A 288,358-nucleotide genomic window follows, 5' to 3' on the forward strand; every position below is an offset into this window, starting at 1 on the left:
CAACCAAGTAGATGAAAAGTTGATTACATATGTTAAAGTAGAAAATACAGGATGTTTAAATATAAGTTCTTGCAGAAAGAATATGTTGGGTGAAAGGTACATAACTTGACCCCAGCGCATCTGGGATTTGGGTGAATGAGTTTGGGCCAAAGTATTGTGAAGTCATGGAGTATTTACCTCAAATCCATTTATTGGGTTTGCGCTGGATAACTCCATCAACAGAAACTTCAGAGGACGTGACGAGTGCCAAGCCTCTTGACCTTGAAGGCCTTGGCGCAACTGCAGGGCACACGCCGTGGCTGCTTATGTGCTCGGTAAAATCGTAATATTTTCTTGGGAGAGTTGTGATTTTCAACTTCCTCCATTCCAATACAAATTTAACAGGCATGGTGGACTATAGGGGGCTCCAGCTGCAACAGTTAATATTGAGTCAAGTCGGAGGGAAGGGCTGCAGCTAATCTTATTTTATCCTCAACCTTACTGTCAGGGATGGGCAGCGTGAAAACATGGAGGCTCGTGCTGCGAGGCCCGCAGGGGGTGATGCACAACTTTACAACAGGAGCAATCAGCATCTCACTGACAAGGCAGGGAGAAATTGCATGCCTAAGGCTCACTTTGAGGATCCAGCACCTTGATTGAAAACAGACAGCCGCCCATCAGCGCAAAAGCATAGCCAGGCAGCACAGGCCACCATCTCACTGCTAAAAGGAAGGAGAAAATGTAGATCAGCTGTGTCTTTCCACTACTGAAAAACCCAGCATAAAAGACAAAAAAAGTTCACTTCAGTTTAGCAACAAATCAGTCAATACATTTTAAACAATGCACACCTGTCCAATTACAATTTGCGTGCGTCATGCGAGATTACGTTTAAACACCAGCAAAATATGAATCTCACCTGCAGATGCACTATCGGGAACTGCCTGTCAGTGTCATGTGATAAGTAGCACTTCTCTTGTGGCTGCGAGAGAAGAATTCTTACTTGCACAGCACTATGAGTTAACGAAAGTGAACTGTCACTCATGGTCTTTTTATTTGTAGCAGCACCACTAACTACCAAGTGACAGGCTGAAACAGTGCCCATGTCACAGGGCCAAAGTACAATGAGTAGGTCTGTGTAGCAGTGCTGCACTTGCGAGCTTCAGTATAAGGTCTGATACATAGCTCAGTTGGCTCACTTCAGGGTACTACATGCTGCTTTGAGGACCATAGTTTCAAACTGTGGTTGACATACTAGTGTTTTTGCCTAGGTAAAGTATTCAAGGTGTAAAACATGTTTTCAGGCGCACCAAAGACACTGTAGTTCTGCATAAATATTGTGCAAATGTGGCATGACTTTCAACACATTCCACGCAAGAGCATTGCCTAATTTGAAGTATACAAATGTTTCCCCTAAAGTATACTGCTAACCCTTACATATCTGACATTTTCTGGTATTTTTTTACGTTTTCGTTGTAAAACCCAAGAGTAGCATCAGTTGTTGCCTTTTAAGCCCGGCAGACACTTTCCTTTTCCAATGGCTATGTGTTCTTGTTTAACGAAGTATATATTTTCTGTTCAATCCTACATTTAAGTAGTTCCTACACGGTGTCGAGAAGTTTATGCTGCCATGGAGACCGGCAGCTGGGCTACAAAGTGTGACAGGGCCTGCCTGTTGCCGCAGCTCTAGCTGGCCAGACTCACAAAAACAGTAATTGCCTGAGTGACGGTATAATCTCCTAGTTGCACTTGCTATGCTATTAATTTTGCTTATTTAGGCTAGCACAGGTCATAAATGATCAGATCACTGGTTTGTCTTCTGAGCAGCTGCAGTGCCTGACTACCCTACTGTTACAGAGAACTGCAGGTATGCAGTCTGTTTCCGGTGAGTGCCCTTCCATTTCTGGTTCTCACAGTTTCAAGATCTTCTTAGAGTTTCTCGTTGCTCAAATGGGTGTACATTTCTGATATTTATATTGTTTTCCTCGTCATCATTACTTGATTTTGCTCACGAGAAAGTGTCACTCATAGTCATTTAAATGTCACTCATAATTACACTGAAATTATAGCAATCTGAAATCTTAGAAGCTATACTTTGTGAATCACATCCTGATCATCTGCTTCTTAAAACCCCTGAAATTCATCAATTGCAAACTCACAAAGAGGTAAAACTACTTTGTTGGTTTCTCTCAGTACAAGGCATTTTCAATGTAACTTTTCAGTCTATCGTTGCTATGCTTCACACCACGAAATGTAAATTGTATTCGATATGAAAATATGCTTTACAATAATTCGCTGTTAGATTTGCGTCGTAGAACAGTTGCTTTTTAATTCGGAAAGCACGTGTTTTTCTTTACCTTTCTTTACTGACAGCAACAACACAAAGCACAAAACAGCAAGGAATATACTGTGTTTACATTTAAACGCGATATTGGAATAATCTGAAAATACGCTCAATACTTCTCAAAACATGGCATGTTTAAGCAGTCCGTCGATCAAACTGAAAAACTCCAGGGACTGTTAGAGGCAGAGCGTGGCTCTTTAAGGGGCGGGGTAAGAAGCAACTGTAACTTCAGCTCCAGGCGAGTAGCGGGAATTTGAGTCTGGCGCCCTGCATGGTTTCCCGGGAGGCTAAAAAATAAACCGGGCCTTTGAAGGAAGGCCGATGCGCTCGGGACCGGAACCTTCAGGTCTTCCTGAAAAGAAAAGGAGCGAGGATCCGCTGTGTCCCCGGGAGGATGCGGGGGGTGTTCGCGGCGCTTTCCATCTTGGTCCTACTGGCTGAAAAAGGCGCGCGTAAGTTTGTTATGAGTTTGCACGCGCTAGTTAAATAATCATGCACGCGCACAAAGGGCGGCTATATTGCTTGCTAGAAATTGCTGTTGGCCGCGTGAGGCGCTCGTTCCAACGTCATAAGTAAGCTACCGGCACCAACACTTAGGCAACGCCACTTTATTGTTCAGGTTCGGATGCGGCGAAGATGCACTGTGTGTCGTAAATTAAACAGACTCTTAAACGCGTCATAGCGTATTAGATTGAAGCAGCGTAGAACATGCACAAATGCGTCTCTACGACACGGCGTACTCACTGCGTGTTGCCGCAATTTAAATACGTATGTGACGTGACCCATCAAAGTATTTTTAAATTGTTTTTTCTGTTTCTTAAAATGAAAGCAGTAACCATGACCCGTTTTTGGCAAAACCTGGACGCGATACACGCCCCTTGTTTGTCTAGGCTAGGGGTTGGGTGGGTGTGTTTTGCCGCACTTGAGGCTTGGGCGCGGTTTTCCAGGGGCCCGGGAAGGGTCTGCACTCTGCAGAACACTAGCTCTTTGTTTGCAGGTTGCCGCCTCCTCGGTCCAACTTTCTCCTACGATGAGCGAGCCTTCTGTCCCACCGTTCGTGGCAGATTTGATCTGCCGAGCTGTTAAACTGACGCGGAAAGGCTCAGAGATACTATTACTCCTACTGTGGTACATTTAGTCAAAATGCCGCTGGACTGGGTTTAGAATTGTAAATTAGCTTTCGCAACGTCAGCTGTACAGATGGTGGCAATTAAGTCAAGTACGTGGGAAGTCTGCGAGTCGGTTTTTGAGTGTTCAGAAAATTGGCGCTCAACTTGTTACGGTAGGATAGTGGTTAATGGATTCTTGAAAGGATATTGTGGTAGGTGCTTCTTGGCCAGAGGAAAAACCTTAACCTCTGTAAAGAAAGAAGGACAGAAACCTCCTTTTCTGTGAATTTAGGCAAAAGGTCCAGAGCACACAATATGTATCTATAGACTGGTTTGTCTTAGAGTTGTGATAGTAGGGATAGACCGGACAAAGCGTATAGTTTTAAAAGGTTTTATTCACCAACAGTGTTCACCACCTGGGAATCACTGCAAATATGCAGAACTGTAGGTAGAGAGAGAATTTGTTAAATCTACAAATTCCGGGGAGCTGAGGCCGCACTCGGAAACGGATTGACGTCGACTCCACTACTCAGGCTAAACACGGCCTCAGCTCCCCAGAATTTGTAGATTTAACAAATTCTCTACCTACAGTTCGGCATCGGCAACCCGACTGGTGCCGCCCGTTCTAAAGTTTAAAAACCACCCGATTAGGACCGGGTTGGAATTATCACCGGTTCACGGACCCCGCCCTTTGATTATTTATATCAGCCCTGAAGAGTCACAGCCATATGTTGTGACGAAACACGTGTCGGCTTGGCTTGATTGATATTTGCAGTGATTCCCAGGTGGTGAACACTGTTGGGGAATAAAACCTTTTAAAACTATACGCTTTGTCCTGTCTATCCCTACTATCACTACTCTAAGACAAACCAGTCTATAGATACATATTGTGTGCTCTGGACCTTTTGCCTAAATTAAGTCAAGTACGCTCTGGCAAGATCACTGGTAGCCAAACTGACTGCCGCCCCCCCTCTTCCATTCACTGTTGTCCCGCTCTAACCAGCCCTACACAGGGCTTTAAGGGGGTGGGGGGGCCTGAACCCACCAGTTTTTTGTGGGAGGGCCTTGAAAGGGGACTCTATTTTCGGGCCTCAAAGGTAGGGTGAGCAGACGTCCCGGTTTTTGTTTGGTGTTACTGGTGTTGGTAACATGTCTTGATAGTGAAATATTGCCATTTCGTTTTTCACTATTGAAAGGTTATCTTGCCTATAGTTTATGAAGTTTTTTATTTTGCATAGTTAATAAAAACCATTGCAATTCGTCCATTAAAAATATGACATGTATGTACTGTGCATTTTCACCATATCAATAACGTAAAAACAATTTGCAATTTTTTAAATCATGGAGATTAAATACAATTTAATTGATATCATTAGTCAACACTTTAATAATAGTTCAGCTTAATTAAGTAACTACGAGCTTAGTAGAAGGTTAAAATCCTGCATCTTTTTCTCCACCACCTTCATAAACTTTACCAGGCTGCAGTTCAGCTGCGGATCATCTGGTGTGAAACAGGCATGAACTGCATGTCTGCGAGTACGTATTCCTCGTCGGTTGAACTGGAATTTCAGCAGACGTTTTCTTTCCTCCAGCAGTTTGTCGCTGGAACAAAACAGATGTGTCATGTCCTCGAATACCTTGCCACATAAACGACAGAGGGAGCCCCCTTTATCCCTCAGCCAGTGTGGGAGATGGCATATACAGGGTAACAGGCCCAATCTGAGCTTTAGAAATTTCAATTTTGTAATTCTTGAATACCCCTGGTCGAGGTAGCTCTGTTGGCCTTGATTAGAATAAGAGTTTAGGATAATCCATCCGTGTGACCTCTTGGCAACAGTCGCCTTGTCCTCTATCCACGAAAGACATGTTGTTTTCTTTACTAATCTTTTGACCGTGGTGTGATGAGTAGGGGTATTCCACAGCTCCTGTATACCTAGGGTCACCAAGCTTTTTTCCAGGTATTTAGCAGCTGGCGAGGCCGGATTTCTCTGTATTTCTGCCCATAAAGCTGTTTAAAGTTCCCTTTTGGGCTTTCCTGATTTTGTCCCACGTAGTTATGTAGGCCCCTTGTCTAGCCAGAGACTGTTTTTGGCCACCAAACTCTAACCTAAGTTGTGCCAGGGATATATTTTGGCAGACCGAAAATAATCCTATATGCTGCTATTACAGTTTTGTCCAGAGTCACTGCGTCTCTTCCTCTTTGTGCTTCGCTGCCATAGGTAATTGTGGGCAAGAGTTTGGCCCGTATAACTTGCGTCAGGGGAAGGAGAGATGGACCAGTGAGTCTTCATTTAGTTTTTTTAAGGTGATTGCTATCGTAATACCTTTTCCTCTGATGCTTTCTTTTTGGATGATGAATTGTCCGCTGCTGTCAATTTTGACCCCTAGGTACTTGTATACTGACGTGTCTTGTATGCGGGTGTTGTTCCAAAACCAGCTATGGGGGGTTTTTCCTTTCTTGTTTATTGACATTGTTTTGGACTTCTCCAAGTTTATCGTCAGTTGATTCTCATCAGAGTACCTTTTTGTTGCATCCACAAGATTTTGCATCCCTATTTTAGTATGGCTAATTAGGATCAGGTCATCTGCGTATAGTAGTGTTGGAAGTATTGAACCTCCTAATTTAGGTGCATGAGAATTGCAGTTGTTAAGAACCGGGATGAGATCTCCTAAAAATAGGTTGAAGAGAGTTGGGGCAAAGACGCATCCTTGTTTGAGACCTTTATTTGTTGGGATGCGTCTTGATAAATGGGAACCATCACCCAACTGACCAAGTGACCTCTGTCCCTCTTGGCCGGTCACCCCCATGTACCGCGCACACTCCTCGTGAGTGAGCCCAGGCTGCCCCTCGTTCCCGCCAAGTGCCGCCGCTGCCCGCAGCTGTGATCCTGTAACACCGCTGTGGCTGCTCTTGCCCCGCCTGCGCCGCGTTTGTATTTGCGATTCCGATTGTTTTTTCCCCCGGTGTGTTCTCTGCTCCTAGTTTAATTTCTGTTCCCCGTGCTGTTTATTCTTGTACCTCTGTGATTCCGATTGTTTTTTCCCCCGGTGTGTTCTCTGCTCCTTGTTTATTTCCTGCTCCCCGTGTTGTTTAAATTTTGTACCCCTGTGATTTTGTCCCCCTCTTGTCGCCCCCGGCCCCTGCCACGCTTCCCGCCACCTCCCCGCTCCCCGCCGCTGCCCCCTGCGGCCCAGCCCCTTCCCTCTGCAGCCCTTCCCATTCGCCGCCCCGCCTCCCAGCTGCTCCTCCCTCGCTCCGCCCCCCCCCCGCTCTCCACATATGGCAGAGTGGCAAACGCGCAGCGTGCGCGCCGATTGTGCGCCAAAGGCACACCAAAGGTAAGCCCGTCTACGCCCGGACCGCGCCCAGGGCCAGGACCCCTGACTCCCGCAGACACCAGCCCACCCGCCGGACCTACGACGCCACCGAACTCTACGCACTCAACGCCGGTCGAATCCCGGGCTGCTATCAAGCCACCCCGAGACGCACCCAAGGACCCTTCTGCTGCCACTCCTGCAAGTTCGCCTGCATCCGGACCTGCACTACACCAGCACCGACCAAGCCGAACACCAGCAGCAACCACCTCAAGTGCATCCTGCTCAACACCCGCTCCATCCACAGACACGCCGTCGAGCTCTGGAACCTGCTCGACACCACAACCCCAGACGTCGCCTTTCTCACGGAAACCTGGATGAACGCCTCCTCATCGCCTGCCATCGCCATCCCGGACGGCTACAAGATCATCCGGAGGGACCGCGCCAACCAGACCGGAGGAGGCATCGCCATCATCCACAGGAACACCATCCGCATCACGACCAACACCGACGACACCCTCGCACCCGCCGAACACCTGCACTTCCAGATCCACGTCAACCCCAAGACCACCCTCAGAGGCACCCTCATCTACAGACCCCCGGGACCACGCACACAATTCAGCGAAGACATCGCTGACGTCATCAGCCCGCACGCCCTCCTCTCCGCTGACTACATCCTCCTCGGGGACCTCAACTTCCACCTGGAGAACAACAACGACCGCAACACCACCACCCTGCTGGACAACCTCGCCAACCTCGGTCTCTAGCAGCTGGTGACCACACCCACCCACCTCGCCGGACACACACTCGACCCCGTGTTCTCATCCAGCAAGGACATCACCTTCTGCCACGCCACCGGACTCCACTGGACGGACCACAGCTGCGTCCACTCAGCTTCAGAAGGACCACGACCCACCACCACCAGCAATGGGTTGCACGCAGAAACTGGAACAAGATTACAGCCGACCAGCTCGCGACTTCCCTGAGCATGAACCCTCCCACCAGCGCAACAAACCCAAGCCAGGCGGCCACCAACCTCGCAAAATGGATCAGCAATTGCGCAGACGACCTCGCCCCTCTGAAGACCCCGCCTAGCAGACCCACCAGCAAGAAAGCCCTATGGTTCACCGACGAACTCAAGAGCTCCAAGAAGAACTGCCGAGCACTCGAGAAAGCCTGGCGCACAGTCCCAACACCATACAACATGACTGCCCTCAAGCTCGCCACCCGAAAACACCACCAACTGATCCACGCCACCAAGAAAACTGCATTCAAGGAACGACTGGACAACAACGCACACAACAGCAAGGAACTTTTCAACATCGTCAAAGAGCTCTCCAACCCAAACGCCGGAAACAACGACATCACCCCTTCGCAAGACCTCTGCAACTCCCTCGCCTCCTACTTCCACAACAAGATCGCGGACATACACAACAGCTTCAGCACTCAACCGACGCACGCCACGACTGAACCACCACCGCCCCCCACCACCACCCTCCGCACTTGGACCCCGATCAGCATCGAAGACACCATCCGCACGATGAACTCCATCCGGATCTCCGACCGACCCCTGCCCTCACCACGTCTTCAACAAGGCCGACGCTGTCATCGCGCCCCACCTGCGGGTCATCATCAACACCTCCTTCAACACCGCTACCTTCCCGGAGAGCTGGAAGCACGCCGAACTCAGCGCTCTACTTAAGAAGCCATCAGCCGACCTCAAGAACTACCGCCCCATCTCGCTGCTCCCGTTCCCTGCAAAAGTCATTGAGAAGACCGTCAACAAGCAGCTGGCCGCCTTCCTCGAGACCAACGGATCCCTCGACCTCTCGCAGTCCGACTTCCGGGCCAACCACAGCACCGAGACCGCCCTGATCGCAGCCACCGACGACATCCGAGCCCTACTCGACAACGGAGAAACAGCGGCCCTCATCCTCCTAGACCTCTCCGCGGCCTTCGACACTGTCTGCCACCGTACCCTAGTGCAGCGCCTCAGCAACGTCGGAATCCAGGAGAAGGCACTGGAATGGATCGTCTCATTCCTCGCCGGAAGGACACAGAGAGTCCGCCTCCCCCCGTTCAGATCAGAAGCCACCGAAGTCATCTGCGGCGTTCCTCAAGGCTCCTCGCTCAGCCCAACCCTCTTCAACGTCTACATGAGCCCCCTCGCAGCCATCGCACGCCAACACAACCTCAACATCATCTCCTACGCCGACGACACCCAGCTGATCCTCTCCCTCACCAACGACCCCGCCACCGCCAGAGCCAACCTACACGAAGGAATGACAGACGTAGCCAAGTGGATGATGAACAGCCGCCTGAAACTGAACTCGGACAAGACGGAAGTCCTCATCCTGGGGTCTTCACCCTCCGCCTGGGACGACTCCTGGTGGCCCCCCGCCCTGGGCAGCGCACCCATACCACCAGACCACGCACGCAACCTGGGCTTCATCCTGGACTCCTCCCTCTCCATGACCAGACAAGCCAACGCCGTCTCCTCGTCATGCTTCAACATCTTGCGCATGCTACGTAAGATCTTCCGGTGGATCCCCACCGAGACCAGGAAGACGGTCACCCAGGCCCTCGTCACCAGCCGACTGGACTACGGCAACTCGCTCTACGCCGGAACCACCGCCAAACTCCAGAAGAGACTCCAGCGGATTCAGAACGCCTCAGCACGACTCATCCTGGACATCCCCCGTCGCAACCACATCTCCGGACACCTGAGAGATCTGCACTGGCTCCCGGTCAACAAGAGAATCACCTTCCGTCTCCTCACCCACGCACACAAAGCCCTACACAACCAAGGCCCAGGATACCTCAACAGCCGCCTCAACTTCTACGCTCCCACACGCCAGCTTCGATCGACCGGCCACGCCCTCACCGCCGTCCCCCGCATCCGAAGAGCCACCACAGGAGGAAGGTCCTTCTCCTACCTGGCCGCCAAGACTTGGAACTCCCTCCCGACCCACCTCCGCCTGACCCAGGACCACCTTGCCTTCAGGAAGCAGCTCAAGACCTGGCTGTTCGAGCACTAGCGGACCCCCCCTCCCCTAGCGCCTTGAGACCCCCCCGGGTGAGTAGTGCGCTTTATAAATGCTTTGATTGATTGATTGATTGAACTTCACCTGTACCCATGTTGAGCTGTGCAAGTTGATCAGCAGGTCTAATAACGGCTTTGGTATTCCCCACCTTTCCAATTTTGACCATAGAAGGTTCCGATTGACATGATCGAAAGCCGCCTTGAAATCTATGAAGCACAAGTGGATTGGCATTTTAGTCCTTTTTGCCTTATCGATTAGCAGGCTCATAGTCAAGATGTTCGTTGTGGTCCCTACCGATTTAGAAAAAACGGTCTGATTTGCAGGGATTAGAGAATTTTCTGAAGCCCAGGCCTGTAGTTCCTCCAAAAGAATCCCAGCAAAATACTTTGCCTCATTGTCCATAAGGGCAATCAATCTGTAATTGCAGGCAAGAGATTTATCCCCCGACTTGAAAATTGGGGAGATAATTGAGCCCTTCCAGGAGACAGGTAGTATGTTGAAGTGTATAATTTCTAAAAACAGTGGCTCAAGAGCTTCGGCCCATTCCTTTTCCTTCAGTTTATAAAGGATGGGAGGACTTCCATTCGGACCTGGAGCCCCCTCTCTTCTACCTTTTTTGATGTAACGTCTCATGGTCTTCTGTAGATTTGTCACTCCTGTAGTTGTAAATCGGGCTACTTGTTTGTTTAGAGTGACGCCGAGTGGTTTTAAATTCTTTTCATCATTTTCCGTTGTTGAACCATAGGTTGTATGTTGTGTGAAATGATCTTTAAGATGGTTTACCCATGTTTCTTCGGAGATGTGAGAGGAGACTCCGTCGTGCCTAGGATTTAAAAATGAGGTGATGGTTTTCCAGAATTTCGCCCCATCGTTCTGCTTGGTGTCTGCATGTAATTTGGCCCACAAACTGTCCTCCATTGCCCTGTTTGCTTCCCATTTTGTTTTTTTTAAGGATGCCTTTAGTTCTCGCAGCTGGTTGTGCTTCGCCGTTTCTTTTGGGGAGTTCCTGAGTTGGCACATTGTTTGAAAGATACATTTTTTTATGCATTTTATCTTTTCTTTGTGACTTTTTGAACAAGCATTTACAATGCAACGGTCTCGCCTTTGAAAAAGTTAGAGCTATTGGAATTGTAAAATGACAACATTTTTATTTATGTGTTGGTTTTGAAAACAGATAAATAAATGGCACTGTCATTTACAATGCTAATAGCTTAATCTCTCGCAAATGCCACACACAAACACACAGAGTCCCACACACATACACACTGAGCCACACACACACACACACACACAGAGCCACATACACAGACACACACACAGCCTCCCCCCGTCGGGACGCACCCTCCAGGGCCAGCATGGACGGGAAGTCCTTGCAGTCTGAGATGACCAAGGAGCTGTAAAAACACCAACATCTGTTATTACGGACGTTTATAAAATTACAAGGTTGAGAAACCCCCATGCTGTTATGCCAACTCTTGCCACCGCCGAAGATGCAGGTGCGGCCCCCGATCACAAGATGGCAGCAAGTGCAGCAAAGCATCAATGTATGGCTTCACATTAGGCAAACACGTACATGAGAAGGCAAACCCCTTAAAATAGTCTTCGCAGCATGACACCTTTTGGTGCACTGGACAGGGCATTTCAAACGGACCCGAGGGACCGCAGCAGAGACAGGGCCTTGAACCCTGCTAGTGGTTTTTAGCCAAAACAACGAGGAGCATATCAGAGCAGGCTCCATCATGTGGCCCGCAGAAAGGCTAGGCTGTGTCCAGCACCCATATTGCCCATGCATTAAAACATTTGAGACCTTGGGGGACAAGTGAAGGTTATTATTGTTTTATTTATTTATTTTGTCTGGGCTGGACTGCTGCTTTCATCCTGACCCCAAGTGTTTTAGAGCGGTGCCAGGAGAATGAACAAACAACCAACGGGGCCCGAACTCCACATGAGTAAAACTCAGATGCTGCCTGTAGGCACCAGAGTGCAACGCAGCATGGAGCCACATGCTCGAACCTGTGCTCACCCCCAGCCCTTGGCTGACAACCATCCAGCAAACTCCTCACCCACTGCAGAAAGAGGGCCCTGTTTCAGAACCCCTGCCGGCCCCCATGCGCCCGCACCCACAATAACAGTGCTTGTAGGGGGCAAGCACATCGTGATTGCATACCCCTCATACTTGTGCCGGACTATGCATGCTGTGTAAATGCTTACGGGCGATGGACGAACTGGGAGATTTCAAGTCAGGCTTACTTCAATCCTACGAGGCCAGACCCAACCCACAGCTGTGCCTAATTAACAACCACCCGCATCAAACAGACACGACGGAAAGACAGCAGGAACCTCGCACCCCCGGCCTACGCCCACAGTTTATCACAAGCAGAGAACCAATGGCCTGAGCGGGGGCCTAGAGATACTTATTTTGACAGCCTTTTGCGTTTTATACAGTGCTTTACATGACCGCCTGTTGCATTACAGGAGGAAACAAATTGTTGTAGGTAGGGGGAGATTCCGAGACGTCCAAGCCAGCCTTGAACATGGTTCTGCAGCTCCCCAACATTAAAGTCTACTGCCCTAGCCATTAGGCCAAACAAACGAGCAGCAGCAGAGCAGCTGTTTACATTCCACAAATCAGCTGTATGTATATATATATGTATCCCAGGCCATGTAATCCCAACGTACAAAGCCCTGGGTGAAATTCACACTCCACTGACCCTGCTTGCAACCACCCAACTCAATCTCACAGAAGTGAGCCCTGGGTGACCTGCACGCGCTACGCATGCAGAAGACCAGAACACCCTCTGCCCTAAATAACAAGAAACATGAAGGTTTTTGGTGATTTGCGTAGATTTAACGAAAAACGGTATCTCCCAAAAGCAAAGTAACGAAAGGCATATTCACAGTAACACAAACTATACCACTTTGCTACTTATGAAGGAAACATGCTCTATAATACATTTCTTCAGGGATGTCAGTTACACTTAGCTGCTCTGCTTTACTGCATGCTGGTCGAGAGATGCGCACACTCCTTCCTCTGTTCAGCACGCTCGGTCATCTCTCCGTTCTACTGACTCAGTCCTCAAGGCTTTAATTGCGTGGCAGACTCCCCGAGGAACCTGACACCTGAAGACATGAACGAAGGACTAAAACGGCATGAAACGATAGTGTATCAATCTAAAACATGCAATAGGCTACACAGAACCGTGTCGACAATATATGTTACGCCATCTAAAACTGAACAAAAATGAACGTGCGTGAAAGAATGACTAAAAAGTCAGCTGATGACGTACATTCAAGATAGGAATCTAAAGCATGCAACAGGTCAAACACAAAAGCTGTGCAAAAGTGGAGGGCCATAGCGGCCATCTTAGAATGGAAATATTTTAATGCTATTAAACAGAGGTATTAATGATTTAATTTAGGATCACCAAAATCTAATGCATTCCATGAACATTTTAGACTTGAATCAAATTATCGGGAAAATACAAAAGTCTACCTAAGCACTATTATTACCAATCTAAATTTCTTCAGAGCACGATAAATTGTATTACTGATTACTGAGTAATGCAATACATTTTGTTGGTAATGTAATTACCACTGGCTCCCCGGTAACATATGATGCACGCATGGTGGCAGGGTGAGTGTTATACACAGACTGTCGACTGAAAGCACAGCACGCCCTGTAGGAATTCAGGGGCGTGTTTTTCGTGCTCTCCCCTTCCCATTGGCTGGAAGGTAAAATTCCAGCCAATGGGAAGAGAAGAGGGCGGGACTTAAAAAAACACACGGAAACGCCCCCGAATCGCGTTTTCATGGGGAAAGCGTGATTGACAGCCAATCTCTTCCAATGGCTAGCCTCCATTTATGGAGCTAGCCAATGGAAGACAGAGGCGGGACCAAAGTCCCATATGTAGGACATAAGATTTCGCCCTGGGCGGAGCACTGCTTACGCAGTGCTACGGCCAGGGCGAAACCTAAAAAGAAGTCATGTTACTGGCCTTCTGTGCATATTGGAGCTTTGGAGTTGCAGTGTAATTTGCCATGGTTGTTGTGAAGTTCTCCCATTGATCAACCTCGCTCTCTCCAATTCTCCCTTCAAAATGTAGCTTTGCCATTTTTTGGAGGTCTCCATCTTTTACTACAGAATACTTAATCCTTTTGTAGTTAATGGTGTAAATTAGATCTTTCGATAACAGCGATTGCTCAAATTTGGGTTTACTGATGTTAAGTATAATTTCCTGAGGACAATGATCGCTGTCAACTTTTTCCCCTATGTGAAATGAGACAATGTGGGGGAATAAGGATAGTGACATGAAAGTGTAGTCCAATATTTTACTGAGTCTCGTTGTGTAAAATGTACATGCTGGTGGGGTGTCTTCAGTAAATCTCCCATTTAATGCTCTCGTGTTATAGCACTCAAGATTCTCTAGCACCTTCTCTCCTAATTTGGAGTGTTTGGATGACGGTGGAGGCTCTTGTTGTGGTATTTTCCAGGCTGTATTTTGATGGTGATTCTCATCAATTGTCGTGTTTCCCATCAAATTGAGATTGAAATCCCCGGTAATCATAAGGTCCGTTGTCGGTGTATCATTGGTGATTTCCTCCAGGCATTAAAAAGTTCCTTAACTATCTTTCCTTTCCTTTTTGGGTGTATGTAAACATTGATCAATATAAGATTTATGCCCTTCTTGCTTGGTTTCAAGGTGGATACATTTATTATCTTTAAATCGGGCGTGGTTGGTCCTAATTCCCTGATCTCATAGGCACTTGCAGCTGAAACATATGTTACTAAGCCCCCTTGGAGATGGCCATATTTTGCTGTTCTTACCGCACTAGTGTAGAAACGTAAAAATCCATGCAGATGGGGGGGTTCTAGTTGCCATGTTTCTTGCAGGGACACAATATCAAAGGATCTTAGATAATTGACAAATTCAACATCAGATATTTTGGATGCGAAACCGTTGATGTTCCATGAACATATTCTAAAGTGGTTTTGCCTACTTATGTTAGGGAGGTTTTGTGTTGGTCAATTTGACTGATTATTAATTGTTCTCGCAATCCATCTTAAATCTTGTGTTTCGTAATCTGAGGTGCGACCCCTAACGTTTGGCTCTTCCATGCTACTTGCCCCATCTGCCCCTATTGCCCCTCTAAATACTGTTGAACCAAACCTATTGAAGGAGTTTTGTCTTCCATCTGTTGCTGCTGGAATCAGTAAATCAGGATATTTTGGTTTTAGATAGGGTGCAATTGTTATTCCCCAATTTTTAAAGGTAGTAGTTTCTGCCAGTATGTTTTGTGCAGCTAAAGATGTTGTCCATGTTGCTTTTGTTTTTTCCACCTTCATTCCATCTTCTGATATAAATTCAATGGAAGCCAGGTCCTGGGTTGTCACGCCCGCCAGCGAAGGGATGTGAGCTAATAGTCTTAAGATGTTGCCTCTATTCAAAACATCGTACTTTCCTTATGAGGTGTACTCCGGTTTAAACCATACAATATTTGTTGCACTTTTTATGTTTTCCAGACTGCAGTAGTTTTTTGTTATCTTTATTACGTCTTTGTAATGATTCATGTCCTTGTGGCAATCTCAATGGAACATGATGTGAAGACGGTGTAGCTTCTTTGCTCCCATCCAGATTGAAGGTTTGTTGCTCTCCTATAATTGACTTTGGGTTTACAATACCCTGTTCAAGGACCGCAGTTCCATTTCCTAGACCCATTACCTGTATTGTGGTATCAACTCTCTGATTGGCTCTTGGATCAGCAGATTTAGATGGTTGTCGGCTAGATACCGGTCCTTTGTCGTCTGGTGCCTTTGATTCCTCCTTTATTGTTTTTGGTTGTATGTGCTGGATGCTTTCACTCCTATGCTTTATTGCATTTGTTTCAGGTGTTTCCATTGTAGTGACATTGTTCAGACCATTGATATTACTCTGTTTTACTAGCTGGTTTTGCGTTAAATCTTTGATGTTTTTTTCTTTAGTTGTTTGCTGAGATGATCTATTTGTTACTCTTTGATGCAGGACATCTGCTATATCGGTAATATTTGTTTCCTTTTTGGGCTCTCCATCTTCTTTTGTATTAGTGTTGTCCAGGGTTTCGGGTTCACATCCGACCAATTGTGACGTGGCCCCGAAGAGGCGAACAAAACCTTCTTGAGCAAGGTTTATTTTTTGATTCTGCCCTTGCGTTTTTTAGCACGCCTTTATTTTGCATTCAATTGTTTCAATTGTTTGTCAGCCTTGTCTTCCGTTAAAGCTGCAAGCAATTGATCGTCTGCTGTTGTAATATCCTTGGCTTCTGGTTTTCGGTTCTTGAGGGTCTGTATCCCATTAGCCCCCGGGCCTTTTTTCCCCCCAATAGTTAACGTTCCTGTGCTCCTTGTTTTGTCAGTTGGATTCACATTACAGCTATCAGAGGATTGCTTGTCCACATCCGTGTGTATATGATCGTTACTCGGGTAGCTGTCATTTCGTCCCAGGGGCTTTTTTATTTGTGTACATAGGTCACTCAGTGTTAGACTTGTCTGGCTTTTTGCGTAGTCCCTCCAATTTATCATTTATTTTGTCCCCTTTTTGCCCCTCAAGCCTTTATTAATTTTTGTGTCCACTAGCTTTTTCAAGGTGTTGGTCAATGGGATAGGTGTTCTTCCCCCTCTCATAGTTTTTCACCTCAGGCCTAGAGGCCTTTTCTGACAGGCAAATAGTTGGAGTCACAAAATGGTGGCTACCAACTGTCCTAACTGCCAAACCTAGAACCTGTCCCATAGAGTAGAATAGGGCGTTCCAGAACTTTCTGGTCCCTTCTGGACCTCTGAGGGTCAGCCTATAAAAGGCGGAATGCTGGACAGCCATTTTGTCTGTCAGTGAGGAGCAGCTAGAGTGAAGGCTGAGGACTGGTAGGGGTAGGATCCTGAAGGGTGGATTGCTCTACAAGGGTAGCCCTCTGTCAAGGCTTTTCTACCTCCCATTCCTGTTGTCCTAGCCAAGTTAGTTCATCCTGCTGATCCTGGACAGTTAGGTGAGGGGGTTAATTCCAGTAGTCTGTGGAGCTGAGAAGGACCCTGCACTGGGAACTGAACTAAGAGATCCCTTGTGCCCCTAAGTCTGTCCAGTAAGGAGGGTTAGAGGATTAGTGCTATAGAAGAGCTCTGTGGCTCTATCCTGGAGGAGCCCCCCTTTTACCCCCCTCCTCTCTCTAGTGTGAGAAGGAAGCACCTCCTCTAAATGACATTGAGGTTTCCTTACTAGTGACTGGTCCTGTGGTGTGTGGCAAGCCTCTCATCCTATGAGGTAGAAGAGTGAGGAGTTAGGATCTAGTTCTCTTTGTTTAAACTGAGAGCGGGACCCCTGGGGCATCGATCGCGCTCCGTGTCAGCGCCTCCAAAGGAGAGAGAAAAGCTAGCAAGCTGACCAACTCTCTCTAGCGCTACTGCGCATGATTTCAGCTGAGCCAGTGGTTAGCACAGGAGGGGCCTAGGGTCGAGCAGGCCCGCGGTGAAGACGCTACTTGATGGCATGACGCCGGAGCAGTCTCTGAGGCCGAGACGCCTCTCTTCCGCGCATGCGCGATTGCGCCCTGGTGGGAGAACCGTCGGCAGGCCCTGCGAGAGAGCGCCAAGGAAGGAACGGCTCCGCCGAGCGGCTGGTGTTTGACGAAGTGCCTCAAGTTTCCCTGACAAGGGCCTCCGCTCCTCCGTGAGGGAGCGAAGAGGCCCGATTTCTGCCCAGAAATAACCCTACCTCGAGGGGGTGTTACCGTGGAACGCACCTTCCGGCCCACTGACAAGTAAGCGGGGAAGCCCAAGGGGGTGGCATAGGAGAGCTGACTGTGCCCTGGGTCGTTCAACTCCCTACTAACTAAGGTGGTGCAGCGCTAACTGATTCCTGCGCTTGGAAAGGGGTAGAGGAACTGGTATAACCGCACATCTGCCAAGACTACAGTCTCAGGAAACTTAAGATATTCATGAGGGGCAGAAGGAGACTGAGGCTTATTTAGTCTTCTGTGACATTCTCTTCTAGCCTCTGGTGCTTGACAATTTGTGGCAGCTTGTCCTCAGAAGGAGTGGAGTTGGTGGGAAGTGTAATTCTGCATCTGAAAATGGAGCAGTAAGGGGATTGTGCTGTGAACTTGAGAAAGTCTTTTAATATTCTTGACTAAATGAAACGTACTGTTGATGCTGATTAATTAGATAAGTTGATACTTCTGAAAGTGCTATCACTAAATTTCATGACAACTGTATGTGCTGAGTTGTAATTTCCAAAGGTATAAAGCAGAGTATATTATTTTTATAAACAAGCACGTATTTTTCCAACAATGGTGTTGTGTCATTTTTAGGTGTTATTGCGTTGATTTACTGCTGGGTGGTTTGCAACCTTCGCACATGTGCCTCTAGTATTTGTGTCTTACCATAGGCCAGGCTACCCTAGGTGACCTGACATCCCAGGTTCCAACAAGTTGGTGTGCAGTGGTGGGATCCTGACTGTGGTTGCAACTACTCAGTAGTAATTGAGCGTAATTCACTAGACTACACCAGGAGTTTTCTCCTAGCGGCCCTCCTAATTTGTGCTTTTGTTTTTCCAAATTTGTTCCTGGTGGTGGGATGGAGGTAGCTTCAGGTTGCCCTTGCAACTCAAATTTCCTTGTGTGTATAACTTGGTATTGTCTATTGTAAAATGGAGTTTGCACTAGAAAACCTAGACACCTATTCTGTGGCTCAGCTGAAAGATTTTTGCCAGAAAATGGGGGTATTTTTTAAGCATGGTGCCAAGAAGGGGGAACTCCAGACCAGTCTAAGGGCTTGGGTGGAGGCACACAAAGAAGGGAAGGAGGAGGATGAAGGGACAGACCGGGACACGGTTGTGGAGATAGAAGGATTATTCCACTCTGAGGGGGAAAACCTAATCCCAGGACCAGTGTCCTACTCCAGGAAGGGCAGTAGTTCCTCTGGGGGAAGCTTAACTGAAGCAGAGCTCGCTGACAGGAGGGAAAAGAGGCAATTAAAATGGGAGTTGGCTAAGCTGGAGCAGGAGAAGGAAGAGAGGAGGATGGCTCATGAGTTCAGGTTGAAAGAGTTGGAACTCCAGGCCCTACAACGGGGGCCCTCTCCTGTAATGAATGGTGGCAGCGAATCCAAAGAAACAGCCAGGGAGTCCAGACCCTATTTGCCAAAAGACCTTATTGCTAGCTTCAGTCAGGGAGAAGACATAGCCAACTGGTTGGCTGCCTATGAGGTCTCCTTAAGAGCCCATGGGGTGCAGGAGAAGCACTGGGGGGGGTGGTTTGTATAAGTACATGCCTCCTACTGGTCGGGACACCTTGCTGGCCCTGGAACCAGGGGAGCAAACCAACTACCCCACCATGAAGCTAGCATTAGTAAGGAAGTTTGGGCTTACCCCAGAAAGGTATCGCCAGAAGTTCAGGGGGAGCCACAAGTTAAGCACCCAGAACTGGGTGGACTTCCTTGATTACGCACGTAAGGCATTGGAGGGCTGGGTCAAGGGCAGTGAGGTGAAGGATTATGAGGGGTTGTATGATCTATTTTTGAAAGAGCACCTCCTCGAGAAATGTTTTCCCGAGCTGCGCCAACACCTGGTGGACAGCAAGCTGACCAATCCCCGGAAGCTTGCAGAGGAGGCGGACATCTGGGCAAGTACCCGGGTGTCCTCAAAGGGGACTGGAGGGGATTCCCAAAAGGCCGGACAGGGCGCCCCCCAGAAGAAGGAAGGGGGAGATAAAAAGAGGGAGTTCTCTAAAGGTCCCGAAAACAATTTCCAAGGAAAGGGAACAGGTTTCACCCCTAAGGTAAACCCGCCCAGAAACCCTAATCCTGGCCAAAGCCAGCAGCCAAGGGTTCTCCACTGTTTTGAGTGTGGTGGTGTTGGACATTATAAGGGAGATGTCAGATGCCCAAAGAGACCACCCCCTCCCACCGGAGGAAAACCACCGGGAGTAGCTAGTGTAGCGCTCGGGGAGGAGTTGCCCTTAGATAAGGGGGGTGAGTGGGCGGGTGTCACCTTAGTGTCCCTGGGAGAACGGGAGATGGTTCCTAAGATCCAGGTGCCCCCAAATACTGCAAAGTATGGGCAATGGGTCACCATCAATGGCCAGAGAGGGGAGGCTCTGAGAGATACAGGAGCCAGTATGACTATGGTGAGAAGTCAACTGGTATCTCCAGAGCAGGTGGTTCCCTATGTACTCCACCCCGCCGCGATGGCTGACGGCAGAATGGGCCACTATCCAGTGGCTGAGGTTCCCTTTGAGTGGGAAGGGGTTGCAGGTTCACTTCGAGTTGCCGTAAGCCCTGCCGTGCCAGTTGATTGTCTGCTGGGGAATGACATGGAGCACAACACTTGGAGAGAGGTGGAATACCGGACGCACTCTGCGATGCTGGGTACACCTGACTGGGCCTGTGTGAGCACAAGGTCTGCGACTGCCCGGAGAGGGAGTTCGCCTGGGTTGGAGCCTGGAACAATGGCCCAACCCGCTGCCAAAAAGGGACAGATCCGAAGACAGGAAGAGCCTGCTTCGGCTTCCGCACCCCATGTGACGGATCGGCCACCTGCAGTGGTGGACCAGGAGTCTGTGGAGGGGGAAGTAGACTCTCTGGAGGATTTACCCATCCCTGCTGAGTGGCATGTGGAGGGAGGACCTACCAGAGAGGAATTCTGTAAGGGGCAGAGGGAGTGCCCTACCCTTGAGTGACTGAGGCGTCAGGCTGAAGCCCAGGCAGCAGGTGATGTTACGGGATACTACCATATTTACTGGGAGGATAGACTCCTCTACAGTGAACCCAAGGTACCCTTACCTGGCTCATCAAGGGCCTTGGTAGTCCCGCAACAATACCGAGCCTTTCTGCTGGAATTGGCTCATGCTATACCCTTGGCAGGACACTTAGGTCAGGACAAGACCTTTGCTAGGCTTGTCCTCCACTTTTATTGGCCTCAAATGAAAGTGGCGTCCAACACTTACTGTCGGACATGTGTATCCTGCCAGGCCAGTGGGAAAACAGGGGTGAAGCTGAAAGCTCCCCTGGAACCACTTCCAGTCGTTAGCACCCCCTTTGAAAGGGTGGGCATCGACATTGTAGGGCCATTGGATCCACTAACAACAGCTGGTCACAGGTTTATCCTGGTTCTGGTGGATCATGCCACACGGTATCCAGAGGCCATTCCTCTGAGGACTGTCACTGCACCTGTGGTGGCTAGGGCCCTGATGGGGATCTTTACCCGAGTGGGATTCCCCAAGGAAGTTGTGTCCGACAGGGGGACCAACTTTATGTCAGCTTACATGCGGGCGATGTGGAAGGAGTGTGGAGTGACTTACCGGTTCACCACTCCTTATCACCCCCAGTCCAATGGACTGGTAGAGAGGTTCAATAAGACCCTGAAGGGCATGATAAGAAGTCTGCCTGAGAGCCTACGGAGGAAATGGGACGTCCTCCTGCCCTGTTTGCTGTTCTCCTACCGAGAAGTGCCGCAGAAGGGAGTGGGCTTCAGCCCTTTTGAACTGTTGTACGGGCACCCTGTGCGTGGACCTCTTAGCCTGGTGAAGGATGGATGGGAAAAGTCTCCCAGAAAGCCTCCTCAGGATGTGGTGAGCTACATGCTGGCCTTCCGGAGCCAAATGGCAAAGTTTTGGAAGCAAGCTTCTGACAACTTGGAGGCCAGCCAGGCAGTAATGAAGGAATGGTACGACCACAATGCTCACCCGGTGGAGTTGGAGCCTGGCCAGAAAGTGTGGGTGATGGAACCTGGAGAGCTAAGTGCCCTTCAAGATCGTTGGACAGGCCCATTTGAGGTGTTGGAAAAGAAGGGTAAGGCCACTTACTTGGTGGATCTTAAGACCCCTCGACAGCCCCTACGGGTGCTGCATGCCAATCGCCTCAAACCCCACCATGAGAGGCCAGAGGTCATCCTGATGATGGTGACTGATGGGGAAGAGGAAGCGGAAAGCGAACCTCTCCCAGACTTGTTCTCGTCTCAAGAGAAGGATGGGTCAGTGGAGGGAGTAATTCTCTCTCCCACTCTAACTCCTGAGCAGCGGGAGGACTGCCACCAGATACTGGAGCAGTACTCTACGTTGTTCTCCCTTGTCCCGGGAAGGACTCACCTGTGTACCCATGATGTGGACACAGGGGACAGCCCACCAGTGAAGTCGAAGACCTACCGGCTGTCCTACAAGGTGAAGGCTAGCATCCATGGAGAGGTTGCCAAGATGCTAGAGCTGGGAGTCATAGAACCTTCCAACAGCCCTTGGTCTAGTCCGGTGGTGCTAGTGCCAAAAGCCGCTCCACCAGGCACCACACCAGAACTGAGGTTCTGTGTGGATTACCGGGGACTGAACTCAGTTACAAAGACTGATGCTCATCCGATCCCTAGGGCGGGTGAATTAATTGACCGGCTAGGAGCTGCCCAATATCTAAGTACCTTTGACCTCACTTCAGGGTACTGGCAGATCTCCTTGACAGATGGAGCAAAGGAAAGGTCAGCCTTCTCCACGCCTGAGGGACACTTCCAATTTTGCGTGATGCCCTTTGGGCTCAAAAATGCCCCTGCCACATTTCAGCGGCTGGTGAACCAGGTCCTCTCTGGAATGGAGAGTTTCTCTGCTGCTTACCTGGATGACATTGCTGTCTTCAGTAGCAGTTGGGAGGACCATTTGCAACATTTGCAAGCAGTTCTCCAGGCCCTGAAACAAGCTGGATTGACCATCAAAGCCAGCAAATGCCAGATTGGGCAGGGGTCGGTTGTGTACCTTGGACACTTGGTGGGTAGGGGGTCAGTGCAGCCCCTGCAGGCAAAGATTGAGGCAATCATGGCCTGGGAACCCCCCAAGACACAGACTGAGGTCCGAGCTTTCCTGGGCCTCACAGGCTACTACCGTCGCTTTGTGAAGGGATATGGCACTATTGTAGCGCCCCTCACAGAGCTCACCTCAAAGAAACAACCTCGACGGGTAGTTTGGACGAAAGCTTGTCAGCAAGCTTTTGAGAAACTGAAGCAGGCAATGTGTGCAGCACCGGTCCTGAGGGCCCCAGACTTCTCCAAGGAGTTCATTGTCCAGACAGATGCATCAGAACATGGCATTGGGGCAGTGTTATCGCAACTAAATGAAGAGGGCCTGGATCAGCCTGTGGTCTTCTTATCCAGGAGACTGCTTCCCCGGGAACAGAAGTGGAGTGCAATTGAGAGGGAAGCTTTTGCGGTGGTGTGGGCTCTGAAGAAGCTGCGGCCATACCTGTTTGGCTCGCACTTCCTGGTTCAGACTGACCATCGCCCCCTTCGTTGGCTAATGCAGATGAAGGGGGAGAATCCCAAGCTGTTGAGGTGGTCCATCTCCCTACAGGGAATGGACTTCCGGGTGGAAAATCGGCCTGGAGTGGACCACGCCAACGCAGACGGTCTCTCCAGGTATTTCCGCCTTAGTGATGAGGACTCCCAAGGGGTTGGGTAGCTCTCCCCATTTTCAGCTGGGGGGACGCGTGTTAGACTTGTCTGGCTTTTTGCGTAGTCCCTCCAATTTATTATTTATTTTGTCCCCTTTTTGCCCCTCAAGCCTTTATTAATTTTTGTGTCCACTAGCTTTTTCAAGGTGTTGGTCAAGGGGATAGGTGTTCTTCCCCCTCTCATAGTTTTTCACCTCAGGCCTAGAGGCCTTTTCTGACAGGCAAATAGTTGGAGTCACAAAATGGTGGCTACCAACTGTCCTAACTGCCAAACCTAGAACCTGTCCCATAGAGTAGAATAGGGCGTTCCAGAACCTTCTGGTCCCTTCTGGACCTCTGAGGGTCAGCCTATAAAAGGCGGAATGCTGGACAGCCATTTTGTCTGTCAGTAAGGAGCAGCTAGAGTGAAGGCTGAGGACTGGTAGGGGTAGGATCCTGAAGGGTGGATTGCTCTACAAGGGTAGCCCTCTGTCAAGGCTTTTCTACCTCCCATTCCTGTTGTCCTAGCCAAGTTAGTTCATCCTGCTGATCCTGGACAGTTAGGTGAGGGGGTTAATTCCAGTAGTCTGTGGAGCTGAGAAGGACCCTGCACTGGGAACTGAACTAAGAGATCCCTTGTGCCCCTAAGTCTGTCCAGTAAGGAGGGTTAGAGGATTAGTGCTATAGAAGAGCTCTGTGGCTCTATCCTGGAGGAGCCCCCCTTTTACCCCCCTCCTCTCTCTAGTGTGAGAAGGAAGCACCTCCTCTAAATGACATTGAGGTTTTCTTACTAGTGACTGGTCCTGTGGTGTGTGGCAAGCCTCTCATCCTATGAGGTAGAAGAGTGAGGAGTTAGGATCTAGTTCTCTTTGTTTAAACTGAGAGCGGGACCCCTGGGGCATCGATCGCGCTCCGTGTCAGCGCCTCCAAAGGAGAGAGAAAAGCTAGCAAGCTGACCAACTCTCTCTAGCGCTACTGCGCATGATTTCAGCTGAGCCAGTGGTTAGCACAGGAGGGGCCTAGGGTCGAGCAGGCCCGCGGTGAAGACGCTACTTGGTGGCAGGATGCCGGAGCAGTCTCTGAGGCCGAGACGCCTCTCTTCCGCGCATGCGCGATTGCGCCCTGGTGGGAGAACCGTCGGCAGGCCCTGCGAGAGAGCGCCAAGGAAGGAGCGGCTCCGCCGAGCGGCTGGTGTTTGACGAAGTGCCTCAAGTTTCCCTGACAAGGGCCTCCGCTCCTCCGTGAGGGAGCGAAGAGGCCCGATTTCTGCCCAGAAATAACCCTTCCTCGAGGGGGTGTTACCGTGGAACGCACCTTCTGGCCCACTGACAAGTAAGCGGGGAAGCCCAAGGGGGTGGCATAGGAGAGCTGACTGTCCCCTGGGTCGTTCAACTCCCTACTAACTAAGGTGGTGCAGCACTAACTGATTCCTGCGCTTGGAAAGGGGTAGAGGAACTGGTATAACCGCACATCTGCCAAGACTACAGTCTCAGGAAACTTAAGATATTCATGAGGGGCAGAAGGAGACTGAGGCTTATTTAGTCTTCTGTGACATTCTCTTCTAGCCTCTGGTGCTTGACAATTTGTGGCAGCTTGTCCTCAGAAGGAGTGGAGTTGGTGGGAAGTGTAATTCTGCATCTGAAAATGGAGCAGTAAGGGGATTGTGCTGTGAACTTGAGAAAGTCTTTTAATATTCTTGACTAAATGAAACGTACTGTTGATGCTGATTAATGAGATAAGTTGATACTTCTGAAAGTGCTATCACTAAATTTCATGACAACTGTATGTGCTGAGTTGTAATTTCCAAAGGTATAAAGCAGAGTATATTATTTTTATAAAAAAGCACGTATTTTTCCAACAATGGTGTTGTGTCATTTTTAGGTGTTATTGCGTTGATTTACTGCTGGGTGGTTTGCAACCTTCGCACATGTGCCTCTAGTATTTGTGTCTTACCCTAGGCCAGGCTACCCTGGGTGACCTGACATCCCAGGTTCCAACACTCAGCATTAGCGGTAGTGTAGCCAGTTTATCAACAATAGGGCCGCATCCACATCCTGTGCTCTTATTGAGAGCTTGATCCTGCCTATTTTGTAGAAAGGTATTTAAGGTGCCCAGCTTCCCATCAATAGCGACCACAAAGACAGCCAGGGTGTCTAAAAGGCTCAGCTGAACATCCATTTTATCTGACTGGTAGTGGAGAGCATCTACCAGTAATTGCATTGTTTTTAACAAGCTGGGCCATGCTGTTTCCTGGCTAGCGTTTTTTGGTGTGTCCTCCACCCCAGCTGAAGTTATTTTCTCTTTTCGATCTTCGTTTATGCTACCTTCCACCGGAAAATCCTGTGTCTCTTCAGTTATGTTTCTTTGGGTTTTGATATTAGGCCCACTCCTGCTTGTTTCATGCTTATAGGCGGCCATTAGGCCTTTCCATTCTTCTGTTCCCAGGAATGAGGAGATCTCTATGTCATCCATATCTTCGACTGAGTTTTTGCTCCGATCAACTCTTTGATTTCCTCTCTCCCCCTATTTAGCTCTGGTTGATAATTTGATGTTTCTTTGTTTGACGTTGGGATCAGCAGTACCAATTTTGAGTCCACGTCTACCTGCACCTCACCCTTCGTTTTTTGACTGTGGTCAGAGCTCATGAGCAATGGTTTTTCCTCCGGGCTTGATTGGCTATTGGTCGTTGGTGTATTGACTATGGTACAGTTGGTAGATAGGTTTTTGCTGTATTTTGGTCCACTGACACCAATCAGGTCGTAGCTGATTTCTTGTTTATCTTGTTTATTTTGTTTATTCCCTTGGGCATCAATATGCCACTTGTTTTCCCCATTTTGCCTGTGGATTTGGACTTTGACTGTCTCTGCGTTACCAACTTGTTTTCCACCTATAGATTCACCGCTTATCCGCATATTGCTATGTTGAGGAGTTGATGTTATTTGCAGAGGGCTTGTAGCTGCTATGTTTGTAGATTTTTTGCTGTCAAGGCATTTTTCGATAGTTGATTTTGAGTCGTCAGTAGTTTGTGAAGGTTGATTAAGTTGAAAGGGCTGGAGGGGTGATTGAAGGCCTGACACCTCTCTTGTGTTCGAAAGTAAAGTGTCCCCCGGATTTTAAAAAAAATAAAATTTTGTAAAGATTTTTGGCTGGTAGGAAGTTTGTGTTTTTATTAATTTCTTGCTAGTTTCCAGATTTAGCCCAGAAGGATTTCCATCTATGGGTATTTCTATGAGGGAGTCATTTTTCTTGGTTGCCAGACTGGTTTCTGGTGGTGTTGTGGCCCTCCCATCCATTCCATCCTCCAGCATCTTAGATGTTCTTTTTCGTTTCTTTGTTTCTTTTTTAAGAGTTGTAATGCCCCGGACACGGCCTGACCTCATGCCATCCTCAACGCTACTTGCTCCGACTATGTTGTCTTAAGTTTTGAATCTTAGGTCTTAGGGCTAGGATCTTCTGCGAAGCTTGGTGTAATAAGGTGTCTTTGTACTGCTCTGGGTGTTATAGGCCGGATTATGCCGGCTTCAGGCGCACCGGTCTGGTCCGGTTGATTCCTGAGCCCACTTGGGCCGTGATCGTATAGTTTATTTATTTATTTATTTTGAAAGTTTTATATAGCGCGAACAAGATCTTTGCAGATATCAGAGCGCTTTCCAGAGTTGGTTGAGTTTATTATTAAGCGAGTTTATTCTTCACTGAACGTTCTCGGGCCGTTCATTAGCTGTTTCCCCACAGCCAGTAGCCACGGGGGGAAAGAGTAACGGGAGATTTTTTCTGTGACTGGCCCCAACACGACAGCCTGAATGGCAGTGGCAGTGGCAGTAGACCGGTGTCTCCTTACTGCCGCACTCCCAGTGTCGGCGTAAAGGCTTAGGAGTACCAGGGTCTACACCCTGCCTCAGTTCCGTGAACCGCGCTCTCTTTCTTTTCCGCGTTCCGAGAACACAGTGAGGACACAGTGATAGTGATGGTGATGCGGTGTCTTTCAGCTCGTCTTGTCAGCGTCCCTTTCAATGAGAGGGTTACAATTGCGCTTCTTATGGGGGATTATTGTTTGTTAATTGATTAATTAATTATTTAAAGATGATTTGAATTGTTTTTAAGATTTTTCATTATTTTTAAACATTTGTGGTCGAGAGTTCAGGAGAGCCTCATGGCTCTCATACAGGAATATGGCTAACTTAGACTCAAACTCCTGCAGCACTAGACTGTGACACTTGACAAACGAGACTCCCACTCTCGCAGCCCTCGCTTCCCTGCTCCCCCGCAGCACTCGCGGTTCTTTTTGCAGGGTCTCGCGGCAGTCCTACACAGCCTGTGTCGAAGTGTCCAGGCCCCTCAGGATGAACGCTCTCCTCCCGCGGCACTCAGAGCTCGACGTGGTGCACGAAGCTGCTCAGAGCCACTGCAAGGCTCCGTCTCCGTCTCCAAGGCTTCCCCCGCGGCGGTCAAAGTCAAAGCCGTGCAGGTCGCGCAGAGCTGTTCTCTCGTTCAAGAGTCCGGCTCCAGCTCTGGGGCTCTGGGGGGGCCCAGACCGCCCAAGCACTCCACAGGCCGCCGGGGTCTTCTTCGCCTCACTGCAGTGGCTCTACGGCTCCCGTCTGCCGTCCACAGACCGCTCCTTTTCCACCTCGCTATCGGCTCGCTGCTGCTGACTCACTGGCTCTTGGTAGCTGCTGCTCTCGCCCATAGGATAACATGGGGAATGCTGTGTGACATGTTTACCTGCATATCTTCCCTTAACGGCAATATGGACATATGGAATCTGGTATCCCTGAACTCAGGCGCGCAACACCCATTGCACTCATAGGGCTTCAGCCCCCTCCCACACCGTGTTCTGCGTGGCGGCCCGGGATGAGACGCTTCCCGGGCACACACACAGCCGCACCCGAGCACTTCACAGGTCTTTAAAAGACCATTTGCATATTAATGAAGAATTGTTGTGGTCTCACCCCTTCTAAGAGCCCCTGCAGCTCCACTCTGACTATTGCTTAAAGATTCAGTCCACCATGAATTCTTTTTTTAGCCTCCCTTCTCCCAAATTTGGCCCTAGTTGCGTCTCTGCCTGAACTCAGAATTTAATAACACATCCTTTAGTGAAGATGGTTTTTAAATTCTAAGTTTGGAAATAGCAAATGTTTTTTTAACGTGTTTGGTATTTTATGGCTTATCCTTAATAAATATACTTTTTTGCCTATTTTATTATCCTTTGCTGGATGCGACTTCATGATTTTCTTAAGCACACAATGCTAGTTATCTTAATTTAGAGCACGCCCCTACTCGGATAGGCCACACCCCTTTAAGAAATTTGCCACACCTCTTTTAGAGCACCACCAGTTTTTGTTTCCCACTTAAAGCCCAGGCCCTACATTTAATCATTAAACCCGCCAATAACGTTTATTTTGCTAAAAATACATTTAGTGCCGCGGTCCGTGAACATGCTTTCGTTTGGATTCATCCTCCAAAGTGTGACTAAACCAGAGCGTTTCGAATCAGGCCTGCCAATAAAAGGGTAATAAAATTAATTTGCTTAGAAGTGCAAATAAATTGGTTTATGAATCACAGCCTGCCTTTCTTTCGACACTTAAACACCGAGCCCAAAAAGTAATAATTAACTGCCATTTTCGGTGGAAAAACCATAATTTAGTTTGCTTCTGAAGTCAGCAACATTAGTTTTCGGACAACCCCCAGCAGTTTTTCAAGAAAACATGCATGATATAATCAAAAAGCACAGTATCAATCAATCATTTGTAAAGCGCACTGGTTACCCGTGAGGGTCCCAAGGCGCTAAAGGGTGGGGGAGATGCTGCTACTGTTCGAAGATCGAACCAGGTCTCGGGGAGTCTTCTGAAGGTCAGTAGGTCTTGGGTCTGCCGTAGGTGGATGGGGAGGGTGTTCCATGTCTTGGTGGTGAGGTGAGAGAATGATCTGCCGCCGGCGGTCACTCTTTGGATGCGGGGGACAGCGACGAGGGCGTGGTCGGCAGAATGCAACTGGCGGGCGGGGGTGTAGAAGATGAGTCAGCTGTTGGGGTATGCTGGTCCGGTGTTGTGGAGTGCCTTGTGTGCGTGGGTGAGGAGCTTGAAGTTTATCCTTTTGTTGACTGGGAGCCAGTGCAAGTCTCTCAGATGGGGTGTGATGTGGCTGCGGTGAGGAATGTCGAGGATCAGGTGTGTGGAGGCGTTCTGGATGCGTTGGAGCCTTTTCAGGAGTTTGGACGAGGCTCCTGCGTAGAGGGTGTTTCCATAGTCCAGTCTGCTGCTGACGTGGGCCTGGGTGACTGTCCTTCTTGTTTCGGTGGGGATCCACTTGTAGATCCTGCTGAGCATGCGGAGGGTGTGGAAGCAGGAGGAAGAGACGTGTTAACCTGCTTTGTCATGGAGAGGGTGGAGTCGAGGATTACCCCTAGATTGCGTGCATGGTCGGTGGGCGTTGAAGCCGTTCCTGTTATGTATGTTATGTTGCTCTCGTGCCTTGTCTTGCTCTTTCCCTCGCTCCAAGCTTGCTTCCACTGTCTGGGTGTTCTAGACTGCAGGACAGTTGGAGAGCTGAGGGAAGAGAGTAGAGGTGTTTCTCTGCTGCGCGATCTACCCTGCAATAAATCATCTTTATATCATCATTCCTGCGTGCTTCCATCTTTAAAAACTCACGCTCATCGGATTTCCTCTAGACATTAATTACTGGAGTTGGATTTCGTCTTGATTGATGTGGATTGTTTTCTTAAGCGTCCTGCATCGGTTGGGTGTCACCTGTTGCTACTTCGCCCACGTTGGTGTGTGGATCGTGTACAGGTCTTATATACCTGTTAACTTTAACTTATTTACGGATGATTCTCTTCCCGTATTGCTATTGTTTATTTTTGTTCAAAGCAAACTGTCACTCTTGAGCGCGAGCGCCTTACCTCGGCTCCAGGAGTTCTATACCAGCCCAGCAGAGTTCGCCTCGAAGATTCTGCATTCCTTATTGCTGAAGGACTGACGTACTGCGCATTACGTTCGGGTCACGTAAATTGACCTCTATGTGCTGCCATCTTGAGTGGGAACATTGTTTCTGCTTCGGTGACGCGCACACCTGCGCATTATTAAACCTTCATTTCTGCGCGTTAAAACAGTTATCGTTCTGCTTCGGTGACGCGCACACCTGCGCATTATTAAACCTTCATTTCTGCTCCAGCGACGTGCATATCTGCTATTTCTGTTGAATTTCCGGAAGGTGTTATTTTGAAATTGTAAGAATGACTTTGAGGTGCAGATGCTAATTAGGGATTTGCATGCAGATTACTCTCCATACAGTTCACGGTGATGTGCACACCCTTATTTTAATGCATTATACATGGTTATGTGAAAACAATGTTATTATGAAATAATTTCGTTTCTCTAATGCATATTTTTGATTATATGTTATAACGTGTGAGGTGCATAAACTACATTATTATTATAGCATCAGTGATGTGCACACTTAGAGAAGCACATCATTACTTGCACACCTGATTCTAGTATGAACTTAATATTTGCACTAGTTGTATATTATGTTTTTTTTTCCTTTTCTTTTCAACATGACGAGTCAAAATTATTCTATTCAATCTCCTCATGCGTTTTAGCCGGCAGGATCTGAACCATGCATGAAATGGTCAGAATGGAAGGCTTACTTCCTTAACATTATTGATACTATTGATGAGGAAGGAAAAATGTCACCTGATAGGAAAAAGAAACTTTTACTACATTCCTTGGGTCCTAGTGGACTTAAAGCTTATGAGGGAATGACAAAAGCGATGGGTGGTAGTGATGTAAATGTTTTTGATGCTTTTGTGAATGATTTTGATACTTATTTTGCAACAAAAGTATGCATTGGTATTATAAGATTACGTTTTTTCCAGCGTAAACAAGAAAGTAGTGAAACTGTTGATCAATATGTATCAGTGCTGAGGAAGCTTGCAGAAGATTGTAAGTTTGATCACCTGGTAGATCAGTTTATTCGAGATCAGGTTGTTATGCACAATAAGGATCCGGCTGTTCAAGACAGATTGTGGATAAACGTTGATGCTGAACTTAAAGATGTTCTTAGTATTGTCAGGAAAGCGGAAATGTCGAGCCGTAGTGCAAAGTTACTTAAACAAGATGCTGCTATTGCTGAATCTTCTGCTGAAATTGTTAATAAGATTAAAGCAAAGGCATCTAATTCTAAACCTTCAATTCCTATTAAACATAAAGTTGAGTCATATAAGAAGAAAGAGTATAGCCGCAATCCTAGTTTTAGATGTTTCAGATGTGATAGTCCTTCACATTTAGCTTCAAGCAAATTGTGCCCTGCTTTGAAGCAACGTTGCTCTAATTGCGGCATTGTTGGTCATTTTAACAAGGCCTGTAAAAGAAAAGGGGGTGGTAAAGTTAAGTGTTTAGATGAACCGGATTACGAATCCAGTGATGGTGATAAGGGCATCAAGAAAATTACTATTAAAGATTCTTGTGATGAGTCTATTGACCATTTTATTTGGAACATAAATGATTTCAACAGTAAGTTGTGTAAAAAACCCTTATGTTCCATGATCATAGGTGGAATTACTGTACAAATGTATGCGGACTCTGGTTCCCCTTATACGATTATTGATGAGGCTACTTGGAACTCCTTTTTCGCTTCTAGATTAGGGAACAAACTTTTGGTTTCAGATATTCAACCTGAAGGGTATTCCGGAGAAAAAATCGATATGGTTGGATTCAGGCCCTTAGTTTTTAAATTTAAGATCAGGGAGACCTCTAGCAAGCTTGCCAAGAAGCGGCCAGCTGTCTTAGGTTGGAAGGATCAGGGTAAGTTGAATATAATTTTTAATCCTAATAGTTCCGAACCTGTCATGGTTCTTAATGAAAATGATTTAATTTGTGAGGAGATGTTCAAGAAATTTCCGAAGGTTTTTAATGGAAACATTGGTAATCGCAATGATTTTGAACACAAAATTGTTTTAAAGTCCAATGCCTGTCCTAAAGTGCACAAAGACAGACACATTCCTATCCTTCTTAGGGTTGATGTGGAGAAATTATTGGATAAATGTGTTAAAGCCAACATAATAGAGCCTATAGAGTCTGCTGAGTGGATTTCTCCAATTGTAGTTGCCAGACGCAGTAATGGCAAATTGAGATTATGCATTGATCTTAGGCATTTAAACAATAATATTGTCGTAGACAAATTTCCCCTCCCCAAAATTTCTGAAATGTTGTCACTTGTGAAAGATGCAGAATGGTTTTCATCTATTGATTTATCTGCTGCCTACCACCAGATATCATTAACCGAAGAAAGCAAACAGTTGACAGCCTTCATCACACCTTTTGGTTGTTTTCAATATAAAAGGCCTCCCTTTGGTTTGGCTTCTGCAGCTGCTATCTTTCTAAGGTTGATGTACCATCTGTTTTGTAAGATGAAAAATGTAAGATGTTTTCAGGACGACATCCTTGTCTTTGGTGTCGATAGGAATGAGCATGACAGGATTCTTAATGAGGTACTTTCTATTCTCGAGTCCAAGGGTCTAACCGTTGAACATTCAAAATGCAAATTTGCTGTGAAATCCATCACGTATTTAGGTCATACTCTTTGCAAAGAGGGTACCTCGCCTAAGCTTTCTTTGATAGAGGCCATTTGTGATGCACCAAATTCGAAGAACAAAGAAGTTCGTTTTTTTTAGGACTTGCGGAGTTCTACTCTAGATTTGTTGTAAATTATTCTTCAAAAATGTACATCAGACACCTTCTTAAAAATAGAGTTACGTCTTTTTGGAGTTCGGAATGCCAGGCTGAGTTTAGTTCTATCAAATCTGCTATTGTTGAAGCACCTGCCCTTAAAGGGTTTGTTCCTGATTTAGAGAATGTCATCACTGTTGACGCGAGCACTAAGGGTTTGGGTGGTGTATTATTCCAAATAAGATCTGATGGTAAGGAGAATATTGTGGGTTATGCCTCACGTACCTTGTCTCCTTCGGAGGAGAAATTCTCCGTCATTGAAAAAGAAACCCTTGCTTGTGCCTGGGCTATGGATTATTTTAGATCCTTTGTATGGGGTAGATTTTGCTTATTACGAACTGATCATAAACCTCTTGTTAAATTGTTAACAACGTAGGGTATTCTTAACGCTTCTGCTAGAATTGCGAGATTATCCCTAGGGTTACAAGATTATGATTACCAGGTTGTTTACGTACCCGGCAAAAAGAATGTTATTGCAGACTTTTTGTCGAGGTTACCGATAGATATCCCTGAATGTGCTTCCTCTGATTTGGATGTGGAGCAGGTTGCTTTGGTGCTCAATGAAGGGTTATCCAATTTTACTGAAGATGAATGGTTAACAAGTTACAATATGGATTTATCTTTGCAACATTTGTTGGGTTTCATAAACAAAGGCTGGCCTTGTAAGAATAAAGTTCCAGTATCGCTTAAAGCTTTCTGGGAAGTTAGACAAGAACTTTGTCACTAATAATTTTATTTTTCAGAGGTGATAAAGTGGTACCTCCTAGCTCCTTAAGATTGAAGATTGTTAACTTATGCCATGAGGAACATTGTGGTATTATTAAAACTAAACAAAGAGTTAAGCAATGGTTTTGGTGGCTGGGCATTGATGTTTTAATTGAGAGGGTTGTTTGGGATTGTTTGGCTTGCTGCAATTCTGATAAATCTTTGGTTACCTTGAGACCTATGTTGGGAGAGTCCTTTATTCCGAGTAAAGCCTGGCATACTGTTGCCATAGATATTATGGGTCCCATTGGTCCTGAGAAGAAGTATGTAATTGCACTGATTGATGTTTTTTCGAGATGGCCTGTTATTAAGGTTGTTGACAAATTGCTACCCTTTTCAAATTCCAAACTTTACCATCTGACATTTTTACGGCATTTTTAAGAACTTTAGTAACCTTTAAAGGTTTAAAGAGCTGACTTTCACCTTTACAAACCTTCCAATGAAGTATTGAGATTTCTTGATAGAACGTTTATTGAAGAAGGGTTTCCTGCTCAGGTTATTTCTGATAATGGTGTTCAGTTTTTGTCCAACTTAATTCAGCAGTATTTTAAAAGAGTTGGTATCAAGCATAGGACCACCTCTCTCTATAATCCTTCTGGTAATGGTATGATCGAAAGATTTAATAGAGTGTTAATAAACTCCATTCAAATGGCTTTTCAGAATCAAAGTGATTGGGAGGTGGACATCTTTAAAACCATGTGGACGTATAGAACCACTCCTCATGACTCTTTAGGAGTTTCTCCTTTTGATGTAATGAGGGGTCGGGTGCAAAAACTAAATGCAATCCTGAGTGGCTTTTAGAAGCTACTTCTAGTACTGTTCCTACTGAAGTTGTCAGATCAAGAATGGTAGACAAGTGCAACAAATACCATGATAAGTATAACTTGAAACATAACACCAAAACTGTTTCTGTCAAAGTTGGTTCATGGGTCAGAGTTAAGAAACCCTGGAAGGTTTGTAAAGGTGAAAGTCAGTTCTTTAAACCTTTAAAGGTTACTAAAGTTCTTAAAAATGCCGTAAAACTGTCAGATGGTAAAGTTTGGAATTTGAAAAGGGTAGCAATTTTTCATCCCTCTTCATAGTGGTCTGAGAATTCAGTACCTTTGGGGGCAACTGGTCCTTTCGATCCTCATTCTAAGTGGCATATTTCTACAGATGCACCTTTTGGTTCTCCTAATGTCAATATTGATGCTGTTGTTAGAAATAATGATGGTGTTTTACCTCCTGAAGACACTGCTGATGCCATTTTACCTTCTGATAACACTCAAGATTTGCCAATTTGTTTAGAGCATAGCAATGTCAATGTAAATCATAAACGTTTTGATAAGCGCATTTGTCATAAACCAAAACGGATGTCAGATTATATTTGTTAGATTTTTTTTTTTTTTTGTTCATCAGGAAGGAGATGTGCTATGTTTATTTTTGGTCTGTATCTTTATCGTTTTCTTTGCGTTTTATAAGGAGGAAGATGTGTTATGTATGTTATGTTGCTCTCGTGCCTTGTCTCGCTCTTTCCCTCGCTCCAAGCTTGCTTCCACTGTCTGGGTGTTCTAGACTGTGGGACAGTTGGAGAGCTGAGGGAAGAGAGTAGAGGTGTTTCTCTGCTACGCGATCTACCCTGCAATAAATCATCTTTATATCATCATTCCTGCGTGCTTCCATCTTTACAACGTTCCTAGTGCGGTTGGCCACCAGGAGTCATCCCAGGCCAAGGGGGTGGATCTGAGGATGAGGACCTCCGTCTTGTCCGAGTTCAGCTTCAGCCGGCTGGTTCTCATACAGTCGGCGATGGCCCTCATGGAGGTTGGTTTTGGCGGTGTAGGGGTCTTTGGTGAGGGAGAGGATCAGCTGGGTGTCATCGGCGTAAGAGATGATATTGAGGTCGTGCAGTCGGGTGATGTGGGCGAGCGGTGCCATGTAGTTGTTGTACATCGCTGGGCTGAGGGATGAGCCCTGGGGTATGCCGCAGATGATCTCGGTGACTTCGGAGCGGAAGAGGGGGAGGCGGACGCTCTGTGTTTTGGCTGAGAGGAAGGAGGTGGTCCAGTCCAGGGCCTTCTCTTGGATCCCGGCGTCGTGGAGGCGTGTTCGTAGTGTGCTGTGGCAGACCATGTCTAAGGCGGCTGATAGGTCCAGGAGGATGAGGGCCGCGGTTTCTCTGTCTGGCAGCGTCCTGATGTCGGTGGCGGCGATGAGGGCAGTTTCGGTGCTGTGGTTGCTGCGCAACCCGGACTGGGACGGGTCCAGGATGCAGTTCTCCTTGAGGAATCTGGTCAGTAGTTTGTTTGAAGGCCTTCTCGATGACCTTCGCCGGGAACGGGAGCAGGGAGATAAGTCAGAAGTTCTTGAGGTCCGCCTTGGGTTTCTTCAGCTCTCCGGAAGGTGGCTGTCTCGAAGGAGATGTTGATGGCTTTCCGGAGATGGGGTGCAATGGTTGTGCTGGCTTTGTTGAAAATGTGGTGTGGGCATGGGTCTGACAGGAATCCGGAATGGATGGAGTTCATGATCTTGATGGTGTCCTCGTCGTTGATGTGGGTCCAGGGGATCAGGCGTTTGGTGCGGGTGTTGGTCGTTGGGGTGGAGGTCTTGGTGGTTGCCGGGGCGGTCGTGGTGTTGAAGCTGTTGTGGATGTCAGCGATCATGGGGTGGAAGAAAGTGGCCAGCGAGTCACACAGGTCTTGTGAGGATGGGATGTCATTGGTGTTTGAGCTGGGTTTGGAGAGTTCCTTCACGATGTTGAAGAGCTCTTTGCTGTTGTCTGCGTTGTTGTCTAGGTGGTCTTTGAAGGAGCCCTTTTGGCGTATCTGATGAGGTGGTGGTGTTTGCGGGTGGTGTTCTTGTGGGCTGCGTAGTTTTCTGGTGTTCGTTCACGAATCCAGTTCTTCTCAAGCTTTCGGCAGGTTTGCTTGGAGGCCTGGAGGTCTTCGGAGAACCAGCTGGCTTTCTTTCTGTTGTGGCTGTTGTGGGGCTTCTTGAGAGGTGCAAGGGTGTTAGCGCAGTTGTCAATCCACTGTCTGAGGTTGTGGGCTGCGGCGTCTGGGTCGATCGGGTCTGCGGGAGGGATTCGGGCAAGGGTGGTGATTAGCTGTTCTTCAGTGACTTTGCTCCAGCAGCGGCGCGGCATCTGCTGGGTGCAGTGGTGCATGGTGGGTTTTCCGGAAGGTGAAGTGGATGGAACGGTGGTCGGTCATGTGGAGTTCGGTGGTGTGGTTGAAGAAGACGTGGGAGCTTGCTGAGAAGATGGGGTCCAGCGTATGGCTGGCGGAGTGGGTGGATGTTGTGAAGAGTCGTCTGAGTCCGAGGTGGTCGATCAGGGCGGAAGAGTTGGAGTCGTTGTTGTTCTCAAGGTATAATCGGTTGGACTCCTGATAACTTGCTTCCTTATTCCCAGCTGAAATCAGAACCTCCACTGAGTGGCTTATAAATCTAGATCTTAGAAAGGCGGCTAGAGAGTTCTCAGATGCTGGCTGTGATAGTTGGGTGCTCCTTAAGAAGCTTTTGCCATTGTCATAGTCAGTTACATGAAGAAAACCATCAATTATTATCCCCATTTCAGTGGTCAGACTATGAGATTTAACAGAGTTGCTGGAGAGTCCATTCATTTGGCCTGTTAGGGTGGTTTCCCTTGGAGGAAATCTTTGCAGGTCACATTATAGTCCTATTGTGCAATGTTGAATTCTGTTACAGGTTGCTCACTTTTTGAATTAATTTGTGGCAGGAAACCAGGAACCAAGTTAGCTCCATGGTGGTTGAAAGATTGTAGTGGAGAATCAGATGTGTGTATTATTAAAAAAAACTTGGAGCTTGTGGAAGCTTATGAAGAAAACAAGGAAAGCTCTGAATAATGTTAACATTTGTCCTGGTGACTTTGTGTCAGAAAGCCAATAGTAATGGGAAAAGAGTTACCCAAATGGTAAGATGCCATCAAGATTCTGGAGGTTTATAGAGCTGTGACGGTCCAAGGATGGAAAATTTGGAATATGAGCTGGGTTTCTATTGTAGGAGTTCCTTGCATGCGTTTGAGTGATATTGAGCGGCTTCCTATGAAAGAGGATGAAAGTAATATCTTCACGGATGTGCCACTGTGTGATAATGGTGTGATGTTGAATTAATCTGAACATACTTAAAAAATGGAATGCATTGAAAGGCAGTTGAAGAAGTATTAAGAAGTTGTTCAAGAATCAAACATTCACTTGCCAAATCTTCTGAGTATGTTAAATATGAACTTTGTTGCGTGCTCTGTACCGATGATAGGCTGTATTATTTATGCACGGTCTTACAAAATAAAAATAAATAAATAAAAAACCTTTTATATTTTCTGTTAATGTTACTTATGTCAATGTATTATTTGAAGGCTAGGGTTTTTAGTGAAGTCAGGAAGAATGGCGCCTAGACTAATGCGTCTGGTATTTTCAATGGACCAGAGTAGGTACGGTGCTGCCAGGTCCGGGGAATTACCCAATAACCCCCGGGAGTTGTGTGAACCAAAAGATCAACACTGGAAACTAAGCACAGTCCCGGGCACCGTTCGTGGGGATATCACAATGTTATTGAAGTCTCGTTAGAGTTACAATTGCTGTGGTCGACACCAGTTTAAAGTTGAAAAGTTATTTAATGACGCAACGACTGAATTGAAAACAAACAGCCAGCCTGGGCTCAGAACCACCGCCAAATGTTGGTCCGTAGAACGAAGGTCCAACGAAGTTGGCTGGAGGGAATGTAGGATGGGAGCAAGGTGGCCAAAATGCCAGGTGAAGATGAATTCAAGATTTTAAAAGCTAAGTACAGGGATTTGAACTCCACACGTCTGGCCACAGGTAACCAATGTAGTTGGCGGATGGCAGCAGAGGTGGGGCAGGTTCTCGGGAGGCAAAGTAGAGTTCTGGCTGCCACATTCTGAATCCTCTGTAATCTCATGTAATCTCATGATCTCTGACTTGTTGGTCCCCAAGTTAAGAGAGCTGGCATAGTCCAATCTCGACAAAATAGCAGTCTGAATGATAATCTGCCAAGGGGACGGGTCAAAGTATCCTAACAATGGTTTAAGCGCCCGCAAAACGCCGATACAGGCCCCTGCCACTTTCTTGGTTTGGGCCTGAAAGCTGAGAGCCAAATCCACCCAGATTCTCTAACAACTGCTTGGGGGTGGGGGGCAACACCCAGGGTTGTGGGCCACCAGTGCTCACTCCACAGTTTTTCATCCCGCCCGACCAACAGAACTTCAGTCTTGCTTGCGTTAAGCTGCAGACAGTTGGTGGACATCCACTCTGCAATAGCCGAGAGATCGCTCCGAAACGTGGACGCCTCCTGTGCTGAGTTACCCGAGAGTGCCACCACCACCTGTGTATTGTCGACATACAATACTATTGTCAGGCCTCTGCTTCTATCCACCGCTGCAAGAGGTTGAACGTACAGGTTGAACAGCGTAGGGCTCCGTGCTGAGCTCTGTGGCAACCCTTGATGAATAGTATGAGTCCAAGAGCAGAAAGGGGGAGCCGTCACCTATAAGGACTTCCCAGAAAGGAAGGAGGCGAGCCAGTGATGGAGCGAGATAGAAAACAAAATTTTGTTTAAACTCGTGAAGTCACATTTCCATAACATGAATAATAATATTAATGATTTGTGATATGTCGTGCTAATACAACTTAGATTAAACTTTACACATGGGGGGACTAACATGTGTGCTCATAAACGTGCATAATTGTTGCATCTTTTTGTTCGTGCAAAATAATAAAATAATTTATTGTTTTCGTTTTTGTCACTACTAACTGCTGCAAACTTAAAAGAAGCATGTGCTTGTTTTGCTTTTCCTTGTCTGTGTGATGTCATTTCTACTATTCTAGGTGCACATAAGTCTCATGGATTAATGAAGACTGGTAGATATAAACGCTGCTTTATTTGTTTGCATTTGCTAGGTAACATTTGATTAATCGGGTGGGTTAATTAATTAGTAAATCCTGGGGTGTATACAGAATCTACATTATTTCTTACATTAATACTTTTCTTGTGTTTGTTTTATACTAGAAAGCATAAGTTGCCTGCTTTTGGGCCTAGTTTGCTCGAGTTACAAAAAGCTGAATTTTACTTCTGCAAAAGTCACGAGACGCCCATTCTGAAATAAAGTGTTCGTCAAAAGCTGCATTCACAAAGCAAAAACTGATGTGCTATCATCATTCTGTCGGACGTGGCCAAGGTCGAAAAAGAACATTTTGTCAGCCCTTAACTTGGCATCCGCGGAAGTCAATTGGAAGCAGTGAGAACATTATTGTACATTTGTTGCAAACCTAGGAAGCTCCTGGTTGCATTTGGAAAGGACAATGGTCCTTAAGAAAAGTGACCTAATGGAAGATTTGAAATGTGGGTGACATGTCACTTGTCACTCTCAGCCAATGGGACGTCGAAGATTTCTGAAAACTTTCCTTTGCGTAGTTTAGTTAGTGTAGAAAGGTATAAAAAGTCATGCCCCTAGGGATGGACTGGCTGCTGCTTTCTGACTTTCCGATGAGGGTGAAGTGCTGTCGGACATTGCGTGGAGCACGTAAGAATCCTCAAAGAACTTTACTTTAATTTCTATCTATTTAGCTCAGTTAGGGACTTAGGTTTTAGAAATGCTAAACTTTAAATACTTACTTTAACTTCGATTCAATTGCTTAAATTGTATTTTTCAAGTTTCTTTACAATCATGTTTGCTTCAATGCTAATAAATTACTTATATAAAACTATCAATTGAAATACCATAATTTAGTAAATAAAATCTTACTTTTGACAAACAAGCTGGTCTTGATTATTCAGAAGTGTAGGTTACTATTAGCTAGATCACGTCGCCAATGGTGGTCGTTTAAATAATTAGGATTTGTTATAATGACAATATTCTTTCCGCTAATGTATAATATTGTATATAGTTTGTAAATTAGGTGTATATAGATTTAATCCGACCACCTGATTCAGTAGGCCCAAAAATATGTCAGGTTCATAAATGGGTCCATAATTTAGTATAGAATTTTGTTTTTAGGTTATGAAGTTGGGTAGCGTTGTTTATGATATATTTTCTATAGGCCGCTGGATCAATTCTCTGGTAGCAGAAATTGATGGTTGCTAAGGGTAACCAAGGTAATATGTTGGTTGCTAAGGGTTACTAAAGTGTTATGGTATGGAAATAGGATCGACGTTTTAACACATGTTGAGTTCGTTTTTCGTGCTATCTGTAAGCTATACCGGTATAGATTGTGTGGCGAGAAATTAGTCACGCAAGCCATCTGTTCTGTTTGTAGTGATATCGCCGAGTATCACAAGAGGTATCGCCGTGTACCATAGTGTTGTCGCCGAGCAGCACAGTTTTAGGGCTAGGTGTGAATCTTGTATAGTGAGGGTTTTCTAAGAAATTAGAGCAGCATGAGAATAGGGACAAAGCGCCTTCCATAAAACTCACTGTGATAAGAGTATTAGTTATATCCGAGCTTGAATGAAGGGTAAAGTAGCGTCGGTGCATGATTATCTATAAACAGGTTAGAGTCCTGTACGGGTACATGTTTCATATCTATAAACAGGTGAGAGCCCTGTACGGATAACGTCGTTATTTTGCTAACGGTGCATGATCTCTATAAACAGGTGAGAGTCCTGTACGGATTTCATGTGTGTTCGAAATTAGGGAATTTTCAGTGTGAAAGTGCGAGTTTGATTTGTATTTTATGTTCAAGTGGAACTCTTAGAACTGTCACTTCGCGGTGCGTTCAGAGGAAAGCGAGTTCATAATTATACGTGTTAGAAGGGTGGGGTAAGGGTTACTCTACTGACAATTGAATATTATCCTTAGTGTGAATAGCGCCGTCTATTCCGAAGTGTGGATACTTGAATGTATGTAAACTATCCTAAATAGTGAAACGAACAGATGATGTCCTTATAGTCATTGTTAAGAATTAATTTACACTGAAAAGTGTTCTTAAAATGGCGCTGTGAAAAGATTTTGTGAAGGAGGGGTAAGCGCCAGGAGTGAGAAACGAGAAACCGCAGCTGCTGTGTACGTCACAGAGCCGCGCTGGGATTGGGTGACCTACGTCACAAACTATACTCTGATTGGCTCTTGAGTCTCTGACGATCTGTAAGCTAATTGGTTCTTTAGGAAAACTCCAATTTTATTTGTTGAGCAGAAACGTGACGTAGCTCAACTGTCATTGGCTTGTCGGTGTGTTTCGCGCACGGATTGGTTGTTTTGCGGAACATCCCGGAAATATTTTACGAACGATTTTGTGAATTAGAATTAACTCTTAAAAATGAGTTATCATTTTAAACATGTTGAGAAAAAGCCAACATTATTTCAGAAATGTAAAAATTTATTTTCACCTGATAAGAAAATTGAAACGCGAGGTGGTAAACTACTTCATAAGTATAAAACACCTGCAGCGTACATGGAAGGTGAATATGGATATCATACCGTCTTATGGTTTGATAGCTGGAAACGCTATACTAAGAACGATGGTGTTTTAACTTGGCCTGATGATGGTTCATTTAACGTAAAAGTTTTGAGAAATTTACGAGAGAAAATGAATGCTCTTATTCCAAAACCGAGACCAACTCAATTTGAAGCTTTAGTTGAGTGGGAAGATGAGATGTATCAGTTACAAAGAGAAGCTAGTGGAATTAAAAGACCTTCTAAAAATCCACCTTGGAGAAGAGAAACTCATGAAGATAGATTGCGAATGTGGAGACAGGGAAACATGAGTGAAGGATTGTATTTAATACAAGAAATGGTAATGGGTACTCCTACAGGGAAATCTATGGAAAGTGAATCTGAGGATGCAGTTATGGAAGAAATATATACTACAGCTAGAAAGAATCAACCTTTGAGACCTCCTAGATCATGGTCTACTCCGGTGGTTTCTACTGAAACTTCACCGAGTGCACCTCCAATTAATGAAGCTCCTAAACTTTATCCAAATAATTGTGAAATCATTGAAACTCCTAGAAGACCGGAATTTGATAATGCTCGAAATGAAGGTAGACATTTTACAATGGCTCCAAGGGCAAGAGAAGCTCCAAAAGATTATACAAGAGAGGCAAGAAATGTTGAAGATGTCGATTATAATGAATATTTAAGATCTAAAGAAGAATTAATAAAAAGAATGACAAAAGGCATGGAAGCTGTGACAGTTCCAGTAACGATTGGTCCTGTTCAGCCTGTATTTGACCAAAAAGAAACAAACAAGACAGGATTAACTATTCCTTTAAATGCAGAAATTCAAAAGGTTGCTGAAAAATTTTATTCAGACTTATCTGAAATAAACTCTTCTAAATCAAGAATGCCTGATTTAACCTTTAATGAGGATTTATCTCCGAAAACACCAATGGGTGCTATATCAGATATAGGGAGTCCTGAAGTCAGGGTAACCACACCAAAACTTGATGTGGCCAAATTAAAAGCGAATATCGAAGAATTAATAATCGGAACAATCGGTCCAGATAGTTTAAATTACTATCGAGATGATGAACTACTGTTCATTTGCAAAAGCATTCAGTGGAAAACAAAAAATAAATATGATCAACTAGAGGATCTAGCAGCGGAACTTGAAATCGATGTGAGCAAACAAAAGAATTTTGCGAAACATTACAGATTAGACTTTTCAGAAAGTGACATTGAGAGTTTGAACTCAATGGGAAGAATAGTACATATAAAAGATTTGATTGTTTATATCAAAAAGCTAGGAGAACTGAATAAGTGGAGAGTAAAATGGACGAAAAAGAAGGAAGATGAAAGATTGGAAAAATTGTCAAAACAATTTCCAATGAGAGAAATTGCAGGTGGAGGATATGTTCATGTCCCTTGGTCGAGACAGGACATTCTGTTGTTTACGAATGACTTTCCAAAATTGAGGGAAAAACCAGTGGAGTGGTACAGACAAGTAGATAGATTTATCAAAGTGTCAAAAGTTCTGTGGATTGATTTAGATGGATTTTTTGACATTGTCGTTCCATCAGATCTTTGGACAGAATGTAAAATATCGATTAGTTGGCCAAAAACAGAACCTGAGCGAATCAAAGAAACAGGTGCTCCTAATCCTCTTGTAATGGATTTTTATGAAAAAGTGATTGTTTGGATGAAAAACAAAATTCCACCCAAAGAAGTCGATTGGGTTAAAATAGAAAGGACAGAACAGGAAACAAAAGAATCAGTTCATTCTTTTTATGAAAGACTACTGTTAATCTTTAAACAATACAGTGGTTATGAAAAACTAGATGAAAAGGATATGAGCCATTTTGTCTATAGATTTGTTTATGGATTAAAACCCGAAATCGGAGAAATGATCAGAAATAGCATTGTAGGATGGCAATCACTTTCTGTAGATGATATTCTAAGAAAGGCTAAGTATTGCAGTGATGAATTAGAAGTGAGACAGAAGAAGCTCAAGGAGAAAGCCATGTGGGCTCAGGTAAAAGTGGCTGAGCAACAAATTGCCAGCATGGGTAATAAAAACACTAATTTTGTTCAAACTGGAAATACAAACCAGATACAAGGAAAGTTTAAAAGTAATAATTTCCCAAAGAAATTTAGCCCAAAGATTGAGGAGTTGAAACAAAGATTACCTTGTTTTAATTGTGGCGAAATTGGACATTGGAGAGACGAGTGTCCTCATCCTCCTAAAAACTTAAAGAATCCCTTATTAAATCCACAGATGCAGAATGATGTTGACCTGCAGCGACAGCTACAGACACAACAGGGGTTAAACGAATTAAACATTCAGCGACAATTGCAGCAACAACAACAACAACAGGTGAATAATCGTCAGGATCAATTGCCACAACCACCTTTTCCGAATTGTGGGGGAGTCCAAAAATATAATCCAAACGTGGGATTTCAGGGAAGTGAACAGGTAATAAAACCGCAAAAACAGCAAAAGCAGCAAAGAGTACAAATGCAAAATGCTTCACAACAGTTTTTATTAGCAGAAAGTCAAGACAGCGATTCTGATGATTATTGCTGACGGTGCCCGAGAGAGGAGGAAGAGTGTGTTGTTGGAGCCACTCTTGAGGTTGACCAGTCTGGTCCTTTTGTAAACGGGAAAGTTAATGATGTAGACATCACTTTTCTAGTGGACACTGGTGCTACCCGTTCTACTGTTAGATCAGTGGAAATTGAAAACCTACCTCTCTCTGGGGATACCATCCAAGTTGTCGGAGTAAGTAATCAGCAAATTAAAACTGACTTAACTGATCCAGTTCCAGTTGAAATTGGAAATTACAGAGACAAACACAGATTTGTGGTTTGTAATAGTAGTCCAGTGAATCTATTGGGCAGAGACATCCTATGTAAAATGAATTGCAGAATATATTGTTCTCCTGATGGAGTTGAGTTACAAACAATGGAGGAAGATGGTTTATACAGAATGACAATGATGATGATGGAAGCAGAAGAAACAAAATTGTTTCCTGCATTTGAAGAAAAGGATTTACCTGAAGAACTCAAGGAAACAGTGAAATCTGAAATATGGGATTTTACTGGGAACGAGATGGGTCTAATGAAAAATGTAGATCCAGTAAAAATTACATTGAAACAGGGAATAGAATTTCCTAACATTCCACAGTATAAAATGAAAACAGAAACAATTGAAGGTATTACACCTATAATTGAAAAATTAATCAAACAAGGCGTATTAAAAGAAATGGAGAGTAGTCCTTGTAATTCACCAATTATGGGAGTTAAAAAGTCTAATGGAACATTTAGAATCGTACAAGATTTGAGAAAGGTTAATCAAATTGTCGTTCCATGTTGTCCTGTGGTTCCAAATCCAGCAGTAATTCTATATCAGATTCCACATGATGCTGAATGGTATACAGTCATTGATCTTTGCAATGCATTTTTTACTGTTCCCTTACACCCAGACAGTTATGAAATCTTTGCTTTCAGATTCCAAGGTAAGACCCTCGGATGGTCAAGGATCCCACAGGGCTATACAGAAAGTCCTTCAATCTTTAATGAACTGTTAAAGAGATCATTAGAAGACCTAGACTTACCTGGTAGGTCAACGTTAGTGCAGTATATTGATGATCTATTAATAGCTGCAAAGACAAGAGAAAATTGTGTGACAGACACAATAATTCTGTTAAATCGCCTTGCAGAAGAAGGACATAAAGTGTCCCCAGCAAAACTACAGTTTTGCAAACAAGAGATAAAATATCTTGGTCACAGAATTGCAAAGGGAAAAAGACAAGTAACAATAGAGAGAATAAAAATGATTCAAGCAATGTTACCACCAAGAACACAAAGACAGGTCAGAATGTTCTTGGGAATGGTTGGTTACTGTCGTCAATGGATAAGTGGATTTTCAGTAATTGCAAAACCACTACAAAGACTGACAAAGTCAGATGTAAAAGATCCAATTATTCTCAATGATGCTGAGATGGATTCTTTTGAAAACCTGAAAAAGAGCTTATGTCAAGCTCCTGCTTTAGGTATGCCAAATTATGAGAAAGATTTTGAACTGTATTGCAGTGAGAGAGAAGGATGTGCATTATCTGTGTTGATTCAGAGACACGGAAATCTAAAGAAACCTATTGCATACTTCTCTGCAGTTCTTGATCCAATTGCAAAGGCATTACCAGGTTGCTTAAAAGCAGTTGCAGCTACAAGTATTAGTCTCGAACAAAGTGAGGGGATCATTATGGGATTTCCTGTGAAAGTTTTTGTACCTCATTCAGTAGAAATATTACTGACAAGAGTTAAGACTCAGCACTTAACAAGTAGCAGATTGACAAAGTATGAGAAAATCATACTAGGAGCAGATAATGTTTCAATTTCAAGATGTTTGAATCTGAATCCTTCTACATTACTGCCTGATTCTGAAATTGTTGATGACATTGAAACAGAACATGAATGTTTAGATGTCATGGAATTCTGCACTAAACCAAGAAAAGACATCAAAGACAGACCTTTGTCTGAATCGGATTTTGTCTACTTTGTAGATGGCTCATGCTTAAGATCCGAAGGAGGTGTCTTAAAAGCTTCATATTCAGTTTGTACAGTCAAAGATGTCGAAGAAGCATCATGTCTTGAAGGAGTTCGTTCAGCACAAGTGGCTGAATTAATTGCTTTGATTCGTGCATGTGAAATATCAAAAGATATAAGAGTTACCATCATTACTGATAGTCAGTATGGGTATGGAGTTGTGCATGATTATGGACAACTCTGGTCACAGAGAGGATACATGACATCAGCAGGATCACCAATTAAAAATGCAGTTTTCATTAGGAGATTAATTGAAGCAATACAATTGCCGAAAGAAATCGCCATTGTTAAGTGTGCAGCGCACACTAGAGGAATTGATTATATTTCCAAGGGCAATGCCTTCGCAGATGAAACAGCTAAATACTGCGCAAGAAAAAATTATGCATACAATCGGGAAAGGAGTAAAGAAACTGATTCAAATTCATTAATGCTAACAACAGTTGTAGAAACATGGCATGAGATTAGAGATTTACAAAATGAAGCAGAAGATGAAGAAAAAGACTTGTGGTTAAGATCAGATTGTAGACCACGTGAAGAAGATGGAGTGTGGGTTTACAAAGATGGCAGAGTAGTCTTACCAAATTGCTTGATTGCTGACATGGCCAGATTATATCATGGTCCAGCACATCTAGGAAGAGATTCTATGGTTAGACTTTTCAGAGAAACATGGTTCAATACTAAGTTCAGAACTATTGCAGAATCTTTTTGTCAAAGGTGTTTGTCATGCCAACAAATGAATCCAAACAGAAAATCAGTGGTGGGGACAGGAATAATTGGTCGAGAGGGTGGTCCCTTTACCAGGTTACAAATGGATTTCATCGAAATGCCCTTACACAATTGTTTGAAATATGTGCTTGTAATTGTTTGCTTATTTTCAAGATGGGTAGAGGCTTTCCCTACACGACATTGTGATTCAATTACAGTAGCAAAACTAATGCTCAGAGAAATCATCCCAAGGTACGGTTTTCCAGTCACTATTGAGAGTGATGGAGGAAGCCATTTTGATAACAAACTGATGAAGTTAATTTGCGAAGCTTTGAGCATTGAGCAGAAAATACACTGTGCATACAGACCAGAGGCATCAGGGGTGGTTGAACAAATTAATGGAACAATTAAAAACAGAATTGGAAAAATGTGTCTTGAAACAGGTGTAAAGTGGACTGATGCTCTTCCACTTGTTTTGATGTCATTAAGAAGTACACCAGATAAAAAGACAGGTTTGAGTCCTCATGAAATTTTAATGGGAAGAGTTATGAGGCAAGCTTTTGTACCTATAGGTAAACTGTTGAGCATAAATGACAGTGCTATTTTGGATTACTGTAAAAGGTTATCTGATATGGTAACTTCTGTGTCTAATCAGGTGGGAACTGAAGCACAAAAATGAAAAGGTTTTGACACATGATCTGAGACCTGGCGATTGGGTCAGAACGAAAGTACATCGGAGAAGGAATTGTCTAGCTCCTAGATGGCAGAAGCCTAGGCAGATAATTTTGATCACTACTAATGCTGTAAAGTGCAGAGGATTGAAACGTTGGATTCATCCTAGTCATACAATTCCAGTAACAATCCCTGAGAGTTCTGATGTTGAAAGTGATACCACAGATGATTCTGATTCTGAAGCAGAAGGCGAAACAGAAGGTGAAATAAATCCAGATTCTGAAGATCGACAAGAAAGTCGACATCTGGAAACTGTGCCAGTGAATGGAAATTTGACAAGAAAAGACTTGGAAATCATTGAAATAGATTCTGAAGGTGAAGAGAATCTGTTAAAGGGAAAGATAACTGAGGATTCGGTTGTCTCTATTGAAGACAAAGAAGCAGAACAAAAAGAAGTTTCAGACCAGGAGAGTATCGAAAGGCAGAGAACAAGCTCTGGAGTAAGGAATAGAAATCCGAAATCTGGGAAGTTGGGGGTAATTGAAGAAGAGGAGGAAGACGAATTACCGAGTACCAGTAATGGAAAACAAAGTGAAGTTCCTGAAGGAGTGAAATTGCCGAATAGAGAAGTTCCTGAGTCAATTGAAATTTCAGACTACGAAACTGAAGAAAGTGACGTGGATGGTGAAAGTGAAAACAGAAAGAAAAGGACTTGGAAGTCAGAATCAAATAATTCTGAACCAAAGAAGAAGTACGTGAGAAAAGCAGACTACTGGCCTGGTGGAAGATTGAGAGTCAGATTGATCAAGAAACCAAAAGAACAAGTTGAAGAAATCAGTAGTCAAAAGAGTCCTGGAAAAGAAGTTGGAGTTGGAAGGAAGATTGAAGTGGTGTCGAGAAAAGGAAAAAGAATAGTAAGACCAAACCAAAAATACAAGTCTCCTGAGTGGACTTATTTAGTAATTCCACCTGTTATTGACATATATGGTAGTAGTGAAGAAGAAGACGAAGTCCAAGAAATTAGTGACAATGATTGAAGTACAAAAATATTAAATTAGCAAAAGGCTGAAGAAAATTTGTTAGTTGACACAAGGTCGAAGAAAAACTGTTTAGTTGAAGAAAACTTATGTATGACATAAGGTCGAAGAAATCTTGTTTAGGGTTTAAAAAAAAAAAAAATATATATATATTTTAAAAGGGGGGTGTAAATATAAATTTTGAATTTTCAAATTTTGTTTTATTTTGTTTTATTTTGAGGCTAAACTAACCAAAAATGCCTTATGTTAAGGAGAGCACTTCAAAGTGTTCTGTTTTTAAGAGATGCTGTAAGATGACTCTGGTGTGTCTGCTCATTTTAATTCTGCTCTGGTTGGTTTTAGCTGTGATTATCCCTTTGGAGATGAATAGAGAATTACACAAAGTTAACATAACAAGCAAAGCTCTGGTTAGCCAAACTAAACATAGTGCGTCTGCAAAAGTTATTGATCATCAGCCTAACATTCATCAAGATAAATCAATTAGTGATTTTTCAAGTAATACATTCACAAAGCTATTGAGTGAATATGTTAAGGTAATGGATGCAAAAGACTGCTACGTCTGCGTTAAGTTACCTGCTTCTGTTTCTGAGGGAGTAACATATAATATGCTTCCTCTCACTTATGGTGTAACATGTAGTGTGTTAACTAGCTTATTTTATCAAACTGGACGTTTAGAATATTACTATTCAAATTATGACGAAATTTTTGCAAATATTAAGATTGAAAATGCTTTAAATAAGCATAAGAAAGCAAAGCAAATGAGAGAATTTTTCCTTGTTACTAACAAACTTAAAATAATCTAACTTGCAAATTAAGTGCTGAAGGAAAGAAATTTTTGAATATGGTTGAGGAGAGAAGAGCAATTTATAAGAGGAATGAATTAGTCAAGCAGACTAAGTCTAATTTCTGGCAGAAAGAGGATGAGAAGTTAAATGGCAAAATGCTTGAAAATATTGCAATTCACATAGACAAACCAGTTAGTGGAAAGCTTTGCATTAGGAGAGATAACACACTTTTTGATAATTACTTTGTAGGTGCAAGTAACTGTGAAGATACTTATCAGATTTTGGGAGGTTGGGGATTCAAAGGTGGAAAGGATCCAATCTTTCCTGGGATTTATTTTGTTTGTGGTGACAAAGCCTACTACAACCTTCCAGACCACTGGTATGGAACTTGTTATGTGGGAATTGTTTTTCCTAAAGTGTTTCATGTTGACAGAGATTCAGAAGGATTGTTTAAAATTCATAATTATGTAAATAGAGTTAAAAGAGAAACTTTTACTGAAGTTCTGGGAGATATTTTTCAAGCAGTAATACCTTTTGTTGGTATAACCTTAAATGCAGGGAGAATCAGAAAATTGTCCACTATAGTTGATAGATTATCAACTGACACAGCTGATGGGTTTCAATTAGTGAATGTTGAAGTTATTGCAATTAGATCCATGGTAATTCAAGATCGCCTTGCTTTAGACATACTCCTAGCAAAAGAGGGAGGAGTCTGTGGCATTTTACATGTACAACATTGTTGCACATATATACCTGACGAAAGTAAGAATATTGAAATGTACATCAAGAATATTACACAAATGCATTCAGAGATAATTCCTTTAGAAGAAGATGATTTTACAGGGAAACTTTCAAAAAGGTTCCAAGCAATTAAAAACTGGTTTCACGATATTGGAAGTTCAATTCTTGGCAAGATTTTGGCACCTTTGATTATAATAGTATTCATTTTTATTTTGACCAAAATAGGTTGTTTGTTACATAAAAGAAAGAAGCAGTTGAAAGAAAAGAAAAGAATCTATAAACTTAGAAAAGAAGAAGAAAGGGAGATCGAATTACAGGAGTTACATAGAGAGCGTTATGCTAATTCCAAAGATTATGCAGAAACAGACTTTTAGGATTACTGATACAAATGAATTTGAATCGATTTCTCGGAAGTTTAAATTACCAAAATTTTGGGTGCTGGTGTGGTGATTTGTTAATCACCAGATGAGGGAGTTGATGGAGCGAGATAGAAAACAAAATTTTGTTTAAACTCGTGAAGTCACATTTCCATAACATGAATAATAATATTAATGATTTGTGATATGTCGTGCTAATACAACTTAGATTAAACTTTACACATGGGGGGACTAACATGTGTGCTCATAAACGTGCATATTTGTTGCATCTTTTTGTTCGTGCAAAATAATAAAATAATTTATTGTTTTCGTTTTTGTCACTACTAACTGCTGCAAACTTAAAAGAAGCATGTGCTTGTTTTGCTTTTCCTTGTCTGTGTGATGTCATTTCTACTATTCTAGGTGCACATAAGTCTCATGGATTAATGAAGACTGGTATATATAAACGCTGCTTTATTTGTTTGCATTTGCTAGGTAACATTTGATTAATCGGGTGGGTTAATTAATTAGTAAATCCTGGGGTGTATACAGAATCTACATTAATACTTTTCTTGTGTTTGTTTTATACTAGAAAGCATAAGTTGCCTGCTTTTGGGCCTAGTTTGCTCGAGTTACAAAAAGCTGAATTTTACTTCTGCAAAAGTCACGAGACGCCCATTCTGAAATAAAGTGTTCGTCAAAAGCTGCATTCACAAAGCAAAAACTGACGTGCTATCATCATTCTGTCGGACGTGGCCAAGGTCGAAAAAGAACATTTTGTCAGCCCTTAACTTGGCATCCGCGGAAGTCAATTGGAAGCAGTGAGAACATTATTGTACATTTGTTGCAAACCTAGGAAGCTCCTGGTTGCATTTGGAAAGGACAATGGTCCTTAAGAAAAGTGACCTAATGGAAGATTTGAAATGTGGGTGACATGTCACTTGTCACTCTCAGCCAATGGGACGTCGAAGATTTCTGAAAACTTTCCTTTGCGTAGTTTAGTTAGTGTAGAAAGGTATAAAAAGTCATGCCCCTAGGGATGGGCTGGCTGCTGCTTTCTGACTTTCCGATGAGGGTGAAGTGCTGTCGGACATTGCGTGGAGCACGTAAGAATCCTCAAAGAACTTTACTTTAATTTCTATCTATTTAGCTCAGTTAGGGACTTAGGTTTTAGAAATGCTAAACTTTAAATACTTACTTTAACTTCGATTCAATTGCTTAAATTGTATTTTTCAAGTTTCTTTACAATCATGTTTGCTTCAATGCTAATAAATTACTTATATAAAACTATCAATTGAAATACCATAATTTAGTAAATAAAATCTTACTTTTGACAAACAAGCTGGTCTTGATTATTCAGAAGTGTAGGTTACTATTAGCTAGATCACGTCGCCAATGGTGGTCGTTTAAATAATTAGGATTTGTTATAATGACAATATTCTTTCCGCTAATGTATAATATTGTATATAGTTTGTAAATTAGGTGTATATAGATTTAATCCGACCACCTGATTCAGTAGGCCCAAAAATATGTCAGGTTCATAAATGGGTCCATAATTTAGTATAGAATTTTGTTTTTAGGTTATGAAGTTGGGTAGCGTTGTTTATGATATATTTTCTATAGGCCGCTGGATCACCAGTCAAGGGCAGAGCCCACAACCCCCACTTCATCGAGCCGTTGCAACAGAATCTGGTGGGAGACCGTATCAAACATGGCACTGAGGTCTAATAAAATCAATGCCGACGTTCATCCCTCATTGAGTGCGGCCCTCAGATGTTTGCCCACTGCTAGGAGGGCGAACTCGGTGCTGTGGCCAGGACAGAAGCCATTCTGAGAGTGGTCTAAGATGTTATTATCTTCCAGAAAGCCTGTCAGAATGGAATTGACATGGGTCTCAGCAATCTTTGATACCCAAGGCAAGAGAGATATGGGACGCAAATTCTCCAGTTTGGCTTCATCCAAGGACGGCATTTTTTAACAACGGGATCACCCTTGCTTGCTGCCATGTCCTAGGGACAACTGCCTTGGATAGGGCCATATTAATCACCTGGCCCAATGGAGACAGAAGCACGGGTAACAAGTTCATAAATAGCTCCGGTTTAAGGGGTTCAGCAGGAGAGCCTGACTTCACCTTGCTGCACAGCACACAAAGCTCTTCCTGGGATATTAATGGAAATGGAAGAGTGTGGGTGGTGCAGGAACTAGGGACTGGGCCCAGGGACTGAGAAGCTAGAGGGAAGGAGTTATAGATGTTCTCCACCTTTTCCACAAGGTAGGTGGCAAGAGCCTCACATTGTTCATCTGATGTCATGCAGGGCGTAGGAGGTAACCCCGCCCGTTTAAGTTATTTCAGTATGCTAAAAACATTTAGCGGGGTTCTTACTGCCCCTGATCTCAGCTGCATAGGAGGCTGCCCGCTCTGACTTGATAGCCCTGTGGTAATCCTTAATAGCTGCTTGATAGCGTCCCTTAGAGATCAGATCATAATCGCGCCTCCACACTCTTTCCAACCTTTTACAAGCTTTACGCCTATTGGCGGGCTTATCACTGTACCACGGACTAGACTTAGTATTGCAGCACTTGGACCACCTGGGCGGGTAAGTATGTCAAGTGGCCGCAAGATCCAGTCCGACAGTGCTTTGTCGGCAGCATCAGGGTCATCCGGTAAGTTAAGGGTGCTAGTAGACAGGAGGGTATAAAACTGCTCAGTATTTAATTCATGCCACGGACGCCTGCAGGAGGAGTGCTGGGCCGCCCTCTTGAGTGGGCTCTACCCCCATAAGAGTCATAGGAATTAGATAATGGTCTGACCAGCACAGCAGAACCAGAGGGGTCAACTGTGAGGGAGCAAAGATTCGAGAAAGCTGGGTCCAACAAATGGCCGGCACATTGAGTGGGGCCTTGGACCAGTTGAATCACCTGACATGCCTCGAAGTCAGCCAGGAAGCTACCTATTTCTGGGTCCGAAGGACTGTCCAAATGCAAGTTCAAGTCCCCTATGATGGTAAAATTGGCAGCTCTCATAACCAATGAGCTAGCTATCTCTGCGAGTGCTGTCCTGAACTCTTTAGAGGGGCCTGGGGACTGGTAGATCAGAAGTTCAGACAGAGTAAAGCCAGCATTGAAGGACATCCCAAAGTGTGCACACTCAAAGCCAGCCAGAGCCATTTTGGCAAAGGTACAGGTATAACAGGTTTTAAAAACAATTGAAATACCGCCTCCCCTAGAGTCTCTGTTAAGGGTCATGATATTAAAGCCTTGTGGAAGTGCCAAACCGGGCTCAGCTACAGTGTCCGCAGACAGCCAAGTTTCTGTTAAGAAAACAACGTCTGGTGATTCGTCTTGCAGCATCTTGTGAACATCAAGATAATGCTTCACTAGAGAGCGACAATTGAGACTGAGAATCTTAATATTATGTCCAGCAAAAGAGGGCTTCATAGAGGGAAAGTGGGTAGCTCAAGAGTTAAAGCCACAGGGTATGCAGCATAAAGGGCTCTAAGGCACCGTACCCTGGGGAAGCTCACTGTTTCCCTAATAGCCATCAATTCGCCGCCTGAGTATGTATTCATGTCTCTAACCAAACCGCCAGCATGTCTGGCAGCGGCAGGCGGGCTTGCCTTAGGCGGACCCACCATGCTAAAATAGGCAAACGCTGGTGGTCAGTAACGCCCCCTGCCACCCGGAAATGCGTCACCCCAGGGGAGTCCCTAGAAACAAGTCGCCGCCCTCCATTCAAACGGCAGCCTGCCGCGGTGGAATGGGCAGAGTGAAAGACAGTAAAAGGGTGAGATAAGAGCTTTAATGCACAGCCCGAAGAGATAGCACGCCCCACGCAGTGCATCTCACAGCGTTTAAAAGCAAGTATCAAAACAGCAGCGTTAAAACAACAAAGTCAAAACCGTGTTTAAAACCAACATAAAATCAGCAAGAATAAGAGAAACGCCGTTGGCCTCACCATAGACCGAGCTGCAAGCCTAAGCGACGATCTTGGTTGGCAGCTTGGCCACGCCCCCTCAAGGAGTAACTTCACCAAAATGAGACTTGATTCACTATCAAAATTTTGTCCAAATCTATCATAATTCTTACTCAACACTTCTTTAGATACCTTACCATTTGTCTCATAATCTTAGTAAAACACCACGGTGTGAATAAAAGGCAAAACGTCAGACTCTGGAATTATTAAAACAGTATATCTGGATTGCCAAAATGCTTGACTGTCCATGTCTGAGGTCTGTGAAATATGCATCCTTGAAGTCTAATGTCCACATCCAGACTCTTTGTGTAACTAATCTTTCAGTAGATTCATGTCCTCCATTTTGAAATGCCTGTAAGCAAAGAAAACATTGAGTTGCCTTAAATTTATTACATGCACCTCTTAGTAAGTTTAAATCAATACCCGCGCCCTAAATATAGGCCTCCTCCACCAAATCAAAAATTCAGGCAAGTGGTCCCAGTAAGTTTAATAACTTGTCCATGCATTGTTTGAGGGACCGTCCCAAACCTTTTTTTGGGTCCCTGCCATGTTTGATTCATACAAAATTAACTCTGGGTTCAAATTAGGTGTCTTCGACTCTTTAATTGATAACAGGTTATGAACATATTGCACTCACCACACCTCTTTCTTCTCTTCCCCAGGCTCTCCTAATGCAAAAACCTATGTATTCTGTCACATTTTCCCATTGCCACCAATCTAAAGTATGGGGATGTCTTATATCTCTTGGGTCAAACAGTTTATGACCCAAAGGGTCTTTTGCTGTTCTAGATGCTTGTGATTTTAAGTCATCACATTTGACACATTAATTTGCTGAAACTCTTGTGTATTCGAGCCCCATATATATGCAACTATATTGCTATTCAGGTCATCTTTCATCAAAGTCCATTGAGGTGCCCCATCCTGTGCATAGATATGCTGCCCTCTTTGCGTGTTGATTAGGACAACCATTCCATGTGAGCTGTTTAGCATCCCACACTCTCAAACCTGAAACTTCTGGCACATTCACATGTTTTTAAATTAATTGTAATTGAAAATCCTCTATAAGGTTACAATTGGGTTTTAAGTTAACATTTTGAAAATACCACTTTTAGAAAGTTGGCATTTTCCTGAGTCACGTGGCTGTGAATGGCTCAGCTGGTGTGGGTTGTGTATTGCTTCCAAACAGCGAGACAAAGGAAGCCTAGGTGTGAGGCGAGAAGTTCTTCCTGACCTGATGGCTGGGGTGGAGCAGTGCCCTACCCGTATACACTTCAAGGGGCCTTGCCTGCAGTATACAAAAAGGAACCTGACACCAGGCCAGCCCTTGCAGGGCTCAAAAAATCCGCCTGCATTTTCGTGCAATATTTATTCAGGAGGAGCTATTTTTAGGGACTACTCACCCTATCTGGGGAGTTGAAAATCCTCTAACTTCAGGGAAGACAAACTGCCTTTTGACCTCTGTCTCTGAAAGTGGAGCAAATGTGACAAGATTTAAAGGCATCTTTATTGCTCACAAAGTGGAAGAGCAATAAAAAATGCCTTTAAATCTTGGTAACTTGTCACATTTACTGGCTTTCGGAAACAGAGGTCAAAAGTCAGCTAATCTTATAAAAAAATAATTCTTGCTGTTACTTAAGTTAGAGGATTTTGTAAAGTGGACTGTGTGACAATCCAACTGTGCAAAGCATGGTTAATGAAAGGTTGAAATATGTCAGGCTTTTTTTCTAACACACCACTGAAATAGCTAAGTGATCTAACTGTTCAGCCATTTTAAATATATTTCACTAGTTAAGTAAGTAAAATTTCTTTATTCGGCATTATACAAAACACCATAAAAGTACAGTAAAAAAATACTACTAATACACATATACTTATTGTCTATACAAAAGGAAAGGGTACAGGAGTGTTCATTACAATTCATTAATCCCCCGTCTAACCCCCTCTCTAGTTTAAATGCTAACCTTAAAAAGCTTGTGATAGAAAATACACCCTTGTCGCACACCACTAGTGCAGGTAAAGGACTCAGTGCATCCGCCCTCTAGATTATACCTTACGTTGGCCGTGGTATTCCAATGTAGGGCTTTTAAGAGCTTAATAAGGTCCTGATATGCCCCTAAATTACTCAATAGGTCCCTCAGCTTCTCCCTATTAACACAGTCAAATGCTGCGGTAAGATCCATAAAGGCTAAATAAACCGCTTCAGTGCTGGCGATGGTATATTTAGCCACCAGTAGATATAAGTTTAAGCATTGATCTGTGGTTGATCTTTTGGCCCTAAATTCATACTGGACGTCAGTAATAATGTGTTGATCCTCAGCCCAGTTCATCAGGCGGTTTAAGACAACATGTCCCAGGACTTTGGCCGTAACATCTATGAGGGAGATTGGGCGGTAACACTGGGGATTATCTCTGTTCCCCTTTTTGAAAATAGGCACTATTGTGGCAGATGACCAGGAGCGGGGAAGTCCCGTGGCTATAGCAGCGTTTTAAATTCTTGTTAAGATTGGAGCCCACAAATCCACCTTACTTAGGTAGAGGTCCTGCGGGATCCCATCTGATCCCGGTGCCTTATTTTTAGTGAGGCCCAGGATACCTGCAGTAATCTCCTCTAGGAAGAATTCAAATGTTACATTCCACCTCCCCGTCCCCTCACCATTGTCCAGTGGCTCCCTAATCCTCAGATTATAAAGCCCTCTAAAGTGCTCCACCCACTGTTCTGGGAGAACATTAGACCCTATCTGTGGACTATTTACATCTTGGAAAAGGGATTATTAATTATCTTCCAAAAGGTGGTTATATCATTCCTTTCAGCAGGTCCTCCCAAGTTTGATTTTGGAGGGCCCTCTTCCGTCGATTTAATTCCTGCTTATAGTTTAGCCTGCATTGCATCACCCTTTGTTTGTCCCTTGGGTTAAGTCTTAATGCGGCTCTCAACTTTCTCTGTGCAAGAGAACATGCTTTGTCAAACCACCTAGGATCCTTTTTAGGCTTAACCTGTCCAGTTGTTTTTAAGAGGCCGTCTATTAGGCGACTCATTTCTTCAAATAGATCCACTAGACATGACCCTTCCACTGATAAGTCTAAACATTTCTCTAAAAGCAGTCCGCCCTCTGTTACTAGGGATCTATAGAAGTTTTCCCCATTAATTCCCACCCATTTCAAGCGCCTGCCCTGATCAGTAATCTTTTCTAAGTTCGGCCCCACCCCTCTCTTAGTGATCCTACTTACATTTGGCGCTAATAGAGACAGTGCTAGGGGAGTGTGGTCACTAAAGCCACTCAATTCTATTGAAAAACCCCGTACCCTTTTCTTTAGATGAGACACTAAGATGAAATCAATGAAGGGGCTACAACCCCTTCCTTTAAAAGTAGGGATGACCCGCTTATTAGGGTCAACAACCAGTAAGTCCATTGTGTGTTCAAGCATGTGGTTACTCATCAGCCTACTCAATTCCTTTCCCTCCAGTGTGTGCTCAAAGCGCGGTCCCTCCTCTGAGTTGCAGGAGGTCCAGTCTTCTTTAATGGGTAGCAGATTTGGGCACAAGTGGCAATTAAAGTCCCCCACGACTAAAAGCATGGGTACCATTGTACCCTGCTTCTGCTCCTTCAGGCGGCTTAATCTATCACCAAGCTCTCTCGCTCTGGAGCCTCCTGAATTATAAAAATTTACCAGATTTATATTGAGACCCCTGTTTTTAAACCCGAGGCCTATCAAATCTTTTGAGTTCCATTTTAAATCAACCCAGCTCCCTCCCAGACACACGTAAATGTAAATGTACCGGTATTTATAGAGCGCACAGCTACTTCCCTGAGGTAGTGTCCCGGCGCTGTCCGTATACCGCTTAGGAACCCTTCCTGGTTTTCCCTGTGAGTGTCCACTCCTTGGCACCCCCAGGGTGAAAGCAGGCATCCCAGCGCTTTTGGGGCCGTTGTGGAGATTAAGCAAGCTATTGCCCAGAGTCACAGAGTGGGACCCATGATTAGAATAGGCACCGAGCGAGAATTATCAGGTCCAAGGAAATTGAGCCCAAGACCCGCCAAGGCGGGTATTGAACCCTGGTCCCGGGCCAGACCTCTGCATCAGGGTCTGCCGCTCTAACAATTTGAGCCACACTTCTCCACACGTCTACAAATATTAGGAGACCTCCCCTCGCTCTTCCGGCCATGGACTTGCTTGCCGGTATCCCAAACGATTTGTACCCTACTAAGTGAAAATTAGTATGGTCTGCCTCCCAGGTTTCCTGGAAACATATTATTTTGAACCTGCTAATATATTCCAGCCACTCCTGATTCTGCAATTTAGATGATATGGCTGCAACATTCCAGGATACTAATTCAATAGTGCTCCCTAATGTATCTACATCGGGGCCAAGGCCTGTAATAAATTTATCGGAACGTTGGGGTGCCTCGATTCTGGGAGTCCTCATTTTTTAATGGACTAGCTGATGTATATTCAATGTGGCTTTTCTTGCCTGCTCCTCCAATCCGGACGTTATCTTGTCCTGATTTTACTCCATGTAGTCAGTCCACTTCACTGAGGTGTCTGCCCCATTGGAGTGGTGCATATCTATTCTGCAAAGGGAGTGCTGGCCCAACCCCCTCCCCTCATTATCGCTATCTGCTGGTCGTATGTGTTTCCCCCACCTGATACTCCAGCCCAGGGCTCATTCCTCGCCCCTACAGCCCCCCCCTCTTAACCTACTTGGCTTGCCAAAACTGGCCCTATGCCAACTAAAATACTCGAAATTGGGTGTATAGTCTGATGGGATATAAAAATATCTTAAATTCCGGGCCTGGACAGAAGATCGTAAATATGTCCAAGAGCCCCTGCAAACATGGTCCACCACCCTAGGGTCATAAAAATTAATGACGACACTGTCTCCTGCTATATTTTTTGTCCTGCCTCCTACCGAACTAACTCTCCTTACTGAGAGAATATTACACCTTGCATCTTGGGGCAGTGGTCTATTTAAATTTAGCCAGTGTGTTGTCTTGTTTTTTAGTTGGTTATAAGATTCGGTTTTACCATCTTCCAATTCTGGAACACCTGTCAAGACAACAACGTAAGGTGTACAATCAAGGGGTAGGTCTAAGTGGGGGCGCTGATTCATTACCTCGTTCTTGTCCCTATCCCTGTCATTACTATGGGTTGTTCCCTGTGCATTTAAGGGGGCTGCAATTCCTCCACTCGCTGATCCTCCCCTTGAATTATCTGAGCCTGTGGGGTGGGTGGCCGGGCCCATAGTTGATGCTACTATAAGACTGGGACAGGCAGCAGAGTCCCTTCCCCCCTCCCCCACTGGGTAATTTACACAGCCACAATTTACTACTTTCTTCTCAATGCCTCCCAAAGTGGACATTATCAGTCGGTCCATTTTCTTAAGTCTATTTCAGTTAATGAGAGTCTATCCATTAGTGGCTCCAAGGACGATGAAATGAGGACGCCTATTTCCTGCCAGTGCACTTCTTCCGGCTCCACTAAGTCAATTACATTATCGTCCGTGCTGGTGGCTCTTACAACGGACACAATTTCATGTGGGACTTCGATAGTTGGTGTGTCCTTGTGTGACAGCACACTCTGTTTGCTTAGCTTAGAGGTCTTGGGTTTCTTTCCCTTTTGCTGTGTGCCTCCTCGTGTGCCTTCTCTTTTTCTCTTGCGCCCCCGCCCCCCGTGTGGAGTCCATAGATTGGGAAAACTCTTTATGGACTTCTGATCAAGGGTTCCTGCCACATGCCCGATTCCCACACCTTTCCTCCCTCTTCCCTCACGTGCTGTCATATTGAGTCAATTCAATTACTGTTATTGGGGAAAGAGGTTGTTCCAGTCGGCTCAAATGATAATCTTAGGGGCCACTTACTGCAAGGGTGCGTCTATCGTTGGTATCCAGGGGGGGGGGGGGGGGCAGCCTCTCCCTGACTCGAACGGGCTCAAACGGGCCCGCCCTTGTCTCGGGCTTCGCCCGGCGCGCACCTGCACGTGTCCCGCGGAGCGGGGGCCGCGAGCCCTTTTTCTAGCCCAGGCACAAGTCGACACAGGTGGGCTGATTCCCAAGGCTGGCGGTCCTCGTAGTCTCCATACGGAAATGAATGCAAAGTCCCCGGCTGCGAGCGGCTCCCGGGGAGGGGGGGCCGCGAGCCGTTTTCTAGCCCAGGCACAAGTGGACACAGGTGGGCTGATTCCCAAGGCTGCTGGTCTTCGAAGTCTCCATGCGGTAATGAATGCAAAGTCCCCTTCACTAGTTATGAAGACCCATTTTTGTAATTGTATGGTGAAAAATAAATTTTCATAGGATCGAAACAAATTAGAACACTTTACTTGGTGATGCACACATTTTTAATATTTCTGCTGAAACACAATTTCCAAAAATTCTTTATGCAGTATTATTATTAGTAAAACTACGTTAGTGGAAACGTTTTGTGGCCCTTTCAATAGAAAATAAGCTATCGGTAAATGACAATGCAGTACCACATCATGCTTTGGTAATATATTCATATAAAGTGAGTTTTTAAACATAAACTGGGAATTATTACTGCTCCTGCCCAGATGACAATGCTATTAGTGATCTAAGAGGCAAGCCAGGCATCATGTGTACCCTGTATATGACTCGATTCTTGTTGTACATGGAGCAAACATTTAGTCTAGTAAATAAAGAGTTTTTTTGTACAGCAGAAATAGTAAACTTGCATATTTGAAGGTGCTCTCTCTTGTGATAATAAAGAAAAAGGCGTCTCCAGAAGACAAAATATTTGCCTAAGCTCACAAAAGTTGAGACCAGTTCACAGGTTAAGTACATTACAGTTTGGTCAAGTAGATTATTAAAGTTACTAGACCTGCAGGTCTAGTAACGTTTTTATGATTTTTCGAGCCCTGCCTTGCCCTTGTCACCCTAGACAGTTTGGAGCCAGGACCATGGAAAGAGGAAGAACTGACCAGAACCAGTATTGAGAATAGGCCAGGGAATTTCTCCACACAAAGACTGGCACCAATTATAAAAGTGGAACCTTCAGAACCCCTCACTTCTGACAAAGCAAGATTGAACCTGTTGGCCAGCTCCAGTGGGACCTGCGCTTCAAGCCAACAGCGACCGTCTGCGACAACCAATGCGAAGCTCCAGTGACGACTGACTCTTCGCGCTACACCTACGACTGTCCACCACATCAGACCTGCTCCTGTCACCAAAAGCTTCCTTCTTGTTGCCCCCATCAACGCAAATGGCACCCTTCGCCCTGGACTTCAATACCTCCGCGAAACTAACCTTGTACCTGTATCTGACTCGCACTCCATAAAGGCCGGGGTGAACTTGCGACTTTTCCTTAGTCTATTGCGATCAGATAACCAGGAGTGGTGCTTTTTGTATCTTGGCAATATTTACACCCAAAACTTTTTAAATTGAAATCTCTATTTCTACGGATTGGATTTTTATTGTTTTTGAGATAATGTATTTATGAAAATGTACTCTATTTTTTTCTAAACTGATTTGGGATGTTTCTTGTGTTGTATTATCACTTTATTATTATTTATCTGCTCCATAAATTGTATACATTGCCTCTATGTTAAGTGTGACTGCTTTTGGGCTAAGCACAGGTTAATTTAGTGAGTTTTGTGGTTCATCCTGAGAAGGATTGTTTTTATTATTTGAGTGGGACTTCTAGCCCTCTCCACCAGTAACCCAGTGTCTCATAACATCCTAACACTTGTATCACCAATAATTAGATTAAATCAAACTTGCTTACATTAGTTAACTGGAAATCCTTAAATTGGGAAATGTAACGAAAACAAAGGACTCAACACAATAAATATATTCCACGAAAAACAGCATTCGAATAGTGTCGCAATTATCTTTTCAGAGCAGCAAACAAAAGAGAAAGGTCATGGAGTGCAGAGGGTTTTATCTGGGACTGAAGATTTCTATTTTGTTTGTGTTCATTCAAGGTTCTTAATGATATTGTTGTTTTTTTTTAAAGTGCTGCTCAGAATGGTAAATAAAAGGGCTAATGCATAATGCTAGTTTGCTGTCTTGCCATAAACGTATAGTGTTTCAGCTACTTAAAAAAATAAATATTCTCCGGCTACTGAAATTCTGTTAAACCTATTAGTTACAACTTCGAAATTGACCCAAGTCTCTCATTAGGCTTCTGGAATATGGTGCATTCGTTAGCTGTTTACTCGATAAGATGATTGCATCATTCATCATTTCATCACTCCAAATAGTTTTTCTTGGAGACCATGCTGTGTGGGCTAGGAACCACCAGGCAACCTGAGTAGTATATGTTCCAGTCAATCTCACCAATTCTGGGATTTCTCAGTTTGTTTCAGGGATGACTCATAATAGAGGCCGTACATTAAATGTATTTATTTTGCGTCACTTTACATGATATCATTGGCCATATTTCTAACTGACCTGGTCAAACAATGCAGCTTACTGTTTTGAGATTTACTTTCTTGATCTAGGTTACACAATGAAAGTGACAACGTCAGTAGAAACTAGTGACAGAGCAAGACCAACTTATCCCAGTATTTCACACATGAAACTATGGGTACATTTATATTGCTTAATGATCCCATTGATCCCACCATTCCTTTTCGTAACTTTACAGCTCCATTGTCAATATTTTGGGCCTAGTAGCTCTGGTTACTACAGAGAGAAAATCAATATGAAAAAAACCTTTGTACTGCTTTAGTTTACAACAGGCCCTAATTTAGGGAATGATTACGATGGCGGACGGATTTGAGTCCGTCCTCCATCGTCACAGGAATCGGTACTGACCGGCCATATGGCAGCAGTCCCGTATATGCAATTATAATGCGACCGCCACTGTGGTGGTCGTATTGTGCATGTTACCATTGAGGCGGGTGCTGCTGGCTGCAGCAGCCGCCGCAATGCCAAAAATGCATGATGTGCATGTCCCTGCACTACGTGGCAGGCACCACATGGTCCCTGCCACCAGGTGTAGGGGGCTCCATAGGTGCCCCCCAAGTGCACAATTGCATTACCCCTGCACAACTGGGCAGGGGCAAAGTTAATCTCCGCCAACCTTTGAATGACGGACGAACAGCCTTTTAAAGGCTGGCGTAATCCAGCATCCTAATGTGGCGAAAGGTGCCCGTTAGGCACCGGCACCATTCTAGGTATGCTGGCAGGGTCTGACAGTCAATCGTAATGATTGCCTGTGTGGGAACTGTGGCTGGTGGGCTTTCAGTCCACCAGCACTCCGCCCCGCCATCCTTATCTGGCTGGCAGAGAATGCCAACCCGGTGGACCCACCACCATAATCAGACCCCAAGTCTCTAATGTTAAGTTATCTGTTATTTGTAGAGGGCACTTTTGCTCCAATGCAATTGCCTTCCCTATCCAGTCCCCACTAGAGTCCAGGCCCATTCCTCAGCAGGCCTTCCCATCCATATTCTGACATTTTACTTCCTAGAACTGGCAAGCGTATGTTCTTTTTCTGAAAGGTGAGGTGGTCCTTCATGTTTATGTACACATTTTTCTACAGCGCTACACCACCAACATATATTAGTGTTCTCAATGCAGAGAGAATACAATTAGAATTAATTTGGTGACATTAGATAGGGGATCTGCATTCAAACACGTTCTAGGAGGCTTGCATAATGACAGTCTTTAGCATTAGCTTTTTTGTGAGCACTTATATAGCATATATTAATGAAACATTGCTGTCACTCTCTCAGTGAATGCTAATCTAATGTTTGTATTTTTTTCTTTTTTTTTATAGAGGTCAGCACAGTGATTCATTATTTACAGACCAACCAACATCTGTGGGCCTGGTGGACTGTTGCTTTTCTGCTGCCTGCATGTTTGATTCAGTTCCTGAGTTTTAAATGGTTCTGGATAGATGGGCATAAACAATGCTGCTCCCTCGTCGTCATCCATGTCCTGCAGTTGGGGATAATGAAGAGGTCAGAAAAGCTAGTATGCTTTTCAGTTACACAACCTTTGCTGTTTTATATTCCTATGTCCTTTGGCAGCTCTCTTTCTTGTTTTTGAGTTGTTACTACTTTTGATCCTTTCCTGTTGGTTTATGAGTCGAATTCACATCTCTAAATTTAGATAGAAGCCATTATTCTAGGAGGATGTATGATCTCAATTTGATTTGAATTTAAAACTTGTACATAAATACCACACTTTTTCCCTGCAAAAATGTCACCATGTAAAATATTTCTCAGACATTGGGTAACCCAATCTACCTTTGAGGGCTTGGGTAATACTTAATGTCAGGTGCAGGTGCCCACAAGGGATTTTTTTTACACACATTTATTTGATAACTTTATTTCGGTCAAAGACCATAAAAGTGCAAATAAAATACATACAAGCACATTATATTAAGACAATAAATACTGAGCAAATCGTTATTTTAAAAGAGAATTAAACTAGTAGGTTATCAAAAACAGCGGTATAAAATATCATGATTGTTACAAATGGGTTATAAAACTTTGTCTTCTACGCCACATGCTAAATAAATATCGAGATACGGCAAACACTATCGGGGGATGGGTGTCCTATGTCAGAATCCGACAAGACTGAACAAAATGTCGAAGCTTGAGATTCCTGCAAATCGGGATCAACCAACAGTTCCTAATTGTTGAATATTCAGGGCAAAGAAACATTACATGAGCTACATTTTCAGTTTTATAGTCGCATGCTGGACAAGCTTCTTTGTTTAACTTTGACCATTTGCATGTGAGCGACCTAATTGGTAGGGTGCCATGCCTTAACTGGAGATATAGCTTTTTCGCAAGTGGAAGTTGTATTACATCCATGAATTCCTCAAATTTAGATTCCACTTTTACTAGGAGGAACTCTGCCGACAGCCTACCTATAGTTGCAGACCTCAGTAATGCAAAAAAGTTCTGCCTTCGAATCTGAGTTTGCAGTTCCTTTTTCGTTATCCCAGGACAGTGCGTATCCGGTATTTTCCAGAATTGCGGTAGGCCTATCCGGGTACTAACAGCCCTAATATGTTGCAGCCAAGGGATGTTTTTGCTTTTAAGGGAGGTCCAAACCTCAGAGAACTCCGCTCTATAAGGGGCCAGTTCTGGGACTGACCACAGCCTCTTCCAATATATAATAGGTCTTGCAGTTGTGATCTCCTCTATTGGCTCCAACCCAAGATCTAGTCTAAGAGGGATCAGTGGTGTGCTTAATGGCAGTCCGACTAGATTCCTCATAAAGCTTTGTTCCACCCTTCTGAGGTTGGGTATCTGTTTGTGCCCCCAAAGTTCAGCACCATATATTGCAGCCGTTCTAGCCTGAAGACAATATATTTCCAAGGCCGGAGATGCCGGTTTAAAGGCTGACCCCTTGAAAACTTTACTAATGCCTCCCGCTACCTGGGATAATTTAAGCGCCGACTTGGCTGTTTGGGTATTCCAATCAAAGCTCTCCGTCAGGGTAATACCCAAATATACAAAGGTCTTAACCCTCTCTAAGCGGCTACCATTTAAGATCTTGGTTTGGGCGTGTCTTCTTCAAGGGGTTGAAAATCATGAACTTGGTTTTTTCCAAGTTTATTTCCAATCCCCGCAAAGCACAGAATGCTGCAAATCCATTAAGAGTTCTTTGAATGCCCGATGATGTTTTCGACAGCAGCAGAGTGTCGTCTGCAAATATCAGAGCTGGCACTCTCCCAGTCACCAATTTTGGGGCATCATTGTCCACCACACCATTCAAATGGTCTACAAGACCATTGATATAGAGACTGAATAGTGTAGGGGCCAAGACGCACCCTTGGCGCACTCCTTTCAGGACAGGAAAGCGTTCCGTGAGGTCAGCATGCCTCCCGCACCTAACCTGTGCGTAATTGCCCGTGTGGAGTCTGGATAGTATAGCCAGTAGGTAGGGCGGGAGACCCAAATCTGACCGCACCTTCCACAACTTTTCCCGAGGGACCAAATCAAATGCAGCCCGCAGGTCCACAAAAACAAGGTAGAGGCTGCCACCCTCCACACTTGCTATTTTCCAGAATGGGACCTGCAAGCGGAATATTTCGTCTAGGGTGGAGATGCCTGCCCTAAAACCGGCCTGGAATGTGGTCAGTATTTCGTTTTCTTCTAACCACCCCAGGATCCTATCAAGAATGATCCTCCCCATTAGCTTTTGTGATGTATCTATAAGACTAATGGGTCTGTAGTTTGATGGGGTAAGCGGGCAACCTTTTTTAAAAATAGGCACGATCTCAGCTCCCAACCAAGTAGCTGGCAATTCTGCTCCCAACAAAATCTCGTTAAATAAGACAACCAAATAGGGTGCCCAAATTTTGGGCTGGGTACGAAACAAATCACCAGGTAGTTTATCCAGACCGGGGGCCTTATTGGGAAGTAGTTTTCCTATTGCTACCTCAACCTCCCTCAGCGTGATAATTTCACACCGAGGGAGATGGGGCTCACTCCCCGCTACCAGTTGATCCCACCGTAAAGTGTCACCCGGGGCCCCCACCAGTCGATGCTCATGATGGGGGCCTGGAGGGACACTAATTCCCCCTGTTCACAATCTACACCCCCTGTGGCTCCTCGGTCTTGCGGGGGTTCAACGGTTTCGCAGATTAAAGTATCGGGCTCAATAACACCATAGAGTGCACCAAAGTGCATTTCCCACATTGCAGGTGCGATATTCGGGACGGGCGCAGGGGCAAGCCCATTCAGGCCTGTAGCAACAATAGACCAAAATGATTTGGAATCCCTACACTTCAATGCAGTTCCGAGCTCCTCCCACATCTTCACCTCCCATTCCTTCCTACCCTCATTGATTACCTTTTTGTAGAGTGAGCGTTTATCCCTAATAGCTCCTGTGTCTTTAGTTTTTATTGCAAGCAACAGGTCTTTTTTTGCCTTTCGACAGGAGGCGTTATACCACGGATGTATCTTAATCCGTGGGAGGTTTGCCCTTCCCGCAGGGCAAAAAACATCCCCTAGCTTAGCAGCCAGCTGCTTATGAATGTCGGGAGCCCTTCCCCTGGAACCAGGTCCCCCCATATCAGAAATGAATGGGATAGCAATCCTATATATTTCAGCGAGTTTTGTTGGGGAGTCCTGAAAGTATGGCCATTTTACCCTTCGCCTATTATTAGCTATTATTAAGGGTTGGAAAACACTTGTTTGGGCGGGGGATGGGTTTGTCAACCCGAAGCTCCCAGGTTTAAGTGATAGGACAAGAGCATTGTGGTCGCTATCATGCCTTGTATGAACCCTAAATTCAAGCAACCTATCCCAATAACTAGCTTCAATCAATATATAGTTAATGACCGAAGTTTGATCTGATCTATTGAACGTATGTGTCCCAGGTCTATCGGGCTCCACCCTCCCATTACATGCTCTCAGGGATGTCATCAGCGTGAGTGATTGTATTTGTAAAACAAGAGGGTCCATGCCTTGACCTGGGAGATCTGCGGATCGGGAATGTGCCAGAGCTGATCTACTTCATCCTGTTCACCCAGTTCTGGGCTCACAAGGGGCTCAAACTGGCAGTTGAAGTCTCCGCCCAAAACTAAAATGGTGGAAGAATCGACCAACTGAATGAAGTTTTTTAGTGTGTCAATTGCCTCAGACTCAAGTCCCCGCTTAACTGGTCTTGAGTATACATTTATTATAGCTACCTGTGGCCTATTTTGCGGGGAAAGTAATACACACTGGACATCGGGCGAGTTGGTTGGGATTTGTACAGCCCGAATGCCCAGGTGAGTACCCACCCAGATTGACAGTCCACCCGATGGCCTTCCTCTACCCCCCGTTGTCGCCAGGATATCAAAGGTAGCAAAGCCCGGCATTGTACTCTCTTCTAGTGCCCAGGTTTCCTGCATCATACAAATATCATGTAATGCCATAAAGGCACCCCATTCAGGAATGGGCAGTTTATTTTTTAATCCCGCCACATTCCAAGAAAAGATCTTTATTTGCGTATCGGCTACCCCTGACTTGGTTGGTGCATCTTCCAAAAGGCCAATGAGGCCGGAACTAGAATTTAGTTTTCTGGTCTCATGCGCCCTTTCCCCTATCTCACCGCTTAGTATTTCTCTGGTTTAAATAGTATTCCCAGATATGATCCCATCTATTGCTATCAATTGCTGTCCTGCTTTTACATTTTCAATGGCAGTTATAAGAACATTGCCCTCCGCTATGTTTGTGGTCCTACCAGTATTGCTACCCTGTCCTAGCGGGGGGCTCAGCACCACAGGGCGTCAATCCACCATTTCCAATGGGCTAAACCGGTTTCTTTGGGGAAATAACGTGAGTAGGGGAGTGTGCGGGTAAAACCCTTCCCAAGCTGGGGTCTCCAATTTATTTTTAGGCCTACAGTACTGGAGTCTTCCACTCTGACAAGTTCTATTTTGGGTTGTAGGGTAAAAATATGATAGGTCTAAAGGGAGAATTTGGGTGTTCGACCAAATAGGCGACCCATTACAAATGTGCCTTACCACACGGGGTTGCCTAAAATTAATGACCACACAATCACCCGCCAAGCTTTTAGGGCCAGAACCAATCCAGTCCACTCTTCTGACGCACATGATTTCACCTGAGGCGCTGGGAGGGGAGGGCCTATGGGAGTTAAGCCATTGAATGCATTTGTTCTTAAGATCGCTTTGGGTCTCAATTTTTCCCTGTGCTAAAGGAGGAACACCAGCGAGGACCACTACATATGGCAGAGATTCTGGGGGCAAATCAATAGAGGGCAGCTTCTTCGGTTGGTCACTGCTTAAGCTTTTTTTAGTGACAGGACGCAGTTGATCCAGAACACTTGTCCCCCCCCCCCAACGCCCTCCCCAATCACTGCACTATTCCTACCAACAGCCTTTTTCCCACCAATGTGCAGGGGTGCAGCCATACATATGTTTAAGGCCACTGCTGGTTGTAGGATTTCTGTGAGGCTGTTGTTGCTAACTTGCCTATCCCTAGTCTGCACTAATACATTTTCGTTATCGGGAGCTTGCCTGATGGCAGGGTTTCCACCAGCCCCATTTGCTTGCTGTGCGATTTCAGGGCAGGGTGCACTCTCAGGGTCACTAGGGCCTGCTCTGTTATCACTTTTTCCCGGTGAAGGCACAGGTCTAACCTTCCCTAGTTATTTAGCGTGGAGACTAATCTATCCAACTTGGATGCAATTGGTCTGATGTGTATACCAATGATCGGTTCGATTTGTGCCTGAAAGTCGAGTAATAAGTGTGTAACCAGAACAGGAGTTCCTGCGGGGGAGGGCAGGGAGCTAGTAGGAACTGGTGCCGCATCAAGCGCCCTTATACTCTTTATAGCTGATTAGGTCTCGCCTGTCGATGCGCATGCGCATCGAGCAAGCGAGACTATAGGGGCTCATCGACTCTTTATCTAACTTGCAAGGAATCGTGGCGATTCCTTGCAGTGCCCGTGACTTTTAAGCTCAATGCGCATGCGCATTGAGCTTAAAAGCGCGTGCACAGCCGCCCGCATTCCTCCGACACCTTTGAAGTGAAGCTTAGCTTCACTTCAAAGGCCCGGCTTCCACGGCCGCCAGGCCACATCAAAGGCTTCCCCAGCACTGCCCCGCCCATCAATCACCCTCCCACTGCCACCCCCCTCCCTCTCCATATGGTGCGCTCTGCCTCAGGCCTCTGAGCCGTCCCTACGCTCCCCGCCCACCCCCATCCTTCACACCCTTTGTCATTACTTCGGCCCCGAGCCACCCCTACGCTCCCCGCCCACCCCCATCCTTCACACCCTTCGGCACCACTTTTACATGAGAGCTAGTTGCATAGTACAAGAACACATTGCCTTCTTAAAGCCGCAGGAACATTAACTAATTCTCCCACAGTCACAGTATAGTGAGCTGACATTCTAACTTGTACCTGGCTTTCTAGCTTTTCGCTTGCAGCTCTGGGCATTACGCCACATTCTTGTTCTCTCATTCATCCTCCCTGGCTGACCCACATGCATGGCGCTCCTCCTCTCTTTAGATGCCGTCATCCTCCTCGCACTTCAGTCTCCCGCCACTCAGCTCGCGCCCCCTCTATGAACGAAGATGTTTACGGGCGTCGGTCTGAAACAGGCAATTGTCTTCCAGCTCCCGTGTTCTTAAACCCGGACATAGCGCAGAGCTGTAAATAACAGAACTCAACTTTTCAGAGAATATTTTGATCAATAATGTTCGTGTTTGTCTTCAGGCCCTATTACTTGAGTCAGAATGTGGCATAACGGCAAAAGCTGCCGACTTTGGAACTGGGAAACAGGGTTCGAGTCTAGGCGTCGGCTCAACATCCTGTTGTGATTCTGGGCAAATCACTTAATCTCCGTTGCTAACAAAAATGTGTTCTTGTGTAATGCAACTTGTGCTCGTGTAAAAAGCGCTCCTATACCATCGCGTCGAGTTCATGCTATATAAAACTGCAAAAACACATGAACACTCGGAGACGCAGAGCTGTGCCAGGGCACTGACTCAACTTTTCCTATTTTTTATTTTTATTTACTTTTGCCCCTTGCCTCCATCGGATTGCTTCCACGAGCCTTCTTCCGCCAGTAGTTTGAGACTTTGTTAATCACGTCTTAGCTCGGCCTCATTATTTATCTCTCGCCTATCGCCTAATGATATTTAGTGGTAGCCCTCCGCTCCTACCTTACAATTAAACTTCAGCTACAGCCCCGTTTGTCCGCTCCTGCGGACTCCCTGCTGTGTGCCTCACTTGAAAGCGCTACTGCTGTATGTGTTAGCACATAAAAACAAGACCTGTTCTCTTTACCAGTGCTTCTTTTAATAGCCTCGTATTCTTCATTTTCCAGGGTCTGTTTGCCTTAAATTACTATAGTGTTAGAGTGGTCTAACAACCCCATCTCATGAGCCGAAATGGATAGAGCCACATGGCGGCAGGGCTTGAGAACCCTGCGCTCTGGCAACTTGACGAGCGAGGAACTGGTCAGTATTACAGAGAAATAACATTAGAAAGGCCAGAATGCTTCTGTGGGCAGGTGTGTGGAGAAATGCCAGGGCCGGGTCATGTGCCGCTCAAACCCCACAGCATTTTATTTTTAGCTCATTCATCCTCCCTCGCCGACCCACATGGCGCTCCTCCTCTCTTTAGATGCCGTCATCGTCCTCGCACTTTAGTCTCCCGCCACTCAGCTCGCGACCCCTCCATGAACGAAGATGCTTACGGGCGTCGGTCTGAAACAGGCAATTGTCTTCCAGCTCCCGTGTTCTTAAACCCGGACATAGCGCAGAGCTGTAAATAACAGAACTCAACTTTTCAGAGAATATTTTGATCAATAATGTTCGTGTTTGTGTTCAGGCCCTATTACTTGAGTCAGAATGTGGCATAACGGCAAAAGCTGCCGACTTTGGAACTGGGAAACCGGTTCAAGTCTAGGCGTCGGCTCCCTCCTCTTTTGGACACTCGCATTCAGGGGTAGATTCAGCCGAATTTTTTCTCTCCCATTTTATTTTCATTCTTCCCCTTTTCTCTTCCTCCCATCTGCCCCCTTAACCAATTTAGCTCCCTCCTGATTTCTTTACATGCACCTGTCTTTTGTTATCTCTGTTTCTTTGCTCCTCTCACTTTTTTTCTCTCCTCAGTTTTTACCATTCCTCCCCTTTCAATAATGTTTCCATTGTCTCTTAACTCACTCCTCCCGACCACTTACCGTCCCCACTTCCTTCATCTCCCGTTGGACCTTCCCCTCTCACTCCTCCACATTTTGTAACATTCCCTCCTCAATTTTTGCCTTTATTTGCGTCTATCCTTGGGTCCCCCCTCACCCACACTCGTTTACCTCCTCACTCAGCTCTTTTCTATATCTCTGTACCCTCCTCTATACCTCGCTCTCTTCTTTAGCTCTCTGTGGCTCTCCCTCCACCACCCATTCTGTTACCACCTCCTCTGTGTTTATCCCAATTTTTTTTTTCTTGATATGCCTTGTATATTGAGTTTGATTATGTAAACATACAGTAGGTTGATCCTTCTAAATGAATAGGTGATAACTGTCATGTTAAAACCAGTTGTTTATTTATATCTATTGCGTAAAATATATGCACTCTCTTTTTTAAAGTTACAGTTTCCCATATATGTATAAATTAACGAATGTATTGCTTATGACTTCACTGCAATATTCATTGGGAAGAGAATTACATCGCTATGGATACTGTTTTGGGGGGACCACATAATTACACTCCACATAATTACACTGCGCACAATGCAACATACACTCCAAATACCACTCAGTGCCACATAATTACACCCCACATAATTACACAGCACTCAATGCAGCATACACTCCAAATCCCACTCAGTGCCACATAATTACAATCCACATAATTACACTGCACTCAATGCAACATACACTCCAAATACCACTTAGTGCCACATAATTGCACGCCACATAATTACACTGCACTCAATGCAACATACACTCCAAATCCCACTCAGTGCCACATAATTACACGCCACATAATTACACTGCACTCAATGCAACATACACTCCAAATACCACTCAGTGCCACATAATTACACGCCACATAATTACACTACGCTCAATGCAACATACACTACAAATACCACTCAGTGCCTTAGAATTACACACCACATAATTACACTGCGCTCAATGCAACATACACTTCAAATGCCACTCAGTGCCACATAATTACACACCACATAATTACACTAAACTCAATGCAACATACTCCAAATCCCACTCAGTGCCACATAATTACACACCACATAATTACACTAAACTCAATGCAACATACTCCAAATCCCACTCAGTGCCACATAATTACACGCCACATAATTACACAGCACTCAATGCAACATACACTTCAAATCCCACTCAGTACCACATAATTACATGCCACATAATTACACTACGCTCAATGCAACATACACTCCAAATACCACTCAGTGCTACAACACATATTGTGTTACAAATGTTATAGGTGTCACATTTGCGAAAGATAAAACTATTGGCATTGTAAATGATAAAGCTATTAATTTCGCTATTTTCAAAACAAGCACATAAATAAAAAATGTGTCATTTACAATACCAATAGCTCAAACTTTCCTAATGCGAGACCTATTGCATTGCAAATGCTTGTTTTTTTTTGGTATTTGCTTCTTCTCCTTCTGGGGCATTGGATCGAATTTTTTCCCATCATATTTTGCGCAGGACTTGTGGGAGCTACTGGGCTAGTATCATCATTAGCGGCCACCTAGGCACATGGTAACTCCGCAAAGGATGATGTCAAAAAGAAGCTAGAGTCGGGGGGGTTGACAGTAACAATGGAAAACTCCCCTGTCTGTTGCTGCAGAGGAACAGCTGGGGTGATTGACAACCGCCTCTCCGTGTTCTCTATTGCTGTAGCAACAACCCCGATAGTTTTTTGAAGCATCTTGTCGATGGCTCTTAAGCTAGGGAGGGGTTGTGCTGTAGCCGTCTGATGCCTTGTCATCGTACGGGACACACAAGGTTGTTTTTTGTTTCCGTTTTCAGGCATTATAATAGAATTGACCTAATCTCGCTGTACCCAAAAGGATAGGAATCAACAACATAGAAGGAAACGGGAGATATAGCAAAGTGTGAAAAGGGCCCCTTGTCCCCAGTACCTTATATGTCATTCAATGTTCAAAGTCCAATGTCAAATGGATGAATGTTAGGGGATTGGCCCATCCCGTCCTCCTCCGTCCACTGACGGCCACAGATGGCCCGCCCTTTGCCCGGGCTTCGCCCGGCACGTCCCGTGCACGTCCCGCGCGGCGGTGGTAGAGGCGGCGCTTTATGCGTAGAGCTGACCCAGTGCCTCCCCCTCGTTAGCAGGACCGGAAACAGGTGTGGAGAACCACGTTGCACCCTGGGCTTTGTAGTCCTTAGGGTGATGATGCCACAGCTAGCAGCAAGGAAGAGTCTCCAAGGTGAGCGTTCGGCTGGTCCAGAGCCCGCAAAAGTATCAGCGTGACCTTTTTCCCAGTGAAAAACAGCAAATCAGCAATTACAGGGACCCACGCTGCGGGGGTAGAGGCGGCGCTTTATGCGCAGAGCTGACCCAGTGCCTCCCCCTCGTTAGCAGGACCCGGAACAGGTGTGGAGAACCACGTTGCACCCTGGGCTTTGTAGTCCTTAGGGTGATGATGCCACAGCTAGCAGCAAGGAAGAGTCTCCAAGGTGAGCGTTCGGCCGGTCCAGAGCCCGCAAAAGTATCAGCGTGACCTTTTTCCCAGTGAAAAACAGCAAATCAGCAATTACAGGGACATTTTACATGCAACTTTGTTTAATTTCTAACAAAATAGTTCAGAGAAAACAAACCAGTGGCCTCAATCAAATAAATTGTTAAACTGAATTCTAATAAATGTTAAAAGACAAAATCAAAACAATGATTGACTAACTCATTAAAGTAAAAGAAAACAAAATGGGAAAAAAGGGTGTATGTTTTTCTAAACAAATAATATAAATAAATACCTTGAGGGTACAAAATTAAATTCAGATATACAAAAATGAGTGAGAAAATTAGTCTTTACAATAATCTAATTTCATTGTAATTTTTGTAACAACCCATTTCATACATTTGAAGAAATGGTCATTGAACATATGATGATCAACTCCTATATAACAATGATAGAGAAAGTGGGCTATAGTTGTCGACGTTTCGGTCTTATCTTGTAACAATCAGGAAGACCATCTTCAGGAACAAAAATACACGTGTAAACTGAAGACCCTTAGAGTATGAATAATTATGGGCTCCTACATATTTGGCTCAAATTGACGAACTCAGTTTGGACTGGATAAGGTGATTTATCCTCCAGTCTTGTTTTTTACAAAGCATATTTATCTGTATCGATAAGTCTTATTTGTGACAATGCTCGATTTTTAACATTCCGTATGGCCGTCATCAATCGGCTTTCTGAATAAAGCTGAATATGTTCCATGACAATCTCTTCTGGGTTGTTAGGAAAATGACTATCAGAGGAAATTATTGTAAAGACTAATTTTCTCATTCATTTTTGTATATGTGAATTGTCTCTTGTACCCTCACGTTATTTATATAAATTTGTTTAGAAAAAGAATACACCCTTTTGTACTATTTTGTTTTCTTTTACTTTAATGTGTTACTCACTCTTTGTTTTGATTTTGTCTTTTAGAATTGTTTTGAATTAAGTTTAACAATTCATTTTATTGAGGGCATTGGTTTGAGTTCTCAGAACTATTTTGTTAGAAATCAAACAAAGTTGCATGAAAAAAAATCCCTTTTCGGCAGCTGTACCTGACACCATGTAAAATATAGCAGAATTGGTACATGGGAAACAGCAGTCTGAATTTTGCAGGGGAAAATATGCAATGTGACAGTGCTACCTCTCATTCCAAGGTGCGGAACGTGGATTGAGGAGTTAGTACCACCCTCTGTGTATTCCACACCCAGTTGTATTAGTATTTACAGAGTGCAATAATGTCTCAAAATAACAGGTAATGCTGGAAATGGTTTTGTTATACTTCCCCTAAAATTATGCAGTCTATTTAATTTGCCCAAAAAAATTGTTGTAGAATTACCTCTTCTAGTTTCTCTCTATACCCTTTGTCTTCCATCTTTTAATATATTTCAGCCCTGAAGACTTTCTTTTCCTGATAAAGAGGTGTTTATATGGGATCTCCTTTAGTGCCACAGAGCACACAAGCCTCCTTAATATTCTCAGTGCGCCTTGTTAGAAATGGGGGTCTCTAGTTGGCAAGGGTTTGCACCTTTGCCCAAGTAGGGACCCCTCCTTTCTAGTCAGGATAAGGGAGTTACACTCCTAAATAACCCCTGCTCATCCCCTTGGTAGCTTGGCATGAGCAGTCAGGCTTATCTTAGAGGCAGTGTGTAAAGCTCTGTCTGGGGCTATCACGACGTCATGAACAACCAATCCAAACAGTTCTGGCTGACCGCGGCGTAGTGGGCCTGCTACGGTGTCTGGAAGACCCACAAAACAGTACCTTTAGAAACACAGGGCTTCGGTAACCTCTTGTTAAGCTCCGAAAGCACAGCGTCAGCAGTCGTTGGTTCCGGAGGTCGGTGCAGGAGTCGTTGGGCCCTTTAAGTCACACACGTTGCAGATCGAACTCCTCGCGGTTGAAGTGAGGAGCGCAGGTGTCGGATGCTGCGGTGCAAAGTGCAGCAGTGCAGTGTGCGGTGCCCTCAGGTTGTGGTGCAGGCAGCATCTCGGCGACGGTCGTCTAGCGGCATCGGTAAGACCAGGGATGCGGTGCGAAGTGATGCAGTGCTCGTTGCGGTGCTGGCAGGTCACGATGCAAGCAGCGTCGTCGCTGAAGCGCTGTTGTCGGCTGACAAACTGGAATCGATGGCGTCGGTAGGCCAAGGCGGTGCAGCGGGATGAGGGCAGTGCGTCGTGTAACTTAGGAGCGGTGCCCTTGAACCACGGTGCAAGCCGCGGCGTCTATGTCAGCGTGGAGCGGGGTCATCGGGGACTCCAGGGCGACGGCGTGAAGCGAGGCGGTACGGAGTGCAGTGCCCACAGGTCACGGTGCAAGCAACGGCTCAGTGGCGGTGTCAGTGAGACCAGAGTTTCAGTGGCCTCTGCGGTGCCTTCAGGACACGGAGTCTTAGACGGCCTTGAGTTGCTTTTCTTCTGTTGCAGCACAAAAACACACAGTCCCCAGTGCGGATGGTAGAAGAGCTTGAAGTCTTTGCTGTACCTGAGACTTCTTGAACATGGGCAAGCTCCACCTCAAGCCCTTCCAGAAACTCAGTAAAGAAGTTGTAGAACGTTCAAGTCCGGTCCTTTCACTGCCCAAGACAGAAGCAGCCACTGCAGGCCAACACAGCAAAGCACTCAGAAAAGTGGTAGTTCCTCCTTACAGCTTCTCTAGCTTTTCTTCTTGGCAGTCTTCTTGGACCAAAAGAGTTCTAAAGTTCTGGGGTCTGGGCCCCAATATTTATACCACAAAATCCTTTGTTCTCTGGAAGCAGAGAGTGTCTCTGCAGAGCCAGAACCAGAACCAGTTCTGTCCTCTCTGGTGCAGCTTCTCAGCAGGAGGCGGAGACAGCATTGTCCAAGGCAGACAGGGTCTATTCAGGTGCAAGGGAAATCTCCTCCCACCACTTCAAATTCAGACCGGGCCTATTCAGGTGCTGGTGACAACTCCTCCCACTACTCCAAATGCAGTCCAGGTCTATTAAGCCCAGCCCTGAATCATCCAGACTCTTTGGAGCCACTGCACATCCCGAGTCCCTGTCACTCCATAGCCAGACAGTCAATACACATCCTAGCAGAGGCACACTGGATGGCTAAGCAAGAAAACACCTACTTTCTAAAAGTGGTATTTTCAAACAAAGAATGTAAAAATCACCCTCACTAAAAGATGCTTTTAACATTCTGAGTTCAGGCATACTAAACTTTATTTTCCTATCTGGTCCCAACGGGAAGTTATAATTATAAGATGTTATAAATTAACTCCCATGCTTTCCTATGGGTGAGATAGCCTTTCTATAGTGAAAAACGAAATGCACTGTAATTCACTACCAGGACATGTCACGCACATCAGTGCATATCCTACCTTTCACATACACTGCACCCTGCCCACAGGGGTACTTTGGGCCTACCTTAGGGATAGCTCACATGTAAGAAAAGCGAAGGTTAGGCCCTGGCAAGTGGGTGCCCTTGCCAAGTCGACATGGCATTTACAAACTGCGCGCAGACTCTGCAGTGGCAGGTCTGAGTTACTTTTTCACGGCTATTCATGTGGGTGGCTCAATCAGTGCTGCAGGCCCACTAGTAGTATTTGATTTACAGGCCCTAGCACACTCAGTGCACTTTACTAGGGACTGACAAGTAAATCAAATATGCCAATCATGGAAACACCAATCCATAACACAATTTACCCAGGGAGGATATGCACGTTAGCACTGATCAACAGTGATAAAACGCCCAGAGTCCTAAAGCCACTAGGATGTTTAAGAATAAGTTTCACTTGGTCAAGTGGCTTGGTCAAGCAAGCCTCTTAGCTACGCTATGAACCCTAGACATAAGAAATAATTTTAAATTAGTAGCAGACTATGATGCAAATATCTCTCTGCATTCTGCTGCTGTGTTCATGGGTGTATGGACATAAAGGTGATTTTAGACATAGCTGGATGTCAAAGCCAGCTGTGGAATCTAATGCTTAAAACCTTGTTCTTCATTGTTTGAATATGTCTGTTTTTTTATACCATATGAATGCGCCCTGTGACTTAAACTGTATGTGCAATTGTATTGCTCAAACCTAGCTATATTTAATGCACTGGAGCACTATAAAGGATAGGCGAGAGACTATATTAGAGAGCAACTATATTGTACTTCCGGAAGGAAAATCTCTCTATCGTGCAGTAGATCAGTTTATTTATGGATGTGATATTCCTTAAAATATTTCTTAATGGAAGTGAAGGATGATAGAGCTTGTAAAATATATGTTGGAATGCAGTATCAGATCTTAGTTGGGCCAAAGGAAAATGCTTGTTGGAGATGTCTTCTTGCCCTTTTTGTCATTGACCCATGTAATGTCGCACCTGAGGATCAGGGGCATTAGAGACCTTGAGCTTGCTTGTGAGGTACAGTGGCATGGCAAACCCATGTATTCAGAGCAATATAGAAATTATGTTGCAAGTGAATGCAAAATAGCATTTGAGCACTATTATTCACATGGGTCCAACTATAATTAAACAAAAGTACGATCCCACCGCAGCACTCTGTGAGACTGTTTACATTTTTCAATGTTTTTTGTTTCGTAAATGAATTCTAACAGCTTGATAATTGATATATGTAAATTTCGATTTGGTTTTATTGTAAGTGGCCCAACTCCAACGGTGACATCAGCTGTCTTAAAGTTTCCCATGAGTGGTTTGCACAGCAGAACCTTTAATAAAGTATACCAATCTTCTCACACATCTTACATGAAGGTGGCAGGATGTTTATTTAAGTTTATTTGTGTTTCTGCTTGTACGTTTTTATGTAAAATAGGTATGTGGATCCCTTCCTAAAATTATATTTGATATTAGAGGATGTTTGAGACACATTGTTGTGCAAATAAATGAATTCCCCTTGGGAGAGAAGCTATGTTGTGGATATTCGTCCCAGTAATAGAATCTGGACGTTTTCACTTTTACATTTTAAATCATTTTCTTTAAGTTTCTACATTAAATATGGATAAAAAAATGAATACACTGATCCTTTCATAGTTCCAGCCAGCTAGAAGCATATTCCAATGCACATGATCAGTTAATAGGTAGTCTGCTATGCTTTCTTGATATGTATGCGAGAGGAGCAACGCTGGGGAAAAGATCAGATTGTGACAATGCTAGATAAAATACTACCCCGATCTAATTGACCTTTGGGCGCAAATGCAAATAAAATCTCTTGTGAATCAAGGTACAATCGGAGAAAATCACAACAGAATCGGAAAAAGAAAAGAAATGGTGGACTGTGTCGCTACTGCCAAGTGATTGAAAATGAGCAAGAAGACCTTGCTACTAATTGAGTCAGATTAAAAAGTGATGTCACAAGACGTAGTTGGCAATATTGGCAGTATTCTAGTTGGGATAATATCAGGAATCTTCTCAGGCTATATTCCGTGTTGAGTTTGCAGCATGATCGGGAGGTTTGTGCTTTGTGCACCAGCAGCGATCCCTTTAAAACCATGATGGGTCTGAATAGAACTAAACTAAATTCTTTGTGTTGTCGTTGGGAAGCCTGATTGACCCTAGTTCAGATAGCCATTCAAGGGAAGCGGTAGCTGTTTGAGCTGTTACCGCTCAGTATAATTTAAGTTTTGGACACATGGAGTCACAGAAAACTCTATTGAATCAAAAAGAAAATATTTCCTGAGATATTCAGGGGTTTTGTTCCAATGATTTAGGTTGATATCCAGCTTGAAAACACCAATTCCGGCCAGCACTTCTGTAGCTGGGGCTTCTTCCTAATAACCTGCAGTATCCCTCATTTTTATCACTGCTGCTATTTGATATCCATCTAGACATCTTGTTGGAAAAAACAGGTTATAGAAGGAGAGGAAAGTGCCACTGTCTCTTGCTAGCTGTAAACACCCAGGTGCTGCACATGATATTTCCAGGCACGCCACGTGACCCCTTTGATTCACTGCCTGATCTGTTTATTTTAAATTATAATTGTACATGAAGTTTGTGTGATATTCTATTGCTTGTAGCACTGATTTCTCGTTCAAAGGGTTGAGCTACTAGATAGACTTAAGAAAAATGATTCCCCTATCCCTGCTGCTATCCTACGTGGGCAATGATGATCCAGTGTTAGTAAAAGCAGCACTGGCCCTATTTTATACATATTCTATAGAAACTGGACTATTTTTGTATTTCACGTTTCCGAAGTGCGTATCTGAAAACTGTTTTGTAAGATGCTGGTATTGAAACATAAGAAGTGCTAAGATTGTCCTTTGTCCTTCAGATTGAAGCATGCAGAATAAAAACATGTAGAAACTCCACTGATCATTCCGTTTTAGGCATGTCATTGTCAATATCATGTGAGTGATGTATGTAACAAGTGTAGATGATGTAGCCAAATAGTATACAGAGATAGAATGTTAGCCAATTCTCTCCTTATATGATCCTGCACCAAACACAAAAAAACAGTAGCCTTCATTGCAGTGGCCATAGTACAACTGACCCTGGCACAAAAGTGTTTTTGCAGTCGAATCAGGATTCCTAGTGGTGTGCATGAGTCGGCATGTTTCCCTCGGGAAATACTGGCAGGTAAATACTGCTTGCTGGAAAAAAATATAATGTATGGTGTAAAGCCTGGCCAAGTAAGCCCAAATGAAGAACACAAGAATATCTGTTTTGCAGCCTCATGCCGGGAGTGTGTAGTTTGCATTGTCCCACATTGCACCCTGCAGATCGTGGAATGGAAATTTAATACAGCACTGGGCTATAAAATAGGTATTGTTATTTCCCCCGGGCAGTATTTCCTCTGAGACTGCAGCTGCCACTGTTATACAGGATTCCTGCGTCTGATGCATCTGTCCTTGAACTATAGAGAAGGCATCTTTCCAGAAATCCAAGATTGCCTTCTGTTCCATCCTTGATTTCACCCCCTTCTCCCCCATGGCAATCACTGTGCCATCTAGTTGGATTTAGTTTCATACCTCTGGACAAGAGGCTCATAGCAAGTTGCATATCTGAGGTCAACATTTTAAGTTTGAAAATCCCAATACGAGGTATAGTTTCTTACCCGAAAAACACAGGCAATCTACTCCTGCCAAGGGCCTTCTTAAGCGCCTCTCCATGGTGGGAACGAGGAGGGAACATCACCTAAACCAGTGGCTATCAATAGTGCTGCAGGTGCAGTGGCACTTGGGCTCGGTGCTGTCAAGGGTCCATTCCACCACAGTTAGTGGTTAGTTTTTACTACCAATTTTCTTGCATACATTACTGCCCATGGCACCATTGCTACACCAGTTACATCCCATATTCCCTGGAGATGTAGGGGGAAGTAATTTTAACCCCAGGAAGAAATTTAAAAAAAAGAAGAAAACTACATGTTAGTGCATGTTTTTTTGTTCAATAAGGATTCCGAATTGTACGCCTGGTTACATTTCCATATGCAGAAATGTCACATGTGCGAATACTGAAGGGAATCTATGACTTGTCCTGGAATTGTTTTGGGGGACGGGGAGATGTCAGACATATGCCCTGTGTTCCTATAGGAGAAATTCGCAGCCATTTCTCACTGGATTTTATTAGTCAGGACTTGTATGATATACCTGATCTGCATGCTGATCTCTTATGACGTGTATGCTATTTAATTTTATCTGTATAAGGTAAAGATCACTGTGAACATACATACATTCTTAAATTTAATCAAGATAATTTAATATAAAATAATAGCCCACCATGCAGGGTTTGGCTTAGTGATGTCTCTTTCTTGCGATGTAAAGGGCTAACTGCTGTGAAAAAGAGGCTACTTTTCAGTGTTCTTATCCTAAAATGGCGAAGTTCCACCATATAACCGCCATTTAGAAAGCTGTCATTGTGAGTTATACATGCTCAATGAGTTAGTTTTCCAAATCTAAAGCATTAAACGGTCGAGTACCAATCCTTTTTTTCTCGGTGTAGCCTAAGTATTTGCATCTGGAGTTTCTGAGCTAAAAGCAGATCTCTGCCTAAATATTTTTTTTTCAATATATGATTCATAGTTCTTGGTCTAGGTTTTATAGTTAGCATGTTCATAATGCATCTGACAAATGTGTGCCATGCATTGTAATTACAGAATATAGTTAGGCTCACAGCAGTGATGCCACGTAGCCTTGTAGGGAAATTAGCTTTGCACCCTATGAAGGTGAAGTATTTATAGAGCATTATTGTTATCCCTCTTTGTTGAACCCATTATTAGGCTAGTATGATAGAGTAAATTCTAAACTGTGGCTATGAGGCTAAAAGTAGATCACTGCAGTGCAACCAGATGTCCACTGCTCCCTCACACCTCGTTTCAACTTCCACCTGGACTCTTTTAATGTGGTTGGAGCCTATGACTGAAGGGTCAACCATAGATATCTACAGTACCTGCACTAATTCACTAAGGATCACACCCAGTGTCCACCTTGGAATACCACCCTGTTGTAATGCACTTAAACCACCCTTTACCTTGCTACCTTTTTTTTTTTTTTTTTTTGGGATCAAAAACTTTTATTGCATTTTACAAATACACTGCAGACTGCCTACAACCCGTTGGGCCGGCCGCTAACATCCAGTCAAAGTAGTAGAGTCATGTTATACATTGTTACAGAGAAACAGCCAACAAAATCAGTATCGTGACAGCCGTTACATTCACAGGTCTTGGCATTCCTAGCAGTAAATCAGAAAGTGATGGGCGTTGATTTCCCAGTTTTATAAATCAAACAAACAAACAAACAAACTAACCTGTAGGAACAAGAGCGTGGTCAGGTTTAGTACAATATTGAGCATGTGGAAGTATCTCCCTGTGGTTTCCCATTACAGATTCCTCTAAGGTATCAATCTATCCTGCAGTAGGTAAGCCTTCTGCCTATCCTGCGGGCCAGCAATGCAGAAGTCCATGTCCTCCTGGCCTTAGTTCTCTGTGGGGTGTTAGTGCAGCTGTCTCCCCATCAAATCCGTGCCTCTCAATCTCACATACCGCTTAGCTACCTAACCCTCCTCCCCCTCCTCATCCGAGTCTTCAGGGTCATCCTCTGGCAAAGGGTCACAGATCTCCCCCTATATGTATTCCACCTGGACCAGATTTTATTCCATTTCCCCGGGCATGCGCGGCTAGAGTAGACTGCCCTTTCTATCACCATTGTCTTGTCCATGTTCAGACACCATTGTGACTTGGACGGAGGTTCTGGGACCCCCCAGCGTTGCGCGACATCCCTCTTCGCCACCGCCAATCCCACCGTGACCCAGAGTCGACTGTGTTGTGTGAGGTCTGTAGGTTCCCATATATTGAGGAGGCACCTCCTCGGGTCGGGCAGTAGTGTCAAGTCTAATGTTTGCGAGATTGTCCGTAGTATCTGTCTCCAATATTCTTGAATTCGAGGGCAATCCCATATGGTGTGGAAGAATGAGCCCTCCTCCCCGCACCCACGAAGGCAGAAAGGGTGGTCTGTCCTGTGAATATGATGTAGCATTGTTCTAGTGTAGTACACCCTATGTATTATCTTCAATTGTACCAGTCGTAATCTCGATGAGATTCCGACCTCCTTAGGCGATGCCAGTGCCTCATTCCATTCATGCTCGTCCATCTCACCAATGTCACCCTCCCACTTTGCCTTCAATTTTAGTGTCGGGTCTGGTGAATTATTAAGGAGTTTGCGGTAGACAAGGGACGTCGCACGCTCTACCATGAATTCTGTAAGGAGACGGTCCTCCAGTGGGGTGGATTCCGGCAGGACGGTGTCAGTAGGCAGTACTGCCAGTAGCGCGTGTCTAATCTGGATGTATCTGTAAAGCTCCCTCTCACTGAGGTCATACAATTCCCTCAGTCTACTGAAGGCAGCACCCCGCCCGTCTCCCAAAGATCTCCCACCGCGGAAATCCCTATCGTGTCCCAATGTGAAAAACCCTTACTTTTTCTCAAGTGACCGAGGACTCGGGAGTCCCACAGCGGGGTTAGCTTGGTGATCACCCCCTTCCATCCTAGCGCAGCTGTCGCTGCGTGCCAAACTGCAACCGTTAATTTAGTGGGACCCACTAAGGAGCGGAGTTTGCAGTGGTCGTATAACGGAGCCAGTATGCTATCCAAGCCCAGTTTTCCCCTGTCTGTCCGGAACGCCGGCTCTCCTTGCGCAGCATGCAGCCAGTGGTTGATGGGTTTAAGGTGCGCCGCCCAATAGTATAATTTTAAGTTGGGTAGGGCGATACCTCCATCAAACCAGCCTCTGTGTAGTTTGGATTGGGCGATACGGGCAGGGTGGGTCCCCCACAGGAGGTTGGAAACCAGTGCCGCCACCGTCTGGAAGAATTTGGGGGCTATCGGGTAAGGTGTGTTCTCGAGGACATATAAAAACCTGGGCAGAGCCATCATTTTGTAAAGTGCGGCCCGCCCCAAGAGTGTCAGTGGAAGATCCGACCAGAACTTAACGTCTCGTCTGAGTCTATCCACGTCGGGTTTCAAATTTTTTTCCACAAATTCTGTAGGGTCCTTGGTGACATGGATGCCTAGGTATTTGAACGATGTACCTGTCACCCGTAGAGGGCAGCTCGGGTCAAGGACCTTGCTACCTTTTTTTGCTTGAGAAAAATCTGGTACAGTAGAATTAGCTAATGACTGTATTTATATTTTAACTGAGGTGGATATGATTGATAAAGTGGCAGGAGCTGGAAAAGAAAAGGTGCATGATTTCACAAAGTTGAGTGTGTGTCAAATAGTGTGGTACGGTTAGAATTCCTGCATTTGTACGGAGGAGTAAGAAAGATGAAGGCGGAACGCATCCCATGAAAGAAATATGGCGGGCTTCAGGGTAACAGCAGAAAACATTTGGGATTAAATTGGCCCTATTAGGCCAGTATTGGTGTTTGTGCTGTAGGGAGAAGTAGGGCTAGCCCGTCTGGGCCTGACTGGCGCCAGGGGCAAGATGACTGCCCAGATTCCTTTTTGAAATAGCCTTACCACACTGGAGATCGGAGCTTCCTTAGGGCTGTGTCACCCTACCCACTACATGTGATGCACCTATTGAATACGAGCTCAAGGTTGGTTACATAAACTCACATTATGCAGCTATGCAGTTCTGTCTTAGATGAGCAATTGTGTATCTTGATGGCATTGGAGACCTGTCTCTCTGTGACCGAAGTTGCAGAAGTGGTTCCAGTTTTTTTCAAGTTGACTGGCCTGCTGATACTAAGGGTTGCAGTGCCACTGCCATAGTTAGATCTTCTTTTGCCTCTTCCAATAAATCTCATCCTGCTATCCCTGAGGTTGATACACTGCTGATTCAAATCTCTCCACATCCAATCTTTATCTGTATTGTCCTTTTTCTTTTTCAGATTTTTACTCTGCTTTTGCCCTTCTTGGGCACTTCTGCTACTTTAATTTATTGTGTGTGGCAATTTATCTTGCATCTTTTTATGCCACCATTCTATACTCGCATTGCCTCTGAATGATTGAATACTTTCTGCAGGACAGACCAGGGACATTTATTTTTGCACAACAAAATGATCATAGCAATGATGGGATTTATTTTAAATAACAATTTAATGTAAAATATTTCTGACAGAAAAACAGAATTCCCATGGGTTCCTGTGTAGCCCCTAGTTTTGCAAACGTTATGAGGATTTTTGGCAGCAGAATGTTACTAAGATCATGATCTAGAAAAATGGCAAGAGTACAATGTTTTGTGGTTAAGATGAATTATTATCCTCCTTCTCATATGTGAAGGAAGGATCAAGGAATTAAGAGAGTATATGAATATTCTCAATAACAATTCTTTATTTGTGTTTTATTTTATAACAGCACAGGCAATATCAACAATACAGGACAATGTAATAAGTCCTATATTTTCACAAATGGATACAATTTGGCAGCACATAATCTTGTACAGGTGTGGAGCAATGAAAATGTGTTGACGTTTGTGCATGATATATCAATACATTTAAAGGGTAGCATGGGGGGGGGAGTACAGAACTTACCATCTGATAAAATTAAATGTTGATTTATGTATCCTTCCCTGCGAGATATGGCCTTCAGGGTGAACAGATGTTCTTTGGCCTGGATCTCACCCATTTTAGTGAACCACATAGGTCTGAATCTACAGAACATGTTGTGAGATCAAACAGCACGCGGCTAGACTTCAATGCAGACCATCCCCTCCAATACGAAGTGATCCCACGTTTCCCCAGTCATAATGGGAAATAACTTTACATAATTCAGGAGGGCCATAAGGGGGATTATGTCTAGCTCCAGTGATCTTCTGCAGCACACCAGAGAGTTGTAGCCAGTACGAACTAGAGGACAGGACCAGGACATATGAAGGAAGCCGCTTCTGCATCTGAGCTCTTCTAGCAATTTGCATCTTCAGCCATCTCATAATGCAGCATGGGGACAGGTGTGTAGTAGGCACTGTGAATATATTTTAACTGACTAAGCCTAAATCCACAATTGGGAGAGATGGACTGAGACGTTTCCTTGATTTACGAAATCAATGAATACGGAGCATTATTGCCCAATCATATGAATGCATTTATTCACTTTCCAGGCCCAGCAGATTAATCCTGACTGGACCCTTCCTCTTTACTCATTCCAAATCAGTACCTTCTGAAGTTTTTCGCTCGCTCACACCAACTTGGAGCCTACACACCCTGTTTCTCCTCAGGCCCATCGTTTGGGCTACTGATGGTAAATCGCCCCCTTCCCCCCTCTCTACACTCCTGTCCTGAGGAAGACCCCAACGTGAGGGATATACTCACCTACTACTCTCCAGGGGTCAAAACGTCGACATCTACCACACTAGCCAGTTTGATCAACAGTGATTCATCACTGTCTCTTTGTCTACAACTATGGCTACCTAAAATGTCTGGATCTAATATGTTTGAACTGGCTCATGTATGAGACCTTCCTTTAGGAATAATTGATTTTGTGAATCGTACCTTGTTCCACTCACTTCCTGATCTTAACTTTATTCACTACACCCTCACCCTTCCCTCCTGGGGCACAGTTTTAAAAAATGTTGTTAAAAAGACGTTATAACCATACAGGCTGTTCAGTGTGAATAAACAACACTGTTCATTAAGAATACTACGATTTTGTGTCTAACTGTATATAATATATTGGTTCTTTGATGCACACTAATTTGTATACTGGGACCATCCTTCGTATGTACTGCTCTCTATTTTGACAGCAGCAATATAGCCTATAGGCTTTGGTAATGTCGAAACCCACAGCTTGCGCCCACTTTTTAGCATCACTTTGTTTGCTGACTGTGATGTATAATTGCACATACATGTAATAAACTCGTGGGGGATGGGGCTAAGGAGTATTATGGATAATAGCTCCCAGACTAGGGGCTCCTTCGGAAAGGAGAGGTACCGTGCTTTCAGCGAGATACAAAGTTGTTAATATGTGATTATATGCATTAGGGTGATGAGTACATCTTTGAAATATTCTGTGATGGGAAAGAAAAGGCGATTGAGAAAGAGGTGGCCTATGTGCAGGAGGTCTCTTGGCTGTAATTGTGTAATCACTCCTGCCTCTTCTTCAGTGCCAGTTGCGGATACCACTTATGTGTGAGATGAGGCGCATAGAGTTCTTCCACAGCTGTAAGGGTCTCCAATGTTGCTGAAGCCCATTGTGTGCCCTTAACTATATTAATTTCAGTAGTAGGCCGAGATGTTTTAAGGAGGATAGCTCCTAGAAAATGGATGGGCCAGGCAGCCCAACTTCCAAGCTACAACGTGGTGCTTTCTTGTAGAGTATATCGGTTTGCCAATTGGGCCTGTGCTCAGGATAAAACGGTTCAAAGTTAGGTACCGCAAACCGCTCAGGTCCTATTGTAATTATCATTTTCACCACACATTTCTGGGTTGTTTTCCCACCCAAACATATTGAAACATTAACACATTTAGCGGACTAAATATGCTTTAGTCGGCAAGATGGGAATGTTTTGGAACAAATATAGCAGTTTGAGCAATAATACCATTTTCATAATGGCTATTTTTCCTGCCATTCATTGAGGCAGCATACTCCACCGCCTCACTTGTTTCTTTACATCATCCATACTTTTGACATTCTTTTCTATGGCAACCTCCATATTGTACTGGTAGAGGATGCCCAAGTAACATATCGGGTCTATTTGCATCTGTGATGGGTGTGGGAGAGCAAATGTTTTTGGTCACAGGCATGATTACTGACTTTTTTTGGACCATTTGATCTTTAGGCCAGATTGTATACCAAATTCTTTAATTACGCAGAGAAGAGGGTTTGAATTTACTGCTGGTTTCTTGACTACAAGAAGGATATAATTTTCATACACAGAGAGAATTACTCTGGGTCTGCCAAATTGTACACCGTGTTGGTGATGAAAGTTCTTGTAGGATACTAACACATAGCTCAAACGCCAACGCAAGCATGATGGATGAAAGGGGGTAGTCCTGCCTAGTATCTCGGTTAATGTGTAGAAGGGGTAGTAATGAGAACCTACTAGTCACATTGATTTTGGCCATAGGCTTTTCATACAACATAGTGATTTTTTCAAATAGTGATTTACCACGCCCAACCTTTCAATAAATGACAGTAGGAAGGGCAATTCTGTTGAGTCAAATTATTTCCCTGCATCCAAAAATACAGCTGCCTCTTCATATGCTGGGTCTGTATGGTACATGAGTGTGAATAATGTGCGAAGATTAGCTGCTGTGTAATGTATAAATCTAGCTTGATCCAACCAAATTAAGCCAGGGACAAGAGTGAGTAGTTTATTTGCTATGATCCTGGCTAATATTTTATTTTCAAGAATGATCAGTAATACAGGTGAGGTGGCTTCCCTGGTTTTAATAAGGTAATCACAACTGCTTCTTTTAAAGTGGGTGGCAGGTCACCCCACTCAAACGCTTCATTGTATACCTCTAGCAAAAATGGGACAAATTTGTTGGCTTTCTCCTTTATTACATTCTACTGGGAAGCCATCTCTCTCAGGTGCTGTGCCATTCTTCATGTATTTAATCACTCCTTTTATTGTTTGCATAGTCATTGGTGCGCACAGAGGCTCACACTAATGAGCCTACCAAGGATGATCTATTCAGATAGGCTACAATCACATACAGAGGCACAGGATGGGAATAGGAGAGAACAAAGAATAGCGATATGAGCCCCATCTCCTAGCAAAGCTACTAGCACCTATCGGTGCAGTATCGGTTTCTTGGATTCGTACAATGTCAGTGTCAATACCATGTCTGGTTAGCTATGGCATATGGCAGCAGGAGTCTTGCTTTACAGTAATCATTTACACCTCTACCGTTCCACGTGATTAACGTGATCCTACATGTCCCTGCTATCCCATGCTGATACAGCGGGTGATTCAGCGTGTTCCCATCGATTTATAATCAGTCATAGCCTATCATGTCAGTGTATCATGTAGTTGCTGTGCATTGTGTCCCTGCCAAATTTTCTTGCATAACATCCCTTTCCACCCATCTCCTCCCACATCAGACCCCAAAATCTCGAAGATTAGTCCCTTAAATTTCCTATAGAGAAGATTTTCATAAGCGTGGTATCAAAACAAAAATACCATGAAAACAGCAACAACCATGATCGTCCATGTTGGAGGGGGGCAAGAGGGACAATGTTCAAAAAGTTTGGTCCGAACATCTTGCAAATGTGCAGTAGTGCAATGTAATATGCATTTCGCTGCCCATAGCATGGGTCAGTGTACAGCACAGTGGTCTCATCGACAGCAGTGAATATGTAGCCCCCTGTATTATCCAATAGTATTGATAAAACATACAGAGAACAACAGCGGGTAGCAATTACCATTAAAGGGGATATACGAAAATAGGAATGATGCTTTAGTATTTCAACTCTGACATTGAGGGAGATCTTCACTCCGCTTCATCGAATTGATTGTCTGGAGACGCTGCTGGGCTTATGCATGCCTTTCATAGTGTTTTTTAGGAACAGTTGGCTTCATCTGGAGACAAAATCAGGCCTTGCCTGTGTCTAGGTCTCAATCTGGCAGGGTATAACATAGCATATTGCTTCCTCATATCTTGTAGGGATGGATTTTCTGCATGCGTTCAGTAATGCCCAAGTAAAATCAGAAAAGTAGATGGTTGAACTCTCATAGGTGATGTTTCCTTTGTTTCTCGCCAAACGAAGAATTGTGTCTCTGTCCCTATAGTTAAACTACTTTACAATAACAGTACTCAGCGGCAGATGGGGAGCAATCTAGGTGCCAGTAAGTCATGTGCCTTTTCACAAACACAGCTGAGAGTTTTTTGTACCTGAAAATATGAAACTGCATGTTTTCCATGAAATCCTCAACTGTTAGTAGATCGAGAATTCCTACAACGCACAAATTGCTTCAGCGAGAGCGGAATTACAAATTTTCATTTTTAGATTTTATTTTCCATAGATCTGCTAGCAGACCCTTTTGAATATAATTCTCCATGACCGCACCATCTTCAGTGTCAACAATATGACGGTAGCCATATCTAGCCTGACGTGTTTCATATCTAGGCAAAAGTTAGTTCTCCTGCTTGCCATCAAGTATCTCCATTTTACGGAGTGACTGGACAAACATTACTTTAGTCTTGATAAGGCAAAAAGCGTAGACTTATGAGTTTTGCTCCAAGAAGCTCAGCGTCAGCAATCGGGTGGTACAACCCCGCCGCTTGGCAATACAGTGGGTTTATGGAGTGGAGCACCACAAAGAGTAATGTCTCGACACACCAAGCACAGTTCCCGCATGCACACGAGACATGCTGCCTAGCAAGACCAATCTTAGTTAGTTGTGGTCATGCCAGTCGCACAGTCATGCGGCTATCAGGATTTTGCAGCTGCTAGTTACCGTGCTGCCCAGTCAGTGTGCGCTGACAGTTGGGGGCAGCTACATCAGTCACGCTGCCCTTAGGCCTGACGGCAATTTGCATCTGTTTGCTTCCTCCGATGTAGACCCTATCAGTAGTCCAAAATGCAGTGTATAGGATTTTTTTTATATGTATGCCATGTTCACCATCAGTGTGTAGAGCACCAGCGCTTCTACACCATGTCTTGTCTCTGGTCATTTTCAGTGGCTGTCTCTACTCGCCATCACCAGTCAGGTACTGCCTCTCAAATGGCCATCAGGCAATATGTAAAAGAACCAGGCCATTTGGGGTAAAAGGTCACTTTATTGGACAGGTATGCAGTTTCAGATTTTACAACAATATAAACAAGGCCTAACTAATACAAAGTCAATATCCTAACACCCCGCCCCGCACTTAAGCGATTCCCCACAAAGAAACTTCAGAAACATTGTTCTACCCAACCTCCCCAACCCCTTTCTTTCATCCCCTGCCTTCCTCCTGCCTCACTCCTTGCTCCCCTGTTTCCCTCAGTCCAAAGCTACTCTGAATGCCCCCCAACCATTCCTGCCTGTCTTGATCTCCTCAAATTCTGCCACCAGGAAAAAATCCTGCACAGGCGTTTTTTCTGCCCCCTGCCCTCCCCTCTGCACCCCCACCCTCCAATTTTCTTATTTTGATAAACTATTTACACATTCTTGTATAGCATGCTGTTTTTTGGCCCCATCGACTTACTAAAACAAACTACATTTTTTAACTAAATCTTATAAAAAAGCATGCCACCAAAACAGCTGACCAACAATTTATCAAATTTATGAGTCAAGGAATAAAAAAGGAGCTGTTGCCTAAACAGCCCGCCTGTCAACACCCCATGTCTTTAACTCTAGTGAAACTGTTAACTTCTCTTTTATATTCAATACATGTAGCTCGTTGCCTATGAAGGAGAGGTGAACCCTTCCTGGTGAAAAATGTAAAATCTTCTTTGGTTATGTCTTTATGCACCAACCAGCTTATCCCATTGATGCTGCAATAACGATGCAACTCTCTACTAACCATTCTCCTAGCCCCTTCAACCGCTGTGAACTGCTCTGCTCCCCTCCAAACCCTTCTAGGCACAAGTGCTGTTGAAATTAATTTTGTTTTGGCCCAAGATCTAATGATCAAATTTAAATCAGATTTCATTTCTATTAATAAATCTAAATCTGACAACTGAACTACGTAGTTTTTGCCTAAATGAATGAGCAAAACATCAGGACATCTCCTTACTGATATTAATTCACTTAAATATGGCATTAACTGTCCCCATTTCATGCCCCCTCTGCCCCACCAAGCAATTTTTATTTCCTCAGAATGGAAACCTAGATTCTTCCCAAAATGTCTTTTTTCAGCTTGTTTCGCCGCCCACTTTACTAAAGAGTGTCCGATTATCCAAATGGTCACGAAAGCCACCGGAGGACCTGAAATATGACCTAAAAAGAAACATAATGTTCAAGTTTTTATACTGAGATTTATAAAACTTCTAACTTGCTAATATATCTCAAACAGCACTCAGAAGACCACCAACCTAAATTCTTAACCTCCTTCATGGAGAAACCCAACCTGGGTGTTTTGGAGGCGATGCCTTTCCTGAAAGAGTGTGTACCAAAAGGGTAAGGATTCTCTCCCAAACTGCACAAGGCTTTTCTCATTATTGCCAACACCCGAGACTCTTTAATACAAGACTCATCATGATGCCTGAAAACGAACTTGGACAAAGCGCCACCTGCAGCCTTAAATTCCAGCCAAGCTTTTATCGGGCAGAATGGACCATCATTTCTTTGGATGGTAACTTTAGCTCCTTTACCCACCTGGTCTGTCCTGGACTTTTCAAGGAAAATTCCTATTGTTAATTTGGAACTGATCACATTTCTAACTCTAAGATCATCGTTATACAGTTCTGAAATTCGAAAGGCCCGAAAAACTAGCCAAAACATGCATAGCTTAAGGAATAAGAACTCAAATTGAGAGAAACAAATAACGGGTAACATTTTTATCATGTTATATAACATCTTCAGGGAAATGGGCTCACGGACGCATTGACCTCTCTTCTTTTCTTTCGCCCAACCTTGCGGAAACCTCCTTCCCATCTCACCTGCTGACGGCTCATAGCCCCAAAAGCATTTCCCATAAAAATTGAGGCCTGCCAGTTTACAAGCTATTGTGGTAGCTGAAATGTTTCTTTCTATGTTAGCCATGATGAAATGAAGTACATCCTCCCTACTTTTCTATAGGCCTTCAGCACTGTAAGATCTATAACCAGCACCTGTTTCCTGAAATTATGACCATGCTCTTATGTAAGCTTGCTTGGTACTGTCTGCGAGCGATTTTTCAACTAGCTGCTGCATTTTTACTCTGCTAATTTCCATACCTCTTGAGGAACCTGAGTTTTCCGCAGTTCTGTTCTGGGTGCCAAACCACAGAATCTCTGCCACTGGGAACAAGCTAATGCATCTGCTATAATATTATCTGCTCCTGGTACATGCGTAGCTTTAAAAATTATGTTATGCATCAGACAACCTAGCATAAATCTTTGCAGCAGTTTCAGCAGATGTCTTTCTTTAGCTTTCTGGCCATTGATCAAATCCACCACGGTTCTGTTGTCAACATAAAAGATAACTTTATTGTTTGCTAGTTTAGTACCCCATAATCGGGTTGGCTTAACCTTGTGTTGATTCTTTGTACTTTATGACGTTACATATGCACTTTGTATATTACCTGTAAAAGGTCGTGACACAATGAGTACATAGGCATCTTGTATGTTTATATCTATGCAGCCTTGAGGAAGTCGTGGGACCACGCCCCTTAAAGCGACGAAACACGTGTTGGCTGTGGCTGTTGACAACTGATATACAAGATCACGAGAATAAAACTCGAAAAAAGAACCAGACTGATTCATTTACAATTTATGTTGTGTGATGTTATAATAATAGCTTGTTCTCAATTACAATAGGGAAACCAGTTTGGAATTTGACGTGTGCTGGGGAGTGAAGTATATTGTGTACAAAGTTTAGGCTCGGATTTGTGGAGTTTAGTGGTTCACCACACCCTACAGCACCGTTTTTACAAATGTTTTGAACTCTAATTAATTTGTGTGATTCTACCAAGAGGCTCCGTAATCCTATACATAATACCACGTGTAGGAGCATTTACCCCATACTGCTAAGGCTACCAACAAGGAAAAAGAATTAAAAAATGCTATGCTTCTTCTTTCGGCAATCCATCTCTCTGGCCATTTCTCGGCACACCATCTGGCGTCACAGAAGATTCCCAATCCATTAGCGCCTAATGTGGAATTTTAGTTCGTGAACTGAACATCATCTGCGCCATCTTGCCCATTCCCCAGACTCATGTATGAACATACACGACAGCCATTTTAGGTACCATGGTCTCCCTGTACACGATCAATCATCAGCGCACTTCCCTGACCCTGCAAGCATCCCCCATGCACCCTGGCTGCCCCCGCGCTCACATGCACAAGTCATGAACCCTCCTCTTCCGCATGACTCTGCCTCTGGGAATCACACCCTGCGCCTGACCAACACCTCCTTTCCTTCCATGAATACCCCTCCTTTGATGACCCCTTCCTCTGAGCCCGATTGTCTGCACGGACCGCTGGTCATCCCTTGGCCTGAGGATACAGTTTATTGCCCACTACTGTATGCACTCGCCCCTCTCCAAAGGAGCTACTATTGATCATGACCTCCCCACCCCCTGAGACCCGATCAGGCGCACACATTCCAAAGGAAGCGCTGGAACACTCAGCTGCGTGATAGCCCCCTCCTATTGTATGGGGGGTGAGGACCTCTACTGTAGCCACGTGTTGGAATGAGCCGGAACTGGGGGGATACCGGGGATGTCATTTTTCATTACTTCACAATGTCTTTATTGTAATAAAGAATGGTCACATGTCGTAAACCAGTGTATAAAAGGCCAGGCCTCAGAGAGGCTAGAGAGAGCACCTTGAGACGATACCTTGTTGTCCGATCTGATGTGTTCTGCTCCGTCGGAATAAAACTTGTTTCCTGTCTCCAGCGCCTGCCTCTTTATTGATAATCTTCGTAAGGTATTAGAGGAGTTTAACGCCGGGCAAAATTACTTAAGAAACATCGACTAAATCGCCTGACCATTTTCCTGACTTTCCTCAATTGGCGTCCCAAGTGTGGGGCCCATCAGTGACACGTGGATCCAGTGGGAGAGGTCCCGACGACAGAGTGAACGACTGCAACGATCGGGAGAGCTCCTGTCCGATAGACCCTCGTCTGACAGCCGATCATCCGAACTTCACTGGTTCCAAGCAGACCTCTCCCGAGTGATCTACGGTCCTGACTGGGAACCATCAGGAGTGCCACGGTAGCAGCAGAGAGTAGAGGACGATCGGGCGCTGGAAGCGGAAGACGAGAAACTGTCCATACGGTCCGGGTAAGGTCGTGACACACGACAAATTACGAATTGATTGATTGTTTGATTGATTGAAATACTAGTATTTGCATTGTCGCTCTTTGAGATATTCGCTGCCTGCAAACGGGGAGGAATAGGAATATTCTACCCCCCTTTGCGGATAGTGAAGGGTAGGTAACGCGAACTTTTGTCCCCCATTGTAATCTGTCGTACCTATTTTTCTCCCCATTGATTGATTGTCCGAACATAGATTGTTTGGAGTATAGTTCTTTTGAGGTTCTCTGCTTGCAAATAACGTAGAATAGCCATATTCTGTCTAGTCTTTGCAAACAGAGAGAGATAGGTAGTGCGGACCTTTGTCCCCCGTTGTAATCTGTCATGCCTGTCTTCTCCCCACTGATTGGTAGTTGGAACAACCCGGACCGCTTATTAGAGATGAACCATCCAGCTCCATTGGAAGGCACCCCTAATAAGGACATGTTCATTAAACAAGGACTAGTCGCTATAGCTTATAGTAAGTTATGGCATAAATATACAAAAAAGGACCTCGAAAGTCAGTGGCCACTGATAGGTTCCTTTGATGAACATAAAATAAAAGCACTAGAAGCAGCTGTTAGAATAAATAAGGCAACACCCACCATGCTCGATAGTATCGGCATGTGGCGCAAAGAAGCAGAACAACGAAGGAAAAGAGAAGAAGCAAGAATAGGGAAAGAGTTACGAAAGGCAGCCCACCTGGCAGCGAAGGAACTGGATGAAGAAATAAGGAGAGAGGAAGTTAGACAAATGCAAGAATCAGGGTCGACAGGCCAATGCCCTGTTAGGACCCCCTCTACGCTCTACCCAGAGATGCCCTCCAAACAACGGGCAAACGACGAGTTACTGCTAGGTCCTCCGATTATCTACATGCCCCCTCCTTATGCCCCCTGCCAGCCACTGGCACAGCACCTACCAGTTCTGAGTGCGGGCGAGGGTGACTCTAGCGCTAGTGCCCCGGCTCTTACGGCCTTCGCACCAGCCACATTGGTAACAGCATCAGATGAACTCGAGACTAGCAAGCAGCTAACGGCCAGACCAAATAGGTTGAGCAAAGATGAGCGGGATGGGATTGACAAGATAGCAAAGACATTGGTAGAACGGAAAGAGAGCGAAGAATATGCGATGGATGTGCACAATTCACATGCCGGTAGCCATAGACGGCATTTAATTTTACGGTTCAGCTTCCACACCCTGAACGCATATGAGGATAGGTATCAAACTAAGGGTCCTGCTAAGCTGACGGCTCTATATAGAAAGATCGATGTTGGAGATGGGACTGAGCGTGATGTGACGGACCTCTTCACGCAAACGCTTGAGGTTTTCCGCCACCTCACGGAACAGAAACCGGAGGTTAAGATCACAGTCCCTGAAACGGCTGAGTCCCCATTAGAAGTAGCCAACACTATGATGCCTATCAGAGAAGCCGCCCCCTACTGGGTTCCCCCAAGAGGTCAGGGAACAAACGACGATATCAACCACGCAGATGCAAAAGGAAGGGTTGTGTACAATTGGGTTTACCAACCATGGGATCGACAAGATATTTTAACCTTTAGACAAACCTTGCCTGATTTAAGGAAGAACCCGACAGCATTTTACACCGAATTAGGCACAGCCTTGGGCTCGACGATAATGACTCTAGCAGATATTGATTTGTTTTTCGGGTTATGTCTGCCAGCTGACGTGTGGAAGCAAATCCGGAAAGCCGAACACACAGATCTGTTCGGACATACCTGGAATCAACTCAGTGAGCTAGATAGAAGACGAGAGCCCGGAAGGAAACCGATAAGACATACTGTAACTTCCGGACAAAATAGTTCAAAAGCTAAAAACCTTGATCCCAGAGAAAAAGGTAGATTGGTCAATAGTCACGGCTTGCCGTCAGAAACCCCAGGAAGACGTATCAGAATACTTCTCCCGATTTGAAACGGTGTTCTCCGACTACAGTGGCCAAGACATGACCACCGCAACCGGACAACACCTATTTGTGCAAAACTACGTAAAGGGTCTGTCACGAGAGGTTTCCGAAAAGTTACAAACGAGCGAGAGTAGTTGGGGGGCCTCCAAACCCGCCGCTATCCTCCAAATGGCTCAGTACTACGAACACCAAAAGAATGAGAATGATAGGGCAACCGAGAGAAAGAAGAAAGATTTGAAAGAAAGGGTGATGATAGCTCAGATACAAGGGGTGACAGTCGGGAAAGAACTACACAGGGGGAGCTATCAATCAATCGCCCCTAGAAATCCACCCCCAAAGGACCGCACACCCACTCCCTACTCTGGACGTAGGGATATAGAAGATAATCAGTGTGCATTTTGCAGAGGATTCGGGCATTGGAAGTCTCAATGTCCGGCTCTTCTGGAACTAATTAAAATTAAAGAAACGAGGGACATGATGAATGGTCCCAGGACTAGAGGACAGGGACGGGGATACACAAACGACCCCAACAGCGACAGACCAGGAAGATCGAACACATTTGACCGTCCCCGACAGAACCAGTACCAACTATCCGACAGTGAGAACACCCCCGACTTCGCATAGGACTGCCAGGGGCAAGGGAGGGATCCAGTCGAGCTCTGTGTTGACCAGCAAGGTCCTTACGTCACCGCTAAGGTCCTGGGTACAAAGTCTCCATTCTTGGTAGACACTGGAGCGACACGTAGTGTATTATCAAAGCGACTGATTCCAAGGGCACCCTTGTCTGGCTCACACATTACATCGATAGGTTTCGATGGAACGCCCTCCACTAATCCCCTGTCTGTACCTATCTCCTTTGACCTAGGAAACAACCCCACTGACACAACATTTCTGCTCTCCTCCAACTCCCCTGACGCCATTATGGGTATTGATTTACTAAAACATTTCCGAGCTACTATTAGGTGTTCCCCAGATGGAGTCCGAGTCATCCTGTACGACACCCGAGCATGTCCAGATCCCGCCCCGCACGACATATGTACTCTATAACTGATGCTGACCTATCCTTGCTCGACACCCTACCCCCGTACCTATGGGCCAGAAACGACTCGGATGTAGGACGAATGATGATCGACCCTGTGCACATAACTGTTCGAGCAGACGCAATACTCCCGAAACTCCCACAGTATCGGATATCGCCCGAAGGCGAGAAGGCATTGGTAGCGATTATTCAGTCCCTGGTAGATGCAGGAGTGGTAGAGGAAGTGGTTAGTAATGTCTGCAACAGCCCTATCCTACCCATTGTTAAGAAGCAAGGTGAGGGAGATGAGAAAGCATACCGCTTCGTCATCGACCTGCGAGAGGTCAACAAAGTGGTAGTGCCACAGTACCCCGTAGTCTCAGACATCACCACCATTCTGACCCTCATCCCGTCCACTGCCACCACCTTCACCGTTATTGATCTCAAAAATGCATTTTTCTCTATCCCCATCCATCCAGACAGCCGTTATCTCTTCGGCTTCACCTTAAAAAACCGTTCGTACCGATTTTGTAGAGCTCCCCAGGCCTACACTGAAAGTCCCAGCATCTACAGCCAGGCCCTCAAAAGACAGCTGGACGCCGTCCAGCTACCAGATGGAGTGGTGTTGATCCAATATGTCGATGATATCCTTTTAGCGGCCGACACCACTCCACTTGCAATCACGGCCACTATCCAACTCTTGCACTTTCTTGCGGAGAATGGCCACAAAGTCTCCAAAAAGAAACTGCAATTCTGCCAACCTCAAGTGACATACCTAGGCCATCTCCTGTCCAAAGAAGGGAGGAAACTTACACCCGACCAAATCCAGACCATCCTAGACACCCCCATCCCAAAAACACAGAAGGAAGTCCGTTCATTGGTGGGCCTTACCTCTTTTTGCCGACAATGGTTACCAAATTTCAGTCTCATTATAAAGCCCCTACTTTCCCTGTTGGCCAAAGATGTTCCCTTCCCACTCCCTTGGACCCCCGAATGCCAAGCGTCCTTTAAGGAGTTGCGGGATGCTCTTTGCTCGGCACCCGTCCTAGGAACACCAGATTACTCCAAACCCTTCTCTCTCTTCACTCACGAAAGGGAGGGATGCGCATTGTCTGTTCTAACTCAGCCCATCGGCTCCAAACAACGCCCTTGTGCCTACTTCTCTGCCACTCTTGACCCAGTCGCCAGAGCTTTACCTGCCTGCCTTCGAGCAGTAGCCGCCGCTGCTGTCTCTATCCGTCAGAGTGAGGGAATTGTACTTTCAAACTCTCTCACGGTGTTGGTACCCCACGCAGTTGACACCCTCTTGAACCAGACCAAGACCCAACACCTGACTAGTGCACGACTGACAGGGTACGAATTGACTCTACTTGCACCCCACATCACTCTGAAGAGATGCACAACTTTGAATCCTGCTACACTGTTGCCCTTGCCTGAAAATGACCCCGATGTCCCCCCTATACACGACTGTGTGACCCTCACAGACGAACAGACCAGGAGTAGAATTGACCTCCGAGACATTGCTTTTACAGACTCTGATGGAGAGCTATGGGTAGACGGCTCTTGTATCAAACTCCCAGACGGCACCACTTCAGCTGCCTATGCGGTGACGACAGCCCTAACAGTAGTTGAAACAGCCCGCATCACACAACGATCCGCACAGGCGGCGGAGCTAATTGCCCTCACACGAGCATGTATCATAGCAGCAGGAACCACGACAAACATTTACACGGACAGCCAGTATGCCTTCGGGGTGGTTCATCATTTTGGGCTCTTGTGGAGGGAAAGGGGATTCCTGATGTCCCACGGCACACCCATCCTTCACGGAGATCTAGTCTCCGCCCTGATTGAGGCAGTTCTCCTCCCCAAACGATTAGCAGTGATCAAATGCCAGGCACACAAGAAGGTGACGGACTTAGTTGGACAGGGAAACGCACTGGCCGACATCACTGCCCGAACCACAGCTGAGAATAGGACGACGACACGCATATATGTGACCAGGTCACAAGCAGAGAAATGGACTGATGCTAGGGAAACGATTAGGGACATCCAGTCGGCCAGCACACCTCACGAACTGGCTGAATGGGCACGGGTGGGTCTGAAGGACGATGAAGGCTGCTGGCGGACAAAAGACACTAACAAATGGTTGCTGCCTGACTCATACTTGATTCCCATACTGACTATGGCACACTCCCCTGCACACATAGGTTCTGCCCCCATGATTGAACTCATTTCCAAAGTCTGGCACAACAACAAAATCCCCGACTCAGCCAAACGCCTGGTCCAGCAGTGCCTTATCTGCCTACAACACAACCCCGGGAAAGGAACTGTAGTACCCCGGGGAGGGTTTGGGATCCCCGACCACCCCTTTGAGGTCCTCCAGATGGATTACATCCAGTTGGAGAGATGCCAAGGCTTGAAGTACGTATTAGTCATTGTATGCGCCTTCAGCAAATGGGTGGAAGCCTATCCAACCCGTGATAACACTGCCATGACTACTGCCAAAGTACTACTAAAAGAGTTTTGGCCTTTGTCGAATTTTATGGAGCGACAATGGCCCCCACTTCATAGCTGAAGTTATCCAACTAATCTTGAAGGGGCTGGGAGTAAAACATAGGTTCCATGCGGTCTTCCACCCCCAATCCGCTGGCCTAGTTGAGCGACACAATGCTACACTGAAACTGAAACTGTCAAAAATAGTGGCCACCACAGGGCTTAAGTGGCCAGATGCCCTCCCACTGGCATTGCTATCGATGCGCTCCACTCCCACTAAGCACCACTTGACCCCCTACGAGGTTGTGTTTGGGCGACCAATGAACCTCTGGACTGCCCCCAAACCGACCTCCATTCACGACGTCCCCGACGTCCTGCTGTCAGATTATTTGTGCAAATTAACTAAAACGTTGTCTGTCATTCATCAACAGGTGCAGCAGGCCATCCCCGATGCTTCCAGGGGTCCCGGTCACGATATCCAACCGGGAGATTATGTTTTAGTCCGGAACTTTCAACGGGCAAAGAGTCTGGAACCCCGGTGGACGGGCCCCTGGCAAGTACTGATCACCACTCGGGCGGCTCTTCGAGTGGAGGGAAAAAGGCACTGGCTGCACGCCCACCACTGCAAGAAAGTCTCCTCGACCCTGGCCACGACAGAAAAAGTCGACACCCAAGAAGAGCTCCTGAACAAAGACCGACCATCGTTGAACTGCTATCCTGATACCGAGGCACTTGAACTTGCAAAATTCTCTGATCCCACTGTGCCATCCCGGGAAGGGTATTTCCTGCGTCGAAAGGAGGGAGCTTCGGCTAAGTAGACCACGGACTAAGTTAAAATCTCAGAACGGTGGCCTAAAACAACCAAGGGTTGCCCGGAGAGAAGCTAAACAAAGTCTGTGGTTCTGCCCACTACCGAGCACCTTGAAGATGATGGAAGCGCCAGATAAGAAGATGATGGAAGCGCCAGATAAGAAGATGATGAAAGCAACAGGAAATACCCACTACAGGAACCCAAAGACTGACAATTTGCACGAATCAAAGACTATCGCCTTCTTCATTCTCTTCCTCCTTTGCCTCCTCCTCATGACTTCCTTCTGGATCTTGGAGGACAGCACGCCCGCTCATCAGATATTGCTGACCACTGCACAGCCAACCACCATGAAAGAGCATCACCTGATCTCCCTTTCGCCTCAGCTCCGAGAAAGGCGTAAGGAGTTCTGGAACAATTCCTTCGTGCAACTATTGCACCAGCACAACCTTGCTGCAAATGCCACAAACTGCTGGATCTGCGGGTTGCTCCCGCATGCCACTGGACCCTCCATCCCCTTCATCCCTTCTCCTTTCTCAGTTCATGGCTCCTGCCTCGCCTGGTTGATCCTCTTGCAGGAAAGCCACAAGGTCAACGCCGCCTCTGGTCAAACAGTGTCACACTTCTACTATGGGTTCTGGCTGAACAAAACAGGAAGGACATCTGCCCCCTTTTGTCCTGTGACCTCAGGTTCCGCCTTCCATATGAACATCCCTGCAAAGGAATGAGTCGAAATGCAAGTGCTCCACAATCCAGCTAGACCCACCTTCTCCCACCTGCGGAAGCGAACGGCTGCCACTCTGACTGTGGCCCTGTCTGTCATCAATGTCACAGGTCTCGTGTGCCTCGAAGGCCAGGGAACACAGCTGATGGGTCACAGTTCCTGCCGAATCACCAGAACATTGGTCTCAGTTGATCACCCCTCCTTCGTTGCTTCTCCGAATATGTACTTTGTTTGTGGCATCAAAGCTTACACTTGGCTCCCGAAAGGTTGGAGGGGTACGTGCTACATCGCCTTCATTCTTCCCCCCACGTATGTGGCCCCAGCCTACCATCACCGGCAAAAGCGTGCCGGAGACATTGGACAAGCCGACTCCACCGGAGCACAGTTCCTGGATGCGGTGAAGGGACTTGTTCCTCTGTGGGGCCCAATGGCCAATAGCCGCGCTATCCGACACCTGACACAGGCAGTGGAAACAACCATTAACATCACGGCTGGCATCCTCGCTAACAACACGGCTGAGCTTCAGGCAGTCCGCCTAGTGGCTCTTCAGAACCGCCTTGTCCTAGATGTGGTTCTGGCCGACCGTGGAGGAGCATGCCGCATCATCGGCTCAAGCTGTTGCACCTACGTGCCAGATAACTCGCCTTCGGTCTACAAAGCAATCGAACACCTCCACAGACTATCCTCAGAGGTTCACCAGGAGCAAGAAGGATGGTCGCTTGGAAGTTGGTTTTGGGACACTTTGAAGGACTGGGGATGGAGGTTGTTTACATTTATACTGATACCAGTCATGATACTGTGTGGGTGTTGCTTAGGTATTCAATGTTTGCCACCTTTGTGTTCACTCATTTCTAACTGTATGTGCCCTAAGACTTTGGACTTTAGAACTGAGCACATGAGTCCCCTCTATGAGATCGAAATACGTGGTCTTATGGGGATAGATCCGAATTGACAAGCTGGCGAGACATGTTAAAAGGGAGGACTGTGGAATTTTAGTTCGTGAACTGAACATCATCTGCGCCATCTTGCCCATTCCCCAGACTCATGTATGAACATACACGACAGCCATTTTAGGTACCATGGTCTCCCTGTTCACGATCAATCATCAGCGCACTTCCCTGACCCTGCAAGCATCCCCCATGCACCCTGGCTGCCCCCGCGCTCACATGCACAAGTCATGAACCCTCCTCTTCCGCATGACTCTGCCTCTGGGAATCACACCCCGCGCCTGACCAACACCTCCTTTCCTTCCATGAATACCCCTCCTTTGATGACCCCTTCCTCTGAGCCCGATTGTCTGCACGGACCGCTGGTCATCCCTTGGCCTGAGGATACAGTTTATTGCCCACTACTGTATGCACTCGCCCCTCTCCAAAGGAGCTACTATTGATCATTACCTCCCCACCCCCTGAGACCCGATCAGGCGCACACATTCCAAAGGAAGCGGCGGAACACTCAGCTGCGTGATAGCCCCCTCCTATTGTATGGGGGTGAGGACCTCTACTGTAGCCACGTGTTGGAATGAGCCGGAACTGGGGGGATACCGGGGATGTCATTTTTCATTACTTCACAATGTCTTTATTGTAATAAAGAATGGTCACATGTCGTAAACCAGTGTATAAAAGGCCAGGCCTCAGAGAGGCTAGAGAGAGCACCTCGAGACGATACCTTGTTGTCCGATCTGATGTGTTCTGCTCCGTCGGAATAAAACTTGTTTCCTGTCTTCCTGTCTCCAGCGCCTGCCTCTTTATTGATAATCTTCGTAAGGTATTAGAGGCGTTTAACGCCGGGCAAAATTACTTAAGAAACATCGACTAAATCGCCTGACCATTTTCCTGACTTTCCTCACTAAGGCGTCTGAGAAAATTTGTATCAGCCAAACAAAATCCTCGTCCAGAGGCCATATAGTGACACCGTTGAAAGCTCTCAAGAACATCAACCATACGTCAAAATCAGCCCTCATTGCTGCTGAAATTCTGATTCTGTGATGTGGTAACTTGGCCCCAGACATAGTGAAGCCTAATCTTCTACAAAATGTTTTTCCTGCTTTTACCACACGGCAAGCAAAATTCAAATGCCCCAACAGACATTGAATTTAATTCAAGGTTAATTTCGGGGACAATTTGGCGTGTTCCAGCAAAACTATTATTTCTTTTACTTTTTTGTCTGGTAATCTTGCTTCCATTTTACCAGTATCTAGTTCAGTGCCTAGAAACACTAAACAATTTACAGGACCTTCCGTCTTCTCAGCTGCCAACGGTACCACTAGATTCTTAGCCAACAACTCAAAACTCCTTAAAGCTCTATCGCACTCTTGAGTACCCACTACACCAATGAATAAAAAATAATCGAAGTAATGAGTGACATTAACACGTCCTGTCTTGAATGAAAGCACCACTGAATGAATGTACTGAATGCGTCGAAAAGTTGGCAGGAAATGGCACAACCCATGGGCAATACCTTGTCCACAAAAAACTGATCATCAAAATGAATGCCAAGCAATTCAAAATCTAAAGGATGAAATGGTGAGAGCCTAAACGCTGATTTAATATCGCATTTAGCCAATTCTGCATTACTGCCCACTTTTCGTATCAGTCCCAAGGTTATGTCTATTGATGCAAATTGTACCGTGGTATCATCCTTTGCTATGAAATCATTAACAGAGCAACCTTGCGGCCAAGAAAGGTGTTGGATCATCCTAAATTCACCTGTTGCTTTCTTAGGTATTACCCCCAACGGGGATACAATGAGATCAGGTAACAGCCATGACAAAAGGGGCTAGCCTTTCTCCCTTCTGCAACTTCTGTCAATAGTTTTTGTCTTGCTACTTGTGGATACTCATTTGCTGACTTCAGATTCTTAGCGAATATACGACACCTAGGCCCCTGATAGCCCAATCTGAAACCCTCTTTAAACCACCATTCCAGTCTAGCTGCTTCTTCTCTGTAGGAGTATAATTTTAGCCAAAAGCTTAGCTTTTCCAAGTCAATTGGCATAGAAGTCGTTGTAACTAGGTTGAAATGTGTTGCCTCTGCCTTGAATGTTTGTTTGATCCCCAAAGCATTGTAAAATGGAATGCTTACCCCCACATTTTGAGCACTCGTGTTTGTACCGGCAAGGGCGCTTTTGGCAGTAACCTCTATTGAAATACCAGCAGGCACCTGAATTAGATGTTTGCGGTCTATTCCAAAATCCCCCTTTCCCCCCGAGGCGGGGTTAGCAAGGAAAGGCCAAGGCGAAACTGCCAAGCCGCAAGCAGTGTGCATCGTAGGAGGAGGTCTTTGGGGGTACATCAACTGCACCCATAACACCTTATCGACTTCGCCCCATGGTTTATCAGGGAAAAGGACCAACCTGGCTCGGAATTCCTCATCATAATGAAGCCAAGCAAAACCCCAATATTCCATATGAGCTTTCCCAATGGTGTCCATATATTTAAATATTGCTACTGCTCTTTCAGGGAATTTTTTTGCAATAGACACTTGCGAATAATAAAAATGCCGATGTCCACGTATCAATATTTGTAGGTACCCTGTGCCTTTTCGCTAACTTTCATGCCTACTCCCTAGACTCCTCCTTCGATTGAATCTCTGTGAAGTAGCTCAAACACATCCACAAACCATCCCTTCCTTATTTTATCCTTGGTCCCCTTGTTCAAATGTGCTCCTAACAGCATAGAAAGCCTCATGTACGGCTGACGTTTTAAACCTTCAGTTTTGGACTTCTCTTCCTTTTCTTTATCGCTTTTTTTCTGAGCCCTCAGACTTGGATAGATCAGCACAATCCTCATTTGCTTTGTGATCTTGCTTTGATTTATCTTTATTAATTTGTTTACTTAGCCCAGCATCATTTATCAAACAATCAGTCCCCACATTCTTATGCCCCACGTTAAATTCTGATGGCTTCGCTTTCTTCAGACATAATCTTTTACTTAACTCCCTTCCTTGGGTCTCACCTGTTCCTAATGTGTTGCCCATTTCTATCGCTGATCTTTTCGTTTTCTCCCAGTCTTGGCATCTTTTTCCCCTGCTGCGTCCAAACCAAGAATCCCCATTCTCTTTTTTCCTTTAACATACAATCTTTGGACACATTTTTAAACCCCCGCTTTCCCCCCACACACACACCGTCCTGTTACCATCCAGGGAAAATCGTGCTTTATTGTCATCGCAAATTTCCCCCTCTTCCAAATCTTCAATGTCCTTATCACACTCTACCACCCCTTCTTGTTGTAACTTCTTATTAAACGTGTTCCCATCCGGGCATTCGCCATCCCTCACCCCACCATCAAATACCTTCCAATCAATTTTACTTTCAAACTGTGATGAACGTCCAATGATGTAGGGAAGATTGCATCAAAATCTTCCCTCTCTTCAGCCTGGGCACCGCAGACCGTTTTTGACCTGCTCATTAAATTCTTGCTGCCCTTTGTATCTTTCTGCAGCGTTTTCCCAGCGTGGGTCAGCAATCCACTGAAACTTACTGACTCTGGAACCTCTTTTTCTTTTATATTTGCTATTCTTGGCTCTCTGTCTATTTCGCTAGGTACCCAAATCCATTTCCCCGAAAAGTCTGGTGCGTTAATATCTTTGCTAAGTGCTGCATATCATTTTTTTACCTCACCTTTGGCTTGAACAGTTTCTTTCTCTTGTCCTTCTGACTTCTTTTGTTTATTTATTTTGCTTCTATTATCTGAAAAATTCTATTCGCCTCAACCTTTGTCAAAACAGCCTGAGAATAGCTTGGCTGCAATATTTTGTCACCTGCTACACTGCATACCATAGGGGATAGAAGCCTTTCCACTGGTTTCATCAAATTCTCACTTTCTTTAACTTTAGACATTTCCCAAAGATAGGGATGATTTCTTTCTTAGTCAAATTCCTATCCGATTCATTAAAATTATCAAAAAGGCTATAATTCGATAAAAGCTCACCAGGGGGCAACGCTGAGCTTACTGGCGTTGTTTTACACTCCCCTTTAAATCTTCTGGCTCCTTTAAGGAGCTTGCCACTCCTTGAATTATAGGCTTGCCCCTCCCTCGCCTCACAATTGCAGAGGCACTGAGCAATGAGGAGGTAAGAGGAGACTTTCCCATTCTAATCTCGCCTGCATCCTTGCGCTTGAAGCTGACTGACCTGGGGGAGGCATCGGTAGACGAATATGCCAGAACTGCGATGGATACGCTGTCGGCCGCAATGCGCTTTGTATGTTCTAAACCAGTCCAAACCTGCAAAAGCACACCAGGCGGTAACAAATCCTCTCTTCCCGCGTCACAGAATACTTTTAAGCCTCCCTGACTGCTGCGGCTGACTCTGCCATCAAAACGTTTAACTAATTTATATTTGCAGTGCAAAATTTCGACAGCATTTGAATAGTAGGTCCTACCTCACCGCCTACTCCTGCCTTTGCTAACGAACTCCAATGGTCGCGTTCTAACTGCCTAAGCCTGCGCACCGCCAATCACAACACCTGTCCTACACTGTTCCAATCACCCGAAGCTGCCCAGGGGTGGAGATTCTGCGAACGCCACTCCCAGGAGCCCCCATTGTCAACAATTTCCAACCCTTGGTTGGGGGAGGTGAGGCAGGTGTTAGTGGGTGAAGCAGCCACCAGCTGGGGAAGCCGCCTACAGAGCCGAAAGCGCATGGCGGCAGGGCGAATTACTCCCATCACAGGAATCTGATCTATTACTGTGTCTGTGTAGGCCCTCTTGCTGCTACCCAGGCCATGTCTGCCACACTTCCTCTGGGTCCCTGCGCATGTCCCCCCACAGGTGCCCTGTCTTGGAACTCACAGGTAAATAAGTGTCCCTTCGAAAAGGTACTGCTCGATCCTCCAGGGATAGAGGAGGCTGGGGGGTTCATAAGTGCATATGATGGTAAGTCTCTCAAGTGCAGATTGCTGAGAGAGTCTGATATGTGACCAACCCGTTGCTATGGGTCGGAAGGGAAAGAGATGCTTCATCATCGGGCTCACCCCAACTCCTAAGGGTCAGGCGGGCTCAACCATTTTCCAGGGAGCACTTAGAGTTATGGTGTATGGGGGCGTCTGGTTTTTTTTGGGGGGGATAATCGATTTTATTATCATTTTGAAAAATAAACTAGTGACCGCACATACATTACAGAGTGATGCAAAGTCTGCCCAGAAACCACAGCCATGGTAGGAATAATCAGGCAAGCCACCCAAGCCGGAAAGCAGTACAGGGTTACATGGTAAAGCCAATATGGTAGGTTTAAAACAATAGTTTCAACCATTTGCTCCAGACCCTGTGGAATTCCAAGGTTGACTACCAGATATACTGGTTGCTTCGGGCCGCCTGTCCCTGGTCTCTTGTTCTGCTCTTGGTGTTGGTTCTATCCAGCTATTCGGCTTGCCACTGTACTAGTCATCCTCTCCGGCCACTTCTCCCACGTCGGCCACCATACCCTACAAAAATGTTGGTTATGGTGATTTTGTTGGTAGAATAGTATGTTCTGTGGCATGGGTGGGCCTTGGTATGGTGGGGGGATGTAACCCCCTGGCCAGTACATCATCTGTTGGTTGTAGACGGGTAACAACCAAACTGACAATACACTACCTTGAAAAAAATCACACCGACACGGACATACAATGGAGCATTATAGAAAAAGTCACACCCACCAATCGGACACAAAAAACACAGTTACTAAAAGAACAGAGATGTGTACATCGTCTTAAGACCCCCATATTGGGCCTTAATGACGACTTACCATGGAACCAGCTAAATAACCTGAATAGATTATACTAAGCGAACTGATACACATTGGTGAGAATTTCTTGACCCTGCCATTTCAAACTCTAATGTGGGTCAATACTGTTCTGTCTTTCAAAATACTACTAGAAATAACCACAGTAGAGCAAGCTCGATATGACTGTCGGGCCCTACTCTGATAAAGGATACACTGGTCCCATAGCACCAGTAAGTTTACTGCAGTCTCTGCGGCCCCAGATTATGTTAATTTCACAAGACCTGGTTGGCTATGTCCGCTACACGCCTGAGTGAGATATTCAAGAGGTTATTCCACATATTGGGTGAAGTTACAGTAATAGCATTGTAACACGAGGCAGTGCTGTAAGGTGTAAATACTATATACACGTGCCTCGCCTCCGGGCCCAGTGCACGTGACTGTACTCGTGCAGCCACCGGCGCTTTGTCAAAATAAATGAGGAGTGCGCCCATCATGACAAACTAGCGTGTCATGACGCGGCTGCCACAACATAAGCCGAGCCCCCGACAGGGCCCAATCACTAGATAGCCTTTGACAGGAGGGCGTAACCAGCCACTCCCAGGGACCTGCCGGCAAAGCGTGCGAACATAGGCATTTGATGGCGATAACTCCACATAGCATTTGGACAAGCCAGGGAGCAGTGCAGCAAGTATGTTAAAGCAGGGCAGGACCTTTGACAAAGTAAGTGATCCCTGTCCAGCATAAACGAGATGCCACAGCATAGGCTTGTGGTAGACCATGGAGTTCGTTTTATTGCACATCCCGGCAATTTTACAAATTCTCAATAACGATATGGCCACTATTTCCTTACCTATAGTGTGTGACTGCAAGGCCTCCCTCCTGTGCTCCCTTGAGAACCAAAAGCCCTGATTACATGGGGTCAGTGCCTTTGATTTTACAAACCATGACTTAGATACAAGTGTGTATGATGAGGTGAAATGATACAAAATGTATGTTTATTGTGAACGAAATAATTCATGTATGCACAACCCATTGCACTTGTGAAAGTCACAGTAGTACGCATGATATGAAAAGCATGACCCATGTGTTAGTACACCGTAGCAGCATGTTTTGAAGTTTTTGTGGGGTGACAAAATACAACCCCAACACCGTCACAGCAACGGCTCCAAAGGGGACCACTTGAAGATGGTAATTGAACGTCAATAGCACTTTCCTAAAGTGAACATAATGACAAATGTAAATTATGTCTCCTTGTTCGTATATAGGTAATTCCTCATCTGCAGCAGGTGGCAAGTATTAGGCTTGTTACTATTTTTCACACCTAGATGTGCCCCATGCGAATTGCGTACACACACTCACGTCTTTGGGGGAAATAACCTCTTTACATCCTACCCTGACGAAAGCCCAGGACTTATTTAGGCCATTAAGGAGGGCTGAAACATGTTGGTGCCTATTCTAGGGTCATAGGACCATCCCATCCTGATACCCAATTATAGTGTTTTTAATCTTCCCTCCCACTTTATCAATAAAGAATAATTTGGGATTTGGTGAGGAATTTTATCTTTAACGGTACACCCCCATGCATCATATCTCTAAGTGCTCCCTGGAAAATGGTTGAGCCCACCCCAACCTTTAGGATTTGGGGTGAGCCCGATGATGAAGCATGTCACTACTATAATGAGTGAGGGCTATATAAAGAAAAGGGTCTTATTCCTTTCCCACCCGTAGCAACTGGTTGGTCACATAGCAGACTCTCTCAGCAATCCGTGACTTGAGAGACTTATCATCACACACTTAGGAACCCCCCTGCCTCCTCTATCCCTGGAGCATCGAGCAGTACCTTTCCGAAGGGACACTTATTTAGTATTATTTTATTTATTTGTTTATTTGCAAAGTTTTATATAGTGCTGGCTAGACCCAGAGGTATCAGAGCGCTTTACATGAGGATCAGCAAGTAACAGGAAACAGTTATATCATTTGAATCAGCGAGTTATCGGTTACATAGTTACATCCGTTTGAATCCAAGAAACACAGAGGGAGAAGAAGGGGGAGGCAAAGGAGACATGGACAGGGAGATGAGGCAAACAATGTCAGATGACCGGCTGGGTAGGTGACGGCCAAGGGGCCAGACTCCTCTATAGCTGCATAGGACAGCACCACTGGGCATCGGCCAAGGTTGCTTGGGCTCCGCTGTAGGTATCTACATCAGTTGAATCAGCGAGTTACAGGATACATAATTACATCAGTTAGAATCAAAAGAATCACTGAGGAGGGAGGAAGGGGAGGGAAGAGACACTAACGGGAGAGACGAGGAAAACAATGTCAGATGACTGGCTGGGTAGGTGACGGCCAAGGGGTCAGACTCCTCTATAGCTGCATAGGACAGCTCCACAGGGCATCGGCCAAGGTTGCTCGGGCTCCGTGGTAGGTACAAACAGTTTTGGTATCCGCCCAGGGGGCGTCATCATAGTTCCATCGAGCCCACCTCTCTCTACCCTTCTGGGACCTGTCTGGTCCCATGATCTTGTGTGATTTGCCCAGTCTTGGAAACCATTTAACAGTATCATTAGAGGTTCAGACGCTCTGTTTTCTACATTTCAGCAGCAGGTGTCGCCACTTAAAGGCTGGGATTAAAGTATTGATATTATGGTCTCTGGAACCTTTTTACAACGCAGCAATTTTGTTTAGGGCCATCTATCACCCCAGTAATAATTCCTTCTACGTTTATTTTACCTGTAGGGATAGTTTTTACCAAAAAATTATTTCTTGACCTGTTATTGTTTTTGGAGAATGAATGTTTCACTGCCACTAATTCGATGTTTACATGCTCACCGTTCTAATCCACCTTAATAGCTCGCATTCCATTTGGTGAGATTTGGTGATGATCGGAGCTAGATGTAATTACTCAGATTTTTCTTCAAGGGACTTCCACTATGGAAACACTATCCAGTGGCTATGATTCACAAGTCACTGAGAAAGCTACATGTAAAGCTCTATCTCTTAAGGGAGAGGCCTTTTGGTACTGAAAGAGAGACACCAAGAAATGAAGCGACAGTATAGTTTTCAAAATGTGCTCAGTACCTTAGAAATATTTTGACAAAACAATGGAATATTACTGCATATAGAGTGCAACTTCAATGAGACACTGCAGGATATATTTGTCAAGGTTAGGTCTATTAGAAAAAAGTCTTACACAGAGCCGTTTTGAAGCGAACTAGTTCGCATGACAATTAGTTGGCTTTTGTCCTTTGGAAAATGAATAATGTGATTTATGTATACATAAAAATAAAATCATTCATATGCAATACTGCAGTACGAAAAATAAATGAAGTCCTCCATTAATTGTCAGATTTCGTAGTTTATGCACTAACATATCTATGTATTATTTGTATTACATTGGCGATATTAGAGAATTACTACTTATGAGATGGAATGTTGTATTATTCTTTGTTTACATACTAAATCATCATGTCGTCTGAGCACACAAGGAGGATTACGTGTATTTTTTTTTAATGAATGTGCTTTGCTGCTTTTTATGATATATTGTATTTTAAATTAGCTGCTAGGCCGTAACTCTTTTTACATTTCTAATTATGAATTACCGGTTTACTTCAGTTAGATATGTTATACCTTTGAGAAGTCAAATATAAGATCTTATCAGGAATAAAAGTGCCAAACTGTTTATTACCTTGAATACACTGCCCTGCTGAGCTAGGATCAAATCTAAGGCATTTTGTTGTGTATAAGCAGACTACGCTTTCCAATCGTTTCTTCAGCGATGTGAGAAAGGGCGACAGTGGAGTCATAAGACAATCTTTCAAACAGCTGGGATTCTTTTCCTTTCTGTACTACTTTTAGAACTGTGCCTATTGGAGGGATCATTGCTGAAAAAATATCTAAAGGGTCCTCCCTGGCATCCTTCCTTTGACCGTAAAAGTGGATTTTTCAGTTGTTTTGCATGATATATTTGTGGGAACGCCTAAGCTAAATAACAGTATGTACTCCAACCGACTGGTAATGAGTAATAAGCTTTCTTTCCGTAGCTATAGGAGATATTTCTATAACTTCTTACTTTGTTATACCGCATAGAATTCTTGGCCATGTTAAAATGGGCATGCAAATACAAAGAGGGGCTGCCCTTTCATGCCGCAAATACAGAACTGGTTGGGTTAGTAGTGAAGCTTTCGCCCTTGATACTGGTTCATTATAAAACCACAACACCCCATCTTGTAGTTATGGTAAACTGTCTACTATTATTTTGATATTCTAACATTTTTTATTTTTTTTGGGAGCGCCTACATTGTACACCTTTTAAGCATTGTTCACCTAGTTTGTTTTCATTTCTCGCCTAATCCTTTAGATTTTTTACCTCTAGCGAAATATTCTGGATACCTATGAATGAACAAAGATAGGTATATAATGCATGCTAACGGAAAAAAGAGGTCTTTGCGCATAAGTAATACCCTCTGTTGGGTGTGCACAGAAGTGCACACCCAACAAACAGTTTGATACATTTACTGTCAAGGTGTAGGTCTGGACCAGCTCGACATACGTTGTCTCGGTATTCATTTTGATGCTGTGTGCGTATGTCGTTCATATCACTTTGTTCAATTTTACAGGGCATCGTTGGGGTGGAGGACCTACCGTACCCTAATGGGTGAATCATTAGCATCCGCCATGCCAAAATCAGTCTGATGGTGCAGGTATCAAATGCCGCCCCAGTGGTGACTGTCTAATGCCACGGAGCTCCATTTTCTTCTTTGGAACTCTTTCTTTTGCTGGCTTCTTGTAACTAGAGTGTTTTTCTAACCTGCTGACACTTGCAGCAATTCTTGGCTGGAACAGTTTTTGCAGTGGTTCCAGAGTCTTTGATTGTAACTCCTGCACCAACGTCAGCAGCGTTTCACATTTTAGAATAGAATTGGTAACCAAAAGGACCTGCTATGGCCTGTCCACCTTGGTTGTAGACTTTTTTTTGCCCTTCACTAGAATCTAATCTCCGGGCTGCGAACAAATAGAGCAGCAGCTGTTGGGAATGAAGCAGCTTGTTGGGCATGATGAGACACAGAGCTCACCACATCAGATAGTATCTTACAATAGTCCAGGATGGAAACATCAGTTATTGCAACAGTGTAGCAGTTAATATACCAGGACCTCTCATTGATCTTCTCATTGGAACGGCATGTGGCGACAGACCTATTTGGAGTGCATCAGATTCTCATTAGCACCGGAGGCAGGGCATCAGGCCTCTTCAAGGAGGTTGACGAACATTATTTCCCAGCGTGTTTGTTATTACAGTATTAAGTGTCTCCACTAGGCCAGAGGATTGGGGGTTATGTGCGCAATGCACTCTCAGAGTAATGCCCCCAGTTGTCACAGATTAGTTTAATCATTTCTTTCTTGGAATGTCCTTCTTGGTCTTTCTTAATGAACATCAGTACTCTGTACCGTGGAATCAGTTCCTTCAGCAACAACTTTTCCACGGTTCATTTGATCACATCTGCGTTGGCTGTGCCTCCAAGTATTTCAAGAACATACAAATTGCAATCAAGACATATCGGTATTCCCCACAGGGAGCTGGAAGATCTATGAAAGCAATCTTAAAAATGGTCCATAATATGAAGGGGAGTGACTCATAACCACAGTTTTTCCCTACATGATTCTTTTAGACATCGTGAGCAGTAATCCTGAGCACCCTCTCAAAAACTTTAATTCCGCAATATTCTCTGGAAAGTAACTTATATTGCATCTCTTTTTGAATTAGTTTTTGGGTCACCCTCAGTTGGCTTACAATGAAATACTTCATAACTTTAAAGTTCTGGGCAAAGCCTACTGTGCTTTATATGGTCCTGCTTCAAAATTCATTTCCAGTCTCATTTACATCACCAGCTGAGGGAGCACTCCCAGATCCACTTCAGGTCTTCTTCTCACAGTTCACAAATTCTGTTGTGCTCGCGTAGTCACGTGCAGCTCTCGGTGCTGGTTTCCTCTGTCTGCAATGCACTTCCTTTGAATCTTCTCATGACCTTACTCGAAGCTTTGGTTATGTTTACTCCCTGCACTCAATAAGTAGCCTTAAACATAATATAATGTAAAGGATTGATATGGGATGGGGAAGTTCAGGATCAGGTCCATGGCTTTGAAGACTGGCCCAGACTTTGAAAAGTATTTGGAGCAAATATGGATTTCCAGCAACGTTTTCATTTAACTTGGTTGTTAAAACCTGATGTGGACTGAAGGAATTAGAATTTCCCAGTGAGGGATGATATTATAGACAAAGGGGACCAAGAGAAAGGATCCACTTTAATCAAAGCTGGGGGAGAAGCAACAAAGGAATGAGTACCACCACCTTTACATTTTACTAACTGTAAGGGACTACATGTGATAGTAATCAATAAGCAACTAGCTTGCACACTGAAAGTTAAATGAGTCGTTGGAAGTTGAAAATTGAAGACAGCAGGAGATATTATCGATTGGTTGACGTTTTAGAAGAAGTGCGCTACAGTTCAGAAATCAATTTAAGACTACATATTTGAAACTCTGTTAGATTGTAAGTACCTTATTTTGTAAATGTTCACTATTCAGTACTTGTATTTTTATGTCCTGTCTATGTCCTGTCTTGGACACTATCTTCAGAGCTTAGTAACCATGAACATGTTATGTGAATTCTTTAAAATACATTGTACTAAAAATGTAAGCTAGATAAAGTAACAGATAAGCATTACATAAACTAATTTTTTTATATTTGATCAGGTACTGGGATTCCCTTTTAGCAGCTGTGAAAGGAGGAGACAGGGTAGCATCGAACAGCGGAGAGCAGCTGATGAAGCTGGGAGACCTCTCTGTCCTACGGCTTCTTGAAGCTCTGCTCCAGACTTTACCCCATCTTTTACTGCAAGCTTATATTTATCTGGCACTAGAAGAAACTGACCTTTTTCCAGGTAGGACTCGAACTTTAAACAGCATTAAAGCATACAATATAATTTGATTAAAGATGTCTCTGAGGATGACTGGATCATGAACTAAATTGCAATAGTTGGGCCAAAACACACAGAGCCTTGTCTAGAGGTTGCGCCCAAATCACCACTTTCACACACAAATGTAACTTTACAATTTATAGGCTCACATCTACAGTTTCATGAAGTAACTTTATTGGTCCAGAGGTGTGGAATATAATAAAATATCTACTTGTCCATGGGGCAGGTTGCTTCACAAATGTACTTGTCCTGTAACAAAATCCACTTGCCCCTTTTGTGTCATGTAATGCAGCAACATATTATGGCAGCAATCTCATTATATAAGATCTCTGATATAGCCTCTCTGATTATACCAGGCTCATACCATAGTTGGCAGAACCTTTCTTCTCCTGTGCAGAGCCCTCTGTGCCCACCTAGAGATGTACCTATGATAATGGAAAAACCCTCCCTCATGGCCACTCCAAGCCAGTTCTGGGGGCATTTGCTCTCCTACTATAATTGGTGCCTGGCTAGTTAGCAGGACAATAGAGGGGGCAGCCCCAACTGTGAGCTGCATTTGCTTGTCACAGGGTAGGCACCCTTAGAAGTTAATTAAGTTCCTGGACAGAGCCCAGATGGCCATCATGGTAGGGGAACATCAGCCCTTGTCACTTTGTGAGAAAATGAGTCCTTGAATATTTTCTCTACCCACTCCCAAACTGAAGTTTAACATTATAGGGTATAATGCAGTTCAGTGCATTTCTATGGGAGAGAGCCATGCCACAGGGAAAAAACGACTTTGCGTGTTTTTCAGTGCCAGGTCCTGTGAAACATATATACACATGGCCTACTTTTGAAATACCATGCATCCTGCCCTAGAGCCATTTAGGTCCTAACTTAGGGTTGACGTTGAGGTATTAAAAAGGAAGGTTTATGCCTGGCAGATGGTTTATATTGCCAGGTCGAATTGGCTGTTTTTAAACTGTGTATCCAGGCTGCAGGTGCAGGCCTGGAAGTAAGTTTTGCATTGCTACTTTAGTGGTGGCACTATGTGCTGAAGTCCGCTAGTGACATTTATCTTACACCCCCAGGGTGCACTTTTGTGGCATATACTAGGAACTTCTAGCCAAGTTAAATATGCCAATTGGGACTGTAGCCAATTTTAACATGTGTTAGTGGTCTGAGAATAGGCACTGTGGCCTGGTTAGCAGTGTCCCAGTTCAGAGTAAAAAAAACAGCAGCATCAGTCCAGAAAAATTGCATTGACCATACAAAAAGAGCAATTTTCCTACACCCCCACGCCCTCCCTGTCAAAATACATTTGTTATCCCAAGCAAAATCCATTTTTATGTGCCAGATAGCAGTTTCCTTACAAAGTACTCGAATGGTGCTGAATCAGATTGGCCCATTTGGAGCCTACTAGTACATTACGAATGAAAGGCTGACCTGCGTGCTGAACAATACTAGCGAGTTTCCTAGAGGAGGTCATGTTGGAATTTAAAGTATCACTTTAGCACTCATTACTGCACAAACTCATATTGTCACAAGTGAGATAAGCATAGAGGATCTGTGGATGAAGTCTACACAGCACACCTACTGCCACATGCTAGCATTTACAGTGCAGTACCTATGGAGGTCATCATGCTTTCTGTGATGACCAGGGCCGAGTGGTGGTCAATGCAGGAGTGTTGCTTGATAGTGTGCAAAGGGGTCATAGGAAAGGCTGACATTGTGCACGATTGTCACCTGAAATGCAGCTCCGCATCCTCAGCATGCTTTCTGTGAATAAGGGCTTGGAGTGGGAGCAGGGTACTTGCTGGTACAATTTTGGTCTCAAAAAGCATACATTGCCATAGGAGTCCCTCGCACTGAAGGGAACTACTTGTTTACAGATGTGCTCCGTGTGGAGGGGCAAAATGCCATCATTCACAGTAAAGTTCGCCAGTGGATGAAGTAGTATGACCGTTTTTCCCATGCTGTAATCTATTGTGAGTGAAACAAACGTGAATGACACAGCAACAGACCAATAAGTGAAGACTGGCTGAAAGCCTCTATGAGTATATCATATATATAATTTTAGTATTATCAAAATGTCTTGGCTAGCATCAGACCTAAAATGCAGGATCAGTAGCTGTACTATGGTATCCTAGTGTTAGCCCGTCAGAGTTATTCTTGCTACAGTGATAAACGACTTGTGGAGTTTTTTTAACTGCAAGGGCATGTAAGATTTAAGTAGACATGATATACTTTTTAAAAACTATACTAGACTTCTAAGTATTAAAAAAGGAAGGTTTGGGCCGGGCAAAAGACTTATTTTGCTATGTCAAAATGTCAGTTTCTGATAATAAATCAATTACTGGAATTGGCGCAGACACCATGAGAGGGGAAGAATTGTCTGAGAGACACTACGAGTCCCCCAGCATGCATAGAAGGCACTACAGGCTGAAGTTGTAGGCCTGATACATGTCTTACAGTGCCACTTGGGTGATTGGCACAATGCAGCCCACTTATAGCATTTAATTTACAGGCCCTGTGTACATGTAGTATTATATACCAGGGACGTATAAGTAAATCAAATGTGCCACTTAGGTGTATACCAATTTTACCATGTTTAAGGGAGAGAGCAGAAGCACTATACCACAGAGTCCTAATGCCAACGATAATGGGTTGTACAAAAACAGGGTAGTGAAGGCAAAAAAGTTGAGGAATACCAAACCAAAGATATCTGGTCTAACTTGTACTCCCCCTCCGCAGAAAGCAGGGAGAACTACCCACCTTCATGGGAGTTCTCATCGCTAAGACAGAAAAAACTGGAAAGACCGCCAGCACTGGCATGGTTATTCCCAGGGCAATATTCCACCGTAAAGTCCATTCCCTGTAAAGAAATGGACCACCTCAACAATTTGGGATTCTCACCTCTCATCTGCATCAGCCCTTTGAGGGATCTGTGGTCTATCTGAACGTGGAAGTGAGTCCCAGACTAGTATGGTCTTCAGTGCCTTCCAATGCCTCTGTTCCCTGAGAAGTAATCTGTGGGTGATGAATGCCACAGGTTGAGCCACGCCCTCATCGTTCAGCTGTGACAGAACAGCCCCAGTGCCATGCTGTGATCCATCTGTCTGAATTCTTTAGCCAAGTCCAGTGCCTTGAGCACTGGCGCTATGCACATTGCCGTCTTCAAGGTATTGAATGCTTCTGCACACCTTTGTCCAGATCACCTTTTTTTCGGCTGCTTCTTAGTAGCCAACTTTGTTAAAGGGGCAACAGGAGTGCCATATCCCCTAACAAATCTCCTGTAATAGCCGGTGAGGCCTAAGAAGGCTGTCACCTCATTCTGGGTCTTGGAGGGCTCTCAAGCCAGGACAGTTTGTATCTTAGGCTGAAGGGGCTCCATTTTGCCCCCACAGAATTGGTGGCCCAGGTATACAACTGATCCTGCCCTCTCTGGCACTTACTGGCCTTGATAGTTAGCCCTGCCCTCTGCAAGGCCTGAAGCACTGCCCAAAGCTGGTACAGGTGGTCATCCCAGCTAGTGGTGAAGAAAGTGATGTTCTCTAGGTAGGTGGTGCTGAAGTTCTCCAACCAGGGTAGGTCCTGGTTGACCGACCTCTGGAAGGTGGCATGGGCATACTTCCATCCAAAGGCCATCAATCTACTCTGCATTAAAAGTGTCTGTCTGGGTTAGAGAAGTAGGACATCACACTAGTCCCTCACAATTAAGGCAACCTGCCAGTACACTAACGTCGGGTTGAAAGTACTTGGCAGATACCAACCGATCAATGAGCTTATCAGTTCAGGGATGGGGTGACTGAGTTGAGCCCTATGTAATCCACATAGAAGCGGAGTTTTCAGATGGTGTGGTAAGGGGGGAGGTGGGTTGTTGGAGTACACAATCACTCGTAACTCCAGCTTCTTGGACAACTCATCCTGGATACTGGCTCTCACTTTATCAACTAGACTGCAGTTTTTATTCTTCACAGGCATGCTTGTCGTCTCATGGTTGCATCAAGTGGCAGCCTGGGGGTAAGTGAGAACAGCGAGAAGAATTGCTCCAGCATCTGCCATTCTCCCGCTCCTGGCATGGAGTCAGAGAGAGGAAGAGTTTCACGCCCTCTACTGAACCATCTTTGTCTTGAGAGGAGAGCTGGGAAAGGTTTTCTCTTCTCCTTACCGCCATCTGTCATTAAGGGCATCGTGAATTTGAACCTCTTGAGTGGGGCTTGAGGCAGTTGGCATGCAGGACCCTCAAATGGGTTCCTGGGGTCTGGAGGTCCACTAGGTAGTGACTTCCCCTTCCTGCTCCTTAACCTCATAGGGCCCAGTCCACAAGTCCTGTTTGGCCCGGGGCTCCACTTGATCCACCGCCCACACTTTTTGGCCATGTTGAAACTCTACCAAGTAGCCTTCTGGTCATGCCAGAGCTTCATGTATTCCTGGTGGGCCTCCAGGTTCTCTGGCCTTTTTCCTAAGGGAGTTCATCTGAGTCCAGAAATCTAATATGTAGTTTACTAAATTTATTGGGGGGGGGGGTGTTTTTGAGGGCTGGCTCCCACCCCTTCTTCACAAGGCTGAGGGCCCTCTAACAGGCTGGCCATAAGAAGTTCTAAGGGGTTGAAATTACTCCAGCCTGAAATGCGGAACTACAGACAAGCAGAAAAAATTGTTAATAAACTGTACAAGTTGTATTTGGAGGCCGACTGGAGGGCTATGTAATAATAAATCAATTACCGGAGTTGGCGCAGCCCCCATGAGAGGGGAAGAATTGACTGACATATCCGCTCATACATCCATACAGCAACTCACACAATGAGTAAGTCGCCCATCGAGCTACTCGCACACTTACTCACTTACAGATACAGTCAATAACACAGCCACTTACTCACCCATACAGCTAGAGACATACCCACTTACTCATACAGATACTAATACGTACTCACTGACCTATACAGTCAATGACACAAGCACAGATTCTCCTATACAGCCACTCTCACATTCATTCTCACCCATACAGTCACTCATATACCTCATCACTCACATAGACTGCCTTTCACATACCTAGTTGCTCACCCATATACCACTGACATATCCACTCACCCACCCACACAACCATACACACATTCACTCACCCATACAGCCCCTCACACACGCACTCACTAATCCATACAGCCTCTGACTCATCCACACAGCAGTGGCGGCTCCTCTGCTAAGGTGGAGGAGAGTCGCCCCACTGCTCTCAGAGCAGTGTAAAAGGAAAAATAATATGATCATAACAGAAGTCAATGTCATTTTATTTCTAGTATCTTCCAGCCAGGTTAGGGCGGGCAGGGCTGGGCTCCAGTGACGTAGACGGAGGAGGAGTGGTTGCTGCTGCATGATGTGCACATGACAGTTTGGCCAGCTGTCTTTGGCCGGCCAAACATTCATGCATACCTTGCATTTTCTTCACCTGGCTGTAATTCACAGCCTGGGTGGAGAGGCTGTCAGTCCCCTTCTGAACGTCGAATCACAGCACTCAGACCAATCACAAGGCTGCTGTCATGGTGACAGCAGGGTCGTAATTGGCTTAAGGGAGCCTGGGTGCTGCCGGGAGCCAGCAGGACTTCGAGGACTAAGAAGAGGCTGCAGCTGGTCACTGGCGAAATGACAAACAGGTAAGTCTTTTATTTCTTTCTAACCCTTCCTACCCGATCCCCCGCCACTGTTACCTACAAGCCGCCACTGCAATACAGGCAGTCACACACCCCATCACCCACCCAGGCGCTCAGAAACCCATACAGGTACCTTCAGAAGAACGACGATCCACCACCACCAGCAACAGGTTGCTCGAAGAAGCTGGAACAAGATCACAGCCGACCAGCTCACCGCTTCCCTGAGCCAGCACCCTCCCGCCAACTCAGCGAACCCCAGCCAGGCCGCCGACAACCTCACGAAATGGATCAACGACTGCGCGGACGAACTCGCCCCTCTGAGAACCCCACCCAGCAGATCCTGCAGCAGAAAAACACCATGGTTCACCGACGAACTCAAGAGCTCCAAGAAGAACTGTCGAGCCCTCGAGAAAGCCTGGAGAAGGGAACCAACGACGGACAACATGACCACCCTCAAGCTCGCCACCCGGAAACACCACCAACTGATCCGCGCCACCAAGAAAAATGCATACAAGGACCGGCTGGACAACAACGCACACAACTGCAAGGAACTCTTCAACATCGTGAAAGAGCTATCCAACCCCAACGCCGGAAACAATGACATCACCCCGTCGCAAGAACTCTGCAACTCCCTCGCGTCCTACTTCCACAACAAGATCACGGACATACACAACAGCTTCAACAACCAACCAACGCAAGCCACAACCGCAACGACGCCACCCACCACCACCCTCCGCACCTGGACCCCGATCAGCACCGAAGACACCATCCGCACCATGAACTCCATCCATTCCGGATCTCCGACTGACCCCTGCCCTCACCACGTCTTCAACAAAGCCGACGCTGTCCTCGCACCCCACCTGCGGGACATCATCAACACCTCCTTCGACTCCGCCACCTTCCCTGAGAGCTGGATGCACGCCGAACTCAGCGCTCTCCTCAAGAAACCCACAGCAGACCCCACCGACCTCAAGAACTACCGTCCCATCTCGCTCCTCCCGTTCCCGGCCAAAGTCATCGAGAAGACCGTCAACAAACAGCTGGCCGCCTTCCTCGAGACGAATGGATCCCTCGACCCCTCACAGTCCGGCTTCCGAGCGAACCACAGCACCGAGACCGCCCTCATCGCCGCCACCGACGACCTTCGAACTCTGATGGACAACGGAGAAACAGCGGCCCTCATCCTCCTGGACCTCTCCGCGGCTTTCGACACTGTCTGCCACCGCACCCTAGTACAGCGCCTCAGCAACATCGGAATCCAGGAGAAGGCACTGGAATGGATCACCTCCTTCCTCGACGGAAGAACACAAAGAGTCCGCCTACCACCGTACAAGTCAGAGGCCACCAAAGTCATCTGCGGCGTCCCTCAAGGATCCTCACTGAGCCCCACCCTCTTCAACGTCTACATGAGCCCCCTCGCGACCATCGCACGCCAACACAACCTCAACATAATCTCCTACGCTGACGACACCCAGCTGATCCTCTCCCTGACCAACGACCCCGCCACCGCCAGAGCCAACCTGCACGAAGGGATGAGAGACGTAGCCGAATGGATGACGACCAGCCGCCTGAAACTGAACTCAGACAAGACGGAGGTCCTCATCCTGGGCTCCACGCCCTCCGCCTAGGACGACTCCTGGTGGCCCTGGGCACCGCACCCAAACCGACGGACCACGCACGCAACCTGGGCTTCATCCTGGACTCCTCCCTCTCCATGACCAGACAAGTCAACGCCGTCTCCTCGTCATGCTTCAACATCCTGCGCATGCTACGTAAGATCTTCCGGTGGATCCCCACCGAGACGAGGAAGACGGTCACCCAAGCCCTCGTCACCAGCCGACTGGACTACGGCAACGCCCTCTACGCCGGAACCACTGCCAAACTCCAGAAGAGACTCCAGCGGATCCAGAACGCCTCGGTTGAGACTCATCCTCGACATCCCCCGACGCAGCCACATCTCCGGACACCTGAGAGATCTGCACTGGCTCCCGGTCAACAAGAGAATCACCTTCCGTCTCCTCACCCACGCGCACAAAGCCCTACACGACCAAGGCCCGAGCTACCTCAACAACCGGATCAACTTCTACACTCCCAAGAGACTCCTCAGATCAACCAACCACGCCCTCGCCGCCGTCCCCCGCATCCGAAGAGCGACAACAGGAGGAAGATCCTTCTCCTACCTGGCCGCCAAGACCTGGAACTCACTTCCGACCAATCTGCGCCTGACCCAAGACCACCTCTCCTTCAGGAAGAAGCTCAAGACCTGGCTGTTCGAGCAGTAGCGGCACCCCCCCCCTCCCAGCGCCTTGAGACCCTACGGGTGAGTAGTGCGCTCTACAAATGACCTGATTGATTGATTGATTGAGGTACCGAGACAAGCAACCACTCAAATATCCTCTGACCCACCCATACAGCCACTTGGACACCATCTGACAGACTGATACAGGCATTCACACAACCAGTCATACACATATACATTCACTGAGACACCTAATCACTCACTTATACAGTCACGCACCCTCTGAATCATCCATACAGGTACTCAAACACCCACTCATTCACCAATACACCTTGGTGTATATATATTTAACTCTCATAAACTTTTTAAAAACACAGTCACTGGATGATGTCATCAGTGATGTCATCAGCGATGTCACTGACCATGTCATGAGTGATGTAATATGTAAGGTCATAAGCAGTGCATTGCCCTGCACGAGTTATAGTTAGCTCAGCTAACTAGAACTGCTGAATTTCACTGGTTTTGAATGAGTGAAACCTGAGCCTAACTTTAACGTCCCTGTAACATTAATTTTTTTTGTGAATTTCCAAGTTTTCTTAAAATTCCATATCCTAACTATAACGTCCCTGTAACCTTTGTTGTTTTCAGTGAATTTCTATGGTTTTTTTAAACTAGTAATCACGTTTGCAAAGTATAGTAGAAAGGGGGCGGGCCTCCAACCAGGTCTTGGGAAAACCACTGTGTAGGGCTTACAGGTGTTACCAGGAGGACTTATTGGTCCACAAGGTCCCTCTGCATCCAAGAGAACTTCATTGCCCAACCAGTAGTGCGCCAGGAGGCGCGTTTGCAGAGTGGTGGAGAAAGAGGGTGCGGACTCCAAAGACCTCTTAGCAATCCTGCTGTGTGGGACTTACTGGAGGTAACAGGAGGAGTTGTTCGCTCCAAGGACCCTCAGCAGCCAAGGGGACTACATCCCGGAACTAGTATTGCAGCAGGAGGTGTGTTTGCAAAGTAGTGGAGAAAGGGGGTGGGCCTCCAACCATCTCAAGAAACCCTCTCTGTTGAGCTTGCAGGTGTTACCAGGAGGACGTCTTGGTCCACAAGGTCCCTCGCCATCCAAGAGAACTTAATTCTCCAACCAGTAGTGCGCCAGGAGGCGCATTTGCAGAGTGGTGGAGAAAGAGGGCTTGGCCCCTGAAGACCTCTTAGTAATCCTGCTGTGTGAGACTTACTAGAGGATACAGGAGGGGTTGTTCGCTCCAAGGACCCTCAGCAGCCAAGGGGACTTCATCCCCCAAGTAGTATTGCACCTGAGGTGTGTTTGCAGAGTGGTGGAGAAAGGGGGCGGGCCATGAAGACCTCTTCACAATCATGTTGTGTGCGACTTACTAAAGGTAACTACAGCGGTAGTTGGCCCCCAAGGACATCCTTTGAGGCCAACAACTCCTCCTGTTACCTCCAGTAAGGAAAAGCAATGATGGCTCCCGCTGGATTTGGAGAGCCGGCAGGGACCGTTGGGCCTTCTGGCTCCCCCGTGGCCCCCAGCTGTAAAAAGTGGGTGCCCTGGATGGCCAATTTCGTTTTTCACTGTTGAAAGGCTATCTGTCCCAGTGAGAAGAAGCCATGGATCCCGGGAGGTAAGCTTGCCCAGAAGGGCCCCTGGGCATGTTATGCGTGTAATGTGGAAAAGTAAATTTTGCCATGTTCTGTGTCCCTACGCCTCATCCATCATATGTTATGTGTGCATGACCAATATGCATATGTTATTCCCCATGTCCGATTAATGACGCAATTCCAGTTGTGTCCACCTCTGGTATGTCATTTTCCAGTCCTCGTGAATACTACGAATATCAGGCCTATGTAAGTAATGTTGCCACGTTTCCCAGTGTGCACGTTATTTCATTATAAAGTCCCCGTTTCCAGGCCTCAAAAGGGCCCGGACCACAGATTCAGCTCCTGTCTCCTGAAAGCCTCGCTGAGGAGCGATACAGCCCCCACCTGTATCCTCGACCCTTCACTTACTTCCTGCCTCGCAGTGCCCGGTGCAGCTTGGCTCTGCCTCTGAGTCTGCCAAAAGTATGTTATAGTTCCAGCTATCAGTTCAGTCCTCCTCTTCTGCATTCCTAAGCTACTGAACTGCATCAATAGTTTCCGTCATTGTCTAGCCTACTCGTCTCCACGTTAGAGAAATACTGTATTTAATGGTCATTTAGTATTCTTCATCACGCACTACATGTAGAATAATGCATGGTCCAGTCTTAGAGTCAAGTTAGCTTTTCCCCTCATGACTTCTAGTTTATATCAACATGTTCCCTAAACATTAGATACCAGATAGGGTTTAGGTACATGTCGCTCCGACCCTCCAGACTTTAGTCTCTGCTCCTAACACAGAGTTCGTAGCCCCCAGCTTCTCCTAGTAATACGTCATTGCCAGTTTTCGCGCACCATTAGGTTAGAGGTCCCGGCTCCTTAGGTAGCCCCCTCCTATGTTTCCGCCCATTCATGACATATTCTGTTACGTTTGCATCACATGTCTATGTATACTCCCAGTTACACCCACTTTTACTGTTATCTTTCGCGACTGCTACGCGTCACGCCTTCTGCTCCACCCACTGCTACGCCTACTGCAATGTAATGCTATGTGTTCGCGCTATGTATATATGCCTGTGTTTTGTTATTGAATGTTAGCGCGCTCATCCCAGACCTAGCCCCAGCAGCTGCTGGGCCTCTTTTCCCCTGTTGGGCCCCAGTTGTCCTGCTGGGCCCTGTCATTCTGTTCCTATGCAGGTTGTCCTGATCCTGTCCTTATGCTGTAATAAACCTGCAGAAACTCCTACTACCTCGAATCTTGACTCTTATTTATTGAGCTATCTGTTATGCTATAAGCCTAGTCAAAAATAGGGTATTATATATTTATTTACCACATAATGGCGCCCGAATAGGGACTTGCCCTTTCCCCACGCGTCGGTGAAGCCACGCCGACCCCCTGACCCTCTGCAGTCGTGACGGAACTCTTCTGCGCAGTGGCAGATATTTCTGCTCAAGTATCCCTCAGGCCCACGGAGGAGACGGAGGAGGCGGTCCAGCATCCGAACGAGACGGTGGAGGAACGCGGCGAGTCCCGACCAGAGCCCAAGCCGAGAGTTCAAGGTCCGAGGTATCCGGAGGCCCACCTGTAACTGAAGTCCGAAGTTCGTCGTCCGTCGTCCAGTCCAGTCCGAGGCCTTCCGTTCCGTGCTGCCCGGTGAGTACCATTGCTGGGGTAGTATCTAGACAGGACCAATCTAAATTGACTCCTGGTCCGTGGGTTGGTGGTGCCCAGACTCACAAACGAAGTGTTCACCTAGGTGGATACGGGTCTTGATGCGTCCCTTTATGGGACCGGTATGTTCCGTACTGTTACAGCAGTGCATCCAGTAACTCTAGTCTGTTCCGTTCTCGAGAAAATCTGTTCTATTTCTGTTCTCAGTATTCCAGGTAATATTCTGTTCGAACTGTTATTTATAATGTTCTTCATGTAATTTACTGTTGTGGTATGAGTGCGATGTGATTTCGTGTTTTTATTGTGTATTGTATTGTGTCCAGATTACAGTTCAGTCATGCCGCTTTTTTCCAAGTTACGTCAGTTAAAAACTAGAAAAGGTTTATTAGAGGAAGCAGTTCCTGTTCCGCCTAGGGACAGTCCAGGTCACTTTATGTATCAGAAACATGGCATAAGCGCCATATTGTATCTAGATTTATGGGTAGAGTATACCAAACAGTTAGAAGAAAAGTATAGATGGCCCGTATCGGGTACATGGGATGCCGAATGTATCATGCGAGTAGAAGAAGCATTATGGAAAAAGAAAGCCAGACAGTCACAGAAAGATGCCATCGAGTTATGGCGTAAAGAAGCGCATAGAAGAACGGAAAAGGAAGTCAGAAAGTCAGAGTTAAGTAGAGAATCCCAGGAACGAGCCCAAGAAAGAGAATTAATCGAGATAGGTGAACAAGTCAAAGCCGAACAGTCAGACAGACAGAGGCATGCCCTTATTAAGGGTATGTATCCTCTTCTTGCCGAAGGTTTACCAAAAGCGACCCCAGAGGCATCCAGTAATTTCCCGCCACCATTAGTTCCGACCAAGCTACGTCACAAACGGACCGCAGCTGATATTTTCATTTCGTCCTATCTGGACGACACAGTCCCCGAATATGCAAATCCTGTTCGCGCTCCGCCAGTCCCTGTAAACCAGGTAATTCATGCTCCTCCAGACACCGGAGTACCTGTTACGGTACCCCCGGTCCAGCCTACAGTTCCATTTCCCACTCTGCCAGGACGTAGAGCCTCAGTAGACGACTCCAGTCTAGGGGCCGCAGGAGGAGCTACTCCTCAAACCCCGCCGCCACACAAGCGTTTATCAGCACTCGAATTACATGCTCAAGCATCACAGCGTACTCCTAAAAGTAATAAGTCTGTTACAGAAATCAGGCAAGCCCTTAACGAATGTGTTTATGATCCAGTTCCAGGCGAATATACTATGGTTTTATATTCCTTACGTGTAAGGAGAGTGACCGAGTATCTAGTCACCTTACCGAATATGAAAGAAGATCTAGACAGAATATATCGTTTCATCCGTACAGGGGATGATCCAGAAAGTATTGGCGAGATTATGTCTCAAAGGAAAGCCGAGATTCAGCTCATGATATTAAAGTTCTTGATCAATTGCCTAATAAGAGAACAAGATTACCCGTCTAAAGATCCCGCCGAAATGAGAATCCTGACAAGGTGGAGTGATAATATAGCCGAGGGTAAGCACAAGACCGTCAGTGCCATGGAGAGTATGTACAAGAAAATTCGTAAAGAAATAGTAAGGTTACACGAACAGCGTAAAGCAGCACAAGTAAGTGAGAAAGAAAGTATCTCTGATCCTGAAGAGGAAGACGAGAATCCCGCCAGAATAGCGTATGTAGGAAAATCCAGATTTCCAGATCGCCATTTACGTCTAGAACCCAAGTCTATTTTTCATCTAGCACCAGAACAAGGTTCTCTAGAACAAGTATTTCAAGCTACCGATCACATTCTGAAATCACGAGTCGGTTATAGTGAGTTAAGTACCATGCATGAACAAGAACTAGCCCGATCAGCAGTCCGATGGATTACTGATTCTACCACTTTTCCAGACGAAATAGTGGCACAAATGTTTCTGAAACTGCCCCCAGCCGAGCAACGACTGGTGGGTATGTATATGATCCAGCACCTCATCACTCTGTATGAGGGTCAACATTCTGATCCAGGTCCGTTGCACGAAGTACTGAACGAGTTACTCCAGTATAGATGGAGAGGTCTAGGTACCGATCTAATTAGTGTCATTCTAGAACAGCGCCACAAATATAGAACGTTTTTGAACCCACATTTTGTTCATGTTTCACCCCCAGAAAGTAAACCATTCTACATAGACAGACAGAATCCGTTACGAGAAGTCCACCCAGTCCAAGGGGCGGGGGGCGTAATGCAACGAGTGTTTGTATACACTCCAATTTCAAAGATGGAACTTCTTGAAATGAAGAAATTAATCCCCTGTCATGACAAAGATCCAGCAGGGTTCCATAGAGAATTAAAAGACATGCTCCGTATGGGAGAATACACTTACCCAGATATCATTAAAATGTTAAAGGTTCTGCTACCCGCAGGGGTGTATGAAAAGTTAAAGGAAAAAGAATGGGAGGTGGGAGAGAAAAAGATCGATTGGGCAGCTCTAGAAGCTGAAGACAAGGCACGAGTACCAGGTACCGGTCTTGGAGATAAATGTAAAGATTTACCAGAATTATTGATTCAAGTTTTACCCAGATTATTGACAACGAGAAAAGAAGACTGGGATGCAATCTCAGCCTGTAAACAGAAACAAGATGAAGATACTAGTGATTTTTATTCTAGATTCGAAAAATGTTTCAGTATCAACAGTGGTCTCAAGACAAGTAGTGAGTCATACCCTCATCTTTTCGTTACCAAATTAGTCGAGAATTCAAGTCCACAAATTAAAAATCGAGTTTTGAAAGTCGAAAGCACCTGGCAAGCAAATACTCCGTCCCAGATGCTCCAGATGCTCCAGTATCACCAGAATAGAATCAGAGAAGAGCAAGAACACGAGAGAAAACGTATGAAAGACACGAAAATGAAAGTGCTAGTTGCACAATCTGTTCCTCAAGACAGTCAGAAGAGGGGTCCGAATCAAGCCAGTCATCCTGCAGCTCCCGTTAAAGGGAACTGCAATTATTGTAAACAGCCAGGTCATTTTATAAACGAGTGTGCAGTTCTGAAACATAACATAGCTACTGGTAAGACTAAAGAAAGACCACGTCCGCCTAGACAAGAACAAGTTTCACAGATTCCTCAGTCACAGAATGCACAACAGACAGTTTCCGCACCGCAGCCTATTGCTGCAACACAGCATGTTACATCGCAGATGTACCAGTATGCACAGTCCGAGTATCCAGAGTACCAGTCATATTCATGAAACAGCCTAGAGAGGGAGGTAGGCTTGCCTCTCATCGAGATACCTGTAGATCAAGAAGGTCCCTATGTTCACAGTCAAGTATTAGGGAAAGACAGAAAGTTTTTGATCGATACAGGGGCAAGTAGGACCACAATTAGTCATGCCGAAGTTCCAGGGGCTCCGCTCTCAGGCTCAAGAAATGTTTCCCTTGGATTTTCAGGAAAACCAATAGTTAACGAGATATCAAAGCCAGTCACTCTAGAAGTAGGTCCATTGTCCCGTACTACTGATCTGTTACTTACTAAGTCATGTCCAGAAAATCTGTTAGGCATTAAGACACTGAAAGAGTTAGGTGCAGTTATTTGCTGTTCCCCAGAGGGAATACGTCTGTTCCTACGTGACTTTAAGGGTCACTATGTATTACGAGATTTTGATTCAAGATTGTCTAATGTTCCACAGCATTTATGGGCGCAAGGTCCAACTGATGTAGGTTACATGCAAATCACACCCCATCGTGTGACTCTCAAGCCAGGTGTAGTGTTACCACGAATCAGACAGTACAGATTGCCACCTGAGGCTGTAGCAGCCTTATCCAAAATTATTGACGAGCTCATGGCTCAAGGAGTAGTTGTAGAAACTGACTCAAATGTATGTAATTCTCCGATCATTCCAGTCATGAAACGTACTGATCCAAATGCACCCCCAGTATATCGATTAGTGATTGATTTACGAGAGCTTAATAAATGTATTATTCCTCAGTACCCAGTTGTCCCAGATATCTCTTCCCTGTTAACAGCCATTGATTCCGAAGCCATGTTTTTCAGTGTCATAGACCTCAAGAATGCATTTTTCAGTGTCCCTATTCATCCAGACAGCCAGTTTCTTTTCGGGTTTTGTTTAAATGGAAGGAGCTATATGTTTACACGCGCTCCTCAAGGTTTCACAGAAAGTCCTAGTATTTACAGTCAAGCACTCAAGAGACAACTAGACAATATTCACATGCCAACTGACACTGCCCTGCTCCAGTATGTCGATGATCTACTGATCACTGCCCGTTCTGAACGTGACTGCAAGCGTGCATCACTTACAGTTTTGTATTTCCTTGCCGAGATGGGGCACAAAGTGTCACCTTCGAAGCTTCAATTCTGTGTCCAGCAAGTGGTATACTTAGGACACTTGCTGTCCAAGAGGGGTAGGCAGTTGACACCCGACCGTATCCAGTTAATAGCGAGTCTTCCCCAGCCCAGAACCCAGAAGGAGGTACGTGCTTTTATCGGCCTTACTTCTTATTGTAGACAATGGATTCCCCAGTATGCATTTCTAGCCAAGCCACTGATACAGTTAACGACACAGGAGGCAGCCGTATCGACTGTCCTCCCTTGGACATCTGAACATACACTTAGTTTCAACGAGTTAAAGAAAGCCCTATGTCAAGCTCCAGTTCTAGCTACACCGAACTACAGTAAGCCTTTTACACTTTTTGTTACTGAACGTGAAGGTACAGCATTATCTGTTCTCACACAAGATCAAGCAGGACAATACAAGCCCTGTGCTTATTTTTCGAGCACATTAGATCCAGTCGCCCAGGCGTTGCCTGCGTGCCTCAAGTCAGTTGCAGCCACAGCACTAGCTATCAGACAAAGTGATTCCATAGTTTTAGGACATTCCCTGACAGTACAAGTCCCACATTCAGTAGAAGTTCTTTTAAACCGAACACAAACTCAGCACTTGACAATTGCACGTTTAACAGGTTATGAATTGACACTGTTCCAGCCACACATAGAAATCAGACGCTGCAACGTTCTGAATCCTGCTACACTGTTACCATCAGTTAATTCAAATCCAGACACACATGACTGTGTGGAAGTAGTTAACATTACGACAAAGCCAAGACAAGACCTGACAGATATTCCGTTATCAGATCCTGACCTGACACTTTATGTGGATGGTTCATGTATGAGAACTAGTACAGGAGAACTAGTCGCCGCGTATGCAGTGACTACTGACACTGAAGTTATTGAGACACACCGTATTGACACCCTGTCCGCTCAAGCAGCAGAGCTAGTCGCTCTGACACAAGCCTGTATACACGCCAAGAACCTGAAAGTTAATGTTTACACAGATTCACGTTACGCATTCGGAGTTGTACACGACTTCGGAGTGCTCTGGCAGGAGAGAGGTTTCATGACTTCTCATGGAACCAAGATTCAGCATGGTCTCCTTATTCAAGCCCTGTTAGATGCCATACATTTACCGACATCCATTGCTATCATGAAATGCAAAGCACATACGAAAATTACTGACATTATTTCCCAAGGTAATGATCTAGCAGACCGCACAGCCAAGCTTACAGCACAGACTCCAGACATTCCAGTTAACATGACACATACTCCAGATCCGACTAAATGCATGACAGTTAAGGACCCTACACAAGATGTCATAGATATACAGTTACATGCTACTCCCGATGAAATCAAGAAATGGTCTGAACAAGGAGGGGTCCAGACAGATCAAGGATGGTTAACGAAGGGTAGAGCCACATGGTTTCTCCCCGATTCTATGGTTCAAGTCATTATCAATACCGCACATAGTCCAGCACATTTAGGAGAAAAAGCTATGTTAGACAGTATCCAGAACATTTGGTTCAACAAGCATTTACGAGCTGCAGCCAAGCAGAAAGTCCGTACCTGTATGATATGTTGTCAGTTTAATCCAGGTAAAAGTGTCCCGGTGGAACAAGGTGGTTTCCAGCCCCCTGACCACCCTTTTGAGGTCCTCCAGATGGATTATATTCAGATGGAGCGATGTCGAGGTTTCAAGTATGTCCTTGTAGTTGTATGCGCTTTGTCCAGGTGGACAGAAGCATATCCAGTCCCAGATTACACAGCCGCGACCACTGCCAAGCAGTTGGTTCGTGAATTTTTCCCTAGATACGGACTCCCTAGAGTCGTATATTCTGATAACGGCCAGCCATTCTCATCTGAACTCATGAAACACGTTTCCCTTTTGTTAGGGTACCAGTGGAAGTTTCATTGTGTACGCCATCCTGAAGCAGCCGGTCTCGTAGAGAGACATAATCAGACTCTGAAAATCCGCATTGCAAAAGTCTGTAAGGACAAAGGTGTGGACTGGCTAGTAGCTCTGCCAGTCGCTTTGTTTTATATGCGCATGGTCGCACATTCCAGATCAGGTCTGTCCCCGTATGAGGTCGTATTCGGCCGCCCCCCTAACATGTGGGGTACTCCTAGACCCCGAAGTATTACCGATGTTTCATGTAATATGCTGACAGATTACCTAGCTTCCTTGATGTCTGCCCTCAACTCATGTCGTTCACAGGTTGCCGCCGCATTTCCAGACAATACCGAGGTGGCACCGCACGAGATCGTTCCAGGCTCCCTTGTGATGATCAGGAATTTTGACAGATCAAGTCCGCTGGAACCACGTTGGAAGGAGCCACGTCAGGTCCTCTTGACCACCCGAACTGCCGTCAAGTTGGAAGGCAGGAAGGGGTGGGTCCATCTTTCTCATGTAAAACTTTTCAATGGATTGAAATCAGTCTCCAAAAACATTTCCAAGGATTTCCAGGATTCGAAAGATTGCCAGAACATTGTTTTAAAGGACTGTCCCGCACAAGACATTATTACAACCCCTCCCTTGTTAGAGAAAACTCCGCAGCAGGAGTATAAGTTAAAGCTCAGGTCTAGTAAAATAAGTCAGTCAGTTTGATTGTATAAGTCCTCCCCTAGGTGAAACGGTTAGACTGTTTCTGACATGTATAAAATAGACCCCCATAGTGAGAGAGTCAGTCGAAGTTCACTTCAATGTATCGTTTTTCTAAGTTTCATATTATTTCTCAGCATAATGATTTCCTGCACCAGTTATGCCTTCTATCTGTATTCTCCAGTTCCTCATGTAAATATGTCTGCTAATGCTACAGTAGAGCACACGTTTAGTGATCTGCCTCCTCACGAATATTCTTACCGCCTCGCTATGCGCAACAACACATTTATCCGTATGTTACATTACTCACACCAGACCAGCAATGCCACTAATTGTTGGGTGTGTGGTCGACTCCCCCCTTTTCAGACACCGAAGGGAGTTCTGCCACTGTTTCCTTATCCATTCTCACATAATGGTTCGTGTGGAGCATGGTCCACGTTAACGTCATCCGCAACAGATATGTCTTTTCTTAACAGTACATGTTTTCCAGATAAGCAAGGTTTCCCCCACAGAACAGGTTTAGATCTAGAAAATGAAGTTTATAATTTAGGTAATTATTCGTCGAATTTCATGGTCCTGAATGTTCAGTCTGATACTACTCCAGACTTACCTGCTATTTCAGTACTACCTGTCAAAGGCGAATTATGTGTCCGTAGTTATGGTTCTGTACATGTAGGACATAGTGAATGTACTACTGTTATTCAGTATAGTGACAGTGGGAAATCTGTTTTCAAAGCTTCACGTCATTCTTATTTCATTTGTGGTCAAACCGCATATGTTCGTCTGCCCCTCGATTGGGAGGGAACCTGTTACATTGCTTTTCTACTGCCACCTGTTTTCCTAGCCCCATCTGATTATCACAGAAACACACATCTAGTACACATTAGACATAGAAGGGAGTCCCCAATTGTCGATTATACTGAAACTACACTAGAACAGTATACAGATTTCAATAAAGGTTTCTTCTTCTTTGTAGGACCTGTCCAGAATAGTAAACTGATCCGTAGGTTAACAAGAACCCTTGAAGCTGTAGTTAATGAGACTGCCTCTGCTCTAGGTAACCTAACCGAAGAACAATCTGCTATGAGATTTGTCGTTTTGCAAAATCGTCTCGTCCTTGACGTCATACTGGCCGATAGGGGCGGGGCCTGTAGAGTCATCGGATCTAGTTGCTGCATTTTCATTCCAAATAACGCGCCGTCTGTTTATTCAGCTATAACCAGACTCCATAAAATTGCCCATCTGTTACATCAAGATCCAGGCACCTGGACATGGTCCGGTTGGTTCTGGAATATAATTTCCGCATGGGGATGGAAAGTCCTGTCCTTTCTAGGTATTGCAGTAGCAATTATATTTAGCTGCTGCCTCTGTATACAATGTGGCCCTGCGATTTGCAGCATGTGTGCTACCTCTTGTATTCCTAGTCCCAAGCCCCGTTCTAAATCCCGTTCCAAGACAATTCGAGACGAGCAAATGGTACTGTATGAAATGATAGATGGTATCATGAAAATTGATGTTTCCTGATGGAAACGTAGTGACAAGGAGGGAATGTGGAAAAGTAAATTTTGCCATGTTCTGTGTCCCTACGCCTCATCCATCATATGTTATGTGTGCATGACCAATATGCATATGTTATTCCCCATGTCCGATTAATGACGCAATTCCAGTTGTGTCCACCTCTGGTATGTCATTTTCCAGTCCTCGTGAATACTACGAATATCAGGCCTATGTAAGTAATGTTGCCACGTTTCCCAGTGTGCACGTTATTTCATTATAAAGTCCCCGTTTCCAGGCCTCAAAAGGGCCCGGACCACAGATTCAGCTCCTGTCTCCTGAAAGCCTCGCTGAGGAGCGATACAGCCCCCACCTGTATCCTCGACCCTTCACTTACTTCCTGCCTCGCAGTGCCCGGTGCAGCTTGGCTCTGCCTCTGAGTCTGCCAAAAGTATGTTATAGTTCCAGCTATCAGTTCAGTCCTCCTCTTCTGCATTCCTAAGCTACTGAACTGCATCAATAGTTTCCGTCATTGTCTAGCCTACTCGTCTCCACGTTAGAGAAATACTGTATTTAATGGTCATTTAGTATTCTTCATCACGCACTACATGTAGAATAATGCATGGTCCAGTCTTAGAGTCAAGTTAGCTTTTCCCCTCATGACTTCTAGTTTATATCAACATGTTCCCTAAACATTAGATACCAGATAGGGTTTAGGTACATGTCGCTCCGACCCTCCAGACTTTAGTCTCTGCTCCTAACACAGAGTTCGTAGCCCCCAGCTTCTCCTAGTAATACGTCATTGCCAGTTTTCGCGCACCATTAGGTTAGAGGTCCCGGCTCCTTAGGTAGCCCCCTCCTATGTTTCCGCCCATTCATGACATATTCTGTTACGTTTGCATCACATGTCTATGTATACTCCCAGTTACACCCACTTTTACTGTTATCTTTCGCGACTGCTACGCGTCACGCCTTCTGCTCCACCCACTGCTACGCCTACTGCAATGTAATGCTATGTGTTCGCGCTATGTATATATGCCTGTGTTTTGTTATTGAATGTTAGCGCGCTCATCCCAGACCTAGCCCCAGCAGCTGCTGGGCCTCTTTTCCCCTGTTGGGCCCCAGTTGTCCTGCTGGGCCCTGTCATTCTGTTCCTATGCAGGTTGTCCTGATCCTGTCCTTATGCTGTAATAAACCTGCAGAAACTCCTACTACCTCGAATCTTGACTCTTATTTATTGAGCTATCTGTTATGCTATAAGCCTAGTCAAAAATAGGGTATTATTTATTTATTTACCACAGTAGTCAGGTGGGCTACTTCATAGGGGATCCTAGGAGTCCCAAGAAAGCCACTACTGCACCCACAGGTGCTCCACCCCATGAGTTGGCTAGTTTAGCCTTGGGGGAGGAGTCGGGTTACCAGGAGGGGTGGGGGGTCCACAGAAATAACCCTGATCTCTTTAGGAGACAGTAAGATGGTCCCATGGGTTCATCTGCCTGATAACATAAAAAAATACATCAGTGGGTGACCACCAATGGCCATAGTGTGGAAGCGCTGAGCGACACCGTAGCCAGTGTGACAGCTGTCAGCTAGTGTTTGAGGAGCAGGTGGTTCCCAACACATTCTACCCAGTAGTTGCAGCTGACAACTCGGAGTGCCTCTGCAAAGTGGCACAGGTTCCCTTTGAGTGGGTGGGGGTGGGGGCGGGGGGTTCACGGGTACCTTGAAAGTAGCTGTGAGACCAGTCATGCCTGTTGACTGTCTGCTAGGCAATGATTTGGAGAGTTCCCATTGGGTGATGGTTTAGCGGGATTCTCATTTGGAGATGTTGGGTCTGCCTGAGTGGACGTGTGTGACCACTTGGTCTATGGCAGCCGGTAAGGCCCTGGAGCCTCAGACAGTGGCCCAGGTGCCTGCCAGTAAATGAAGAGACAAGGGGCGCGGGAAACCGGACCCCGAAGTTCCTACGGTCCAGGAGGAGGCAAACCTTGAGGGGGATGCCCTGGAGCCTACAGGGGCGCAAGTTGTCCAACTGGGGGACCTGCCTGAGCTGACCATTGGCAGCAGGCAAGGGGCCCCTCCAAGGAGGAATGCTGTCAGGAGCAGCAGAAATGCCCCTCTCTTGTTGGTTTGCGGCAGCAGGCTGCAAACCAGGCAGCAGGTGATCAGTCTGGATCACATTGGGTTTACTGGGAGAATGGTCTCCTGTATAGTGAGCCTAATTTTGCTGAACCTGGGTCAGCTTGCGTGCTGGTGTTACCCCAGTGCTTCAGAGCCTTCCTATAGGGTCTGGCTCATGATGTGCCTTTGGCAGGGCATTTGGGGCAAGACAAGAACTTTGAAAGGCTTGTTACCCACTTTTAGTGGCCCAAATGCGTAAGAACTCTTACACCCATTGTAGGACTTGCCAGGCAAGTGGTAAGAGTGGGAGTAAATGCAAGGCTCCTCTCCAACCTTTCCCTGTAGTCAGCACCCCCTTTGAGAGGATAGGTATTGACATTGTGGGGCCTCTTGATCCCAAGACAGCCATGGGCAATAGGTTCATCCTGGTCTTGGTGGACCATGCCACCCGGTACACTGAAGCCATCCCTCGCCAGACTGTGATGGCCCCCGTGGTGGGTCGGGCGTTGAGGGGGATTTTCTGCCATGTGGGATTCCCCTAAGAGGTGGTGTCTGACGGGGGTCTCAACTTCATATCCAAGTATATGAAGTCCCTGTGGCAGGAGTGTGCTGTTACGTCCTCTTGCCATGCCTATTGTTTGCTTACAGGGAGGTACCTCAGAAGTCCTTAGGGTTCAGTCCCTTTGAACTCCTGTATGTGTATCCTGTAAGAGGACCTCAAGTCTGGTCAAAGAAGATTGGGAGAAAGCTCCCGGTAAACCTCCCCAGATTGTATATAGCTACATGCTGGCCTTCAGGAACCAGACAAAGTGCTTCAGGCAACTCGCTCAGGCGAATCTGGAAGCCAGCCAGGAAGAGATGGAATGATCAGAATGCCACTCTGATCAAGTTTCAGCCTGGTCAGAAAGTATGGGTCATGACCCCAGTGGAGCCTTGTGCGCGCCAAGATAAGTGGACTGGGCCATTTGAGGTGGTGGAGAGCAAGAGTAAAGTCACCTATCTGGTGGACTTGCAGTCTCCAAGGAACCCTTTGCGGGTCCTGCATGTGAACCGCCTTAAGCCCCACTTGGAGAGGTCCGAAGTGAGCTTTCTCCTGGCAACAGATGCTGGAATGGAAGAGGAGACTGAGCCTCCTTCTGACCCCCTGTCTGCTAAGGAACATGATGGGTCAATGGACGGTTTGCATATGAAGTGCTACACAAAATTGAAGAGAGATACCTCATCAGATAAGTCTTCTGTGTTGGTACAGACCCAAAACTGGGGATCTCTCAATATCTTTTCTCCAACATCCTCCATCTTATAGTATTCCACTGTGGGACATCGTTCCCAACATGATAAAATACCTCCTATAAAGTGGGGAGGTTAAAACAAATGAGAGAGCAAGAACACGCCTAACTATGAAGTAACAGTGCGCTGTATATTACGTGATAGGTCAGGAGATAATCTATAAGATCGTGCACATTAAGAGGGGATTACACGAATACATTTAGGCACAGGGGGATTAAGTGATTTTCATAGAATAAACATGATGTTGGGTCTAGTGCTGAGGACGCGATTTGAACCGGAGTCTTACGGTTCAAAAAGCAGCCGCTCGAGTAACTAGGCCACATCTCCACCCCCATTTTTGTAACTCACCTCCTTCTCTATAACTCAGCTTTTTGCCTGCTGTTCAATTGAACATCCATGCCCAAGCCAGAGGGTGTAGTTGCACAGCTCTAGCTTTCCCTAGGTCGTCAGTACCAGGAAAAGGTTCATTACATCCATGATACTGCTCCTTTAATTAAAATGTGGCAAGTATTTCAAGGTCCTTTTTCCGGGCCCTAAATTGAGACTATTAAGTTCCTCTTTGTTACGGATGCTAAGAGGTAAGCACTAAATCATGGTCTTTGATGCATGCTTGTTTTGTGATTCTTTTTCTTTTTTAACAATATTTTTAATGTTTTCAGTTTTTTAACCAAAAGAAACATTGAACTTTGTGTTAGGCCATTATTCCATACTTCATTTGAAACATATATTTAGGTTTTGACATCGTATAATTAGCATAGTTAGTGTTTATAAGCCTCAACTTCCCAACATTTCGACTTATGGCTTGTGTGCACCCGACATATCTTTTAGTCCTTTTCGCTGTATGTCCTGTTTCTCTGGAACATATTACATAAGGCGGGGAGGGGACCAGCGAGAGGGAAGTGCACTGAATTGAACAGCAGTTCTTACAGACCATTTCTAAAATATTTTTAGAGTTTTTCCTATAATGCAAGAGTCTGGAAAAATGTCCTACCCAACCAAAATTATCTAACAAATAGATTGTACATAGACCAATGCTTTAAAGAATAATTAATTGGGATAATTAGCCACTTTCAACTTTGTAGATAAAGTTAAACACATCAAACAAGGTGCCGTAAAAGACAGGTGCGTAGTGAAGGCACCGTGGTCATGAGTAAGTGCAAATCACCTACAAACACCAACAAACATTGGCATAGCCAATAGGTCTCGCTTTTGTGACCTTATAAGTATTTAGTTATGCAGTGCAATATCCTTGTTGCAACAACATCAACTGTTGCATGGCTAATGACTTATAAGGTCCCAAAGGCGAGACCTATTGGCTATGCCAGTGCTTGTTTGCAATTGTAAATAGTGTCTAGAAATGATGAATGTATACTTTAGCTTGCTGTTGGTTGGCCAATTTAAAAAGTACTTTAATCAGAACATGGTACTGAATCTAAACCCGCATTCATGCACATATTGCATTATAAATACATGTCATTTTATTTCTCTCAAACAGAGTGGTTTGGGAGACATCTCTTACAGAAATGTTTGACAAAGTATTCTAACTCTAATGTTTTCGGCAAGTGTTAACCACAGCACAGATTTTCCCAAAAACTAATTAAATAACTATATACCTGGAAACGTTGAGATGCCGGCATTCCAGGGTGTCTATAACTCTGACTCGTAATCATTACACAAATCCATCTAGGCCAGGAATTCAAATAAAGAACAAGGAAGTCAATTACTGGTTTAAGGTGGTTCAACTGCAAGAAGTAAGACTTTTAAAAATGTGGTGCACTTATTGTTTGGAGAGTGTCGGGCTTCTTACTGATAACATGAAGAGCATATTGCTGGATATGTCTAGGGAAAGTCTTTAACACCTTTCTGTCAGCAGCCTAATCTGTGCCATTGCGAGTGTGGGCAGAGCTTCAAGTCCCTACCTTCATACTGAATGCCTCGCAAAGGTTCGACCTAAAAAAAAGGGGGCGGGGGAGATCTTTTTCTCTGATATGCACATTGGTCAAGTCTAGACTGGATCCCGCCCGCTTAAAAAAAAATGCTTAAAGTTTTCCTGTGCTTTTTTTCTCTTTTCTTTTTAGCACCCCACGTAGAGCAGAGTTCATAACAGATATTAGTGGGTAAAACATGTTTGTTACACCCACAAAACTCCTTTGGGAGGGAAGGGGGGTGGGGGGGCAGACCACAATCCAGCTTTTGTGTGAAAAAGGCCACTTTATTGAAACAGGTGCACATTAACAAATTATAAACCTCGGCAAACGCCTTACACAACTAAACCTCACTAAATAACATACTTCCTTAACCCCCAATTACCACCCCCACCCCATAAATGTCATTGACCCCGCCCCCACTCATACATTATATCATTACAAAATACAAACAATGCAAATCCCTGCGTATTCGTTTAAACTTAGCAAATCCCACAAACCATTACACAAACTCCCCTGCTTGCCCCTCAACAACTCTTGGTCCCCCAACCTATGGAACCACCCCAACAACTTATCCTGCCCAACTCACCCTGTCGATGACACAACTAATCAAATGACAACCACAATCCTGCCAAACCCGGCAAAAACACCACTAACCCCCGCCACCCAGAAAGCGGGGATTAATAATAATAATCCACATTTGTATAGCGCACAATCACCCGTTAGGGTCTCTAGGCGCTGGGGGGCCGTCGGGAAGATTAAGCAAGCTATTGCCCAGAGTCGCATGGTGCTGGGCTAACCTGTCGCTGGAGCTGGGGATCGAACCCTGATCCCCAGATTCCAGTGTCAGTCGCCCTGGCCGCGGCGCCACACCTCTCCCACATTGAAACTACCCCCCCTTTCTACCCCCCAATTGAGCTAACAAAGAATGCAAACCAAATGCAGACATCTTAACTGGCAAATTCCTGTACTTTCAAACACCTCAACAAGGCTTCCCTCAGCTCCAAAAGATACAAATCCATACCCATCCTGGAGAGGTGGACCCCATCACTTCGAAAAAACTCAACAGCATCAAAACGAATATCTCTGTGACTCACTCTCCCAAAACCCAGACCTCTACAAAATCTGGAAATTTCTAAATTTACCTTCTTGCGCGCCCTATCAATCGCTTTAGGCTTGTGCGCCCATCTCCTATCCTGCGAGGAACCAGTTCTGTCCACAAAACATGGCAACCTGCACACTGCTGTTTCAAAAGTGTAAGGTCTCTTTTCATTGCCCTCAACAAAACCACTCCCTTGACCCCACACAAATCATTTCCCCCCAAATCAATCACAAGCACATCTGGGCATTGGCCCCCGACCAGCCAGGAATTAAGTGCAGGAATCAACTCCCTCCATAGCATCCCTCCTTTACCCTTCCACACCACTTTAAATAAGCGTTCATTAAAACCCAACAAAGACCCAAAGTAACTACGACATGCTTGAACATGGGCCCATTTAACAAAGGAATGCCCAACAATCCAGATGGTCATTGCCGCTGAGAGGGGGCCAGCCACAGAACCTGAAAAGAGAAAAGCAGTATCAGACTTATGAGAAAGAGGATGGCGCAGGCGCCTCCCCCACATCGTTCCTTACATAGCGCTGAAAGCAGTTCGAAGACCAACGCCCCAAGCGCATAATGTCCTGTCTAGACCAACCCCTATTGTGTGCCTCAGTCGCCGCCCCGATCCTGAAAGAATGAGTACCATACTTTGCCCCGTCCAAACCGATACTCCTCAAACCCTTCCGCAGCACCATGCACAACTGGTATTCCGTGACCTTAGACCCATCTGCATGCTGAAAAACACTGGCCTCCACACCCCCACCTGACAAAACCCACCAATGCCGTGCCCACTGTAAAGGGCACTTCCCAACCGGGGAGGACGCCTCTAACCAAACCCCTTTTCCCTTGCACCTCTGGTCGGTTTTTGATCTTGGAAGCCAAATGTGAACCCCTTTGTCTGACCAACGCACATCCCGCCAACCTACTCCCTTAGTTAACTTAGAACCCAACAACTCAAACTCTGAACGCCACAAAAAACATCCAAACCATGAGAGTAGAAAAAAGGCACGCTTCAAACTTATCTCTGCACACCAACGGCAACGCTTCCAACACCCTGGCCAAAGTCTGCCATGACAGGGGGCTACGAACTGAGTGCTCCGCTCCCCGCTCCCTAGCCTAACCTTCCAACATTCTCCTCCCCACCTCTCCTGCGAAAGGGGAGTAACCCCAAAGGAGCTTCCCCATGAATGAAATGCCTGCTAGCTTTCCCGCTATGGCAATTCTGGACAGGCCCCTGTCCATTAAGTCAAGTATGAACTGGATAACATCTTCAGACCGCCGCCAGCCAGGCTCCCGCCTACAAGCACCTGACGCCAAGAAATCCCTCCAAGCCAGAGCATAGGTGGCACGAGTAGACACGGACAATGAACCCACCACCAATTGTATGACCCTACGTTGCCTACATACCACAAGTGATCCGGCATGGGGGTCGGTGTCCTGTCTGCCTCCGAGGCCAGCCCATGGAATCTCTCCCACTGCGAACGAGACAAAGCATCCGCAATGTCATTGTCCACACCGGGGATGTGTTAGGCCCTAAAAGTGATGTCATATCTAAGGCAACCCAACACAAAAACTCGCAGCAACTTCAAAATCTGTTTATCTCTGGCCGACTGTCTATTGATAATGTCCACAGCGGCCATATTGTCAATCCGAAACAAAACCTTCCTATGAGCCAAATCCTGCTCCCACAGTGTCAAAGCTACCAACACTGGAAAAAGTTCCAAAAAGGCGATTCTCCTCCTCTTTACATTGATCTGGCCACTTCTCTGCACACCACCTGCCCTGCCAATAAAGGCCGAAACTTTCACTGCCCGCTGCATCTGAGAAAATCTGTACATGCCATTCCCAGTCTTCTTCCCTGGCTAAAGGGACTCCATTAAAAGAGTGCAGAAAGACTGACCAAATACGTAAATCTTCCTTGACCCCTGCTGACAAACGGACACGGTGGTGAGGCAAACGATGTCCCGACAATGCCCGACCCAGACGCCTGCAAAAAGTCCTCCCCGCCCTGACCACCCTGCAAGCAAAGTTAAGATGGCCCAGCAGAACTTGTACCTCCTTGACTGTCACTTTTTGTTTTGCTAGCATTGTCTCCAAGAGTTCCAACATCTTTATTTTATTTTCAACTGGCAAGCGAGCCTGCATTGCCACCGAATCAATCTCAATCCCCAAAAAAGACATGGTCGCGCACGGACCCATTCTCTGGTGCCAGCGGCATCCCCAGTCCCTCCATGAGCTCTTTGAACGTGTCCAGGGCTGCCTGGCACTCCGTGGAGCCCGGGGAACCCACAAAAAAGAAGTCGTCCAAATAGTGTGTCACTAACTCATGGCCGGTGCGTTGTGTAAAATACCATTGCAAAAAGGTGCTGAAAGATTCAAAAAGAGCACAGGACATTGAACAACCCATCGGCAATGCTTTGTCCACGTACCATTTCCCATCAAAATGGATCCCCAGAAGATTCCAATCATCTGGATGGACTGGAAGCAATCTAAATGCAGATTTTATGTCGCATTTTGCCATCTCTGCAGTTGCGCCCGCGGTCACAACCATTGACATAGCCACGTCAACTGAGGAATATGACACAGAGGTCGCCTCCTCATCAATAAAGTCATTGACTGAAGACCCCTCTGGCCATGATAGGTGTTGAATTAGTCTGTACTGCCCTGCCTCTTTCTTGGGTACTACTCCAATCGGTGAAATAATCAAGTCCTCCAAAGGCCAATCCTCAAATGGCCCTGCCATCCTCCCTTCCCGCAACTCCTTGTTCAATATTTCTTGCCCAACCGCCTTCTGTTCATCAGCTGATTTCAAATTCTTTGACCAGCGCCGCAGCCGCGGCCCTTTGTAACCAAGGCGGAACCCTTCCTGAAAACCCTCAAGTAACTTCTTTCGCACTCTCACATCCCCATACCCCTGCAATCCTTCCGCCAGCTGCTCAAGCTTAACCAGAGTATGAGCCTTTGGGCACAGCTCCCTGAGGGCCTTTACCCCCTTTAGTACCCTGGGGTTGCTGCGAGGGACCTGAGGCGCTGTTACTCTGCTGTTGCCATTGCTGACTGCCTGAATTCTTTGCCCCCCAACACTTGACCAAGGGATGCTTCTTGCCACACTGTGAACACTCGTGCCGAAATCTACAGTATTCTATAGTGCACATGCCCTTGTTGAAGTCCCTTTTACAAGTGGGGTTGTGTCCAACAATGTAACTGGGTAGGACAATATTCAAGTGTGGAAAGAAGAGAAGGACCCGGTTACTGATTCAACACCTGCTTCTTTTTTTATTTAGAGCAGAGTACCACACCAAGGTAGTTAATCCTTAGATGTGTATGTTTGTTTTAAATAGATGAAAGGAATAATTACATCAATTTACATGTTCATAACAGTCCGAAGATTTACTCACTGTCCTGCACATCGGCACGTATATTTACAAGTGAATACATATATACATTACTATACAAAACAGAACAAAAAATTCTTGTGTGCATTTGTGACAATTCAAAACAACAATATTCGACAAATGAGTGATTGATTCATAGAAGTACCCTGTCCACTATTTCATAGTCAGGCCAATAGCATGCAATTATTTTTCTATATTTTTTGGCCTGATAGCGCAAAGGCAAGTGTTGCAATGAGCATTCAATTATATTTTTTATTGTATGGAAAACAAAGCCTTATGCGCAACAAGAGGACATTCGGATTTAAGACGAATGAAGACGCCTGTGGGCCAGAGCGCCTGTGAGCCGACGCGTTTCCGAGCCTGTCTGTCTACTTGTTCAGGCTCTTCTTCAGGGCTGCGTGGTTGGGTACCTATGTGAATATAAGTGAGGGGCATATTAGACATGGGACCCTTACTGATGTTGTCACTAACGTGCTGAAGCAAACATTGTTTTTACCTTGTGATTCAATTTGACACTTTGATTTTTCATATGGTCAATCGCTTGGAGGACTCCTTGTATTCTGCAATAGAAGCAGTAATATAGTATCTGTACTAAAGTGGAGTTTTAAAACACTGTGTGTTCCGGAATTTCAGGGCGTCACTCACGTGATTTCATGCAAGGCGTTTTCCACTGAATGTAGGATTTCAGTGTTTGAAGTTGACTACCGCCGAGGCTGAAATAATAACAGACGTGCGTTTTAAGGAATGTCCGTCTTTTCCATGGAAAGCAGATTTTTTAACATAAGGTCACAGGTGACTGATCGTATCTGCACTTACTTGTTTATGTTTCGATTGAGCGCGGAGTAGCTGGCACCACGCCTATCTTTTGTGAGATTTCTGGCGCTGTGAACTGTAAATGATATTGCCATTTAAAAAGACGTCAATCTGATCGTCTGCGGTGTTTGAAGGTTTAAGCAAAGAAAACACCTACTTGCGCTAGGTTGAAGTCCCAGCATGCTCCAACCCCAGTCAGTGTTGTTTTTGTACTCCCCACCCCACCCCGGGTGGGCTTCCCTTGAAAGGGCCGATATACCAACGGCAAACCACTAGCTGGAAAAATCGTCTCCCCCCCCAGCTGGAGCACCCATCGTGTGTTGCCACAAATCAGTATCTGGCTCCCCCCACTTCGCCTCCGGATCCCAGGCCCTGAACTCCTCATCGTATTGGGCCCACGCAAAACCACTGCCCGTGATCTGCGCCTTTCTGATGACGTCCATGTATTTGAAAATGGCAACACAGCGCTCCGAAAACTTTTCACAGTATACGCTACCATAAATTAAAAACGCTGCAGTCCAATTTTCAATTGTTAATGGTACTTTTGGACACTTAGCCAACTCGTATTCCTCCTCATTGGAACCTGTTTTGAACGTACTTCCCTTATTAACAATTTCAGGATTTCAACATACTCCCCTTTCCAAATCCTCTCTTTTGTCCACAACATCAAATGTGCTGCTAAAGGCTTTGTCACACCCATGTAAGGAAGCTTCTTAATCTTCAACTCCTTGCTATGTAATGGTTCTTTAACCAGTTCAACCCCCTCAGTGTTCATACCACTCTCGACCTTAGCGCCCAATATTCCTTCCCCTTCACTTGTGCCTACACCTTTATCCTTAACATAGCGACCTTTGTAAAGCTTCAATTTACTCCTCCCCCAACTTCTCACCCTCCCCCCCCCCTGTCCCCACAGACACCATTTTTGGTCTGGCCCGTGGTTCACAATTCTCACCTGGCTCTAACAAGGGGGCCTGGCCCGGCACCGCCCTACATGACGCTTGTTCCACGTTTTCCACCATCCGAGGAACCCTCACCAAGGGGCTGCGCTCTCTTCTGGCTCCGGACACCACAGCCCTCTTGGGCAGCACCACTGCCAGTGCCTGCAAAAAACTATGAGAAACATGAGAAGCCCCCCCCCCCAGCCTCATTGTCACGCAGTTCCCCTTCATCTGGGCTGTCTTCATCATAATACAGAACGAAGGGCTCCTCCATCTGTGGAGGGCCAGTCACCAACAGCCTACCGTGGGCCTTAGCGGACTCTTAAGACTGTATGGGCCTTACCAGCCCCTTTCTGTACACCTGGCGGGGGAGCCGATACTCCCCCAAACATTGATCACTCCTAGGAATACTCTCTGCTGTCCGTTCTGTCCGACGTGACTGAACTGTTGTTGGGGCCAGCAAGGTCGCGCCGGACCTTCGTCTGCTGGCCGCGCCGGGATCTCCTGACGGTATGGAATGTGCCGCACCAGGCTCCCCCTCCCTTCTCCTCGGCGCCACTGGGCCGCACTTCACCCTACCGAGACTGCCGCTCCGCGCCATTCCCTAATCTGTGGAGTAAAAGGCCGGACTGATGTGCCAGGTCCCTTACAACTAAAAACCCCAAAATCCTCCTGCCTACCTGAAGCACCTACACCTGACCACGCACCCCTAGCCTGCTCCCCCTGGCCGACCCCTCTCCCGCTCGCCCCCTGTGCATCAGCGAGAGGGGGGGGAGATTCTCCCGCCTCCTCCTCACTACTCCAATCCAACATAGCCTGCACTACCACAGCTGCTGGACCAAGGGGTCGACCCCCTTGAGCCCCAGTATCCACATTCGCAGATTCCTGTGCCACCTTCACACTACCTGCGCCACTTTCCATCTGCCCAGGCCAATCAATAGCACCCACCATGCTCCTATGCCTGTTGTACCCTACGCCACCCTCCTCCAACCTGGCATCTCGCACCCCTTCTGCCCAGGAAGGAAAAATATCTAAGCCCTCCCAAGATCGGGTGAACCCCACATTGACTCCTGTCCCCCCCTTGCAGCTCGCATTAACCTCTGTGCACTGCATTTTTCCTCAGAGACATTCCCACCTGCAACCCAAGAATGGGAGTGGGGCGGCAAGAGCCCAGAATCCTGACCCTACCAAGAGGTGGAGAGAGCACCCACCCACCCACCTGGGCCCACTCCCCCTCCCCCACCGAGCCACTATGCACAGACACCACGTCCCCCCTAGACGAATACTGTGGAGAAAAAAGAAGGGGGCTCAAGGGAAACAGCTCCCCCCTCGCCTCCGACCTCACCACCTCCTGTACCTGCTTCATATCTGCTCCCAAATTGCCTGTCGCCACCACAGAAGGGGCCCGAGCCGGGGTAGCATACCCAAACCCCCTCCCATCCTGCACAACCAGATTTCCCTGCCTCAACCCACCGGAGGGCGGGATGACTTCATTACTCCGCTCCTCCCCTGCCAACAACACTTGTTCTCGCACACCAGCCAGCGAAATTGGCCTCCGCTCCCCCTCCCGCACCCCTCCCAGCGCTGTCTCATCCATTGCTGAGGTGGCAGCCGAGGCCGAGCGCCTCTTGCCGCCCCGCCTCCCTCCGCGCTTCCCCTGCTGCGCAGGGGCCGATGACGCTCTATCTTGAACCGCCGAAGCATGAAGCAGCTTCGGCGGTTCTATTAAATCTGCGCATTTCACTGTCGGCGGCCTACCCTGCACTGGGAGAAACCCGGGACCCGCACCTGCCTCCCTCAACAGGGCTTGACGAGCTTTCTCCCCCGGGGCCGCCTTTTTTCGAGCACGGGCGGCCACTTTCACTCACCACCTCTAACCCAAAATGGTGGCCGGGAGGAGGAGCCCAAAGCATTTATGCTTGGGCTCCTTTTGGGCTGCGCACAACAAGCCCAAAAATAGAAAAGCCTGCCTTGACGTCAAAAGCCCCCTCCCCCCCACCACACCCCTCCCAAACAGCCCGGGGGGGGACCTCCCTGCGGTCGGCTGCCCCCCCAATCCCCCCAAGCCACCCTTGTTATAACCTGAACTCCACGATGCGTACAACAGGTCTCTGAGGCATTTACTTGGCTAAGCATTGCAACTAAATTACATTCATCTCTTAATCTACACCAATAATGCACATTGGAGACAACACATGGCACTATTACACACGCCACACTTCAAGTTCATAGCTGCTGAAGAATTATCCATTTCAGCTGTACTTCATTGAAGTTATTTTCATAAATCTACATAACAATCATTAAGGGGAGGGGAGTGTGGGGGATAGTGGGATTTGTACAGACAGTGACATCTTCAGTATCAACAGAAGAGCAGCTCGCGGTAGTCGGTAGGTGGTGGATTTCCGGTGAGGAGGCATCCTATTGCATGGGCGTTTTCTAGCGAGTGTCATGCGTAGGGTCTTCATTGTGGCCACGGCACTGCATGTGCGAGACGGAAGAGGGAGAAAAACCTCATTTTGGGTAAGGTCGACTAACAGTATGGGACAGGGAGGATGAGGGTGTGGCGGGGAAAGAACAGGCTGTGAGTAGGATCTAGTCGGCCCCTTGTCTGATCCGGATATCAGGTGGCGTTAATGTGCGAGAAGGTGAGGGGGTGGGTGTAATGAGTGGCAAGGGGGGAGGAGGGGTGGCGTGCCCGCATCTCGGGGTACACGAGATGCCGGTACTTTCCTAGATGAACAGGGTATGCCCAAAATGTAAGAATTCTGTCCAGAATGTATGTGCATCATATTTACCAAGATGCACGGCCACGAGACACGCTCTGCGGTGGGAGAGGAGCGGAGCGAGGCACTTGGGAGAGCAAGCGAGTATGCCCAAAATGTAAGAATTCTGACCAGAATGTATGTGCATCGTATTTACCAAGACGCGCGGCCGCGAGGCGCACTCTGTGGTGGGGGAGGAGCGGAGCGAGGCGCTTGGGAGAGAAAGCGAGTATGCCCAACATGTAAGAATTCTGACATGGGTGGGCGCTAGAGGGCGCACAGCAAGATGGCCGCACTGCTGTGAGGCTCTGCTTGACCGAGCTAATATCCGCCTATAGTCGGCTGCATCATACTTAGTTAACGCCGTCCAGAGCGTTGTGGGGATTTCGTTTTCACTGATGTGATTAGCTGCCTGTGAATCCCTACCTGTGCTCTCGAACTGGAACATTGCCCCTCGCCTCATTGCTGGGCCTGAAATGGCGGCCGCCGAGTCCCGGTAGGCTGCAGGACGGAGGTGCAGCTTGGGCATCCGAAACATCGTGTAGAGCACTGCCCGGACTGCTGACAACTATAGTGGCAGTGGGGGCCGCTGTCTTTGCTCCTTGACGGTGGCTGGAGCAGGAGAGGTATCATTAAGACCCGCCCGATCTGCTGAGTGACCCCTCGGTGTGCTGGTGAGCCGCGTGGGCGGCCTTGCTGGTGGGGTTTGGAACTGCAGCTGGGGAGCTGCTGCGGCTGGGCCTTGCGACCACCGTGTGGGCCCTCCCTGGACTGCTGCGGTGTGGAGTGACGGCGGGAACCGCCGGGGCGGTCACTCGGCGGCGGTTACAGCTGGCGCGGAGCCATCGGGACCTGACCGGCTGCAGGAGCGGCCCACCCTAGGTGCGGAGTACGGCGCTGCCCAGGGAATTCGGAACTATGCCTGCAGACCTGTGGTGGTGCGGTTGGGGCCCTGAGGCTCTGGTTGCGGTGCCTGTCAGCGCCGAGCGCGGTGAGTGGGCCGGCGTCCCCCGGGGCTCAGGCCTGGGCCTGGGACTGAGGCTGTGCCTGGCTTGCTGGGTTAGGTGCGGGGCCTGGTGCTGGGGCAGGGAGCAACCGACAGTCTGCCGAGATATTGACGGGGTATCTGTCTCTGTGCACACCTACTTTGAAGCAGTGGCGTGGGACAGACGTGCAGACTCTAGGCCTGTAGGCACCGACGAGCAGTCTTGGGCCTTACTGCCACGGGGTATCCTGGCCTGGTGGCGAGCAGAGGGTGCGGCGCCTGCGGTGGCGGACTCTTTCCCATTGTATGCCGCTGGCTGTGAGGGCTGGGATTCCTGACATTGATCTGCTGTGAGTTGCCTGATGGGACCCTGTACGGTGGTGGCGCATAGTGACTGGTTGCTGCTACTATCTTTGCCTACATATATAGTGTTTGCCTGCAGACTTGGCAGTGGTGCCTTCCCTCCTTTGGGGTTTTTGATGTAATTCAGTTCACATCTTGTGGTGACTGGGTACCTCGACTGAGCTGCTGACTGGCTCGCTGGGGTAATGCTTTCGTGATTGGATGGCTGATCCTCCTACATATGACAGCTAAGCAGGAGTGGTGGAGCACCCGAGCCACGTGTATTACAATAATCCCTCTTCTAACTTGCGTGTGCTGGACCTTTTAATCTCTTCCATTATCGCTCATTGTGTGCCCTACGACGATGGGGAGGACATATAGGCACCAAACTAAGCTCTCCTTTGAGGCTCGGAGGGCACCCAAAACACCACAAAAAGGTGCCTCGGATTCAGAGGCGGACACTGCATCGGAGAGCTCGCCCACGTTGGAGGCTACTTTGGTGGCCATGCAACAGACATTGCAATCAACAGAGGGGGCGATGGCTACTGTTAATAACCGGCTGGAACATATGTCCTCGCAACTCGAAAAACAGGGTGCGCGTATGGGAGAAGTGGAGCAGAGGGTGTCGGCTGCGGAGGATGGGTTGACTACAGTTACGGATAATACATTGAACATGGAAAAGGTGTTATCTCTCATCCAGGCAAAGAATGAGGATTTGGAGGTGCGGTCCCGGCGCAACAACATACGCGTCACGGGGCTGCCGGAGTCCACCAACGTGGGCAGAATGGAGTCCTATATGGAGCACCTCATCACTGATATTTTCGGCACGGAACAATTGCCCGATATGTTTATTATTGAACGTGGTCACCGCTCCTTAGCTGCTCGGCCTGTCCCTGGGGCACCGCCCCGCCCAATAATAGCCAGGGTTCTGAACTACAGACACCGCGATACAATTCTCTGCTTGGCTAGGGAGAAAGGTACCATCGAGCATCAGGGAAATACGCTCGCATTTTTTCCCAGATTTCACGGTAACAGTTCAGGCAGCACGGAGGGAGTTCGGAGTCGCGAAACAGTTTCTACGGAATGAGGGGGTTCCATACGCCATGTTGTATCCGGCCCGGCTACGACTCGGCGCTGCGGCCGATAATACGATTTTCTCTACCCCGAAGACTGCTATGGACTTTGCCAAAAAGTTGAAACGCAATAAACATGACTCCACTGCGACACCCGATGAGGAGGGGCTGGATGAAGCTGAGTGCTGAAGGACATGCAATGGGTTGTCTTGAGATTCCTCCTGTACATGAGACTCTTGGTATACTCTAGACGCTGTCTATGATGTTATGACACAATGCTGCCTTGGGGGTTGGACGTTGCTGACCTGTTTTTTATTGGTCTATAGGGTCTTACTTTTGAGCATGGGCGGTTGGGGTCCTGTCTGCTCCTTACCCCTACTGGGTACTGGTTGACTTGCTCATTCTGCCTTATTCTGAATGTTATGATGCCTGTTCCTATATGGAGTATGTTTCTCACAGTTTAGCTTATGCCATTTACGTCATTACATTTGGGGCCTCTGCACTCCCATATGTGTGTGTTCTACTTGATGATGTAACTACCATGGTGTTTGGCGCCCATTATTCTTTTCAATGCCATATTGTTTGGGTGGCTGCGCTGGTGACAAGGTGGATATTATGTGATAGCTACTTAAGAGAGGTGTGATGCATAGCACTGTTATAAATGCTCGGTCAACTCCTACTACGTGGGAGTGTTCTGTCTCGGCGCCCCCACCTATGGGTGTACCCCGACTTTGGTTTGATGTGTTGGGTGGGGGGGGGATTATGGGTGAGCTGGGGGAGCTTTGGCATGTTGGGGGAGCTGAAGGGGGAGGGGGGTCTGGGATGTTTAGGATGGACAGGGGAGTTGGGTTGTTCAGGGGAAGGAGGGGAGCAGGGTGGTTGGGTCTCTTTTTGGAAGAGATGATGTGTGGGGGGGTTGTTTGGGTGCTGTTCTGTCAGTACAGTTGTGTGAGGTGTGATGCTGGTCTTTTCTCTCTTGTACCATATGATGGGTTTGCTGCTCTGATATGTTGCGTGCTACTCCACTTTGATCTATGATGGATGGGGCAGGTAAGATTATCCAGTATTTGGGTGTCTTTCATAGATTCACATGCCTGAATCATTCCCCGTCGTCGAGACGGGAGCCTCCGGTATATAAAAAAGTAATGTCCTATAGACATACATAGAAAAGAATAGGCCTAAGGATCTCACCTTAGTGACCTATCCACGTCCTTATGTAGGAAGGACCAAAACAGAGCAGGCCCAAGGGTCCCACCTTGGTGGCCTATCTGAGTCCTTTTGTAAAAAGGACCAAAATAAAGAAAACCAACCAATCAGCTACTACCTCCTTCTAGAACCTTCCTGTCAGGAGCCCAAGTCTCTCAGATGTTCTACCGCACGTTGTGCTAGGGAGTCTCCACCTGAGTTCTCCTCAGGAATCTACTTCTTTCTTCAAAAACGACTTTAGTCAACTTCTATAATTATGTCTGATAGCCAGAAAAAAGGTCTCTTTAGGGCCTGTTCCTCCTGCAGCAAGAAAAGACTTCATGTAGAGGATAAACATGAAACTTGTTTATATTGTCTCTACCCTCAACATCAAGCCAAGGACTGCAAGATATGTAGGACCTTCTCGAACAAGACCCTCAAGGACCGAGAAGGACGCCTACTACTCTGGCTCAACAGACTCAAGACCAAGACAGATGACTTGGTGTCGGAAGGTGAGAGTGTTTCTGGAACTTCACATTTTTCCTTGAAGAGGCCAAGGGTTACTTCCCCTAGCCCCTCAGACACCCCTCCTATGAAGGCTTCCAAAAAGTCCTCAGAGGGCAAGACCTCAGTGTCTGGCAAGGAACTTCCTGTCACCAGGAAGCAGCCGCTGGTCCTGACGAGGACGACAGCGTCGATGGCTTATTCAGCGCAAAAAACTGTCTCGACGTCGACGACGACTGCATCGTCGGCTACCTCCTCGACGACGAGGACGACGCCTTCATCGTCGGCGAGTAGACCTACGCCGTCGACCGTCCCGGTCACTCCATCGACGACGAAGATATTACCGTCGACTACAAGATCGTCTTCGAAGACATCAACGACGACGCCGTCGACGAAAACCGCACCGTCGACGAAGCCTATCTCGTCGACTAGGAGCATTCCGTCGACGACAGGAAAACCGTCGACGACGGGTAAACCGTCGACGGTGGAGAAATTGCCGTCAGCGAATACGGCGTCGACGAAGACACCGTCGACAGAGACACCGCCGACAACGGGTAAATTACCGTCGGCGAAGGCGCCTAACACGGCACCGTCGACTCAAGCGTCGACGACCGCAGGGCCATGGAAAGAGTCTGCACTTTTATCGCATGCCATGGATGCCTTTCCACCTCAAGTAAGCCATGTCACAGTCAAAATCACAAAAAAGCCAATTACGCCAGTCTTGACGTCGCCCAGTAAGGTGCAACAACTGCCTCCAGCCTGCCTCTTACAAGGTGAAGAGTCGGATGAGGATTCATATACACAAGCAACTAGTCCATCAGACTTGGTGCTTAAGTGTCAAACCACAGACGAGGAGCCGGAGGAGGAGGACCATGTAGAGCAATCGGTCCACACTCAAATCCAGACTCAGGTTACACCAATGGTGTGTCTCCCAGCATCCATCGTCTCGGACCTCCAATTCCTAATAAAGGATTATAAAGAAAGGTTTCCGGAGAAACCCACTACACTTCCAGCTGCACAGGTGCCAGCTCCCTTGTCTCGCCATAAACCACCTCCACTGGTACTTGAGAAAGTACAGGAGCCAATACAAGACATTCTCTCATCTGACGAAGAGGAGAGAGAACAGGAAGAGGGTGAAGTCCATGACGACGAGTCAGACCCGCATGCGGACCAGGACTATGTGGTACATTCTCCGGCCTCTCCAGAACCACAGTCTTCGGAATCACCACCCGCAGACATCGGTGGATTCCACAATCTCATTGAGCGGGCTGCCAAAAGATTCCATATGTCTATGGAAACGCAGGAGACTGAATGCTTCCTTTACGATTTCAAGGAGCCCACTAAGAAGTCGACAAGGTCAATCCCAATCATTGACTTTACCTGGAAACAAGGCATACAGCTCATGCAAACACCAACTTCTATACAAGTGGTAGTGCCTAGACTAGATAAAAAATACAAGGCAACATCATCGGCGCCAGCATGCCTCACAGGTCACCCCAAGGCAGATTCTGTAGTGACTCAAGCGGCACAGAAAAACTCGCGTAATCCAGCATCGCCTCTGTCAACGCCACCTGACAAGGAAGGCAGAAAACTGGATGCGGTTGGCAAACGCTTCTCTACCACTTCGGCCATGACGGTGAAAGTGGCGAATTCACTTGCACTTTTGGGCCGTTACAATCGTCAACTCTGGGCAGACATTGCACCCTATCTTTCTAATCTGCCAGAAGATCTCAGAGAGGAGGCTCATTCGCTCCTCTTAGAAGGCCAAACATCTGCTTCCGAACTCATCGACTGCGCGATTGACGTCGCCATGACTGGTTTCCGGCAGCTGGCAGGTGCTGCCGTACTAAGACGACAGGGTTGGCTCAAGGCCACCTCCTTCCGCCAGGAAGTGCAAACAAGAATCCTCGATATGCCTTATGATGGCCAGCACCTCTTTGGTGAACAAATTGACGCGGCCCTCACCACTATTAAAAAGGACACGGACACTGCCAAGGCTCTTGGAACTCTGCAATTCCGGACCCAGTCCTTTCGTGGCAACAGAGGAAGAGGACAACCTTCATATAGGGGTTCCTACCAGAATATGTCTTCCTATTCGTACTCCCAAAGCAAACCGCAATTCCAACAGCGGCAAAAACCAACAGGGGCGCCAGACTTCCTACGGCAAGTCGAACTACAGAGGAAAAAAACTAAAATGACCTGCTGGCAACCGCCAATGACTCGTTTCTATGGCCAGCCCATCCACCATTGCACTCTTTACAACTTGGAGGAAAACTTACATACTTCCTAAAAAAATTGGCAAAAAATAACAACGGATCGGTGGGTACTCCAACTCATTCAATTTGGACATTCCCTAGAATTTGTCTCAATTCCCCCAACGACACCACCTTGCAAACGATCCCACAGGCACCTACGGTTGCTTCTTCAGGAAATAGCTTCCATGTTAAAAAAGGGGGCGATAGAGAGAGTTCCACGGCCCACAAGGGGAAAGGTTTCTACTCTCACTTCTTCCTAATCCACAAAAAAGGAATAAAGTGGCGGCCAATCCTAGACCTCAGAGCTCTCAACGTGTTCCTAAAGAAACAATCGTTCCGTATGGTAACTCTACAGGAAATCCTGGGTCTCCTGGAGGAAGGGGACTACATGACGTCCTTAGACCTTCAGGACGCCTACTACCATATTCCTATCCTCAAAGGGCACAGGAAGTACCTAAGGTTTGCGGTAGCAGGACAACACTACCAATTTCGTGTCCTTCCATTCGGCCTCAAATCTGCCCCACGGATATTTACCAAATGCCTCTCCCCTGTGGCAGCCTTCCTCCGTCAACAGGGCCACCAGGTGTTCCCATACCTGGACGACTGGCTGGTAAAAGCACCATCCGCGACCGCCGCAGCCTCATCCTCCAGCGCCTGTCTGGATATTTTCCACCGACTAGGCTTGACCCTCAACCGCGAGAAGTCGGCACTGGAACCCACCAAAGTCATCACGTTCCTTGGAGCGACTCTGGACACGGAACGCGTCAGAGCTTTCCCCTCTCAGGAGAGAAAGGTCAAACTCATCTCCCTGGCCAAGTCAGTGGCTTCACGGAAGACTCTACCGGTCCGCACCTTCAAGTCTCTCCTCGGCATGATGTCTTCATGCATAATGCTCATTCCCCACTGCCGCCTCAAAATGCGCCCTCTCCAAGAGGAACTAACAAAGCAATGGACACAAGCTACGGGATCTTTCGAGGACCGCATACGCGTCACTCGAACCATGGTCGACCACTTACAGTGGTGGAGATCGCTCAAACATCTGTCACAGGGACTACCGTTCCTGCTCCCAGCAGAACCACACGTAATAACAACGGACGCATCCCTGGAAGGGTGGGGAGCGGTGCTCCAAGACCTCCAGATCAACGGCAAGTGGACGACACTGGAAACCAAGCTCCATATCAATCTGCTGGAGTTAAGAGCGGTCTTCCTGGCTCTCCAAGCGTTCCTACCACGCATTCGAAACTCCCCAGTGCTCGTCAGGACGGACAACACCACGACGATGCACTACCTGAACAAACAGGGGGAGACGCGATCGCTCTCGCTATCTCGAGAATCGCAAAGAGTCTGGGACTGGCTTCTGGAACATGGAATAACGTTGAAAGCGGAGTACGTCACGGGCAAGGACAATGTCTTGGCGGACGCCCTGAGCAGAGAGAGGTCTCCTTCCCACGAATGGGAACTAGACACGGAGGTGCTGGAGCATATCTTCGCGTAGTGGGGAACCCCGCGAATAGACCTCTTTGCCACCAGAGAGAACGCCAAATGCCCAAGCTTCGCAAGCAGGCATCACCACTCAGGAACCCTCGGGAATGCATTTTCCATCGCATGGCGCAACGTATTTGCGTACGCCTTTCCGCCATTCCCACTGATACCCAGGGTTCTCAGGAAGATGAAGGCAGAGCCCTGCACTCTGATCCTAATTGCTCCATCCTGGCCGAGGCAGCACTGGTTCACGGAACTTCATCGCCTCTCTGCCCGGCCCCCTCTTCGCCTGCAGCATTTTCCAGCCCTGCTCACGATGTCCCAAGGGCAGGTTCTCCACCCGAATCTGAGCTCTCTGAAGTTGTCAGCCTGGCTCCTGAATACCGCGAATTCAGCCACCTGAACATCCCGCAGGAGTGCAGAGACGTCCTTGCGAAAGCTAGAGCTGACAGCACTAATAAAACCTACTAACTAAAATGGAAGCGATTCTGTTCCTGGTGCGTGGCTAATGGCTTGCACCCCTTCCACACCACTCCACAGCAGCTGCTGCCATACTTATTGTATCTTGCGCAATCTGGCCTTGCACATGCATCCATCAAAGTGCATCTAGCGGCGATTTCCAGATTCACAAGGACTGCTACGGGCCCATCCCTGTGGGCGGACAGACTTATAAAACAATTCCTCAAAGGCCTATTCAGGTCCTTTCCACGACCAAGACCAATTCCTCCATCGTGGCACCTCAATGTGGTCCTTCATCAGTTAATGAAGCATCCCTTCGAACCCATCCATAAGGCGGAGATCAAATTCCTCTCCTGGAAAACGGCCCTCCTCCTGGCGCTAACCTCTGCCAGAAGGGTCAGTGAGTTGCAGGCTCTCTCCATCCAAGATCCCTTTATGCAATTCAGGGAAGACAGAGTCATTCTGTGGACTAACCCTCGGTTCATTCCAAAAGTCCCCTCGGACTTCCACCTTAACGAACCAGTGGTGCTTAGATCATTCTTCCCAAATCCTACCACTGCAGCTGAGAGAACACTGCATTCGCTAGATCTGAAGAGATGTCTTAAATTCTACATCGACAAGACACGACACTTCCGAAAGTCATCCCAACTCTTTATTGCCTTTAGTAGACCACGGAAAGGCATGCCCCTGACAAAACAGAGCATTTCAAGGTGGATTTCTTCTGCGATCACCTTTTGTCACGACAAGGCCGGACGGCCTTTGGACTCACGAGTCAAAGCTCATTCGACAAGAGCCATGTCCACGTCTGCGGCGCTGTTCACTGGAGTGCCGGTATTGGACATCTGCAGAGCGGCGACCTGGAAGTCCCCGCACACCTTCACCAGGCACTACTGCCTGGATACTGAGCTGATGAAGGATGCAGCAGTGGGCCGAGCAGTGCTTCGCCATCTATTCCAGTGAGGTGAGCCTTCCTACATCCCTCCATCCTTTACTGGTATGCACATTCTTTTACTAATATTTACATGACAATGCATTTTGGTGGTTTGCAGTCGCGTGATATGTATTATCTACAGACTCATATCTGATGTTCCATCACAAATGTGCATAATGTATTGCTTGCTACTCTGATTCAGGCATGTGACTCTATGAAAGACACCCAAATACTGGATAAGAAATGCGTTACTTACCTGTAACTGCAGTTATCCAGTATTAGTGTCTTTCATAGATTCACATGCACCCTCCCACCTCCCCTGGCAGGGCTCACCTATCTCTCTAACGAGTTTACGCCTAACTAGCTTGGTGCGTACGAAAATCTGAGAGACTTGGGCTCCTGACAGGAAGGTTCTAGAAGGAGGTAGTAGCTGATTGGTTGGTTTTCTTTATTTTGGTCCTTTTTACAAAAGGACTCAGATAGGCCACCAAGGTGGGACCCTTGGGCCTGCTCTGTTTTGGTCCTTCCTACATAAGGACGTGGATAGGTCACTAAGGTGAGATCCTTAGGCCTATTCTTTTCTATGTATGTCTATAGGACATTACTTTTTTATATACCAGAGGCTCCCGTCTCGACGACGGGGAATGATTCAGGCATGTGAATCTATGAAAGACACTAATACTGGATAACTGCAGTTACAGGTAAGTAACGCATTTCTTACTTGTATTACCTGGAACGTCCGAGGGCTAAACAATCCTAAAAAAACTAGACAGGTGCTGGCCTATTTGGATCGACACAATGTTCAGGTTGCGTTCTTACAAGAAACGCACCTCACTGACCGTACTGCATCCTGTGTGGCTAAAAAAATGGGCTAGGGTGCGGGTTGCTTCCTCCTATTCCTCGTATGCAAGGGGGGTCATGGTGTTGATTAAAAAAGGTGTCCCATTTGTGAGCACTTATGAGGAGGTTGATGCAGGTGGCAGGTATATTATAGTGCAGGGGAGGCCCTGTGGCATGCTGATTACCATGGTCAACGTCTATGGCCCTAACATAGATGATCCGAAGTTTAGCAAAATACTGTGGAACAAAGTATATGCTTTGCCGGTCTCCGCGATTCTCTGTGGGGGGGATTATAACGTTGTGTTGGACCTGGATATGGATAGACAATCCCAAACTGGTACGCATGTAAAAAAAGCAACGCAGGGTGTGCGAGATGGTATGTGTGATTTGGGTCTTGCTGATGTATGGCGATTGCGGCACCCTGAGGTGAGGGAGGGGACGTGTTACACATATGCGCATAACACGTGGTCTCGCTTGAATTATTGGTTGGCAACGCGGGATGTCACTGCATGGGTGTCGCGAGTCCTGCACTTACCGCGCACTCTATTGGATCATGCCCCTGTGCTCCTCGACATGCTCCTTCCCACCTATGCTCCGGCCCCATTTAGATGGAGGTTGCAGTCCTCTGCCTTGTTAGAATCGGTGTTTACGGAAGGTGTAAGGGAGGCTATAGAACATTACTTCGATGAAAATACTGGGTCTGTGCAAAGTGTGGGGGTCGTCTGGGAGGCATTTAAAGTGACCATTAGCGGGGCTTGCATAGGCCTGCAGGCAGGTGTCCTTAAGTCGTTGCGAGCCTCTATGGTGCGGTTGGAACGTGAGTTGTCACGACTTGAGCGGCAATACGAGGAAGCGCCTGCTGCAGCAACTTTGGCTGCAATACGTTCGCAAGTGGATGAATATAATGAACTGGCTGAGCTGGAAGTGCGTCACCTATCCCTTCGATGCAAAGCTAGGTATTATGGCGAGGGTGGTAGGCCGGGGCGTGCGTTGGCCGAGAGGATCAAAGAACCATGGGCTAGGTATTGCGAGGGGTAAGTCCTTACAGAAGATGACAGGTCCATAACGGACACCGCTGATATACTAGAACACTTTGTTCAATATTATAAGGCAATGTATGGGAGTAGGACAACGGCTAGTGAAGCGGACATTGCAAAACACCTGGATGATGTGGCCCTGGTTTGGCTGTCTAAAGGACAAAAAAAAATTCTGATGCACCACATAACTGCTGCAGAAATTAGGGATGCAATTGCAGCGTTGCCAAATGGGAAGGCTGCGGGCACAGATGGCCTGCCGTCTGAATTTTATAAGGAGTACACTGATTTGTTACTGCCGCATCTAGCAGCTATGTACTCGGAGGTGTTTGAACATCAACGGTTACCTACTACACTCTGGGAGGCATTGCTTATTGCATTATTGAAGCCGGGCAAGTCACCGGATAAGTGCGAGTCGTATAGGCCGCTATCATTGATGAATACTAATGCGAAAATACTTGCGAAGGTCCTTGCAACGCGACTGCACCTCCTGCTTAATGTTATGGTACTCCCGGATCAGTCGGATTTTATCCCTACGCGATCCACGGCACACACTCTGAGGGCGTTGTTTGCGGTGTTACATCTTCTGAAACCCGAACTGCCAGCGGCGGCAGTTCTGTTGGACGCTGCAAAAGCGTTTGATTCGATTGCATGGGCCTATATGTTCGCCGTGCTACACCGTATGGGGGTGCCTTATTTTTTTACCATCTGGATACAGCTGCTCTATACAGACCCGGTGGCCCGAGTACGGGTAAATGGCCATGTCTCGGAGGGGTTTCCAATTAAGAGGGGCACTCGACAAGGGTGTCCGCGTTCACCCTTTATATTTGCACTCGTATTGGAGCCACTTGCGTGTGTGCTAAGGCAGAGGCATGCTGGATCAGCGTTGAGATTTTATCAAAGGCCGTTGGCCGTGTCCATGTATGCGGACGATATGGTCTTATATATCAGGGAACCAGAGCAGCACCTTGAACAAGTCATACGGGAATATATTTGTTTTGAATGGTATTCGGGCCTGTCCATCAAATGGAGTAAATCTATGATTCTTCCCCTCACGCGGTGTACGGTACCATTTGTGTTGAATTACCCCTTGGAATGGGCCTCTGAACCTGTGCGGTACCTCGGTATCTGGGTGCATCAGGACCCGCAAGAAGTTATTAGGGCCAACTACGGTGTGGCAGTGTCTAAACTCGAAGATCAGGTGGCTCGATGGCTACGGCTACCGTTGACGTTTGCAGATAGGATTGCCTTAATTAAAATGGTGGTGTTGCCGAAATTCTTATATTTATTTGTTAATATCCCTATTCCTTTGACACAACATTTCTTTACGACATTGCGCTCTTTACTGATCACCCTCGCCTGGGGGGGAAAGAAATCTCGCATTGGATGGGAGACTCTGACAAAACCCTATGAGCTGGGTGGCTTCTCGGTGCCGGATATGCATTTATATTATCTTTGGGCACAGGCGCAGTTTGCCTATTACTGGCAGACGCGCCCCCATACACGCCGCACGTGGCTGTTGAGGGAGGCGCGGTGCACCCCATTCCCCTGCAGGCGATGATTGTGAACCTGCAAACGGTATACGAGCGGGGTGAAGTCGATACGGTGCAATGCACGACTAGACGGAACTTGGAAGGAGAGCGCGGCGATTGCCTTTGTATGCTCCTGCGATGCCCTTGTTACATCACGCTAGTCTCTCAGTGACGGGCGAGGCTGGGGCACTTAAGATCTTGCATGCCGTAGGTGTGCATGTCATGGGAGATGTCTTTGCGGGAGGGACGTTCATCTCGTTGCCCACCTTTTTACAAGCTGGAACAAATGAGGCTATGCCAACGTTTATATATACTAGGCTTCGGGCAGCGTTGCGCAGCCTGTATTCGAGCTTTCCTGACGAACCGGCTACACTGGGGGCACTGTAGCCCTTATATACAGCGACCACCACAACAAAATTGGTCTCTCGCCTATACTATACCTCGCAACTGGATGAGGGTGCCGCACCGAATAACTCCAGAGCCAAGTGGGATGGGTGTTTGCCGCAGCCACTGACGGATGAGGAGTGGGAGGAAGGCTGTTGTATGACCGGCAGCTTTGCAGTTAACAGTAATTTTAAACTTATTCATTATAAGTTTCTGCACCAGATGTATTATACCCCGGCCCAATTGCATAAGTATGGTTTGAGAGACTCTCACTGTTGTAAGCGTTGTGGTGCAGATGAGGCTGACTTTGTGCACCTGGCGTGAGTCTGCCTAAGAATCCTTGCATTTTGGGATGAAGTGACGACAGCCTTGACGAATATGACAGATGTGCAGATTGAACGGGATGTGCGGGTATGCCTGCTAGGTATTGTCTCCAAAGTCCCAGCTGGAGTTCGTAAACTAGTAGTGCTGTCTCTGCGCAGGGTGGCCATGTGTTGGGATGGTAGGCCCGTACCTAAGCTAACACAGTGGTTGCGAGATGTGGCTTACTGCCGCGACCAGCTCACTTGCTATTCGGAAGGTTTACCGATGACGTTCCGCCCAAGGGATATATGGGGTCCATAGTACATGCTGGCACAATCGAATGTAGACTAAATGTGTACAAAATGTATAGTATGTTGCCAATGTATCGCACTTCAGCCTCTGATCTGTTGGCCCACCGCTCCTGCGTGTACATGGATGATGTAATTGCTGCACACTCGATAGATGGTTATGGACACCGTTCCCTCTAAGGCGAGCTCGCACCGCTCCTGACCTCACCGCGCACCACCTCGCGTGGAGCGCGCACATGGTCAGGACATCGCGCCGCCGGCCGCTTTGAAAGAAGCGAGCGGCGCGAATGCGGCGGAGCGGTCGTGAGGCGTGCAGGTAAGGAGGTGGGGGGAGGGCTTGTGGCGCTTGTGGCTATGAGGGAGGGCGGGGCAGACTCTGGCCTTTTGTTTAAGTATTGCTGTTAATCAGAGCCCCTTCACAGGCTCCGATTAACAGTAATACTTAAACAAAAGGCCAGAGTATTCCCCGCGCTTTCCTAACAAAAGAGTAGACAGTTTCCAAACACAGCGTGTGTTTGGAAACTGCCTACGCTTTTGTTAGGAAAGCGCGGGACAGACTCTGGCCTTTTGTTTAAGTATTACTGTTAATCGGAGCCCGTGAAGGGGCTCTGATTAACAGCAATACTTAAACAAAAGGCCACAGCATAGCTGCCAAGGTTTCAAATTGCTGTGTGACATTTTCATAATTTCATTGTAATTTCGAGTGACATTTCAACAACTATGAGTGACACTTTATCGGAAGCAACAATCAAGCATGAAACATATAAGTATCAAAAATGATACCCATTTGAGCAACAAGAAACTCTAAGAAGTGCACTAACAGGGAGGGGCTGGTTTTGTGGGGCGCAGGCGTCCGGCCCGAGGGCAGAAGGGCACCAAAAACAAGTGGGACAGAGGGCAGAAGGGCACCAAAAACGAGTGGGACAGAGGGCAAAAGGGCACCAAAAACGAGTGGAACAGAGGGCAAAAGGGCACCAAAAACGAGTAGGACAGAGGGCACCAAAAACGAGTGGGACAGAGGGCAGAAGGGTACCAAAAACGAGTGGGGCAGAGGGCACCAAAAACGAGTGGGACAGAGGGCAGAGGGGCACCAAAAACGAGTGGGGCAGAGGGCAGAAAGGCACAAAAAACGAGTGGGACCGAGGGCACAAAAAACGAGTGGGACAGAGGGCAGAAGGGCACCAAAAACGAGTGGGGCAGAAGGGCACAAAAAACTAGTGGGACAGAGGGCACCAAAAACGAGTGGCATTTGGCGCCGCAGACACACGAGGTTCGGTTCCTGGCGCACATAGCCATGGTTGCAGCGCACAGAGACCCTCCACTGCCGCACACATAGGAAACAAATTAGAGGGAACATTGGTTATGGACACTGTGAATCGATCTGACGTCAAGCGTAATTTATTGTGTACCCTTATGGATGTTTCTATTGTAGATACTGCATACATCTGATTATTGTAACAGCAACTTAATGCATGTCCCTTGCTATGTATAGAGGAGGACTGTGTATACTCATAACAACTGTATGGTGTTTCTGTTACTAAAACTGAGAAATAAAATTTAAAAAGAATTCTGACCAGAATGTATGTGCATCATATTTACCAAGACACGTGATCGCGAGACACGCATTGTGGTGGGGGAGGGGCGCAGCGAGGCGCTTGGTTTAGCAAGCGAGTATGCCCAAAATGTAAGAATTCTGACCAGAATGAATGTGCAGCGTATTTACCAAGACGCGCGGCCGCGAGACGCTCTCTGTGGTGGGGGAGGGGCGGAGCGGGGCGCTTGGGAGAGCAAGCGAGAGGAAAGCCAGATGGTGCCTGATTGCACGCACTAAGGGTGCACACCAGCGATGCGAGGAAAGCAAGATTGGGCGCATACCCGCACGCTCTAAGCCAAACAAAAAGCTGTGGTCAGCTTTTTGAAGCCCACTAACTAAAGTTAGCCAGAGCAGCGCATGCACTGGCTCCGGCGAGACTTAAAAATGACTCGGCTACATTTGAGATCATTGCTGGCTGCATATAGTTTTGCATATTCCCCATATTCTTTCTTTTTCCCATCCCAGGGATGCCTGATCTAATCCTTTTCAATGTTTATGAGTTCCTGTTTTATGCTTTTGACCTGCCTCCCTCTTGCCTTCCTACTTCCCTGATATAATTTTCCCTCTAATCAAAGATTTATATAACTCCGTAGTGTTTCAGCACTTTGTACGGACGCTGTATTCTTGGTGTAGTAATTTTCTGTTGCTACTTCCTAGGTTTTTTGCTACCATAAAGTTTGTCATTCACCATGCTCCATTCTGCACCATTCTCCAGTCTCCAGGTTCTTACTTTTTCTGTGTGGTCAGTGTAATGACTAGTCGGAGATTTCCCAAGGCAAATAATCAACTTTTGTGAATCTGTATATTGTTGAAGTTGGTATGTAAGAATAGGAGTTGTGTGCCTCATTGTAATATAGGGGACATTCATCATAGGTGTGTCCTGGTCGCCAAACATTGACTAGACCCATTGCAGGGGCAAGTTGTATAGTTTGCTAATTGGTTTCCCAGTGTTTGTTTACTACAGAGTCTATGAACCTATCTTGGCTCATGTTCCCACTATTGTTAGTGCTTGAGATAGCACCGCCCATAGTCAAGTGAGTATTTGTAATGTTGTTTTGCTGCCCTGATGGCATGCACATATTTAGTGACAGTACCTTATCTCCATCCCATTCTCCCCCTACCCCTATATATCTTTTTCTTGTGACTGTCCATGTTTCCATGTGATGAAATGCTGTCCATTTTTTCCTCTTTTATTTATTTATTTATTTATTTGTAGGATTCCTTTGCCTCAAGACCCAGTAGTGACTCTATAACGTCTTAGAACATTATATTTCAACCTACTGATTGCTTCTCAATTTTGTTTCCTAAGCCATTTACATTCCACATCAAGGGTCAATGTACGTTTCACTTGTTATGTCTACTCCGATTTGTAGACTCTGTGTCATTAATAAGGTAGATTCCAGTATATACAGTTTGTTTAATTTGCCCATTTGACAAAAAAACAGAACAGCATTGACCCAGCTTCACCCCCAACCACACACCCCCACCCATATTACCATGCAGCAGTTTTGGAACTTCCTACCCCACCCCCACCCCTCCGCGCCCCCAGTGCATGGCATGCCTTTCACCCCAATAGTGTCATGTAACTAATCAACTATAATTTACCCAGCCTAATTATTCCTTAGGCTGACTTTGGTATAATGGATAGAAAAATATTATAAGATCTCATTCAGATCATTTTCCACATCTCTATCAATCGTGTTTGTTGATCAGATAAGGATAGAAGCTCCATTTCATCAAAATAAATGCATTTGTATTGTATTGATTCAGTTTAATAATCTCTGTGTATATATGCATTACTTTGGGTAGATATGTCTCTACGTCTCAGTTTTTCCAAGATTTCCGTGCGGTGACCTGTATACTGTCATACCTGAATTGGCCAGTGTCTCCTCGTAGTGGGAGCCTCTGCATTGCCACCCTCCACCCCTTTACCTCTGGATCGAGATTGTCTGCTTCGCTTATCCAACCTTTGTCAAAGACCACCCACATCCCCCAGAGGTTCCTCTGAACGTCCAGAGCCGCTGCCCATAAATCATTTTCTGTCCGGTGGCCTTCATTTATTGTTTCTTTTCAGCTGCCCAATCCCATGCAGTCTCGTGTTTCGCAAAAATATGTTTTGCCCTGGAATAGAGCCCTTATTTTCATCAGGTAGATCAGTCTATATTCTAAGTTCATTGCCCGTAGTTTCTGTTTTACTCCCTCACAGCATATACGTTGATAATGGACATTCCTTGTGTAGTCTGGAAAAATTAGCATCCTAGAGGATTCATACTGGATTGTGCCCTTGGTGCAAACAATTCAAAGGATCGATTCTCCATCTTTAAAGTTAAGCACCCTGTTGATGATCTGGTGGAGAAAAAAATGGCTGGAGGGGTGACCCTAGCCGAGGTCTCCGAGTCAAAGTTTTGGCATCCAAGAGATGAGTCCATTGTGTATGAATTAGTCTTGTTGGTTGCCTTTCACCCTTTCTAAAAAAAAGTGATCATGCAATGGTTATTTCTTTTTTGCTCCTCCTTCTGCATCCTTCTCTCGTGCCATTAGAATTTTAGTCATACTTGATGTTTCCTGAACTTCTTCTGCATTTCCTTTATGGTGTCTGTGTTCCCTAAGTCATACCTCTGTCTCGGTCACTCTCAACACTACATTCTTTATATCCTGCCATATGAGGGTTACATCTGACCCCACATCACTGATCCTGCTTTCAAGGGATTTTCTGGTGCCCTCTATTACGTGTAGGGTTGCTGTTGTAAGATCTTGGTGCAGTCTTTTCATCCTGCATTGTCATGCCGTTTAAGGGTGTTGGTGTGTGTCCGTTGCTGGCGTGAGTTTAGAACATTTAGCTATTTTTTGCTTACTGCGGCAATGGGTGCATCTTGTCCCACACCATGTTGCAGTCTTCTTTGCCTGTTTGCAATTATTGATCCCATCTTTACGCTGTTCTGGAAGATAATATAAGTTGGAATAGATGTGTGTTTCTTGATCACAAGATTCACTCCACACTCGCACTCAATACTCTGTGTCTTCATGTAATCAATAAAGTTCATTGATATTTGAATCACTTTAGTGTTTATTTCCTCTCATTTGACTCATGAGTTTTTTCTCTTCAATTTACATTTGTATATTTTCCATAATGTTATGCCCGATGCATTTCGAGCTGAGCTCTTCCTCAGGGGACTTTCAATCTACAAACAACAATATATATCCTTAATAACCAAAACATAAGCATGTTATTAGCACATTAACGTTATCTGCCTCCCATCGTATGTGTCTTTCTCATGCTATCACCATCATTGTGCACACCTTATATCCCTATGTGCTCGCCTGTCTTATGTATGTACACAACACTGACCTTCAATATCTCCTGTGTACTTTCATAGTTCAAATGTATATTGACACTTCACACGCGACTCTGTGGAAAAAATATTCATAAACATCCGCTTGTTTGAACCTTCAACAAAGACGCGTTACTACAAGAACACATAATTTTAGCCTTCCGAAGTGGCTTACCCGTGTGGTTGAGTTTGTCTCCTCACTCGAGATCCGCGTGTGGCACTCTAGCTGTCTTAGCTCTATGATCTTTGTTTATGTGCGCGATAAACGTAACCCTGTCACATGGTATTCGACTAAACACTGAAAACGGACTATCAACACGGAGTGGGTGTATTTGTGCCCTGTTATTTAAATACGAAAGTACTAAGCATACTATTTCGATGTTTCTAGCGCGTGCACATGTTATGTGTGTATAATTAATAAAGCGCGCACCCTATTGGAACGCGCGAATATATTAAACATAAATAGAAAATTAAAAGAATAATTACGTGAATGATAGAAATATACTGACAGTGAACACTAATGGTGTAAGTGACTCTAGAATTAATAAATGTGCAAGATGGGGGCAACTGGTGTAAACTGCAACCATGGCCCAGGTACTATATGTCAAAACTAACTAAGGCATAACAGCCTATTAAATCCAGTACAGACAACTCATTTATATACATTACAACTTATCATATGCACGCATATATAGTCCATAGTAATAACCAGAAAGTTTACAAATAACAACTAAAATCTATTCGTTCATTGAGCCCTTTGGGCTGTAATGTACATAAGAAGTTCATCCAAAAAATTTCCCTTTTCAATAGGTTTGTGTGATTGTCTCTTCCCGGTAGTATATTCACCACCTCCAGTATGCAGTATTTTAGCTGTGATACATTGTGACATGCTTCCGCAAAATGTACGGCGATGGTTGACTTCAGGTTCTTCAACCTGATGTTACTCTTATGTTCAATAAGTCTGGTTTTTACTTTTCTCTGAGTCTTACCTACATAAGAGAGTCCACACGGGCATCTTAGCAAGTATATAACGTTACTTGTATCACAGGTACCTGATACTTTCAAGTTCACTGGTGTGCCTTTAGTAGGGTGATTGATGGTGTTACCTCTGATAATTGCTGAACAATTCCCACAATTGTGACACGGAAGTGTGCCAGTGTATTTTGAGGTGATCAGTTCTTTAGGAGTTTTAATCATTTCTTTGATGTTCTTGGTGCGTTCATACGCAAATATAGGTGCTTTAGAAAACAATCCTTTGAAATCGTCCTCCAAGGCCAGTAACGGCCAGTTCCTTATGATAGTTTTTTTGATAAGATGACTTCTTGTCGAAAATTTTGACACAAAAACTTGTCTTTGTTCATCTGGTTTAGGAATTGACCTTAATAGATGTTGTCTTTGTAGTTTATCTGCACGTTCTGCAGCGGATTCCAGGATGGGTTGAGGATAACCCCTTCTTTTGAATTTCATCAGAGTTTCATTCTTGTGTTTAGTATACAGATCTTGTGTTGATGCTATTCTTTTAATCCTTAGTAGCTGAGAAAATGGTAGATGGTTTTTTAGTGAAGGTTGGTGGAAACTGTTAAAGTGTAATAAGTTGTTTCTGTCAGTTTCTTTAGAGAATACACTGGTCACTAGAACGCTACTCACATTTGTAATTAAAACATCCAAGAATGATATTTGCTCTTTGTTGATATTGTATGTAAATTGTATTCTCGTGTTGATGGTATTGAGTTCTTGCAAAGCTTCAATTAGAGTATTTTCCGGTCCTTTCCACAGTACGAATATATCATCGATATGAACTTGAAAGTATCAGGTACCTGTGATACAAGTAACGTTATATACTTGCTAAGATGCCCGTGTGGACTCTCTTATGTAGGTAAGACTCAGAGAAAAGTAAAAACCAGACTTATTGAACATAAGAGTAACATCAGGTTGAAGAACCTGAAGTCAACCATCGCCGTACATTTTGCGGAAGCATGTCACAATGTATCACAGCTAAAATACTGCATACTGGAGGTGGTGAATATACTACCGGGAAGAGACAATCACACAAACCTATTGAAAAAAAAAAATTTGGGGGATGAACTTCTTATGTACATTACAGCCCAAAGGGCTCAACGAACGAATAGATTTTAGTTGTTATTTGTAAACTTTCTGGTTATTACTATGGACTATATATGCGTGCATATGATAAGTTGTAATGTATATAAATGAGTTGTCTGTACTGGATTTAATAGGCTGTTATGCCTTAGTTAGTTTTGACATATAGTACCTGGGCCATGGTTGCAGTTTACACCAGTTGCCCCCATCTTGCACATTTATTAATTCTAGAGTCACTTACACCATTAGTGTTCACTGTCAGTATATTTCTATCATTCACGTAATTATTCTTTTAATTTTCTATTTATGTTTAATATATTCGCGCGTTCCAATAGGGTGCGCGCTTTATTAATTATACACACATAACATGTGCACGCGCTAGAAACATCGAAATAATATGCTTAGTACTTTTGTATTTAAATAACAGGGCACAAATACACCCACTCCGTGTTGATAGTCCGTTTTCAGTGTTTAGTCGAATACCATGTGACAGGGTTACGTTTATCGCGCACATAAACAAAGATCATAGAGCTAAGACAGCTAGAGTGCCACACGCGGATCTCGAGTGAGGAGACAAACTCAACCACACGGGTAAGCCACTTCGGAAGGCTAAAATTATGTGTTCTTGTAGTAACGCGTCTTTGTTGAAGGTTCAAACAAGCGGATGTTTATGAATATTTTTTCCACAGAGTCGCGTGCTAAGTGTCAATATACATTTGAACTATGAAAGTACACAGGAGATATTGAAGGTCAGTGTTGTGTACATACATATGACAGGCGAGCACATAGGGATATAAGGTGTGCACAATGATGGTGATAGCATGAGAAAGACACATACGATGGGAGGCAGATAACGTTAATGTGCTAATAACATGCTTATGTTTTGGTTATTAAGGATATATATTGTTGTTTGTAGATTGAAAGTCCCCTGAGGAAGAGCTCAGCTCGAAATGCATCGGGCATAACATTATGGAAAATATACAAATGTAAATTGAAGAGAAAAAACTCATGAGTCAAATGAGAGGAAATAAACACTAAAGTGATTCAAATATCAATGAACTTTATTGATTACATGAAGACACAGAGTATTGAGTGCGAGTGTGGAGTGAATCTTGTGATCAAGAAACACACATCTATTCCAGTTTTATACTCTATGCTCAGAGAGAGGTTGCACACTCAGCACCACCTAAACGATCACAAGCAAGTACCCAAGATCAATTTCAATACATTTAGAGTGCAGGACCATTATTTATCCTGAGTTAGATAATATAAGTTGCCACTTATGCATCCAGGAAGTTTCAATCTTTACCAGCGGCCACACCAATTTCTCTCGTCGGTCCATGTCCCAAGATCACATCGTCTTAAATTCTGGCTGGTGGCTGTCACCAGTAGATGCCGCCAATCCATAAGCCTGTCAGTATTGCACTCACCTTCTATTTTTACAAAAGGAGGAGGAGAGAGACTACCTGGCAAATTAGCACGCAATTCACCCATATGCATTGTGGTAAATGCAGTGCAGCACTTTAGTTGAAGTATTTAGTTTTCAACATTGTTGGTGCAGTGTATCTCTAGACACGTGTTGCAGGATATTTGTCCTACAGTAGAGAGTAGCAAGTTGTTTTTTTTGGTGTTTTTAAAAAAAAATGTATTTATGCATTTCCAAAAACATTTACAACCATGTAAATATTAGCAGTTGGTTGGGCAAATACAATACATACAATCCATTTGGCATCTTGTAACGATTACAAAGCGAATTACTTTTTTGTTTGAAATCTGTTTTATTATTGCAAAGATATCAAAAGGAGGGTCAATATTAACACCGCTTAAAGCCCAAAACCCTGTGTAGGTCCGGCCGTGTTGTATACGAAGGCGTGGAGAGGCCGTAGTGACATACCACATGCAAGCCTTACACATCAAGTTGCCTACAACCCACATTGGGCCGGCTGCGTTATAAAGTGAGTGACTCATAGGGTAGCTCTGTGGTAGCGATTCAAGACCCTTATTCAACAAACTTAATTCTGTAACAAAGAAAGAGAGAAGAAAAAGCGGCAAGATAAAGAGGGGGGGGACGACCATTAGTCAGCTAGGGGTAACAGGGAGGCTACTGCAAGGGGGCTGGAGTGTGTAGCACAGGGCAGGAAGAGACCATCAGTGTGTTTTGAGTTTCAAGCAATGGGGTTCAAGGCTGATGTGGAGTGAAAGGAGGGGTGCGTTGGGCGGGACAGGCGGGGGAATAGGGGTGGAGCGCTGGCGTGTAGTGAGCGGGTTTTTGCTTGTCACACATCGCGTGGAGTCGGGGACAATATCAGTATGACTATGCCAATAATCTGTCAGGTTCAGGTGGGAGCGTTGCGTCCTCGAAGAGGTGCAGGGCTCGCAGCTTCGGAGGGGAAAGTCGTGCGTGCTCTATTTTACAGAGAAAGTCAATCAGTGGTTTCCATGTTTTAGTGAATCGTGTGTCGCGTGATTGTAAGCGCGCTGTGAGGAGTTCCATTGTAACTGTATGCCACAAGCGAGTGAACCAATCTTGTATCGTCCTGCAATCGCATTCCAGCCAGCTGGCAAATGCCTTCGGGTTTTGAGCTGGTGGAAATAGTGGATTGTCTGCGATGGGGGTGTGAGGAGAGGGGAAGGTGGTTAGCCCCCTGGTTGCCGCAACTCTGTCCCAGATGTCCAGTACCGTCTTTGTAGGCACGGCGATGTAGGCGCTGCGAGAGCGCGCACTCCTGTGCAGCCAGGCCAGGTCCCAGATGGTTTCTCCAGTTACCGCCCTATCCATATGTAATCAGGTCTTGTTGCTCTCCCTCGCTGTCCACTCAGAAATAAATCGCAGGTGGGAGGCCCAGTAATGTTCGAGCATGTTGGGGCATGCCAGTCCACCTCTATCTCGCGGGAGCATCAGAATTTTGTTGGAGAATTGCGGCCTGCGACCTCCCCCCACCCCAGATGAAGCTTGTAATGTCCCTCTGCAAGTTTTGGATTTGGTGCTGCGGGATGGGAGTGGGAAGACCCTGGAATAAATATAAGATTATGGGAAGGATTAACATTTTGATGGCGTTTAGGTGGCCCAGCAAGGTGTTTGGGAGGGATTTTCAGACCCTCTGGTCCCCCAGGACTGATATCCTGCAATCCCGCTAGTTCATTTGGGACCAGGTGGCCAGTGAGGGGGTCAACTGAAGCCCCAGGTAACGTATGGAGTCGTTGGCCCATAGATTGGGGACAAGAGATTGCAACACGGTTGTTTCCTCTTCAGGGATCGTCAGATTCAAGGCCCAAGTCTTTCCATGATTCATTTTAATTCCCGAGGGCAGTTCGAAGGACTGCAGTAAAGAGTGAATTGCTGGGACAGAGGTGTGTGGGCGGGATAACTTGAGAATAAGATCGTCAGCAAAAAGGGCTACTTTGTGCTGTTGCCCGCCATGAGGACTACCATGCACGTCTGGGGCCTGGCGGATCAGCATGGCTAGAGGTTCTACCACAAGGGCAAACAGCAGGGGAGAGAGAGGGCAGCCCTGCCGGGTGCCCCGCCGTATGGAGATGAGGTTCGTGAGTTGGCCGTTGACTCTCATCTGTGCCCGAGGGGAGAGGTAGGGGGCCATGATTCTGGTTATGGCTTGCCCCAATTTTTTGCAGTACTGTCTGTAGAAAGGTCCAGTCCACCCGGTCGAACTCTTTTTTTGCGTCGAGCAAAAACAGACAAGCCGGTATATTCCAGTGCTGTGCCTCTCCTACAAGGTGCGCACTACTATGGACATTGCCCTGACGATGCCGAATAAAGCCAACCTGGTTGGGCTCGATGAGCCCTGTCAGGTGAGGATCTACCCTTTTTGCCAGTATTTTGGTGTAAATCTTGAGATCTGAGTTAAAGAGGGCTATGGGCCTAAACAAGGAGCATAGGGTGGGGAATGAGGGCTATCTCCGCTAGTCCCATTGAGGGGGACGGCCCCTTTGTTTCAGTAAATGAGTTGAACAGACTTAAGAGATATGGCTGGAGTTGCGGCAGGAACATGCGGTAGAAGGATAGGGGGAGACCACCCGGGCCCGGCGATTTCCCCAAGGATAGGTCTTTCAGCACGCCCTCAAGTTCCTCCTGGGTAAGAGGGCCTTCCAACTGTTTAGCGTGGTAGGAACTGATTGGAGTCCAGGAGCAATTATCTTGCATATCTTTCACCACGCCCTGTGGCGGTTTGTCCGCCGTGTATAGCGCCGCGTGGAAGGCTTCGCATTTGGCCTTCTCTGTGATGGCCCGCTTGCCATCCTCAATTTGAACATTAACTATATGTGCTTTGGCCGCTCTCACTCGTAGGCATCTGGCCAAGACCGTTCCCACCTTATCCCCCCCTCAAAGTAGCACTGCTTCAATGCCAGTAGTGCTCTCTCAGCCTTGTTTGTGCAGAGAGTGCGGAGTTGCCCGCGAAGGTTCGCAAGACGGCGTTTCAGTGTAAGTGTGGGGCGCTCTTGATCCTGTCTCTCCAAAGCCCTAATGTCCCTGGAGAGGTTGTCCTCCACGAGGCTTGCCTTGCGTGCCTGTGCTATTGCAAGAGATGTAATATGGCAGATTATTGTGGCCTTGAATGCATCCCATACGACAAGGAAGGGTGTTTCAGGAATGTCATTTGTTTCGAAGTATGAGTTAATAGTGGTTGGAAGGCTCGCCATGTCCACGGGGTCTCGCAGAATATGTGGTGGCAGGCGCCAGCGGGGGGTCCGAGAGGGGCACGCTGCAGGATCCTTAAGGAGGAGTTCTAGATGGGCATGGTCCGAGATAGAGATGTCTGACATAGACGCTGACAGCGAATCGCTGATTAGGGAGTCGGAGACGAAAATGTGGTCGATGCGCGAGTACGAGTGATGCACGTGCGAGTAATACGAATACTTGCGCACATCTGGGGAGTAGTAGCACCAGGTGTCCAATAGGCCAAGGTCAGTTAGCTGCTTTTTGAAGGTCGTGGACATAGCTCCTGTCCCTTGGAAGGGAGCATCGCTGTGATCCATTGTGGCGTCCCAGACCATGTTGACGTCCCCCCTTAAGATTGTGGAGGGATTTGCCTGCGGGACATGCTCCCGCAGGGTCGCCCGGAGGAAGAAGTCCTCCGCCTGGTTGGGTGCATAAATGTTACATACTGTGAAGAGGCGATGCCCAATCCTGATCCCAGCTCTAATGAAGTGGCCGTCCGGGCTGCGATAGACCTTAGATTCCCCCTACCTGATGCCAGATCGACAGAGTATTGCTACTCCCACCGTTTTGGTGGGGGCCTCCGCCCAAAATTTTAGGGGAAAGCGGGGGGGTGCCATGCGGGGGACGTCAGCCTTAAGCAATTGGGTCTCTTGGAGAAGAATAATATCTGGATTGTGCTGTAAAAGATAACGCCATATTTGTTGTCGCTTGTTGGGGAAATTGAGTCCCTTCACATTTAGGGACAGGATCTTCAGGTGGTTGATGACCGCCATAGAATAGTTACTGTCCGGCCTAGTCCATTGTGCCACTGCAGGGCGCAGAGTGGAGCGAGTCTCTTGCCATGGGGGGTGTCCTCCGGATGGGTTTTCCGGCACCGTCAGCACTGCAGATGGTGGGCTGGGGTATTGTCAATGCAGGGGCAAGGCCCCAGGGCTCCCGGGTCATGAAACAGATACAGAGAATAGTGTCTTCGGCTAGAAGCAGAGACGAAAGTGAAGTCCATCAAGGGGCTCGAGAGATGGTCATTGAGCAAACTCCCTCCATAGAGCAGATGTGTTGAATGATCTCATTCTTGGCTTGCGAGGCCGCCTGCTCTCCAGGATGGGAGGAGCACCGGCACACATTAGACCAGGCTGGTTTGGCTGGAGCCCGTGTGGGAGGCGGAAGGCGTGTTGGGGTATGCAGCGGCGACTGGGAGATGTGAAGGAGCTGCGCCGCTTCTTGCCCCATCCATCATCTGGACTCCCACTGGAAAATAAGAGCGACGGGATGGCCCCATTGGTATTGGAAGTTTAAGCTTTTCAGTTTGTCCGGCGGAAGTCTCGACGTCTCCGAAGAGTAGTGGGCGCAAGGTCTTAGAAGATTTGTATTTTAGCTCCCTTGTAGGTGAGGTCTTGTTTTGCACGTGCCGCTTTCAGGATCGCTTCCTTTTCAGTGAAAAAATGGACCACGGGTCAGAATATCCGGGAGGAGCCCCGGGTGGCCAGGGGGGGCGGAGACTCGGCGGGCTCAGGCCAAAGCCCGCCGTGAGGCATTGTCGTCCCTGTAGGAGAGTAGGGTCTGCTTCCTATGGTCACCCCTACTTTTTTCTGTGATTCTCTGGTTTTTCGACTTTAATGTGGCTGTGGGCCTGCTAATCAGACCCACAGCCCAGCTGTTCTCTCTCTAAATTGATACCATGTACTTTAGGTACATACCAAATTGGGTATTGGGTCACCTCTGTGAGTCCCTGTATAGTGTACCATAGGTACCCAGGGCATAGGTGCATCCAAAGCCTACCAGGGGCGGCAGCATGTATTATGCCACCCCTGACTGGCCCTCCAAACTGACACCACAGGCTGATCACTCAGCTTGGGTAAGGTGGTGTAATCACCCCTTACTTAGATATAGTATACCTATATCTACCTTATATAGAGACACATATGCACCTAGAAGTCGCTCCTATGGTAAGTCTCGACAATGCTGGAGGCAGAGTGCTTGGTTTTATGTGAGAGGGTGCCCTAGCATGAGCTGAGCCCCTCTGCAGCTTTCGGAACCATCTCCTTATAGCTGTTCTATGATATAGCCATACCATATACTTTTAAGTGCATTATAATCCTTGCGGTTAATGCTAACTTTGGTTTGGCTTTATCAAAACATGTTGTGTAAGATGTCAAACACTTTGGAATACTACCCTACCCCCGCCAATTCTGGCGGCGGGGGTAGCATTCCACCCTTCTAGAGGGAAAAGACATGTATGTTACTGCTTCACCCGGTTAAAGTTAAACAGAGCCTCAGCATCACAAAATGGATGCTGCTGTCACAGACACGAGTCTGACCACCTGGTGCTGGGGGAAACTCCGGCAAGGACAGCCTGGACAATAGGTTTCCTGTCCAGGAAGGTGCCAGCACCTCCCCAGACAGGGGTTATGTGTATTGGGGCAGGGAGGGCTGCATTCAGTGAATGCATCTAGACATTGCCTGTGGCACACAAGGTGCTCCATGCATAGCCCGGTTCAAACCAGTTGCTGGGGCAATCCAGCCCCAGCTCTGGCGTGAAACTGGACAAAGGGAAAGGGGTGTAACCACCCCCTTCTCAGGTCCACCCATAGGAGGGACCTAGGAAGGCAATCCAGCCCCTTAGCTTAGTATAAGTATAGGAGCTGTGTCCCCAGGACTTTAGATTATCCTGGAAAGAAACTTTGATACAGAACTCTTGGACCTTCGACATTCTATTCTGACTAGAAGACGGAAGACATCTCCCTTGTGGTCAAGGAGTGACCACCCTGTGCAAACAGGCACCACCAGTAACTTGCCGGTCTGCTTTGTCGACGCTCCCGCCGGAACCCGAAGACTCAGCGACACAGGAACTGAACTCTTAGACTTCTCCAACTCCGACCCACATCCACAGCAAAGCTGAGACCCGTGGCGGACACGAGAGACGTGGGACCGGACACCCTGGACATCCTACATTTTGCTAACTGCTCAACTACTGAGGTACCCTCGCAGTTGTGCATTGGGGTACGAGAAGCTCCAGACCCGAGCGCCATTTGCACCGAAGCTCACGAGTGCCGACTGGGGCCTGCTCCTGCATTTCAGCTCGACGCGTATTGCCAGCTTCCTTGCACGTTGGCTAGTGAGCCCCCTGAAGACTTTCTTTTTGAACTAAACTGCTTTCCTGGTTGCTCCAGGCTTGCTCCAGCTTCCCTTCAAAGGAGAAGTGCCACAGACCTTGCTGGTCTGCAACAGAGCCAATCTCGTCATCCTGCGTGGGTTGCGGTTGCAAGGCTTGTTGGGTCCAATCCGGATAACGACTCCGCAGTCAACTAGATCCATCGTGGGACAGCTCGTATCCAGCTCCTGGTCATCGTCGATGCCTCCTGGACCTCGTGGCTGAAGAGACAAACTCACCTTCTTCACCTTCAAGCACGCGACATCGCCTGGTTCCTTACTAGTTCCTTCCTGGTCACTGGCTAGTGACCCAGACTCTGTCCCCTCTGCTTTCAGGATCGTCACTTCACCGATCCACCCTTGGATCCACCCGGACACTTTTCCTCTGGTCGCCTGCAGCACTTCTTTGCAGATCTCCATAGAAAACTACGACGAAACCCGACACCAAAAGGCACCTATGCACCCGGCTTCCCTGGGTGAGGTAACACGAGTACTCTGGTGCTCCCGTGGGTCTTGACTCTCGAAGTGTCCTAGTTTAAAAGAGTTTCATCCTAGTCCATCCGGAAGTGTCCTTAAACAGTAACTTTGTAACTTCTTCGTTTCCCATTATAAGTCAATCGTAACTCGCAACTGTGTTTAGACACTGCACGTGTCTCCCGTGGACCTCCTACTTCCTAACCTTTGGTTGTTTATTGTAGTCCCAGCGATTCTACAGGCCCTAGGCCTGCTGTCTAAACGTGGTTCTTATACCACTTCCTTAGTATATGATTTGTGAGGCACCTAGGGCATAACTGTATTTGTGCAACCTATTGTATGCTAATTGAGTAACTTGTGATGTACTTTTACCTCTGACCTCATAAAGAGTGCAGAGGGGTTGTGTTTAGAATAAATCCATATATATTTGATATATACCTTGTGTGGTGTCCTTTCATTTGGTATTCAAGGGATTATAGTTGGTTAAACAGCTTGCTTCACATGCTCTCTGAAGTCTTAGCCTAAGACTGCTGGTCCATGCTACCACTAGGATAGCTTGTCTATAAGGATGACTTTACAACCACCACCAATAAGGGTCGATTAGACTGGTGCAAGGGGCCCACTAGAATAGTGGACATCATATGCCAGGCTAACTTCTCACAGTCCCCCCAGACCAAGTACAGGAGCTTGGACACATAGGTCATGATATCTTCCCCCTCGGCCCCCAATGGGACCCCCTGGATGCTAAGGTTAGTCCGTCGGCTCCGGTTCTCCAAATCCTCCTGTTTCAGTTGTAGCTGTATGTGCTGCTCCTCTAGGGTGGCCAGGCGCTGCCAGAGGTGCTCTTGGTCCTCCAATCGTGCATCTACCATCTTCTCCAGACCATCTACTCGCTCTCCTAGATCAGTGACTTCCTTTCTAAGCTGTTGTACACAGGAGAGCACCTCTGTACGCAGGGACCCAATTTCAGTTTTGAGCTCCAACATAAACCAAGCCATGACAGCCTGGGTGACAGGTTGTGAGTCGCCTCCAATCTGTGAAGCCGCGCCCTCAGGGGCTGCTGCGCCCGCTTTGCCCCATAATGCAGCAACAGGGTTATCCTTCGGGGGGCCGCCGCGTCCTTAGGCACCTTGTTGCGTGTCATCTCCCGGCTGGAGCTCAATTCCGTCAGTGCCAGGTGAATTTGTTGAAGGCAGGCATAGGGCAGAGGAGAGTGCAATGATGGCGGTAGCCGTGCCCGCCTCAATCTGAATGTCTATGGCCAAAGTTCGCCCACAGTCGATGCAGTTCGTGCCTGTGATAATTCCGCTCATTGAAGAGTATCCAGGCTTTATACCGTTAGTGCGATCAGTCTGTGAATGCCAGATTGCGTGGCTCAGGGCCTCTCTAGACCGCCCCACCAGCACCGCTCCGCCAGGCCTGTCGCGACCTCCAACAGTGAGAAGCAATCCGGAGCGCAGAGTAAATTGCAGGGGGGGGGCCTTTGTACACGCCTGCCCGCTGAGGTATGGGTATTCTCAGCCCGATGCACTGTCCTTTAACCTCCGAGATGCCCTGCTTGTGGCTCGGTTCACTGCCCCCGTCAGACCCAGGGCTCCGCCTGCCGAAGTTATGAAGTACCTCCGGGCCCCGGGAGCTATTGGAGTATAGTCAAGGATCCCTCCTGCCCTGGGCTGTGAGGGGCCACTTCTGGGGGGCGGCCAAGTGGTCAAAGAGGACGCGCGGCCTCAGCCTCGGCCCCGCTTATCACTCGCGGGCCCCCCTGCAGATCAAAGCTGACACCTCACTGGCCCGCAGGGGCCAGCGCAGGATTGAGACCTCTCCAGGGGTAGCGGTCGGCATGATTGGCACAAGCAGCCTTTCTCGCAGGATCGTTTCAGGGAGGCAGCGGGGTAATCAGCTACGGCGGTGGTCGTCTCCCAGGGGAAGCGTTCTCGACTACCCTCGCTGCAAGGCCCAGACGCGCCTGAGCGAAAGCACTCCGCACCGATGTCATGGCCGGGCTCTCCACTTCTGGGTCTCTTCCCCGGCCACCTTCGCACAGCACCAGCCGCTCCGCGCCGCCACTCACTGCCCTGTTCTCCAGCCTCTATCGACACAGGTCCGCGCCAGGCCTCCTCTGCCTCAAGCGCCCGATGTCAAAATTGCGGCCGCTCCGGCCCCGCAGGAAGCCCTCTGTATGCTTGGCGGCACCCTCAGAGCGGCACCCTCCGAGCGGCAACCGCCACCAGAACGCCCCGGTGGCCTCGTCAGGGCGGTGCAGAGTCAGCGGGTCTGGGGATGCGCAGGACAGCACCCGCTAGCCCCTCAGGCAGACCGAGCCCAGACTCCACAAAATGGCAGCTGGCGCCATGGGGGCGGTGCAGGACGATCGGATCGCCTCAGACTGGCGATCGCCACTTTCGGTAGCTCGCCAAGGGGTGCCTCTTCCCTTCTGCCGCCTGTGTGCCCCAAAAAGTGGCACCAACGAGGCCCCAGCTCCGCTTTAATACCGTCTAATGGCTGCGGTACATCGGAGCTCCCTCTGCGTGCGTCTCACTGCATCGCTAGCGAGACCACACCCCCGTGAATGACTTTTCACTTGCGTGACAATGAGAAAATGTGAAAACAAGAAGAGCATAGCAGAACATTACAGTGTTAACTTGGGCCATCAAACATCATTTACAGTCAGCATGTATGTGGTAAGTGGAGAGAGAGTAGCAAGTTGAATTTGTGAATGCTGGCAATACTGCTCACAGTCTTCTCAAATATCTGTACCACTCCCAGAGTGCGGGTGCATCCTTGAGCTTGTCAGCTCTACTAAGAGTCAGTCGCAAATGGGGGAGGAAGCATACTGCCTGGCATGCCAGAACACAATTTGCCGAGCTGCATTGTGGTAAATGCAGTGTATAACTAAACTCACTTTAGTTGAATGTCTTTAGTTTTTACCATTGTTGGTGCAGCCAGTGCTTCTATTTATAAACAGCATCACCTGACCAGCTTACCCCCCTGCCTCGTAACGCACTGTCCTTGAGTGTTCTGAGTCTACGATGCCACAGGCAATCTGCCAGGCTTTCCACCTCTATTGATGAGGTCAATGCAGTTATTTCTTATGTGAGTTGTTTTTACGGAGCTACTCCAATATTTCATCATGATGGAGGGGTAATGCTGTTTCAGGGTCCTACTAGGTCAGGATGGCCCAAAAGGGCCTTCCCTCTGGCTGTACTTTTTACTCCTAGCTTTCTCCCCTCCACTTTCCATCCATTTAAGCATGTGGCAAACAGGTGGGATGATTCCTCCAGCAAACCCCTATCCCCAACTCCAATGTAATGACAGATCCACAGCATGGGATGGAGGAACGGCAGGTTTTAGTCTGCCAGGACCCTTTAATAGTATTTTCCTTTGGAGCGTTGTACCCCCCTCCCGTAGGCATGACACTGTGACCACACTTACTGGGTCTGCACTGGCTGTAGCAGTCCCCCTTCTAGTCACAGCCTCCCTGTTAACTTCAACTGGTGCGGGTCTTCTACCGTTGCTCTCCACTCTACAGAGCCGACATGACCTCTCCTCGGGGGTTCGGCCCTCACACCTGCTCTCCTCCCTGTGCTTTGCTCCGTTAGGTTAGGACTTGGCCAGTCCAAGCGCACAATAGACATGTTGCGGCCTCGCTTTTTAGTCCTTCGCAGTTTGACCTTCTGGGAGATTGGGGCTGTTCCTTCCGCAGCAGCGCCGTCAGCTCCCTTTCTGCTATGGGCTTCCCTATAGGCTGCAGGGATCCCCACCACCCCCTCTGTCCTCCAGTCAAATTGGCTATGCCGCTTGCCTGCGCTGTGTGTGGTGACTCGTCAGGGTAGCAGGATGCTGCAGTATCTTATGGATGATTGAAGAGCTTCCATGAAGTGAACCACCATTTTGGCTGCCTTGCTCGCCCCATTTATTGATGTGTGTTTTTGTAACCTCCCTTGCAGGTGTGAGATTGGAACTGTGATTAGACGAATCAACAAGTCTATTGCTTCGCGGCTATTTGAGATTAAACAACCAAAACCAGCAAGTACTGAGCTATGTAGCCTTTTGGTTCCTCTGTCCCCTGGTAGTACTAACAGATGTACAGTGTTGAATACAAGAGCAAAAATATACTACATGAAAGCCATTCCGTTTGTTTAAAAAAATCCAGACAATGAACATATTTGTGTGTTTAAGTATAAGAAAGTAATACTTTCTGATTTCTAACATCTTGTCTGTTTTATCAGCTTATTTATCATGTCACTCTTGTGCAGTATTTTTGTGGGCTAATACACATTTTAAATGAACAAACTATTTAGACCAGTTACAGAAAATAAATAGTTTCCAACTTTGATAAAACAGATCCGTGTAAGTATGTAGAGTATAACATTTTACAAACATGCTCCTGTTTTGACGGATCCTGTACATTTCCAGAGGTTGGCAGCGAACTTCTCCTGGGTGATGGCTACTTCATCATGAGAATAGATGTTAAAGGGCCTGTCGTCATGATATCCCCAATAGTACAACCGGACTGTACAAACAGAAGATGTGGTCTATTTTTGCTAATTCAACATTAACAAGAGTGCAGTATTGCACATGACAGACGGGGATGTGAGTGGACTGTGCAAAAAATGGGGTAATTTGAAAGTCCATGACTCGGAAAAATGGACACATACTCCTAGATTTCCGCCCCCATTCATTCCCTGCCTGGACTAGGTGGCCACAGATGTCTAAATTCTGTTTTTCTCCACATCGAAGAGGGGTGGGTACAATGGTTTTGTTAAACTGGACTAACATTTGCTTGTGCAAACAATGAAGTGCCCGGCCTTGTAACTCTTCTTTTGCATGTCTCTATTGTGGTATTTCGACCAAGAGCACACCAGTCGTTAAACAATATGGACCACATAGGGTGTGAACATGAGTTGTTGGGAAACTGTTGCCGAGATGTGCTGTGCTAGTCTACACAATACTGACTGTTATTGTCCTTTTTTAGGTCTCGCCTTGGTAGTGCATGCGCTGTCTCAGCGAGACCTAAATTAATCTGTATGTTGGCTTAAATTTAGTGTAATTTGTTTTTTCCGTTTGCGATTGGTTTACCTATGGCATTACTGTTGTTATCTTGCTTTCTGTTGATTGTATTGTAACTTCCGTGTAGTCCCGCAGCAGTGGCGGCTAACTACAGTTTTCGTCCGCTCCGCTCGCACTTATTTTAATTGCGTGCAGTGTGCCATCTGTTTACCAGATGGCGTGGAAATAGTCCTGCAGTGTGGGCCGCTAGGTGTCGCCTTGCTCCAGCAAAAATAAGTTTCCTGACACCTATTGTACGATGGAAAAGGCTTCGAGGTAAACGTAATTCTCTGCGGATGCTGATGAACTCTGAACATTTGTATCATGGGGGCTGTTGCGCTGTTAACAGGAGTAAACGCGCAATGTGCTCTTCTAAACTATGTCTGCGAAACTAAAACTATCATGGATAAAGACTGCATTCAAAATAATTACGTATAATCTGGTAAATACGTGCTATAATGTAATATTTGTTAATTGAGTATTGTTTGGCCTGTTAAGAATAAAAACAGTTCTTCAAAGAGCCCAGAAGAGAGCCCTACATTATAAGGTCAGTGCTTTCACATTTTGAAAACATCAGCATGTTACTGACAGGATTCAGGTTCAAGTGCACTGAACAATACGTAGTCTGCTTGCATATGTCAGTTATGATTGGCGCTTCTGGTGAGTCACAAGCAGATAATAAACTACAGGCAGCTTTCACAAGGCCTGTAAATCTATGAATTAAACAACGAAAAATATTACAGTGATATTGAGATGTACATTGCACAATGATTTACGAAAGCACTGCAGCAGGCAACCGAAAACTGTCAGGAACACAGTGCAGAGCATAAATCTGTCTAAAGTGCAGGCTTTATGAATTCACCAACAATTTTAGAGCATTCTTTCAACCTGAAAGAGTTGTCCTTCATAAATTCGGATTTCATATAACCGCAACTTCTCAGGGGAGTACACCCATGCGGGGGGCACCCAACAGGGGGGGTGGCCCCTAGCCCTGTCCAGGCACGGACAGGCGCAGACGGGCTTGCCTTTGGCGCGCCTTCGGCACGCCGCCGGTGCGTCTGCTGCGCGTTGTTACCTGCATCGGGTTTTAACGTGAGTGAGGTAGGAGCGCTAGACCGCTCACCTCCTCCGACCGGAAGTGCAGAGTTGGCAGGAAGTGTCTCCCCCAATGGGCTCCCTCCACAACAATCGAGCTCTACTCAGCTCGCGGTGGAACGAGGAGTCCAGTGGGGATGGCACAGCAGGAGAGGGTGAGTGCAAAAGATAAAATACACAGAGAGCTGGTAGTCAGCTCAATAGCAAGAAGTACAAAGTTTTAAAAATGCGATTCAAGTTACCACCAGGCAGTCTGCCTCAGCGCATCCAGCGCGCGCCACCCCTGTGTCCGATTTTAAAGGGAGTGAGGTAGGAGCGCAGACCGCTCACCTCCTCCGACCGGAAGTGCAGAGTTGGCAGGAAGTGTCTCCCCCAATGGGCTCCCTCCACAACAATCGAGCTCTACTCAGCTTGCGGTGGAACGAGGAGTCCAGCGGGGATGGCACAGCAGGAGAGGGTGAGTGCAAAAGATAAAATACACAGAGAGCTAGTAGTCAGCTCAATAGCAAGAAGTACAAAGTTTTAAAAATGCGATTCAAGTTACCGCCAGCAGTCTGCCTCAGCGCAACCGGATTCAAGTCAGTAACTCTCTCCCTTTCACCCTGTGACTCAAATCTTGTATTTGCATCTTCTTGTGTCATTTGATCAGATGGTACTGGGCCATCCCGGGCTGTATGTGTTATAGCAGAAGACGTCTCCAGTGGTTTACATTGAATCAACTCCGCTCCTACATTTGCTTACTCTTTCATCAGTCTATGTACTCAATTCCACCACGAGCCCTGACTCAAATCTTCATTGTCAGGTTGATTTGTAATCTTTTCAGTATTTCTTGAGGGATGCAGTTTCATCCTGAAACAAGGCAGGTTAGTCTTTTAAGAATTAATGGCTAAGTGTGTAAACAATAAATTGTAATTATTAACGTAGGCAAGTATTGTTGCAGCAGTTTTTCTCATGTCCACTTTCTCTCATTGCTTGATGTTTGCAGGTGTGAGTGCCGGCTTGTCCTTGCTGTCCCTCTCCTGGGCTCTGGTGTCCTACAGCCGCTTCATGTGCCTCCTAAAGCCGGGACACCTCTACATGCCATGGGCCGCCCTGCTGTGCCAGATGCTCTGGCGGATGGGGATGCTTGGCACCCGCGTCATGGCCCTGGCTGTGTTTGCCAGGGTGCACCATTTCTGGACTTTTGCAGTCGCAGGTATGACCACTGATTGTGTGAGTTCTTCTAAATTTTGTAGGTCCTTATTATGAAAATGAAATGAAAAAGAAACTTATATAGCGCTCTAACCTCGAAGGTATCAAGGCTCTGATTGGATTTATTATGCTGATTGCAGCTCTATTATAAACACATTGGTAAAGTTGAGTCATCAAATTTTAAGACTGTCTTCTGAGGCCTCTGTGCAGGAATGATGGTAGGTGTTCGGCTGGCAGTGACTGGTAATCACTGCAGATTTTAAAATGCTACCCGTTAGGAATATGGGAAATACTCTTTGGAGAAACAATCCACTCTGCCAGCTTACCAACAGTGGTGCAGTCATTACAAGTGCTATACATCTAGTGGCGTACGCTCTACCCCAGACTTCTCCGTTACAGGAATCAATGCTCCCCTTGAAAATGTTAGCTTTACCACCAAAAATAGGGTCAGTTCTTACTTAGATGATCCGAGAAAGGTTTCATCTATAATAACCAGCTGCTGAAGGGTGATGCCTGGGTTTTGAGTGGTAGCTGTGATGCTTGGTGCTGTGAAGTAGAGTGGTGCACGTGTTCTACAGAGCTGCTATTTAACTAGCAAAATGTTTCCAACTTAATGGAGATTCTGGTTTTCAAAAGTGGGCCTGGTTCTATTTTTTTATGCTGAATAAATATATTAATACACGCTTGAGATCTTGGAGTATAATCATTATGTACAAGTTCATCCATATTTCGGGTTATGTTATGCAATGTAAATTGTTTGTATATCACTTTTTAACCACCCTGAGTTCACTCACTAATAACCCTTTACAGTAGTCCTGTAATTCCCATGTCCAGGGCTTGCACCCCGTTTTTTGCTATACACTTCTGTGGTAAGGAAAGCACTGTGGTAATATATGGGGCACAGAAAGGATTTCAGTGCGTGCGATGAAGCATATGTCAAAGTGCAATGCGGTTAAAGCAGGAGTTTGTTGGCAGACTGACAAAAGCATTAGACACATCTACCAATTTTCCAATAGCCCCTAGAGCACATTCAAGTAGACGTCTTCAATAGCTACACACACTTAAGTAATACTCTGGTGCATGAAATGTTCAGAGCAAAAGTGTGTGTGTTTGCGCACTTTTAGTAGGCGTTACTGTCGGATGGCGTTATTTATGTATGAGTTGTGTTGCGCTCAACATGCCGCCTAATGCTCACTGCAGAGGACTTGTCCACCAGGTGGATGTTGTAGACATGGAGGTTTAAATCTTGGTCTATTAGCTGGTGTAATTTTCTGATTAAATAATTGTTATCTTAATCACAAGTACGGATGAATGAGTGTGGTAGAGTGCTGCCCTATTGGCTGGGTCCCTCCAAAGAAGAAAAATGATGGTCTCACCACCGGTCCAATCTGCAATTAAGTGAATGCTGTGCCTCTGTTCCTTACCTGCAAAAACTTGGAAAACCTAGATGTTTTGTCCAGGTTGGGAATGGTTTGAATGACTCATTTAGGGTTATTAATTCAAAGTGGCCATTGTTTTATATTATATTATTACTAAATTACTAAATAGGTCATTTCTTTATAAATAATACAGTAGGTTACTAATAATATTCTTCACCTCTTACTGTTTAGTACGAATGTAGAAGCCACCCTGGTATAGTGGAATCTCATATAAATAGTAGTGTCAATGTGGCACTTTCTATCCTGTCGGAAAAGATATCTTCCCTTGAATTTACTAATTCCTTTTGATCTGTAGTCAGATCACACATCATACAAACACACTCCAATTTTAATACGGGTATTATAAACGACTTAATGTGTTAGGCATGACAACGTTCCCCACATCATATATATGCAGAAAAACTAAAGTGAACAGCCTCCTAGATTCTCAAAAAAATAAGGCTCAATTGATCTAAAATAGTCAATCTTTCACTCTCTATTGTCCTGGATATGATGGGCCTCTGTTCGCTCATAACAATGTGCCTTACCTCCAATAATTCGAAAAATACCATCAACTAATTCCACATCAAGAAAAACAAAGTACCTTGGAACGTTACGCTGAATGAATTCTTTATTAGTTGGAGTTTCACAATGAAGTCCCGGGGGCAGATACTCAACTAAATTAACCTTATATCTCACTTTTTAATCTACAGCAAGCAGTTTTGTTTAGATAGTAGATACAACTGTCAAGGTAATGCCTAAAATGTACTTTAACTGAAAAGCTATGATGTCATTGGATTGTTTTGACAGTCGCTACTAAAGTACTTGAAGGTAAGTATTAGCAGTTCAGAGAGGACCTGTGTTGGCAGTTCAGACTGGACTGTTTCTATTGGAACAGGGCCCTGGCTGATTTGCTTATGGTTGAGTCTGACCTGAAGGTGGCAAGATGGGCATAAAAAATGATGAACTGGGATGTGGCCTAGAGTCCTTATCAGTGACTGAGATTAATTCAAGTATTCCGGCCATCTCTTTCTGTATTTCTCGTTGTGATACACTAAGTGCGACAGGTTTGCCCAGATGTGGGTCCTGTGTTCACTGTGCCACTGGAAACAAGCTGCACCCGAATTAAGAGACCCAACTAGACTGAAACTGGTCTCAGGTTGCTTGTATTCCAGTTTAGAGAGGATCTGGCTTGGCACTAACATGTCCTAACAGTGAAGTATAAACAAACATTATTTTCACTGTGGCAAGGCTGGCGGATAACATAGGGAATACTTGGGCTACATTGTTGCATATATTAAATGCTAAATTCGTATTGGTAGCTGCTAGAAAAATACTTCTTACATTCTTTTGAATTATAAGGTAAAGCCCTCTTTAACGGTGAGGTCGATTTTTTAATTGTCATGTTAGAAATGCAACTTTTAGAACGTTGAAAACACAAAGGCATGTGGCTGACGCACCGGACTGGCGCACTGCTTTAAATGGGACCTTTTCCCTTCCAGTACATTATTTTTATCCATATTTTATTAAGAACTTGACCTTTTAATCCCTGTTTTAATCCATTTTTTACTTGTAAATGCCAAGGAGACAGCGAAATTCCATGTAGATGTTTATTGAACATTTTCAAATGCAGCTGCTTTCCATTCCAGGCATTAAAACAACGGCATATGTAATTTAATAAACACCAACGTAGGCCCTGTTTGTGCAACCCAGTGCATTTCGAGCCAAAAGCTCTTCGTCAGGGGTTTCTGAAAAATATAACGAGATCAGCTGTACCAATTGCGCAAAACAAATGTGCTATTGAAACAGCAACAAAATACGGTAAACCCTGCTCACCTCCCAACCCCTTAGTGATGTGTTAACCAAAGTATTTTCAAATGCTGTAATCGCGCACCCCTCTCCTAAAACCAACCAACTAGTACCAACCCACAACTATCCCAAACATCACCCTAAGTGAAATAATCGTTTCTCTGATCTATACCCACTGTTTACCTTGTGAAACGTAAACCTGTGTTCTGTAGTAGGGGAATCTCTGTGTATAGTCATAATCTAGTGAATAGTCCCGCCCATGTGCGTGGACCCCGGAGCAATCAAAAATAATCTCTTAAGGTGTCGAAAAATGCAGAACTGCACAGACACTTAAGAGAGAATTTAAAGACAGATAATGCAGCCTATATCCACAGGCTACACTGTCCAGTACTTCAACTAGAAATTCCACCAAAAAATCCACAAACAGCAAAGCCTGTCCAGATTTTCCTTGCTTTAACAGCAAAAACCCCTCTGGAATGATAGAGAGGAAGACATGGACAGACAAGCCCCATAGGCTGCCATTATGTGGCTCAAAACAGGATACTGTGCCTTTAAGAGAACTTTCCAGAACTTCACAGTATCCCAGAATGCACTGCAGGTCCCTTTTACTTTCAGTTCTTTTTTCCGGCTCCTGCAAGCAGGACCCTGCAGCATTGAGCTCTCCCTTTTCAAGGGTTTATTGGTGATATTTTTCACTTTTTCAAAGTTATTTGAGTGCTTTTCTTGAAGTACTTTGCTGTTTCTTCCTGTTTGTCTTCTGGTGCACTCTTAATGGTCGAATATGCCTGCATTATTCGACAAATGCCCTGAGTGTTCCAGGAAGAAGGCCAAGTCTGACCCACACGAGGTGTGTATCATCTGCCTTCCTTCATCCCATGTCCCAGACCCTGAGGGATAGGATGAAGATCAGGCTTCAGGGCCTTGAAGACAGAAGACGGAAGGCACAAGGTGGGTCTGGAGGGGCTTCATCTGCCCATGCTGAGGCCTCTGGGAAGCTCCCCAGGGGCAGGAAGACCAGCAAACGTCCCCATTCTCCGTCGGTGTTGATTGCACCGACCACGACGTCGAGAGGGATGACTGCAGTCTGTTCCCTGTCTCCCCAGGGCTCTGGGTCGAGGCGACTTCGACGTTCGGCATCGAGGGACCTGAACAGGCCGCCGTTGAAGTCTCCAGTGACGATTTCGTCGTCGAGTATTCGACATCGAGAGGCCCGGCGTCGGCGCTCGCCGTCGAGGCGACTTCGCCATCGGCGAAGAGGAGAAGGTCGTCGTCGAGGGGATCCTTGACGTCGAGGCGAAGGTCGCCGTCGAGGCGAAGGTCGCCGTCGAGGCGTAGAAGATCGACGTCGAGGCATAGGAGGTCGCCGTCGAGGCGAAGGCCTTCGCCGTCGAGGGATCGGCGCTCGCCGTCGAAGAGGCGAAGCTCGCCGTCGAGGGGCCGACGCTCGCCGCCTGGTCGCCGTTCTTCGACGCCGGGAATGCGCGGAAGAAGTTCTGGCGCCAGGAGTCAGTCTGGCAGGCGTCAAGTGCCTATGGAAGACTCTCCAAAGTCCCAGCCTAGTAAGGAGGGCGGTTCACCGGCTCGGTGTACTCTGTTGTGTATACCCCTGCTAGGCCGAAGACAGTTACTCCGCCTCCTCCTTCTCCGTTACCGAGAGGACTTCCTCCGCGGAAACCCACCCCGACTCCACTCCCGCCTCTTCCTCCGCAGCCTCAACCGCAACCCCAGTTGCCGGCTGACAAGCCTCCTCCGGTTCCTCCGAGGAACGGTTCGTTGCCACGATTTCCTACTAATGGGACCCCTTGGCCGAGGGCTCATTCCAAGCCAAAGTCTCCCGTCCCGGTGGAACCGGCAGGGCCACCGAAGCCAAGAAAGTCTCGATCCCACTCCGGACGGAGAGGAAGGTCGCGCAGTCGTCACAGGTCCTCTACGAGGTCAAGACGGCGCCACAGGAGGCGCGGATCACGGTCCCGCACGTACTCTTCCAGAACCAGATCCTTCTCCCCGACCTTATCAGACTCCCCGGGGACGAGGGTGTCTCCTGTGGATATACCCAACAAACAATTGGAGGAGGGTCTAAGGGCAGGTTTATCGACCAACCAGGTACATGCCCCAAAACATAATACTATCACAACAAAAAATACCTGGGGGTCAAATGAAGTAAGTCAGACAGAATGGATCACAACACCAATACTACGCAAATGAAACGTATTGGAGTGATAGACCTCCAAGGTCTTGGAGGTGGTAGGGGCTTTGCTGGAGCAGAGTAACCATCAGTCTATCACTCCAATACGTTTCATTATGCATTTAGCAGAAATTGCGATGAAAGAGAATTACTTTCGCTTCGAGGACATCACTTACCTGCAAATATCCGGGACCAGCATGGGCAGTGTTTTCGCGCCGAGCCTGGCGAATCTTTACGTCCATAACTTTGAACAGCAAGTAGTCCTGACACCCGCCAATCCCTACTTACCATCACTACATGTATGGAAACGTTATATTGACAATATCCTGGTGGTGTGGCGGGGCACGGAAGAAGATCTCGTGTCATTTCACGGATGGTTGAACAGTAAGAACGCCTACCTCAAATTCACCATTGAATATAGCAGGACATCTTTGGCCTTCCTCGACCTGAGGTTACATGCAACTCCAACTGGCATCGAATCAGAGCTCTATCGTAAGCCGATGGCTAGAAACGCACTATTGCGATACGATAGCTGTCATCCACGGGCCCTGAGGGACAATTTGCCATTTGGCCAGTTCCTCAGGGTTCAAAGAAACTGCTCTAGTAAAGAGGCTTTCAAGACCCACTCGAAAAATCTGGAAGTCCAACTGAGTGAAAAAAACTATCCAAAGAAGATTATTCGTCAGTCTAAGAAGAGGGCGTCTAACAATAACAGGGAGTCCCTATTGGAGATACACCCTCCCAAAGAAAAGACCAACCGCATTGCCTTTGTCAATACATTCAATAGTCGATCAAACCAAGTACAAAGGATCATAAAGAAACACTGGTCGATCTTGAAAACCGGAGGTGATGACATAGCTTTACCAATCTTTGCCTTCAAAAGAGGACAAAATCTAAAGGACCAGCTAATCCACACACGCCCAGGGAACAAGGAACCAAGACAAGTTGGCACCCTGTGGGACCTACCTCCTGTTGTCGGACACCACCCATGTGGGGCGTGTACGGTCTGTCCCCAAACTTGTAAATCCACCGTGGTTGATATAGGGACCAACCGCCCATGGACACAAAATAGATTTACAAACTGCAACAGCAGTAACCTAATCTACCAGATAACATGCCCGTGCCCACTACGATACGTTGGCATGACGACTAGGAAGATAAGGACACGGATACAAGAGCATAAAAGTACAGTGCGTTGCCGAAAGCAGGCCACTCGCCTTACTGCACACTTCTTGGAGAAAGGGCATGGCCCTGATGACTTCTGTTGGACAGTCCTGGAACAACCACATATTCCTGATTTTTGCACTGACATCAGTCGTTTCTTGTTCAAAATTGAACAAAAATGGGTCTATCGACTGAACAGTGATAAGGAGGGTCTGAACGAGCCAATACCCTGGATGTCCCTCTAATTATCCTTATTTTACATAACCTTCTTGAAAATGACTAACACCATAAATTCATGTATCCCTGTTTAGGGACTTAGCAGCATCATACAGGCTCGAGTTTCCTCCAGATATTTAAAAAAAAAAAAAACATTTTCAAAAAAAAACCCACTCTTAATTGCCGCTACAGATACTACAATGGTTTCTTTCCAAAGACGTATCTTTAATCATTTGTCTTAGCAATAATTTGCATTGAAACATAATAATATACCTTCTTGCCTTGTGTAAACACTGTCTAAAGATTAATCTACCTTATCGACAGAAAGTTACTCCGAAAGATCGGCTGGAACTACATGTCCCAGCATGCTTTACATCACGTGACCGTCCCTGATCACGTGACGCTGTTTGGCAAAATACGAGCATACAAACATCTCCCCTTTACGATCGCCGGTGCCCCCCCAGACAGTACAGACGACTGCCCGGAGACACCGACGGAAAGGTAAGCTGGCTGCATAGCGCTCGCTCGCTAGCATACACACAGCTAGCCTGATAACAATACGCGCAAGGGAAGCAGCGCCAGCTCTTAATAGCAGCCTTGTTTCCTGTGTTGCTGCTAAATTCGAACTTTTCCATCTAAGTTTGACTACATGCGCATAGGTTTTGAATAAAATTAGCGGAATTATACCTGCGTTACAATCCCATTTCAGCCATTAGTCTGACCGCCGGGGTATAGTACAGGCGGGGTATCTACATTAAACCAACGTAATTTTTGATGGAGAAACTATGCCATCTTTTACCTCCGTGTAAACTTTTCCTTTTAACTCTATGTTGAATCAACTTTAAAAGTAACTCAATAATTATTTTTAGAGCGGTGCTCCTCAAACCTGAGCTGCAGCCAGGTGGGGTGAAGCCTCTCAACCATCATCTATGGGTGAGTGCACATTGGAACTTTTTGTCCGAGTAGTTGTGAATGTGTCTCCATCACACTGTGGTTTCTATTGTAGAAAAACTACGGGAATATGATTTATTCATGTCCTTTTGTTTTCTGTTTTTTGTTTCTTGTTTGTTTGTCTTTCGGTCTGGATCCAATACCGTGTGATACAATGCGATAACAGTATACGGTTGAGTACACACCTGGGACTTTCAGGTGATATTTTTTCATTATTTATTCTAAGCAGTAGTGTTGTCTAACAAGGTCCTGACGAATGCATTAGAAACCTTGTTCTATTTAATGCAGAAACATGTTGACCACCATCAAGTACGGTTATTATTTCAAACCCGCACTTGCACTTGCTTTTTAACCTTAGGGATTGGGAGATACTAATAAATTTCGTTTTTCTACCCGATTCACCTAATTTTATGATAACCTTTCACTTTTCACTCCCATCACCAAACACTGCTTTTTTTCAGGAGCCACTTTAATTCTTGTACAATACATACTACCCACTTGTCACTTTTATCGGTCACGGTAACATCAGACCGGCCGTTTTTGTCTCCTGGATAAGGAGAACCCAAATGATGAGAGAGAGGGCGGTACAGTGTGGCTTCTGATGGGAACCATTTTCTCCATATGCTCTTGAGCCTTGATCTGGCCTGCATTCATTAACATGCACAATGTTCTCACGGGTGTTATTTGCGTAGTATTGGTGTTGTGATCCATTCTGTCTGACTTACTTCATTTGACCCCCAGGTATTATATGTCTCCTGTGGATGACAACAGCACATTCCAGGATGTTCTCTTGAGGGGTGCTGCAAAATTGGGAATCACGTAGGGAATACACCTACGACGTCCGTGATTTTTTAGACGTTTCACAAGAAGCATTTGTCTCGCCCTCTACTACCGCTCGTGCCAGGCTTGGTAGAGCCAGCGGAGGAGCTGTTCCTTACGCCTGCAACGACGAAAGCCGCTCCGTCCCGTCTTCTGAAGAAGTACAGGGCTCCGGATTCCGACCCGGCTTTTCTGAGGATTGACCCTGTTCCAGACTCCGTTATAGTGACGGCGGCCAGAAAACAACACTCTACCTGTCCGTCTTCTACCGTGCCTCCGGAATAGGAGAGCCGATGGATCGACTCAAATGGCAGGAAGGCCTGTGGGACGGCCTCTACGTCCATGAAGGCCGCTAGCGATACGGCTCTGCTAGGGCGTTATGATAGTGCCCTGTGGGAATCCCTTCAGCAGTTCGCGGAACTCCTGCCACGTGATAGGAGGGAGGATTTCCTGGAGATCCAGAAGGAAGGGATGCTGGTCTCGAACCAGGTCATCAGCGCGGCCGCTGATGGTTCTCTTTTGGCGGCCCATGGGTATTGTCATGGGATCAACCAGCGACGACATGCCTGGCTCAGGGTCACATCACTCAAGCCGGAGGCCCAGCAGCGAGTGGCTAATCTGCCCTTCTCGGGGGAGACCCTGTTCGGGAAACATGCAGATGATGAGATGGCCCGCATGAAGGCGGAGGCGGAGACTCTGACGGCTGTGGGCTTGGAGAAGCCCAAAGAAAAGAAAGCCTACCGCCCGTTCCAGAGACGGTTTGGGGCGCAGGGCAGAGGGCGAGGACAGGCTTTGGGACAGCAGCAGCAGCAGCAACAACAGCAGCAGTTCCGCAGGCCCTTCCAGAAGCACCAGAAGGGTAGAGGTCAGCAGTCCTCTACAGCGAACAAGGGCGCGGCCGGGTCTCGACCCTGAGCTGTTACTTCCCCTACATCCGTTACCCGCTCCGGTGGGGGGAAGTGTTCGATTTTTTTCTGGCAGAGTGGAGAAAAATTACTCAGGACAAGTGGGTGCTGAATATTGTTTGCAATGGATACAGTCTTTGGTTCACCAGCCCGCCTCCATCAATTCCTCCGGTCAGCTCGCAGTTTCAGCTGCGCGAGCTCCAGGCGGAGGCCGATATCCTGTTAAGGAAAAGGGCGATAGAAGACGTACCTCTGTCTCAAAGAGGAAGAGGTTTGTACTCCCGGTTCTTCCTGGTTCGCAAAAAGGACAAGAACGAGTTCAGGCCCATTCTGGATTTGCGACAAGCAAACAAGTGGATTTGCAGAGAGAAGTTTTGCATGCTGTTGTTGCATCAGATTTATCCTCAGCTGCAACGGGGAGACTGGCTGTGTGCCATAGACCTACAGGATGCATACTTCCATGTGCCCATTGCACACAAGCACAGGAAGTTCCTGCGGTTCCAAGTCGGCGCCAATCATTATCAGTACACAGTACTGCCATTCGGACTGAAGTCTGCGCCCAGAACATACTCGAAGTGCATGGCAGTGGTAGCCGCACACCTAAGGAAGAACAAGGTGTTTGTCTACCCGTACCTGGACGATTGGTTGATCAAGGCCTCCTCCTTCTCGGAAGCTCAAGCGCACTTCCAGAAGATGTGCGTTCTCTTGAACAAGCTGGGGTTGCACATCAACATGTCCAAGTCTGTCCCGACTCCGGTCCAGTGCATCCAGTACTTGGGAGCCTCCATCAATACGCTGTCAGCAAGCGTGTCTCCTTCGGAGGAGCGACGATTATCACTCCTTGGGAAGGCTCAGGCTCTTATGACCACTCCATTTACAACAGTGAGGACGGTGTCTTCTCTACTGGGATCGATAGCCTCTTGTATCTTCCTCACGCCACACGCACGGCTGCACACGAGACCATTGCAGGAGTGCTTGGAGGATCAGTGGGATCAGAGGAAATGGTCTTGGGACGACAGGATACGACTGTCTCTGCATGCTCTTCAGTCTCTGAGGTGGTGGTGTTCGGCGGAGAATCTCCTGAGAGGGGTTCCCTTCCACAAGGACATTCCCACGCAGACTATCGTGACGGGTGCTCCGCTCCACGGCTGGGGGGCGCACTCCGGAGACCTACAGATTCAAGGGACGTGGTCCCCGACGGAGTCCACGTACCACATCAATTTCCTGGAACTCAGAGCTGTTAACTTGGCGCTGAAGGCCTTTCATCCGTCCTTCCGGACCAACTCTTTGCTTGTTCAGATGGACAATACGACCACGATGTATTACCTCAACAAGCAGGGGGGGGGTCGAGATTGCGCACTCTGTCACAGGAGGCGTAGGCGATCTGGCACTGGCTTCTAGCCAGAGGACTGACAATAACGGCTACCCATCTACCAGGTGTGCAGAATGTTCAGGCAGACGCACTGAGCAGACTGATTCAGGAAAACCACGAATGGGTCATAAACGACGAAGTACTAGGAGAAGTTTTCACAAGGTGGGGGACTCCAGACGTAGATCTGTTTGCCACCGCCGAAAACAGCAAGTGCCGAGACTTCGCCTCCAGGTACTACCAGCCGGGGACGCTGGGGAATGCGTTATGGATCAACTGGTCGAACAGCTTTCTGTACGCTTTTCCACCCATTCCCCTGATTCCGACGTTGCTCATCAAGCTGTCCCAGTCCAGGGCGCGGATGATATTGATTGCCCCGGAATGGCCCAGACAGTGGTGGTTCACGGACCTGCTTCACCGGTCCCTCCTTCCTCACATGCGGCTGCCGTGCAGGCCGGACCTTCTCACGAAGTTCGGGGGGGCAGATGTTGCACCCCAACCTCTCGTCTTTGAATTTGGCGGCATGGCTCCTGAGATAGTGCAATATGGCCATCTGAATCTCCCAGAAGATTGCATGGACATACTGAAGAAGGCTAAGCGACCTTCCACTAGGACTTCTTATGCTTACAAGTGGAAGAGGTTTTGCATCTGGTGCAAGTCCAAGAACTATGACCCGACGACATGTAAGGAGGATGTCATCCTTCCATATCTTCTACATCTGGTGCAGTCTGGCCTTAATGTTCTTTCCATTAAGGTTCATCTGGCTGCTTTGACTGCCTACAGAAAATGCCCTTCACAGACTTCCTTCTTTCAGATCCCTGTGATCAAAGACTTCTTGGAAGGCTTGAAGAAAGTGTTCCCTCCTGTCCGGCTTCCTTCGCCTTCATGGGAATTGAATGTGGTGCTGTCCAGATTGATGAAGGAGCCTTTTGAACCTATTCATAAGGCTTCGTTGCAGCACCTATCCTGGAAGGCGGCGTTCCTCGTGGCCATTACATCGGCACGCAGGGTGAGTGAGATTCAGGCGTTGTGTTGCCAAGAACCTTATACTGTATTTCATGCTGCTAAGGTTGTTATGCCTGCTCACCCTAAATTTCTTCCTAAAGTTATATCTGACTTTCTTGTTAACAGACCATAACTTTACCTATGTTTTTTCAGAATCCTTCCTCTCCAGCGGAAAGGTCCTTACATTCCCTGGATGTCAGGAGGGTGTTGAAATTTTATCTGGATAAAACCAAGGATATTCGTAGGTCAGATCAATTGTTTATCAATTATGGATCAGTCAGGACAGGTCTTGCTACCTCTAAACAGTCCATTTCTAGGTGGATTGTGTCCTGTATACAGTTGTGTTACCAAAAAGCTGGTAAGACCTTTGGGGGTAAACCTAAGGCTCATTCCACCAGGGGCAAAGCTGCCACGACTGCTTTGCTCCGTAATGTTCCAATTGCAGAAATCTGCAAGGCGGCCACTTGGAAGTCGGTCCATACCTTTGCTAAGCATTACTGCCTGGACACTGATGCCAGAGCAGACGCTCAGGTTGGGCAGGCTTCGCTGCGAAATCTGTTCGCACAGTAGTGGTGTTATTTTCTCTTTTCTCCACCGACGCTTTGGTGTGGGGATGGGCTTGCCATTCTATTCACTAGATTATGACTATACACAGAGATCCCCTACTACAGAAGGAGTAGTTTCTGTCCTGTAACTCCAGTTCTGTAGTAGGGGTATCTCTGTTATAGTCATAAGCGCCCACCCTCCTCCCCGGTGGAGAGAGATATTCATGTAAGGAATGCTACAGGTCGGGCGTGTTACGCCTTCGAAAAGAACTGAAAGTAAAAGGGACCTGCAGTGCATTCTGGGATACTGTGAAGTTCTGGAAAGTTCTCTTAAAGGCACAGTATCCTGTTTTGAGCCACATAATGGCAGCCTATGGGGCTTGTCTGTCCATGTCTTCCTCTCTATCATTCCAGAGGGGTTTTTGCTGTTAAAGCAAGGAAAATCTGGACAGGCTTTGCTGTTTGTGAATTTTTTGGTGGAATTTCTAGTTGAAGTACTGGACAGTGTAGCCTGTGGATATAGGCTGCATTATCTGTCTTTAAAGTCTCTCTTAAGTGTCTGTGCAGTTCTGCATTTTTTGACACCTTAAGAGATTATTTTTGATTGCTCTGGGGTCCACGCACATGGGCGGGACTATTCACTAGATTATGACTATAACAGAGATACCCCTACTACAGAACTGGAGTTACAGGACAGAAACTACTCCCTCTTAATACAACTGATATCCTCCTCTCTGACTCTCTCAAAAGCTGCTCTCACAATCACCCTCCAGGCGAACCGTTATAAAAACCAGTACTCCCACTCACATGTCCTGAATCATTTTAATCTATCCAACCACATGATTCAATCCCAACACACTCCAACTACTACAACCCCCACAATGCACTGCCCTAACCAGAACAAGAATCCTACTGAGATATCAAACCTCCCCTTCATAAATCTCATTCAAAACCTGATCAAACCCTCAATTTAAATCACATACTCTCATGCAACCTCATTCTCCCCTCACTTCTATCATCACATCTTGCACCCAGACCAGACCCACTAAACTCCACACTCGCTGCACTAACCACTCTTCATACATCACAATGCTCCCTCACTTCCCCAATGAATGTATTCACCACTACATGACATAAATGCCTACCTGTGCAACCATACTAATTCCCCTCAACTGAACAACGAATAATGACAAACATAAAAATGAAAAATTAAAGGAAGTACATAAAACAATCGAAATACAACAGTCCCATGTTGTACAGAATGTAACGTCCATGCGTAGTCAAGGCACTCTTTGATGTAAAATCTTCCGATGTCTCCGATGTCAAAATCTTAATCTTGTAAATCGATCATAAAAATTTGGGGTGCACCCTTTGTCGGAACGGAATATTGTAAGCAACAGAAGTATCTGAATCAAAGTGCACTCCTTCACTTTCGTGTAATCCACATGTTAATGCATATTCTTACTTGCGTGCGCACCGTTCTTGGTGACCTGGTTCACCAAGTATCCTAGGACCGGTTTCGGGCATTCAGCCCTCATCATCCAGGATAGCTTAATTCCAGTGGCATGGAGAGCACAGGACTCACGTCTGAGCATACCCGTCATTCCCGTTTGAACCCAGCCATATGCAAATCAGTCTTGACCCTGTGCCCCATGGGAACAGACTTGAGTCCTGTGCTCTCCATGTCACTGCAATCAAGCTATCCTGGCTGAAGAGGGCTGAAAGCCCGAAACCGGTCCTAGGATGTTTGTTTCCAGTCCAGGGAGAACCTGGCTTGGCAGTTCGGGCTGGACTGTTCCCATTGGGTGCAGGCTCAAAAGACTGATTTGCATATGGCTGGGTTCAAACTGGAATGGCATGGTGAGCAAAGAAACGTTGGATTTAGGCCCAGATCTCTATACTGGGGTGAATGTATGACATGGTTCTGCATTCTGTCCATCAACTGTTGGTTTTGCACTTTTAGAACGTTGGCATTTTTGTGACCAACGTTTCTGGGAGCTTCTAGCTTCCTTGGCTGGTTATGGCTTTCTCCACTAGGAAATGCATATAGTAGCCAGACAGTGCACTAAGGGGCTTGGGTGTAAAGGGAGTGTGTCTTTCTGACAGAATGGCTGGGAAAGACTTGGACCCTGCCCTGATTACACTTGAAAGGGACTTTACCTAGCACACACAAAGAGGCAGGACTACAGCTTTTTGTGTCACTAGCCTTGCTGGAGCCAAACCCAGGAAAGGGGAATAGTTAGACAAAAGGAAAATCCCCCACCATCCTGCTGGACAAGCCATAAAAGTGGCATCCCAGAACATGAAGAAGAGGTGGACCTGGACTCCGACAGACAACACTAAGGATAGTTATAAGGACAAACCCCCTGATGCATTGATGGACTGAGGACTCTGTAGCTAACCCCAGGACTAGTGGTTCTCTCCAAGGGCCAGTGCTGCCGGCCATCTTAAACCCCCTGAGAACCAAATATGGGAAGACTTGTACTCCACTGTCCCCCAGGTGTCCTGCAAGATGTCCAGAAGGCCATGGGGTCTGTGGAGAACACAGCAGAGGAGAAAGCTGGTGCAGGGAGACAGTTAAATCAGCTTCCAGCAGAGTGCAACCCTGGGGGCCTACTGGAAATGGTCGTGGTGGTTAGAGCTCGCCACTGGAGAGTAAAATGATGCCTAGATTATCAAAATCAGCACATCGGCCCCGAGTTACCGCCTTGTAAAGATCTTACCTTTGAGCACTTTTGTTGAAATGGACCATGTAGAGCTCTGCCGCTCTTCTAAGTATTTACCCCCAGGGTGGGCCAGTGCCCCGGGGGTTGGCCCAAAATGTATTTAACAATTTCTTCCAAAGAGGGGACCCATCCCCCTGGTCAGCATCAGCTTAAAGTGGGCCTGGGACTCTTATCATCGGACACGAAGAAAAAAATACTGGGTCCTGGGACCCAGAAGAATGGAAGCTGGTACCCACTGTGGGAGCACAAAGGAAGTGCTCCTATGCAGCAGGAGCAAGAAAAGATATGTTGCTGGCTCCCACCCAACAAAAAAGTTGTGCACGATTGGCTGGACGGGGTCAAGGGGCCTTGGGGCTCTCCCCACACAAAATTTGCCCTGGGGGTGTCCCGAGTGGGACTGGGTACCCCCATTTAAAAGATAACATTTAATAAAAGGCACATGGCTCTCCCGATCGCAGCGAGAGAGCTGCTAATCAAATATTTACTGTTCTGGAGGGAGCGCCCCATAATGCCCTGTGGGGCTTAATTTGCATGCGTTTATCTTGCTAGTGGTGACCCCAGGAGGACAGAGGCACCACCAACAGCCCTAAGGGTGTGTTTGGGGGGCTGTCTGGTTGCAGCAACCTCCCCCTTGCTAACTTTCAAAATTAACCCCATGTCTCCCAAGTCAAAGGATGCATGACCTGGGGAAACTTTTGCTTTGTTTTTGGTACCCGGCCTAAAAGTGTATAAAAAGACCCAGACACGTTATGTTGATTTTAAGTGATTTCTTAGGAGTATATTGTTGAGTGTTTTTTCACAAACATTGCAAATGATTTTTTGACAACAATGGTGGCATTGAAACATTGTTGGTAACTTTATGACGTGGTTATTGGTCTTCTAATGTGACCCCTTGACAAAGCCAATAGGCTTGCTTTATATTATTGATGTGTCCAAACTTTTACAAAGCCAATAGGCTTGCCTTATATGTTGTTGTGATGACCCTTTGACAAAGACAGTAGGCCGGCATTATTTATAGTCTCTCACACTTTCTGCAGTGAGAGCTACTTCTGATCAGTGAAAATCTTTGTGCGCCACTTAAGGATAAACCACTCACGCAATGTTACCAGACACCTCCAAGCCCAGCTTCATTGACTTTAAGGCTAATATTCATAGAGCCAGATACTATGGTATGAAAAAGAATAGCTGACTAGGGGGACTATGACAAGGCTGTCATGTGTGCCAGGGAGAGAGTGGTCTTTGGGGATGTATGAACATGTGTGCATATGAATGTGATATATGTGTATGAGTGACTGAGAGCCTAACATACCTTTTGCCATATATGGCACCATTACATGTCTAACACAAGCAGAGAACCATTTTTTGTAAAGTGCAGAAAGAAGTTCTGCAAAAATGTTCAAAATATAGAACATTTTTCTGTACTTTAAATTCCTCCCATTTAAAAAACAACTCTATGTTTCAGTTCTAAAAATGGCTGTGTCTCCTGGCCATTAGAAGCAATTACTTTGAAATAGTTAAAAAGTAAAATTAAGCATTAACTTAATCATGAAGGTTGCTTTTCATTTTAATTTTCTCCCATTAGAAGCTTCAGAAACATCACTTTGTTTTCACGCTCCAATATCGAGTTGACTAGGACTTTTATTTAACAGTTAAACACCTCAGTGCTCCAGTTCTTCACATCTGTGACTATGCCCCAGCCTGGGTGATAAATCTGACTGCAGACTGCTCATTATCAGGCCCTGCTATCTGTAGCCTGATGATAATAATGTAAATTAAAACCGAGCCTTCCCTTAACTTTAAAAGGAAAATGTGACCCAGTGTTTATTTAGATATTAACTCAAGGCTGTGAGCTACTCTGAAGGTGTCTGGGATCTACAGGTATCTCACAATGGACTGGTTGGAGACACCAAAGTGATTTCTCCCTATATTGTGATGTTTCATCTGGTATAGGTGGTGGGGAGGTACTGCGATATTTGGGGTCAAATGCGATTTAAGAATGTCACCAAAGGTATTTCTGTGTGCCTGATGCATATATTTGAAAATTATTGTGCAGTATTTCGTTGTGTGTGTGGAATAGGTGCACTATTCCCTTTTCAAATAAAAAACACTGTTTGAATAATAATCATTTCTTGAGTGTTAATATTGCATGCCAGTGAATAGTGATTACTAGCCCAAACTTCCTCTATTGATTAGGCCTTGGACTGCTCTGCATTGCTTCTCCCAGAGAGTCAAAAACTACAATGAGATACTTGTTTCCAAGTAACGAAAGGTTGTGGACCTGTTGCATGTGCAGGCCTCACATCCTGAACTATTAATAACCCAATTGATAACATAGGTAGATTACGCAAAAGCACACAGTTATGTAAGTTTCTTTTAACTAAACCTCAGAAAACGTTTTTAATTCACTGCTGCTTGAACGGAGCATGTTCTATCAGCATTAATGAATACCCCAAAGGATTCCTATTTATGTTTTTGGACAATCATGTCATGATAATGCAATGAAGAATAGTCATTAATGTACTGTTAGTAGCTCAGAGTCTTGCTTTACATATCTTTGCTATCATTTTTAACATTAGAGACAAGATCTTAAGGCTGTAATGGTGTAACCATAGACATCTGGAACCCCCACCTTCCCCCAAAGAATCTGAGTACTGGTATAAATCAGTAAAATTAGGTGAGCCAAAGTGTGGGCACTGCATATCAATCTTTGCATTATATTTGCACTAGCAATTACATTAATTTAGTGTTTCATATCAATGACAAGGGACTTTGTTTGGACAGGTAGCCACCACTCCATACATTGTGGACCATGAGCGAGAGAATATGGAGTTTTATTCTCTGTCCCATTAGCATAAAAAAGTTACTCCACTCCTCTTCTTGTCCAGTGATGTGAAGATATGTTTTCTTTAAAAGACTTTTTATTAGGTTTTTAAAACAAACAAAACCATACACAAATATCCGGCCACCAATGACAGCAGTGTCGTATAAATTGGTATACAAACTGATTATGGAAGTCAAAAGGTATTGGCCTGTGACCTATAATGACAACATTTTCATCAGGCAGAATGTATGGTCAAAACAAAAATACTAACAAGACAGCCTCTCAAAACACCACGTCATGGGTGAAACACCTTAGGTAGTGTTCCACATTTGCACACATCTCCCGCACCGTCCTCTTCCACACCACAGAAAGCGCAGTTATGCAGTGAAGGATCTCTGCCTCGAACGACGCCCAGGGCTCGGCCCCAAGTGGATCCCGCAGTAAGCCACCTATTTCTCACAGATGTTGTAATACTTCTGAGGACAACCTTGCACTATTTAAATAGGGCGTTCCAAACCTAAGCAATGGTCTAAACTTCCCTTCCACCGATCCAGCAAAGAAGGGCTGGCCTCTTTTCTGGTCAGTGCGATGTCCCATTTGGCTATTACCAGGCTCAGCCACAGCAGGGCCCGCAGATACCTCTTTCCGTTAATGTCGTCGGAGATATTTTGCAAAATGCACCTTGGTATCCATGGCAATGCCAGCTGCAGTACTCAAACCCCTCCAACCCCCCATTCAAAAACTCCCGTCCAAAAGGGTATCATGATAGCACAGCTATAGAATGTGTGGAAAAAGTCACCCCTGTCCTCCCGGCAGTGGAGGCATGGGGTGGACACAACAGCTTCCTCTTCCAGAGCCTCTACCTTGTATAGTATACTCTATGTAGGTACCACAGCTGAATGAGGCGGTACTGGCAAGCAATGGGCACTTCTCTGGGAGAGGCCAGCGCCTCCATCTAGTCTCTGTTCTCCATGGAGCCCACGTTGTGGGCCCATGCCTCCCGGTGGGGCCCAGATTTGAGGATAATTGGGTGTTTACTCCCAATCCGGCCCTGGGCATTATTGATTAGGGACCGGGATAAGGCAGAGATCTTGTCTGAAAAGTGTGTCAGCAGTATTTTACCTTCTAGAGGATTGAATTCTGGAATCTCCTCCAGACAGGCTGAGTATAGTGTGAGGGCATGGCAGAGTTGAAGGTATTTATAAAATTGAGTCTTGTGGAGTTGGAACTCTTCCTGCAGGTCGTCAAAAGTATTTAAAGAATTACCCAGGAGCAAACCCCCCCTCCCCCTGACCACCTCCCCCCCCTGTTGGGAGATACCGATAAGGTTCCAGGGTTGAAACACCTGTGATCCAGCCACCGGGCGTAGGGCTGTGCCGGCCCAAAGGGAGTCTTCTGGGTGATTCGTCTCCCCCAACCATGGTCGCCTCGGCCTCCCTCTAGGTAACATGCACTACCTTCATAGCCGGAGGGAGCCCCAGGGGGATTGCTCCCACTTACAGCAGGTGGAGGAGTGTATGCGGAGACATTTGAGTAGTTGTGGGGAAATATCATTAAAAGCAATTCCTATCAAATGATTCCTATGTTAAGATGCTCTTGAAACATGAATGTTTCACTCAGTATTGCTTGCTATTAAATGCTACTGGACATAAAGTTGTGTGGTATGTTTTGTCCCTAACTTTATTTTTTATTTCTTTCGAAATAGTTGTCTCTTGTGCCTGGTAAGCTCTGTTAACGTTAGGCATTCATACAGTGTATATTGCTTGATTTATTTTATCGTGAAATCCAGTAATTCAAAATATATAAACAAAACATATTTTTTAATGTAATTTGTCACTGGTGCACCTGAAATATCAAATCATTGCAATCCACACACATGCTGAAAAAGATTAACTAGATGATTATTGATTAAACCATGCATCCTTAAATTCACATTTCTCAGTGCATGTCACATTCTTCCGATTGTCTTCATCCTAACTGATTATTCACTTCACTTCCTAGCTTGCAAGTTTTCCTCTCCCTCACATATATGGTTCACCAATCCCGCAGATCCTTGTGTGGATGTGCTGCTTTTCACTTGCCTCTTTCTCCCATTCTTTCCGACAGGTCTTCACTGGTTGGTGATGTCCTTCTGGCTTGCATCTCAGCAGACTGACATTATTAATAAGGCCTGTTACTGGAAGGTTTTTAATATCCTAGTAGGCGCAGTGTATATTTTCTGCTACATAAACCTCCGTGATGGCACATCCAGATGCAGGGTCGTCATGTTTTACTCAGTAAGTTGGCCTTGGTGTTTTCTCTATATGGATACCATGTATGCGTTTTTTGAGACACTTGTGATTTTCATTTTCAAACACTGGCTTATTTCTAGTAGTATATACGCCAATAAGCACATGGGCTCCTTCAAGCATCGTAAGTAGTAAGTTGCTTAATCATTCAGAGATAAACAAATTTGCCCATATGACCGATAAAGTGTTATGCAGTCTTCTGAGTGCATGACACTTTAACGGTCATATGGGCCAAGTTTGTTAAAAAAAAAAAATGTATTCTTTTTATCTGTCACATTGATACAGATGCTAGATAAAGTACAATATAACAGAATATTTATGTTCCAATTTTGCAATTTTTTTGTATTTAAGACTATTAAATCTACTTGAATCATAAGAAAGGTGTTACATATGTGAACAGTGCAATACACAATGATGGTATGAGTCAAATGTGCAAGAAATAGTGGAATTCATTTGAACCACATATAAAATTAATGACTATCAAAATGATTGCAAGTGCATGTGAAGTGTTCCTCAGTTTAGGTCTATCCCTCTAGCTGTAATAATCAGGTAGGAGTTACAATAGTCCAAAGTTATAGTGGCGTCATTGTTTGAAACTAATTTTATGATTCATAAGATATCAACAACATTTTAAATGTAGCAGCCTTACAGAATGAGAAAGAAGTCATGAGTGGAAGTATCCAAGGGACTTGGGAACTACAGAAGTCAGGTCCACTTGTGAAGAAGACTAACTTTCTTAAAACTGGAACAAAGGTGTGACAGTTAATGTGAAGCACATGCTAATATGTGAGGCATATGGATGGAGTATCTGTGTAAGATAAATGATAGTGGATTGCTAAAGCTCCATAGGCAGATTAGTTCCATCTATATTTTCAGTAAGGTATGTCAAGAATAAAATCAACTTATTGATTCGGGATGAAAAAGGATTAAATCACTGACTGGCAGAGCCTGATAAACCATTTAATAGAAAACAAACTGGAATAATTTAGAGGCGGCTTAGTCTAGCTGGAAAAGGGGGTAAAAACATTGTGACTCACCAGGTGAAGGTCTGACACCAGGGTGCCACCCATTCAGGAGACAGCGGTATGTACGAGGACCTGGGTCCAAGTAAAAGCAAACAAGGATGCGTAAAATAAAATGATAAATTAGGGAGAAGCACTGGCAGAAAAAGCCACATTCTGTAGCGAGAACCAGAGTGGGGACAGCCGCACAGACCAGTCGTTGGCCTTCTGCATCCATGCTCGGCAAAGCAATCTTAGAGAAGAGAAAGCGTCAACAGATTGATACCAACACTGTCTATACAAGGCCTTGTGCCCTGAAACCCGCCCTCTTAAAAAGCAGGTGATGGCTGACAGGCGTCTTAAAACAGATACCACATACAGATATATTCTAGGGAATTACTGTATTCCAACATTTGATTCTTTAGATATTTTTTAGGTGGATAGCTTACTATCGAATTGGCTTTTCTGTACTTGTAAGTGTAGCATCCTTTCAGCAGGAGATCTTCTGTCGCCTTGGTACCAAGAGACTGGATACAGAGAAGGCTCTACCTCAGTGCTTAATTTGTAAACAATGAAGTGCCGGGGCTGAAAATGCTGCCAAGGAGGCTGCAGCCCACTTCTACCTCCGGTGTGCCCAACTTTCAACATCCGCACTGCCTCAGTCTCTATCCTGTAACCATTTTCTGTTGTCTGTCCCCTAAGACATGCGTTTTACTTCTTTACCTACACCGACAGATGAGTGCGAAAACAAAATGTACACCAAATGAAAATTCTCTTTTTGAACATTTTCATCAGTGTGGTCTGACTGGGTTTGTTGCAGGTCAGGAGGCTGCATGAGCACAGCAGGTCATGTCGCTGCTAGTGCTGCTGTAATTAGTTTGGTCCAGTTATGACGACGGCATAGGCATCCACTGCTCAGCTTGCTCTGACCCTGCCTGCCACAGCAGAAGCACTGTCCCAGCCACAATGCTGCAATGTCTGTGAGATGTGAGAATGCCTGTTGCACCTACTGGGCTCAAGCACACACAGCAATTAGCATGCTTGTAGGCAGCACACGGAAACTACAGGTGACTCCATAGCGCACAAAAGTTGCGGTGGGCCACCTCCACATCAAGCACGTTGAGAATAGTAGCAATGCAGGGCTGCAGGCCCCCACTACAATTATCCAATGGGAGGCTTAGGCTCAGGCAATGGCAGGGGACAGCAGACTCCGGGAATAGAATGCAAGCCATTCGTTGATGATGACTTCTTGGATTCATGACAGGTGTGACAACATCACTAAAGTGATGTTACATAATCATGCCTGCCTGAACAAATGTATGCCTGCCTATGAAAACATACCAGCCCTTCACCATGCAAGGTATGTGGTTCTTTTTTATTTTAAATTGGGCAATTAATATTGAGACCACCACCTGCATGACCAAAAATCGTAGCCCCGTCCCTGTGAAAGAAGTGCCGGTGCTGAGCACCTGAAAGCATTGCTCTACCTCCAGGGCGTAACTTCTTAAAACTTGGAACAATTGGAAGTTTGTGTTTGGAAAACATTAAAGTGGTGTTAAATTTTCAAGATAATAGCATCTACAAATGATGCAGTCTCTTGATACCCTAGTATAAATTATTCAATGCCTGGGGCAGACCGGATTGGGAGCAAAAGCCTAATTATCCTCAAATTCAAGACCCTAGTGTTAACTACATCAAATACAGCCAGCGTGTTAAGACTGCTCTCAAGATGACATGAGGATTGCAGACAATAATACATGCCAGTGGACATCTGCCATTTATGAATGCGGATACACAGCCCTACAGCACAGTCTCAGATGGCTTTCACATCTTACAATTATCCGTTTCTTTTTGCTCAGGTCAAGCTTCATCAAGCCTTTTTGGCCAGGCTGGCTCTTGGGTTTATGCAGCCACCAGAGGGTTTTCTTGCAATGAGACGTACATCTAATTGTTCCCAGCCTACAAGCAAAACTGCAAATCAAGCCTCAGTAATTGCACCCAGCAGACTGACTTTTGTTTTGAACAAAATGGGTGGCACCCTTCTTTTTTAGGTCTCGGACTAGGCAGCGCATGCGCTGTCTCGTCAGAGAGATGCTGTATACAGTATAGTGGGGGAAGCTCCACCCACCTTCCAGCCTTATTTTTTATTGGCTTGAATCAAAATTCCTGCATTCTCATTGGTGCTTGGCTTCTTAATCCCGCCTCCTGGCGGCCATGTCGTCATTTTTATCCTTACGAGGCTATCAGTCCCTTTACTAGAAAAACTGTTTTGTTCCCATGCCTCTCATCATTCCCTCCTGTAGTCTGTCACCACAACCAACCCTCCTCCTCCCGTTAGTGCCTTCTTTTACCCCCGCACTTTTGTGTAAAATGCAATAGGGCTTGCGTAAATACGAGCCCTATTGCATTTTCAGTGCTTGTTTGGCGTCTCATTGGTGGGCGAATTCGCCCTCATTGTCTCGCAAGCGCGCAGTGCCTTACATCGAGCGCATGTGAGACAGAGAGGCAGAGACCGCACAAGCAGTGAAGCAGGACGAGGTGAAGCGCAGCTTTGGTTCGTTTGCCTCTCCTGCTTCGTAGGTGGAGACAGAAGCAGCGCCCCAACAAGAAGCACTAAACGGATTCCATTTGCAAACCGTTCCTGCAGCGTTTCACATTATGCCATTCAGGCACCAAATGGGTACCTTTTTAATATCCAGGTTTGTGATGTTTTTACATTTCTGGGGGCTCGAGGATAGAGTGTGGATTTGGCCAGCCATATGGAAGCTCTGCCCTATTGGCCTCAAGCTAAGCCAGAGATAGGCACCTGGCTAGAGCTTTCGGTGACCCTCCCACTTGTAAGAAAAAGCCAGATACGTCCTATGGCTTTTGAGAAGGCACGAGTCTTACACATGTCTGGTTGGCTCAAGAGTATCACGAAATCTGCATAACTCCCGAGTCTGGACAAGGTGTCATTTCAAAGGCTGTACTGACTCTTTTCCATCGCTCCCACTGCAGAGACCTGATAGTTGGCTCACAAATAAGTGGAAGACACACAGTACCCCATCACGCCAGGAAGACACACAGTTCCCCACCACGCCAGGAAGACGCACAGTTCCCCACCACGCCAGGAAGACACACAGTTCCCCACCACGCCAGGAAGACACACAGTTCCCCACCACGCCAGGAAGTCACACAGTTCCCCACCACGCCAGGAAGACACACAGTTCCCCACCACGCCAGGAAGACACACAGTTCCCCACCACGCCAGGAAGTCACACAGTTCCCCACCACGCCAGGAAGACACACAGTTCCCCATCACGCCTCTCCGGCCCATCCTGGTCCTCCCTTTTGCCTTGCGGGGTCGTGGATCTTGCCACTGACTGACCCGTGGGGCCACAGGATACTACCATTACCTCGGCAATTTCATGTGGCCTCCTGGAGCGCGAGTCACCGATATATGTGCTACGTCACCGATTAACACTGCTCGGGTGATGTGGGAACTGAAGAGTAGTCATAGCGGGAGACAGAGGAGCTGTGCTGAAAGAAGGTACACACAACATACCATACCTTGTGGCCTCTAAACTGGCCGAGCCTACACCCATGTGCTTCGAAGCCGCATCTTGAAGCACCAGGTGCTGTCTTGATTCTTCACAATACCCGGGGCTTTTTGTGGGCCGGTTCCTGCCTGTGCTCAGTACCCCCCGTTTCTAAAAAGCAGATCCTGAAACGGGTCCCTGTCGGGCTCTCATTTTTGCCCTCATCCTTAGAGGGGAAAAAAAACTTTCCTCTGCAGCAAAATCACCCTTCACTGGGATGTAACTTCAAAGAGATGGTTATAGTTCGTTCACAGTCTCATCATTTTAGAACTGCAGCATTTTTCAATATTCTACACCGAAGCCCTAGTTGTTGCTTTTTTTTATCTTATGCAAATAACGGTCATTGACAAAGCCAATAGTCCTGGCTTACTGTAAGCGTAATGTTACTTGTATTGCATACCTGGATGCAATGACAGAAGCAGCAAACTGCCAGTCAGGCGGCACACTCTGCTACGCATATATATATATACCATCCTGGATAACTTAGTACAGGAACATTCTTCTCATACGCGAGTTTGAGCTATTGACATTGTAAACAACAATGCCTTTTATTTTTGTTTTGGATTTTAAAACATAAATAAAAGGCATTGCCGTTTACAATTGCCAATAGTTTAAACTCGCGTAAATCCGAGACCTATTGCATTGCAAATGCTTGTTTTGTTTCTTCCTTCTCAACCACCACGTGTCTACGATATAAAGAGTTTCCTCGATAGTAACCAAGTCCTCCATAGTTTTCTTCTAGTCCATAATAGAGACAGTCACTGTCTGAGCTCTGAGATCTGAGATCTTTGCTGTTTAGTTTGCTGACTCCAGTCCCATTATCTGTGATTTACTGTTTCACAAGCGATTAAAGCATAAACGATGCTTTTGGAAAGAAGGATCTGCAATGAGGTAATGCACACGACAAACAGCACGAAATGAAAGTAGTGTCTGTACCTATTAAGCAGTTTAACATTAACGTAAGGGGCCCAAGTCAAATACAGGCTTACTGATCTGTCGTGCAATAAGCACCCTGAGAATTTATTACGGTTCAGTGCTCAAAGTGCTTGTTGTTGTTTAATTTTTATATTAATTTAATCTGACTCCTTTTAGTGTAGTATGTTTGCTTGTTTGTAGGTATGAAACCTCCTTTCACGACCGGAGATCGGTTTAGTTTCCTAGGAAGTGCATCCTTTTCCGTATTTTTCTGTTACTCCTGTAAACTTAATTTTTAGGTCTCGCGACCTATCGATGCGCGCATGCGCATCGAGCGGAGCGAGAATTCAAGCGGCGAAAACATCATGAAACCACCAGCTTTTTTGCTGGCGTTTTCATGGCGTTTTCTTGCCGTTCATGTGAACCACGTGAGCAACATGCACGCGCATTCACGGCCAGGGCTTCTCCTCCCCTAATTATTCATGGCCGGCCGCAGGCCGGCCGTACTTTCACTTTCCCGCTTCTCCTCCCCTAATCATTCATTCCCGGCCGCTCACAGCACATCAAAGGGCTTCGCCCAGCGTGCGCTCTGCTTTCTCTCCCCAGCCAGCTTCCCCCATCCCTCGCACCCCCTCCTCCTTCAGGCCCCCACCATTTGCTTCCTGCCTCAGCAGTCGGTAAGCCAGCTGGCGCTTCATGCTTTTACTGTAATTTGCTTGCAGGTAAATAAATTTTTCACTTAAGGTGTGCGTTATTTTAGCAACAATTGCCTGACGGTGAAAGACTAACAAAAAAGAATATTTTTTTTCTTTTAGCCACACCTTTGATTCCCATCGCCGAGCTTACTGACCCCCGCCGCATGACGCTCTCAATCTGTTTCCATACTTTAATGCACTTCGAGCCCTGGTTACAATGAAGACAGGCACAATGAGCACAGAATGCAGAGACCGATGTAGCTTTCCATCGCTACTGTGCAGTGCAAGATGCAAATCAGAAATCGAAGGCAAATGTATCTCAAATACTTTCACACACTTTAAACGACACCCACTGCACACATCTTTCTATCGGCAGATTGACAGTCTTAACTGCAAAACAGCTTGACTCCATTTTCGGCGCACGTGGGTGGGATACGCGCCTTTCATAGAGTTCCCGCAGAAACATCGCTATTAGCATCACTGCCATTAGCACTCCTTCCCCTGCTCCGGAGTACGCGGTGGCTCTTAACATGGCACTGACAAAAGTCCCCTGTGGCTTTTCTGCCTCCGCCGCCCCCCAAGGTGGTTGCATGGATGTCTCTGAAGTGCAATCAGTGTGTTGGGACCCTGTTACAAACGCTCGATCCATTACCTAAATGCAAATCGTCATTAGTTCTTACTATATATCCAAGAGGATCCGTACATATCGTAGGAACACGATGAAAGACGGCAGCATCAACTCTTACTGCACTGCCTTGCTTCTCTGGCACCTAACAATAGAACGGAGGGCCATTTCCCTGCCCCACACCTTCATGCGAAAACCGATCCAAATTCCATCTGCACAAACATTTGTCGATGTGGGCACCAACAAACCTGATACAGCACTGTTAAAAATCAGACAGCAAGACACCACAGCTGTGACCTTTAAAGAGAAGGATCCCAACAGGTGGCAGTGGCAAACAAGCATTGGCATAGCCAATAGGTCTCGCTTGGGGACCTTATAAGTATTTAGTTACAAGGATATTGTGCTGCAAAACAAAATACTTATAAGGTCCCACAAGAGACCTATTGGCTATGCCAATGCTTGTTTTTAAAGGTGCAAAAGGATTGACATAGTTTCTGAAATAAAAGAACTTTCTGAAGAGTGCCCTTTTTATTTCACTGGTGGCAAAACAAAAAATTTGTGGGGGGAAGAGTGATTTGTACTCTGCAGTTTGCAAGGATTCATGTTTTACTTTCACACATGCATTGTTTTTTCGGCATGTGAATTTTTGCAGAATAGCCTGATAATTTTCACTCTAATGGAACCCAGCCAAGTTGGAAATGTTGACTTGCTCTCTCTAATCTTACTGCTTGCGTCGCTTTCTATGTACAATGGTATTGTACAGAAGAAGAACAAGAAAGGTGTGTGTTAAATTTACTTCTTCCAAAAACTGACTAAGTCCTGTCCAACCTCTTAGAATCACAGTGCAATTTCATTTTTCATTTTGGACATTTGTAAAGCGCCTGGAAGTACGCCCACCGGCGTGTCCCCGCGCTATGATAAGTGAGAGCTACAGTCCAACCACCCTCCAGAGACGCCTACCTACTGAACAAAAGAGTTTTAAGTTTTTTCCTGAAGATGGTTTCGGACGGTTCCAATCGCAGATTATGGGGTAAGGCGTTCCAGTACTTGGCAGCCAGGTATCTGAAAGACCTCCCTCCCATTCGTGCTTTTCTTACTCTTGGTACCATCAGAAGACCCGTGCATGAGGAGCGGAGATTACGCGTGGGCTCATACCAAGTCACCAGGCTCCTAAGCAAAGCAGGAGCTTTACCATTCAGAATACGATGGCATGTGGAAAGAGTTTTGAATTCCACCCTGCTTGCAACAGGAAGCCAGTGAAGTGCCTGGAGCGCTGCTTTGGAGGGAGATCTCCTAGGGAACCTCAGTACCAGGCAAGCAGCTGCATTCTGCAGCACCTGGAGGCCTTTCCCGTGGCACCCAGATACAGCAAATTGCCGTAATCAAGGCGGGATGTCACCAGGGCATGCACCAGCGTTCGGCGAGCAGTAATAGGGAGAAGATCTAACACCTTTTTTAAAATTTTCAGAACGCCGAAGCATACCCCAGCCACTCGGCCAATCTGGGTGTCAAAGGTCAGGCCAGCATCCAGCCACACTCCAAGATTCCTAGCCTCCTGACATGGAACTGGAGTTTCCCCCAAGCAGGGAGGCCACCAGGCCGACGACCAAGCAGCAGGCGTCCCTCCCACAACTAGCACCTCGGTCTTGCTACCGTTGAGTTTCAAACAGTTGGCGGACATCCAGGTTAGTTCTTTCATGCAATCCCTGAAATTGTCCGCCGCGAGACCGGGGGTACGCGAGAGGGAGATAGCCAGCTGCGTGTCGTCGGCATAGGACACTAAGCGCAGACCGTATTTTTCAACGATTGCTGCCAGAGGGGAGACATAGAGATTGAACAAAGGTTGGGCTCAGGGAGGAGCCCTGAGGCACGCCCTGGCCCAGCCCAATCTCCCTCGAATAACAATCACCCAAACGAACTTGGAAGCATCTGTCAGTCAGGAAAGATCTTATCCACCCAAGCACCGCTCCTGAGACTCCTCCTTCATTCAGACACTGTAGCAAGATGGAATGTGCCACAGTGTCGAATGCTGCGCTAAGGTCCAATAGGATCAAGGCCATAGTCTGGCCTTCATCCACACCCTGTCGCAGAGCCTCTACCGCCATAAGAAGAGCTGACTCCGTCGAATGCCGGGGGCGGAAGCCAAACTGAGAATCGTGGAGCAGGGAGGTTTCGTCCACGAATTTCATCAGTTGAAGGTTCGCTATTTTTTCCGCTACCTTCGCCATATATGGCAGGAGGGAGATCGGGCGCAAGTTCTCAAGTTTTTCAAAACTGACATTCGCTTTCTTTTGCAACGGGAGTACAATTGCTTGTTTCCAAGCAGCGGGAACAGTCTGCGTCTCGTAAGAGGTGTTTAATAGATGGTGTATGTAAGGTTCAAGAACATGCAGACTTCCCATCAGTCGTCTGGGCGTAGTAGGGTCCCTAGGTGAGCCAGATTGTATAGACCCGCAGATGCGGATGAGATCCTCAGTCGGGGGGGTGGAAAATCTGGACAACTGCTGTTTCCCCATTACCTTAGTTGTTCCAGAAGGCTTAAAATTCTGAATTGTCTGCTGAGGAAAGGTGGCGTAAATTGTTGCTACCTTTTTAGCAAAGAATTCTGCTATGCGGTCGCAACGCTCCACCGTACAGAGTTCTTCAGGCACCGCTGCAGGCTTCCCTACCGAGAGTGTTTTATAGATTAGGAACAATTCTTTAGTGGAATTTTCGGCTTCCTTAATCCTACTGCCAAAATACAAAGTTTTGGCTTTCCTAATCAATCTATGATAAATACGCCTTTTAGCTGTGTACTCTACTTTCGCATGCACAGTGAGGGCTTTCCTCCATTGTCTTTCTGCATGCTTACATACTACTTTGGCTGCTCGCACCTCATCATCATACCATGGTGCCGTGCTCTGCACCCGGCCACCCACTCTTGTTATGCCGAGTGGGGCCACCCGGTCCAGGGCCTCCGTGATAAGCTGATCAAAATTGGTGTTTATGGCTTCCACTCCCACTCCCCCTGGGTGACCTTTCTCAGTGAGCACCTGATTGAATTTGGTTTGAGAAAAGTTCATCCATCTCCGTCTGGGATGTTTAAAGACAGACGGTACCACCGGCAGAGCTCCCTGAGTATGAATCAGAAAGGGTATCAGGTGGTGATCTGACCAGGGGATGGGGACGGGGTCAAGAACTTCTACCTGTTCCCAATTAGCGAAAATGGGATCCAATAAGTGACCCAGTTGGTGAGTGGGCTTTTTAACTTTCTGCTCAAAGTGAAGTGCTTTCATGGCTTGATGGAATTCCCTGGCTGCTTTATCTACGGGATCATCTAAATGGAAATTGAGATCACCCAGTACCAGATATTTATCAACTCGCACTGCAGCCTCAGTGACGCCTTCGAGTAGGCTCTCACTGAATCTCGCTGCAGTGCCAGGTGGCCTATAGATCAGTAGGCCCTTCAGAGTGCAGTTGTGTGAGAAGTTGGCCTGATAGGTGATGTTTCCAATTCTGGAACCACCTATTATCAGACCAAACAATCCCTTATGGTGTCAGGTTGTAAGTCAACCTTGTTAGACAAGCTATCCTAGGGGTAGCATGGACTAAGCAGCCTAAAGGCTTAACTTAAGAGGTTGTGTTAAGCGAGCTGTTTTACCACATACAATCCTGTAATCTCAAATGAAAGGACACCACACAAGTATATATTATAAAAATATATGTGTTTATTACTAAAAACAATCCCCAGTATTCTTTATGAATAAAGGGGCACAAGCGTTAAATCAAAAGCACAGTTTAAACATACAAGTTGCACAATTATGGATGAGGGCGGGTGGCCACTCAAACCATATACTAAACAAGTGGTATAAGAGATACCAATCGAACAGTGGTTAGGCCTAGGGCCTAGGGAATCGCTGGGAGCAGTCAGGACAAGCAGTGCTGAAGTCGGGAGAGGCCCACGGGATTCGGGAGCAGTGCGGAAAGCGCACGCATGCACCAATGTTAACCAATGGTGCGTAAAAGTTACAAAGTTAAAGTTTAAGGACACTTCCGCTGAACCTAGAGGAACAAAACTTAAGACACAGACCCTAGAGATGTGTACCAGTGTGGGAACACCGGCGGAGCAAAGTTACCTCACCCACAGGAAGCGGGTGCACAGGGTCGAAGTTGAGTCGGGTTTCGTCACGCAGGCTCTTGGTGCTTGGAGCTGAAAGGGCTGCAGGCGGGGTGAAAGAGAAGTGTCCGGTGGAGTCCAAGGGTGGACTCGAGTCGAAAAGTACCTGAAAGCAGAGGGGACAGAGTCTGGGTCACTCAGCAGTGACCAGGGTGGAACCAGGACGGAACCAGGCACTGTCGGGCGCAATCAGGTCGCTGTCGAGGTGCTTCTCTCCGCTGTCACGTGGGCTCTGGGGCATCTACGACGTCCAGGAGCAGGTCACGATCTGTCCCACGCAGGCTCTCGCCGTCGGCGCTGTCGGCTTCAAGATTGGAGCAAACAACACTTGGCAAAAGCAATCCACGCGGAACCGGGAGATTGCTTCTCACTCGGTTCAGGAGGGTCAGAGTGGGGGCTCCTTTTCAGGGGAGCTGGTGCAGATCTGGAGCAACCAGATTCACAAGTCGATTTCAAGTTTTCGTCGGCACAGGGGCCACTAGCCGGCTGGCAAGTGACCAGGCCAACGCGTTGAGCCAAAAGTAGCAGAAGGGCCCCACGCAGCACTCGATGAGTGTAGAGGGGTGAGCTTCGGTGCAAGAGTGGCTCAGGGTTGGGGCTTCTCAAACCCCGGTGTACAGCTTCGAGGGTCACTCGTGGGCTGCACAGTCAGCGTCTCGTGGTCAATTCAAGATGGCGTGCCCCACGCTTCCGGTCGCCTCCACGGGTCTCAGCTCTGCAGGGACTGTGGATCGGGCTGTTGGAAAGCAGGCAGGCTTGATCTCGTCGATCTCTGTCGCTCGAGTTCCGGCGGGAACTGCAACAAAGTAGACGTCGATAGCTGGATGGTGCCTGTTTGCACAGGGTGGTCACTCCTTGACCACAAGGGAGATTCTTCGGGCTTCTACGTTGAGTAGGATGTCGAAGGGTCCAGAATTTCGTTTCTTATGTTTCTTCAGGCTAATCTGAAGTGCATTGGCACTGCTCCCACTCTTATTCGAATCTGGGGGGCGTGATTACCTGCTAGGTCCCCCCCTATGGGTGGGACCCAGGAAGGGGGTGGATACACCCCTTTCCTTTGATCCAGGCCGCCCTGGCACGAGGGCTGGAGTGCCCCAGAACCGGTTTGGCCGGATTATGCAAGGGGCAGCCTTGTGCGCCCCAGGCAGTGTCTGGTTTCTTTCAGACCTCCCTGCTACAATCCACTATCTCCTGTGTGGAGGGTGGTGACACCCTCCTGTGGCAGGAAACCCTTTGTCCAGGCCCCATTTGGCTGAGTTTCGGTCAGCTGCAGGGGTCCAGACTCTTGTCTGTGGCAGAGGCATCCATTTTGTGGATCTAAGGCCCTTTTAGAAATTAACCGCATTAAAGTAAAGGAACATGTCTTACCCCTCTAGAGGGGTGGAATGCTATCCCCGTCGCCAGAACTGGCGAGGGGATAGTATTCCAAATCGTATGACACCTTACACGACATGTTTTGATAAAGCCAAACCAGAGTTGCTATATAACCGCGAGGATTATAAGGCACTTAAGAGTATATGGTATGGCATTATCCTGAAACAGCTTAGGGAGTTGTTCCCGACAGCTGCAGACAGGCTCAGCTCATGCTAGAGCTCCATCTCACATTAAACCACGCACTCTGCCTCCAGGATTGATGAGGCCTTCCATAGGAGTGGCTCACAGGTTTATATGTGTCCAGATATAGGTTTAGATATAGGTATACTATATCTAAGTAAGGGGTGATTACACCACCTTACCCCAGCTGAGTGATCAGCCAGTTGTGTCAATTTAAGAACCAGCCAGGGGTGGCAAACGATATGCTGCAGCCCCTGGTAGGCCTTGGTGGCCCCTATGCCCTGGGCACCTATAGTGCATTATACAGGGGCTGACAAGGAGTCCATTTCCAATTGTGGTATGTACCTAGGGTACATGGAATCCATTTTACAGAGAGAGCAGATGGCCTGGGGCCCTGATTAGCAGGGAACCAGGTCAACTAAGTCAAAAAACCAGCTAAACACAGGCAAAAAATCTGGGGTAACCATAGTCAGGTAGCCACCTTCCTAAAAGTTGCCATTGACCGAGATGGAGAAGGCGCCGACTTCACCATCCACGATCTTGGCCTGCTCCAGTTGGCATTGGAGACAATTTAGAGGGTGGTAACTTATGTTGTTACCTGTATCGAGCAGGCACTAACTAGCACAGGGGACCATTTTGCTTGGTAGACCTGACTTCATGAAAGCTGGCTGAGCAGTATTTGCTCCATAAAGGATTGCTCTTTCAACTATATCTACCACAGTCTCTTCTGTCCCTGGTCATCATTGAAGCCATGGGTGTGCCGAAAATAAAAAAGTTCAAATGTCCTCCACTTGCTAGGAAAAAGAGTTCAGCACATCAGAGACATTTGTTATAAGAGTTCTAGAAACGCCCCCACTGTTTGGGACCTTCTCCCTGACACGGATACATGATAACAGTTCCTAGATTGTGGACTTGCTGTTGGGGGTATGTTTTTTCATGCCTCTGCAACAGTGACTTTAGGCATGCATGTGGGAGGCATTTGAGGGGGTAAAATGTATTTCAAAGCAGCAGACATCTTTCATTTTTGCGGTTGCTAGGCCACCAAACTTAAAACGAGGCAGTTTTTTAAAGTATATCTTATGCAGACCTGTTTTGTCATTTTGACCACTATATTATTGGGTTAACATCCAGTAGATTCCCCCTGGATCCAAAAGGAAATGTGCCCTGTTTAAAGAAAAGAGGAACTGGCAGGTGTCTCTCACTTCCAACTCGGGGTATTATGCCCTGTTGGACAGGGAGCTCTAGGAGTCATACAAATGTTTCTGAGAATCTCTTATCTTCAGGTGATGATAAAGTTGAGCCCTTGCACCCCAAAATCAGTGTGCACACATCAATGATGGCATTTTAATATATGATTATATTTTATGCAGTGTTTGATCAAAATGATCAGATTGTTATAAACAACTCAATCGATGATATGCGAATCAAGGCGAATGCTAGGCAAATCCTGATCATATTTCATCACACATCCCTATTCTACTAGTCTGTTCCCTACTAAGGGCCCGATTCTGATGAGGTTAGGAAAGCATTCCCACTTAGGGCCCGATTATGATGAGGTTAGGAAGGCCTCCTAAAGGCGTTTGCTCCTTCCGAATCGGATCAGGAACGTGTCTTCCCGACCGAGGGCCCTATTACGATGCGATCAGGAACATAGGCTTCCATTGAAGTCAATGGGAGCCCAACCAAATCGTATCTGGAAGCATCCGGATGCATCGTACTCAGTCGGTCGGACTCTCCCGATCCGAGTGGGTAGGAAACCATTTCCAAACTGATTTGATTGGGAAGATTTCGTAACCGGATCAGAATGGGACCTTAATATTCTAAATTCTGACTGCCATCTAGCATGCATCCATATGTAGTGTCCCTTCATATTTTATGCTGACACTGAGTCAGCAGTCTGAATACAGTCCTTCAGCATCACTTCAGCAACCAGTTCATGTGCCTATCCCTGTCCCTGCACTGGTACCTTATATACCTTTATTATCAGCGGTATCTTCTGGAGCAAGGAAGGGTCACTTATGCATGCTTATGCTTTGCAGAAGCCAATGGAAGCTAAAGAGGGAAATGCTGCTTCTTTTTTCTGTTTTCATCCTTTCACAATCATCTTCCATACACAGGAGAGAGAAGAAATTCCTTCCACTACTCTGGCGTGCTAGTTTGAACGTTGGCGAAAATATATGGAATATCTGGACAGAAAATATGGCATTCAAGCACCCACTGTTACCATTACCATTCAAGTGATTAGTCTGCTTTTCAAAGCCTTATGCTTAGTACACACATTTGTTCATATTAGATGCAGTCAGGTTTTATAATATCAGACCTGTCTTGCATTCAAAATGCATTATCCTATTAACACTCTGCCACAAGCAACAGTTTTGTTGGCGTTAAATAAGGATTTATGCGAGGAATTGTGTCGTAAAAGGCACATTTTATACATGGATGTTGCAAAACATAACATTTAGCAAAGTTGCATTCTTGTCTACAGACCTCTGCATACAGGGTACAAGTAGTACTTCGCACATCACTAGATGTCATGTGATAGAGTAGTCCACCAACTTCCACCCATATCGAAAGAATAACCCTAGAAGGAGGCAGTTTTAGCAGTAGCTTCATTCTTGTCAATTTGTTACACCGGAGGGTGATATCAGAGAGACCAATGAAATGGTCGGTGATGGAAGTCGTGAAAAGAATGTTTTATCTTAGATAAATTCAGTTTCGTGATCCATAAATATGACAATGAACTAGTTGCTTGTGGCACATGTAATACCTTAAATAGTTGTTTAAATACGTAACACTTAGACTCTAGATTTTGGATAACACAGATATGATTAAACTATCTGAAAGCATAGCTTTTGTATGTGGGGAAAAAAACATTTGGATTCAATAATAAAGAAAATGTTGCTTATCCATTTTGTAAGTGAAACTCCAATACCTAGGGACCCATTAAACTTCTAACAAATTACTAATTTCAAGCAAGATGCCCCCTCCAAGAAGGGACACCTCTTTCTACAATGCTGACTTTGAGAAGTTATAGTTCAAACAGTGTTGCAGTTATCATTCCTTATTGTGTAATCTGTCCAACTACATATAACTTAGGAACGCCAATTTACAGTATTTACACCCATAACTGATCTTGAAAGCGACCTGGATCGCCTCCTCATCAGACTGATGAACCTCCCTCTTCCTGAAGAATACTCTTTCCTACAACGAGACCAGGAAGAAGGTGCCTTGATCTGCAGAATCAGTTCACCATTGGGAAATATTATGAAATAGTGATTAACACTTGTGTAACTGTGTTTTACCTAATCGGAAAGAAACACGTTAGTGTTAGATTCCTTACCTTAGAATATCCCCAGGCATCAGACTGGATCCGGATGGTTTTCGTCAGCAGTAATCCTGCGCGTCGCTAGGCGTCGTCTGCGGCTCCGCGTCCGTCGTCGAAGTCGTGATCGCCGGGATGACGTCGTCAGAGTACTTAGAAGCCACCCTCGTGCGCTGACGTCAGTTCTTCTTTTTTCCGCGCCAGCAAGCGCAGATCCGGGAAGAGCAGTACTCTTAGTCATTTTTTTTACTAACTTTTTGATCACTTTTGATCGTTTCTCGAGTTGACCTTCGACTCACGGTGCCGGTAGGGATGCCTGGTTTTAAACCTTGCGAGGACCGTCACCGCTTGATGCCGATGACCGACCCCCACCGTCGCTGCCCTTACTGTCTCGGGGCCGATCACGATGACAAGTCATGCCCCGACTACTGGGTCTTGACCTCGTAGGCTAGACGGGAGCGGTCCTGTAAGCGACTCGAGCTCTGGCAGTCGGCTCCGCGCCGCTCGAGGTCCCAGTCTAGGAGGAGGTCGAGGGATCGGTCGCGGAGCCGTAGTCATTGCCGCTCAACGAGTCACCACTACTCGTCCGGCTCCAAGTCCTCAGGTAAGTCGAGGCACTCGAAAAAGAAGTCAAAGAGGCGTCATCGCTCTTCCGACTCCCCCCGATGCTTGCGCGACGCGGCCGGGGGTTCGGGCGACACCGCCAACGCGGCTCCGCCGGAGCCGCAAGCTCCACACCCCCTGGGCTGCATGCGACGCCGGAAGAGATACGTGACTTCCTCGTGGCCATGAGGACTCACTTCCCTTCGTCGGGCCCTTGTAGAGGCGCCTTCATGCCCCGCGGATCAGTCTGGGAGCCCTAGTGGGCCGGCGGCTTCGGCCCCGGTGCCGCCGAGTGCTTCGGCCCCGTGGTCGACTCCGGTCCCGACGCCGCAGGATCCAGGCCTGGATCCGGGGCGTCACCAGTCGACCTTACGACTCCTCCGCTGGCGCCGACCCCGAGGGTGTCGCCCACGATGACATCTTTCCTAGCCTCGGACCAGCACCGTCTCTGGCCCCGATGGGTGAGCAATTCACCTACGACCCGGCTCCATCATTTTTCCCTGACTATCAGGAGATGGATGACGAGGAGGACTGGGTCTGAGGACCCTCTGACACTGCAGTGCCATTTGAGCCAGGACTGGGCAGACGAGCTAGGGGAGGCCAGTGGTCTAGACTCTTCGCCTGACACTTGGATTCGTCGCTCCTCCCTCCGTAGCTACGGAGGCGGGGGCTGCTTACAGCGTGGTGTTGAACAGGGCGGCCAAGGCCTTGGCTCTTGAGCTCCCTGTCGCGGCCGTGAGGACTAACCTCCTCACTGAGGTGCTCAAACCGCAGGCAAGCTCTTCGGAGCCTCTACTGCCGTTTAACGAAGCCCTCATCGATGTTCTGTTGGGCACTTGGTCCTAGCCCTCCACAGGCCTCCCTCTGGATCGGAAAGTGGCCCGACGCCACCGCTCGGCTCCGGGCGACCCTAGATTCCTGTCCGTTCACCCCACCCCCGAGAGCCTGGGGATCCAGGCCTCAACATACCAGACCACATTCCCGACCACTCCTCTGGATCGGGAATCCAAAAGGTACGATCAGTTTGGGAAGAAACTGTTCTCCTCCTTGAGTTTGGGGCTGCGGTCTGTCAACACCGCCTGCCTTTTGGGCCGTTACACCCACTGTCTGTGGGATACGGTTGCGGAGGTGCTGCCACAGTGCCCGGAGGAGGCCCGGGCAAAGCTCGCCCAAGCCCTTGCGGAAGGGCGGGATGCAGCACGCTACTCGATACGGTATGGACTCAACACAACGGACTCGCTAGGTAGGGCGATTGCAACGACAGTGGCAGTTCGCAGCCACGCCTAGTTGAGGTCCGCCAACTTTTTGGGGGATGTCCAGGCCACCCTCATGGACATGACCTTTGATGGCCATTGCCTCTTTAGCGACAAGGCAGATAGTACGCTGGAGCGTTTCAAGGACACCAGGACTACGGCCAAGTCCTTGGGCCTAGGCCAACGCCAGCAAAATTCTGCTTTTCGCTCCTTTCGTGGCCAGGGAAGGGGCGCCCCCACACGTCCAGCCAGCCACAGACCGCATGCCCAGGCTCAGCGCGGACGTGGTTACTGCCGCGGCGGTACCGGGGGACACAGGCAGGGTCAGTCCACACCCACCCCTGCAGCATCTGCCTCTAAGCCTTCCTAGTCTGGCATTTCAGGCCCATTCATCGCCAGTGGGGGGCAGGGTCCCCCACTGGCGTACCATCACGTCGGACAGGTGGGTGCTGCAAATCGTCCGAAGGGGCTACTCCCTCCCCTTCGAGGCAACCCCTCCAGCCATGCCACCGCAGTACCACCGCATGTCGGGGAATCACTTGCCACTTCTGCAGGAGGAAGTTACGGCCCTCTTGGCCAAGGGGGCCAACGAGCGCGTTCCTGGGCCAGAAGTAGGACGTGGTTGCTATTCCCACTCCTTTCTGGTACCCAAGAAGGGCAAAGGAAGCCTGCGCCCTATCTTGGACCTACGGAGCGTCAACGGCTTCCTCCGGAAGGAGAAGTTCATGATGCTGACTTTGGCTCAGGTCCTACCTGCCCTGGACCCAGAAGACTGGATGGTAGTGTTGGACTTGCAGGACACGTATTTCCACATCCCCGTCCTGCCGGCCTACCGGCAATACCTGCGGTTCACGGTAGGCCACGAGCACTTTCAGTTTACTGTGCTCCCCTTCGGCCTTACCAGCGCCACACGGGTGTTCACGAAAGTGATGACGGTGGTCGCAGCTCATCTGTGCAGATTAGGGGTTTCAGTCTTCCCCTATCTCAACGATTGGTTGTTGAAGGCGGGCTCGCCCCAGCCACTCGTCTCCCACCTCCAGACTACGGCCGACCTCCTGCACTCGCTGGGGTACTCCATCAATGTGCCGAAGTCACACCTGTGCCCCTCTCAGAAGCTCCTTTTCATCGGAGCGGTTCTGGACACAGCGTAATTTCGGGTTTATCCCCCCCGAACAGCGGGTTCGGGATATTCAGCCTTTATCCCGCGTCTCGGTCAGGTCCACGCTGCGGCTCCTGGGGCTGATGGCCTCCTACATCCTTCTGGTGCATCACGCCAGGTGGCGGATGCGGGCTCTGCAGTGGGACCTGAAGTTTCAGTGGGCACAGCATCAGGGCAATCTGTCCGACCACGTCCTGATCTCGGAGGGCACTGCGAATCAGTTGCAGTGGTGGCTCACGAACCGCGATTGGGTCAGCGGCAGATTTCTCTCCCTACCCCAACCGGAGCACGTAGTGGTGACAGATGCGTCCCTCCTGGGATGGGGGGGGGGCACATGAGAGAGAGGGAGATCAGAGGCCTCTGGTCTCCGGCGGAGGCCCGGCTCCATATCTACCTTCTGGAGCTGCGGGCGATCCATCTTGCACTGAAGGCATTCCTTCCCTCTGACCGGGGAAGTGTAGTGCAGGTGTTCATGGACAACACCACCGCGATGTGGTACTGCAACAAACACGGCGGGGTGGGGTCATGGAGCCTCTGTCAGGAGGCTCTGCGCCTCTGGACATGGCTGGAGCACCAGGGCATCACCCTGGTGGTTCAACACCTGGCAGGTTCCCTGAACGCCAGGGCGGACAAACTCAGCCGCAGGTGCATGATGGATCACGGATGGCGTCTGAACTCTGACGTGGCGCAAGGTCTCTTTCAGCATTGGGGGGAGCCTTGGTTAGATCTATTTGCCACCGAAGAGAACGTGCAATGTCATCAGTTCTGCACGTTGGAATTTCCAAGGCAGCACTCGCTCTGCGACGCTTTTCATCGCGAGTGGAGCTGCGGTCTGTTATACGCCTTTCCGCCTATACCACTTCTGCCCAGAGTGCTGAAGAAGATCAGGCGAGACCCGGCCCAAGTCATCCTTGTGGCTCCGGACTAGGCACGGAGATACTGGTATTCCGAGCTACTACATGTCAGTCGATCCCCCGATTCGTCTGCCTCTTCAGGAGGACCTTCTGTCATAGCAGCGGGAGAGGGTCCTCCACCCGAACCTGTCCAGTCTCCACCTCCATACGTGGAGATTGAGAGGCAACAGTTGAGGTCATTTGACTTGCCTCCTGAAGTCTGTGGTGTGATTCTGGCAGCCAGGCGTTCCTCCACAAAAAACGGTATACGCCTGCAGGTGGAACACATTTGTGGCATGGTGCACAGCAAAGGCTGTGGATCCACTCTCTGCCCCCCTTTCAGAGGTTCTCCTCTTCCTTCTGTCTCTTGCCCAGCATGGCTCTGCTCTGGGCACTATCAAGGGCTACCTCTCGGCCATTTCAGCCTTCTTAAGGCTTCCTGATCAGCCTTCTCTTTTCAAGTCCCCTGTTGTAAATAGATTCTTGAAAGGCATCACACACATGTTCCCTCCTGTTCCCTTTGTGATGCCTCAGTGGGACTTGAACCTTGTACTGACTTATCTGATGTGCGCTCCCTTTGAGCCACTTCATAATTGTCCTCTTCGTCTTCTGACTCTTAAGACTGCATTCCTGGTTGCCATCACCTCTGCCAGGAGAGTGAGTGAGCTCCAGGCTCTATCTTCAAAACCTCCTTTCCTCTCTGTCCATCCGGACAAAGTTGTTCTGAGGACTCGTCCTTCTTTCCTGCCCATCAGTGTATCCGATAAGTGAAATCGACCCCCCAGAGTGACCAGGGAGTGTCATTTATCACTTTGAAAACACCTACCATTTGAGAGGAACAAAAGTATGTATTTTATTAGAAATGCATGCAAATAATATTGCCTTATCATTTTAATTATTCACTGTCCCCACTATTGGGATTTAGGAGTGGCATATGCAGGGCTGGTCCCTGCATGGTCCTGAAGAAATGCTAGGGGGTAGCATGAAACATGTCGACCATATTGATCACTGAGTAAACCCCATTATTGGTTGCCCTGACATCAACCCCACTTTTAATATACCTACATAGGAGCTCAATAAAACAGTTAGGCCCACTAAGTACGGTATTTTTAATACTCACACACACCCACTCCACTTATTTTTTCTTTTTGCACCACACATAGTCATTTCACACTAAAGTGCTCCTACGTAGTCCGTCAGTCGCAGCATGCCCCTTTTCGTAGAGAACTGGGAGGACCCCAATGATGAAGCATGTCACCGTGGGGAAACCCCGGTGAGTGAGGGGACACTAAAAAAAGAAATTTTTCTTTTTTCAAGAAATTTTTCTTTTTTCAAGGTATTATGATTTAATAGAACCATACACCTGAACTGAGCTAGGTCTCAGGGTCCCACGTTTGGAACCCGCTTTGTCTCTTACTGACTCTTAGGAGGACGACCTAGTCTCTGATATCCTCCTCTCCCCCCGTTTCTTTACAGTCACAGCCTTTCACATCAGGCAGTCCATCACCTTGCCCGTCTTCTTTCCCCCTCCGCATCCTTCGAAGGAGGAAATGAGGCTCCACCGTATGGACCCAAAACGTGTGCTATCCTTCTATCTAGATCGCACACGCCAGTTCCAGGTGGACGACCAGCTCTTTGTTGGTTATGTGGGCGCTAAGAAGGGAAGGGCGGTGCACAAGCGAACCATCTCTCGGTGGGTCGTCTTGTGCATCAAGGTTTGCTACTCCTTGGCGAAAAAGGAGCCTCCTGTTGGGCTGCGCGCCCATTCCACTCTGGCCACAGCGGCTACTACTGCCCTGGGTTGGGGAGTCCCCTTGCAGGACATCTGTCAGGCAGCTACGTGGGCCTCGCTGCACACGTTTGCCAAGCACTACTGCCTGGACAGCCAAGTCCAGAGAGATGGCTTTTTCGGAGGTTCTGTTCTCCAGGACTTTCTGGTGTGATCTTGGTTCGCAGACCCACCACCGGGGTTGGTATTGCTGGGGTATCTATTCTAAGGTAAGGAATCTAACACTAACGTGTTTCTTTCAGATGCACAAGTCTGTAAGAAACACTAGTTTGTGTTCGATTCCTTACCCCCCACCCATCCTCCCCGTTCTGCAAACCGATATCTAGGGTTAAGGACATCCCTTTCAGGGCACTAGTTTGAATGCACCAGTGTCGGTTTCTCTCATGGCTCTGCGTTACTGGTGCGGAAAACTATGTACAGAACTGACGTCAGCGCGCGAGGGCGGCATCTAAGTACTCCGACGTCATCCCGGCGATCAGGACGTCGACGACGGACGCGGAGCTGCAGACGGCGCCTAGCGACGCGCAGGGGTACTGCTGACGAAAATCCAGTCTGATGCCTGGGGATATTCTAAGGTAAGGAATCTAACACTAACTAATGTTTCTTACAGATATATCGTTACCGAAGGGAAGTAAATTGTGCCTCGTGCCATGTACATCCTTGCCCCCATTAGATGGTACTCCTAGTTGTGTGGGATTTGTTTGACATTAACTTGCACTGGAGCAGGCTCGCATAATTGTCTTCATGATTATTATGTGCTATAAGAATGCAGTTCTTCTGTGAAAAAAATAATTGGGCATGATTATGAGTGCCTGTAGGGATAGTCTGCAAATCGGACAACAGCAGTTATCAATTTGGCATCAGTTACATTACTGCTGTCTGCATTGGCTTGCCTTCCTGGAGAAACTACAATGTCAACGTCTTCCAGGGCCTCTTTACTCATGAGTGTCCTTGTGCTCTGTTCTACACTCCATCTATTACAGTCACACAGCTCCTATACGTCCAGCTGGCCACACCACCTACTGTACAAAGCGACAATGCTCTCTGTAGGGACCTGAATATGAGAATAAAAATGGCTTGGTTGGTCAGCAGTCGCGTTTTCATATGTTCGAGGCATGTGGGCTGCTAAATTCATATCTAGTGCATAGATCGCCGCCTAGTGTTGGGTCCGGATGATTGCACATTGTTGTCCTGGAAGAGTCTTCGAAGTATCACGAGATAGGTGGCTCCTCCCCTGGACTACAGTGCGCATGGGCATCGGCTCCATCCCCAGATTGTTTTTTTCCGCCATTGGGTTCGGATGTGATTTCGACGCCTCCTTGTCGTAATCGAACACTTACTTCATTAAGGCCAAAAGGCCTTCGATCCTCGCGTCGGTATTGTTGCGAACGGTCCCGAGCATCGTCCGACTCTTCGCGTCGGACTTCTGGGGAGTTGCTACTCTTCGGACATTGAGGCCCTGTACTCGCAGCGAGACACCGACGACGTCATCATGGAACGGAGTCCGTTCAAGCGCTGCCCCGTGTGTGGGTCCAAGTACCCACACATCGACGTGCATCCAGTTTGTAATAAATGTTTCTCGCCGGATCACGACGAGGACAACTGCATGGCCTGCTCCAAATTCAGGTCAAAGAAAACACTCAAGCATCGGCGCGCGGCGCGCCTCGAGGCCTTGCAGGCAGCACCGGCACCCGACGACATATTCGACGACCCCGCAGAAGACGGCCAAAGCCATCATCTTCAAATTTCACCGCCATCAACGGAGGTCGAGGCCGATCCAGACGAATACATCGAAGGACAGAGCCAAGACCTTGAATACGTCGATGAGGTAGGGGACGACGAAGAAGTCTATGGGGCCGCGGAAGATAGCTCAGGGGAAGAGCTATGCCCCGAAAGTTACTCGACTCAGGCTCAGGTCACGGGATCGCCACTCGGCCTTACCCACGACCCTGCACTGATATCCCCAGCCCCGCCTTCGGGCCCGGCCACGGATACACCGGAGGAGCCGTTGTTGCGCGTATCGAAACTGAAACCGCAACCAGTACAGTCGACAACATCTAAGATGGCCGACGTCACGCCTACACCGAAACCGAAACCTACGGTCTCGACAACATCTAAGATGGCCGAAGACACGTCGAAAACGAAACCGAAACAGACGGCTTCAACGACATCTAAAATGGCCGACGTCCCGTCCAAAATTACGAAGCCGGCTCCGTCTTCGACTCCGTCGCCCTTAGGCCCTAAGAAGCCAAAGAAGGCCGTCGAGTCACCGGCGCCACACGCGGTGGCCAAGGACACGTCCTCGAAGAAGGTAGTCCATCACGTCTCGACGGCTGGAGCGTCAACCTCCAAACAGACGGTCGAAGCGAAGACCACTAAAGGCCAAGATCCGAAAGCCGGAGCCATTACTCCTCGGCACAAAGACACCGGATCTGCATCAACGGCGTTGGCGCCTAAGACAGCTGCAGGGCAGCGAACCGTTGGAGTCGAGGATTCATCGGTGCCTTCTTCTGCCACGCCGAAGGCCTCCAAAGCGGGCGAACATGAAGCATCGGTCGTCAAACCCTCGGCTTCATTTACTAAACAGGTCACCGAGTCGCTCAAGAGGATTCAGGAGAAAGCCCTGCCGTCGACAAAGACTGCGCCATCGGATCCGAAACCGATGGAGCCACCTGCCAAAAAGTCGACAAAACTTATCTACACACTACCGCCAAAGGTGCCACCAAAGGCGTTTGCACCCCAAACGGTGCCGAGGACCTCGGGGACTTCGGAACATTCCACGTCCAGTGCTATTTTGCCTCGACAAACAGCATCTGAAGACGAACGTGAGCATTATATCGATGCCCACACAGGGATAATGACACTTTATAAGAGAAAGATCAGTTCCCAGCCACTGGAGTCATTTGTAATTCCACTGAAAAAAAAAAGGCAACCACAGGACATACCTGCCCTTGTTGAACCTCTGCTACCTCCCCCAAGGAGGAGTCCAACACCTTCCCCCAACCAATCAGGGGGTGAGGATGATGACCAAGATGAACAATACAACTTCCCTACTGGCAATGACCCTGATGTGAATCAGGACTCATATGACGACCCTGGGGACCAGGGAAGTCATCAGGTGGTGCAGGACCCACAAGGTTTTGGGGCACGTACATCACCAACTGAGGATTCAGCGGCTTTCAATGCTTTAATTGAGAGGGCAGCTGCAAATCATAATGTAGATATGCATGCTGACCCAGTGGAAGAGGATTTCCTGTCTGACACTTTCTCTGTCTCCGAAAGAACAGTCAAAACACTTCCTATGTTGAAAGGTGTCCTTAAACATGCGCCAGAGATCTTTAAAGAACCTACAAGAGCGAGAGTGGTAAACCCACGTATTGAAAAAAAATACAGGCCTGCGCCTGGGGACCCTGCCTATATTCGGGGACAGTTGCCTCTGGATTCGTTGGTGGTCGCAAATGCCCGCAAGAGGGCAAACTCACAAACCACTGGTGAAGCTCCTCCCCCAGACAAGGAGTCGAAAGTGCTTGAGGCATCTGGCAAGAGGGTGGCTGCGCAGGCTGCTAATGTATGGCGTATCGCAAACACACAGGCACTGTTAGCGCGTTACGATAGGGCGCATTACGACACCCTAGAACAGCTCCTTCAACATCTGCCTGATGAGTATAAAGAAGCTGGAGAAATGCTCATACAAGAGGGAAAGCTTATATCAAACGCTGCAATAAAATGCGCACTTGATGTAGCGGACACAGCGGCTAGAGGAATTAACACTAGCGTCCTGCTAAGGCGCCAAGCCTGGCTTCGTATATCTGGATTTAAGCCTGACATCCAAACTACAATCCTCAACCAGCCCGTCAATCCTGACAGACTGTTTGGTCCAGATGTAGACACCACACTTGAAAAGATTAAAAAGGACAACGAGACTGCTAAGTCCATGGGGGCACTTCAATCACAACAGTTCAGGGGCAACACTTTTCGTCGCTCAGGTGCGCGTAGTGTTACCAGAGGACACATGGGACAACAAACACAATTCACGAAAGGTGGTGCGCAATCCTCGTACCCTAAGCAAGGTAGAGGGGGTTACCGGGGTAACAGTGCCAAAGGCAGAGGCAGAGGGAACACCCACTCCCGTTCCTCTGCCGCAAACAAACAGTGACTCCCTGTCACTGCCCCCTGACCATCCAACACCTGTCGGGGGAAGACTCCAGCAGTTCCTGCCGGTTTGGTGGTCCATCACCACGGACAGGTGGGTGAGAAAACTAATCCAGTACGGGTATTGTTTGGAGTTAACATCCACTCCTCCCAACATTCCCCCAAGACACCGTCCTATGTCGGCAGAGCACTTGCACTTATTGCAGCAGGAAGTGCTAATAATGCTGCAAAAAGGAGCAATCGAACTCGTGCCAGTGGAGGAGGAAGGAACAGGGGTCTATTCCCTGTACTTCCTCATCCCAAAAAAGGACGGATCCCTCAGACCCATTCTGGATCTACGCCCTCTCAACATGTATATACTGTCAGAACATTTCCACATGCTGACACTGCAACAGATACTTCCCCTTCTAAACCAAGGGGACTTCCTAGCAACCTTAGACCTCAAGGATGCTTACTTCCACATCCCACTCCACCCGTCCCACAGAAAATACCTCAGGTTTACTATTCACAACAAGCACTATCAGTTCAAGGTGCTACCCTTCGGAGTGACTACTGCCCCCAGAGTGTTTACGAAGTGTCTGGCGGCGGTGGCGGCGCACCTCCGGAGACAGAACATACATGTATACCCGTACCTCGACGACTGGCTCGTACAAGCAAAGTCGGAAACACAGTGCGCCTCACACATGTCCCGCACTATTCAACTCCTTCACAGTCTGGGGTTCTCGCTGAATTACCCAAAGTCGCACCTTCAACCAGCCCATGTGCGGCAGTATCTGGGCACGACAATAAACACCCTGACGGCTATGGCTCAGCCAAACGCAGTCAGAATCAACAGCATTCAGTCACTAATCCAAAGATTCAGACCGCAACACTCCCTGCCAGCGAGAGTGTTCATGCAGTTGATAGGCATGATGGCCTCCTGCATCTTCATAGTCCCGCACGCAAGGTTGCACATGCGCCCCCTCCAAGAATGCCTAGCGAATCAATGGACACAGGCTCAGGGACAACTGACGGACCTAGTGTTGGTGACCAGTCGAGCATACAACTCTCTGCAGTGGTGGAATCCACACAACCTTTGCAAGGGACGACCGTTCCAAGAGCCTGTGCCACAGATTGTCCTAACAACGGACGCATCTCTCCAGGGGTGGGGAGCGCATGTGCTCCACTACACGGTGCAGGGACTGTGGTCAACCCAGCAACAACAATTGCACATCAACTACCTAGAATTGATGGCAATCTTCATGGCGCTCAAGTCCTTCAAAGTACATTTGTGCAACAAGGTCGTGTTGATCCGGACGGACAACATGACAGCCATGTACTACATCCAAAAGCAGGGAGGTACTCACTTGCCGCAGCTGTCTCATCTGGCTCAGAGCATGTGGAAGTGGGCCATTCAGAGGAACATCTTCCTCATGGCAGAACACCTCCCGGGCAAGGAAAATCAGATGGCGGATCTGCTCAGCAGGTACAGCCATCAAATGCACGAGTGGGAGATACATCCATCGGTGCTCCACCCGTACTTCCGGCAGTGGGGTCATCCAGAGATAGACCTATTTGCCACAAAGGAAAACGCAAAATGCCGAAGCTTTGCCGCCAGGTTCCCTCACCCGGAATCGCATGGGAATGCGATATGGATGAACTGGTCAGGCAAATTTGCGTACGCTTTTCCCCCAGCGCCTCTCATTCCGCTGGTGGCAAAAAAGCTAAAGCAACACTCGATGACTCTCATCCTGGTTGCTCCAACATGGGCACGCCAACCATGGTACACCACGTTTCTAGAACTTTCCGTGGTACCGCATCAAAGGCTACATCTCACATCCCGGCTCTTGACGCAGAACCATGGCGACATTCAGCATCCAGATCCGCAACAGCTCAATCTGACGATCTGGCTCCTGAGGTCTTAGAATTTGGCTACCTCAACCTGCCTCCAGAATGCATGGACATCATTCGGGAGGCAAGAAAGCCCACAACCAGGGCTTGCTATGCGGCAAAATGGAAGCGGTTTGTCATCTACTGTACTGACAACAATATCAACCCGCTAGATGCATCCATTCCTAACATCATCTGCTATTTGTTACATCTTTACAAATGCAATCTGGCTTACGCTTCCATTCGGATACATTTATCCGCCATAGCGGCTTATCTCCAAAATAGGCAGCACCTCTCCGTTTTCAGGGTGCCTGCCATTAAGGCCTTCCTGGAGGGACTGAAGCGAGTCATTCCTCCGAGAACACCACCAGCTCCGGTGTGGAACCTCAATGTGGTCCTCACGAGGCTGATGGGTCCACCCTTCGAGCCACTGCACTCCTGCGAAATTCAATTTCTAACATGGAAAGTGGCTTTCCTCATTGCTATTACATCGCTTGGGCGCGTTAGTGAGCTGCAGGCGCTCACAATCCAAGAGCCTTTCATCCAAATACATTCAAACAGGGTGGTGCTACGCACTAACCCCAAATTCCTTCCTAAGGTGGTGTCACAGTTTCATATCAATCAAACTATTGACCTACCCGCATTCTTCCAAAACCCACAAACGGTAGCTGAGCGAATGCTCCATACACTGGACGTTAGGAGGGCGTTGATGTACTACATTGACAGAACACAACACTTCAGGAAAACACAACAACTTTTTGTTGCCTTCTCAGCACAGCACAAAGGCAACCCCATTTCCAAAGCGGGAATAGCCAGATGGATTGTTAAGTGCATCCAAATCTGTTATCAAAAAGCTAAGCGCACTTTAACAATACCCCCAAGAGCGCACTCCACACGCAAGTTGGGAGCGTCCATGGCTTTCCTGGGGAACATTCCTTTAGAGGACATTTGCAGAGCAGCCACATGGGTCACACCGCACACGTTTACCAAACATTACTGTGTGGACGTGCATTCCAAGCAGCAAGCAGCTGTAGGGCAGGCTGTTCTCAAGACACTTTTTCAAGCTTCTGCAGCTGGCACGGGCAACCGCCCTTAATGGGGGGACTGCTATGTATTCTATGCACTAGATATGAATTTAGCAGCCCACATGCCTCGAACTGAATATGCTACTTACCAGTATGCATCTGTTCTCGGCATGTAGGGCTGCTAACATTCATATCGCCCTCCCTCCTCCCCGGTGCCCGTAGCGGCTGCAGACACTATCTTGCATTCATCATTAGCATGGACATCCTTTACACTATTTCACTCCATCTCTGCCACAATGGCTAAAAACAATCTGGGGATGGAGCCGATGCCCATGCGCACTGTAGTCCAGGGGAGGAGCCACCTATCTCGTGATACTTCGAAGACTCTTCCAGGACAACAATGTGCAATCATCCGGACCCAACACTAGGCGGCGATCTATGCACTAGATATGAATGTTAGCAGCCCTACATGCCAAGAACAGATGCATACTGGTAAGTAGCATATTCATTTTGGATTAGCTGTTGTGTTTTAGGTTATGATCTACATGCAAAAGTCCAGTAAATTTGAATTTGTCACAGCCTAGTTACTGGTGACCTTTCCCTTTGATCCCACAGGTCATGCTCTTGGAGAACCTCATTCTCCTGTTGCTCGCCACAGACTTTCTGCAAGAAGCGCTATGGAGTAGTGTTTGGATGACCCTGGTTGTCATGGCTGGATTCGTTATTGGTGAGGCTTATTATGTTAATTCGTTGGTTCTGTTCACTTAGCAAACCTACATCAGAGAGCCCTGTAAACTGAATCTGGAAGGAATTGGTACTTCAGAGCTGCATGGTAAAGCTGGAGAAATGTAGAGGGGATTGACATAATTATATATGTAGTATAGGTGATGGGGGGACAGCTTTGTGCGAAAATGAATCGGTGCATGCACAACATATGCAACCCCTCTTAATTTGTTCCATTTTCCCGCAGGTGCCCCCAGTGCAAGCCTTTTGCATGGGGGGACGGGGGGCTAGGCCAGAAATGGGGCAGGCATAGGTCTTGTTTGTTTTTGATTGATGGACTAATGTGGTGGGATGAGGACCTGCAGTATCTCTTACTCTTTCCTGTCTTTTAGCTTTGCTTTTCAGTCCTAGTTATTAATGCCGCCTTTGCTCAACCTCGACCCTACCTCCCCCTGCGCAGCATCACAATTCCCTTTCAAACAGTAACTAAAGTATTCAATGCTGTCCCCATTTTCATTGACTTGTAACTTAATTGTTATAAAATCCTGTATAGAACATTTCCCTTTGCCCCTAGAGATCTACTCAGTCTGTGTCCCCCTAGCTCCACAAGGGTACTTCGTAGTCATTAATTTAAAAGACCACTAAAAGACTCGCCATTCAGGGACGGGGAATTTCCTCTTTTTAATCATTTATGCCCACAAGGACCACTTCTGTCCCATCCTAGGACCTAAACCCTGATTTAAGATTGCCAATAAGTTTAACCTATGTTACCATAACCTACGAGCACGTTTGTGCAGTGGGGAGTTCTATCACTCCACAAATGTTAGCCCTTTCGTTACGGTTTATTAGGTAGTAGTCATGCAGCGATAGTATTTGGTATGAAAGTGCAGTGAATGGTTTTTTTTTTTCTCCTTAACTTAGACCCTGGTAAAAATTCAGTGTTTATTTCCATTCTTGTTGGCAGTGGTCATACCAGTTGCTTTCGGGCAACCAGCTAATGATTTCTAATGTGTGTTGGGTTTGACTAGTGTGAGTACAACCTCTTGGATAAGTATGACCCTTATTTAAAAAATAATAATAAATCAATCATACCCTTTAAAAAATATATATTAAATAAGGTCACTGCTGAATCCATTGGCCTGAATGAGTCCTTAACACACACTGAGCGCCAATGAGCCTTTTGTGTTTCTCTAAATGTTGTGACCTCATAAAAGAATCCGTGTTCGAGAACCATAACTTCCGATAACCCGGAAGTGTACATGGTGCACCGATTCATCAGTGTCACTGGTGCAGGTGCTTTCTGGTAGTCGGTTAACAATGTAATATAATGCTCAGAACCCATGGGTCTTTCTTCCAGGTTTGCATATTCCAATATTTAAGCTACTTGAATTTTACAAAATTGCTGCATTACTCACAAACCATTTCAATGATGTAGCTGTATAAAGTGAAGAAGAAAAAATGTTGTAGTATTTTGTAGGTAAGTCACATAGTCATTCACAATTCTGCTTCCTTTCCTATGTATTACTTTATCCAGAGGAATTCCAAACAAATAACTTGGTATGGAATGTTCCCACAGACTCTTTACTTATTTTGTTTACCTCATTATTATCAGTATTGCAAATCTTCCTATTGCAAGCTATAATACTATTTTCTACGAAATAGTCTACAGGTTTCAAGTAACACAAATTCTCATTTTTTACAGGTGTGGCGGCTTTGATTATATATTATAGTCTCTTGCATCCCAAATCCACTCAGATCTATCAGAATTTCAAAAGCAAGCTGTGCCAACCTCAAACGTGGAAAGAAACCGCTGACACGTCGTTTTTTCAGCCTAAACGAAAGAATGAGACCTCGGAGGGTGGCATTGAAACACTGGATGAAACGCACATTACTCACTCCGACGCTGGAGCGGCAGATCCCAACATCGACGGGCATACAACCTGGTTCGAAATGTATGGAGGCCACCACCACTGGCTGCTGTTAAAGCTTGCCTTAAAAACTGGAAATTTGCAGAAGATCTATGCTGCATTTGGAGACGGGGGCATTGATGATCTGTTTCCTTGTGAATGGCTGACATCTAATGCTGGTGCTCCGGTGCCTGTAGCTGCAACAGGTCGAAGGTACTTGGCCGGGAATATGGATGACAGTTTTAAAAAAAGAGATCTCTGGGGAACCTCAGACTACATCACTATAGAAAGTGTTCATGAAGGTACAAACTATATAAAAGCATTGCCGACTGTAAATGAAGAACATAACTCGTGTATTAAAGCAGCTGAGGTCTGTGTCAGTGGTCCAAGGAGCCATAGTGACATCCAGAAAGAGGATGGATTCCAAGGAATTGCCACCGCACCTACAGATGGCTCGTCTTCAAGTGGAGAGGAGATGGTTGGACTGTACACTAAAGGAATGGAGACCTGTAACAATTCCACGTTGTACTTTAGCGCGGATATGGAAGGTGCTTTGCCTTCAGGTGTTACGCGAGATACATATCAGAAGGTAAACAACGGTGCGCTGAGACTGGCGAATGAGAGCGCACTTGGAGCTCTACCAGAAAGTGAAGAGATTCAAGAAGCCCTCTTCCCGGTATCGGGCATCAGCCCAATTGTGTGTGGGGCATCACACAGCAACTTTAGAAGAAGTGCTGCCTTAGACTTGAGCAGCCAATGTGATGTGTCCACTGACGCCTCCGAACTAATGGAGAAAGAGGGTGTTGTGGGGGTGCAGTACAGTCATCTCAAGGTCCTTGGAAGTCTGGCGGCTTCCGTGCAGAGTAGGATAAAGCAAGAGGAGGAGCCATGCTTCACGTCCACACCTAAACCAGAACAGGTGGTTAAGAAGTTTGGAACATGTGACATGAAAGCTCGAAAAAAGCTCATAGAGCTGGAAGAGTTGAAAGCCGCAAAATAAGCACCAAGCTATGAAGAATGGTGCTAAAGTGCCTTGAATAGGCTTCACTCAAATGTTTTTTCCTTAATTGAATGCGTTCCTATTAGTTTATATCCTGCTGTGTGTAAAGCCGAGGCACCCACCCAGCACAATCCAAACACCTTCATAATCACCCTGGGCCCAAATCACAAAAGTAATCGTGAATCAACTCATCTAGATTTTTACCCACTTTTTTGTGGGGTTCATAAGCGCTCCCACAAGTAATCCTGGAAAGCTGAGACTGTTGCACTTTTTTGAGCAGCACTCTTTAAATCGTTTTGTGAATTCCACCTTTTAGGAGTACATGTATATTTGCCCAGTGTGATTTTTTTTTTTTCTCAATGGGGAAATATTTCCTCCTTCGGAATAATCCCTCTCAATTCCCATCCTGGACATGGATTTACTCCTACTTCAACATGAGTAAATCTTTTTCGGCATGGGTCATGGATGAATTTTGTGGCTCTCCGCATACAGGTATATTAATGAACATGTACTTTCAGGGCATTTCTCACGTACAAAAAGTCTATTTGCACGTGTTAGCTAAACGCACACATACAAATATTTGTGTGGATGATCCGTAACGATGGCAGAATATCGTCGTGTACTTACATTTTAATGTCCCTGTGCCCAGTGCAGAGAGATGATTCATTACGATGGTGTTTGGCATGCACGTCGTGTGCTTTAGTGTTGGATGTATTCTACTGTGGAATGGGTAAGGCAGGTCTCTTAAAGGAGCACAAGGTTCTTGGCATTTAATTTTGTTTACTCGAGGAGAACATGAATTTATTCAGGGGTTTCCTCATTTATTCATTACCTAACAATGTTATTTCCTAGTCCACATCACCGGGGAAGAGAGGGGTGGGTAAACACCTTTACTTGGCTCTATTTATTGTTCTCTGAACAAACCTTAGCCATACCCAGGGTCTTTTAAGGAGGCTGTATATTTGTCTTTGTCACTGGGACCACTTAATGGACGAGGAAGGGACCACTAGCCTACTTTAGGGGAGCGCCCAGTCACCCCAGCTTGATGAGAACAATGTCAGGCTTTACTACTTGCTTCATCTTGTACTTAAGTCGCATTGCTTTCATAAATGCAACTTAGTGCCCAAACATGCAGTGTCAACGCAGCAGCGTTTCTCCTGTTTTTGAACACCTAGACGGCAAAACCTATTTTGCAAAAAACTTCTGTTAAAAAATATAGACCGCTAAAATATCTCCCTTCTGAAATGAACCCAGTTTTCTTCACATTTTGCAGAAGGTTCTACCTAGGCCATAACAGATACGTTTTCTAATATGGGTGGAGCGTCTTGAGTCTCAGTTGTCAACACCATTTTGTGCAGGCGTGTCAAGCAAATGTGCTCTGCACGTCAATAACACACATTTGCATCCTTTATTTGATTAATGATGTTCAACAGACCAGACTAGCAACATATACGGTTATGTGAAGCAGGTGAGATTACTTCATGCCTTGCTCAGTCTTTTGAGCTAGATTAGAGTGCCACTGCATTGGGTAACAGGTAATCTATGGTCTTAGCATCACATGACGATCCTTCAGAGGTTTTATCACTACATACAAAGTTAAGAGCTGCAGATTACCAATAACGTACTCTCACACTAACAGTTTGTTAACATATGTATTTAAAATTTTGCAACTAACCAAATTTGAAAACTTCCCCAACTCGAGTCACAGTTGCCACAGCTCACACGTTTCGTTCAGTTCTTTATGACCAAAGCTCTCGAAGACATTAACTGTAGTAATCTATTTGGTACAAACTGAAGTATTTCGTCTGCAATAATAATAGTGCCTTAAAGATGGAAACCTGTAAATACAATGCAAGTGTGAGTTTATAAAATATAGTTAGCATGTGTTTATAGAGTTTTTTTATGATGATAATCAGATTTGTCCGTACTATTGTAACTAAGGTATTCAAACCTGTACCTATATAATATTTATTAATGAAGCAGTTTTTGTTGCTAATACTTAGCTGTCAATCCTAACTTTATCAATGCACTTAGCAGAGTTAATATTTGTCCACAAATATTTGTACTTGTGCCGAGATAACTTTCAGTCTGAAAGAAGTGTTCCCATTAGACGATCTGCATGGCTGGATCCATGCCAGATATCAGGATGTCCACAAAACATACATTTATGTCCAATGAATAGAAATGGAACTCATTCAAATGTTTAGTGGACATCCTGAAACTGCAGTATAGTTCTGGCCCTGTTGCACCAATGTCCATCGCCTATAACTATACTGATGCACTGATCAGCATTAACATTTTGGTATTTTTTTTTTTTATATGGAGTGAATTTATGGGATTTTGCATTGGATATTTAAGGTCTTCTTTTTTCCAGCATCTCCAAGACAAAGCCACAGGTATTCATGCAAATTTTATAGCAATTCACATAAAGTGTAGCCTTAAACAGGGAAATTCCCCAACAACAGATCCAAGTATGTAAATCCTGGCTTTTCAGTGTCTGGAAAGTATCTTTAAGAAGTTCATTTACTCAGGGCTGGACTGGCCATAGCGGGCACGGGGCAATCCCCCAAGTGTGCTGCACGAGTGGGGGGCGGTGTTGGGCCCCTGGGGGCCGTTTTTGTTACAGGGCCGATTTTGCAGCATAGCTGTAAAATCGGCCCTGTACCAAAATCGGCAGAAAACCGGCCCCGCCAAAGAGCTCAGCGGCACCTCCAACCCCTCCGAGTGTGGAGGGGGGTGGGGGGGGGGGGGGGGAGGTTGGGGAAGGGGGGGCGGCCGAGCACTTTGCCAGGGCCGGTTGTGGTTCCCAGTCCGGCCCTGCATTTACTTTTGAAATAAACTGTAATCCCCTCAAGGGCCTTTTCACACACTTTTAACATGAGCGGCAGTTTAAAGCTTTGTAAAACTGAAAATGCATTTATTTGCTTTTCGTTTTACTTCTGTACTGTAAAATAGTCTTTTTAGGTCTTGTTTACAAACAGCTCTAGATTGCTAGTGACTTCGTGCTACAAATATACTCTAATAGTACTATACAATATATCTTACAGATGGGTGGGCTTTGGAGCAGCTCCTTCAGCGACTGGCTCTAATGAAGTTTTCATACTTTGCAATTGGCTGGATAGACAGCTAGCCCATGACATTCTGCCGAAGGTTACATTATTGAAGTAGCCCTCCCTACTCACATCTACAATTCCCTCTTACTTTCCTATTCATTCCCAATTCCCGCTCTCACTCCCTATCATCCACCTCAGTTCCCTTCTCCTGATTACCACTCTTGTTGCTATGCTCGCACCACAGGTGTAAAACGAAAACCCTATAAAACATCTTTATTTCCCTATATGAGCATCAGAAGTGCTCCCAGTAAGCAACAACACTCAATGTCTTTACTTTAAAGAATCGACATAAGACCACATTAAAAGTGACTCCATAGACCTCTGGTTCATTATGATTGCACTCCTACTACTTGCAGCAGTGCAACCTGCAGAGAGCACACATACTAATACAGGCTTGTGTGCAGTGGGTAATTCTGTCCACGTTAGATCTCTTCCAGGGAAGAGATCATAACAGGAACTAGGAGCCCGGCCACAAACTGCCCGCTTCTCTGCTTTGCTCTCTATTAAGAAGACAGACTCGAGGATTATGCCTTCCCCCTATTTTGCATACTCGACTGCTATTTAAACACAATATTAAAATATCTGTGTAATAATAAAACTACAAGTCTCATGAGTCTTCTGTGAAGCATGACTTAAAACAAAATAACATGGCAGCCAATCAGGACGTAATGAAGCACGCAAAGGAAGCTTCTGCTACCCAGTCACCCTCTTTTAACTGCAAAACAGCTGAACAATGAAGTGACGACCCAAGTCACTCCTTTTTGTTGTCCATTCCCACAGCAGAACATAGTTGCTAAACCTGATGACCCAGTGTCAGCATGCAATTAGTAACTGAAAATGTACTGTTTAACAAGTTATTACAATCGCTGTGTTCGACAAAGCAAACGATATCACTTATCCTGATATGCCATGGGAGAGAATGAACCTGTAACAAGTGCAAGAACTCTTTGGTGCGATAATACTCACCTCCGTGTCCTTAATAGAACAAAAAACTTTAAAATGTGAAAACTATTACATTTTATATTTTTTGTTAGGACTGGAGAAGAGGAATGTGCCTTTTTAAAGCTTACTAATAATAAATTAGGCTGTAGCTGAAGCGGGCTTAAAGTAAAGGCACTTGAAAACAGACTCAGAGGTCCAGTCGACTCATTTCATAACCACCGCCAGTGGATAACAGTCGTTAAAGACTTCAAAGCAGTAGCCCTTCTTACTGAGTGCGCATCATAAACAGGAATATCGATCCATCCTATCCACCGGGACAGGGTGGCTGGCGACTGCTGATTTGCATTACCAGGGCTGTACTCATGATAGAGGGAAGCATATTTCTTCAAGCATTAACAACACAAAGGATTCATTGTTCGGGAAAGCACAGCTAAGGGATTGACCTAGAAGAAGTCTTTGTTCTTTCCCCAGTGTTGAAAGTCACTCCTTTGGAGTTAAAACCCTTCTAGAGATGTACAGGACGCTGACATCCGACACTCTCCTATAGAGATCAAATAAAGAAGCACCGCCAACTTGGCAGATAATTGTTTTCAGGACAAATCCTCAGTCGAGGGCCACTGTAGCAGGAATCTCAGCACACTGTTAGCATCCCAAAGTGTACTGGAGCTTGATGATGGGAGTGCCGTACACCTAACTTCCTTCAGAAGCTTAAATACCAATGGCTGTTTACCAATAAGGACACAAGTAATTGGAGTATGACCTACCTAAATGGCAGATATAAAGTTATATAAGGATCTGTATGCCATGTCTGATTCTGTCAGTTCTGACAGAAACAACACCAGCATCCCCATGATGAGTTGTAGTGTTTGCAAGTGTCCTAAATAAATTCTGATTCCTTTTCTGAAAGACCTGACATTTGCCATCAGTCTTGGACATCCTTTAGACGACCAGACTCAGCCTCCCCTCCAGAATCAAGGGTTTATTAATGTCAAGAAGATTTTGTGAGCAGGGCCCCAACTCTCAGCAGGGGGACTGAGCAGTCGCACCAGAATTCAAACATAATTGAAAAACGCTCTTGTGATAATCAAACCCTTTCAATCAGGACCAGCTCTGCTGCTTGTCTGTGAACTTGAGCTTTTACCCTTGGGGGGGGGGGGGCGGTGAAGGGCGGATGTACGTTGTTACCACGCGATGTATTACATCATGGTACATTACAACGCGTCTTTTACAATGCAAGTCGTTACCACGACTTGCGCTGTAGGGGTGCTGGACTTAGGAATAGTTAAATGTACTATTCCAACACCAGCCTACGTACAGTAGGGAAGGTGTTGGAGAGTAAATCTACTATTCCTTATCCTCGAGCGCCCTCCAGCGCAAGTCGTGGTTACGACTTGCGTTGTAAAAGACGCGGCGTAACTGCGCTGCGGGGTAACATCCGCGTTGTAAAGGATGTTCCCTGTGAAGGGCATAAAGGCATACTGCAGTGCTCCTGACCAGTGCTAGAGAAAGGCATCTGTTACTTTGGCTCCCAGATCAGGCTTCCACATGAAACATCTGCAGGAGACAAACAGTTCTAAGTGGCAATTAATTATATTTTAGAGTCAAGACGATCTTGGTCTTCAGCAGCTACTTTAACAAGAATCTGGAGTTCCAATCGGCAACTAGATTGGTGTTGCCCGGCAAATGCTCTAATCTGACTTCAAATTTGCAGTGAAGGCATTAATGCCAAAAATCCTTGGCCAGCATCTTAAGCTTTGTGTCCCTTAATTTGTTTAACTTCATGACTGCTGAAATGTTGCCTTTAGGATGACACAACACTTCGACCAGTCTTTTGTCAGGAATTTCACTGTAAAGGAGCCTTCTAGGTGCTCAGACAATTGAAATGCATTTCCATCTACTTTGATTACCATTTTTCTCCTGTGGAGAGCTTTCCACGCCTGGGGCCCCAGTCTTCTGTTGTCAAATTCTATCAACAACTCTGAGATAAACGAAAATTGCTCAGTTGGTCCTCGCCTCAATGTGAGTAAGCCCAAACCAACTCCTCTTTTGTGCCTTCTGACAGGAGAACCATGTCCCTGTAAGAAATACCTTTGTATAGAACAGCTATCTTCAACCACTGGAAGGCTCGATAGTGAAGGAGACTGGGAAAGACGGCCTACACTGAGTCTGAAAGAAGCCTTACTATCCCCGCAGTGTGTCTCAGAGAGGACTGACTGTTTGCTAAGACCTTCCATAGCTCCTTCTTTTTTACCCCAATGTAAACATTGGTGAAAGAAAGAGATATCCTCCCTGAATCAGTCTGGATCCCCAAGAAGATCAGCTGTCAGGTTGGAGACAACTGTGATTTCTGAACATTGATCAAGAACCAAGCTCGTATAATCAGCTGACTGTCATGGAAAGATCACTTTGGCTCTGAAAGCTGCAGTCGCCTGCTTTATCAGTTTGGTGAACCACAATGGGGAGAAAGGGAGTCGGAACGGGAGATGTATGAACTTGTAGGTCCGATTCCCTAAGTGAAACTGCGGGACTCTGCGATGAGGCTTGAAAAATTGGTATGGTCAAGGAAACATCTGTCAAATCGAAACAAAGCATCTTGATGAAAGATTTTTTTGAAGAGGCGAGTCACCTCTATTTTTGAAAGTTGATACTTTAACAAGGAGTTGCATTCCCTTCGCTTTATGCCCACTCTGTGGCCAGAGTTTCCTGAATAGCTCCTCTCTGATGGCGTTGACACTTCCTTTGAGATGACATCCTCCGGTGGTAGCAATCCTCGTAAACATCGGCGACCAGGACTGGTTTGGGAAACCAATGAACTCCATCCAAAACCTTGCATTGTCTGCACACCCCATGTATCTTTCATCAGTTTTCACCAATGATCAACAATCCTGGTCAGACTAACCCTCCAGCACTTCAAATATGTATAATTTCTCACCTGTAATTCCCAGTGTAGCCACAGCGGTTTGCTCCTCTGCAGTTCCTTCTTGGGAACTGGTCTCTGCTGTTCTTTACCCGGGAAGGGAAGAAGTCGTCACATCTTTTGTGATCGTCCCAGACATTTCTTCTCCCAAAGCCTGCCCTTTAAGTGACAATGGTGTTAGTAAGAGCGAACCAAGTATTCCCGATAATCGACAAGCCTTCTCAAAAACACCCTGATTGAAGAGCTGATCTTTATCCAGGGCTGTGGAAGTGTTCCCAAATGTACCCTTCATGAATGAGGTCTCTTAAAAGAAGCCCAGCCACTGCAAGACCACCTTTGGAGGACGGTATCAGTTTGAGACTGATGCTATTGACTATGCAATATCACCTTTCAGCGATAAAGACTCAATTTGAATTTAAGAGGAAGCGGGTGGCCCTCTGCCTAGTATCTTTGGTTTTATTCTTTGTCTTTCATCCTTTGCTGTAATGGCTTGACTCATGATCTTCGTAAAGGCACCTTCCTGATCAAGGAGCTGCTCTTGCCAGCCACACCATGCACTACTAATATCCTTCTTGGGTCTCTAGAAAATTCGCTATAAATGTAGACATTTTCAGGGCTACTTCAGGGGTCACTGCTACCTTCCCTGGTAAAGATAGTCTTGAACATTTTGCTTGAATGTTATTCCTAACATTCCTGCCCAGGATGTTCCTGAGACAAGACTTCACATATAGTGCCACCTTAGTAGAGGAGGTGCAGTCAGCAGAACCGGGGTGCACCAAGTCTCCAGGTGCATTCATTTCCAGGAGGGCATGTTAGGCTTTGTCCCTAGAAAATTCTCCCCCATCATGTGCTCCATTATCCAACAGTCCTTTATGAGATAGTTCTGATGGAGGGGGTTGCCAATATTTCCGGAGCCTTTTGTCGTATCCCAAACTATCAGCACCTTGGAAATGTAAGTATCCTTCATCTGAATATAAAGCAGGCTAAATTTTGACAGGAGAGGATTCAAATCTGGTTCCCATTAACCAATCTTATGTGGATGCACATCTTTAGATTTAGCTACAGAGGTTGCTTGTAACTTGTCATTCCTTGGAATCAGGGCTGGCTTTAGCACTGGTGGCACCTGATGCGTCAGCCTTTTTTGCACCCCCCCATACCGCCTTCTGAACGAATTCCCTCACTGCCACTTTCCAAAAGTTAAGTTGGAGAGTAGTAGTGCTACACATATTTCACTCACACTCAGTTTTGTGATCTGCATGCTACAAGTTATTTGCAGCAGACACATTAACCCTTTGCGCTACTTTATGATGAGTCAAAACTGCCACTAGACAGAATTCCATCTGTCACCAGCAGTAACATTAATCAACAGAGTTATCTTGACTTTTTCATTGTTGCCTGAAAACTGCTGAATGCACAATGAAGTTATATTGCTTATAAACCTATAAGTTATTTTCATAGACCGTGCCACCCCCCCCTCCCAAAGTTGGCGCCAGGTGTGGCTGCACTGGTCGCACCGCCCTAAAGCTGTCCCTGCTTGGAATTCACAGAGTGCTTAGATTTAGTTAAGACTTTGAAGTCTATGAGACTCAGCACCTTCCGCCCGCAACCCTCACAAGCGGGCTCAAACCTCCGTCCCCTTGTACAGGCAGAATATTCAAAAGCGCCCTAGATAGCCATGAAATTGTCCCTGATAGGTTTCAAGGCAGTGGAGGTAGCCGTGTGACCTGTGCAGAGGCACCAGTAGCCTCAGACAGGGGTTATCCAAAAAGTAGTTAAGCTCTTCCTCCTCAACCTTACCCTGCAATACACTAAAACGTGTTCTGGGAGACCTGAACAGACTAAACTGCGCCAGACACACTGGGGTAAATGACTGCTCACAGTGTGAGATGACCCTAAGGTATTCTCTGCCTACACTTACCATTAGATAGAGAGTAAGGCAATTGGTTCACTGCTTTGGTCTATGGAGGACGCAGGGCACACTCACTAGAGGGGCTTATTTTCCTGACTTCCAAAGCATGTAGGGATTAAGGGCCTGATTTAGATATCGGAAGACGGGACACTCCGTCACAAATGTGATGATTATCCCGTCCACCTTATTACAAGTGCTTTATAGTGGAGTGGTGTGGCTCACTGGTTAAAGTCGGCAGACCCGTAAGCAGAGAACGGCCCGGGACCAGGGTTCAATTCCCTACGCGGGAGGGTCGTGGACCAGAGTAAAAAAAAAAAAAAAAACAGACTCGATAATTCTCGCCTCGGTGCCTACTCTAACCAGGGAACACACTCGGCAACTCTGGGCATTAAGCTTGCCTCATCTCTACAACGGCCCCCCACAGACGCCAGGGATGCCTGGTTTCACCTTGGAGATACCCAGAAAGGGACCATCTCACAGGGAAAACCAGGACGGGTTCCCCAGCGGTCTTCAGCGCCAGGATACTCCATTGAGTCGCAGTGCGCTTTACAAGTACACCAACATTTACATTATATCCTATGGCACTTGTAATAGTTAGGATGGGATATCTGTTACTTTTGTGACCTGTCCGCCAAAATCTAAATCATGCCCCAAGTTAATTCTGTTTCCCTTCTAAATGAGATGGTTAACAATGCAATTGTATGACACTTTAAAATAGTTTATATGATAGTTTGATTCCTTGTTAACATTTCCTAATTGATAACGACCAATTCAGCAATTTGAAAATGTAAGCGTCTTATTTGGGAAATTTGTCATTTTCAGGCAAAAAGATCACATATTAGGCATTAACGGTTTAGTGGGTTACTTAAAAACAGAAACTGTCACACAAGATTTCATACCACTGACTGATTCTAATATGAAATTGAACCAGCCAGCGTTTCAAATTAATGGCCTCTGATTTTAACACTTTATTTAACAATGTACATTTTTTATTCGTAAATCCAAAGGTACACATCCTTCAGTGCTTTACATACCCCTTTCACTGAATTTGCCGTAGAGTCTGTCTACATCCACGGGAATGTGGGAGTGCTGTTTCTATCTATACTACTGGGAATGAAAAACAAAAAGGGATTTGCATTGTGTATTCTTCCTAAGAATCTACTGTTCCTTATGAAAGGAAACGCATTTAAATGTGATCCAATATGTGTATGTTTGAGAATTTCCACTCTTATTCAGAGCACCTCAAAACAGTTGCCTGTAGTGAGTTCCTGGGAGCACATCACCTCCTTACCTAGACCTTATCTAAGTCAGACAGCCTTCATGCTTGAACGGAAATCAGCTTGATTTCTCTCTTCACAGCCATCTGTGAACTTTCATCTCTTTGACAATTCTGCACTGTGTCACTCTGCCCAGTGGCTTAGCAAGGGTGCTATGGTCTATAGTGCAAGAAAAGAAAATGGGCCCCTGACTGCTATTTAGTAGCAAAATTCAGCAGTGTTTGGAATTCAGTACGCCTCTGAGGCTGCTGGGCACTTATGCCAATGCACTTGCTGCACCATTGATGGCAATACCCATGGCCCTGCCTTCGAAAGGAAAAAGGCGAATCAGTGGAAATCGCTTCAAGGCTCGGAGCAAGTGGTCTCAGTTCAAAAACATTTAGGATTTCTGTTTTGGACCAGAACACATAAAGAGTGCAGCAATGGTCAAACATAAGCAATGGAGGTATTTGTTCCTGATCAACCGTAGATGTTGTCTAAACAGAGTTATGCTGATCCATAGATCTAAACAAAGTTTGCCTTTGCGAATAAAGGAATCCTACATTTGATACTCGGCAAAGCTTTCGGTATGTTATTGAACCAACTTCTCTCTACCACATTCGACCTGGATGCTTAGAATTGAACTTTGTGAAAGGCATTTTGTTTTAGCATTTCAGAAAATACCTGCAACCCTTCCTTTTTCCTGAAAAATGCTACATTTAGTAAATATGGATAATTGGTCTTCATTTATTCATGTCATTTCTTGTGTTAACAAAAGTTGTGCGAGGAATTTAATGATTACTTTCTACCTAAACACTTTTAATAAAGGGTTTGACATCCCCGTAGGACATTCTTTGAATCCAATGCTCCTAGGTACCTTGCTGCTGCTGCTGCAGTTTCACCCTGCAGTGTAAACTTACATTTCTTATAAAAAAATAGAAAAGGTTTTGAAATGAGAATTCTACTGATATTCTTGTCGTCTTACCAGTTTTAAAATAAATGCTAAGGAAATCTTTGGGCATAGTCATGTTATGACTATGTACACCTAGTTAGCCATCTGTTCAGCAGCGTTTTGTTTGCTATTACTCGTTCACCTTCGGGGAATGTTCCAAAGGGTTCGAAGCGCAGACACATAGAGGTCTTTAGTCTTGTAAGAAAAAACAAGGCTACCAAGAAGTAACAGCTTCCATACAAAACCTACATACCTTACCTCCCATAACCTAACCTTACCTACCAACCATACCTGTCATTTCCTTCCATACCTACCTAGCATCCCTAGCTTACATAATCTTCCATACCGAACTTATTTTCACATTTGCACTGCTATATTTTATTCCTGCCCTAAATTGGCAGTTTTCAGAAAAAGGTGAATGTTTTGTCAAAGGGATTTCAAATAATGGCATAGGGTACTACAGTCTGCTACGGAAAGATTTTGTGTGTCGAATATGAGGCACCTCAAGTAACCCCCTTAGGTACTGCATAAGGAAAGTGCAGATTTGGAGATTTAGAGGAGCATGAAAATCTGAATGCGACTATGGCTTTAAAAATAGCTAGACCTATTGCATTTTTCAGTGCTTGTTTAAATGGCAGACAAATGTTATAACTTAATAGAACACCACTTTTACCACGTGGAGACATCTCAAAAGTATGCACAGGGAAAACATTATTTTTACTGACCAATAGTCTACTATGTAGGAGGACTTTGGGGCTTTGCTTATTCTGAACTTTCAAAGAGTGTAATAAAAAAGCCCATGTAATAAAAAAGCCCATGATAGAATGCAAGTGACTTGACAATTAGTTGTATTTTAAAAACCACTATACTTTCTCCTAAAAGGAGCTGCATTTCTAAGCCAGATGTGCGAAAACCAGTATTTTATTTCTCATATTTAATCGCTCATCAATTGCTTTAGTTTGATGCTGCTGTTATGATGTTTACATTCATATAAGTCTTTTACATAGCTGCCCTATATTCTGTGAAACACCTTTAATCAGTCCTGGATTTGTAGTCAGCTGCACTCTGAATGCTGAGATTGTAGGCCATTCCTAAAAGTAGAAAATATAAGTTTCAGATTATAAAGTGCTGCTGGCTAAAAAGATGTTTGGATGGGGCCATTTAGCTGCTATGCCCCAACATGGTTTATTATGAGGAGCTATAGATTTTGACCTTAACGGAAATAGTTTACTTTTGGCCCCGGAAGGCATCCTGATTAAGGGTATGAGCAAAATTCACAAACTTTGTTGAAGGTGTTGTTTCTTCAGCAGGACAGACAAAGTACTTTGTGCCAGCAAAGTAAAATTGCCTTTCGCAGAACTGTTATTAAATTCCTTTTACAAATGCATTTTCGTGTGTATGGTTTACTTTGTACAGTTCTTTTTGTTATAAAAATATAATTTGGTATTTTCTTACATACAGCTATGCATTCAATACTGTATCTGTGTAAAATTGAAATGTAGTTCCAGCGCCAGATTGTATGTGCAAGTATTTCATTTATACTGTCCCGATTTATAAGACCTAATATAAATAAGTAATTTTTTAAAGTGATTTACGTCTGTATGTTTTTTGACTGCAAGTTAAAAATATACTCATAATAGCATGTAGACCTATTGGATTTTGCAGTGCTTGTTTAAATGGCAGACAAATGTTATAACTTAATAGAACACACTTTTACCATGCGGAGACATCTCAAAAGTATGCGCAGGGAAAAATATCTTTACTGACCTATAATCTACTATGTAGGAGGGCTTTGGGGCTTTGCTTATTCTGAACTTTTAAAGAGTGTAATAAAAAAGTCCATGCTAGAATGCAAGTGACTTGACAATGAGTTGTATTTTAAAAACCACTATACTTTCTCCTAAAAGGAGCTGCATTTCTAAGCCAGGTATGCAAAAACCAGTATTTTACTTCTCATATTTAATCGCTCATCAATTGCTTTAAATTGATGCTGCTGTTATGATGTTTACATTCATATAATTCTTGTACATAGCTGCCCTATATTCTGTGAAACACCTTTTATCAGTCCTGGATTTGTAGTCAGCAGCTCTCTGAATACTGAGATTGTAGGCCCATTCCTAAAAGTAGAAAATATAAGTTTCAGTCTATAAAGTACTGCTGGCTAAAAAGATGTTTGGATGGTGCCATTTAGCTGCTATGCCTTAACATGGGTTATTATGAGGAGCTATAGATTTTGGCTTTAACGGAAATAGTTTACTTTTGGCACCGGAAGGCATCCTGATTAAGGGTATGAGCAAAATTCACAAACTTTGTTGAAGGTGTTGTTTCTTCAGCAGGACAGACAAAGTACTTTGTGCCAAAAAAGTAAATTGCCTTTCACAGAACTGCTGTTAAATTCGTTTTACAAATGCATTGTCATGTGTATGGTTTACATTGGACAATTCTTTTTGTTATAAAAATATAATTTGGTACTTTCTTACATACAGCTATGTATTCAATACTGTATCTGTGTAGAATTTAAATGTAGTTCCAGTGCCAGATTGTATGAGCAAATATTTCATTTATACTGTCCCGATTTATAAGACCTAATATAAAGAAGTAATGTTTTTTAAGTGATTTACGTCTGTGTGTTTTTTTACTGCAAGTTTAAAATATCATAATAGCATGTCGTTTTCTAGTTGTGATGGAAAAGGTGAGTATATCCCACAGTATTACCATTTCACCACTGTGAAATGCTAGCTTCTGATGCATCTCTTAAAATCACACAGTATACAGGATGTTTTGAGAAATATGCTTATGCAAAAAGGTTATAATTGTTCTTTTGTGTTACTGTGTAAATAAGTAATATGATCTAGTTCAAGACCTTTGGACCGGGAGACTGTACTCTTATCTTTGATTTGATACTTTACCAAAAATCCTATGATTCTGGACAGATCACTTTAACTTCCTACATTTTTGTTTTAGTGTAAGGAGGTTTTATTGAAAGGATAATCATAAATAGTAACAAAGTAACATACTCCGATTGAACACGTGAAAGATAATACAATAATGGTGCAAGTTACATCTGTATGAGCAAGAAAAAGGAAGTAAAATGTAAAACGAGTAGGCCAGAGTTTCAATAAGACAGAAAAAAAGAAGAGAGAGAAAAGAGAAGAACAATATAAAACTGAAAAGCGAGATATTGTGAGCACAATAAATAAGTATTACTAATTCTAGTACAGGATAAGCAGATAAGGGACAATTCAAGGAGGTTTGGAAACATCTAAAGCAAATATGTCGACCGATTTACTATTGTAACTTAAATTATTGAGAAACAATGTTAAGGGTGACCATATTCTTTCTCTTTTAAAAGCTAAGAAAATTGGGTGTACATAGGCCCTATCCAATCGACGATTGAAACATGTATATTATTTTTCCAGTTTCAGGTTATTTGTTGAAATGCTGTAGCAACAATTTAGCGCCTCTATCTCTCCATGTATTCCAAAAGAGGTCTGTATTATTTATTTTAAGATATTTATTATACCAAGCGCAGGAATTTACATAGTTAGTGCGAGGCAAGGATTTTAGATAAAGCAGAGGTTTAAAAAGTTTATATGAATGTGCTATAGAGGGATGAGATAGAAAACTGGCTTTAGACGAAAAGGGCAACAATTTCGTAAAAGAAAAGGGGGAAATAAATGAGGACTCAATGAAAAACCATAAAGGTTTACGAAATTCACTGTTGTGCTAAAGCCAGTGGGATAATTGTTTGAGACAAAAATCCATGGATTTTTTTTTAAATTGGGAAAATTTACCCTCCATGATTTTAGAAAGTTTTAACCATGCGGGGACATGAAAATAAGGTACATTACACGTCAAGAGAGCAATGTTGTAATATAACTCAACCATCCCCACCATGATAAAAAATAAGTGGTTCCATTTAGTACAATAATTACCAAATCTTTGTATTACTTCTTCCAAATGTAATGCAAGAGTTGTTTTAATAGACTTGGAAATCCACAAACCCAAATATTTGATAATTGTTAGACTCCACATGAAGCCCAAACCCTTAAAATATTTTCGTAGACGGAATTTATTAAGAGGCAAGATCTCAGATTTATCCAAATCTAGTTTATATCCACAAACACTGGCAAATTGGTGAACTTCAGATTGAAAGGCAGAAATAGAGTTAGATGGGTTAGAGAGATAATTTCACTGATAATTTGAAGTGAAAGTTTTTATATGAAAAAACAGATATATTTTTGTTTTGTTTGATATGTAGCAAAAATGGCTTCTGAGCTACTTTGTATAAAAGAGGGTACAAGGGAGATCCTTGGCAAACTCCTCGTTGTAGGGAAAAGAGCTCAGAGGTCTTTGGCGTTGGCAAGTATGGCTGCTTTGGGATTGGAAAGTAATAGCGATATTAGGTTAATGATTTTGGGACCAAAGCCGAACGACTGTAGAGTTTGAAACATAAACTTCCAACTAAATCGGTCTAAAGTATTCCCTGCTTCTAAGGCAATTGCAACTAGTTCATGAGAAAGTTTGAAAGCTTTTCCTAGAAAATTAAAAAGGCATCTCATGTTGTCAGAAGAAAAACAGCCTTTTATAAAGCCAACTTGTTCTGGGCTAATCATGTGGGAAAGTAAGGGATCCAATCTGAATGCTAAAATGTTGGAAACATTTTTGTAATACACATTTACCAAACAAATGGGACGGTAGTTTTTTACGTTGTTGGGGATCCTTGCCTTCCTTGACAATTAAACAGATAAGAGCTTTTTGAAAAGTACCAGCGGCAGCTTGTGAGTGAGCAAAAGAATGATAAAGTTTGAGGCGCAACGGAAATAAAGTTTAGAGGAATCAGAATAGAATGATCCTGGAGATATATTATTTTCAGTTTGTGACTGCCATGGAGATATCCTGAAGGGTAACATCAGCTTCCAAGGGGGAGAAGTCCACATCATGAAAATTAGGTTTAAGAATGGAGTTTAGCAGTTGTAGGTTTGAGCATTAGAGGGGGAGGTTTCTGGGGTTATAAGGATTTATAGAAGTTAGAGAATTCTTTCAGTATATCTTCATCCTTAAAAAGTAAATGGTTGCGTATGGTCCTAATGGTATTCGACTTTTACGCTCTTGTTTGGCTTTTAAAGAATTAGCTAAACGTGTACCTGTCTTATTTTGGCCTCCATAATATCTAGCACTTTGTCAGAGTAATGTTGAAGAACGTGTTCAGTTGATAACTTATTAAATTGAAATTTCACTTTTATAAGGTTTTGAAGAGATTCAGAAGATTTGGAATGATAGAATGTGTGCTCCAGCTTTTTGAATTCTGTCAATAGGGATTTAGATCACTTATGCAACAGAAATGGACAAAGAGCAGTTCTTGTTCTAGCACCCATGCTCCCAAATAAAGATAAAGTTTATAAATTGTGTATTAAATAAAGGGTCTCAAAGTAGGAAATTATTATTGAATCTCCATCATTTTGGGTGATGGCAAATTGGTAATAAATTAAAGTCAGCAATAGTGGGAGTGTGATTGGAAATCAAAATAGAACCAATTTCAGCATTTGTCATGTTTCGAGCTAGTGATATGGAGGCAAAAGTGCATTTAATTCTAGATTGAGTGCCATGTGCTGGGAAGAAGTGTATTCCCTTGTAGTTGGGTTGGCTGTTCTCCATGAATCAATCAAAGCTCCTTGCATTATGGCTGTACAAAAAGCTTTGTGCATTTTGGAAGGAATACATGTAATTTTGGAAAGTCTAAAATTGGATCAGCAAGTTGATTGCAATCACCTCCCAAGAAAATATTCAGCAGATATATTCATGAGTTATTTAGTAATATCAATCCAAAAAGAGTTGTTTACTACTGGAGGGACATACACATTAAACATTGAGAGAGGATTTCAGTCTATTAATAAATCAACTACATTCCATCTACCCTCTGTCTCTGCAGATTGGAAAATGGTGGTAACATTGTTTCATATTACAGTACAGTTTTTCTTCTTTCCCGCATGGGTGAAAAATATATTACCAACCCAGTTTGTTTTTAATTACAAGGCTTCCCTATATTTATAATGTATTTCCTGAAGGAGAGCCGTCTGTGTGCAACTTAGATAAATGCAAGATAACTCTTCGTATTTTAATTGGGTTGTTTAAACCTTTAACATTCAAGGAAGTTACTCTGAATGGTATCAGTACAGAATTGATTATATATAAAGTAGTGCTTCCAATGAGCAGACATTGGATTAGAATATGAAATACTCAACTTGAAAAAGACAGAGAAATCTTCTGGAATATACAAAATGCAAAAAAAGAGTGTGGTGTAAGAAAGGAAGAAAAATGAGAGAAATAGTTGAGAAAAGTAAGTAACGAAGAAAATGATAGTACAAATCATAAAACGGTTGATTGTAAGACAAACCATGTGTATATGGTGCGGGGAGACCATGAAAGATGAGACTAACACGAGACAACTCCAAACGATCAGAAGATCAGGGAAATACATCATGGCATGGAGAGATACTGTAAAGGAAAAAAAAATGTTAATCAAAGAAGTCAATAGTCACAAAACTGGTGGTGGAGGGTCTGAGGGAATTTTTAAGACCTGCCCAAGTTATCATCCCCTCATCAGCATACTTTTCAACACATGAAACTTGGGGGTCTAATAAGAGAATTAGATGAATATTCTCACCTTTTGCGGCTCTGAGCCCTACAGGTGCTCGTATTAAAAACTTACAGAGTCCTACATCAAATATAGTGTACTACCCAACGCATTTTCTTCCCAGCAAAAGTAGGTGAAGCCCAAGGTCCAGAGATGGATTCCCATCAATGTCTTGTAAGTGATCTTATGATATTATCATTTGGTCATCCAAAAGGTTAGGATGGAGCATCTCTAGATCATTGAGATACTTTACACCCTACCTTCAAGGACAGGGAACAATACCCATCATTACTCGGTAGACCATACGTGGGATCACTCAATGGGATTGAAGTGCAGTGAAGTAATGTGAAACAGATGTGAGATTAAAATAGGAATAGAAAACATACAGTGAAAACCTTTAATAACCGTATGTTTCTTTCGTTTTAAAAGACCAGAACAGTGCAAAACGCTGCAGTTTGAACAAATAACTGCAAATGGGCCGACATGTTTCTGCCAAAAATGGGGAACAAAAAACCTCCTATGGCTTCATCAGGGCCTCTGTTCTTAGAAAATATCTTTGTCACTGCATGTACGTGCTACAAATAAATTTTACCATCAAAAAAGTGATCAAATTAAATCATAAAGGATATATATTCTCATCTCTATTCCTCCATGTCAGATGGTGTAATTTTCACCTATAACATAAAGCAGGGAAAGAGTAAACATGTCAGGCAGTATTAAAATGAATAGTGTGTCAAACTTACAGGGACTACAAAGGTCCCTTACTCACCCTTAGTGACAGGGGATAGTGCCTCACCTCGCCTGGACCAAGCTCAGTATTAGGGAGGCCACGCTCTATGAAGGTAAGTAAAGAGAGGGATTTCTTATAGTGGACGAAAAAGTGTAAATTGGCACTAGTTCAGAACATCAAGAACCTCACTGCTTCTTAACTTCATATTTAATCCTTCCACATTTTCCGGGAAACCATAAATTCAGAGGTTGTTTCTATTTTCAAGATCTTCAGACTGTCTCTTTAAATAGTTTATTTCCAGTTGCAGTTTGTGAATTGTGGATGCGGAATCTTAGATATCACTGACCCGTTGCTCTAAATCTGAAACACGGTTTGTCCACAAACTAACAATTTTTCTTCTAGGTTATGAAGTGACTTGGCAGTATCCTCCATGAAAGGTTTAAATGCTTATATTGCTTCCTGTATTAGTTCCATAGATATGGGAAAAGGTTTTACTGGAGATGGAGGGTCTTTCTTCGATCGCTTATTTGAAAAGTAAGGCAAAGATTGGTAGTAATTTGAGACTTAGGAATCACCACCGTAGGCATTGGGTAAGCCACGTTGATCTCTGCTTCTGCCATAGATAATGTGGATGTATTTCTCGACAGAAAATGGCAACGATCCAGCGACAAGACAGTGGAATATATATTTGGAGGGCACGCTACCCATAAAATGGATCATCAAGGTAAACTTGGGTATACGAGCTTTACCAAAAGTGATAGTATTTAGTGATAAAACCTTCCTGAGGGGAAAGCAGCGCACTATGAAGGGGTTAAGCAGCGTGCTGAGAGGGAGACAAAATGGCAGCTGTTCACAGGAACAGTAAACTACAATGCCAGACGTTCCACAGAGGAGGATACTGAAGCGGCTTCCATTAAATTAAGAACTCCATTAGCCTCTTTCAGAGTTACAACCAAGTGCTTCCTGAGGGGAAGGGTTAATCAGCACACTGAGAGTGAGACAAAAGGGCGGCCGTTACTTAAAGAAAACTTCGCGAAAAGCCGAAATATAATCTAAAACATGCAAGCAGTGCATTCAAACACTCACCAATGTCTTTAAAGGTCAAATTCCTGCAAAGTTAGGTAGGGAGCGAGACACTCTCCATCCAAATGGGCGTCCAAGCCACGCCCCAACCTGCATTTTAAATTGTGTAAGTTGTGGTGTTTCCTCCATAATAAGTAGATCTAGGTTATTTGGCATGATCAAGTCATAAATCTATAAATTGTGTTTCACCCCAACATGAAATTATAGATAGGGTGGGTTGGGTGCTCCTACTTATAGTAGCAATTGCTTTCATTTGCATCATGTTAGCAAATTTGTTGGGTTTGAGTGTTCCTTTTTTCCTTGTATTCTTAACAGTAGGAATATTAGAGATAAATATGGGCTTGCCTATGAATTACAAGTTGTGGAATATACAAGCACAGGTGACTCTTTGTTCTGATGATACAGTAACTCCAATTCATTCACAAAAGAAGCTTCATCCATCAGCCAGCAGAGCAAAACACAAACTCGTTAATGCAAAGCTATACCTAAATATTGCACCAAACATTCAAATGCAGAACATTTAATAACTTTGAGGGGTGTGCTGTAACTGGAAACGCCCCATTGATTAACATGTGATTTCACATTGATCAAGCCCTTTCCCATGACTTTTATATCTGCCTCCTTTGCTCACATCGTTATTCACCTTTCTTTTCAATTGTTCAGTAGCTTCTTTCCTCAAACATGCATCTCTAATCCTTTCAATTCGCCCCAGTCACTCCCTGCACCATCACCACACTTGTTAACCAACAAATTGCTATATATAGTCTTCTTTTCCCCAAAATTTCAAAAAGGCGTTGCACCCAGGATAGCATGCAATTTGAACCTATAAGCTTCCACCTGTTCTAAATACCACCTTACCGGTCGTTTCCAACACTTTTCGGCATCTGTATGCATTCATGTAACGTCCTGTAAAATCCTACCACCGTTCCATTTGTTTGAGGGTGATGGAGGGAGCATTATTTTTTGTACAACAACCCTTTTCTTAAAGGTTTTCATCTCCTTAGAGGTCAGCTGGACGTCAATGTTGGCCAAATTAATTTTCAGATTACTCTCCGAACAAAACACCTCTAGAAATTTGATCACAGAACACATGGTGATCTCACTTACCAGTGGTTATTTCAGGCCACCTAAAGTGTATTTCCATTAACACAAATAGCTAAATGGGAACCATACCAAGAGGCAAAGGGCCCAGAAAGTTCAATGCAAACTCACCCCAAGTCTGCACCTTCCTAATCCTATCACTTTAATAGCACTCTAAACGCTCCCTCACTTTGCACATCAATCTGAAGAAATATACTTACCCACCAATAACTGCTCTTCAACATTTCTTTTGTTTTGCGCACTCCCAGATATCCTTTGTGTACTAATTCAGTGAGGCATGCCCTCAGACTATCAGGTGGCACTAATTGGTAGCCTCTAAAATCAAATTGGTTTTGCACTGACAATTCTTTGATTCTCTCTTCCTTATTACTTCCTGACAAATAATTGCCTTGTTGAACTTTCTCATAGACACTTTTGTAAGGGCCAAATCGTGGTCCAATTCCTGAACTGAAAAGTACCAAAATGCATAATAAACAAAGTTAAATTCTCATCGGTCAACATAACCTGTTGATGTTACGGGTGTGAGATCAAGTGTGGAAAAGTTATTGCCACTGACAGCATGAACCTAATTTCAACTGTGTGAGGCTAAGGAATTTTACTGTCCCCAACAACTCTTATTTGAGTTACCCAAATCTACACAAAGCCTTATCTGAACATAGGCTATTTGCGCTCTCACAACCTGTCAGCCACTCGGTAGCTTCAACGTCCTCCATGACATGCTCTGTACTCAAGCGATCCAGTTCTGTCTTGAGGGCATCTCTAACACAATAAGGAATATTCCACACTTTACAAGAAAGAACTGCACCTTCTTTGTGGCTGATTTGATACATATTAATCCGCAAACATCCAGTTTTTCAGAAAAAACGTCAGGAACGTTTGAGGTCAATTTAATTTTGTACCGAGCAGATACTGATGACTTGTAGTGTGACATTACGGTTAAGAGATATGAATAACAGTTTTTTGATGTGACCAACTTGTGACCGTTTCACTTAGACCTATACCTTCCCTTGAGCTTTATTTCCTCTAAACTTAAACTTCCAATAAATAACCAGTCATATCGCTTGGTTTGCCACCATAGTCCCAGGGGTTCACATAAGGCTCACTTAATATGCTTTGCCGTCAAATTGTTTTTGATAAACATTATCTGATATCAACATGACATATGTTTCCGAATACATCATTCTAGTGCCAATCCCACTCACAGAAGGCACGCCAGAGGGTACTCATCACCATTGTTAGCTACACCATTCACAGTCTCACTAACACTTGCCAAAATGTCCCTTTGTCCCAAATAGCTTGCAAACACACTTAATGGCAGGGCATTGTTTGCCGTTGGCCATCGTCCATAGTTTCCACGCTTGAAGAAAATCCCTCTGAATTGCTGTAGATTCTTAGGTTTGTTTGTTGATTTAAGTCCAGATCAATAGTTTGGATGCATTCAACTAAGGCTTTCTTTTTTGTTCAGTTATAACACACATGTTAATAAATGCTCTAACTGCTTCACAATGAACATAATTTATTGTAACTTAGGGTCCCCTCGAAGCCACAGCCCTTCTCTATACTATCATTTTATTCCTCAACATGAGCTGATCTCTGATTTGCTCATCAGTATTCTCCCAAAGTTGTGTCAATGCTAGTTTTTACAGTGCTTAGAAATAATATTCAAGAGATTTACCATCCCATTGAATGCCCATTACAAAATTATGTCTCTCTAGAACTGTGGAGACCTTAGGGCGATATTGCTTATCTAGTCTTGTTATGTTTTTTTACATAGAATTCATACTCGTTCAACCTTGCAGTGACATTATCCTCATTGTGATCCTTTAAGTCTGGTAGATTTTCAAAAAAATCCTGCCTCTCTTGGCCCTAACAATGTACTAGCAGAGATGCTTCCTTTTCAGCTGTAATATTTGATTGGCATACTTTCAATGATTAAAAAACACTTTCTTCCATTTCGACCACCTTAAAATAGGCTCACTAGATGGAATCAAGAAAAACGGAGGTGATGAGATAGTTTGCATTGTGCAAATATGGCTATGGACCAATCAATTGGAGACACAATACTTTTGCCTTTCAAAGTACACCTAAGTACACATAGACCCCCTCGAGACCACACTGCAAAAAACTTAAAAAGAAAACACTGGTACATGATTTTGTACCTGAGATTGCCACTGTAAAATAATGCTGATATCTAATGTGATACGCAACTACACAACCTGTAAAGAAGAATTTCAACAATATTTGAATCTAAATATTTTTGGAGATATGCCATGTGGCAATGGAGAACAGTACAGTACACGGTATGTTCTTCATGGTCACATGGTTTAGTCCTAGTGTAAAGAAACATGATGATAGCGATCTCAGAGTCTGAAGATGATGGCGTTTCAGAGGTGGTCCATGGCAGCGCAAAATAGAATTTGTTAAAGCTGGTTAGTTTTGCTTGATGGTGCAGAGCAGTCCAAGCCATGTGAAATTCAGCAATCCCTGGTGTAGCGAGATGAGGACAGGTAGCGTTAGCCAGAAGGTTGGAAGGAGATGTTCCATAAGTTGTGCAGGGAGCGAGTAGCAAGTGGCAAGTTACGTTCAGATGAAAGCTCATTGCATCTGATGAAGATGCAGAGTTTTCCTTCAATGTCCTCCTTCTATCAAATGCCTTCCTATAATGGACTGCACCCCAATTTTATTGTTTTTCACTACTTCAGGGGACCATTGAACAATTTTGGTCTCCAACACCCAACTTTCTTTTTCCCTAGTAAAAGGAGTCCTCCTTTTCCTGATGGAAAATGGGCAAACGATCAACTACAATATTCCCAAACCATTTTTCTCCACTTCATTCCTCCAGTTAAAATTCCTACTTGTCACTAACTGTGGTGTTACCTTTATTTACTCTGTTGAATCTTTCAATTTCACCATTACCCTCATGATGATATACTGCGGTAAATTTATTATCAATACCATTTCTTTTTTTTTTTTTTAAAGTAAACACTACAACAGTAAATTGCAGACCATTAGCAGAAATAATAATTCTTGGAAGCCCTTCCCTATGGAACAATCCATCCAAAAATTGCACTGATAGAAAAACATCAGCAGATTCACAAAATTAATTTTGAAAAATAATCAATAAGTGCCTCTACACATACCTTTCTGCCATCTTTCTGAACCACAGGGCCTATTTTATCAATCCCCACAGTTTCCTAAACCATCTTAGGACACTCAGCAGGGTGAAGAGGTGGTCTTAACGTAGACTGATTGATCAGCCACCTCCCACTCAACACATGACCGTACGAGAATTTTCACTTCTTATCCAACCCTGCCCACCAATTAAATTCGTTCACTCTTTTCTTACACTTCACAATGCCCAGGTGTACTTCATGACAGATCTTCAAAATCTTTACTCTCAAACTTACTGGAGGTACAACTCTCTCTAGTTTAGAATCTTCCAATGAAAGTACGTGTCTCACTTCCCGAATATTCATGCTACAAGTAATTCTTAGTCCCAGAGCATTTAATAGGCCAACCACCCTGTACATGCTCTCAAACCTACATCAAAATTTGTTCTTCCAAACTCTTCCTGTCCCATTCTTCAAAATACTCTTCCCCACTTCCTTGTGCAGACAAGCCAAATTTAAATCCTCAGACGTTTCTACATGGCTCTCTTCCACCGGTAAAGGTAATCTGTTCAGACAATCTGCTGTTCTATTTTTATACCGTAATCCACCCAAGGACCTTATTCTGCAACATATAACTTCCCATATGCTAGTCTGTTTTTGAATTCAAAGGAAACTCTTCTATAACCCATCATAGGTATAGGGTCACTATTGAAATGTTCTGGTCTTACATCTGGTGGTGACAAGCCTTTATCTAAAACTTTTACACATTTGTCTTTCCAGGTATCTATATCAACAATGGTATACTGGGACCCTGAATCAGAAACAATCAACATTTCCACACCTTGCAACACCTTGCAATTTGATCTTACAAACATGTTTGCTCCTAGACATAGTACTAAGGGGCTGATGACGATGGCGGACCAACTTCAGTCCGTCTGCCATCGTATCAGGGATTGGGACCACCTGACATGCTGCCGGTGGACCCATAGTAGGCGTTACAATGTGAGCTTCTAAAAACATGGGTATTTCAACAAACATTTTCTTAAACTTATCGGTCTCTCTACTCAGCTGTTTAGCGCTGGGATGCCCGAGGGTAGCCATGCGCTCTACAAATGTTTAAAAAAACAACCAAAAATAAACGCCACCACTGCGGTCGTAATGCCTATACTTTACATTGCGGCAGGTGCTGCTGGCTGCAGCACCCACCACAATGTAAAAACGGGACACTGCACATATCCCTGCTCTACGTGGCAGGGATATGGTGCCCGCCAACACCCACAACCAAGGGGAAGGGAGGCCAGCTATGGGCCCCCAGTGTCCCTTTCCACCAGCCTTTTCATGGCGGGTAAACCGGTGGAAAGGGACATCGTAATCCCTACGGCGGTGCCAGCATTGTAGGGACTATGAGCTCCTCCGACTGTGTTAATGAGCTCAGCGGATGCGTGGCGGTCAGCCTTTACAACTGCCAAACGTCACCCGCCATTATAATATGGCGGGCGGAAAAGTTGGTTATGATGGCGAGGAGACCGACAGCCTGAGCGGGCGGTCTCCCTGCCATTGTAATCAGCCCTTAAGTTCTTACACTTTTTCATTACCAATACTGAGCAAACAGTCAGAAGGTGATTCACATTTTTTTACTACTTTCACTTTGCCCTGGTTACGCTTACAAACCCTGGCAAAATTACCTCTGATACCACAAAATGAACATTTCTATTTTAAAATCGGGCAATTTTTTGAATAAGAAATGTGTTCTTTGCCTAGAACATTTTTCTCATCATTTCTCTGTACAGATTTTTACATCCATCTAGTTTCTTGCCTTCCTATCTTTTGCTCCGCTAGCACTGGGACGCCCTATTGCCAGGGCAGCCATGCGCTCTATAGGTCTCTATAACATAACATAACATATTTGCCTTTCCTTAAAGTTTGTTTAGACACACTTTCTGCTTTTATCATTTCCTTGCACCTACTGTTTTACGCCCAACTTTGCTAACAACATCTTTGCCTTTGTCATTTACAATAGCGGCTGTACACTTGCTTGAAACTTCAGCTTTGTGTACCACAGCTATCACATATTTTAATTCTTCTTCTCCATAAACTCATAACCTCTCTTGAAGTTCATTAGCGATATACATAATAATTTGGTCTTCTACAACTTTGTCTTGTAAAGTTCCACATATACTGATAATGGACTTTTTTAAGTGAAGATACATAATCTACATAATACATGGATAATACACAAAGCTTTCCCCACATTCTTATTTCCTGTAGAAGAAATGATGTATTTCAATAGCTATACACAAACGCTGTGCAATAGATGTACAGTCTAACAAGGCATGTGAAAACACTCCCTTCACCCATTGTTTTCCTTCCATGCTATTATACATTTTAAGCCCTTCTGGATCCAACAAATGCAACAGGATCTTTTTCTTCTTCTCAGGTGAAATCATCAATTGTGTCAATGTAATTTATAACCTATTCCTTCTACTCTAGCCATTTAATAGCCGGTTCTCCCTTTGTTGGCATAAAATGCAGTTGTGGAGTCAAAAAGAAAGTTTGCACAGTACATATCTCTGAGGTGTAAAACACACCCACAATAACCAGTAGAATCAATTATATAATTCAAGAGCAGGTATCTTGAAAGTTAATGTTCCAAGGAGAAGTTCAATGAAGGACAAGGTTTCTTACTGCTGTGAAGCATACTTCGATGTGAAGGACCATTAACTTTTGATCACGTTACCAACTTACATAGCTCTTCCCTGACTTTATTAAGGCTGCTGAGTTAGACAACATTGACTCCCGTAAAGAGGGGTGCTACGTACGAGTGATGAGTCATTCGTGAGCATCCATCATCATGTGCAACTTCCCTATACTTGTGTCATATAAGTAGCGACGATATGCGCTCACCTCCAAAAGACGTTTCCTCAATATGATCGCTGCGCGTACATTGTCGCATCCAGTACAGATCCGGAGCAGAAATGTGGAGGCGGCAGACGGATCAACCGCAGAAACAGCCTGAGCTGCAGCTGTGATAAACTCTGGCTGGTTCTCTCAAAACACCAACAGTCTCCACAGCCACTATGTGGAATGTACACAAGGAAATGACTCCTTGTTCTGATAAATTAACTCCTGTTTATTCACAAGAAAAGAGACTCAATCCATTAGCCAGAAGAGCAGTACACACACTGATTAAGGCAGAACTCTACCCAACCTTGAACCCAAGCATTCCAAGTCAGAACTCCCAAAACGTTCAGAGCATTATCTAGAGCACTAAGCGAGATACCATATAACTATTACAGCTTCCTTGAAGTATTTAAGAAAGTATCTCATGCCAATATTTCAATTCTACATTTAAAGAAACATGGCACTATTGGTCTTTAAATATTCTGTAAAATTAATTTAATAAAATTATATGGACATGATAGGTAAACTATTTTATTGCATATTTAACATGAAATATTTCATATCCCGTAAGATGTTTTTCTCCCATATTTCTGTCTATTGAAAGTTTTAGTATAGATAATTCTTCAGAAGTTTGATTTTCCTATATTTGGATCTGACTTTCTATAATTATATTTCTTTAAAAAACTTCACTTATAGAAGACCATTTGTTTATGATTGTTCCATTTTTCATCTTACATGCAAGGTATTCTTACTTTTCTCTAGTTGTCAGAGTCTTTGAGCAAGTATTTTTCTAACCTTTTCACTGTCTTTCTAAAATGATTATTTGATTTCAAGACCAGCAGTCCCTCTCCCTCTAATCAACTAATTTATTTCAGGACTCTCTGTATTCTACTTTCTGGTACATTATAAATTAAACGGAAATACATTTTTGACTTATTACAAGAAGATATAGCTAAAGTAAAATTCTTGTATTTACTTTCTATGTATCTCAAAATACAAATAGTTATGTATAGAATTAATTAAAATTATTTTTTAAATAAAAACGTTATTTAAATATTTTATCATGAAATAATTGTACGTTTTTGAATATATGTTTTTTATCATTCAGTTTAATATATAATATGTATTTAAAAAGGCAATCAATTATTTTATATATTTTATATAGGAGGGGTTGCAGTATCAGTGGTTGGCCATGTCTGGTGCTGAACTTGCTGCTGCTCCTTTTTGGTTGCAGTAACTTGCACTGATAAATTTGGCTACATCTCCAATTCCATGCAGTGGAGACTTGTAAGTTGAAACCTTTGAGCAATTTTACACTTGTAAATGGTGAGTATTACACTTATAAATGGTTAATAGCCGACAGTAGTTAAGTTACCCAAAAGTATAAGCGTAAAAATACATGTTTAAGCTACTCACAAATGTGAGCTATCTTTTGTAAATATCCCCAAAAATGCCTAAATACACAATACAAAAAATGCAAAAAAAAGCAGAAGAAATACAAAATATAAAATTCAGGTAAATAAAAACAAATAATCAGCTGACCTAATAGTTCAGTCACAAATACAACTGGAAATATGCTGTATTTTAGGGTTAAGCTAGGAAGTTCTAAGTAGGGGGCACAAGCAAATAATATGTCTACCTCTGAATTATGGGATACAAATAAAAGACACCAACAGATGAGGACTGAGTGAAGCGTGACCATTAAGACTAGTTTGATGCTGCGCATAACTTTAAGAACTGTATGACCGCTGTCTCCTCATGGATGGTTCAAAAAATTACCTCAAACTTAACGGTGAGAAGACGGAGGTCTTGATCCTCAGGGACAGCTCTGACATCTGGTCCAGTAAATGGTGGCCCATCTCCCTGGGTTCCTGTCCCACTCCTGTCTCCCAGGGGAAAAATCTTGGAGTGGTGCTTGATGACGGCCTTTCCATTTCTCGCCAGGTCTCCAAAACAGTTTCCACTTGTTTTGGAAGCCCGAAACAGCGAGTCAGGGCGTTTGCGACCACTTAAATGGCCTGTAGAATGTATCAACCCTATTTTGCGAGTCGGTAACGTGTTACCAACCCCCAAAATAGGGTTTGCGAGTTGCTATTAGCAAGGGGTGTGCCAAGGGCATCCCTTCCTAATAGCGAGTCGCAGGGGGGAATACGATTGTTTTGCAACTGAAATGCAGTCGCAAAACAATCACAGTTTACCACCTACTTCCAGTAGGTGGTAAGCCAGTTGCAAACGGGAAGGGATCCTTAAGGGACCCCTTCTTGCTGATTGGCAGCAAAAACATTTTTAAAGAGCAGGCAGTGGTTCCACAGACCACTATCTACTCTTAAAAAAATGAAACGGAAACGTTTCATTTTTTGTTTTTAAATGCATCCTGTTATCCTTTAAGGAAAACGGGCTGCATTTAAAAAAATAAATGTTGCATATTCTGCTGCTACAGTCTACCCCTGACCCAGGCAGGTTGTACCTTACCGGCACAAACACAGCTCCTTCTTTTTCAAATACCACTGACGTGCAGTTGGTACCCCTGAGGCACAGAAATCCCATACACCAATGATTGCACGCATAGTATTGAGCATATACATGCATATGTACACTCTATACAATTACTGATACATTTTGTAGACTGTGCAGTGCTTTTAGGTCACTTAAAGCAGTTTTAACCCTGCCATGGCTGAGTGGTGATTTGGGGAGTATGTTTGGCTCCCAAAAAATAAAGCACTTACCTTTTAATTAGACACCCAAAATGTATGCATCCTTACTGAATAATGAGTGTGGAAGAGTTTGCCACCTTAAATTAAATGGCAGACACATGTGAGGAACTGAATGTTATGTCTTTTACAGAATCCAGTGTCTCCTAAAGATCTATAAATGCAGCACACACTGACCACTTATGAGCCTTGGTGAAGGCAGAGGGCTCATCAATATGTAATGCTGTGTAAAAGTGTCCTATTGAGCCCGCTTCGCCTCCCCATTTTTGACAGAGTTTTTATCCTGACTTGGGGCATCCGGACTGTCGTCCATCTTTCAGTGGTACCTAACATGACTGGCTGTGAGGCCATCTTCGGACTAGGCGCTTTGAAGCAAAATACAAATTTGATACCCTGTTGACTCTGATCCACAGGGGGGAAAATGTATAAATGTATGTTTTTTGGGGGGTTTTTTACCCCTGCCACTAACGTGACACACAATCCTTTTTCCAGCACTCCTTCCAAGTGCCCCACTTTTCACAGTACAAAAAGGTTTTGAACTTTGGGTAATTATTATTTTTATTCTCCAGTTTCAGACAGTCGAAAATCCAAATGTGCGGTCACCCATCATGCTCACAAGGGGTACAAGTAAAAGAGGGACGAACTTCACCTCAGTGAGGAACACGATATCTTTCTAATTTCTGTGCTCACTTCAGTGGGTAATCATGCGTTTGTGATCAGCTCATCATCAATTTTTTATTCACATAATTGGAAGTCTTGAGTGTACACGTCCTAAACACTTCCGACATGAGTTTGTAGCATTACCGCATACTTACTAGCGCCAAGTGGAAAGAAATCCAATGTTCGAGGCCTATGAGCTGCAGATCACACACTATGTATAGATCGCCATCTGGTGTTGGGCCCGGATGTTTGCAGTGTGTTATTGTCTTGGAACAAGTCTTTGGCAGTCACGAGATAGGTGACTCCTCCTTTGGACAATAGTGCGCATGGGCATCGACTCCATCTTCAGATCGTTTTTTTCCGCCATCGGGCTCGGATGTGTTCGACGCGTTCCAGTTCGGTGTTGTTACTTTCAACTCTTCAGTTCCGGTCGTCGACGCAGGCCGTCGAGCCTATCTGCGCCATCTGGCCCTTTGGCTCATGGAAAGGACTCCTTTTAAAAAGTGTCCTCGATGTGGATCCAAGTTTCCACACACTGATCTTCATGAGGTGTGTAACCTCTGCCTTTCACCTGAGCACGAGGCCAATGACTGTCCAGCTTGTGCCTCTTTCCGCTCCAAGACAGCCATACGAGATCGTCGAGCTCGAAGAAGCATGGCTCGATCATCAACATTGATACCGGACGATATCTTCCAAGAAGGCATCATTGTACTGGAGCAGATGGAAGAGGGCACCTTTAGTGCCTCCGAAGCTGAAGAATCCGACCTCAAAGACATCACTCCGGGGCAACAGGTTGTAAGTACTGACGTTGACCTCTCCCCCCCCCCCCACCCATCCTTGCAAAAGCTTCGGTAGCACCTTCACCTTCGGGCCTAGGTGCACACCGGGATAAAACTTCCCACACCCCGCCTTCGGGCCCAGCAAATAAGTCAATATATAAGCCTTCAGGCCACTCGGGATCGAGCCAGTCTACCGTCGGTGCCAAAACCCCATCCTCGGCACCGACAGCAAAAGAGAAACCATTGTCCTCATCTGCACCGAAGCCTGGTTCCACATCGGCGCCCTCGGCACTGAAATCCACGGAGACTGAACCTTCGTATCCGAAAAAATCATCAGAAACAACCGGTTCCGAAAACCACTACCAATCAACCTTCGGGAAGGAAAAAATCACTGGAACCAAAAAAAACACTGGTTCCGAAGACCACTGGCACTCACCTTTCGGATCCGAAAAAATCATCAGAACCGAACAAACAACCGGTTCCAAAGACCCCAAGCAAACCTTCGGAAACCCAAGAAAACTCCTGATTCCAAACCTAAGGAGCATAAGACCACTCCAAAAACTGTGCCACACAAACACTCAGAGGAGGAGCTTTTTCGGCCTGATTCAACCCAGAAAACTCTGGAAATAGACGCAGAAACAGGTCATCTTAGAATTAGTCCTTCCAACAAAAGGAAAATGGACAAACCTACACCACCTCCACTTCCTTTAAAGAAAAGGAACATTGCTACTTCTCCTTTAAAGGATTGCCTCTCCACCTCCTCCTCCACAATACATCTCTCCTATCCCATCTCCAGTACCCTCACAATCTCCTCCATCTCCAGATGATGAGGGCACCACTAGGGATGAAGGGGATGATGAACCTCTAGGAGAGCCTAGTCATCCTTATATAATTTGGTTACCTCAATCTCCCACCTGATTGTATGAACGTCATCAAAGAAGCTAGGCGTTCCACCACTAAAGCCTGCTATGCAGCCAAGTAGAAAAGATTTGTGATATACTGTACCAATAACACAATCAATTCTCTTGATGCGTCCATTCAACACATCATGTTACCTGCTGTATCTTCAAAGATGTAGTCTAGCATACACATCAATCCGATTACATCTCACTGCCATAGCAGCCTACCTGCAAATAGACAACTTTTGTCATTGTTCAGGGTACCTGCCATTTAAGCTTTTATGGAAGACATCAAAAGAATAAGTCCTCCCAGGGTACCACCCTCTCCAGTGTGGAATCTAAACATCGTCCTCACTAGGTTAATGGGTCCTCCATTCGAACCTCTACATAAATGTGAGCTACAATTTCTTAAATGGAAAGTCGCTTTCATTGTGGCTATTACATCTCTCAGAAGAGTCAGTGAGCTACAGGCACTAACTATTCAAGAACCGTTATTACAACTCCATCATAACAAGGTGGTTCTCAGAACAAATCCCAAATTCCTTCCAAAAGTTATTACTCCCTTCCATCTCAACCAATCTGTAGAGATGCCAGTCTTCTTCTCGCAACCACAAACAGTAGCAGAAAGAGCTCTTCATACACTGGACGTAAAAAGAGCACTCTTTACTATATTGACAGAACAAAAGCTTTTCACAAAACAAAACAGCTTTTTGTTTCCTTTTCACCACCACATAAAGGCAATCCCATATCAAAGTCAGGAATTGCAAGGTGGATTGTCAAATGCATATAAATTTGCTATCGCAAAGCAAAACGTACACTTTCTATTCCCCCTCAAGCCCATTCTACTCGCACAATAGGGGCTTCCATGGCATTTTTACGAAACATTCCCTTAGATGATATCTGCAAAGCAGCTACATAGTCTATACCGCACACATTCACAAAACACTATTGTGTAGATGTGCAAGAAAAACAACAAGCTAGTGTGGGCCAGGCTGTTCTCAAAACACTATTTCCGACTACTGCAACAGATACTGGTGGTCGCCACCAAAGGCACAGTACTGCTATGCAATCTATGCATAGTGTGTGATCTGCAGCTCATATGCCTCGAACGGAAAATGCTACTTACCAATATGCATTTGTTCTTGGCAAGTAGAGCTGCAGATTCACACACGCCCACCCACCTCTCCGGCTACCTTTATCTGTTCCAGTATTATCTTAATTAGATGCACCATACATGGACAACTCTTTCTGTTTCTCACAAAACTCCATCATTTCCCTTCTTGGCGAAAAAACAATCTGAAGATGGAGTTGATGCCCATGCGCACTATTGTCCAAAGGAGGAGTCACCTATCTCGTGACTTCCAAAGACTTGTTCCAAGACAATAACATTCTGCAAACATCCGGGCCCAACACCAGATGGCGATCTATGCATAGTGTGTGAATCTGCAGCTCTACATGCCAAGAACAGATGCAAACTGGTAAGTAGCTTTTTCCTTGTACTGAATGAGCTATAAAAAAATAATTGTTGTCGATATAATTATAATATGTTTATGTAACGCTGCATATGTCTCTTCTGCAGTTTCTAAACGCAGTAAATCACAGAGCCTACCTTTACTCTTTTTAGAGGTACTCAATTTACCAGCCTTAGTAGAATAAAAGACTGAATTGGCCTTGCCAGCAGAGAAACAAACTCTTGACCATCCTCAGAGACGCTATAAGCACTACACAAGAAAACGACATAAGATAGGCAAGCATAAAGTCACTGAGCCATACTGGTGATTATAGAAGGAAATTATTTCTCAGCTCTATCAAAAAGTAACTGCAAAAGCGACTGATCACTTCTTCAGGAGGTACAATCCCTTTTTTCTCAAATTTCTGTGTGGGAAGGTTCTGGAATCTGCGTGGATCCACAAATTTCCTTCTACACAGCATTCCCCCAGGTCTCCCGATAATGTTACCACACTTATGTGGGTGGGACAAGTACCCGCGGCAGGCAAGGGCCCAAAACGTATTGAGACATCAAAATGACCTATCACAAAACAACCTGGTTTTGCAAGGGGGTTCACCTGGGCTTTTGTCCCCGGGGAGTCCAGCAAGGTATGTCTTGCGTGGGTCCCCCAACATTTCCCTCCCCGAATCCCCTGCAAACCTCAAATTCTGTTGAAAAAAATCTATTTTTTCTCACATTTCTGTGAGTCCAGCAAGACATACCTTGCTGGACTCCCCCGGGTGTTTAGTTTTCAGAATTGTGCGAGTTTGGTAGGTTTCCCTGGATGGCCGCCGAGCCCGGGGCCAAAAACTCATGGGACCCCCCCCTTGCAAAAAGAGGTTTTTTTTATAGGTCATTTTGATGTCCCCGCAGATTTCAGAACTGTCCACCACAGAAATGTGAGAAAAATTAATTTTTCTGACAGATTTTTAGGTTTGCAAGAGATTCTTGGTAACAGATCCTGGTGAGAGGCACACAAGTCACCCCATCCTGGATTCCCCTTGGTGTTTAGTATAAAAAACATGTACAGGTTTGCTAGGTTTCTCTATGTGCCAGTTGCACTAGGGTCAAAAATCCACAGGTAGGCACAAAGCTAAAACAAGTCTGTGCCCAGTGCGATTTCTGCCACCCGGGGGGGGATTGGGGGAGGAGGTTGCCCTGATATGCCCCCAAGAGGGGCAGAAAAACTGTGGCTATTTTGTGGGGGGTGGGGGCTGCCCACGCATAAAAAAAGCCAACGTAATCGTTAGCGCCTAGTGGGCTCACTGCCCCCATCCGCGGCTGGGTCAGAAAGACTGTGGCATTTTTTGGGGAGGTACATATATATTTCCTGAAGCCTACTGGGCTTTCTGCCCCCCCCCCCCCCTTCCCGGGGGGGGGGGGGGCAGATAAGGGGGTTAGTGCCCCAATATTCCTCCGGGGAGGGGCAGAAAGACAGTGGTAATTGTTCTTGGGGTAGGGGCATTATCATGCCCATTCTGGGCAGCCCCCACCCCTACATTAAACAAGCATTAGCATAGCCAATAGGTCTCGCATTTGGGACCCTATAAGTGTTTAGCCATGCAACAGTTGGTGTTGTTGCACCAAGGATATTCTGCTGCATAACTAAATACTTATAAGGTCCCAAAAGCGAGACCTATTGGCTATGCCAATGCTTGTCTATGTATACATTGGCAAGGCCAGACTTATTTATTTTTATAGTGCTTGAAAAAGGGGACACATGTCGAGAACCATTCAAGGAATCACCTGGGAGTAGATTCCATGAGTTTGGGAATATTGAGGCAGCGTGAAGATGGCTCAGTGCAATATTCTGTACTCTGGGCAGTTAAGCGTTTTAGTGAAGATGATGACATGGTAGGGTGTTCAAGCGCTGCACTAGATATGAAATTGACAGACCAGATGTGCGTGTTGTCATTTTCTGCATCGCTTTTTCTGTGGCTTTATCTGGATAGCTCAGTGAGTCGATGCTGAACGCTGAATATATGCTGATCTGCAAGTCAGGAGTTCGTATGCTGGCAAACGCGTACTTAAATTGTATGGTAATAGTACCCTTCGTTATTTGAAGCACCTAGAAGTGCACTGTGAAATGTAATAAAATAAGGACTTATCAATGTGTTCTTAAACAGCGTGTCCTCTGATGGGAATTCATCAGCCGAGCTGTGCAGATGCGCTCTCTTGGTGACTTGTTCATTTGCACATTTATGTAGATGCAATATTTCAGCAGTAGCTCTGTAATAGAGGTGCATTGGCTGGCGAGCATAGCCGCATTCTGGAGTGAAGTGCACTGTAATGGAAATCCATTGTTAGTGATTTGCACTTGTAGTCTTCATTATAATTGTGACTGGTGTTAGCCGAAGTTTTTTTCCATTTTGCTAAAATTGTATGGTATTAAAATTACTTGTAGGGGCTTACAGCCAGCCCTCTTCATCCATGGGCCTGTTAGAGTCATTCATATTTTTAACATGCAGCATGGGGCAGCCCACTTCGGCCATTGGCTAACTTCACTCAATGCGGGCTTTTGTAAACCCCAAAAAGTATTTTTACTCTAAACCTATTTTTTTTCTAAGATTGATGAGTGCCCGGCAACTTTCACGACGTAAAGTTTGCAAAAATCATGACAACACAACCACCATTGGCAAACTTTAATGGCTCATGGCCAACACCAGGCCTACTGGCTTTACCAATGCTTATTAATCATATTGTGACTGTGTTGTAACAGAGATATATCAGCTTGCTTTCGCCGCAGTGTAAAGGAGACTGTTTTGGGAGTGGGTACAGGCTGCAGTCGGCCGCTGCCTGACAGAAGTGCTTCGATTGACCTGTTTTACAGATGCTAGATTTGATTGGCAGCTGGGTGGCAGATGTACGAGGTAGAGGCCGAGACTGGCCCAATACTGTCTGAATTATAGAGCCCCGCAAGGAAGGCGCATCAACAGATGTGTCACTGATGCATAACCGCTTCTGTGTGCGTCAGTGGTCAGGGGATAGCCGTAGCCTTGGGGAATAAGACAAACATAACAAGCACAAGCGCGGCAGGCTGCCGGCAGCAGGGGGAGGCGTGCGCGCGCGCCTCGCGTGGCAGCAGGGGGGAGGGGCGCTGCGCGATTCCCTTGCGAGACCGATAATTGCTACTATATGCGGCGCTCGCTCCCGCAAGTGAATCGCCAGATATGCCCGCGTTGCGATTGAAGGCAATGGAACGCATGCACGTTTTTGGCTGAAAAGCGATAGCCAAAGGTCTTTTTGCCTATTCAGCGCATGGGCGCTGCGTAGGCGAGACCTAAAAATAAAAATAAATCCCTGGTGCCTAGTGGGCTTTCTGCCCGCCCTCCCCCTCCCCGGGGGCAGATCAGGGGCTATTGCCCCCATCTGCCCCGGGGAGCAGAAAACTTGCATTTTGGGGGGGAGGGGGGTGGGCATTGCCCTTCCCATCTTGGGCAGCCCCCACCCCTACATCAACAAAAAAAGACCCTGGTTTCTAGTGGCCTTTCTGCCCCCCCTTTCCCCCAGGGGCAGTCAGGCCACTCACTTGGATATACAAGTTCCAGTGCCTTGGGGCGATGACCTGAATAGTTCACAGAGACTGCCCAGCACACTTAGGCAGTGAATCGGTTTTTCCAACAAAGCTGTTGAAATCAATTGGTTGCAAGTCTGTCTTGGATGGACCACTGCATTAGGGCCAGTTGCTTCAGCCCCTTACACAGCCCGCTGCTCATAGAGAGTTGATGCTTTCCTTCCCTTCTCGCTCATGCAGAGCTCGTTGGGTCCCAGGACAAGTCAGCAATTCTTCCTTCAGATCGAACTGCAGGTGTCCCTTTCAGGCAGACACCAGCCCCTGGTTGGGCTGTGGTCCTCTGAGTATCCTGCAAAATACTTCTTCATGGAAGAAAACTTGGAACTGGAACCAGCTGTTTCCCCTTTTTGTACAGCATTGGCAAACAGGGTGTGTGCACTCCTAAACAGCCTTTTCAGAACCAATTTGGTTTCCTTTTTATATGTCATTAACACTGTGCTCTAGAATAAGCCTTTGTCTTCAATTATGCTCCACACAGCAGAGTTGTCTCAAGGCTGGAGCACCCACAACAGAGGCAAGAAGAGGTGTGAGCAGTCTGCACCCCTGCCATCCACTAAAAGGAAGTTCCAGGAAGACTAATCAGCCTCCCTCTGTATCAGATATGCCCTAGTGATAATTTCAAAGGGGAAGCCTGCCTCCTCTTTCCACACTTGTCTGTGTTCCCTCCCTCCAGTGCCACTCAGGTACACTCAGACACCCAAGTACTGCACACCATTCCACTGGCATACACACGTAATCTTTGCGCTAGGATTTCAGGTTCACCTTGAGCAGCAGAACTTTGGGCAAGAGGGCCAGTAGGCTCTCACTCACACAACACATGTAAAAACGTCCGGTCGTACTATAACCATTGTACAACTAGAGATGTGCGACATTCACGTAATTTGCAAGATTACACATAATTATGCAAATCTGTCATTATGTGCTATATTTTTACCATGAAATGTCTTTGTGTCAATTTTTGACACGAGGACCCATTTAATAGGAGCACCGTGAAAGACAGTCGCACCCTGTTTGTTGTTTGTGGTAAATGTTTACTGCAAATGGTTCATTTTGCTATAAATGTTTCTTGCGAACGCTATGTATCTGAAAGAGACACGTTAGTGATAGATTCCTTACCTTAGAATATCCCCAGGCGTCAGACTGGATCCGGAAAGCTTTCGTCAGCAGTACCCCTGCGCTTCAATAGGAGTCGTCATACGGCTCCGCGTGCATCGTTGGCGTCGTATTCGCCGAGATGACGTTACTGGAGCTACTTAGACACATCAGTTCTTTCTTTTTCCGCGCCAGCAAGCGCAGATCCGGAGAGAGCGGTAACCCGTCAACTTATTGACTCAAGTGTTTGTTTGATTAAATTATAAGTAAATCTAACTCCTGGTGCATAGGGATGCCCGGTTTCAAGCTTTGCAAGGCCTGTCCGCGCACGATGTCGCTGACGGACCCACACCGTGAGTGTCTCTTCTGCCTGGGGCGTGACCATGGCACTGAGTCGTGTTCCTGCTGCCGAGCCATGGCCCCAAAAACTTTGGGAGAGTGGTCCCGAAAGTGGCTGGAGGCCCGGGAGCCCCACGTCGTTCCAGGTCCCGGTCTTGTGGGAGGTCGAGTGCCCGGTCGCAGAGCAAGCACCATCATTCGAAGTCTTCGCACTTGGAGTCAGGTAAGGCGAAGCACAAAAAGTCAAAGAAACGTCGTCACTCTTTGTCATCTGCTCGCGGGACGCGGCTGAGGGGGCAGGTGGTTCACAATTCCCTTCAGCTACTATGGAGGAGAGTGGTTCCTTTTCCAAGGTGCTGCATAGGGCGGCCGAGGCTCTTGACCTCGAGCTCCCTACAGTGGCTGTCAGGACCAACCTACTGACTGATGTGCTTTGGCCAGCTTCTTCGTCTACAGTACCGCTGTTGCTGTTTAATGAGGCACTTTCTGATGTGCTTTTGGGCACTTGGTCCCGGCCCAACACAGGGGCTCCTGTGGATAAGGGTGTGGGTCGACGTCATCGCCCAGCTCGGGGCAACCCTGCCTTCCTCACCAAGCCCTCCACACCTGAAAGTTTGGTGGTTCAGGCCTCTGCGTCCCCAAGTGCGTTTCCTTCTGCTCCACCAGACCAGGAATCCAAGAAATTGGAGCAGTTTGGACACTGCCTGTCTCTTGGGCCGCTATTCCAATTCTGTATGGGATGCGGTTGAGCAGGTGCTACCTCAGTGTCCATAGGAGGCTCGGAAGGTTCTCTCCCGAGCTCTTATGGAGGGAAGAGATGCGGCCAAGTTCTCTATACGTTGTGGTCTTGATACCGCTGATTCGCTGGGTAGGGCGATTTCCATATCGCTGGCGTTACATTGTCATGCCTGGTTGAGGACGACTGGCTTTTCTGCAGATGTCTAGAATACTTTGATGGACATGCCCTTCGATGGCACCCGCCTCTTTGGTGATGAGGCGGATTCCACATTGGACCGTTTTAAGGACTCCCGGGCCACGGCGAAGTCCTTAGGCTTTTTGGCTGCACGTACTCCTTCCAGTTCCAACTTTCATTCCTTTCGAAGCTCCGGAAGAGGCATGCACACACGTTCCTTTCAGAATAAACCTGTGCAGCAACAGTCCCAGTGCAGCCGCGGATGTGGGGCTCGCAGAGGTGGGTCACGGGGACAGCATGCGGGTCAGTCCACCAACACCCCTGCTGCCAGTGCCTTCACACCTTCCTAGTCTGGTGTTTCAGGCCCACCAGACGCCAGTGGGGGGCAGGATTCGTCATCACCTCCCCCACTGGCGCACCATTACATCAGACAGGTGGGTTCTGGAGATTGTTCGAAGGGGCTACCTCCTCCCCTTCGAGTCTACCCCCAGCCATGCCACCGCAGTTTCACCGCATGTCGGGGGATCATTTGGCACTTCTCCAACAGAAAGTTGCGGCCCTCTTGGCCAAGAGGGCCATCGAGCACGTTCCGATGCCAGAAGTAGGTCGTGGTTGATACTCCCACTACTTCTTAGTTCCAAAGAAGGACAACGGTCTACGTCCCATCTTAGACCTTCAGAACGTCAATCGCTTCCTCCGAAAGGAGAAGTTCAAGATGCTCACTCTGGCTCAGGTCTTGTCTGCTCTAGACCCACAAGACTGGATGGTGGCAATATAAATGCAGGATGCTTATTTTCATATTCCCGTTCTGCCGGCCCATCGGCGTTAACTACGATTCACGGTGGGCCGGGAGCATTTTCAGTTTACCCTTGCTCCCCTTTGGCCTTACCAGCACCCCTCGGGTGTTCACAAAGGTGATGGCGGTGGTCGCAGCTCATCTGCGCAGATCAGGGGTTTCAGTCTTCCCCCTATCTCGACGACTGGTTGTTCAAGGCGGGCTCGCCTCAGACAGTCGTCTCCCACCTCCGGACTACGGCCAACGTCCTGCATTTGCTGGGATTTTGCATCAACGTGCCGAAGTCGCACCTGATTCCTTCTCAGAAGCTCCTCTTCATCTGAGCGGTTCTGGACATGGTGCAGTTTTGGGTTTATCCTCTCGAACAGGGAGTCCAGGACATTCAGACTATGATTTAAATCCTTCACGCCTTGTCCTGGGTTTCGGTCTCATGGCCTCCTGCATCCTGCTGACCACCCCGGCCAGGTGGCATATGCAGGCTCTGAAGTGGGACCTAAAGTTCCAGTGGGCGCAGCATCAGGGAAACCTGTCCGAATGTCCAGATCTAGGAGGGCGCTGCACAACAATTGCAGTGGTTGCTCACAAATCAGCATTGGGTCAGCGGCAGATCACTCTCCCTTCCCCAACCGGAGCACACGGTAGTGACAGATGCGTCACTCCAGGGTTGGGGCAGCCACATGGGAGAGGCGGAGATCAGAGGCCTCTGGTCTCCGGCGGAGTCCTGACTCCATATCAACCTTCTGGAGCTTCGGGCGATTCTTGCACTGAAGGCATTCCTCCCCTCTGTCAGGGGGAAGGTAGTGCAGGTGTTCACGGACAACACCACCGCCATGTGGTATTGCAACAAACAGGGCGGGTGGGGTCGTGGGCCCTATGTCAGGAGCCTCTGTGCCTCTGGACATGGCTGGAACGTCATGGCATTTCCTTGCCTGTTCAACACCTGGCAGGTTCTTTGAACGCCAGGGCGGATGAACTCCGCCGCCAGTGTCTGATGGATCACGAATGGAGTCTTCACTCGGAGGTGGCGCAAGGTCTCTTTCAACAGTGGGGAGAGTCTTGGTTAGATCTATTCGCCACCGAAGAGAATGTGCAATGTCATCAGTTCTGCGCGTTGGAATTTCCAAGGCGGCACTCGCACGGGGACGTTTTTCGTTACGAGTGGAGTTGCAGTCTGTTGTACGCCTTTCCGCCTATACCACTTCTGCCCAGAGTTCTGAAGAAGATCAGACGTGACCGGGTCCAAGTCATCCTTGTGGCTCCAGGCTGGGCTCGAAGAGTTTGGTATCCCGAGCTACTCAATATGAGCAAGGATCCCCCGATCCGACTGCCTGTGCGGAAGGATCTTCTGTCGCAGCAGCAGGGGACGGTTCTCCACCTGACCCTGCCCAGCCTCCACCTAAAATGCGTGGAGATTGAGCGGTGACAGTTGATTCCATTTGACTTGCCTCCTGAAGTCTGTGATGTCATTCTGGCAGCCAGGCGTCCCTCCACTAAATCGGTATATACCTGCAGGTGGAACAAATTTGTGGCATGGTGCGCAGCCAAGACTGTGGATCCCCTTTCTGTCCCTCTTCATGAGGTCCTTTTGTTCCTTCTTTCTCTGGCCCGGCAGGGCTCTGCTCTGGGCACTATCAAGGGCTACCTTTCGGCCATTTCAGCCTTTCTGAGGCTTCCAGATCAGCCTTCTCTTTTCAAGTCCCCTGTTGTACAGAGATTCTTAAAAGGCATTACGCATAGGTTCCCTCCTGTTCCTTTCATAATGCCTCAGTAGGACTTGAATCTTGTTTTGACCTACCTCATGTGCGCTCCCTTTGAACCGCTTCACAATTGTCCCTTACGTCTTCTGACTTTAAAAACTGCCTTCCTGGTGGCTATCACCTCGGCCAGGAGAGTGAGTGAGCTTCAGGCTCTTTCTTGTAAGCCTCCTTTTCTGTCGGTTCATCCGGACAAGGTTGTGCTTCGCACTCGTCCTTCCTTCTTACCAAAGGTTGTCACTGCCTTCCACATTGGGCAGGCTATCACTTTGCCCACTTTCTTTCCGCCTCTGCATCCTTCCAGAGAGGAAGAGAGGCTCCACCATCTGGACCCAAAACGTGCGCTCTCCTTTTACCTGAATCGCACACAAGCATTCCCGGTAGATGACCAGCTCTTTGTTGGCTACGCAGGCGTCAAGAAAGGCCAGGCTGTTCACAAGAGGACTATCTCCCGCTGGGTCGTCTTGTGTATCAAGGCCTGTTATTCTATGGCTAAAAAGGAACCTCCGGTGGGGCTGCACGCCCATTCTACCAGGGCAACAGCAGCCACTACGGCATTAGGATGTGGTGTTCCCCTGCAGGACATCTGTCAGGCTGCCACGTGGGCTTCACTGCACACCTTTACAAAGCATTATTTCCTTGACAGTCAGGCCCGGAGGGACGGCTTCTTTGGCCGTTCTGTTCTCCGCGACTTTCTGGTGTGATCTTATTCGCAGACCCACCACCGGGGTTGGTATTGCTGGGGTATCTATTCTAAGGTAAGGAGTCTATCACTAACGTGTCTCTTTCAGATGCACAAGTTACTACTTTTGTAACAATATATCTGTAAGAGACATTAGTTAGTGATAGATTCCTTACCGCCCCTCCCATCCTTCCCGTTCTGCGAACTGATTAGTGGGGTTAAGGTCATCCTTTTGGGCCCTAGTTTCTATGCACCAGTGGTCAGTATCTTACATGGTCCTGCGTTCCTGCCGCGGAAAGTTGTGTACAGAACGGACGTCAGCGCGTGTTGGGCGCGCCTAAGTAGCTCCAGTGACGTTATCTCGGCGAATACGACGCCAACGACACACGTGGAGCCGTACGATGACGCCTATCGATGCACAGGGGTACTGCTGACGAAAGCTTTCCAGATCCAGCCTGATGCCTAGGGATATACTAAGGTAAGGAATCTATCACTAACTAATGACTCTTACAGATATATCGTTTGTGCAATTACTCAAAGTGGCATAAGGGTGTAATTCTGGGAGTTTTGTGTAACAAGCGTAACATAAAATTCCCAAAATTACCTCATTGTAACACAAATGTAGCCCAGGCCTATAAAAACACTAAGCTGCACCATCACAGGGTCAGTAGTCCCTGGCACTATGAGGGGTTAGCTTGGTGCAATCCTCCAAGGCTAGGACAAGTCCTGAATCTTAACAGTAGGCCTAGGCCACATTGGATTAGGTTGCAGCTGGAGCGAAATCCAAACAACAAGGATAACAGATACTCCAAGACCGGGCAGGCAGGGTAGGGGACTGTGTACCATGCAGGGCGCATTCCCATGCCAACAGTAAGGAAATGGAATATGAGCAGAGCGTTTGACTTGGAGGCGCGAGCGGAGCCTGCACGAGCTCCCGCTACGCACTTTTCAGAAGCAAAAGTGAAGTGGTCTCTCAGCAAGCAGGATTCCCGGGGGTGCCGCTCGCTGAGAGGAGCTGGACTTTTGTGTTTGCCTGCCACCTTTGGACCCTGCTGAGCAATCACCGCTGTTAAGGTGAAACCGCGCTAGGGGAGGAGGTTGCTGTACGGAGGACGGGACTGCGAGGCCCACCAGGCTGTGCGTGAGTCACCTGGCACACCTGCCGCCTCTTCCCGTGTCTCCGCCCCCCTTGCTCTGCGCACTTGAAAACTCCTCGCGGCCCCCGCTTTGCGGGAGCCGCTCGCTGAGAGGAGCTGGACTTTTGTGTTTGCCTGCCACCTTTGGACCCTGCTGAGCAATCACCGCTGTTAAGGTGAAACCGCGCTAGGGGAGGAGGTTGCTGTACGGAGGACGGGACTGCGAGGCCCACCAGGCTGTGCGTGAGTCACCTGGCACACCTGCCGCCTCTTCCCGTGTCTCCGCCCCCCTTGCTCTGCGCACTTCAAAACTCCTCGCGGCCCCCGCTTCGCGGGAGCCGCTCGCTGAGAGGAGCTGGACTTTTGTGTTTGCCTGCCACCTTTGGACCCTGCTGAGCAATCACCGCTGTTAAGGTGAAACCGCGCTAGGGGAGGAGGTTGCTGTACGGAGGACGGGACTGCGAGGCCCACCAGGCTGTGCGTGAGTCACCTGGCACACCTGCCGCCTCTTCCCGTGTCTCCGCCCCCAATCAACGTTCCGTGTAAGAATAGTCGAAACAACGCGTGAGCGGGACGCGTGAGCGGGACACGTGAGCGGGACGCGTGAGCGGGACACATCCCGGGACAAAGCCCGGACTAAGGGCGGACCCTCTGAGACCCTCCGAGAACCGAGGAAACCGGACCGGGCATATCTCTTTGTCCTACAGGTACTGATTGCTCTGCCATTGCCCACTACCGCCTTGACCTTTTTGCTTTGTCAATTCTGCTTTGGAAATGTCTTCTTTAAACATAGACCAGCCTACGTTTGACAAACAGGGTGTGTTGTTAAATGGAACCTTGGATAATTACTTTTCCAAATCATCCCCTGATATTGCAAGGGAGATCATCTTGGCGGAGCGGCGGGCGGACCGACGCCGTTCCGTGGAAAGTATAAAAAATGGGTCAGCTTTATTGCCACTATCTCCCGTCACTGGTTTGACTGACACTGACACTGAATTAATACCTAATGAGTTGATTAATTTACCAGATAACCAGCACTTGGAAGCAAATGTGGTTGTGCTCACACCAAATATGTTATCCAAGACAGACGGGAACGGGTTACCCTCTACTTCTCAAGCAAACAGTCCTAGTACATCGAAGGGAGATGTTCTGCCACCAGTGATAATACCCCGTAATAGGGCTACAAAACAGATACCCTCCCAAAAAATCTATGGACCACCACCGACTAAAAAACAGCGGAAAAGGGGGGACCCGCTACAACCTAAGTTGAGCTGTCGTGATTTTGGTAAAAAGGCGATTAACGTTGTGAAGGAATCCTGTACTCTACAAGTAGAATCCGAGGGGATCCCTATATTACCTTCATCCTCAGCCCAGTCAAATCTGCTGACAGACAAGGAGGACAGTATGGACACTAGTGGGGTTGTCAACGTACCAATTGAGATCAAGGGTTCTGTGACACTATTTGATATAGAGAGTTTAATTAAATCCTACTCTGCAAGTATTTTGGAGAGGTTGATGGAAGTGGAATGTAGGTTGTGTAAAATTGAGCATGTACTAGGAAGTAAGGACCTTGTAATTGACTCCGGTCCAAACGATGTAGTTAATACAACTTCAAACAATGTATTAAAAAACACACCAATTCCAGCTCAAGCACCCAAACTAATTCCAAATTCCATACCTATTCCTCCCTCAACTGCATCTACCTTCAAACCTATGGGGAATACGGTGATAGCGACTGTTCAACAACACCCACCTCCTAAACCTCCACAACAAAAAATTGTTGACCAACCACCTTCAAATGTTACAAACAAAACCCATGGTAACATATCTAATACACTTTTGGGGAAACCAACAAGGGAGGTGGGGGAAAACAGACATACTTGGGGGAAGCCTAGAATGACTCCTCTGCCCGAACTTCCACCAGAGGCTGTACCCTACGTGGTAGTTCTAACAGGGGTGCCTGTGCTTGGTCACAATAAGAGGGAGGGTTTCGCCCAATTAAAAAATAAGATTATGCATTGGCTGAGTATGTATAGGCCAATTGCAAATCATATTAATGGTGAAATTGCCCACGTTCGTCGTCTCCAATGGTTGGGGGGCAGAACCAAAGACATTGAAGGTGACATAGTGGTGGTGAATTTTAGAGACCCTAATGCTGTCCAATTCATATTGAATTGGCAGACAGGAAGCTCCAATAATATAATAATCCCTAAACCACTAACATACTTTTACCCTAGGTCAGTGGTGTTTCCATCTCAGCACCACCCGCCCCAGTACCATCCCTTACAGCATACACTTCAAACCCAGTCAAATAACCATTTTAGTGGTCAGAATGCTGGGAGCAATCAATATGCTCTGTATCCCTCTTCACTACAGAATGCTAACAATATATGTTATGCACCCTACCCTGTGGAAGCCCCAGACTCTATGGGATGGAATTACGCAATGGCTAAAACATACAATTCCCAGAAAGGAAGGATGGATCACCTAAAACCCTTCACCCCTCTAGAAACCTTTAATAGGTTTGACATCTTTAGCGGCTTAGATGATTGCGATTGATGCTATTTGATTCGGGGGGATGAGGGGCCAGATACAACGTTTTTTGGTGATGTGGGCATTGTTAATACGCCTGACGTACTGGTTAACACTGTGTCTTCTTGTTTGGGTAAAACTGTACTTCATGATGTTAATGTATTCCATGATGTAAATATTCTAGAAGAGCAGGTATTACCCACAATTATCTTGAGTAACAACCCAACCGTAGAAGTACTGCCCTTGGCAATTCAACCTGTGCTTCCCACTAATCATGAAGAGATGCCTAGGGCTCTTTCTGAGAGGCCACTAACTCCTAAGAAGCCGATTAAAATGGTCTGCTGGAATATAGCTGGAGTTGCAAAAAATTTGAGGGATCCGGAGTGGGCAAACTTTATAGAGTCTTTCGACCTCTGTTTCTTTCAGGAAACCTGGGCAGTGGAGACGCCCCATAGGGTGGGCTACAAGACCTATGGAATTGGCGCGACACCCTCTAGAAGTGGAAGGCCGTCAGGGGGACTTTTGATATGGGTGAAAATAAACTTAAAGGTAAAAATTGAGGAGATACCCACAAATTCTGTAGACATATTAGCTTTAAAAGCTACAGTATGTAACGGGAAGAACTTATTTCTTGTAAATGTCTATAATAGGCCTTTACCCTCTTCTGGAGAATCGCCAACTATTGCAAAATTAGATTGCTTCTTGAGTAGATTAGATTCCAGGGATGATTTCGTTATCCTGGCTGGCGATTTAAATTGTAATTTTGAGCCAGTTTTCGGTCTCAGCAAAATCTTTGATGAGGAAGACCAGGCAAACAAAATCCCTATTCTGGAGAATGTTAAATCGGTTAAATGCTCAACATTGGGACTTCAACTGATTAGTTTATGTACGGAACACTCTCTTAGGGCTTGCAATGGAAGGCTACCATCTGATAGCTCTAAGAAACCAACATTTACCAGGAATAACTATAAAAGTAACTTAGATTTTGTTATTGCTTCTATTCCTCTCTGGCCAAATCTCCTGGATCTTGAAGTAATTGAACGGTTTGAAAGTGATCATTTCCCCCTAATTTTGACGTTAGATGTCTCACTTTTTAATAATATGGTCGAGCAATGTACAACTGAGGAAAGTGGCGTTAATACTGGACCATAGTGACATCCTTAGTGAAATATATTCACTTCTGGCTGGGACCTTTGGACCCTATTTAGCGGCAATGGGTGAGGATGAAACCAAAACTTCATTCCTGCCAATACATCAAAATTTTTTTGCTGACTTACGGTTACTAGTCACCAAAATGCCCAAAAAAACCCAACAGAAGATACAGAATATGTCCCATAGTAAGCCATGGTATGACAGATCCTGTAGAGAGTCAAAGAGGGAATTATTAATCGCAATCAAGGCCAAATCTCCATTAGATGTAAAAAAGCAAGGAATAATTATAAATCTGTTCAAAGGGCCTCAAAGATGGCATGGGAGGAAGACAAATGGGCCGATTTGTTGTTAGCCGCCAGATCGCGTGATAATGTGGCTTTCTGGAGGCTGGTCACAAACGGGAATTACGTAGGTAGGGTGGTCAAGGACGTTTTTTTGGACGAGCAAACTTGGGTCACTCATTTTACGAATCTATATAAAAAATATGATGACCCAAATATGGACACGGACGTGGCAAACTACGAAATTCCAGTAGACCAGCTGGTTTTTACTTTAGGCGAAACAGAGCTGGCAATAACCCACATTAAATCAGGAAAAGCCCCAGGCTTGGATAAGATCCCGGGGGATTTATACAAGCATGACTTAGGAGTATGGGCACCCTATATTAATTATTTGTGCAATACATTCTCTTGCACTCTAGAATTTCCTGAAAGTTGGAAGGGAGCGGAAATTGTTTTAATCTTTAAAAAAGGAGATAGGATGGACCCATGTAATTATCGGCCAATAAGTTTAATGGACATTCTACAGAAAATTTACTCACGACATATTTTATTACGCGTGAGTAACTGGCTAGATGAAAATACAATTTTGACCAAATTCCAAGCTGGATTCAGATCTAAAGTCAGCACAATAGATCAGATTTTTAGATTCTGCTGCCTCTATTGGAAGTACGTGGTGATTAAAAGGTGTCATTTATATGTTGCCTTTGTTGATTTAAGGGCAGCATTTGATCTGGTGCCTCGCAATCTCTTATGGAAAACCTTGAGTGCAGCAGGCATGCCAAATAATCTTGTCACTCAGATTAAAGAGCTGCATGTAGGGAATTTCGCGAGAATTAGATGGGGCCCAAATGGTGAACTAACTCAAAAGATACCCATCGAGCGTGGAGTCCGCCAGGGCTGTGTCCTGGCTCCTACGCTCTTCTCCCTGTTTGTAAATGACATTCCCTCTTTTTTAGAGAGATGCAAAAATGACTCTCCTAAATTGAACGGCGAAAAGGTGACATCGCTACTATTTGCTGATGATACCATTTTGATTTCCCAAACGAAAAATGGCTTACAGACATTATTAGATACTTTTAATGAATATTGTAGCCAAAAGGGGTTGGAAATCAATGGGAAGAAGACCAAATGTATGGCCCTAAATCCGATAAAACCAGACAAGGGCTGTTTAACATTAAATGGTGAAAAGTTGGAATCAGTACCTCATTTTTTATACCTGGGGGTGACCCTGGATTCAAACTTTACCTGAAAAGCCCA

General features: G+C 45.9%; 1 protein-coding gene across 2 annotated transcripts; it reads left to right on the forward strand.

The window, feature by feature from the left end:
- Window positions 1-2,533: 2,533 nt before the first annotated feature.
- XKR5 (XK related 5) lies at window positions 2,534-242,115 on the forward strand. 2 transcript variants are annotated; one of them, XM_078647583.1, is made up of 7 exons: window positions 2,534-2,772; window positions 64,702-64,885; window positions 116,823-117,010; window positions 187,016-187,225; window positions 207,261-207,430; window positions 236,647-236,758; window positions 238,457-242,115. In XM_078647583.1, exons 1-7 carry the CDS (start codon window positions 2,715-2,717, stop codon window positions 239,659-239,661), a joined length of 2,127 nt encoding a protein of 708 aa, XP_078503709.1. In that variant the 5' UTR covers window positions 2,534-2,714; the 3' UTR covers window positions 239,662-242,115. The 2 variants fall into 2 exon arrangements, with proteins under 2 accessions (XP_078503709.1, XP_078503710.1); XM_078647584.1 differs by lacking the exon at window positions 2,534-2,772 and adding an exon at window positions 3,433-3,539.
- Window positions 242,116-288,358: the final 46,243 nt, after the last annotated feature.

The sequence above is a fragment of the Lissotriton helveticus genome, chromosome 6 (assembly GCF_964261635.1).
Source record: "Lissotriton helveticus chromosome 6, aLisHel1.1, whole genome shotgun sequence".
Taxonomy (NCBI): Eukaryota; Metazoa; Chordata; class Amphibia; order Caudata; family Salamandridae; genus Lissotriton; species Lissotriton helveticus.

Coding starts and splice junctions, on each gene's coding strand:
- XKR5 (XM_078647583.1), top strand. CDS start 2,715: ATGCGGGGGGTGTTCGCGGCGCTTTCCATCTTGGTCCTACTGGCTGAA. Junction 117,011..187,015: donor AGAAACTGACCTTTTTCCAG/GTAGGACTCGAA, acceptor TGATGTTTGCAG/GTGTGAGTGCCGGCTTGTCC. Junction 187,226..207,260: donor CTGGACTTTTGCAGTCGCAG/GTATGACCACTG, acceptor TCTTTCCGACAG/GTCTTCACTGGTTGGTGATG.